The sequence below is a fragment of the Scyliorhinus torazame genome, chromosome 1 (genome assembly GCF_047496885.1).
Source record: "Scyliorhinus torazame isolate Kashiwa2021f chromosome 1, sScyTor2.1, whole genome shotgun sequence".
Classification (NCBI taxonomy): Eukaryota; Metazoa; Chordata; class Chondrichthyes; order Carcharhiniformes; family Scyliorhinidae; genus Scyliorhinus; species Scyliorhinus torazame.
Window position 1 is genome coordinate 11,325,929 of NC_092707.1, and position 288,358 is coordinate 11,614,286.

Genomic DNA, 288,358 nt, shown 5'->3' on the forward strand with positions numbered 1-288,358 from the left:
TCACTGGTGCTTTCAAAAATCATGAAACAGGCCGTCTTGGCTGCTGAGGGGGAGAGCGGGGGTACGGAATGTGTCCAACATCGCCTTAGTTTGCTGACAGTTGTGCTGCTGGGTGGGGGGGGGGGGGGCGTCTGCCCAGGGGTGGAGGGAGGGGAGTAGCGAGGGGGGTGGCCAGGAGGTGGTCTGTGGGGGTCGGGGTGGACGGGCACGGAACACCATTGCCGCAGCCGGCAAGGCAGCCACGCAGCTGCACACATCGTTAACAGCCCACTGTGAAACTTAGTGCCACGGGTCGTATGGCCCCCCCCCCCCCCCCCCCCCCCCCCCCCCCCCCAGGCCACCCCGTCCCCCCGGGTGCCCTCTGGGCCCCAGCCGAACCCATCAGCTGCATGGCGCGCTCCAGCCACAACCAGTGCCATCCTGTTGGCTGGCATGAGTGTGTGGTGGGGAGTGTAATGTGTGTGTGCGGCTGGGATGAGTGTGTGTGGGGAGTGTAATGTGTGTGTGCGGCTGGGATGAGTGTGTGTGGGGAGTGTAATGTGTGTGTTGCGGCTGGGATGAGTGTGTGTGGGGAGTGTAATGTGTGTGTGCGGCTGGGATGAGTGTGTGTGTGGGGAGTGTAATGTGTGTGTGCGGCTGGGATGAGTGTGTGTGGGGAGTGTAATGTGTGTGTGCGGCTGGGATGAGTGTGTGTGGGGAGTGTAATGTGTGTGTGCGGCTGGGATGAGTGTGTGTGGGAGTGTAATGTGTGTGTGCGGCTGGGATGAGTGTGTGTGGGGAGTGTAATGTGTGTGCGGCTGGGATGAGTGTGTGGTGGGGAGTGTAAATGTGTGTGTGCGGGCTGGGATGAGTGTGTGTGGGGGAGTGTATGTGTGTGTGCGGCTGGGATGAGTGTGTGTGGGGGAGTTGTAATGTGTGTGTGCGGTTGGGATGGAGTGTGTGTGGGGGAGTGTAATGTGTGTGTGCGGCTGGGATGAGTGTGTGTGGGGAGTATAATGTGTGTGTGCGGGCTGGGATGAGTGTGTGTGGGGAGTGTAATGTGTATGCGCGGGCTGGGGTGAGTGTGTGCGGGGAGTGTAATGTGTGTGTGCGGCTGGGATGAGTGTGTGTGGGGAGTGTAATGTGTGTGTGTGGCTGGGATGAGTGTGTGTGGGGAGTGTAATGTGGTGTGTGCGGCTGGGATGAGTGTGTGTGGGGAGTGTAATGTGTGTGTGCGGCTGGGATGAGTGTGTGTGGGGGAGTGTAATGTGTGTGTGCGGTTTGGGATGAGTGTGTGTGGGGGAGTGTAATGTGTGTGTGTGCGGGCTGGGATGAGTGGTGTGTGGGGAGTCTAATGTGTGTGTGCGGCTGGGATGGAGTGTGTGTGGGGGAGTGTAATGTGTATGCGCGGCTGGGGTGAGTGTGTGCGGGGAGTGTAATGTGTGTGTGCGGCTGGGATGAGTGTGTGTGGGGGAGTGTAATGTGTGTGTGTGGCTGGGATGAGTGTGTGTGGGGAGTGTAAATGTGTGTGTGCGGCTGGGATGAGTGTGTGTGGGGAGTGTAATGTGTATGCGCGGCTGGGGTGAGTGTGTGCGGGGGAGTGTAATGTGTGTGTGCGGGCTGGGGATGAGTGTGTGTGTGGGGAGTGTAATGTGTGTGTGCGGCTGGGGGGAGTGTGTGGTGGGGAGTGTAATGTGTGTGTGCGGCTGGGGATGAGTGTGTGTGGGGAGGTGTAAATGTGTGTGTGCGGCTGGGATGAGTGTGTGTGGGGGAGTGTAATGTGTGTGTGCGGCTGGGATGAGTGTGTGTGGGGAGTGTAATGTGTGTGGCGGCTGCAGCTTGTCAGCCTCCCGAGTGTCAATCCCGGACCCGGCGAATCCCGCACCGTTTTCCCATTGGAATCGATTGTGTTTCCCACGCGGCCCCGGTGCTGCCCCTCCACAGGAGCTGAAATCGATCCAGGTTCGGCGCCAGCTTTGCTTCCGTGAAAAGTTCACGAATCCTTAGTTTTTCAGGAATGGAGAAACCCCCCGCTGTCCTTTTGATGCGATGTTAAAATTGAGGCCCTCTGCCCACCCAAGTTGGTTATAGCAAAAAATATAGCAGATTCCGAATATTCATTATCACCCATGGGAGAGGGTTCATTGTAATAAAATCTAATCTAAATGGAAAGGCAATTGAAATGAGTTAGTGTCTATCTCATCTCTCGTTGGACCACTCACGAGAGCTTTCGAAAAGCTCTGAGCAGGAGATTTGAGAAAGTGTTTTCTGATTTCTTGCCTCTCGATCTATTGCTATTAAAGTTTAATATGGCCTGGGGTTGCCAGTCCCACCTGATTTGCTTTGAAAACCCAGCCTGTGGAGGAGTTGGATTGACAGACCCCACCATGTGATGCTGGGGAATATCTCCTGGCAGGTTTTCTGTATGAAATTGTAAACCCCAGGTCTCACGCAAAACACCCAGGACCGTGTTTACAGCGCACTGCCTCAGTTCGCCCTGATGTACATCAGTGGCATTGTGGGCAAGTCCACTTGTGCCCTGGTCCCAGTTACTCGTCTGTCACCAGGTGTCACCTGCTGAGACCAGGTGGCAATTCCAGGCACAAGACCGACCTTCCACATTGGAAATCTTTACGGCTACCCCGGGCTGAAAGGGTTAAATTGTGGACAGAGGGCATAGATCAGGCTCGTGCCCACTGGTGGATAGAAAGATTGAGAGATTATCTGATTGAGGTATTTCGGGTGATTGAAGCATTTGCTGGGGCAGTGGGGGTGGAGGGGGGATGGGGTGGGGTCCAGGCCATGGAGGGCAGAAACCTTCAAATTGGAGCCAGGCTGTCCAGGGTGGTGTCAGGAAGCACCTACGGCTGGGGGGGGGGGGGTGGGGGGGGGTGGGGGGGGGGGGGTGGCGGGGGCACAGTGGCTAGCAACTGCTGCCTCACAGCTCCAGGGACCCGGGTTCGATTCCGGCCCTCGGGGTCACTGTCTGTGCGGAGTCTGCACGTTCTCCCCGTGTCTGCGTGGGGTTTTCCTCCGGGTGCCTCCGGTTTTCCTCCCACAAGTCCCGAAAGACGGGCAGGTTCGGTGGGATTGGCCACGATAAAATTGCCCCCTTAGTGGCCAGAAGGTTAGATGGGGTTACTGGATGACGGGGATGGGGTGGAGGCGTGGGCTTAAATAGGGTGCTCTTTTCCAAGGGGCCCGGTGCAGACTCGATGGGGCCGAATGGCTTCCTTCTGCACTGTAAGTTTCTATGATTCTACAAAGGGGGTGAAACCTGGAGCTCTCTCTCCAAGATAAAACTGTTGAGGGGTGGTCCAATTCAATTTTAGATCAATTTGAGGTACAGATTTTCCATGTTTGAGTTGAATGACGGAACAGGCTCGAGGGGCTGAATGGCCTGCTCCTTCCTATGTTCCATCCTAAAGAGCAAAATTCCATCTCTCTCTCTCTCACTAATCCTGAAATCCTGTGTACCTTTATCTGGAAAAGAGGACTTTATTGCCGGTGATCTGCTTTCTCACCACACGAGTGTGCTGTGAATCAGCAGTTAATCTCGCTGGCTCGAGCTATCCGAAACACATTCCCGACAACAAGGGACGGATCTTACACTTCAGTGGCCCCAGCAGAGAGTAATGCACAGCAGCGGGATCCATCAGCAGTCGGTGCCTGTCAATCAGCCGGGTCCAATTCATCGCCCATCCAAATGAGCACAAAGCTAGCGAATTGATAGCTGAGGCTCAGTCGGCATCATCCTTGGCACCTGGGCCATGGGTCCCAAGGCCTCACTCTAGGGGCCCTGAATATCTGGACCACTGTAACATTGAAAGTGATGCATCGTTGAAGATGTTGCCCCTTATGTCCGATGCTAAAACCGCAGACTCGATGGGCCCGAATGGCCCTCCCTTCTGCACTGTAAAATTCTATGATAATCTATCCCCATAACCCAGTAACCCCCACCCCAAACACTAAGGGCAATTTTTGGGACACTAAGGGCAATTTTAGGCATGGCCAATCCACCTAACCTGCACATCTTTGGGACTGTGGGAGGAAAACCGGAGCACCCGGAGGAAAACCCACGCAGACATGGGAAGTCCCGCTTTCCCCCCCCCATATCCTTTGATCCCCTTCGCCCTCCGTTCTATATCTAATTGGTTCGTGAGAACATACAAACGTTTTTGGCCTCGACTACTTCCTGGGTAATGAATTCCACAGGCTCACCGCTCTCTGGGTGAAGAAATTTCTCCTCATCTCTGTCGTGAATGGTCTCCCCCTCAGACAGTGGACCCCTGGTTCTGGGACACCCTCACCATCGGGAAACATCCTTCCTGCATCTACCCTGTCCAGTCTGTGGTGATATGCATCACTGTATATACACAAGGGGTTAATGTAAATACACTACAACTACGTAAACACCGGAGGGGAGCACCGGAGATGTCATGGACATGCAAACATGCAGCTAATGAAAACACTTAGAACACAACCAATGAGCAGTCCAAGGACACCCAGAGGTGGCATTACCACAAGGGGGGCACTTCACAACCTATATAAAAGGACAGGGCACACATGCTCTGCCTCTTTCCACAGACCCCACAACTAGAGAATACATCAGGATTGATCAGAAGCATCACACCCAGCACGTGGCTTAGAGCAGACTGGTTAGTTAGACTGGGTTTACTCCAGTTAGATTAGCAGGAGAGTCCGAACTCATTTAAGTTCAATAAACAGCAGGGGCTGTTTAGCACAGGGCTAAATCGCTGGCTTTGAAAGCAGGACTAAGGCAGGCCAGCAGCACGGTTTCAATTCCCGTAACAGCCTCCCCCGAACAGGTGCCGGAATGTGGCGACTAGGGGCTTTTCACAGTAACTTCATTTGAAGCCTACTTGTGACAATAAGTTGATTTTCATTTCATTTCATATTGAACTCATTACAAAGTCTAGACCTTCCTTTGTCAAAGCATACATCAAGGAAGCAACTTATGCTACACGAAGTAAACACAACACAGTCCTGTTAGAATTTTATAGTTATCCAAGAGATCCCCCCTCATTCTTCTGAACTCCAATCATGGTTAATCTTCTATCTCAACTTCATTTTCCTGTCTGCTTCCCACCTTACTTGATTCTTTGAGGAATCAATAATCCCGGCGATCTGTCTTGAATATACCAAGGTGGACTATAGAAAATCCTGTAGCATTATTTTGAAGGAGGGTCCCTGGCCAATAACGATCCCTCAACCAGCGCCTGAAACAGATCACCTGACCATTCGCCCAGTGCTGTTTGTGGGAGCTTGCTGTGCACAAATTGGCTGCAACGCCACTCTCCCTCACAACAGTGACGACAAGTCAAAACGTTTATTGCCCTGTAAAACATCTCGGGATGTTGTAAAGTTGTGAACGGTGCTACAGAAATGCAAGTTTTTCGTTATTTTACCTTCTCGTCCCACTCACACCTTTCTCAGTGAACTGACGTGAAGCCCCCAACTGTTGATCATACCATGTGCTGGAGGATGCCGAAACTGCCTCGTTGCTCTAACAGCGAGTTCTGCAATTCCCCCGTACATTTCCTGGAAATTTCACCTCTGATTTCTTTCCCTATGCAGGGGACTGTAACATCCTCCTAATATGGTCACAGATTCCTTCTTATTCCTAACTCTACCCAGGCAGATTCCACCCGATCACGGCTTCAGATACTTTGATTTCCTTACAATCCAGAAATCTTATCGATCTCAGTCTTGCTTCGCCCCTGAGTGTCCGCAGTCCCCTGGGGGCGAGAATGCCAAAGATTCACAACCCTCTGAGTGGAGAAATCGGAACATGGGAATTAGGAGCAGAAGTCGGCAATTCAGCCCCTCGACCCTGCTCCACCATTCAATCAGATTCTGGCTGATCTCTTCCTGGTCTCAAATCCACCTCCCCACCTGTTGCCCATTTCCCTTTAACACATTCTTAAAAATCAGAAATATATCTAGCTCCTCCTTGAAACCATTGAATGACTCAGATTCCACTGCACTATGGGGCGGCGAGTTCCACAAATTTACCGCCCCCTGCGAGAAGTAGCTCCTCCTCAACTCAGTTGCTCTTTGTTTCAGTCCGAAATGGCCGCTGCCTTATCCTGAGACTGTTTTAAAGTCTCCCCTCAGGGGAACCAGCCTCCCAGCTTCTAACCCTGTCAAGCCACTGAATACCTTTACGTATTTTGATAAGCTAACCTCTCAATTTTCTGAACTTCAGCGAAAAAATGCCCTCTCTGCCCAACGGCACCTTTCTCATTCTCGGTCTAGTGAACCTTTGTTTCATTCTCTCCAAGGCAAGTATATCCTTCCAGGCGCAGGGGAGTTTGTCTGTCCAGTGACTGCTGGAGGCGCCAGAGCTGCCCTATTCTGGAGGCCCCAGGAACTGCTCACGATGCCCCCTCCCCTGAACCACCGTTCCCACGGGCGGCGTATTTCCGTGCTTGTGCGGGGGGTTCCCTTCTCCGCGTCGGCTCCCGGGCAATATGGCGGAGCCCTACAGGGGACCAGCGCGAAGGAAAGAAGGCCCCCACGGAACCAGCCCGCTCGCCGATCGGTAGGCCCCGATCGCGTGCCAGGCCACCATGGGGCCCCCCCCCCCCCCCGGGTTGGATCCCCCCCACCCCCAGGACGGCCCCCGCACACTTACCTGCCAGGTACCGCCGTGCATGAGGTGAGTAATTCACGCCGGCGGGACTGGGCAAAACTTGTCCATTGGGGCCCGGAGTATCGCAGGGGGGGGGCCGTCAACGGCCCCCGACCGGCGTGGCGTGAATCCTGCCGGCCCCCGAAAAGTGGTGGCGGAGAATAGGGAAGCCGGCGGCGGGGCGGGATTCGCGCATCCCCCTGGGGATTCTCCGACGTGCAGTGACTGTTGTGATGGGGGAAATACTCAGGGTCACCGATTGTGAACATTTAATCACATGACTTGCTGCGTCCAACTTCCTCACTCCTACCATTGGCCAGCTGAAATCAGCATCAGCATAAGCCTCCACCTTGCCCCGCCAATTGGAAACAGAGCAGATGCATCATTAAAGCTGATTGGATGATTCCTGACTGTCAACCAGCGTTTTTATACCTTTGTCTGCAATAATTTTGTAATTAATTAAAATGGAGCATTTGAAGAACATGAAATAAAACACAATTCTTCTTCAGGGTGTTGCCCTCAGCAGTGTCCTGGAGATTCTCGAGGCCTCCTGGAGGGTTCATAGAATCACAGAATTTACAGTGCAGAAGGAGGCCCATTCGGCCCATCGAGGCTGCACCAGCTCTTGGAAAGAGCACCCTACCCAAGGTCAACACCTCCACCCTATCCCCATAACCCAGTAACCCCACCCAACACTAAGGGCAATTTATCATGGCCAATCCACCTAACCTGCACATCTTTGGACTGTGGGAGGAAACCGGAGCACCCGGAGGAAACCCACGCACACACGGGGAGGACGTGCAGACTCTGCACAGACAGTGACCCAAGCCGGGAATCGAACCTGGGACCCTGGAGCTGTGAAGCCATAGTGCTAACCACTGTGCTACCGTGCTGCCCAGCTGAATCCTCGTCCAGCTGATCAGACAACCTTAAACTGTAAACTCGGGACTCAGCTAATGCTTACATGCGGTTAAGTTGCAAACCCTCCAGGATTCTCTACAAATGAAAAATTGACCCGCAAGTAGGCATTGCCGCAAAAACAGAAGTGCAGAATCAGAGGGGCACTGAAGTCGTGCAATAGGATTTTCTTTGGGCAAGTTTTGTTTGTAAATTAGAAAAATATGGAGTGGGGGGGGCGGGGGGGGGGGGGGGGAGCTGTTTGGCCAACAGTCAAGAATCATCCAATCACAATGAAGAGTTTAATTGGCTGGGAAGGCGGAGCATGTCAAAGACAACCAATGGCAAGAGCGACTGGAGATCACGTGATTGAAACCTCCAGGATTGTGTCCAATCAGAGTTGGCCACTTCAACCTGCAATAATGCCCAGTTCTTATTGTGTTCTTATCATGGAGTATGGGGGGGGGGGGGGGGGGGGGGGGGTGTAGTGCGAAGGTGAAGCAGAAGGTATAGAACATAGAACATAGAACAATACAGCGCAATACAGGCCCTTCGGCCCACGATGTTGCACCGAAACAAAAGCCAACTAACCTACACTATGCCATTATCATCCATATGTTTATCCAATAAACTTTTAAATGCCCTCAATGTTGGCGAGTTCACTACTGTAGCAGGTAGGGCATTCCACGGCCTCACTACTCTTTGCGTAAAGAACCTACCTCTGACCTCTGTCCTATATCTATTACCCCTCAGTTTAAAGTTATGTCCCCTCGTGCCAGCCATTTCCATCCGCGGGAGAAGGCTCTCACTGTCCACCCTATCCAACCCCCTGATCATTTTGTATGCCTCTATTAAGTCTCCTCTTAACCTTCTTCTCTCCAACGAAAACAACCTCAAGTCCATCAGCCTTTCCTCATAAGATTTTCCCTCCATACCAGGCAACATCCTGGTAAATCTCCTCTGCACCCGCTCCAAAGCCTCCACGTCCTTCCTATAATGCGGTGACCAGAACTGTACGCAATACTCCAAATGCGGCCGTACCAGAGTTCTGTACAGCTGCAACATGACCTCCCGACTCCGGAACTCAATCCCTCTACCAATAAAGGCCAACACTCCATAGGCCTTCTTCACAACCCTATCAACCTGGGTGGCAACTTTCAGGGATCTATGTACATGGACACCTAGATCCCTCTGCTCATCCACACTTTCAAGAACTTTACCATTAGCCAAATATTCCGCATTCCTGTTATTCCTTCCAAAGTGAATCACCTCACACTTCTCTACATTAAACTCCATTTGCCACCTCTCAGCCCAGCTCTGCAGCTTATCTATATCCCTCTGTAACCTGCTACATCCTTCCACACTATCGACAACACCACCAACTTTAGTATCGTCTGCAAATTTACTCACCCACCCTTCTGCGCCTTCCTCTAGGTCATTGATAAAAATGACAAACAGCAACGGCCCCAGAACAGATCCTTGTGGTACTCCACTTGTGACTGTACTCCATTCTGAACATTTCCCATCAACCACCACCCTCTGTCTTCTTTCAGCTAGCCAATTTCTGATCCACATCTCTAAATCACCCTCAATCCCCAGCCTCCGTATTTTCTGCAATAGCCTACCGTGGGGAACCTTATCAAATGCTTTGCTGAAATCCATAAACACCACATCAACTGCTCTACCCTCATCTACCTGTTCAGTCACCTTCTCAAAGAACTCAATAAGGTTTGTGAGGCATGACCTACCCTTCACAAAGCCATGCTGACTATCCCTGATCATATTATTCCTATCTAGATGATTATAAATCTTGTCTCTTATAATCCCCTCCCAGACTTTACCCACTACAGACGTGAGGCTCACCGGTCTATAGTTGCCGGGGTTGTCTCTGCTCCCCTTTTTGAACAAAGGGACCACATTTGCTGTCCTCCAATCCTCTGGCACTATTCCTGTAGCCAATGATGACATAAAAATCAAAGCCAAAGGTCCAGCAATCTCTTCCCTGGCCTCCCAGAGAATCCTAGGATAAATCCCATCAGGTCCCGGGGACTTATCTATTTTCAGCCTGTCCAGAATTGCCAACACCTCTTCCCTACGTACCTCAATGCCATCTATTCTATTAGCCTGGGGCTCAGCATTCTCCTCCACAACATTATCTTTTTCCTGAGTGAATACTGACGAAAAATATTAATTTAGTATCTCGCCTATCTCTTCAGACTCCACACACAATTTCCCATCCCTGTCCTTGACTGGTCCTACTCTTTCCCTAGTCATTCGCTTATTCCTGACATACCTATAGAAAGCTTTTGGGTTTTCCTTGATCCTTCCTGCCAAATACTTCTCATGTCCCCTCCTTGCTCGTCTTAGCTCTCTCTTTAGATCCTTCCTCGCTACCTTGTAACTATCCATCGCCCCAACTGAAACTTCACACCTCATCTTCACATAGGCCTCCTTCTTCCTCTTAACAAGAGATTCCACTTCCTTGGTAAACCACGGTTCCCTCGCTCGACGCCTTCCTCCCTGCCTGACCGGTACATACTTATCAAGAACACGCAGTAGCTGATCCTTGATCAAGCCCCACTTATCCAGTGTGCCCAACACTTGCAGCCTACTTCTCCACCTTATCCCCCCCAAGTCGCGTCTAATGGCATCATAATTGCCCTTCCCCCAGCTATAACTCTTGCCCTGCGGTGTATACTTATCCCTTTCCATCATTAACGTAAACGTCACCAAATTGTGGTCACTGTCCCCAAAGTGCTCTCCTACCTCCAAATCCAACACCTGGCCTGGTTCATTACCCAAAACCAAATCCAACGTGGCCTCGCCTCTTGTTGGCCTGTCAACATATTGTTTCAGGAAACCCTCCTGCACACACTGTACAAAAAACGACCCATCTATTGTACTCGAACTATATCTTTTCCAGTCAATATTTGGAAAGTTAAAGTCTCCCATAATAACTACCCTGTTACTTTCGCTCTTATCCAGAATCATCTTCGCCATCCTTTCCTCTACATCCCTAGAACTATTAGGAGGCCTATAAAAAACTCCCAGACACTTTGTTTAAGTGAATGGGCTAGGGTCTGGCAGATGGAATACAATGTTGACAAATGTGAGGTTATTCATTTTGGTACGAATAACGGCAAAAGGGATTATTATTTACATGCTAAAATATTAAAACATGCTGCTGTACAGAGAGACCTGGGTGTGCTAGTGCATGAGTCGCAAAAAGTTGGTTCATAGGTGCAACAGGTGATTGAGAAGGCAAATGGAATTTTGTCCTTAATTGCTAGAGGGATGGAGTTTAAGACTAGGGAGGTTCTGCTGCAATTGTATAAGGTGTTAGTGAGGCCACACCTGGAGTATTGTGTTCAGTTTTGGTCTCCTTACTTGAGAAAGGACGTACTGGCGCTGGAGGGTGTGCAGAGGAGATTCACTAGGTTAATCCCAGAGTTGAGGGGGTTGGATTACGAGGAGAGGTTGAGTAGACTGGATCTGTACTGGTTGGAATTTAGAAGGATGCGGGGGGATCTTATAGAAACATGTAAAATTATGAAGGGAATAAGTAGGATAGATGCGGGGAGATTGTTTCCACTGGCGGGTGAAAGCAGAACTAGGGGGTCTAGCCTCAAAATAAGGGGAAATAGATTTAGGACTGAGCTTAGGAGGAACTTCTTCACCCAAAGGGTTGTGAATCTATGGAATTCCTTGCCCAGTGAAGCAGTTGAGGCTCCTTCATTAAATGTTTTTAAGATAAAGATAGATAGTTTTTTGAAGAATAAAGGGATTAAGGGTTATGGTGTTCGGGCCGGAAAGTGGAGCTGAGCCCACAAAAGATCAGCCATGATCTCATTGAATGGCGGAGCAGGCTCGAGGGGCCAGATGGCCTACTCCTGCTCCTAGTTCTTATGATCGTATTGAATGACAGAGCAGGCTCCAATGGGCCGAATGGTCTAATCCTGCTCCTATTTCTAACGCTCTTGCGTTCTGAGTGAATGTGTAGCACGGTACAGCACGGTAACATTGTGGATAGCACAATTGCTTCACAGCTCCAGGGTCCCAGGTTCGATTCCGGCTTGGGACACTGTCTGTGCGGAGTCTGCACATCCTCCCTGTGTGTGTGTGGGTTTCCTCCGGGTGCTCCGGTTTCCTCCCACAGTCCAAAGATGTGCGGGTTAGGTGGATTGGCCATGATAAATTGCCCTTAGTGTCCAAAATTGCCCTTAGTGCTGGGTGGGGTTACTGGGTTATGGGGATAGGGTGGAGGTGTTGACCTTGGGTAGGGTGCTCTTTCCAAGAGCCGGCGCAGACTCGATGGGCCGAATGGCCTCCTTCTGCACTCTAAATTCTATGATAAAGCAACCTCTGACACCTTGCCCCGTAAGTAATTGATAGCCTCTTAAGAAGTCACTTGGGTAGAAAAGAATTCTTGCCAGCATTAATGCCACGGGGAATTGAAGTGATGATGCTATTTGCATTTCAAATTGAATGGAATGCAATTTGTCCCCATCAGTATGTGATTTATTTTTCAATAAATACTCTGTTTATCATATATTAGCTGGTTGGAAAATATGCATGTACAGTGATTCACTTGGCAAAGATTAACACTGCATTAGTTTTGATGCTAATGGGAATTCAAGATTGCCAAGTTGTTGTTAATATTTATGCGGCATTTTATTGCAAAGTTAAAAGAATTTATCATGGAAAATTTAAGACATACTGCAAATCGTTATCGGAATAAACACGGCAGAATGTGTCACTGCTGCTATTACAGAAATTTATAGATAGCTGGCAGCAATGACGGCTCTGGGACTTGTCAAGAAGAAATGTCTTTGCTATTTTATTTTCCAAATCGCTGAATGTGAAAAATCTACACAAAAGGTATGTTATTTGCTGAACACCATCAGTAGGGTCACATTAAGCTTGGAAACCTGTCTGTACGTTTAGACAGGGAGCCTCTGCCAGTAACAAGTTCCAGATGGGGGGAGGGGAAGGAGTCTGAAGAGGGGAGACCTCGGGAATCCGAGTGTCAGCGAGGGAGAGGAAGCATTTGTCAAAAGATGTGTCGGGGGGTGGGGGAGACTCTATTCCCGCTCTCCTCCCGTCATCCTTCTGCGAAGGTTGCCTTGTGCTGTGGTTTCAGTGAATTCAGATTACAGGCACCAACAATAACTTGCATTTAGCACGCTGACCAAACCGTCTCCCTCTGGGCCAGAAACCATTTTGTGTTTTTATGTACAGTCGTGCTTTTGAGGCAGTTAGATTTCCCCAAGCACTTCACATGAGTGATTGTCAAACAAACGTTTGACGCCGGACCCACACAGGGAGATATTAGAGCTTGTTTTTATTTGTTCGCGCGATGTGGGCATCGCTGGTTAGGCCCAGCATTTATTGCCCGTCCCGAGTTGCCCTTCAGGAGGTGGGGGTGAGCCGCCTTTATGAACCGCTGCAGTCCCGGTGGTGTAGGTACATCCACAGTGCTGTTAGGGAGGGAGTTCCAGGATTTTGGACCCAGCAGCATTGCAGGAGTGGCAGGATCATAGAATTTACAGTGCAGAAGGAGGCTACTTGGCCCATCGAGTCTGCACCGGCCCTTACAAAGAGCACCCTACTGAAGCCCACGTAACTACCCTATCCCCGTAACCCAGTAACCCCCTCTTAACATTTTGTGGACTCTAAGGGCAATTTAGCATAGCCAATCCACCTAACCCGCACATCTTTGGATGGTGGGAGGAAACCGGAGCACCCGGAGGAAACGCACGCAGTCACGGGGAGAATGTACAGACTCTGCACAGACAGTGACCCAAGCCGGGAATCGAACCTGGGACCTTGGAGCTGTGAAGCAACTGTGCTAGCCACTATGTGGGTTACTTGGAGGGGAACCACCACGAGGTGGTGTTCCCATCTGTCTGCTGCTCTGGTCCTTCTAGATGGTGGAGGCCATGGGTTTGAAAGATGCCGTCGAAGGAGGCTTGGTGAGTTTCTGCAGTGCAACCTGTCGATGGTACACACTGTGCTCCGGTGGTGGAGAGAGTGACTGTTTTGTCAAAGAGCTAGGTTTGAAGCAGTATCTTTAATGTGGAAAGAGGGGCAAAGAGGCAGAAAGGTTTAAGGGAGGGATTTCCAGAGCTAAGGGGCGAGGCAACGGAAGGTAATGGTTGAGCAATTCAAATTGTAAATGTGAAAGGGGCCATAGTGAGAGGAATGCAGAGATCTCACTGGGTCTCGGGCTGGAGGAGGTTCTGGAGAAAGGGAAGTGCGAGACCATGGAGGGATTTGAAAACAAGGATGAATTTTAAAAGCACACAACTGTGATTGAAGGTCGGTAAAATATTTACTTGTCAGAGGTAGTAACTGAATTCAATCCCTTAACCTCTGATCCCATGTCCGTCCCTGGATGCTTGCTCAAGGTTAACGTGACAATGATGTTGTGCTTGACTGGGCATCAAGTCTAATGGCCTCGTTCTGCACTGTATGTCTTATGTTCTAAGTCCCATCACCAGAAATGCTCAATTCTACCTCCAAAATATCAGTCGCTTCCAAGTGTGTCTGGAATCCGAGTGTCTGGCCTTGCAGTTGGAGTGATTCGCGTCACTGTGGCTCCTAGGGACAGACCAGATGGTGATGATGGTTAAAGGATTGGGAATTTCTGTCTTATTGTGTTTTTTTCCTCCCCCCGGGAATTGCCTTAAAGGCCATGGATTCTTAACTGCGCGAACCTCATAAATTACACAATCTCTCTTGGTTTGCCTGTTTGTGTGTGTGACATGAATCATATAATTCAGCGCGCTGGATGTCATAACTCATTCTGTCAGCTGCTAAAATAATGTCATAATAATTATAGACGTTTCAGTCTAATCAGCTGTCCATTGAATTATTTAGCTGCCGCTGCTATTTATATATATTTTATATGTTTTATATATTTTATAATGAACAAATTTCCATTTATCGTATCCCTGGACATTCCTAAGTGTTTCACAGCCAATTCATTATTTACAAGTGCAGTCATCTGGTTTTCTTTCAGCAGGAGAATACGGTGGTCTCTTTGTGCAAATCAGGAAGGACCCCACATGTAGTGATCTGTACATCTGTACATACATCTGCACATACACCAGGGACTACAGACAGATGTAACAGTCACAGCACCACTAGAGGGCAGCATCAGAGACGGGTATAAAGGGTCGAACCCAAGGTAGGGTCCGCCTCTTTGAGAAGCACAGAGCTAGTGAGCAGCAGCACACAGGGATAGCTCAGCATAGGCAGTTTACCTTAGCTTCACTGGTCATACCTCTTGACTGTATTATATCTAGTTAAGCTCTGGAAACAGAACGAACCATTTGAACAAAGAACTTGTGTTAACTGTAAGTCTTCAGTCTTCATTCAGACTAAGAGAATAACATATGGTACCAGGTGTGATTTCAGCAAGCTAGCTAGACAACAGCAAGAGAAGAAGACTCAAACCAGACATTCGACCACAGAAGGCCTCGCAACATTCGGATCCTTCAGATACCAATTGCACAATAGACCCAATCCAACCTCCATGCCTGCTCCAGACCACTGGTAATATGCATTCCAATTGGAAACTTTTTATACAACAGTTCAAAGTATATCTAGAAGCTGAGGATCTAACCTCAGCGTCTGATGCCAGGAAGATAGCCTTGCTCTTATCCCTGGCTGGGCTGCAGGCACTAGGAATGTATAATTCCTTTACCTACCTGGCAGGGGAGGACAAGGGCAAGCTGGAAATAATCATCAAAAAGTTTGAAACCCACTGTCAATCTGAAGTCAATGAGATATTTGAAAGATTCCGGTTCACCGGCGCTTACAAAAACCGGGTGAATCTTTCAGCAGTTTTGTGACTGATTTAAAATTACTCGCTCAATCCTGCAACTTTGAAAACCTCCGTGACTCCCTCATCAGAGACCAGATAGTCAATGGTATATCTGACGAGGGACTTAGAAAACCCTTACTTAAAGAAAAGACCTAACCCTGGAAACAGCCATGCAAAGATGCTCTACTTATGAAAAAAGTAAAGAAGAATATGAGGAGTTTACCTACCGGGGCCAAGGCCTTCACCACGAGGTCGAGCCCGTCAAAATGGTGGCCCAGGCTTCCAGAAGGCGCTCCTCTAGCGGCAATCCTGCGCGCGAAAACCTGAATGCAGGCCACACGCATGCGCAGTTCTCCCGAATATCGTCATGACGTGTCCCCGCTGCAGACACGCCCACTTAAAAGGGTAATGTCCAGCTTCTGGCAAACAATGTTTAAAGCGTGGCAAATACAATCACTTTGCCTCACAGTGCAGAGCTGCGCTGCTAATGAAGACAGAAACACATGAACGTCAATGTAAAAAGCATAGAATCAACGGAGCACAAAAAACCCAATGAAGAGTATTCCTCGGACGAGGACAACCTCGCTTGCGACAACTCACTTGTTGTGGACACGATCGAGACAATCGAGGAACATAGCGCAACAATCGCCACGCCTCACCCGGTCAACAGTATTGATTCCAGCAGTGAGGGGACTGCGACTGTGCAAGTCAATGACTTTCCATTAGTCTTCAAGCTTGACACTGGGGCCTCAGCTAACCTCCTCACTAGTAAGGATCTCCATTCGATTCCAGGAGACCGTGGAATAATACCCGCTGCATGTCGGCTGAAGGACTACAACGGCAATCAGATCGCCTCAAAGGGATCGTGCCATCTCCGGGTGGACAACAAGACGATACGCAAGCAGCTACAATTCTAGATTGTAGATGACAACAAATCATCACTGTTTGGCGCTCAGGCGTGCAAAGACCTGCGGCTGGCGCGACGCATTTACATGCACACCCAGGATCCATCAAGCCTGGAAGCTAAAATCCACAGCATGCTACAAGAATACCCCGACGTATTCAAAGGCATGGCCACCCTACCCTGCCAATACAAAATCATGCTGAAGACAGACGCCAAACCCTTCATTCAGCCGCCCAGGAGGGTCCCAGCTCCACTGCGGGAGAAGCTGAAAGCGGAACTCAACAGACTGCAGTCCTAAGGCGTCATATCGCGAGTCACACAGCCGACTGACTGGGTTAGCTCCATTGTCTGTGTTAAGAAACCTTCTGGAGATCTTCGCATATGCATAGACCCGAAGGACCTGAACCAGAACATTCTCCGGGAACACGACCCCATCCCCAAGCGTGAATAGATCACGTCTGAGATGGCGAATGCTCGTATCTTCACCAAGCTCGACGCCTCGCAGGGATTTCGGCAGATACAGCTCGATGACCCGAGCAGATTACTGTGTACGTTCAACACGCCATTCGGACGTTTCTGCTTCAATCGCATGCCCTTTGGCATTATCTCTGTGTCAGAGATCTTCCACAGGATAATGGAGCAAATGACCGAGGGCATCGAGGGTGTCAGTCTATGTGGATGACATCATCGTATGGTCCATCACTGAAGAAGAACCCCTCTGTCGTCTGAAGAAGGTGTTTCAGAGGATTCATAAATACGGTTTGAAACTGAACCAGGCAAAATTCACATTTGCGAACGAGTCTGTAACCTTTTTGGGTGACACCATATCACCTCAGGGTGTCAGCCCTGATGAGGCGAAAATCGCTGCAATATGGACCATGAAGACGCCACACGGCAAGAAGGGGGTGCTACGATTTCTGGCTTCGTCAACTTCCTCGTCAGGTTCCTCCCAAACCTGTCCTCACGGGCGGCAGCTTTACGCAATCTCCTACGAAAGACCACTGCGTTTGAGTGGGCACAACGTCACCAAAATGAATGGGTGGATCTCAAACAGCAACTAACTTGCTGACCCTTGCCTTCTTTGACGCAACCAGACCCACCAAGATCTCCACTGACGCCAGCCAGGACGGGATTGGCGCCGTTCTCCTCCAACAAGACGACCAGTCTGGCTGGGTCCCGGTGGCATACGCGTCCAGGGCCATGACTGCAACTGAGTGCAGATATGCACAGATCGAAAAAAAATGTCTTGGACTCCTCACTGGGATTCTGAAGTTCCATGACTATGTGTACGGCCGGCCCACGTTCATAGTGGAAACCGACCACAGACCGTTGGTCCATATCATAGACAAGGATCTAAATGACATGACACCTCGTCTGCAGCGCATCATGATGAAGCTGCGAAGGTATGATTTCACCCTAGTATACACCCCGGGAAGAGACCTTGCCATTGCCGACGCACTGTCCCGATCAATTGGCACTGACAACGCACCATCAGCCCCTATCAGAGAAATCGAGGCCCAAACACAGTTATGCATGAAGAATTTGCCTGCTTCGGATGAGGAGCTTTGCCTAATCCGACAGGAGACGCAGAAAGACGCAACCTTACGGAGAGTGCTGCACCTACTCCAGCGCGGTTGGACGAGGGGACAATGTCCACAATTTCAGAATGTCAAGTCAGAACTGATTGACGTTGACGGCCTGCTGCTACGCAATGCGCAGATTGTGATTCTGGCCACACTCCGCGCCGAGACGCGACGTAAGATTCATGAAGGCCACCTCGGCATTGAGAAATGCAAAAGGCGAGCGCGACAGGCTGTGTACTGGCCCGGCATGAATCAAGACATAACGGACATGGTCATGACATGTGACACCTGTCAAAGACATCAACCCGCACAGTGTAAAGAACCACTGCAGCAACACAAACTCACAATGGCGCCGTGGACAAAAGTGGGCCTTGACCTATTTCATGCCACAGGGCGTGATTACGTCTTGATCATGGACTATTACTCAAACTACTCTGAGGTACTGAAACTCCATGATCTCACATCGTCATCTGTCACCAATGCGTGCCAGGCGAGATTCGCGTGACATGGAATCCCGCGTGAGGTAATGTCAGATACTGGTCCGTGCTTCGCGAGCTGGGAATGGAAAGAGTTCTCAGACCGATACAGCTTTCGGCATGTAACATCCAGTCCACGCTACCCACAGTCAAATGGGAAAGTGGAAAAGGGTGTCCACATTGTGAAACAGCTTATTAGCAAGGCAATAGATTCACGCTCGGACATCAACCTAGCGCTGTTATCCTACCGAGCAATCCTATTGAGCTCAACACTGTCGCCAGCGCAGATGCTCTTTGGCAGGAACATCCGGATAACCCTACTGGCGATACAATTCCGATAACGTCTGGTCCTCGACAAAATGCGGGTACTACGGTCCAAACAAAAACAATACTACGATCAACATGTGATCCCACTCAAGCCACTGAACATGGGCGACATCGTCAGGATCAGGGACCCAGAAGGCGGATGGTCTGAGCCAGCCACGGTGATCAGGCAGGAGGCACCGCGGTCCTACATTGTCAAGTCGTCGGCGGGAGTACTCTTTCGCCGCAACCGTCGGGATCTGTTAATGCTTCGGCCGACAACGCCAGTATTTCCCACACTGGACTTGACCGAGTCCATTTGTCCACAGGACGTTCCTCGCCACACATCGCCAGACAGTAATCTTGATGGCATCAAACCGTCATCCACACCTCCACCGTTACGATGCTCCAGCAGAAGGCGTAAGGCACCCGACCGGCTGGATTTGTAACAACACTTCAACACACCCACAAGACGAATATGAACATTTCTAACGATGGACTCATAACACTGTAAATTGTTTCTGTATTACTTTATCATTTTGGCAGTGTGCAGATTTGCATATTCTCACCACTTGTTACGTACAGTTTTCTTGCGGTCAGTTTAGGAAACATATCAACTCAAAAGGGGGGGGGGGGAATGTAGTGATCTGTACATCTGTACGTACATCTGCACATACACCAGGGACTGCAGCACAGATGTAACAGTCACAGCACCACCAGAGGGCAGCATCAGAGGCGGGTATAAAGGGTCGAGCCCAAGGTAGGATCCGCCTCTTTGAGAAGCACAGGGCTAGGGAGCAGCAGCACACAGAGACAGCTCAGCATAGGCAGCTTACCTTAGCTTCACTGGTCATACCTCTTGACTGTATTATATCTAGTTAAGCTCTGGAAACAGAACAAACCTACTGAATAAAGTATTTGTGTTAACTGGAAGTCTACAATCTTTATTCAGACTTAGAGAATAACATATGATACCAGGAGTGATTTCAGCAAGCTAGCTAGACAATAGCAAGAGAAGAGGACTTAAACCAGACATTCGACCACGGAAGGCCTCGCAGCATTCAGACATAGAGAATAACATATCACAAACAGCACATAAGCAACAGCTTGCGTATCTATCACACCTTCAGCACGGCGAGATGCCCCAAAGTGCGTTAGAGATTGTTATCAGACAAACGTTTGACATTAAGTCGCTCAGTAAGATGTTAGGGTGGGCCAATGAAAGCGGGGTCAAACAAAGTGGTAGGTTCGAAGGAGCTTTTCAAAAGAGGAGTCAGAGGGATAGAGGGATGGGGGGGGGGGGGGGGGGGGGGGGGGTGAGTTTTCAGAGAGGTGGGGGGTGACGCCATAGAGAGATTTGAACACAGAAGGGTGAGAAATTTTAATTGGAGATGTTATAATTGGAAGTTGATGTAGGACAGTGAGCACAGGGGGTGATGGGTGAACACAGCTCAATATTGGTCTGGGTGGTGGGTGAATGAGACTCAGTATCGGCTGGGGTGATGTGTGAACGGCCGCAGAAAAATACTTTTCACTGTACTTTGGTACATGCGACAATAAATCAAATCAAATCAAATCAAATCATGTGGCTTAATATTGGCCAGGACAGCATGAAAATTCCCTGCTTCTTTACAGTGCCATTGGGCCCAACTCACCCAAATGGGAATAAAGTCCCATAGTGAGCACGTTTAGCCACGTGTTTCCCAGTGCCAAAAAACACGTGGCTATTCAATGCATCACGTGTTCTATAAGGTGCCTGAATGGAAACGTGCGTTCGAGGCTGCACAGATGCCTGTTTTGTACAGTGGGGAGCTTTGTAAATGGCGTCCCAATCTCCAAGGCCCCCAAAGCGATCCCCGATCTCCCCTCCAGCCCGAATGCACTATGGGAGGGTCCCGGCCCTCCATGCATCCCGCCCCCGCCCCCGCCCCACCACCCATGCAGGGCACCCCCAGCCCAATTGCCCCAGCTTGGCAATGCCAACCTGGCACCCTGGCAGTGAGCATCCGAGCTGCCAATGCCACCTGAGCACCTTGGCAGTACCAGTCTGGCAGCCAGGTGGTGCTGCCAGGGTGCCAGGTGGCACCAGCAGTATCAGGGCACCACCCTGCCCAAAGAGCATGCAGCTGGGGGCCTGCAATCCCTTGGGAGACACCCATGTGTGCCGTTCCGTCAGGCCCCCGATCGTGGGGGCCAGTGCTGAACGTCGCCCGTCCAAGGTCTCTGTGGCAAAGGAGATAAATTCCGAACCCTCAGGTAACTCGGAAATCTGCACATTCGGGCGAGACTAGCTGTCTCGCTCGAATAAGCAGATTTTCCAAAAGTGATTCCGCCCGCGATGGGTGGCCAGCCCAGCGCCCCCCAGTCTCTTTGCCTGTGACCAAAGATGGCTACTCTCCTCCTCGGCTCCCCACAGAAGCCCTTCCGCCAGGTCCACATTTGTCAAAAGGAGTACTAATCGGCGCCAGCGTGATCACTTGCTGGGGAGGCTGGTGAATGACGGGAGGCCGTTGGATAAGGGGCAGCTCCCGTTAATTGTATGGAACTACGGCTTAAGTGGTGATAATTAGTTTCTCGCCACGCTACGGCGAGATTCCGAATTTGCCTCCGGAACGGGCCGGTTGCATCGCAAACTGTTTGGTGCCTGGTGCGCTTCCCGTTTTTGGCCTCTCCTACTATTCACCGGCCGCGTGACGCTAGAGCGCGAGTGTAACGAGGCCGGAAATCCCCCCCCCCCCCCCCCCCCCACTATTTTTCTGTAACTCCCTTTTTACAACTAGACATTCTACCCAACTCCAAATCCTACTCTTCCCATTCCCCAGTTACGGTTATGAGGGAATTAGTCTCCCACAGTATTCTCGTCCCACAGCTTGGAGACGTGAGAAATTCCTTCTCTCTCTTGGAGGACATCATCTTCGGCAGAATGGGCCGGTCGGCAGACTGTAGGTTTCAGAGTGGCTGAACTGCGAGGGCAACGAGTCTGTTTCAGGGAACGACTCACGATCCAAGAGAGAAGACTGAAGGACATCAAACCTTGGGCTCCCTGGGTTTAGAAGAGAAGAAATCAGGACTCTGAGGAATGTTTTGTCCCCTCAAAAGCACACAGGGAAAGACCTTTAAAAGACAAATGATCCTCAGTTCCAATTAAGTCTGTCACAGCCTCATCATTCACTGTTGCATTGAAGACAGAACAGGCATTGGAGATCAGAGATTACAATTAATCTGGATGACAAAGAGAAAAAAAATGACAAAATTCAGGCAAAGAAGAAAAGATGGTTCCCAAAGGTATCTCGGAAAGAATGTCCACTTTCCCTGGGCAGTGGAAGGAGAGCCACACTTCTCTCTATGTGAGGCTGTCCCACCACTGGGAAATAGGAAGAATTGTTGAGGATGCGGAGGAAAGACAGGGGCCCGGATTCTCCACTGGCGCGATTCTCTGCTGCGCCGACAGATTTTCCGACAGCGTCGGACTGCCCCCAATGGTGTAGCCACCTGGGTTGGCCACTTCCCGACTTAAAATGGAGAACCGCAAAGACTGAAGGGAAATTCAGCCAACACAGGCAAAGACTAGCAAATACAGAAATCATGTGTATTGGAACCTGCAAAAACCAGACAGCACCGAAACCAGCAGCCACCTGCATAGTAATGAGCGATTCCAAGGCACAATTGCAACACTTAAGGTGAATAAAGCCAAGCCAGACTCCTCGGCGCCAGCAGGAGCCAAGACAAAGGAAGGCCGACGGGCATTTAGGGACCGCCCAGCGATCAGGGAACAACTCCAGTCTTGGAGAAATCGATCCAAATGATCGGAACGCAGTCCAATCATTTGGAACCAGGTACGGGGTCCGCCCCGAACGGCGGGAAGCCCCTGGGGACTATAAAGTAAAGCCCCCCAAGTTCAAATCGTCCTTCTTGGCAGGGTCACTCAACAACGCGAATCAACCCGAGAGTGAACTGCCCAAGCGGCCACGCCAACCAAGTAAGTCTCCAATCAACGCTCGCTATGAGATAGGCGCTCCTAGCTACCAGTCCATACCAGCTTTTGAATCCTGCAGACTCAAGACCTGAACGAAAGGCCATTTGTTCCCCTGACCTGGTGGACCAATTCCGAAGCTAAGTATAGGCCTTTTAGTGTTAGAGATAGTCTAGTAAGTAGAGTTTTATACATGAGTAGTGATTTACTGTGTATAATAAATGTGTTTTGATTTGAATCTTACTAATTGGTGTGTTGAGTTATTGATCAGTACTTGAACTTGAACCTCGTGGTGGTATCATAAAGATACCTGGCGACTCTAGAGCAAAGGTTAAACAACCAGAGCAAATTACAAATTAAGAGCCAACCAAAAGTTCGCAACAATGGGAAACCCCATTGGCCGGCTGGCAGGACGGAGAACCTCGCCTAGGATCATTTTCTGGAATGGGATGAATTTCATCCACAAAATGAAGACAAATTTCTTGTTGATAGATGACTTAGAGGTACGTTTGCTGTACAGGATTGCAAAGCTTTAGAAGCGCGGAAGATTCTGCCTCAGCTTCTGTGCCGACAGCTTGAGAGAGAAGGAGATGTCCGGCTGGGACTGGGGTCTGCGCCTCAATTGACTTTCACACTTGGGAATGGGTGCTCCAATCCCATTGGCAGGGAGATGCTCTGGGGGCTCTGACATCTGGCCAGGCAAAGCATCCATCCTGGAGCCATCTTCCTGGGCAACAAGAGATAGACTAGGCCACACATTGGTAGATGAAATGAAATGAAATGAAAATCGCTTATTGTCACAAGTCGGCTTCAATGAAGTTACTGTGAAAAGCCCCCAGTTGCTGCTGGCCTGCCTTGGTCTGCTTTAAAAGCCAGCGATTTAGCCCAGTGAGCTAAACCAGCCCCTTCGATTCGATGGAACAAAGCTCTGAAGGCTGCTCAGAGGCTAGAAACACAGCTGACTCCTCAAATAAGGTAACAGGGACCTCATATGGTGTATCTATCAACTGGAAACATCAATCATCCCCTGGGACCTCAATCCCAGCAGAGCACTGAGTACTGCAACGGATTCTTCCTCATTACTTCCTTCCGGAAAGAACCAATTCAGGTCCCATCAGTGGATCATAGAATGACAGAATTTACAGTGCAGAGAAAGGTCATTTGGTCCATCGAGTCTGCGCTGGCCCTCGGAAAGAGCATCCCATTTAACCCCACCTAACCTTTTTCGGACACTAAGAGCAATTTATCATGGCCAATCCACCTAACCTGCACATCTTTGGACTGTGGGAGGAAACCGGAGCACCTGGAGGAAACCCACCCAGACACGGGGAGAATGTGCAGACTCCGCACAGACAGTGACCCAAGTGGGACTTGAACCTGGGACCCTGCAGCTGTGAAGCAGCAGTGCTAACCACTGTGCTACTGTGCCACCCAGGTGGTCACTGTCTGCTGGAGTGCCTTCCGTGTCTGTCACCTCTGGCCTAACATCAGGAAGAACTGAGAGGTTCATAACTTCAATCTCCATCCGGGGTCTGGTGGATGGTGTCTCTGTGATAGACATTAACTTACTGCTGATTGAATAAACCTCGTCAGTTGCTCTGGGCAGTTCCAAGTAAAAGTCTGAAGATTGCGGCCCCCCCCTCCCCCCCCCCCCCCCCACGCTGGAGGTACAGGCCCCAGTGATTAACACCCCCACCCCACCTTTCCTGCGTCTGCCTCCGACCAAGCAGTTCTCCCTTAGTATTGCACTGGCAGAGTCAGTCTGGATTATGAGCTTGTCCCTAAAATGGATGTCTTTCCACTTCCCCCATCTGGTGGGTTTTCTGGTGATGGGGACGAATTGCAATTGCCCGCCATCGTGGGGGATCTTGTTGGTGGGAAGGGCTGGAAAATCTGTCCCACAATCTTTTGATCCAGAGGCACGAGTTCTCTCCGCTCTGAACCATGTCTGGCGTCATGTGAATTGAGTTAAAGACTGTGCCAACACAATGCCCATTTGGAAAAGCAAATTTGTTGATTAAATTTGCAAGGGTTTCAGATATTTGATCATGAAGAATACATCCACTGCATTTGAAACTTTTGCCTCACCCCTGACCCCAGTCATGTATTCACATTCCATTGCAACATTCTCTCACAACCATCCCCATTTTGTTGCCACGTGCAATATTTAACTGCGAGTGCCAGCCAGTGACTCACTCTCATTCCTCGCCATCACTCACCAGGAGGTGGGGCCGGGTGACAACGACCTTCTTCTTCCAGTATCCCGGGGAGAATGAGCGTTTCCCCGGACTATCTGCTTTCACATCATCTTCACCCTGAGCAGGGCAGTCGCAGACACAAAGGCAAAGGCAGAAAGCTACCAAAAAGAACGAGAAGCGCCGATTATTTTTAACTGGCACGAAAGGATTGTCCCTCTGTAAAATTAGCTGTTCTTAAAAAGAAAAAACGAAGACAGCAGCCCTTTAAAACCTGCTGGGCTAAATTTTCATCTGAGCTGCCAAGATGCAATGTTACTACTCGGGCATATTTGTGGCCTGATGTGAAACCATCTAGTTCGCTAATGCCCTTTAGGGAAGAGCATGTGCTGTCCTTAGCCCGGCCTACATGTGACTCTCAGCTCCCACACCGATATGATTGATGTTAACTGCCTGCTGAAGTGGCCAAGCAAGACGGTTGCATCTGATTGGCGAGGTGCTTCAATACCGCACTCTCAGGGCACTGGGCCAAAAAGATTGCGCCGCCTAATTAAGCAGTATTTTGTACTCCGCGGCGAGCCCCGCCGACAGCAGGATTCTCCGTTCCCGCATGGTTTCCCATGGAAACCCCCGGGCGTGGGTGCGCTGCCGGAGAAGAGGACGATCCCGCCGATGGAGAATCCCGCAGCATGTCTGAGGGTGCGGTTTAGCGTCACATCTGAGAGATGGAGGAAGCCCTGACAGTGTAGTGCTCACTCCGTCCTCCACTGAGAGTGTCAGCATGGCCGCTGTGCTCCACACTGTGGGCTCAAACTCACAACCTTCTGACTCCAACGCACAAGTGAGCCATGACTGAAATTTACGCTTTGCATTTGATAAGGTTCCCCATGGTAGGCTTATGCAGAAAGTAAGGGGGCATGGGATAGTGGGAAATCTGGCCAGTTGGATAACGAACTGGCTAACCGATAGAAGTCAGAGAGTGGTGGTGGATGGCAAACATTCAGCCTGGATCCCAGTTACCAGTGGCGTACCGCAGGGGTCAGTTCTGGGTCCTCTGCTGTTTGTGATTTTCATTAATGACTTGGATGAGGGAGTTGAAGGGTGGGTCAGTAAATTTGCAGACGATACGAAGATTGGTGGAGTTGTGGATAGTGAGGAGGGCTGTTGTCGGCTGCAAAGAGACATAGATAGGATGCAGAGCTGGGCTGAGAAGTGGCAGATGGAGTTTAACCCTGAAAAGTGTGAGGTTGTCCATTTTGGAAGGACAAATATGAATGCGGAATACAGGGTTAGCGGCAGGGTTCTTGGCAATGTGGAGGAGCAGAGAGATCTTGGGATCTATGTTCATACATCTTTGAAAGTTGCCACTCCAGTGGATAGAGCTGTGAAGAAGGCCGATGGCGCGCTAGCGTTCATTAGCAGATGGAGTGAATTTAAGAGCCGTGAGGTGATGATGCAGCTGTACAAAACCCTGGTAAGGCCACATTTGGAGTACTGTGTGCAGTTCTGGTCGCCTCATTTTAGGAAGGAAGTGAAAGCTTTGGAAAAGGTGCAAAGGAGATTTACCAGGATGTTGCCTGGAATGGAGAGTAGGTCTTACGAGGAAAGGTTGAGGGTGCTAGGCCTTTTCTCATTAGAACGGAGAAAGATGAGGGGCGACTTGATAGGGGGTTATAAGATGATCAGGGGAATAGATAGAGTAGACAGTCAGAGACTTTTCCCCCTGGTAGAACAAACCATTACAAGGGGACATAAATTTAAGGTGAATGGTGGAAGATATCGGGGGGATGTCAGAGGTAGGTTCTTTACCCAGAGAGTAGTGGGGGCATGGAATGCACTGCCTGCGGAAGTAGTTGAGTCGGAAACATTAGGGACCTTCAAGCGGCTGTTGGATAGGTACATGGATTACGGTAGAATGATGGGGTGTAGATTAATTTGTTCTTAATCTAGGACAAAAGTTTGGCACAACATCGTGGGCCGAAGGGCCCGTTCTGTGCTGTATTTTCTATGTTCTATGTTCCATGTCATACGCAGTTGCTTCTCAAGTACAATCTGAAAGATTAATTGCAACAACTGTTGTGTATCCCATCTGTCCAATTGATATGTGCGTAAATCACATAAAAAGACACGATTTTCACAGGGAGACTGACCATTGTAGAAGTCTGTGTGCTTTTAGTTGAATAATTCCCAAGTGGTGAAGCCTGTGTTGAATACCTTTTTGTCAGAGGGTGACACAAAATCACTAAATGTGAGTTAAATACAAGTCCTTTTTGTAAAACCAAAATGACATCAAAAATACTGATTAATTGATTTGCGTTTATGCCTTGAACCAGGTACCCAGGATGACACAATAATCAATGTGTATTCCTGAGAGTGAAGCAATGTTCCCGAGTTATTTTAAGAAAGGGATGACTCTGCAAAGCAAGCTATTAACAAGACGCAAAACGGTATCATTAAACGGAGCTGGCAGAAAATGGTTGAACACCATCCATTTCACAACAAAATGAAGACACTGAAAATCTGAAATGGAAACAGAAAATGCTCAGAAGGTCCGGGAACATCTCTGGAGAGAGGAACGGCGTTCATGGCCTGGATTATTATCCTCGAGGTGGGCCAAAGAACTGTACACCCCCCCCGTCTGCATCAACGGGGCCGAGGTGGAGATGGTTAGCAGTTTCAAATTCCTAGGGGTGCACATCACCAACAATCTGTCCTGGTCCACCCACGTCGACGCTACCACCAAGAAAGCACAACAGCGCCTATACTTCCTCAGGAAACTAAGGAAATTCGGCATGTCCACATTGACTCTTACCAATTTTTACAGGCGCACCATAGAAAGCATCCTATCTGGCTGCATCACAGCCTGGTATGGCAACTGCTCGGCCCAGGACCGCAAGAAACTTCAGAGAGTCGTGAACACCGCCCAGTCCATCACACGAACCTGCCTCCCATCCATTGACTCCATCTACACCTCCCGCTGCCTGGGGAAAGCGGGCAGCATAATCAAAGACCCCTCCCACCCGGCTTACTCACTCTTCCAACTTCTTCCCTCGGGCAGGAGATACAAAAGTCTGAGAACACGCACTAGTCAAGTATTTTCTTCTCATGTACTTAATGATCTGTTGAGCTGCTCGCAGAAAAATACTTTTCACTGTACCTCGGTACACGTGACAATAAACAAATCCAATCCAATCCAACCCAGTCCAACTGGAGTGGGGAACATTCCTGGCTTGGACCACCCGCCTTGGAAGAAAACACCTTCAAAAGCGGCATCTTCATTGCTGTTTGGGAGGGGGGTGGTGGTGAGGTGGAGGCGGATTCTGGCTGGAATTGGGCCAGCCAATCAAGGCAGAGGTGTGGATGCAGCCACATGGCTGCCAGGTGCGCAGGCCAAAGGTGCGACCTGAAGCAGTGGGACTTGGTCCCAGTTAAAATGAAAGCGCTCTGGCGTGCCAGCCCTCGCCAGCACCCCTCCCTTCACCCTCCAAACACTCCTTATACCCATCCATGCTGCCTCATGTCCCACCCACCCCCATGGCCCTTCTTGCCCCCTATGCCAAGCTCTGCCCTCCCGCCCGCCCCCTATGGCTCCTCAAACCCCCATGCCAAGCCATAGCACCACCATAGCACCAAGCCATAGCGCCACCCTGCTCACTTACTTACCCAATGTGCTCCTTCTGGGACCAATGAGCACTGTTGTGCAGTGAGCAAAAAACATGGAAAAGATTGTCATTCATTGAGAATTTCCTCCCGTGTGTTGAAGAAAAGTCTGAAATACAAGCGTATGAAAGTGTCAATCATCCAGGCCCTTTGGCGCCTCAAACCCGCTGAAGCCCTCTCTCTTAGGCAGTCCCTTGGAGTCGAGGACGACTCACTTCCACATTAAAAAACTCTGACGGGGGTTGGGGGCGGGGCAGACAGTGATTAGAGGAGGGGGTGGGTGGTTGGGGTGCCCAGGTTGGCCATGCGCGGGTGGTTGGGGTGCCCAGGTTGGCCATGCACGGGTGGGTGGGGTGCCCAAGTTGGCCATGCGCGGGTGGGTGGGGTGCTCTGGTTGGCCATGCGCGGGTGGGTGGGGTGCCCAGGTTGGCCATGTGCGGGTGGGTGGGGCGCCCAAGTTGGCCATGCACGGGTGGTTGGGGTGCCCAAGTTGGCCATGCGCGGGGGGGTGCCCAGGTTGGCCATGCGCGGGTGGGTGCCCAGGTTGGCCATGCGCGGGGGGGTGCCCAGGTTGGCCATGCGCGGGGGGTGCCCAGGTTGGCCATGCGCGGGTGGTTGGGGTGCCCAAGTTGGCCATGCGCGGGGGGGTGCCCAGGTTGGCCATGCGCGGGGGGTGCCCAGGTTGGCCATGCGCGGGTGGTTGGGGTGCCCAAGTTGGCCATGCGCGGGGGGGTGCCCAGGTTGGCCATGCGCTCCTGTTACTGTTGACCCTTAGTTTCAGTTTGCTCTGGGCGGTGAAACCCCACATGTTCAGCTTCTTCCCGGATAGATCTTCTCCACTCCGGGTGCTCCTGGGTCAGGGATTGTCAGGTGTTGGTGGGCATGTTGCACCTTTTCCAGGTGGGTTTGAGAGAGCTTCCTCTGGCCTCCTGCCGCTTGATTGCCGCGTTGAAGCTGCGAGCAGAGCCCTCGTTTCGGGAGTCCCCTGTCAGGCATGCGGACGGTGTGGACCACCCAGCGGAGCTGAACAAGTGTCAGTTCTTCGCTGCTCTGAATGTTGGCCTGAGTGAGAAGACTGACGTTGGTGCGCCTTCCCTGCCAATGGATTTGCAGGATCTTGCGGAGGTTTCAGAGATTTGGGGTTTGCGGTTTTTTGAGGCCCCAGGGGGCCCGGATGATTGACACTTTTATTAGTTTGTATTTCAGAATTTCTTTTCAAACTTAGGAGGCATTTCTCAGCGAATGACCTTTTTCAATTTCTGTTACACATTCCGCTTTACACTGCAGTGTGAATAGGTTCTGGAAAGTGTTCAGTGGGCCATAGCTTGGCATAGCGGCCACGGGAGACCAAAATGGGTGGGTGGAAGGGCAGATGATTGATATTTATTGTCACATGTACCGTGAAAAGTATTTTTCTGCAGCCAAGGGAGACACAGTAGACAAAAAGAATAATCAACAAAGTACATAGTGATTGGTTACAGTGCGGGACAAGGGGCCAAACAAAGCAAATACATGAGCAAGAGCAGCATAGGGCGTCGTGAATAGTGTTCTTACAGGGAGCAGATCAGCCCGGGGGGGAGTCGTTGAGGAGTCTGGTAGCTGTGGGGAAGAAGCTGTTCCTGTGTCTGGATGTGCGGGTCTTCAGACTTCTGTATCTTCTGCCTGATGGAAGGGTCTGGAAGAAGGCAATGCCTGAGTGGGAGGGGTCTCTGATAATGCTGTCTGCCTTCCTGAGGCAGCGGGAGGTGTAGACAGAATCAATGTGGGGGTGGCGAGCTTGTGTGATGCGTTGGGCTGAGTTCACCACACTCAGTTTTTTGCGATCTTGGGCTGAGCAGTTGCCGTACCATCTGTGATGCAGCTGGATAGGATGCTCTCGATCGCACACCTGTAGAAGTTTGTGAGTCGATGCAGACATGCTGAATTTCTTTAGCTTCCGTAGGAAGTAGACACGTTGTTGGGCTTTCTTGACTGTTGCATCAACGTGAGTGAACCAGGACAGACTGTTGGTGATGGTGACCCCCAGGAACTTAAAGCTATCGACCATCTCCACTTCGGAGATATTGATGCAGACGGGAGTGTGTGCGTGCTACGCTTCCTGAAGTCGATGATCAGTTCCTTGGTCTTTCCAGCATTTAGAGAGAGGTTGTTTTTGGTACACCGTGCAACCAAGTGATTTATCTCCCTTCTGTAGTCTGATTCGTCGTTGTTTGAGATACGGCCAACCACAGTCGTATCATCCGCAAACTTATAGATCGGCATGATGGAAATAGGAAGTGGGTGGAAAGACTTCGGGTGGTTTTGAGCGGAATCTTCTGGACTTATAAATCAAGAGGTCCCCTCTATAGTTCACCACTCCTCCAAGGGACTGAAGGAAATCCTCGCCCGACTCCATGGAAACTGTCGAGGAGTAAGAGATACAGATCCATGGAATGGAGCCGGCCAGCTTGGGAGTGCCGGGTGTGGGTCTCCGTCAGGAACCAGCCCGCACCCCTGAACATTGCACAGCCCGATAATGGAGTCGGAATTCCGGGAACCGGGAACCGCCCTTAATTTGTAAAGAGCTCCTGGGGCCACCCCGACTTGGCAAAAATGCAGATCAGCAGCTCAGGAAAAGCGAGAGAGGCTTTCATGCAAGAGAAACGGAGAAGGGTGAAAAAATAAGGAAAGGGAAGGTCTGCGATTGGGTGGAAGACAGGAGGCAATGAATGACAAAATGAATGATGGTGCAACAGGAAAGGAGGTGACAAGGGGGCAAGTGATGGTAGGAAATAATGGGCCAGAACTTTGGCTCCCCAGGAGAGAGTCGCATCGGGGTGGAGGGTGCGTACATCAGAAGATATGCAGGGATCCCTTCAGAAGTTCCCAGGCAAGGACTGCACTGGGATTACCCGGGAAGTTTAAATTTCTAATGAGATTTTAGCACTGGGATCCTCTGGAAATTCTGAGTTAAATCGCAGTCTTCGCATGATTCCGATCCTCTCGTTAACCAGGAGCAATTCGAAGGATGAAAATCACTTCTAATCCCATGATTACCATCGTACTGACCTTCCTGACTCACTACTGGACCCTCCCCCGACTATCCCAGCTCAACCTCTGACCACTTTCCTAACTAGCCCCTCTCTAGGTGGCGTGGTCGTATTGTCACTGGACGAGTAAACCAGAGACCCAGAGTGCTCTGGGGTCCTGGGTCCCACTGTCTGCTGTCCTTACCTGGTCTGGCCTGTGTGTGATTCCAGACCCACAGCAATGTGGTTGAATCTGAACTGCTCTCTCAAGGGAAATTAGGGATGGGCAATAAATGATAGAATGATAGAATTTGCAGTGCAGGAGGAGGCCATTCAGTCCATCGAGTCTGCACCAGCCCTCGGAAAGAGCACCCTACTTAAGCCCCACACCTCCACCCTACCCCCTTATCCCCGTAACCCAACCTAACCTGGCACAACCACGGCCACATCCCGTGAACAGATAAAATAAACACCCACCTCCCCTCCTCCGCCCCCCCACTCCCAAACAGCCCTCCTGACCCCCACCAAACCACCCAACCACCCCCCACTACACACCCCATCCCCGCACCCTTACAACTACCCCCACCCCCACTAAATACGCCCCAACCCCCCCTGAAAACTATTCACCCCCCCCCCCCCCCCCCCCCCCGCTTGACTACACCCCTGACCTCCCAAGATCCCTTTCGACCCCGACCCCTACAGTTGCCGCACTTGATGTTGCGATTGGAAGATTGTGAAGCATGAGATGCTGTTAGAACATACAGTGCAGAAGGAGGCAATTCGGCCCATCGAGTCTTCACCGACCCATTTAAGCCCTCACTTCTACCCTATCCCCGTAACCCAATAACCCCTCCTAACTTTTTTGGACGCTAAGGGCAATTTAGCGTCGTCAATCCACCTAACCTGCACGTCTTTCGGGACTGTGGGAGGAAACCGGAGCACCCGGAGGAAACCCACGCAGACACGGGGAGAACGTGCAGACTCCGCACAGACAGTGACCCAAGCCGGGAATCGAACCTGGGACTCTGGCGCTGTGAAGCCACAGTGCTAACCACTGTGCTACCGTGCTGCCACACGTTGTATCACTGATGCAGAACGCATCCCGTTTCACTGATAGCTTTCAAGAATGGCTGGACTTTAAATGGAGGCCCTGTCTGCTCTTCAGGAGAACAGAAAAAGTTATTATTTCAGGGAAGGGTAGAGGTGTTCTCCTCAGTGTCCTGGTCATCATTTAATTATAATAATAATAATCTTTATTGTCACAAGTAGGCTTACATTAACACTGCAATGAAGTTACTGTGAAAATCCCCTAGTCGCCACATTCCGGCGCCTGTTCGGGTACACAGAGGGAGAATTCAGAATGTCCAATTCACCTAACAGCACACCTTTCAAGACTTGTGGGAGGAAACCGGAGCACCCGGAGGAAACCCACGCAGACACAGGGAGGACGTGCAGATTCTGCACAGACAGTGACCCAAGCCGGGAATCGAACCTGGGACCCTGGAGCTGTGAAGCAACAGTGCTAACCACTGTACAACCGTATCCCTCAATCAGGTCACAAAATTCAAATTATCACATTGCTGTTTGTGGAAGCTTACTGTGCGTGAATTGGCTGACAAATTTCCTACATTCTGGGTTGCACCCTCCTTTGAGATCAGGGCGTCACTGCCCTTTCGTGAGTCGCCGTGCGTAAACGTCTCTTGCTCGTGGTTACAACCACAGCCAACAGGGGAACCAGCAGATTTTCAGAGGTGATGGCGGAAGAGCTGGAACCTCAGGGGGAGACGGCTGCTCCCAGGCAGAGACGATCCTTCGGGAAGAGGACTTGCAATTCCTTAATAGCAGACATGGGGAAGAAAACCACCCCAAAGAACAAAGAAATGTACAGCACAGGAACAGGCCCTTCGGCCCTCCAATCCTGTGCCGACCATGCTGCCCATCTAACCTAAAGCCTTCTCCACTTCCTGGGTCCGTATCCCTCTATTCCCATCCTATTCATGTATTTGTCAAGACACCCCTCAAATGTCACTATCGTCCCTGCTTCCACCACCTCCTCCGGCAGCGAGTTCCAGGCACCCACTACCCTCTGTGTAAAAAACTTGCCTCGCACATCTCCTCCAAACTATGCCCCTCGCACCTTAAACCTATGCCCCCTAGTAATTGACCCCTCTACACTGGGGAAAAGCCTCTGACTATCCACTCTGTCTATGCCCCTCATAATTTTGTAGACCTCTATCAGGTCGCCCCTCAACCTCCGTTGTTCCAGTGAAAACAAGCCAAACTTTCCAACCTCTCCTCATAGCTAATGCCCTCCATACCAGGCAACATCCTGGTAAATCTCTACTGCACCCTCTCCAAAGCCTCCACATCCTTCTGGTAGTGTGGCGACCAGAATTGATCACTATACTCCAAGTGTGGCCTAACTAAGGTTCTAAACCTCATATTCTTTCCCGCTGGAAATATTTCTCATCGGAGTTGGAAATGAAAGGTGCCCGAGTACAACTGAATGGGAAAGCACAGGTGTGAAGGGATGAGCAGAGGATGGGGTAGATCACCACTACACCTCCTACAGTGACTGCTCTTTACACGTACATCTTGGCTGTAACGCTCCTTGCAAAGTCCTGAAAGTCGCTTTAGAAATACGTAATTGCCTTAGAAGGACATTAATGAAGCTGAAAAAAATAGCAATTGGAAATCTGAAATAAAACACAGGAAATGCTGGAAATACTCAGCAGGCCGGACAGCATTTGTGGTGAGAGAAGCAGAGTTCAGAGTCCGGAGTGGTGGCTGAAAGATAGATATTTTCCAGGACGCCCGGGGGAAATTCCCTGCTCTTCCTCTGATATTGGCCGTTGGACCTCGTAAGGACCACCCCCGACGGGGCGGGGGGGCTGGGGCGTATTTCGTGGGGGTGGGGGTAGTTGTACGGGTGCGGGGGTGGGGTGTGTAGTCGGGGGTCAGGAGGGTGGTCCGACATTTCCTCGGAGAAAACAACAGTGGCAGAATCTTGAAACACTTTGTCGGTTTGCGGTCATCCTTAGACTGGAAGACGTGAAGGAAATGTGAAGTTTTTTTCTTGGCTCCTTTGAGGTGTCAGGTTGTTCCAACCTGATGCTGAATTCAGTTGGGAAGCAGTAAAAACTCGAACTGAGTCCATAAATAAGCAGAACCAAACATTCAGTGAGCAGCTGAAAGATAAAAAAAATACAGTAAATGGTGACTGACTCACTGAATAGTTCATGTGAAGCAGCATCCTGGGAACAAGCTGAGACACTCGGATGTAAACATCCACATGGTTATTAACAGCCACCCAGTATTGCGCCAGTACAACGTTGCCCATCGGTGCCTCAATATTCAATTATAACCAGCCTTCACTTAATAATAATCGCTTATTGTCACAAGTAAGCTTCAATGAAGTTACCGTGAAAAGCCCCTAGTCGCCACATTCCAGCGCCTGTTCAGGAATTGAACCCGCGCTGCTGGCATTGTTCTGCATTACAAGCCAGCTGTTTAGCCCACCCTGATCTCAAAGGAGGGTGCAACCCAGAATGTAGGAAATTTGTCAGCCAATTCACGCACAGTAAGCTTCCAGAAATAGCAATGTGATAATCTGAATTTTGTGACCTGATTGAGGGATACGGTTGTGTGGTATTATAGGTATTACGGTACCTGATAGGCTGAAGCACCATTGGTGGAAACTGTATGCTTTCTATTGGTTAGAATGTATGATAGCTCCGCCCTGATAGGCGGGGTATAAGAAACAGTGCCGCCCCAGCAGCCTTCATTCTGTACCTGAGCTGCTGGGGGAAATATCTTCAGTTGGACTACAACCTCGCTTTACTGGTCATTGATCGTGCAGCAATTTAATAAGCTAGTTTTTTTAAGACGAAAGGATGGAGCTCCGAATCAAGCCGGAGTGTCTGCAACTCAGCCCCCACGCGGCGAACTCAGCGGCAATCTTTAAGCACTGGCTGGCGTGCTTTAAAGGGTATCTTGGGACGGCCGAAAACGCACCCACGGGAGAGCAGAAACTGCACGTCCTGCACTCAAGGGTGAGCCCGGAGATTTACACCCTCATCGAGGAAGCGGAAGACTTCGATGCAGCAATAGAGCTGCTAAAAAGACACTATATTCGCCCGGTAAACCAGGTCTACGCCCGGCACCTGCTTGCAACAAGGCGACAAACCCCTGGGGAAATCGCTGGAGGAATTCTACTGTGCACTCCTGGTGTTGGGCAGAAGCTGCGGCTACCTGCAACTTTCGGCGAGAGAACACACGGAGCTCTTAGTCCGGGTCGCTTTCGTGGCAGGTATGCTATCGTCACAAATCCACCAGCGCCGGTAAGAAAAGGACACCCTGGGTCTCAGGGAGGCACGGGCCCTTGCAGGCTCCCTGGACGTGGCCTCCAAGAACGCCCGCGCTTATGTTCCCGACTGCGCGGCAGCCCCCTGGGCAGCGTGGAAACCCTCCGCGGCCGACCCCGAGACCTCTCCCATTCCCCCACAGGCCTGCGCTGCAAGGCGGCCTGGCAACCCCGAGGGGCCCCACTGCTACTTTTGCGGGCAGGCCAAGCACTCCCGCCAGCGCTGCCCGGCCCGCGCATCCACCTGCAGGGGATGCGGCAAAAAGGGCCATTTCGTGGGGGTATGCCAGGCCCGGGCGGTGGCCGCGGTCTCCGGCGGCGAATGCGGACCGCAACCACAAACTTCTCCATGGGCCCCGTGCGGCCAGCGGTCACCGCCACCTCCATATCCCAGGGCCACGTGCGGACCCCGGGCGCCGCCGTCTTGTTCCGCTGACGCCACGTTGGAGGGATGGGCGCCGCCATTTTGTGTACCCCGGCCATGTGCGACCAATGGGAGACGCTATTTTGGATGAACCCCCAGGACCCTGTTGCTCTTATTAGCCTTTGTTTTATTAGCTCTGATTATGTCACCTTTGCTCACGAGTCGCCAGGTATCTTTCTGATACCGCCACGTGGTTCCAGCTCTAGTTATGATTAATAAGTCAGCACACCGCTTAGTAAGATTGAAATCAACGGTCATTTATTATGTACAGCAATAAATACTTACACAATAATCCTACTTTCTATATCATTACCTACCACTACTGGCCAATACTTAACTTTGGGAATGGCCCACCAGGTCAGGGAAACGAATGGCTTATCGAATTGGATCTGGCCTGCGGGATTCAAAGGCTGATACAGGTCGATGGCTCGGAGTCTCTATCGGGTAGCGATCGCTGGAGTCAAACTTACTGTTTCTGGTCGATGTTCTTGCGAAGGTTGCGAGCAGGAGAAGAAGGGAGAGAGCGAGATCTGAACTTGGCCCCTCAATTTATAGGGCCCAGGGGCTCCCCGCCTCTCGGGGCGGACCTTGACCCTGAGTCCCAAGTGATTGGACTTGTTCCCAATCACTGGGTTCGATACGCTCCAATAATGGGGCGATTCCTTGATCAGGGGGTGGTCGTTCACCTGTCTTTGTCTCGGCCACTGCTGGCGCTGAGAGGTCTGGCCCGGCATTCAATTGCTAATATGTTGCAATTGTTCCCGGCGATAGCCGATTAAACTGCAGATGTCTGGGTTGATGTGCTGCTAATAGTCGCAGGTATCGATCTGGGCCGACTTCCCCAGAGCCGAATACGCTGTTCTGTCTGCAGCTGTCCGTTTGTGCCCTGCTGGCTGCTTTTCCCATCAGCCTTTTCGGTTAGCCATTTTATATCGGGTTTTGGCCAAATTAATCGTGAATCAGCCATTTTAGGTGGCTACAACCCCAGCACGGCTGACCACACACTGCCGAAGAGAACTCTCAATTGCTGCGATTAGCCTCGGTGACTCTGGATCAGTCTCGGCCTCGAACACTCTCAACTGCTACGACGGCCGTATTCATCAACGGGCACGAGATGTCCTGCCTAATCGACTCTGGGAGCACGGAGAGCTTCATGCACCCTGACACGGTAAGGCGCTGTTCCCTCCTCATTCACCCCATTAATCAAAAAACCTCCCTGGCTTCCGGTTCCCACTCAGTGGAGATAAAGGGGTTTTGTGTCGCAAACCTCACAGTCCAGGGAAGGGAGTTCAAAAATTTCCGTCTCTACGTCCTTCCCCACCTCTGCGCGGCTACACTCCTGGGTTTAGACTTCCAGTGTAACCTTCAAAGTCTGACCTTCAAATTCGGCGGCCCTATACCCCCCTTTGTGGGCAGCACGGTAGCATTGTGGATAGCACAATTGCTTCACAGCTCCAGGGTCCCAGGTTCGATTCCCAGCTTGGGTCACTGTCTGTGCGGAGTCTGCATATCCTCCCCGTGTGTGCGTGGGTTTCCTCCGGGTGCTCCGGTTTCCTCCCACAGTCCAAAGATGTGCAGGTTAGGTGGATTGGCCATGATAAATTGCCCTTAGTGTCCAAAATTGGCCTTAGTGTTGGGTGGGGTTACTGGGTTATGGGGATAGGGTGGAGGTGTTGACCTTGGGTAGGGTACTTTTCCGGGGGCCGTTGTAGACTCGATGGGCTGAATGGCCTCCTTCTGCACTGTAAATTCTATGATATAACTATGATTACTATCTGCGGCCTCGCGACTCTTAAGGTCGACCCGCCTTCCGTTTGCGAACCTCACCCTGGATTGCAAACCTGTCGCCACCAGGAGCAGACGGTACAGTGCCCAGAACCGGACCTTTATCAGGTCAGAGGTCCAAAGGCTACTGAGGGAAGGGGTCATTGAAGCCAGTAACAGCCCCTGGAGAGCTCAAGAAGTGGTGGTAAAGACCGGGGAGAAGCATAGGATGGTCATCGACAACAGTCAGACCATCAACAGGTTTATGCAGCTGGACGCGTACCCTCTCCCCCGCATATCCGACCTGGTAAACAGGATCGCGCATTATAAGGTCTTCTCCACGGTGGATCTCACGTCCGCCTACCACCAGCTCCCCATCCGTACTAGTGACCGCAAATACTCTGCCTTCGAGGCAGATGGGGGGCTCGATCACTTCTTAAGGGTTCCCTTCGGTGTCACTAACGGGGTCTCGGTCTTCCAGCGCGAGATGAACCGAATGGTTGACCGGTACGGATTACGGGCAACATTCCTGTATCTCGGTAATGTCACCATCTGCGGCCATGACCAGCAGGACCACGACACCAACCTCCGAAAATTTCTCCCGACCGCTAAAATCCTTAACATTACATACAACAAGGATAAATGCGTGTTTAGCACCGACCGTCTAGCCATCCTCGGCTACGTAGTGCGAAATGGAGTTATAGGCCCCGACCCTGAACGCATGCGCCCCCTTATGGAGTTCCCCCTCCCTCACTGCTCCAAGGCCCTGAAACGGTGCCTAGGGTTTTTTAGCTACTACGCTCAGTGGGTCCCCACCTACGTGGACAAAGCCCGTCCCCTGATCCAATCCACAGTTTTTCCCCAGCCGCATCAAAGCAGACATTGCAAAGGCCACAATGCACACCATCGACGAGTCCCTCCCCTTCCAGGTCGAGAGCGATGCGTCCGACGTAGCTCTGGCGGCCACCCTCAACCAAGCGGGCAGACCCGTGGCCTTCTTCTCTCGTACCCTCCATGCTTCTGAAATCCGCCACCCCTCAGTCGAAAAGGAGGCCCAGGCCATAGTAGAAGCTGTGCGACATTGGAGGCATTACCTGGCCGGCAGGAGATTCACTCTCCTCACGGACCAACGGTCGGTTGCTTTCATGTTTGATAATGCACAGCGGGGCAAGATAAAAAACGACAAGATCTTGCGTGGAGGATCGAACTCTCCACCTACAACTACGAGATCTTGTATCGTCCCGGGAAGCTAAACGAGCCTCCTGACGCCCTGTCCCACGGCACATGTGCTAACGCACAAGTTGACCGCCTCTGAGCCCTCTATGAGGAACTCTTCCACCCAGGGGTCACTCACCTTTTCCATTTTGTCAAGACCCGCAACCTGCCCTACTCCATCGGGGAGGTCAGGACAGCCACCAGGGACTGCCAAATCTGCGCGGAGTGCAAACCGCACTTCTACCGGCCAGAGAAAGCGCACCTGATAAAGGCTTCCCGTCCCTTTGAACGCCTCAGCATGGACTTCAAAGGCCCCCTCCCCTCCACCGATTGCAACACGTACTTCCTGAACATGATTGATGAGTACTCCCGGTTCCCATTCGCCATCCCCTGCTCCGACATGACCGCAACCACCGTCATCAAGGCCCTCCATAGCATCTTTGCACTGTTCGGGTTCTCCGCTTACATACACAGTGATAGGGGGTCCTCCTTTATGAGCGACGAACTGCGTCAATTTCTGCTCAGCAAGGGCATCGCCTCGAGCAGGCCGACCAGTTACAACCCCCGGGGTAACGGACAGGTAGAGAGGGAGAGCGGAACGGTCTGGAAGACCGTCCCACTGGCCCTACGGTCCAGGAACCTCCCAGTCTCCCGCTGGCACAACGTCCTCCCGAATGCCCTCCACTCCATCCGGTCACTGCTTTGTACGACCACCAATCAGACACCTCACGAACGTCTCCTTGTCGTCCCGAGGAAGTCCTCCTCTGGGACCTCGCTCCTGACCTGGCTGGCAGCACCCGGACCTATCCTGCTCCGAAAACACGTGCGGGCGCACAAGTCGGACCCGTTGGTCGAGAGGGTCCATCTGCTCCATGCTAACCCCTAGTACGCCGACGTGGCGTACCCCGACGGCCGACAAGATATGGTCTCCCTACGGGACCTGGCGCCCGCCGGAACCCCACGCACATTCCAGCCACCAGTCCCACCCTCCCCTCCACCGCAGCACCTTACAGGAGGATCGATCCTTCCGCCACCCCCGTCGAGGCCCCCCCACCCACCGACGCCCCCCGCAGGCGCTCCCTTCCCAGGTTAGTCGTTTTCCCCACTAGCGCCGTCTAGGGGTGTCGAAGCTGCCATGGAGATCGAAGCCACGCTCCCGGAGTCACAGACGCCCGAGCCTCCACCGGAGTCACCACTGAGGCTCCAACGATCACAGAGGACAACCAGGGCCCCCGATCGACTGATTGCTTCATTTTAACTGTAATCTGTAAATATAAACCATCAAATGTACAGAGCTATCAGACTTGTAAATAGTTAGAAAACACTGTACGGAGGTATTACGGTACCTCCATAACTAATTATACCATGTTGCCATGTTTTGTAGTATCAGGCCACCACCCCCGCCGGACTCTTTTTTTAACGTGGTGAATGTGGTATGAGAGGTATTACGGTACCTGATAGGCTAAAGCACCATTGGTGGAAACTGTATGCTTTCTATTGGTTAGAATGTATGATAGCTCCGCCCTGATAGGCGGGGTATAAGAACCCGTGCTGCCCCAGCAGCCTTCATTCTGTACCTGAGCTGCTGGGGGAAACATCTAGCTTATTAAAGCCTTTAGTTGGACTACAGCCTCGCTTTAGTGGTCATTGATCGTGCATCAGGTTGTACAGTGGTTTGCACTGCTGATTCACAGCTCCAGGGTCCCAGGTTCGATTCCCTGCTGGGTCACTGTCTGTGCAGAATCTGCACGTTCTCCCCGTGGGTTTCTTCCGGGAGCTCTGGTTTCCTCCCACAAGTCCTAAAAGTTGTGCTGTTCGGTGAATAGGACATTCTGAATTCTCCCTCAGTGTACCCGAACAGGCGCCGGAATGTGGCGACTAGGGGATTTTGAAATGAAATGAAATGAAAATCGCTTATTGTCACAAGTAGGCTCCAAATGAAGTTACTGTGAAGAGCCCCTAGTCGCCAAATTCCGGCGCCTGTTCGGGGAGGCTGGTACGGGAATTGAACCGTGCTGCTGGCCTGCCTTGGTCTGCTTTCAAAGCCAGCGATTTAGCCCTGTGCTAAACCAACCCCTGTTTTCACAGTAACTTCATTGCAGTGTTAATGTAAGCCTACTTGTGATGCTAATAAAGATTATTATCATTATTAAATGATGACCAGGATACTGAGGAGAACACCTCTACCCTTCCCTGAAATAGTAACATTTTCTGTTCTCCTGAAGAGCAGACAGGGCCTCCATTTAAAGTCCAGCCATTCTTGAAAGCTATCAGTGAAACGGGATGCGTTCTGCATCAGTGATACAATCACCCCCAGCGCTGGTGAAAATGAGGCCCATGCAACTTAGTGAGATGAAAAGCATTTGCTAATTTTTAAACAGAGCGAGGAAACAACCCAGTTAGCAATCTGGCTGCATTGCACTTAATCCATTTCTTCATCTTGGCTCCCTGCAACCTTCAAAGCAAAACATTAATAAGCGTGTGCTTTCCTGGTGCACAAAATCAATAGAAACAACATCAAAAATGTGGAGTGGGACCACTTTCCCTTGTTGCAAAGATCAAAGCACAGATGTTTTTAATGGATAGCGCAATCGGTGTTTCACACTGTGCATGCGATGGATTACCCATAAAATAATTGCCAAGGTTTATGTGCCAAAAAACGTATAATTCAACAACGCACCACATAGCACCGACTGCAGCGACTGCAGAAATACGTAAGATTATGAGTAGGCCATGTGGCCCATCATGTCTTTTCTGCTATCAGGGTAGCTAGGAAGAACTTTCAATTGGACATTTTTCACAAGGAAACACTTAATTCTCAATGTACTTCAGCAATATCCCTGTTTCAATAGCACACACACTGAATGGTTAAGGACATGAAACACCTATGCCCTATTCCTCATTGTGCTCTGCCTTTCTATAATGTATTTGAGATGGTAGATGTGATACATCATTGTAGCCAGGGCTATATTCACTTTACTGCATCACACACTTGGTCCCAGTCTCACGTTCTGGAGCTAATCCCATCAGACCTTCTCATGTTCGTCCTTGCATCAAGATGAAAACAATATACTCTCAAACTGATACCTTTCATTACAAAGTCTACTAACATGCAATTTTTCTTGTCAACCCAGTGTAATTGATTGAAGTTTTACTTTTTGCATATTTTGCTTTTCTGTTTCTCAGTAATGACTCACCGAGGTAACGATGAAAGATAGTGTGACTTCACGCAGCCTATTATCCAACATTTTATTGACCTTTTTCCCAAGCTCAATCTGTGTTATGCATGAACAGAAATAATTAGGTGCTTTACTACAGCCTTGCGCTCTTTGTAAATCTCCTCCAGCCCTGCAACACTCCGAGATCTCTCTGCTCCTCCAATTCTATACCTCTTCAATTTCCTTTGCTCCAAGATTGGTGGCTGAGTTTTCAGCTGCCAAGTCCCTAAGTTCAGGAATTCCCTAAACCTCTCTTCTTCCCCATCCTCCTTTAGACTCTGTTAAGATACTGGACCAGACTTCAATTTATGTTCAGATACCGGACAAGAAACCCCAACAATTTGACTTTGACTAATAGGTATCTTTCATATTAAAACAAACTTTAATTTAAACACAGAAATAACCACCTTAACATCAAAAAAATAGCTTTACAATTAATAGTTAAACCGTTAAATAAAAGGAAAAACTTTAACTTATGCCCTACACCTTCATTGTAAATATTCCAGCCAGACAACCCAATACAGTTCAAAGGCCACTTATAAATAAAGTTCACACATCGGGTCTACTTGCTGTCCTCTGTGTAGAGGCTTTTGGAAAGAGACCCTTTCAAGATCAGATCCAGTATACTTCTATCTTGTCAAACCATTCTGCCCAACCTAACAGCATTTGGCAAAATTGCAAACTACAGTTAGACCTGGCTCCTTCCATTCATTTGTATCCCACGAAGATATCCCATGACCTGCTTAGCGAGGACTAAACAAAATCCCTTAACTTATCTATACCCCAGGGAACCCTCCAAAATATAAACACTATTCCATTCGCCTTTTATCTGCAACCAAGTAAGAGGTTGGAATGATTAGCTCACTCTTACGGGATGTTAATTTCAGCTTTAGGAGACACACAATCTGGATACGTTACCATAGGTTCTTTAATAATATTACTGCAGTAAATATATACCGTAACCCAGGTTTTTAATAACATTACTGTAACAGATATAAAACACAATATATATACAACAATTTCTACATTCATCACAAAAGCTTCTAAAAAGTTACCTCAACTGTCCAAAATCTCCTCGTGGTGCTCATTGTCCAATTTAGTTTGTTAACATTGCTGTGAAATTCTGAGGTGTCATTTACGACATTAACAGCAGCTTGCATTTATATAGTGCCTTTAATGTGACATTTAAAAAAATCTCACTAGGCCATTGAGGAAAGTCATTCGGCACTGGGTGGCTCAGAGTGAACTGGCCAACAACCAATCACAAGAGCACAAGAGTCTGAAGATTTGTAAAGTAATTTAGAAATAGATTGTGCTTGTGTAGACAGCTTGTCACAACTAAATGATCAAATAGTGCAGGGAGACGGGGTGGGGAGGGGGTGCGATGGTGTGGGGATGATTAATGACACATTTTAAATTATAGGTGCTCAAATCAAGATTAAATGTAAGGAAGTCATTTTTCCCCCAGAGAATAGAGCTTCTGGAACATCAAGCTTGGATTGACAGCTCCTGGACCATTTTCAACAGAATTAAGTGCTTTCTAATCATCTGCCTTCATGGTTGAGTGACTTTGAAGTGGTAAGCTAGATACTAACAGCATTAAACTCTGTTTGAAGTGGTCCAGGAGTTGTCAATTAAAGATTGATGTTTATAAACATTGCCTTGTCATGTGAGAGTACCTTTAAGAAATGGCTGTTTAAGCAATGTACCTTTAAGGAATGGAGCTGATCATATTACTGAAGTGATGTCAGAGGTTGGGGGGAGCTGAACGCACTTCTGCTTTTAAAGAGATCGACCAGGTCAGGTACACATTTGTTAAGACCTGTAGTAATTCTCGCCCACGTGATTCCTGGCACAGAGGGGCAGAGAATCACGCGGGGCGGGAGAATATGTGGCCTGGTAAGTGGATACAAGTGGGTCTTAATGACCCATTTGCATCCTCCTGCTGGCAAGAGGCACGAACCTCGATTCTGCAAGCAGCAGCGGGTCCGAGTATCGGAAACGGATTAGTGCCCAGCGCCGATCCCGTTTTCTCTCCGTCGCTGGGTTGTCCGGCGCATCGGGAACTCCGCTACCAGCGGCGCGAGGCGGAGAATCCAGTCCTACGAACCTACAAAAGGGCGAATTCTACAAGAGATTACCTGGGTCAGAGTGATCTGGATTTGGTTTGGTCAGAAGATTAATTTGTTAATGTGCCTCTCCCAGCCAATCACATAGTCTTGGGACAGAATCCTAGAATTTACAATGCAGAAGGAGGCCATTCGACCCATAGAGTCTGCACCAGCCCTTGGAAAGAGCACCGACTTAAGTCCTCCACCCTATAATCCAGTAACCCCACCTAATCTTTTGGACACTAAGGGGCAATTTTAACATGGCCAATCCATCTAACCTGCACATCTTTGGACTGTGGGAGGAAACCGGAGCACCCGGAGGAAGCCCACGCAGACACGGGGAGAAAGTGCAGACTCCACACAGTCACCCGAGGCCACAATTGAACCCAGGACCCTGATATGATATGCAAACATGCAGCTAATGAACACATAGAATAGGACACGGCCAATGAGCAGCCAGGACACTCAGGGGTGGTATCTCACTATAAAAGGGATGAGGCACTCACGTCCCGCCTCTTTCCACAAACCAACATCTACAGAGTGAGACAGGGTGTATCCTCAGCATCACACCCCAGCACGTGGCTCAGAGCAAGGCTGGTTCAGTTAGACTGAGTTACTACATTTAGATTAGCAGAGAGTCGAACTCATTGAGAACTGTGCTAATAGTTCAATAAAACACATTGAACTCACTTCCAAGTCTGGAGCATCTTTTACACAAAACTGCATCAAGTGGCAGCTTGTGTTATTCCAAATTACAGAACACAACAGACCCTGGAGCTGTGAGGCAGCAGTGCTAACCACTGTGCCACCGTGCCGCCCTCTGGAGCTGCCAGGTGGGAGGGCGGGGGGGAGGTTTATGTATTGCGATATTGAAATTGTGTGCGGCATGCTTGATGGAGGAGAGGATCTTTAATTGTTAAATATTGTTCCTATGGTGTTAGGCTTGGATTCTGCATTTTAAAATCCAATCAAGTTATAAAATGCCGGCACAGAGACAGAGAGAGTTAACGGAGAAAATGATTGAAGTAGATTACTGCTTTTGGCTATTATATTAAATTAAATTGATTCCAAATCAATGGAAGAGTTTAACCCAGCTGCCCCACAGTGGTTTTGCTTGAAGTGGGATGTGGAAATGAGTCCCCTCTTTCCTCACCAACTTCAAAAATAAATGAGAAAATTCTGATGTAAAATTCAGCAACGTTTGAGATTTCTGGTGGTGCAACTTTTTCGAAGGTGTACAAAGCAACAATGAACGCAGCGCTGAAATGGACTGCCACGATATTCACCATTTGGCTGAAATCTCTCACTGTTCTTTCGACTGAGGCACTGCCCTATTTATTTTAAACTGGTTTTCTCCGTTAAAATAACTAAACTGGAAGTTTAAGGCAATAGAAAAGTAGTACTGTCATTGGAATAGCAATCCACAGACCCGGGTTCGAATCCTGGCATTGTAGATGGTGAAATTAGAATTCAATAAAAATCTGGAATTATAAGAGTGTAACCAATTGCTTATTCGTCGATGTACTCTGTAGATCATTCTTTTTGTCTACTGTGTACATTCCGTGTACGTTCCCTTGGCCACTGTACTTTGGTACATGTGACAATACATCAATCAATCAATCAATCAACGATGACCATGAAACCATTACCGATCGCGTAAAAATCTACCTGGTTCACTAATGTCCTTTAGGGAAGGAAATCTGCCGTCCTTACCCGGTCTGAATGGTGACCATATTGAGACATATAGGATTCTTAGGGTCTTGACAGGGTAGATGCTGAGAGGATGTTTCCTCTTGTGGGAGAGTCTCGGATCAATGGGCATAATCTCAGAGGAAGGGGTCGCCCATTCAAGGCAGAGATGAGGAGTGATTTCTTCTCTCAGAGGGGAGTGAATCTGAAAAATTCTTTACCACAGAGAGCTGTCGATAATAATAATAATCTTTAGTGTCACAAGTAGGCTTACATTAACACTGCAATAAAGTTACTGTGAAAATCCCCTCGTCGCCACACTCCGGCGCCTGTTCGGGTACACTGAGGGAGAATTCAGAATGTCCAATTCACCTAACAAGCACGTCTTTCGGGACATGTGGGAGGAAACCGGAGCGCCCGGAGGAAACCCACGCAGACACGGGGAGAACGTGCAGACTCCGCACAGACAGTGACCCAAGCCGGGAATCGAACCTGGGAACCTGGCGCTGTGAAGCCACAGTGCTAACCACTGTGCTACCGTGCTGGATCGTTAAGAATGTTCAAGGCTGAGATAGACAGATTTTTTATCAGTAAGGAAATCAAGGGTTATGGGGATACGGCGGGAAAGTGGAGTTGAGGATTATCACATCAGATCAGTCATTTAATTGAATCCCATTGAATGGTGGAGCAGACTCAATGGGCCAATTGTCGTACGTTTACGCCTCTGCCTTATGGTCTTATGGTCTGTTGAGGATTCATTGATAGAGATTGTTCATTGTGATTGGTCAATAGCTCCATTATTATCGTACCATCTTGGTCTGGATTTGGGTAGGGCTTCCTGTATTCCATGAGAAATGTATCTTCAGTTTTTGCATTGGCTAATGACGAAATCAAGGTATGCGGGGGATATTGTGGGAAAGTGGAGCTGAGGTAGGGAGATCAGACAGGATTGTACTGCGTGGTGAAGGAAATTCGGGGGACAAATAGTCCCCTCCCATTCCTATTTATGTCACTAGTTGATGGAAAGTAGTGATGTAAACTTGTCTTTATTAGGGATTAGGTAAGATTGAAAATAATAACTCATGTTCACACAGCACCTTATCATAAAGTGATTCGTGAACAATGAACTACTTTTAAAAGGCATTCCTTCTTGTATTGTAGCGTTGACAAACAAAATGCACGTCACTCGGTCGCATTAATGGTAAATTCGAAGATCAGACAAAAAATCTGTCTCTGGAGATAATGGTTAAGCAATGAATGAACTAGCCTCAAATTACTCAGCTAGTATACACCAAAATGTTCTTTTCTGAAAGAAATCTTCAATTTGCATTTGGATGAATCGTTACTCTTTGTTTTCACTCTCTGCTCGGGAGCCGGTTTCACAGAGAGATCGTTCGCTCACCAAGATATCAAGCTCAGCCAATTTCACAACTTTTGCTGGGATAATGTCACGGGACCTGCCAGACTGGACTTTTCTCTAACATCTCAGCTGGCGGATGATGCGCCTGCCAGTACAGCCTCTCCTCAGGAAAGCAATGGAGCGTCGGATTTCGTGCACAAGCGCAGGAGTCTAGCACACACCAGCCTTCTCCTGACTCACAGGCGAGTTAATTGAGTGAGCACCTGAGGGTGCGAGGTTAATGAATGGCAACAACATCGAAGAACCCATTGATGTGTTGGGTGTTCTGGGTCCATGGAACACATACAGGCCACCAACACTTAAAATAGTGCAACACTATTTTATTAAGTTAGAAACTGTTGAACATACTTTCACTGTGGGTTAACACGATGTTAGATTAAACTAAAGACCTATGCCTGTCCTAACCAGTCTATGCACTCAGCACATGGTGAGGACTTGTGCTGTAAGCTGTAAGCTCTGTCCTTGTAGGAGGCTGCATCCCGAATGAGCGGGAAAACTGATGCCCCCTGTCTTTATAGTGAATGTGCTCTAACTGGTGATTGGCTGCGGTGTTGTGTGTGTTGATTGGTCTTACTGTGTGTCCATCAGTGTGTGTGTGTCTGCACCATGATATACTGGTGTATATCACGACACCCATAAGCGGTTATATACAAAACTGTGAGGGGAATAGCTTTCTCTTTTCGACTGTATTAGTCGTTGGATATTAAAAACACTTTGCATATTCAACGAGCCAAAGCTTAGTGAGCTGTTCTTCATTCTGCACAGTGTACTGACTGTGGGAGCTGCAGGTGTCGTACAAGAAGGATTCAATCTGTTAAAGATGCCAATGACTGTGAAGTGAAAGGTCACACATTATGTCACGCATGAAAAATAAACTTAAAATATCATCCACTGGGGAACAATGTGAGATACATGAATTCCTCTGGTTACATCTTTTTGCCAAAGTGCTTTGATGATCTCATCCACCACTCTGTCACTTCAGATTCCGCCACTGACTCTCTCTCTGACCTGAACTTTGACCGTTCCAACAGAGGCTCCTTGCAATGGCAAACTCATGATGGTGGATGTGAGATGTATGGAGAAAACCTGAGGTTGCTCTGCATTCCTCCAATTCTGGCCATGGCACATTCCCCAATCCCCTTTGTCCACCATTCCTGACTGGGCCTTCAACATTGAGACCACCAAGTCAGATGGTGTAATTTGAATTTAATAAAAATCTGGAATGAAAAGTCTAATGCTCGGTGGGGTTACTGAGTGGCGGCATGGGCACGTCATGCCAACCCCCGCTGAATATTTGGTGGACACCGGCATGTCCACATCGACCTGCCCACATCGCGTGCACACATCGCCGTGTCCAAATAACCGTACCCACATCGCCGTGTCCATATCGCCGTGCCCACATCGGCGTATCCACATTGCCGTGCCCACATCACCGTGCCCAAATTGCCGTGCCCACATCGGCGTGTCCAAATAACCGTACCCACATCGCCGTGTCCACATCGCCGTGCCCACATCGGCGTATCCACATCGCCGTACCCACATTGCCGTGCCCACATCACCGTGCCCACATTGCCGTGCCCACATCGCCGTATTCACATCACCGTGCCCACATCGCCGTGTCCATATCGCCGTGTCCACATCGCCGTATCCACATCGCCGTGCCCACATCGCCGTATCCACATCGCCGTGCCCACATCGCCGTATCCACATCGCTGTACCCACATCGCCGTGCCCACATCGCCGTGTCCAAATAACCATACCCACATCGCCGTGCCCACATCGCCGTATCCACATCGCCGTATCCACATCGCCGTGTCCACATCGGCGTGCCCACATCGCCGTGCCCACATCGCCGTATCCACATCGCCGTGTCCACATCGCCGTGTCCACATCGCCGTGCCCACATCGCCGTGTCCACATCGCCGTATCCACATCGCCGTGCCCACATCGCCGTATCCACATCGCCGTATCCACATCACCGTGCCCACATCGCCGTGTCCATATCGCCGTATCCACATCACCGTATCCACATCGCCGTATCCACATCGCCGCGTCCATATCGCCATGTCCACATCGACGTGCCCACATCGCCATGTCCATATCGCCATATCCATATCGCCGTATCCACATCGCCGTGCCCACATCGCCGTATCCACATCGCCGTGCCCACATCGCCCTATCCACATCGCCGTGTCCATATCGCCATACCCACATTGTCGTATCCACATCGCCATGTCCATATCGCCGTATCCACATCGCCGTGCCCACATCGCCGTATCCACATCGCCGTGTCCATATCGCCATACCCACATTGTCGTATCCACATCGCCATGTCCATATCGCCGTATCCACATCGCCGTGCCCACATCGCCGTATCCACATCGCCGTGTCCATATCGCCATACCCACATTGTCGTATCCACATCGCCGTGCCCACATCGCCGTATCCACATCGCCGTATCCACATCGCCGTGTCCACATCGCCATGCCCACATCGCCGTATCCACATCGCCGTATCCACATCGCCGTGTCCATATCGCCGTATCCACATCACCGTATCCACATCGCCGTGCCCATATCGCCGTGTCCATATCGCTGTATCCACATCGCCGTGCCCACATCGCCGTGCCCACATCGCCGTATCCACATCGCCGTATCCACATCGCCGTATCCACATCGCTGTACCCACATCGCCATGCCCACATCGCCGTATGCACATCGCCGTATCCACATCGCCGTGTCTATATCGCCGTATCCACATCGCCGTATCCACATCGCCGAGTCCATATCGCCGTGTCCACATCGCCGTATCCACATCGCCGTGCCCACATCGCCGTGCCCACATCGCCGTATCCACATCGCCGTATCCACGTCACCATGTCCACATCGCCGTATCCACATCGCCGTATCCACATCGCCGTATCCACATCACCATGTCCACATCGCCGTATCCACATCGCCGTGTCCATATCGCCGTATCCACATCGCCGTATCCACATCGCCGTGTCCATATCGCCGTATCCACATCGCCGTATCCACATCGCCGTATCCACATCGCCGTATCCACATCGCCGTATCCACATCGCCGTATCCACATCGCCGTGCCCACATCGGCGTATCCACATCGCCGTGTCCACATCGCCGTATCCACATCGCCGTGTCCACATCGCCGTATCCACATCGCCGTGCCCACATTGCCGTGCCCACATCGCCGTGCCCACATCGCCGTATCCACATCGCCGTATCCACATTGCCGTATCCACATCGCCGTGTCCACATCGCCGTGCCTACATCGCCAAATCCACATCGCCGTGCCTACATCGCCAAATCCACATCGCCGTATCCACATCGCCGTATCCACATCGCCGTATCCACATCGCCGTGCCCACATTGCCGTGTCCACATCGCCGTGCCCACATCGGCGTATCCACATCGCCGTACCCACATTGCCGTGCCCACATCACCGTGCCCACATTGCCGTGCCCACATCGCCGTATTCACATCACCGTGCCCACATCGCCGTGTCCATATCGCCGTGTCCACATCGCCGTATCCACATCGCCGTGCCCACATCGCCGTATCCACATCGCCGTGCCCACATCGCCGTATCCACATCGCCGTGTCCAAATAACCGTACCCACATCGCCGTGCCCACATCGCCGTATCCACATCGCCGTGTCCACATCGCCGTGTCCACATCGCCATGCCCACATCGCCGTATCCACATCGCCGTACCACATCGCCGTGTCCATATCGCCGTATCCACATCGCCGTATCCACATCGCCGTGTCCATATCGCAGTGTCCATATCGCCGTATCCACATCGCCGTGCCCACATCGCCGTGCCCACATCGCCGTATCCACATCGCCGTATCCACATCGCCGTATCCACATCGCTGTACCCACATCGCCATGCCCACATCGCCGTATCCACATCGCCGTATCCACATCGCCGTGTCTATATCGCCGTATCCACATCGCCGTATCCACATCGCCGTGTCCATATCGCCGTGTCCACATCGCCGTATCCACATCGCCGTATCCACATCGCCGTGTCCACATCGCCGTATCCACATCGCCGTGTCCACATCGCCGTATCCATATCGCCGTGTCCACATCGCCGTATCCACATCGCCGTGCCCACATCGCCGTGCCCACATCGCCGTATCCACATCGCCGTATCCACGTCACCATGTCCACATCGCCGTATCCACGTCGCCGTATCCACATCGCCGTATCCACATCACCATGTCCACATCGCCGTATCCACATCGCCGTGTCCATATCGCCGTATCCACATCGCCGTATCCACATCGCCATGTCGATATCGCCGTATCCACATCGCCGTATCCACATCGCCATGTCCATATCGCCGTATCCACATCGCCGTATCCACATCGCCGTGTCCATATCGCCGTATCCACATCGCCGTATCCACATCGCCGTATCCACATCGCCATGTCGATATCGCCATATCCACATCGCCGTATCCACATCGCCGTATCCACATCGCCATGTCCATATCGCCGTATCCACATCGCCGTATCCACATCGCCGTGTCCACATTGCCGTATCCACATCGCCGTGCCCACATCGGCGTATCCACATCGCCGTGTCCACATCGCCGTATCCACATCGCCGTGTCCACATCGCCGTATCCACATCGCCGTGCCCACATTGCCGTGCCCACATCGCCGTGCCCACATCGCCGTATCCACATCGCCGTATCCACATCGCCGTATCCACATCGCCGTGCCCACATTGCCGTGTCCACATCGCCGTGCCCACATCGGCGTATCCACATCGCCGTACCCACATTGCCGTGCCCACATCACCGTGCCCACATTGCCGTGCCCACATCGCCGTATTCACATCACCGTGCCCACATCGCCGTGTCCATATCGCCGTGTCCACATCGCCGTATCCACATCGCCGTGCCCACATCGCCGTATCCACATCGCCGTGCCCACATCGCCGTATCCACATCGCTGTACCCACATCGCCGTGCCCACATCGCCGTGTCCAAATAACCGTACCCACATCGCCGTGCCCACATCGCCGTATCCACATCGCCGTGTCCTCATCGCCGTGTCCACATCGCCGTGCCCACATCGCCGTGTCCACATCGCCGTATCCACATCGCCGTGCCCACATCGCCGTATCCACATCGCCGTATCCACATCACCGTGCCCACATCGCCGTGTCCATATCGCCGTATCCACATCACCGTATCCACATCGCCGTATCCACATCGCTGCGTCCATATCGCCATGTCCACATCGACGTGCCCACATCGCCATGTCCATATCGCCATATCCATATCGCCGTATCCACATCGCCGTGCCCACATCGCCGTATCCACATCGCCGTGCCCACATCGCCGTATCCACATCGCCGTGTCCATATCGCCATACCCACATTGTCGTATCCACATCGCCATGTCCATATCGCCGTATCCACATCGCCGTGCCCACATCGCCGTATCCACATCGCCGTGTCCATATCGCCATACCCACATTGTCGTATCCACATCGCCGTGCCCACATCGCCGTATCCACATCGCCGTATCCACATCGCCGTGTCCACATCGCCATGCCCACATCGCCGTATCCACATTGCCGTATCCACATCGCCGTGTCCACATCGCCGTGCCTACATCGCCAAATCCACATCGCCGTGCCTACATCGCCAAATCCACATCGCCGTATCCACATCGCCGTATCCACATCGCCGTATCCACATCGCCGTGCCCACATTGCCGTGTCCACATCGCCGTGCCCACATCGGCGTATCCACATCGCCGTACCCACATTGCCGTGCCCACATCACCGTGCCCACATTGCCGTGCCCACATCGCCGTATTCACATCACCGTGCCCACATCGCCGTGTCCATATCGCCGTGTCCACATCGCCGTATCCACATCGCCGTGCCCACATCGCCGTATCCACATCGCCGTGCCCACATCGCCGTATCCACATCGCCGTGTCCAAATAACCGTACCCACATCGCCGTGCCCACATCGCCGTATCCACATCGCCGTGTCCACATCGCCGTGTCCACATCGCCATGCCCACATCGCCGTATCCACATCGCCGTACCACATCGCCGTGTCCATATCGCCGTATCCACATCGCCGTATCCACATCGCCGTGTCCATATCGCAGTGTCCATATCGCCGTATCCACATCGCCGTGCCCACATCGCCGTGCCCACATCGCCGTATCCACATCGCCGTATCCACATCGCCGTATCCACATCGCTGTACCCACATCGCCATGCCCACATCGCCGTATCCACATCGCCGTATCCACATCGCCGTGTCTATATCGCCGTATCCACATCGCCGTATCCACATCGCCGTGTCCATATCGCCGTGTCCACATCGCCGTATCCACATCGCCGTATCCACATCGCCGTGTCCACATCGCCGTATCCACATCGCCGTGTCCACATCGCCGTATCCATATCGCCGTGTCCACATCGCCGTATCCACATCGCCGTGCCCACATCGCCGTGCCCACATCGCCGTATCCACATCGCCGTATCCACGTCACCATGTCCACATCGCCGTATCCACGTCGCCGTATCCACATCGCCGTATCCACATCACCATGTCCACATCGCCGTATCCACATCGCCGTGTCCATATCGCCGTATCCACATCGCCGTATCCACATCGCCATGTCGATATCGCCGTATCCACATCGCCGTATCCACATCGCCATGTCCATATCGCCGTATCCACATCGCCGTATCCACATCGCCGTGTCCATATCGCCGTATCCACATCGCCGTATCCACATCGCCGTATCCACATCGCCATGTCGATATCACCATATCCACATCGCCGTATCCACATCGCCGTATCCACATCGCCATGTCCATATCGCCATATCCACATCGCCGTATCCACATCGCCGTGTCCACATTGCCGTATCCACATCGCCGTGCCCACATCGGCGTATCCACATCGCCGTGTCCACATCGCCGTATCCACATCGCCGTGTCCACATCGCCGTATCCACATCGCCGTGCCCACATTGCCGTGCCCACATCGCCGTGCCCACATCGCCGTATCCACATCGCCGTATCCACATCGCCGTATCCACATCGCCGTGCCCACATTGCCGTGTCCACATCGCCGTGCCCACATCGGCGTATCCACATCGCCGTACCCACATTGCCGTGCCCACATCACCGTGCCCACATTGCCGTGCCCACATCGCCGTATTCACATCACCGTGCCCACATCGCCGTGTCCATATCGCCGTGTCCACATCGCCGTATCCACATCGCCGTGCCCACATCGCCGTATCCACATCGCCGTGCCCACATCGCCGTATCCACATCGCTGTACCCACATCGCCGTGCCCACATCGCCGTGTCCAAATAACCGTACCCACATCGCCGTGCCCACATCGCCGTATCCACATCGCCGTGTCCTCATCGCCGTGTCCACATCGCCGTGCCCACATCGCCGTGTCCACATCGCCGTATCCACATCGCCGTGCCCACATCGCCGTATCCACATCGCCGTATCCACATCACCGTGCCCACATCGCCGTGTCCATATCGCCGTATCCACATCACCGTATCCACATCGCCGTATCCACATCGCTGCGTCCATATCGCCATGTCCACATCGACGTGCCCACATCGCCATGTCCATATCGCCATATCCATATCGCCGTATCCACATCGCCGTGCCCACATCGCCGTATCCACATCGCCGTGCCCACATCGCCGTATCCACATCGCCGTGTCCATATCGCCATACCCACATTGTCGTATCCACATCGCCATGTCCATATCGCCGTATCCACATCGCCGTGCCCACATCGCCGTATCCACATCGCCGTGTCCATATCGCCATACCCACATTGTCGTATCCACATCGCCGTGCCCACATCGCCGTATCCACATCGCCGTATCCACATCGCCGTGTCCACATCGCCATGCCCACATCGCCGTATCCACATCGCCGTATCCACATCGCCGTGTCCATATCGCCGTATCCACATCGCCGAATCCACATCGCCGTGCCCATATCGCCGTGTCCATATCGCTGTATCCACATCGCCGTGCCCACATCGCCGTGCCCACATCGCCGTATCCACATCGCCGTATCCACATCGCCGTATCCACATCGCTGTACCCACATCGCCATGCCCACATCGCCGTATCCACATCGCCGTATCCACATCGCCGTGTCTATATCGCCGTATCCACATCGCCGTATCCACATCGCCGTGTCCATATCGCCGTGTCCACATCGCCGTATCCACATCGCCGTGCCCACATCGCCGTGCCCACATCGCCGTATCCACATCGCCGTATCCACGTCACCATGTCCACATCGCCGTATCCACATCGCCGTATCCACATCGCCGTATCCACATCACCATGTCCACATCGCCGTATCCACATCGCCGTGTCCATATCGCCGTATCCACATCGCTGTATCCACATCGCCGTGTCCATATCGCCGTATCCACATCGCCGTATCCACATCGCCGTATCCACATCGCCGTATCCACATCGCCGTATCCACATCGCCGTATCCACATCGCCGTATCCACATCGCCGTGTCCACATCGCCGTGTCCACATCGCCGTGCCCACATCGGCGTATCCACATCGCCGTGTCCACATCGCCGTATCCACATCGCCGTGTCCACATCGCCGTATCCACATCGCCGTGCCCACATTGCCGTGCCCACATCGCCGTGCCCACATTGCCGTGCCCACATCGCCGTATCCACATCGCCGTATCCACATCGCCGTATCCACATTGCCGTATCCACATCGCCGTGTCCACATCGCCGTGCCTACATCGCCAAATCCACATCGCCGTGCCTACATCGCCAAATCCACATCGCCGTATCCACATCGCCGAATCCACATCGCCGTATCCACATCGCCGTGCCCACATTGCCGTGTCCACATCGCCGTGCCCACATCGGCGTATCCACATCGCCGTGTCCACATCGCCGTATCCACATCGCCGTGCCCACATCGCCGTATCCACATCGCCGTGCCCACATCGCCGTATCCACATCGCTCTACCCACATCGCCGTGCCCACATCGCCGTGTCCAAATAACCGTACCCACATCGGCGTGCCCACATCGCCGTATCCACATCGCCGTGTCCACATCGCCGTGCCCACATCGCCGTGTCCACATCGCCGTATCCACATCGCCGTGCCCACATCGCCGTATCCACATCGCCGTATCCACATCACCGTGCCCACATCGCCGTGTCCATATCGCCGTATCCACATCACCGAATCCACATCGCCGTATCCACATCGCCGCGTCCATATCGCCATGTCCACATCGACGTGCCCACATCGCCATGTCCATATCGCCATATCCATATCGCCGTATCCACATCGCCGTGCCCACATCGCCGTATCCACATCGCCGTGCCCACATCGTCGTATCCACATCGCCGTGCCCATATCGCCATACCCACATTGTCGTATCCACATCGCCATGTCCATATCGCCGTATCCACATCGCCGTGCCCACATCGCCGTATCCACATCGCCGTGTCCATATCGCCATACCCACATTGTCGTATCCACATCGCCGTGCCCACATCGCCGTATCCACATCGCCGTATCCACATCGCCGTGTCCACATCGCCATGCCCACATCGCCGTATCCACATCGCCGTATCCACATCGCCGTGTCCATATCGCCGTATCCACATCGCCGTATCCACATCGCCGTGTCCATATCGCAGTGTCCATATCGCCGTATCCACATCGCCGTGCCCACATCGCCGTGCCCACATCGCCGTATCCACATCGCCGTATCCACATCGCCGTATCCACATCGCTGTACCCACATCGCCATGCCCACATCGCCGTATCCACATCGCCGTATCCACATCGCCGTGTCTATATCGCCGTATCCACATCGCCGTATCCACATCGCCGTGTCCATATCGCCGTGTCCACATCGCCGTATCCACATCGCCGTATCCACATCGCCGTGTCCACATCGCCGTATCCACATCGCCGTGTCCACATCGCCGTATCCATATCGCCGTGTCCACATCGCCGTATCCACATCGCCGTGCCCACATCGCCGTGCCCACATCGCCGTATCCACATCGCCGTATCCACGTCACCATGTCCACATCGCCGTATCCACGTCGCCGTATCCACATCGCCGTATCCACATCACCATGTCCACATCGCCGTATCCACATCGCCGTGTCCATATCGCCGTATCCACATCGCCGTATCCACATCGCCGTATCCACATCGCCATGTCGATATCGCCGTATCCACATCGCCGTATCCACATCGCCATGTCCATATCGCCGTATCCACATCGCCGTATCCACATCGCCGTGTCCATATCGCCGTATCCACATCGCCGTATCCACATCGCCGTATCCACATCGCCATGTCGATATCGCCGTATCCACATCGCTGTATCCACATCGCCGTATCCACATCGCCATGTCCATATCGCCGTATCCACATCGCCGTATCCACATCGCCGTGTCCACATTGCCGTATCCACATCGCCGTGCCCACATCGGCGTATCCACATCGCCGTGTCCACATCGCCGTATCCACATCGCCGTGTCCACATCGCCGTATCCACATCGCCGTATCCACATTGCCGTGCCCACATCGCCGTATTCACATCACCGTGCCCACATCGCCGTGTCCATATCGCCGTGTCCACATCGCCGTATCCACATCGCCGTGCCCACATCGCCGTATCCACATCGCCGTGCCCACATCGCCGTATCCACATCGCTGTACCCACATCGCCGTGCCCACATCGCCGTGTCCAAATAACCGTACCCACATCGCCGTGCCCACATCGCCGTATCCACATCGCCGTGTCCTCATCGCCGTGTCCACATCGCCGTGCCCACATCGCCGTGTCCACATCGCCGTATCCACATCGCCGTGCCCACATCGCCGTATCCACATCGCCGTATCCACATCACCGTGCCCACATCGCCGTGTCCATATCGCCGTATCCACATCACCGTATCCACATCGCCGTATCCACATCGCCGCGTCCATATCGCCATGTCCACATCGACGTGCCCACATCGCCATGTCCATATCGCCATATCCATATCGCCGTATCCACATCGCCATGCCCACATCGCCGTATCCACATCGCCGTGCCCACATCGCCGTATCCACATCGCCGTGTCCATATCGCCATACCCACATTGTCGTATCCACATCGCCATGTCCATATCGCCGTATCCACATCGCCGTGCCCACATCGCCGTATCCACATCGCCGTGTCCATATCGCCATACCCACATTGTCGTATCCACATCGCCGTATCCACATCGCCGTATCCACATCGCCGTGTCTATATCGCCGTATCCACATCGCCGTATCCACATCGCCGTGTCCATATCGCCGTGTCCACATCGCCGTATCCACATCGCCGTGCCTACATCGCCGTATCCACATCGCCGTGCCCACATCGGCGTATCCACATCGCCGTGTCCACATCGCCGTATCCACATCGCCGTGTCCACATCGCCGTATCCACATCGCCGTGCCCACATTGCCGTGCCCACATCGCCGTGCCCACATCGCCGTATCCACATCGCCGTATCCACATCGCCGTATCCACATCGCCGTATCCACATCGCCGTGCCCACATTGCCGTGTCCACATCGCCGTGCCCACATCGGCGTATCCACATCGCCGTACCCACATTGCCGTGCCCACATCACCGTGCCCACATTGCCGTGCCCACATCGTCGTATTCACATCACCGTGCCCACATCGCCGTGTCCATATCGCCGTGTCCACATCGCCGTATCCACATCGCCGTGCCCACATCGCCGTATCCACATCGCCGTGCCCACATCGCCGTATCCACATCGCTGTACCCACATCGCCGTGCCCACATCGCCGTGTCCAAATAACCGTACCCACATCGCCGTGCCCACATCGCCGTATCCACATCGCCGTGTCCTCATCGCCGTGTCCACATCGCCGTGCCCACATCGCCGTGTCCACATCGCCGTATCCACATCGCCGTGCCCACATCGCCGTATCCACATCGCCGTATCCACATCACCGTGCCCACATCGCCGTGTCCATATCGCCGTATCCACATCACCGTATCCACATCGCCGTATCCACATCGCCGCGTCCATATCGCCATGTCCACATCGACGTGCCCACATCGCCATGTCCATATCGCCATATCCATATCGCCGTATCCACATCGCCATGCCCACATCGCCGTATCCACATCGCCGTGCCCACATCGCCGTATCCACATCGCCGTGTCCATATCGCCATACCCACATTGTCGTATCCACATCGCCATGTCCATATCGCCGTATCCACATCGCCGTGCCCACATCGCCGTATCCACATCGCCGTGTCCATATCGCCATACCCACATTGTCGTATCCACATCGCCGTGCCCACATCGCCGTATCCACATCGCCGTATCCACATCGCCGTGTCCACATCGCCATGCCCACATCGCCGTATCCACATCGCCGTATCCACATCGCCGTGTCCATATCGCCGTATCCACATCGCCGTATCCACATCGCCGTGTCCATATCGCCGTGTCCATATCGCCGTATCCACATCGCCGTGCCCACATCGCCGTGCCCACATCGCCGTATCCACATCGCCGTATCCACATCGCCGTATCCACATCGCTGTACCCACATCGCCATGCCCACATCGCCGTATCCACATCGCCGTATCCACATCGCCGTGTCTATATCGCCGTATCCACATCGCCATATCCACATCGCCGTGTCCATATCGCCGTGTCCACATCGCCGTATCCACATCGCCGTGTCTACATCGCCGTATCCACATCGCCGTGTCCACATCGCCGTATCCACATCGCCGTGTCTATATCACCGTATCCAAATCGCCGTGCCCACATCGCCGTGTCCACATCGCCGTGTCCACATCGCCGTGCCCACATCGCTGTATCCACATCGCCGTGCCCACATCGCTGTATCCACATCGCTGTGTCCATATCGCCGTGTCCACATCGCCGTGTCCACATCGCCGTGTCTATATCGCCATGTCCACATCGCCGTATCCACATCGCCGTATCCACATTGCCGTATCCACATTGCCGTATCCACATCGCCGTATCCACATCGCTGTACCCACATCGCCATGCCCACATCGCCGTATCCACATCGCCGTATCCACATCGCCGTGTCTATATCGCCGTATCCACATCGCCGTATCCACATCGCCGTGTCCATATCGCCGTGTCCACATCGCCGTATCCACATCGCCGTATCCACATCGCCGTGTCCACATCGCCGTATCCACATCGCCGTGTCCACATCGCCGTATCCATATCGCCGTGTCCACATCGCCGTATCCACATCGCCGTGCGCACATCGCCGTGCCCACATCGCCGTATCCACATCGCCGTATCCACGTCACCATGTCCACATCGCCGTATCCACGTCGCCGTATCCACATCGCCGTATCCACATCACCATGTCCACATCGCCGTATCCACATCGCCGTGTCCATATCCACATCGCCGTATCCACATCGCCGTATCCACATCGCCGTGTCGATATCGCCGTATCCACATCGCCGTATCCACATCGCCGTATCCACATCGCCATGTCCATATCGCCGTATCCACATCGCCGTATCCACATCGCCGTGTCCACATCGCCGTATCCACATCGCCGTGCCCACATCGGCGTATCCACATCGCCGTGTCCACATCGCCGTATCCACATCGCCGTGTCCACATCGCCGTATCCACATCGCCGTGCCCACATTGCCGTGCCTACATCGCCGTGCCCACATCGCCGTATCCACATCGCCGTATCCACATCGCCGTATCCACATCGCCGTATCCACATCGCCGTGCCCACATTGCCGTGTCCACATCGCCGTGCCCACATCGGCGTATCCACATCGCCGTACCCACATTGCCGTGTCCATATCGCCGTGTCCATATCGCCGTATCCACATCGCCGTACCCACATTGCCGTGCCCACATCACCGTGCCCACATTGCCGTGCCCACATCGCCGTATTCACATCACCGTGCCCACATCGCCGTGTCCATATCGCCGTGTCCACATCGCCGTATCCACATCGCCGTGCCCACATCGCCGTATCCACATCGCCGTGCCCACATCGCCGTATCCACATCGCTGTACCCACATCGCCGTGCCCACATCGCCGTGTCCAAATAACCGTACCCACATCGCCGTGCCCACATCGCCGTATCCACATCGCCGTGTCCACATCGCCGTGTCCACATCGCCGTGCCCACATCGCCGTGTCCACATCGCCGTATTCACATCACCGTGCCCACATCGCCGTGTCCATATCGCCGTGTCCACATCGCCGTATCCACATCGCCGTGCCCACATCGCCGTATCCACATCGCCGTGTCCACATCGCCGTGCCCACATCGCCGTATCCACATCGCCGTGTCCACATCGCCGTGCCCACATCGCCGTGCCCACATCGCCGTGTCCAAATAACCGTACCCACATCGACGTGCCCACATCGCCGTATCCACATCGCCGTATCCACATCACCGTGCCCACATCGCCGTGTCCATATCGCCGTATCCACATCACCATATCCACATCGCTGTATCCACATCGCCGCGTCCATATCGCCATGTCCACATCGACGTGCCCACATCGCCATGTCCATATCGCCATATCCATATTGCCGTATCCACATCGCCGTGCCCACATCGCCGTATCCACATCGCCGTGCCCACATCGCCGTATCCACATCGCCGTGTCCATATCGCCATACCCACATTGTCGTATCCACATCCCCATGTCCATATCGCCGTATCCACATCGCCGTGCCCACATCGCCGTATCCACATCGCCGTGTCCATATCGCCATACCCACATTGTCGTATCCACATCGCCGTGCCCACATCGCCGTATCCACATCGCCGTATCCACATCGCCGTGTCCACATCGCCATGCCCACATCGCCGTATCCACATCGCCGTATCCACATCGCCGTGTCAATATCGCCGTATCCACATCGCCGTATCCACATCGCCGTGTCCATATCGCCGTGTCCATATCGCCGTATCCACATCGCCGTGCCCACATCGCCGTGCCCACATCGCCGTATCCACATCGCCGTATCCACATCGCCGTATCCACATCGCTGTACCCACATCGCCATGCCCATATCGCCGTATCCACATCGCCGTATCCACATCGCCGTGTCTATATCGCCGTATCCACATCGCCGTATCCACATCGCCGTGTCCATATCGCCGTGTCCACATCGCCGTATCCACATCGCCGTGCCTACATCGCCGTATCCACATCGCCGTGTCCACATCGCCATATCCACATCGCCGTGTCTATATCACCGTATCCAAATCGCCGTGCCCACATCGCCGTGTCCACATCGCCGTGTCCACATCGCCGTGCCCACATCGCTGTATCCACATCGCCGTGCCCACATCGCTGTATCCACATCGCTGTGTCCATATCGCCGTGTCCACATCGCCGTGTCTATATCGCCGTGTCCACATCGCCGTATCCACATCGCCGTATCCACATTGCCGTATCCATATTGCCGTGCCCACATCGCCGTGTCTATATCGCCGTATCCACATCGCCGTGTCCATATCGCTGTATCCACATCGCTGTGTCCATATCGCCGTGTCTATATCGCCGTGTCCACATCGCCGTATCCACATCGCCGTATCCACATCGCCGTATCCACATTGCCAAGCCCACATCGCCGTGTGTATATCGCCGTATCCACATCGCCGTGTCCATATCGCTGTATCCACATCGCTGTGTCCATATCGCCGTGTCCATATCGCCGTGTCTATATCGCCGTATCCACATCGCCGTATCCACATCGCCGTATCCACATTGCCGTGCCCACATCGCCGTGTCTATATCGCCGTATCCACATCGCCGTGTCCATATCGCTGTATCCACATCGCTGTGTCCATATCGCCGTGTCCATATCGCCATACCCACATTGTCGTATCCACATTGCCGTGCCCACATCGCCGTGCCCACATTGCCGTGCCCACATCGCCGTATCCACATCGCCGTATCCACATCGCCGTATCCACATTGCCGTATCCACATCGCCGTGTCCACATCGCCGTGCCTACATCGCCAAATCCACATCGCCGTGCCTACATCGCCAAATCCACATCGCCGTATCCACATCGCCGTATCCACATCGCCGTATCCACATCGCCGTGCCCACATTGCCGTGTCCACATCGCCGTATCCACATCGCCGTGTCTATATCGCCGTATCCACATCGCCGTATCCACATCGCCGTGTCCATATCGCCGTGTCCACATCGCCGTATCCACATCGCCGTATCCACATCGCCGTGTCCACATCGCCGTATCCACATCGCCGTGTCCACATCGCCGTATCCATATCGCCGTGTCCACATCGCCGTATCCACATCGCCGTGCCCACATCGCCGTGCCCACATCGCCGTATCCACATCGCCGTATCCACGTCACCATGTCCACATCGCCGTATCCACGTCGCCGTATCCACATCGCCGTATCCACATCACCATGTCCACATCGCCGTATCCACATCGCCGTGTCCATATCGCCGTAACCACATCGCCGTATCCACATCGCCGTATCCACATCGCCATGTCCATATCGCCGTATCCACATCGCCGTATCCACATCGCCATGTCCATATCGCCGTATCCACATCGCCGTATCCACATCGCCGTGTCCATATCGCCGTATCCACATCGCCGTATCCACATCGCCGTATCCACATCGCCATGTCGATATCGCCGTATCCACATCGCCGTATCCACATCGCCGTATCCACATCGCCATGTCCATATCGCCGTATCCACATCGCCGTATCCACATCGCCGTGTCCACATTGCCGTATCCACATCGCCGTGCCCACATCGGCGTATCCACATCGCCGTGTCCACATCGCCGTATCCACATCGCCGTGTCCACATCGGCGTATCCACATCGCCGTGCCCACATTGCCGTGCCCACATCGCCGTGCCCACATCGCCGTATCCACATCGCCGTATCCACATCGCCGTATCCACATCGCCGTATCCACATCGCCGTGCCCACATTGCCGTGTCCACATCGCCGTGCCCACATCGGCGTATCCACATCGCCGTACCCACATTGCCGTGCCCACATTACCGTGCCCACATTGCCGTGCCCACATCGCCGTATTCACATCACCGTGCCCACATCGCCGTGTCCATATCGCCGTGTCCACATCGCCGTATCCACATCGCCGTGCCCACATCGCCGTATCCACATCGCCGTGCCCACATCGCCGTATCCACATCGCTGTACCCACATCGCCGTGCCCACATCGCCGTGTCCAAATAACCGTACCCACATCGCCGTGCCCACATCGCCGTATCCACATCGCCGTGTCCTCATCGCCGTGTCCACATCGCCGTGCCCACATCGCCGTGTCCACATCGCCGTATCCACATCGCCGTGCCCACATCGCCGTATCCACATCGCCGTATCCACATCACCGTGCCCACATCGCCGTGTCCATATCGCCGTATCCACATCACCGTATCCACATCGCCGTATCCACATCGCCGCGTCCATATCGCCATGTCCACATCGACGTGCCCACATCGCCATGTCCATATCGCCATATCCATATCGCCGTATCCACATCGCCGTGCCCACATCGCCGTATCCACATCGCCGTGCCCACATCGCCGTATCCACATCGCCGTGTCCATATCGCCATACCCACATTGTCGTATCCACATCGCCATGTCCATATCGCCGTATCCACATCGCCGTGCCCACATCGCCGTATCCACATCGCCGTGTCCATATCGCCGTATCCACATCGCCGTATCCACATCGCTGTACCCACATCGCCATGCCCACATCGCCGTATCCACATCGCCGTATCCACATCGCCGTGTCTATATCGCCGTATCCACATCGCCGTATCCACATCGCCGTGTCCATATCGCCGTGTCCACATCGCCGTGTCCACATCGCCGTGCCTACATCGCCGTATCCACATCGCCGTGTCCACATCGCCGTATCCACATCGCCGTGTCTATATCACCGTATCCAAATCGCCGTGCCCACATCGCCGTGTCCACATCGCCGTGTCCACATCGCCGTGCCCACATCGCTGTATCCACATCGCCGTGCCCACATCGCTGTATCCACATCGCTGTGTCCATATCGCCGTGTCCACATCGCCGTGTCTATATCGCCGTGTCCACATCGCCGTATCCACATCGCCGTATCCACATTGCCGTATCCACATTGCCGTATCCACATCGCCGTATCCACATCGCTGTACCCACATCGCCATGCCCACATCGCCGTATCCACATCGCCGTATCCACATCGCCGTGTCTATATCGCCGTATCCACATCGCCGTATCCACATCGCCGTGTCCATATCGCCGTGTCCACATCGCCGTATCCACATCGCCGTATCCACATCGCCGTGTCCACATCGCCGTATCCACATCGCCGTGTCCACATCGCCGTATCCATATCGCCGTGTCCACATCGCCGTATCCACATCGCCGTGCCCACATCGCCGTGCCCACATCGCCGTGCCCACATCGCCGTATCCACATCGCCGTATCCACGTCACCATGTCCACATCGCCGTATCCACGTCGCCGTATCCACATCGCCGTATCCACATCACCATGTCCACATCGCCGTATCCACATCGCCGTGTCCATATCCACATCGCCGTATCCACATCGCCGTATCCACATCGCCGTGTCGATATCGCCGTATCCACATCGCCGTATCCACATCGCCGTATCCACATTGCCATGTCCATATCGCCGTATCCACATCGCCGTATCCACATCGCCGTGTCCACATTGCCGTATCCACATCGCCGTGCCCACATCGGCGTATCCACATCGCCGTGTCCACATCGCCGTATCCACATCGCCGTGTCCACATCGCCGTATCCACATCGCCGTGCCCACATTGCCGTGCCCACATCGCCGTGCCCACATCGCCGTATCCACATCGCCGTATCCACATCGCCGTATCCACATCGCCGTATCCACATCGCCGTGCCCACATTGCCGTGTCCACATCGCCGTGCCCACATCGGCGTATCCACATCGCCGTACCCACATTGCCGTGTCCATATCGCCGTGTCCATATCGCCGTATCCACATCGCCGTACCCACATTGCCGTGCCCACATCACCGTGCCCACATTGCCGTGCCCACATCGCCGTATTCACATCACCGTGCCCACATCGCCGTGTCCATATCGCCGTATTCACATCGCCGTGTCCATATCGCCATACCCACATTGTCGTATCCACATCGCCATGTCCACATCGCCGTATCCACATCGCCGTGCCCACATCGCCGTATCCACATCGCCGTGCCCACATCGCCGTATCCACATCGCTGTACCCACATCGCCGTGCCCACATCGCCGTGTCCAAATAACCGTACCCACATCGCCGTGCCCACATCGCCGTATCCACATCGCCGTGTCCACATCGCCGTGTCCACATCGCCGTGCCCACATCGCCGTGTCCACATCGCCGTATTCACATCACCGTGCCCACATCGCCGTGTCCATATCGCCGTGTCCACATCGCCGTATCCACATCGCCGTGCCCACATCGCCGTATCCACATCGCCGTGTCCACATCGCCGTGCCCACATCGCCGTGCCCACATCGCCGTGTCCAAATAACCGTACCCACATCGACGTGCCCACATCGCCGTATCCACATCGCCGTATCCACATCACCGTGCCCACATCGCCGTGTCCACATCGCCGTATCCACATCACCGTATCCACATCGCCGTATCCACATCGCCGCGTCCATATCGCCATGTCCACATCGACGTGCCCACATCGCCATGTCCATATCGCCATATCCATATTGCCGTATCCACATCGCCGTGCCCACATCGCCGTATCCACATCGCCGTGCCCACATCGCCGTATCCACATCGCCGTGTCCATATCGCCATACCCACATTGTCGTATCCACATCGCCATGTCCATATCGCCGTATCCACATCGCCGTGCCCACATCGCCGTATCCACATCGCCGTGTCCATATCGCCATACCCACATTGTCGTATCCACATCGCCGTGCCCACATCGCCGTATCCACATCGCCGTATCCACATCGCCGTGTCCACATCGCCATGCCCACATCGCCGTATCCACATCGCCGTATCCACATCGCCGTGTCTATATCGCCGTATCCACATCGCCGTATCCACATCGCCGTGTCCATATCGCCGTGTCCACATCGCCGTATCCACATCGCCGTATCCACATCGCCGTGTCCACATCGCCGTATCCACATCGCCGTGTCCACATCGCCGTATCCATATCGCCGTGTCCACATCGCCGTATCCACATCGCCGTGCGCACATCGCCGTGCCCACATCGCCGTATCCACATCGCCGTATCCACGTCACCATGTCCACATCGCCGTATCCACGTCGCCGTATCCACATCGCCGTATCCACATCACCATGTCCACATCGCCGTATCCACATCGCCGTGTCCATATCCACATCGCCGTATCCACATCGCCGTATCCACATCGCCGTGTCGATATCGCCGTATCCACATCGCCGTATCCACATCGCCGTATCCACATCGCCATGTCCATATCGCCGTATCCACATCGCCGTATCCACATCGCCGTGTCCACATTGCCGTATCCACATCGCCGTGCCCACATCGGCGTATCCACATCGCCGTGTCCACATCGCCGTATCCACATCGCCGTGTCCACATCGCCGTATCCACATCGCCGTGCCCACATTGCCGTGCCTACATCGCCGTGCCCACATCGCCGTATCCACATCGCCGTATCCACATCGCCGTATCCACATCGCCGTATCCACATCGCCGTGCCCACATTGCCGTGCCCACATCGCCGTATCCACATCGCCGTGCCCACATCGCCGTATCCACATCGCCGTGTCCATATCGCCATACCCACATTGTCGTATCCACATCGCCATGTCCATATCGCCGTATCCACATCGCCGTGCCCACATCGCCGTATCCACATCGCCGTGTCCATATCGCCATACCCACATTGTCGTATCCACATCGCCGTGCCCACATCGCCGTATCCACATCGCCGTATCCACATCGCCGTGTCCACATCGCCATGCCCACATCGCCGTATCCACATCGCCGTATCCACATCGCCGTGTCTATATCGCCGTATCCACATCGCCGTATCCACATCGCCGTGTCCATATCGCCGTGTCCACATCGCCGTATCCACATCGCCGTATCCACATCGCCGTGTCCACATCGCCGTATCCACATCGCCGTGTCCACATCGCCGTATCCATATCGCCGTGTCCACATCGCCGTATCCACATCGCCGTGCGCACATCGCCGTGCCCACATCGCCGTATCCACATCGCCGTATCCACGTCACCATGTCCACATCGCCGTATCCACGTCGCCGTATCCACATCGCCGTATCCACATCACCATGTCCACATCGCCGTATCCACATCGCCGTGTCCATATCCACATCGCCGTATCCACATCGCCGTATCCACATCGCCGTGTCGATATCGCCGTATCCACATCGCCGTATCCACATCGCCGTATCCACATCGCCATGTCCATATCGCCGTATCCACATCGCCGTATCCACATCGCCGTGTCCACATTGCCGTATCCACATCGCCGTGCCCACATCGGCGTATCCACATCGCCGTGTCCACATCGCCGTATCCACATCGCCGTGTCCACATCGCCGTATCCACATCGCCGTGCCCACATTGCCGTGCCTACATCGCCGTGCCCACATCGCCGTATCCACATCGCCGTATCCACATCGCCGTATCCACATCGCCGTATCCACATCGCCGTGCCCACATTGCCGTGTCCACATCGCCGTGCCCACATCGGCGTATCCACATCGCCGTACCCACATTGCCGTGTCCATATCGCCGTGTCCATATCGCCGTATCCACATCGCCGTACCCACATTGCCGTGCCCACATCACCGTGCCCACATTGCCGTGCCCACATCGCCGTATTCACATCACCGTGCCCACATCGCCGTGTCCATATCGCCGTGTCCACATCGCCGTATCCACATCGCCGTGCCCACATCGCCGTATCCACATCGCCGTGCCCACATCGCCGTATCCACATCGCTGTACCCACATCGCCGTGCCCACATCGCCGTGTCCAAATAACCGTACCCACATCGCCGTGCCCACATCGCCGTATCCACATCGCCGTGTCCACATCGCCGTGTCCACATCGCCGTGCCCACATCGCCGTGTCCACATCGCCGTATTCACATCACCGTGCCCACATCGCCGTGTCCATATCGCCGTGTCCACATCGCCGTATCCACATCGCCGTGCCCACATCGCCGTATCCACATCGCCGTGTCCACATCGCCGTGCCCACATCGCCGTATCCACATCGCCGTGTCCACATCGCCGTGCCCACATCGCCGTGCCCACATCGCCGTGTCCAAATAACCGTACCCACATCGACGTGCCCACATCGCCGTATCCACATCGCCGTATCCACATCACCGTGCCCACATCGCCGTGTCCATATCGCCGTATCCACATCACCGTATCCACATCGCTGTATCCACATCGCCGCGTCCATATCGCCATGTCCACATCGACGTGCCCACATCGCCATGTCCATATCGCCATATCCATATTGCCGTATCCACATCGCCGTGCCCACATCGCCGTATCCACATCGCCGTGCCCACATCGCCGTATCCACATCGCCGTGTCCATATCGCCATACCCACATTGTCGTATCCACATCGCCATGTCCATATCGCCGTATCCACATCGCCGTGCCCACATCGCCGTATCCACATCGCCGTGTCCATATCGCTATACCCACATTGTCGTATCCACATCGCCGTGCCCACATCGCCGTATCCACATCGCCGTATCCACATCGCCGTGTCCACATCGCCATGCCCACATCGCCGTATCCACATCGCCGTATCCACATCGCCGTGTCAATATCGCCGTATCCACATCGCCGTATCCACATCGCCGTGTCCATATCGCCGTGTCCATATCGCCGTATCCACATCGCCGTGCCCACATCGCCGTGCCCACATCGCCGTATCCACATCGCCGTATCCACATCGCCGTATCCACATCGCTGTACCCACATCGCCATGCCCATATCGCCGTATCCACATCGCCGTATCCACATCGCCGTGTCTATATCGCCGTATCCACATCGCCGTATCCACATCGCCGTGTCCATATCGCCGTGTCCACATCGCCGTATCCACATCGCCGTGCCTACATCGCCGTATCCACATCGCCGTGTCCACATCGCCGTATCCACATCGCCGTGTCTATATCACCGTATCCAAATCGCCGTGCCCACATCGCCGTGTCCACATCGCCGTGTCCACATCGCCGTGCCCACATCGCTGTATCCACATCGCCGTGCCCACATCGCTATATCCACATCGCTGTGTCCATATCGCCGTGTCCACATCGCCGTGTCTATATCGCCGTGTCCACATCGCCGTATCCACATCGCCGTATCCACATTGCCGTATCCATATTGCCGTGCCCACATCGCCGTGTCTATATCGCCGTATCCACATCGCCGTGTCCATATCGCTGTATCCACATCGCTGTGTCCATATCGCCGTGTCTATATCGCCGTGTCCACATCGCCGTATCCACATCGCCGTGTCTATATCACCGTATCCACATCGCCGTGCCCACCTTGCTGTATCCACATCGCTGTGTCCATATCGCCGTGTCCACATCGCCGTGTCTATATCGCCGTGTCCACATCGCCGTATCCACATCGCCGTATCCACATCGCCGTATCCACATTGCCAAGCCCACATCGCCGTGTCTATATCGCCGTATCCACATCGCCGTGTCCATATCGCTGTATCCACATCGCTGTGTCCATATCGCCGTGTCCATATCGCCGTGTCTATATCGCCGTATCCACATCGCCGTATCCACATCGCCGTATCCACATTGCCGTGCCCACATCGCCGTGTCTATATCGCCGTATCCACATCGCCGTGTCCATATCGCTGTATCCACATCGCTGTGTCCATATCGCCGTGTCCATATCGCCATACCCACATTGCCGTGCCCACATCACCGTGCCCACATTGCCATGCCCACATCGCCGTATTCACATCACCGTGCCCACATCGCCGTGTCCATATCGCCGTGTCCACATCGCCGTATCCACATCGCCGTGCCCACATCTCCGTATCCACATCGCCGTGCCCACATCGCCGTATCCACATCGCTGTACCCACATCGCCGTGCCCACATCGCCGTGTCCAAATAACCGTACCCACATCGCCGTGCCCACATCGGCGTATCCACATCGCCGTGTCCTCATCGCCGTGTCCACATCGCCGTGCCCACATCGCCGTGTCCACATCGCCGTATCCACATCGCCGTGCCCACATCGCCGTATCCACATCGCCGTATCCACATCACCGTGCCCACATCGCCGTGTCCATATCGCCGTATCCACATCACCGTATCCACATCGCCGTATCCACATCGCCGCGTCCATATCGCCATGTCCACATCGACGTGCCCACATCGCCATGTCCATATCGCCATATCCATATCGCCGTATCCACATCGCCGTGCCCACATCGCCGTATCCACATCGCCGTGCCCACATCGCCGTATCCACATCGCCGTGTCCATATCGCCATACCCACATTGTCGTATCCACATCGCCATGTCCATATCGCCGTATCCACATCGCCGTGCCCACATCGCCGTATCCACATCGCCGTGTCCATATCGCCGTATCCACATCGCCGTATCCACATCGCTGTACCCACATCGCCATGCCCACATCGCCGTATCCACATCGCCGTATCCACATCGCCGTGTCTATATCGCCGTATCCACATCGCCGTATCCACATCGCCGTGTCCATATCGCCGTGTCCACATCGCCGTGTCCACATCGCCGTGCCTACATCGCCGTATCCACATCGCCGTGTCCACATCGCCGTATCCACATCGCCGTGTCTATATCACCGTATCCAAATCGCCGTGCCCACATCGCCGTGTCCACATCGCCGTGTCCACATCGCCGTGCCCACATCGCTGTATCCACATCGCCGTGCCCACATCGCTGTATCCACATCGCTGTGTCCATATCGCCGTGTCCACATCGCCGTGTCTATATCGCCGTGTCCACATCGCCGTATCCACATCGCCGTATCCACATTGCCGTATCCACATTGCCGTATCCACATCGCCGTATCCACATCGCTGTACCCACATCGCCATGCCCACATCGCCGTATCCACATCGCCGTATCCACATCGCCGTGTCTATATCGCCGTATCCACATCGCCGTATCCACATCGCCGTGTCCATATCGCCGTGTCCACATCGCCGTATCCACATCGCCGTATCCACATCGCCGTGTCCACATCGCCGTATCCACATCGCCGTGTCCACATCGCCGTATCCATATCGCCGTGTCCACATCGACGTGCCCACATCGCCATGTCCATATCGCCATATCCATATCGCCGTATCCACATCGCCGTGCCCACATCGCCGTATCCACATCGCCGTGCCCACATCGCCGTATCCACATCGCCGTGTCCATATCGCCATACCCACATTGTCGTATCCACATCGCCATGTCCATATCGCCGTATCCACATCGCCGTGCCCACATCGCCGTATCCACATCGCCGTGTCCATATCGCCGTATCCACATCGCCGTATCCACATCGCTGTACCCACATCGCCATGCCCACATCGCCGTATCCACATCGCCGTATCCACATCGCCGTGTCTATATCGCCGTATCCACATCGCCGTATCCACATCGCCGTGTCCATATCGCCGTGTCCACATCGCCGTGTCCACATCGCCGTGCCTACATCGCCGTATCCACATCGCCGTGTCCACATCGCCGTATCCACATCGCCGTGTCTATATCACCGTATCCAAATCGCCGTGCCCACATCGCCGTGTCCACATCGCCGTGTCCACATCGCCGTGCCCACATCGCTGTATCCACATCGCCGTGCCCACATCGCTGTATCCACATCGCTGTGTCCATATCGCCGTGTCCACATCGCCGTGTCTATATCGCCGTGTCCACATCGCCGTATCCACATCGCCGTATCCACATTGCCGTATCCACATTGCCGTATCCACATCGCCGTATCCACATCGCTGTACCCACATCGCCATGCCCACATCGCCGTATCCACATCGCCGTATCCACATCGCCGTGTCTATATCGCCGTATCCACATCGCCGTATCCACATCGCCGTGTCCATATCGCCGTGTCCACATCGCCGTATCCACATCGCCGTATCCACATCGCCGTGTCCACATCGCCGTATCCACATCGCCGTGTCCACATCGCCGTATCCATATCGCCGTGTCCACATCGCCGTATCCACATCGCCGTGCCCACATCGCCGTGCCCACATCGCCGTGCCCACATCGCCGTATCCACATCGCCGTATCCACGTCACCATGTCCACATCGCCGTATCCACGTCGCCGTATCCACATCGCCGTATCCACATCACCATGTCCACATCGCCGTATCCACATCGCCGTGTCCATATCCACATCGCCGTATCCACATCGCCGTATCCACATCGCCGTGTCGATATCGCCGTATCCACATCGCCGTATCCACATCGCCGTATCCACATTGCCATGTCCATATCGCCGTATCCACATCGCCGTATCCACATCGCCGTGTCCACATTGCCGTATCCACATCGCCGTGCCCACATCGGCGTATCCACATCGCCGTGTCCACATCGCCGTATCCACATCGCCGTGTCCACATCGCCGTATCCACATCGCCGTGCCCACATTGCCGTGCCCACATCGCCGTGCCCACATCGCCGTATCCACATCGCCGTATCCACATCGCCGTATCCACATCGCCGTATCCACATCGCCGTGCCCACATTGCCGTGTCCACATCGCCGTGCCCACATCGGCGTATCCACATCGCCGTACCCACATTGCCGTGTCCATATCGCCGTGTCCATATCGCCGTATCCACATCGCCGTACCCACATTGCCGTGCCCACATCACCGTGCCCACATTGCCGTGCCCACATCGCCGTATTCACATCACCGTGCCCACATCGCCGTGTCCATATCGCCGTGTCCACATCGCCGTATCCACATCGCCGTGCCCACATCGCCGTATCCACATCGCCGTGCCCACATCGCCGTATCCACATCGCTGTACCCACATCGCCGTGCCCACATCGCCGTGTCCAAATAACCGTACCCACATCGCCGTGCCCACATCGCCGTATCCACATCGCCGTGTCCACATCGCCGTGTCCACATCGCCGTGCCCACATCGCCGTGTCCACATCGCCGTATTCACATCACCGTGCCCACATCGCCGTGTCCATATCGCCGTGTCCACATCGCCGTATCCACATCGCCGTGCCCACATCGCCGTATCCACATCGCCGTGTCCACATCGCCGTGCCCACATCGCCGTGCCCACATCGCCGTGTCCAAATAACCGTACCCACATCGACGTGCCCACATCGCCGTATCCACATCGCCGTATCCACATCACCGTGCCCACATCGCCGTGTCCACATCGCCGTATCCACATCACCGTATCCACATCGCCGTATCCACATCGCCGCGTCCATATCGCCATGTCCACATCGACGTGCCCACATCGCCATGTCCATATCGCCATATCCATATTGCCGTATCCAAATCGCCGTGCCCACATCGCCGTATCCACATCGCCGTGCCCACATCGCCGTATCCACATCGCCGTGTCCATATCGCCATACCCACATTGTCGTATCCACATCGCCATGTCCATATCGCCGTATCCACATCGCCGTGCCCACATCGCCGTATCCACATCGCCGTGTCCATATCGCCATACCCACATTGTCGTATCCACATCGCCGTGCCCACATCGCCGTATCCACATCGCCGTATCCACATCGCCGTGTCCACATCGCCATGCCCACATCGCCGTATCCACATCGCCGTATCCACATCGCCGTGTCTATATCGCCGTATCCACATCGCCGTATCCACATCGCCGTGTCCATATCGCCGTGTCCACATCGCCGTATCCACATCGCCGTATCCACATCGCCGTGTCCACATCGCCGTATCCACATCGCCGTGTCCACATCGCCGTATCCATATCGCCGTGTCCACATCGCCGTATCCACATCGCCGTGCGCACATCGCCGTGCCCACATCGCCGTATCCACATCGCCGTATCCACGTCACCATGTCCACATCGCCGTATCCACGTCGCCGTATCCACATCGCCGTATCCACATCACCATGTCCACATCGCCGTATCCACATCGCCGTGTCCATATCCACATCGCCGTATCCACATCGCCGTATCCACATCGCCGTGTCGATATCGCCGTATCCACATCGCCGTATCCACATCGCCGTATCCACATCGCCATGTCCATATCGCCGTATCCACATCGCCGTATCCACATCGCCGTGTCCACATTGCCGTATCCACATCGCCGTGCCCACATCGGCGTATCCACATCGCCGTGTCCACATCGCCGTATCCACATCACCGTGTCCACATCGCCGTATCCACATCGCCGTGCCCACATTGCCGTGCCTACATCGCCGTGCCCACATCGCCGTATCCACATCGCCGTATCCACATCGCCGTATCCACATCGCCGTATCCACATCGCCGTGCCCACATTGCCGTGTCCACATCGCCGTGCCCACATCGGCGTATCCACATCGCCGTACCCACATTGCCGTGTCCATATCGCCGTGTCCATATCGCCGTATCCACATCGCCGTACCCACATTGCCGTGCCCACATCACCGTGCCCACATTGCCGTGCCCACATCGCCGTATTCACATCACCGTGCCCACATCGCCGTGTCCATATCGCCGTGTCCACATCGCCGTATCCACATCGCCGTGCCCACATCGCCGTATCCACATCGCCGTGCCCACATCGCCGTATCCACATCGCTGTACCCACATCGCCGTGCCCACATCGCCGTGTCCAAATAACCGTACCCACATCGCCGTGCCCACATCGCCGTATCCACATCGCCGTGTCCACATCGCCGTGTCCACATCGCCGTGCCCACATCGCCGTGTCCACATCGCCGTATTCACATCACCGTGCCCACATCGCCGTGTCCATATCGCCGTGTCCACATCGCCGTATCCACATCGCCGTGCCCACATCGCCGTATCCACATCGCCGTGTCCACATCGCCGTGCCCACATCGCCGTATCCACATCGCCGTGTCCACATCGCCGTGCCCACATCGCCGTGCCCACATCGCCGTGTCCAAATAACCGTACCCACATCGACGTGCCCACATCGCCGTATCCACATCGCCGTATCCACATCACCGTGCCCACATCGCCGTGTCCATATCGCCGTATCCACATCACCGTATCCACATCGCTGTATCCACATCGCCGCGTCCATATCGCCATGTCCACATCGACGTGCCCACATCGCCATGTCCATATCGCCATATCCATATTGCCGTATCCACATCGCCGTGCCCACATCGCCGTATCCACATCGCCGTGCCCACATCGCCGTATCCACATCGCCGTGTCCATATCGCCATACCCACATTGTCGTATCCACATCGCCATGTCCATATCGCCGTATCCACATCGCCGTGCCCACATCGCCGTATCCACATCGCCGTGTCCATATCGCCATACCCACATTGTCGTATCCACATCGCCATGTCCATATCGCCGTATCCACATCGCCGTGCCCACATCGCCGTATCCACATCGCCGTATCCACATCGCCGTATCCACATCGCCGTGTCCACATCGCCATGCCCACATCGCCGTATCCACATCGCCGTGTCCACATCGCCATGCCCACATCGCCGTATCCACATCGCCGTATCCACATCGCCGTGTCTATATCGCCGTATCCACATTGCCGTATCCACATCGCCGTGTCCATATCGCCGTGTCCACATCGCCGTATCCACATCGCCGTATCCACATCGCCGTGTCCACATCGCCGTATCCACATCGCCGTGTCCACATCGCCGTATCCATATCGCCGTGTCCACATCGCCGTATCCACATCGCCGTGCGCACATCGCCGTGCCCACATCGCCGTATCCACATCGCCGTATCCACGTCACCATGTCCACATCGCCGTATCCACGTCGCCGTATCCACATCGCCGTATCCACATCACCATGTCCACATCGCCGTATCCACATCGCCGTGTCCATATCCACATCGCCGTATCCACATCGCCGTATCCACATCGCCGTGTCGATATCGCCGTATCCACATCGCCGTATCCACATCGCCGTATCCACATCGCCATGTCCATATCGCCGTATCCACATCGCCGTATCCACATCGCCGTGTCCACATTGCCGTATCCACATCGCCGTGCCCACATCGGCGTATCCACATCGCCGTGTCCACATCGCCGTATCCACATCGCCGTGTCCACATCGCCGTATCCACATCGCCGTGCCCACATTGCCGTGCCTACATCGCCGTGCCCACATCGCCGTATCCACATCGCCGTATCCACATCGCCGTATCCACATCGCCGTATCCACATCGCCGTGCCCACATTGCCGTGTCCACATCGCCGTGCCCACATCGGCGTATCCACATCGCCGTACCCACATTGCCGTGTCCATATCGCCGTGTCCATATCGCCGTATCCACATCGCCGTACCCACATTGCCGTGCCCACATCACCGTGCCCACATTGCCGTGCCCACATCGCCGTATTCACATCACCGTGCCCACATCGCCGTGTCCATATCGCCGTGTCCACATCGCCGTATCCACATCGCCGTGCCCACATCGCCGTATCCACATCGCCGTGCCCACATCGCCGTATCCACATCGCTGTACCCACATCGCCGTGCCCACATCGCCGTGTCCAAATAACCGTACCCACATCGCCGTGCCCACATCGCCGTATCCACATCGCCGTGTCCACATCGCCGTGTCCACATCGCCGTGCCCACATCGCCGTGTCCACATCGCCGTATTCACATCACCGTGCCCACATCGCCGTGTCCATATCGCCGTGTCCACATCGCCGTATCCACATCGCCGTGCCCACATCGCCGTATCCACATCGCCGTGTCCACATCGCCGTGCCCACATCGCCGTATCCACATCGCCGTGTCCACATCGCCGTGCCCACATCGCCGTGCCCACATCGCCGTGTCCAAATAACCGTACCCACATCGACGTGCCCACATCGCCGTATCCACATCGCCGTATCCACATCACCGTGCCCACATCGCCGTGTCCATATCGCCGTATCCACATCACCGTATCCACATCGCTGTATCCACATCGCCGCGTCCATATCGCCATGTCCACATCGACGTGCCCACATCGCCATGTCCATATCGCCATATCCATATTGCCGTATCCACATCGCCGTGCCCACATCGCCGTATCCACATCGCCGTGCCCACATCGCCGTATCCACATCGCCGTGTCCATATCGCCATACCCACATTGTCGTATCCACATCGCCATGTCCATATCGCCGTATCCACATCGCCGTGCCCACATCGCCGTATCCACATCGCCGTGTCCATATCGCCATACCCACATTGTCGTATCCACATCGCCGTGCCCACATCGCCGTATCCACATCGCCGTATCCACATCGCCGTGTCCACATCGCCATGCCCACATCGCCGTATCCACATCGCCGTATCCACATCGCCGTGTCAATATCGCCGTATCCACATCGCCGTATCCACATCGCCGTGTCCATATCGCCGTGTCCATATCGCCGTATCCACATCGCCGTGCCCACATCGCCGTGCCCACATCGCCGTATCCACATCGCCGTATCCACATCGCCGTATCCACATCGCTGTACCCACATCGCCATGCCCATATCGCCGTATCCACATCGCCGTATCCACATCGCCGTGTCTATATCGCCGTATCCACATCGCCGTATCCACATCGCCGTGTCCATATCGCCGTGTCCACATCGCCGTATCCACATCGCCGTGCCTACATCGCCGTATCCACATCGCCGTGTCCACATCGCCGTATCCACATCGCCGTGTCTATATCACCGTATCCAAATCGCCGTGCCCACATCGCCGTGTCCACATCGCCGTGTCCACATCGCCGTGCCCACATCGCTGTATCCACATCGCCGTGCCCACATCGCTGTATCCACATCGCTGTGTCCATATCGCCGTGTCCACATCGCCGTGTCTATATCGCCGTGTCCACATCGCCGTATCCACATCGCCGTATCCACATTGCCGTATCCATATTGCCGTGCCCACATCGCCGTGTCTATATCGCCGTATCCACATCGCCGTGTCCATATCGCTGTATCCACATCGCTGTGTCCATATCGCCGTGTCTATATCGCCGTGTCCACATCGCCGTATCCACATCGCCGTGTCTATATCACCGTATCCACATCGCCGTGCCCACCTTGCTGTATCCACATCGCTGTGTCCATATCGCCGTGTCCACATCGCCGTGTCTATATCGCCGTGTCCACATCGCCGTATCCACATCGCCGTATCCACATCGCCGTATCCACATTGCCAAGCCCACATCGCCGTGTCTATATCGCCGTATCCACATCGCCGTGTCCATATCGCTGTATCCACATCGCTGTGTCCATATCGACGTGTCCATATCGCCGTGTCTATATCGCCGTATCCACATCGCCGTATCCACATCGCCGTATCCACATTGCCGTGCCCACATCGCCGTGTCTATATCGCCGTATCCACATCGCCGTGTCCATATCGCTGTATCCACATCGCTGTGTCCATATCGCCGTGTCCATATCGCCATACCCACATTGTCGTATCCACATTGCCGTGCCCACATCGCCGTGCCCACATTGCCGTGCCCACATCGCTGTATCCACATCGCCGTATCCACATCGCCGTATCCACATTGCCGTATCCACATCGCCGTGTCCACATCGCGGTGCCTACATCGCCAAATCCACATCGCCGTGCCTACATCGCCAAATCCACATCGCCGTATCCACATCGCCGTATCCACATCGCCGTATCCACATCGCCGTGCCCACATTGCCGTGTCCACATCGCCGTATCCACATCGCCGTGTCTATATCGCCGTATCCACATCGCCGTATCCACATCGCCGTGTCCATATCGCCGTGTCCACATCGCCGTATCCACATCGCCGTATCCACATCGCCGTGTCCACATCGCCGTATCCACATCGCCGTGTCCACATCGCCGTATCCATATCGCCGTGTCCACATCGCCGTATCCACATCGCCGTGCCCACATCGCCGTGCCCACATCGCCGTATCCACATCGCCGTATCCACGTCACCATGTCCACATCGCCGTATCCACGTCGCCGTATCCACATCGCCGTATCCACATCACCATGTCCACATCGCCGTATCCACATCGCCGTGTCCATATCGCCGTATCCACATCGCCGTATCCACATCGCCGTATCCACATCGCCATGTCGATATCGCCGTATCCACATCGCCGTATCCACATCGCCATGTCCATATCGCCGTATCCACATCGCCGTATCCACATCGCCGTGTCCATATCGCCGTATCCACATCGCCGTATCCACATCGCCGTATCCACATCGCCATGTCGATATCGCCGTATCCACATCGCCGTATCCACATCGCCGTATCCACATCGCCATGTCCATATCGCCGTATCCACATCGCCGTATCCACATCGCCGTGTCCACATTGCCGTATCCACATCGCCGTGCCCACATCGGCGTATCCACATCGCCGTGTCCACATCGCCGTATCCACATCGCCGTGTCCACATCGCCGTATCCACATCGCCGTGCCCACATTGCCGTGCCCACATCGCCGTGCCCACATCGCCGTATCCACATCGCCGTATCCACATCGCCGTATCCACATCGCCGTATCCACATCGCCGTGCCCACATTGCCGTGTCCACATCGCCGTGCCCACATCGGCGTATCCACATCGCCGTACCCACATTGCCGTGCCCACATCACCGTGCCCACATTGCCGTGCCCACATCGCCGTATTCACATCACCGTGCCCACATCGCCGTGTCCATATCGCCGTGTCCACATCGCCGTATCCACATCGCCGTGCCCACATCGCCGTATCCACATCGCCGTGCCCACATCGCCGTATCCACATCGCTGTACCCACATCGCCGTGCCCACATCGCCGTGTCCAAATAACCGTACCCACATCGCCGTGCCCACATCGCCGTATCCACATCGCCGTGTCCTCATCGCCGTGTCCACATCGCCGTGCCCACATCGCCGTGTCCACATCGCCGTATCCACATCGCCGTGCCCACATCGCCGTATCCACATCGCCGTATCCACATCACCGTGCCCACATCGCCGTGTCCATATCGCCGTATCCACATCACCGTATCCACATCGCCGTATCCACATCGCCGCGTCCATATCGCCATGTCCACATCGACGTGCCCACATCGCCATGTCCATATCGCCATATCCATATCGCCGTATCCACATCGCCGTGCCCACATCGCCGTATCCACATCGCCGTGCCCACATCGCCGTATCCACATCGCCGTGTCCATATCGCCATACCCACATTGTCGTATCCACATCGCCATGTCCATATCGCTGTATCCACATCGCCGTGCCCACATCGCCGTATCCACATCGCCGTGTCCATATCGCCGTATCCACATCGCCGTATCCACAGCGCTGTACCCACATCGCCATGCCCACATCGCCGTATCCACATCGCCGTATCCACATCGCCGTGTCTATATCGCCGTATCCACATCGCCGTATCCACATCGCCGTGTCCATATCGCCGTGTCCACATCGCCGTGTCCACATCGCCGTGCCTACATCGCCGTATCCACATCGCCGTGTCCACATCGCCGTATCCACATCGCCGTGTCTATATCACCGTATCCAAATCGCCGTGCCCACATCGCCGTGTCCACATCGCCGTGTCCACATCGCCGTGCCCACATCGCTGTATCCACATCGCCGTGCCCACATCGCTGTATCCACATCGCTGTGTCCATATCGCCGTGTCCACATCGCCGTGTCTATATCGCCGTGTCCACATCGCCGTATCCACATCGCCGTATCCACATTGCCGTATCCACATTGCCGTATCCACATCGCCGTATCCACATCGCTGTACCCACATCGCCATGCCCACATCGCCGTATCCACATCGCCGTATCCACATCGCCGTGTCTATATCGCCGTATCCACATCGCCGTATCCACATCGCCGTGTCCATATCGCCGTGTCCACATCGCCGTATCCACATCGCCGTATCCACATCGCCGTGTCCACATCGCCGTATCCACATCGCCGTGTCCACATCGCCGTATCCATATCGCCGTGTCCACATCGCCGTATCCACATCGCCGTGCCCACATCGCCGTGCCCACATCGCCGTGCCCACATCGCCGTATCCACATCGCCGTATCCACGTCACCATGTCCACATCGCCGTATCCACGTCGCCGTATCCACATCGCCGTATCCACATCACCATGTCCACATCGCCGTATCCACATCGCCGTGTCCATATCCACATCGCCGTATCCACATCGCCGTATCCACATCGCCGTGTCGATATCGCCGTATCCACATCGCCGTATCCACATCGCCGTATCCACATTGCCATGTCCATATCGCCGTATCCACATCGCCGTATCCACATTGCCATGTCCATATCGCCGTATCCACATCGCCGTATCCACATCGCCGTGTCCACATTGCCGTATCCACATCGCCGTGCCCACATCGGCGTATCCACATCGCCGTGTCCACATCGCCGTATCCACATCGCCGTGTCCACATCGCCGTGCCCACATTGCCGTGCCCACATCGCCGTGCCCACATCGCCGTATCCACATCGCCGTTTCCACATCACCGTATCCACATCGCCGTATCCACATCGCCGTGCCCACATTGCCGTGTCCACATCGCCGTGCCCACATCGGCGTATCCACATCGCCGTACCCACATTGCCGTGTCCATATCGCCGTGTCCATATCGCCGTATCCACATCGCCGTACCCACATTGCCGTGCCCACATCACCGTGCCCACATTGCCGTGCCCACATCGCCGTATTCACATCACCGTGCCCACATCGCCGTGTCCATATCGCCGTGTCCACATCGCCGTATCCACATCGCCGTGCCCACATCGCCGTATCCACATCGCCGTGCCCACATCGCCGTATCCACATCGCTGTACCCACATCGCCGTGCCCACATCGCCGTGTCCAAATAACCGTACCCACATCGCCGTGCCCACATCGCCGTATCCACATCGCCGTGTCCACATCGCCGTGTCCACATCGCCGTGCCCACATCGCCGTGTCCACATCGCCGTATTCACATCACCGTGCCCACATCGCCGTGTCCATATCGCCGTGTCCACATCGCCGTATCCACATCGCCGTGCCCACATCGCCGTATCCACATCGCCGTGTCCACATCGCCGTGCCCACATCGCCGTGCCCACATCGCCGTGTCCAAATAACCGTACCCACATCGACGTGCCCACATCGCCGTATCCACATCGCCGTATCCACATCACCGTGCCCACATCGCCGTGTCCACATCGCCGTATCCACATCACCGTATCCACATCGCCGTATCCACATCGCCGCGTCCATATCGCCATGTCCACATCGACGTGCCCACATCGCCATGTCCATATCGCCATATCCATATTGCCGTATCCACATCGCCGTGCCCACATCGCCGTATCCACATCGCCGTGCCCACATCGCCGTATCCACATCGCCGTGTCCATATCGCCATACCCACATTGTCGTATCCACATCGCCATGTCCATATCGCCGTATCCACATCGCCGTGCCCACATCGCCGTATCCACATCGCCGTGTCCATATCGCCATACCCACATTGTCGTATCCACATCGCCGTGCCCACATCGCCGTATCCACATCGCCGTATCCACATCGCCGTGTCCACATCGCCATGCCCACATCGCCGTATCCACATCGCCGTATCCACATCGCCGTGTCCATATCGCCGTATCCACATCGCCGTATCCACATCACCGTGTCCATATCGCCGTGTCCATATCGCCGTATCCACATCGCCGTGCCCACATCGCCGTGCCAACATCGCCGTATCCACATCGCCGTATCCACATCGCCGTATCCACATCGCTGTACCCACATCGCCATGCCCACATCGCCGTATCCACATCGCCGTATCCACATCGCCGTGTCTATATCGCCGTATCCACATCGCCGTATCCACATCGCCTTGTCCATATCGCCGTGTCCACATCGCCGTATCCACATCGCCGTGCCTACATCGCCGTATCCACATCGCCGTGTCCGTATCGCCGTATCCACATCGCCGTGTCTATATCACCGTATCCAAATCGCCGTGCCCACATCGCCGTGTCCACATCGCCGTGTCCACATCGCCGTGCCCACATCGCCGTATCCACATCGCCGTGCCCACATCGCTGTATCCACATCGCTGTGTCCATATCGCCGTGTCCACATCGCCGTGTCTATATCGCCGTGTCCACATCGCCGTATCCACATCGCCGTATCCACATTGCCGTATCCATATTGCCGTGCCCACATCGCCGTGTCTATATCGCCGTATCCACATCGCCGTGTCCATATCGCTGTATCCACATCGCTGTGTCCATATCGCCGTGTCTATATCGCCGTGTCCACATCGCCGTATCCACATCGCCGTGTCTATATCACCGTATCCACATCGCCGTGCCCACATTGCTGTATCCACATCGCTGTTTCCATATCGCCGTGTCCACATCGCCGTGTCTATATCGCCGTGTCCACATCGCCGTATCCACATCGCTGTATCCACATCGCCGTATCCACATTGCCAAGCCCACATCGCCGTGTCTATATCGCCGTATCCACATCGCCGTGTCCATATCGCTGTACTAACATCGCTGTGTCCATATCGCCGTGTCCATATCGCCGTGTCTATATCGCCGTATCCACATCGCCGTATCCACATCGCCGTATCCACATCGCCGTATCCACATTGCCGTGCCCACATCGCCGTGTCTATATCGCCGTATCCACATCGCCGTGTCCATATCGCTGTATCCACATCGCTGTGTCCATATCGCCGTGTCCACATCGCCGTGTCCATATCGCCGTGTCCATATCGCCGTATCCACATCGCCGTGTCCATATCGCCGTGTCCACATCGCCGTATCCACATCGCCGTGTCCATATCGCCGTGTCCACATCGCCGTATCCACATCGCCGTGTCTATATCGCCGTATCCACATTGCCTTGCCCACATCGCCGTATCCACATCGCCGTATCCACATCGCCGTGTCCAAATAACCGTACCCACATCGACGTGCCCACATCGCCGTATCCACATCGCCGTATCCACATCACCGTGCCCACATCGCCGTGTCCACATCGCCGTATCCACATCACCGTATCCACATCGCCGTATCCACATCGCCGCGTCCATATCGCCATGTCCACATCGACGTGCCCACATCGCCATGTCCATATCGCCATATCCATATTGCCGTATCCACATCGCCGTGCCCACATCGCCGTATCCACATCGCCGTGCCCACATCGCCGTATCCACATCGCCGTGTCCATATCGCCATACCCACATTGTCGTATCCACATCGCCATGTCCATATCGCCGTATCCACATCGCCGTGCCCACATCGCCGTATCCACATCGCCGTGTCCATATCGCCATACCCACATTGTCGTATCCACATCGCCGTGCCCACATCGCCGTATCCACATCGCCGTATCCACATCGCCGTGTCCACATCGCCATGCCCACATCGCCGTATCCACATCGCCGTATCCACATCGCCGTGTCCATATCGCCGTATCCACATCGCCGTATCCACATCACCGTGTCCATATCGCCGTGTCCATATCGCCGTATCCACATCGCCGTGCCCACATCGCCGTGCCAACATCGCCGTATCCACATCGCCGTATCCACATCGCCGTATCCACATCGCTGTACCCACATCGCCATGCCCACATCGCCGTATCCACATCGCCGTATCCACATCGCCGTGTCTATATCGCCGTATCCACATCGCCGTATCCACATCGCCGTGTCCATATCGCCGTGTCCACATCGCCGTATCCACATCGCCGTGCCTACATCGCCGTATCCACATCGCCGTGTCCGTATCGCCGTATCCACATCGCCGTGTCTATATCACCGTATCCAAATCGCCGTGCCCACATCGCCGTGTCCACATCGCCGTGTCCACATCGCCGTGCCCACATCGCCGTATCCACATCGCCGTGCCCACATCGCTGTATCCACATCGCTGTGTCCATATCGCCGTGTCCACATCGCCGTGTCTATATCGCCGTGTCCACATCGCCGTATCCACATCGCCGTATCCACATTGCCGTATCCATATTGCCGTGCCCACATCGCCGTGTCTATATCGCCGTATCCACATCGCCGTGTCCATATCGCTGTATCCACATCGCTGTGTCCATATCGCCGTGTCTATATCGCCGTGTCCACATCGCCGTATCCACATCGCCGTGTCTATATCACCGTATCCACATCGCCGTGCCCACATTGCTGTATCCACATCGCTGTTTCCATATCGCCGTGTCCACATCGCCGTGTCTATATCGCCGTGTCCACATCGCCGTATCCACATCGCTGTATCCACATCGCCGTATCCACATTGCCAAGCCCACATCGCCGTGTCTATATCGCCGTATCCACATCGCCGTGTCCATATCGCTGTACTAACATCGCTGTGTCCATATCGCCGTGTCCATATCGCCGTGTCTATATCGCCGTATCCACATCGCCGTATCCACATCGCCGTATCCACATCGCCGTATCCACATTGCCGTGCCCACATCGCCGTGTCTATATCGCCGTATCCACATCGCCGTGTCCATATCGCTGTATCCACATCGCTGTGTCCATATCGCCGTGTCCACATCGCCGTGTCCATATCGCCGTGTCCATATCGCCGTATCCACATCGCCGTGTCCATATCGCCGTGTCCACATCGCCGTATCCACATCGCCGTGTCCATATCGCCGTGTCCACATCGCCGTATCCACATCGCCGTGTCTATATCGCCGTATCCACATTGCCGTGCCCACATCGCCGTATCCACATCGCCGTATCCACATCGCCGTGTCCATATCGCCGTGTCCACATCGCCGTATCCACATCGCCGTATCCACATCGCCGTATCCACATCGCCGTGTCCACATCGCCGTATCCACATCGCCGTGTCCATATCGCCGTGTCCACATCGCCGTATCCATATCGCCGTGCCCACATCGCCGTGCCCACATCGCCGTATCCACATCGCCGTATCCACGTCACCATGTCCACATCGCCGTATCCACATCGCCGTATCCACATCGCCGTATCCACATCACCATGTCCACATCGCCGTCTCCACGTCACCATGTCCACATCGCCGTATCCACATCGCCGTGTCCATATCGCCGTATCCACATCGCCGTATCCACATCGCCGTGTCCACATCGCCGTATCCACATCGCCGTGCCCACATCGGCGTATCCACATCGCCGTGTCCACATCGCCGTATCCACATCGCCGTATCCACATCGCCGTATCCACATTGCCGTGCCCACATCGCCGTGTCTATATCGCCGTATCCACATCGCCGTGTCCATATCGCTGTATCCACATCGCTGTGTCCATATCGCCGTGTCCACATCGCCGTGTCCATATCGCCGTGTCCATATCGCCGTATCCACATCGCCGTGTCCATATCGCCGTGTCCACATCGCCGTATCCACATCGCCGTGTCCATATCGCCGTGTCCACATCGCCGTATCCACATCGCCGTGTCTATATCGCCGTATCCACATTGCCGTGCCCACATCGCCGTATCCACATCGCCGTATCCACATCGCCGTGTCCAAATAACCGTACCCACATCGACGTGCCCACATCGCCGTATCCACATCGCCGTATCCACATCACCGTGCCCACATCGCCGTGTCCACATCGCCGTATCCACATCACCGTATCCACATCGCCGTATCCACATCGCCGCGTCCATATCGCCATGTCCACATCGACGTGCCCACATCGCCATGTCCATATCGCCATATCCATATTGCCGTATCCACATCGCCGTGCCCACATCGCCGTATCCACATCGCCGTGCCCACATCGCCGTATCCACATCGCCGTGTCCATATCGCCATACCCACATTGTCGTATCCACATCGCCATGTCCATATCGCCGTATCCACATCGCCGTGCCCACATCGCCGTATCCACATCGCCGTGTCCATATCGCCATACCCACATTGTCGTATCCACATCGCCGTGCCCACATCGCCGTATCCACATCGCCGTATCCATATCGCCGTGTCCACATCGCCATGCCCACATCGCCGTATCCACATCGCCGTATCCACATCGCCGTGTCCATATCGCCGTATCCACATCGCCGTATCCACATCACCGTGTCCATATCGCCGTGTCCATATCGCCGTATCCACATCGCCGTGCCCACATCGCCGTGCCAACATCGCCGTATCCACATCGCCGTATCCACATCGCCGTATCCACATCGCTGTACCCACATCGCCATGCCCACATCGCCGTATCCACATCGCCGTATCCACATCGCCGTGTCTATATCGCCGTATCCACATCGCCGTATCCACATCGCCGTGTCCATATCGCCGTGTCCACATCGCCGTATCCACATCGCCGTGCCTACATCGCCGTATCCACATCGCCGTGTCCGTATCGCCGTATCCACATCGCCGTGTCTATATCACCGTATCCAAATCGCCGTGCCCACATCGCCGTGTCCACATCGCCGTGTCCACATCGCCGTGCCCACATCGCCGTATCCACATCGCCGTGCCCACATCGCTGTATCCACATCGCTGTGTCCATATCGCCGTGTCCACATCGCCGTGTCTATATCGCCGTGTCCACATCGCCGTATCCACATCGCCGTATCCACATTGCCGTATCCATATTGCCGTGCCCACATCGCCGTGTCTATATCGCCGTATCCACATCGCCGTGTCCATATCGCTGTATCCACATCGCTGTGTCCATATCGCCGTGTCTATATCGCCGTGTCCACATCGCCGTATCCACATCGCCGTGTCTATATCACCGTATCCACATCGCCGTGCCCACATTGCTGTATCCACATCGCTGTTTCCATATCGCCGTGTCCACATCGCCGTGTCTATATCGCCGTGTCCACATCGCCGTATCCACATCGCTGTATCCACATCGCCGTATCCACATTGCCAAGCCCACATCGCCGTGTCTATATCGCCGTATCCACATCGCCGTGTCCATATCGCTGTACTAACATCGCTGTGTCCATATCGCCGTGTCCATATCGCCGTGTCTATATCGCCGTATCCACATCGCCGTATCCACATCGCCGTATCCACATCGCCGTATCCACATCGCCGTGCCCACATCGCCGTGTCTATATCGCCGTATCCACATCGCCGTGTCCATATCGCTGTATCCACATCGCTGTGTCCATATCGCCGTGTCCACATCGCCGTGTCCATATCGCCGTGTCCATATCGCCGTATCCACATCGCCGTGTCCATATCGCCGTGTCCACATCGCCGTATCCACATCGCCGTGTCCATATCGCCGTGTCCACATCGCCGTATCCACATCGCCGTGTCTATATCGCCGTATCCACATTGCCGTGCCCACATCGCCGTATCCACATCGCCGTATCCACATCGCCGTGTCCATATCGCCGTGTCCACATCGCCGTATCCACATCGCCGTATCCACATCGCCGTATCCACATCGCCGTGTCCACATCGCCGTATCCACATCGCCGTGTCCATATCGCCGTGTCCACATCGCCGTATCCATATCGCCGTGCCCACATCGCCGTGCCCACATCGCCGTATCCACATCGCCGTATCCACGTCACCATGTCCACATCGCCGTATCCACATCGCCGTATCCACATCGCCGTATCCACATCACCATGTCCACATCGCCGTCTCCACGTCACCATGTCCACATCGCCGTATCCACATCGCCGTGTCCATATCGCCGTATCCACATCGCCGTATCCACATCGCCGTGTCCACATCGCCGTATCCACATCGCCGTGCCCACATCGGCGTATCCACATCGCCGTGTCCACATCGCCGTATCCACATCGCCGTATCCACATCGCCGTATCCACATCGCCGTATCCACATTGCCGTATCCACATCGCCGTGTCCACATCGCCGTGTCCACATCGCCGTGTCCATATCGCCGTGTCCATATCGCCGTATCCACATCGCCGTGTCCATATCGGCGTGTCCACATCGCCGTATCCACATCGCCGTGTCCATATCGCCGTGTCCACATCGCCGTATCCACATCGCCGTGTCTATATCGCCGTATCCACATTGCCGTGCCCACATCGCCGTATCCACATCGCCGTATCCACATCGCCGTGTCCATATCGCCGTGTCCACATCGCCGTATCCACATCGCCGTATCCACATCGCCGTATCCACATCGCCGTGTCCACATCGCCGTATCCACATCGCCGTGTCCATATCGCCGTGTCCACATCGCCGTATCCATATCGCCGTGCCCACATCGCCCTATCCACATCGCCGTGTCCACATCGCCGTGTCCACATCGCCATGTCCACATTGCCGTGTCCACATCGCCGTACCCACATCGCTGTACCCACATCGCCGTGCCCACATCGCCGTGTCCACATCGCCGTGTCCACATCGCCGTATCCACATCGCCGTATCCACATCGCCGTATCCACATCGCCGTGTCCACATCGCCGTATCCACATCGCCGTGTCCATATCGCCGTGTCCACATCGCCGTATCCATATCGCCGTGCCCACATCGCCGTATCCACATCGCCGTGTCCACATCGCCGTGTCCACATCGCCATGTCCACATTGCCGTGTCCACATCGCCGTACCCACATCGCTGTACCCACATCGCCGTGCCCACATCGCCGTGTCCACATCGCCATGTCCACTTTGCCGTGTCCACATCGCCGTATCCACATCGCCGTGCCCACATCGCCGTATCCACATCGCCGTACCCACATCGCCGTGTCCACATCGCCGTGCCCACATCGCCGTACCCACATCGCCGTGTCCACATCGCCGTGCCCACATCGCCGTGTCCACATCGCCGTGCCCACATCGCCGTACCCACATCACTGTGTCCACATCGCCATGTCCACATTGCCGTGTCCACATCGCCGTACCCACATCGCTGTACCCACATCGCCGTGCCCACATCGCCGTGTCCACATCGCCATGTCCACATTGCCGTGTCCACATCGCCGTACCCACATCACCATGTCCACATCGCCGTGCCCACATCGCCGTGTCCACATCGCCGTGCCCACATCGCCGTGTCCACATCGCCGTGCCCACATCGCCGTACCCACATCGCCGTGTCCACATCGCCGTGTCCACATCGCCGTGTCCACATTGCCGTGTTCACATCGCCGTACCCACATCGCCGTGTCCACATCGCCGTGCCCACATCGCCGTACCCACATCACCGTGTCCACATCGCCATGTCCACATTGCCGTGTCCACATCGCCGTACCCACATCGCTGTACCCACATCGCCGTGCCCACATCGCCGTGTCCACATCGCCATGTCCACATTGCCGTGTCCACATCGCCGTATCCACATCACCATGTCCACATCGCCGTGCCCACATCGCCGTGTCCACATCACCGTGTCCACATTGCCGTGTCCACATCGTCGTGTCCACATCACCGTGTCCACATCGCCGTACCCACATCGCTGTACCCACATCGCCGTGCCCACATCACCGTGCCCACATCGCCGTGTCCACATCACCGTGCCCACATCGCCGTGCCTACATCACCATGTTCACATCGCTGTACCCACATCGCCGTACCCACATCACCATGTCCACATCGCCGTATCCACATCGCCATTTCCACATCGCCGTACCCACATCGCTGTGTCCACATCGCCGTATCCACATCGCCATGTCCACATCGCCGTATTCACATCGCTGTGTCCACATCGCTATGTCCACATCGCCGTATCCACATCACCGTGTCCACATCGCCGTATCCACATCGCCGTGTCCACATCGCCGTACCCACATCGCTGTGTCCACATCGCTGTGCCCATATTGCCGTGTCCACATCACCGTGTCCACATCGCCGTATCCACATCGCCGTGTCCACATCGCCGTATCCACATCCCTTTTAACAAAACAGTAGGTTTAATTCTTTACAGAAAACAGGTATCACTTTTAAATTATCAAGTGATCTGCGCACCTTTTAACATATAGAGAGAGAGACAAGAGAAACCTTCTTTTGTCTGAATCCAGCTTCCAACAGTGTAAACCGAAAGTAAAACTCAGAGCCACAGCCAGCTCCCAGCTCAAAGCGAAAGTAAACCCCAAAGCCACAGCCCAGCTCCCCCCACACAATGACATCACTGAAGCCATTTGATAAGGCACACATTTTTTAAAGGCACATTCCCATGACACAGTTTTGAAATTTTTAATTGAGCCCCCAGCCTCCACAGCTTTGTCAGAGAAAGGGTTCTGGATTTCTACTCTACTTTGTGTGAAGATGCGCTCCCTGACATCGCCCCTGAAAGGCCGGGCTCTAACTTTAACGTTTTGTTCCCTCATTCTGGACTCCATTACCAGAGGGAGCCATTTCTCTCGATCTACCCTAACAGAAGCCTTTAATCGCCTTAAACTCCTCAAAGAGATCACCCCTTACTCTTCTTCCCTGGTGGAATAGCACCAGGGGGAGAGCGAGAGAGAGATCTTGCAGATCCTTCTGTTTTTGTTAAACTAAAAGTCCACCAGCTAAAACTGCGTGCTGCAGCTCTGGATCCTCCCATTAATTACATCATCTCTGTCCCACTCAGATCCCATGAACTGTTTACCGAGGTCTAAACGCAACATCTCAAATTATCTACGCTCCAGGGAATCTCCAACAATCATAACCAAGTCCCATTCGGCATCTCTTTGTGAACAAGTAATTGCTGATCTTTGCTTCATGGATACAGCTCAGTAAGTCTGGATTAAGAATCTGAGCGCATTTCCCCTGCGATTGCGGATGACTGTTTTACGGGGAGACCCTTTGTCTTTTCACTGGGATTTGATGAAGGTCCATGTGTCGGGAGATGAAGTGCTTTGGTGCAGAGCTCTGTCACGGACCAGCAGCCAAACCTTGTTGTACCATTAAAACTGCATCAGCACCTGCTTTAGGAATCTGAGTGTACCGTGCCCAAGCGCCCAAGATGTTTACTGTTAGCGATTTACATTCTGGAAACATGTATTCCTTGAAAATGCACAGATTGAATAAATGTATTTGGAAGCACAAATTTAACAGCAAGAGGCTGGCAATATCGCCAGATGCTACGAGACAGAAATAGTTATCTTCCCTTTCAACTGCTTTCCATTTCTTTGCAAAGCAGTGAGTGCTTTGCCAGTTCAATTACTCCGTATATTACCAATTCAAAGTTTGAGTGTCTCGAGGAATTGTGGGGCTTGCAAGCCAGAGATTTCAGTTGACAAATATTGTGCACATCGGGTCCTTATTTCTGACTTGGGACCTGACTGCTCAATATAAGCAAAAAGCAATTGTGATTAACTTTATTCTCTGAATAACTTAAATATTAAGATGAATGCTTATGTGAAGATTATTCGCAATGAGGTTTTATTTGCCGCTAATTTGTCCCATCCACAAGCAGAATCTCTGCTTTAGGTCGGCTGTACTTCTAGAGTGTGAACTCTGCATCAATACTTTTCACAAATAGGAAAATCTTGCTTGCTAGTATTGTGATGAATGGGGAAAATTGTTCTATATATATATTGTATTTTATATCTGTTGCAGTAATATTATTAAAGAACCTACGCTAAAGTAACAATCTGTGTGCCTGCTGAGGCTGTAATTAAGGTGTCATAAAAGTGAGATCATTATTAATCTAAATCATTTACTTGTTTACAGAGAGACGGCGAATGGAACTTGGTTATGATTGCTGGAGATTCCCCGGAGAGTAGATAATTTGAGACATTGTGTTTAGACATAGGTAAACAGGTCATGGGATCTGAGTGGGACAGAGATGATGTAATGAATGGGAGGAGCTAGTTCTGCAGCATTCAGAATTGGCTGTTAGGACTTTTAGTTTGACAAAAAGGATCTGCAGGCTGTTACTGCAAGGGTCTCGCTCTCTCTTTCTCTCCAAGTAGTCTTTCCAGGAAATCTTTAAACAATAGTACAGCAAGTATTTGCGCAAGTGTTTGCGAACTTTATTTATAAGTGGCTTTTGACCTGTGACGGGCTTGGCTTAATCGGAGATAGAGAAGGTGTAAGTTAGTAATTAAAGTGTTTCCTTTTATTTTCAGAATTGTTTAACTGTTAATTGAAAAGCTAATGTCTGTGATGCTGATGCGGTTACTCCTGTGTTAATAATGAAGTTTGTTTTAATATTAAAGATCCCTAGTTGTCAGTGGAATCACTACTGGAGAGACGTATACTTTCCTCACAGTTCTGCAAATTGAAGCATTATTGGGGTCTTGTCTGGTTTCCGAATATAAATTGGGGTCTGGTCCGGTTATGTGACAATATGAAATTATTGATCATTGTGGATCTTTAACTGGAGGTAAAAATTGGACTTCATCAGTAAGAGGAAGTCAGGTGACAGTCAATCATTCCCCCACTCCCCACCCCCACATTTTACACCACATCCTAATTCACAGAGGGGCATTAGATTTACACAATGGAAGTAAGGTCGTAGGAAGGCACACAAGGATCAGGAGGAGGCCGTTCGGCTTCTCAAACCTGTCCTGCCCCAGTTAAATCATGGCTGACCTCAATTCCATTGAGATACAGATCAGATCAGTTGGACACTTGGGAGTGAGTCGAGGTGAAATGTCTTCACTCAGAGGGTTGCGTATCTTGGAATCCCCTGCCTCGAAGGGGTCTGCATGCCCAGTTGTTCAATCTATTCAGAACAGTGGTCAATAAATTTTGGTTGCCAAGGACATTGGGTGGAATAGGGAAAGAATGGGGGCTTATTGAATGATGGAGAACAGGCTCAAGGGGCAGAATGGTCTACGGCAGTTCCCATTTTGTATTGTGACAATTGTCATGTTTTTGTGACAGTAGCTTAGAGATTCAGCCCCAGAGGATGATGGGTACTGCCGCTGCTCTTACCAGACAAGACTGTAGTACCTGTGTTCAATTCTTCCAATGGTGATGAATCTGCCCAAACACAGCTGAAAGACCCACCCTCCACGTCAAGCAGCCATCAGCAACTCCACGGCGACTCAGCAGTTTATGGTATCCCCAGGCACAGATTACACGATCCTGCTGCTTCCTGTTGGTATTGATCCCTTGGAGGGTCAGGAAACTGCGTCTTATCGGAAATAACCACCCAGTGTTGCTAACTTCAAAGTGAATCATTATTAGCGCTCTTGACTCGAGAAGGTTTAGTGGACGGGCTGGGGGAGCTGTGGTTGGGAAATCCTGTAGTCCCGGGTTCCTCCTGACCCAGAGGAGCACTGACTCCACGGTCTGAGTCTTTGTGACCTGCAGGTTCAGCCTTGGCTCTCTGAGTCACAGGTCACTGGCTTCAAAGCCCATCATGCTCTATTTCAAATTGACCAACACTGCAAGCAATAGTATTTCAGCCCCCTTTGGGACTTAGACCGTCGGCAACAGGAGGCGCAGCTCCTTCCTGAGACTGCGGATGGACGTCAGCCACTCTGCTAAGCTCATGAAGCAGAACAGTTATATATTCATCCAGAGGTGTTCAGGATTAGGAATACATGAGGTGGCAAACATGGATCCTTCTTTGTTATTGATCCTAGCAGACTGAGGGGGAGACAATGGTGAAATACAGGGCAGGAGGTAGTGTAGTGGTATTGTCGCTGGACGAGTGAACCAGAGACCCAGAGTAATGCTCTGGGGCCCCAGGTTCAAATCCCACCATGCAGATGGTGAAATTTGAATTCAATGAAAATCTGGAATTAAAAGTCTGGTAATGACCGTGAAACCATTGTCTGATTGTTGGAAAATCCGACCTGGTTCACTAATGTCCTTTAGGGAAGGAAATCTGTCATCCTCACCTGGTCTGGCCTACACGTGACTCCAGACCCACAGCAATGTGGTTGACCCCACTGCCCTGTGCAGGATTTCAGGGGCACATTGGGATGGGCAAGAAATGCTGACCTTGACAGTGATGCCCACATCCCATGACCAAATAAAGGAGACTCCCGCTGCTGGTACATGATAGCGGCAAGTGGGCAAAAGGACAATGCAGGTCCCAATGCACTACGTTCTCAGTGGCGAGTGAAGAAAATTAGTTTCACTGGTTGGGGCCAGGCAATAGTTGAATCGATTCGAGAAACTCTCAAGTTCAGCATGATTCGTACATTGCCTCCTACTCATACTCAAAATAACCATTTATTTTCTGTCATGTACCAAAAGTCTCCCTCGAAATTGTGATGGATGGCACCAGGTTATTGTATTTATTGTTTTACCGACATGTCATTTCTGTTCCTGAAAACTCGCCAACAATGACACGTCCCGCACTGAGTTCAACTGTTTTCATTTGTCCAGCGGGCGGTCTCTAGTCCTGGAGGTCTCTCGGAAGGGCCAGTATTTCGATTGCTTTCTGGGAATGGACAATATTTTGACAGGTACGGTGGGTAACATGCTCACCTCTGAGGCAGATCATTTGTGGGTCCAAGACCCAATTCAGACACCTGAGCACCTGATCTGCAGCAAGGGCCCCAGTGAAACACAGTGGACATGCTGCGGGGTCAGATATGCTGCCCTGCGGCCAGATGTCCTATCGACCCTCTTAAATGGACATTTCGGGCGGGATTTTCCACACCCAGTGTTTCCCGGCAGTGCGGGGGTCCCGCCATTGACCTGCGGCGAGATATTTCGGGTCCGCCAATGTCGACGGTGTTTCGCGTTGTTCGCCTGTCCTGCTGCCGGATAACCCGTTGCAGGGGGCTGCCTTCGATGGGATAGTAAGATCCCGCCGGCGGGACAGGCCGGATCCCATCGTTATTTTTGCAATGAGCCAATATTTATCTGATGACCGATCTCATTGCTAGGGGTGAGACCTGGTGGTGGGATCAAGGGTTACTGTGATTCCCCCGGAAATGAATGTGACTGCAAGTCATTTGCTGCAAATCACTAGAGGAAGACGTGAGACTGGGAAAGGTGCGATCGACGGATGTTATTTTATTCTCGACTGCAGAGAGATGTGGGGGCGTATGTACATAACTGATAAGGGGACTAAAAATCACAAATAGAATATTTTAATAAAAGAGGCGAAAAGCGAGGAAGTTCCGATAAACTTTCCATTTAGTTGGCCGTCAGCTGGAGCATTGCATCCAACCCTGTGCGCCACACTTCAGGGGGTACCTGAAGACCCGGGGAGGGTGCGGAGGAGGCTCTTTAGAATGGAATCAGGGATGAAGAACGTCGATCAGGTGGGGAAACTGGAGAAGCTGAGATTATTCTGATTAGAACAAGGATGGTTAAGCGGAGCTTTAATCACATTGTTCAGAATTATTTATTTTTTCATTTCATTTTAATTTTTCCACTTAAGGGGCAACTTAGCGTGGCCAACCCACCTACCCTACACATTTTTTTGGGTTGTGGGGGTGAGACCCACACAGACACGGGGGGAACGTGCAAACTCCACACGCCCAGTGACCCAGGGCCGGGATCGAACCTGGGCCCTCGGCGCCGCGAGGCAGCAATGCACCGCCGTGCTGCCCCTAATTATGAAGGATGTTGATGGATCAGAGGAATAGGCAGCAGCCCATTCCAGTGGAAAGAGGATTTTTAACCAAAGGAAACCGATTGGAGATAATTGACGAAAAGTACCAGGGTCTAGACTAGGCGTTTTCAACGTCGCGCATGTGACCCGTGGATGGGTCGCGGGCGGGTATCGGGAGGGTCGCGGGGCGGTCCGTCGTGGTGCTCCCGATTGCGCACATCAGCGCGTAACAGTCGCAGCAGCCGGCGTTTAACAATGGCGGCTGCGAGCGGCCTTCAAAAAGGCTGCGACCAGACAAAAAAAATGCGGCCGCATGGCGCATGGGTGCCTGCTCATCGATGCGCATGCGCAGTGCGGCCGCATTTTTTTCATATGCCCGCAGCCCTTTTGAAGGCCGCTCGCAGCCGGCATCGGTAAAAGCCGGCTGCAAAAAGGTTTGGGGAGAATGACGCGATTGGTTGCTTTCTGAACTTTGATGCTGATGAAGTGGAATGGTCAGGATCTGGGTGTCGCATTTAAGATTGGGGACGGCAATCTTGCTGACAGAGCCGGGTTCGATTCCCGGCTTGGGTCGCTGTCTGTGCGGAGTCTGCACGTTCTCCCCGTGTCTGCGTGGGTTTCCTCCGGGTGCTCCGGTTTCCTCCCACAGTCCCGAAAGACGTGCTTGTTGGGTAATTTGGACATTCTGAATTCTCCCTCCGTGTACCCGAACAGGCGCCGGAATGTGGCGACTAGGGGCTTTTCACAGAAACTTCATTGCAGCGTTAGTGTAAGCCTACTTGTGACAATAAAGATTATTTAAAATTATTATTAGCAAAACTTTCAAAAGAGCATTGGGTAGATATTTGAAGGGAAAACATTTACAGGGATTACGGGGAACGGGAAGAGGTGTTAGGGCTGACTGGACAGCCTTTTCGAAAGGCTGGCAGACGGTCTGAATACTTCCTGTGCTGTCAGCTTCTGTGTGGAGGCTGCTGTAATGTGAGCAAAACGTGGGAAATGATCACAGCAATATCTAGCGATTTCTAGCGGACTCGCTACCAAAGGATTGCCAAGGGGAAGTGACGATGATGACAATAAACCAGGGAGCGAAAGATAAGATCAGAGCTCGATATCAGGATCTTGCTGCAGCTTTTGCACCATTGATTTATTTCCTGCCACTGCAATCTCCATTACACACTCATTACACACTCATTACACACTCATTACACACTCATTACACACTCATAACACACTCATAACACACTCATTACACACTCATAACACACTCATAACACACTCATTACACACTCATTACACACTCATTACACACTCATAACACACTCATAACACACTCATTACACACTCATAACACACTCATAACACGCTCATTACACGCTCATTACACACTCATAACACACTCATAACACACTCATAACACACTCATAACACACTCATTACACACTCATAACACACTCATAACACACTCATTACACACTCATAACACACTCATAACACACTCATTACACACTCCTTACACACTCATAACACACTCATTACACACTCATAACACACTCATTACACACTCATTACACGCTCATTACACACTCATTACACACTCATTACATGCTCATAACACACTCATAACACACTCATTACACACTCATTACACACTCATTACACACTCACTACACACTCATAACACACTCATTACACACTCATAACACACTCATAACACACTCATTACACACTCATTACACACTCATTACACACTCATAACACACTCATTACACACTCATTACACACTCATAACAGCTGTACGCAGATATCGACCAACTTGTATTTCCAATTCATTTCAACTGGAGAAGAGAATGTAGAATTTAACTGCAGGATTTTGAGTGTTTTTAAAAATTGTTTGAATAGTTTACTGTTCTACATTGGCCCGAACCGTCAATAGCCCGGCAATCAGCTTTGATGGGTCAATTTTAGGTTTCCTCAGCTTCTAAACTCTGCCTTGAAGAAAATACAAACACGGGGAGCAGGAGCAGGAGCAGACCATTTGGCCCGTCAAACCTGCTCCCCCATTCATGGCTGATTTGGGGGTTAGAACATAGAACAGTCCAGCACAGTACAGACCCTTCAGCCCACAATGTTGTGCCGACCATTTATCCTAATCTAAGATCAACCTAACCTCCACCCCTTCAATTTACTGCTGTCCATGTGCCTGTCCAAGAGTCGCTTAAATGTCCCTAATGACTCTGACTCCACCACCTCTGTGCCGTGGAGGAGGGCGAAAGTCGTCTTAATTTAGATCAGCAACACGTTCATTGTGATTCTGCGCATAATATTATTGAAAATGTAAAAATGGCCTGATTAGCCATGAGAGAGACTCGATGGGCCGAATGGCCTCCTTCTGCACTGTAAATTCTATGATTCTATGAGAGGCGCACACATAAAGAGCAAACAAATTTCAGCACCTAGGTGACCGATCTGAAACGTTAACTCTGTTTCTCTCAGGGCAGCACGGTGGCGCAATGGTTAGCACTGCTGCCTCACAGCGCCGAGGTCCCAACTTCGATCCCGGCCCTGGGTCACTGTCCGTGTGGAGTTTGCACATTCTCCCCGTGTTTGCGTGGGTTTCGCCCCCACAACCCAAAAATGTGCAGGGTAGGTGGATTGGCCACGGTAAATTGCTCCTTAATTGGAAAAAATGAATTGGGTACTCTAAATTTATAAAAGAAAACTCTGTTTCTCCCTCCACATTGGCACCCTTGCTCGTGAGCGAGATGACATTACTCTTCAATCTCAATCGCCTGATATTCTGCATTGTTTCCATTGTTACCTCATTATGTTGGAATGAGGCAAGGGTCACTGCTTTTATTGTCATGTCCACAACAATATTGTTAAATTGCCTCTCTCAGCCAAACACAATCTCTGGATTAACAGCCCAATCCCCTGTACAGAATGCTTTTCTATTTATGAATAATACACCAGATATATACATCAACACAATGATTACAGTTCAGTTTAGATACTTTGCACAGTACAGTGCCCGATCACCACCTGTCTCTCTATCTTTTTTCTCTTTCTGTCCCTCTGGTTCTATTCCCTTTCCTGTTGCTGTCTGTGTTACAACAGCTAGCTTTTCATTTTCATCTCGCGGTCTCTATCTCTCTTTCACGCTGCCTGTCTCTATCTGCCCATCTCCTCACAATTCCTATTTTATTTTCTCTCTGTCCCTGTCTCTCTTTCTCGCTCTCTCTCCCGCTCTCTCCCCGGGCCGGATTTTCACTCCCGAGACAGAAATCTTTTGAGTCAGACAATCTCCTGAATCGGGAGACTCCGTTTCAAGGACCGTGAATCCTGCTCATATCCATACGTACATAAACAACGAGCCGCGTAACAACAGTGCCAAGTGTGGAACTGATGAGAAAAAGAAATACAAACATACTGATTAGGAACAGGATGAGACCACTCGGCCCCTCGAGTCTGCTCTGCTATTCAATAAGATCGTGGCTGATCTCATTGTGACCGCAACCCCACATTCCAGGCGACCCCCTCCCCCCCGATAACCTTTCACACCCCTCGTTAATCAAGAATCTATCCAGCTCTTCCTAAAAAATATTCAAAGACCCTGCTTCCCTTGCCCTTTGAGGGAGAACTCAGAACTTTCTAGAAGAAAAGATTTCTCCCCATCTCTGTCTTAAATGAGAAACCCCTTATTTTTTAACATTGACCCCCCGTTCTAGATTCTCCCACAAGAGGTAGCATCCTCTCCACATCCACCCTGTCAACAGGCCTCAGGATCTTAAAGGTTTCGATCGAATAGCCTCTGACTGCTTTAAACTCCAGTGGATACAAACCTAACCTCTGGCAGCTCGAGGCAATGCCAACTAGGGAGGCTCCCAGTATAACTGAACAAGGGTTTATTGGTAACAAGTGAAGGTAAACTATACACAGACACAGAGTCACTAAACACGTCCTCACGCTCTGACCCCAGGGTCCGCTCTGGTCAGGACCCAGCTCCCAGGCCCTCGTGCTTTGTCCCCATTGGTCGAGGTTTGCATGCTCCCGTGTGATAGGCTCCACTTCAGTCACGTGGATTGTGAGGGTTCGGCCCTTAAAGGGGCCATGCTATCACATCCCTACCTTCCGCCCCCTCCCCCCCCTCAATAGCATATTTAAAGACCAGGTTATATACTGTGTCTCGTGCAGAGATGCCAAAGGGTATATTAAAGAGGCCTTTATGCGTGCTAACTGTCGCAAACTTTCAGGAGTCTTTATCCAGCTCGAGTTGCAAATAGACGTGACTGAGATCGAGTTTGGCGTGCGTGAAGCCCCCCGCCAACTCCACATAAAGGTCTTCAATTCGTGGAATTCGATATTTGTCTACTTGGACTGCCTGGTTTATCATAAACTTGTAATCCCCGCATATTCTAATGGAGCAGTCAGGTTTTAGCACAGGGACAATGGGGGCCGCCCGTCCAGTAAACCTCACGAGACTGAAAATTCCCATTTCTTCCAGGCATTTAAATTCGGCTTCTACTTTTTGGTGTAAGGTGTAAGGGCCGGGTCTTGCTCTGAAAAACCTTGGCTTGGAATCAGGGTTGATTCCCCTATTCGACCCAACTCTTTCTGGGACACATCTTTTTATTTACATAAGACTTCCTGGAAAACACTGCCTGAAATCTTTTTTAAAATTCACTTCCGGGATGTGGGCGTCGCTGGTTAGGCCAGCATTTATTGCCCATACCTAATTGTCCTTCAGAAGGTGGTGGTGAGCTGACTTCTTGAACCCGCTGCAGTCCCTGATGTGTAGGTACACCCACAGCGCTGTTAGGGAGGGAGTTCTAGGACAGTGAGGATGGTGAGTGACTTAGGTGGTGGGGTTCCCAGGTATCTGCTGCATTGTCCTACTAGATGGTTGTGGTTGTGTGTTTGGAAGATGCTGTCTAAGGAACCTGGGTGAACTCGGTTTGTTCTCACTGGAACGACAGAGGTTGAGGGGCGACCTGATAAAGGTCTACAAAATTATGAGGAGCATAGACAATGTGGATAGTCAGAGGCTTTTTCCCAGGGTAGAGGGGTCAATTACTAGGGGGCAGAGGTTTAAGGTGCGAAGGGCAAGGTTTAGAGTAGATGTACGAGGCAAGTTTTTTACACAGAGGGTAGTGGGTGCCTGGAACTCACTGCCAGAGGAGGTGGTGGAAGCAGGGACGATAGTGACATTTAAGGGGCATCTTGACAAATACATGAATAGGATGGGAATAGAGGGATTGGTCAAGGGTTATGAATCCAATTAAATATCTATTGTGTTTAGCATTTTCATTACGCCTTGCGCTTCTAGCGAATTACTACTTGAATCCTTGGTATCTCCGTTTATCATCCTTCCATGTCGAGCATCCTCTAATCCCTAATTGTTTTCCCGAAACCATCCTGACTTGGATACTAGTTTTTACGGATTTATTTGGCTGTGGGGGATATGAGGGATAGTGAGTGTCCGGTCACAGTGCTCCAGGATTCAGGAATGGTGATATTCCACATGGTCTTTTCCTGTGCATTATTCTCCCGTGTTTGTCCTCTGTTGTCAGGTCAAAATCCGAGAATTTCCTGACCAACACCGCCAGGATTAGTATGCAGACTGCCAGCCATTCAGGGAGAATGAGGGCAGCACAGTGGCACAGTGGTTAGCACTGCAGCTCCAGGGACACGGGTTCAATTCCAGTCTCGGGTGTCTTTTTGTTTAATGTACTTTATTACAAGCATGTATCAAAACAGGTTACAGCAAATAGACACCCCGAGAAACATACTTCCCAACAATCAACTATAGAGCCTGTACAGATTTTTCCCCTTTTTCACCCCCCCCCCCCCACTCCCCCCCCCCCCCCCCCCCACCCCCTGCGACGAACAGCTCCTCGAACACGGTCACAAACATCCCCCATCTTTTCTCAAACCCCCCTGCAGAGCCCCTTAACACAGGTGGAGAAGGTAGTCAAGAAGGCATACGGCATGCTTGCCTTCATTGGCCGGGGCATTGAGTATAAGAATTGGCAAGTCATGTTGCAGCTGTATAGAACCTTAGTTAGGCCACACTTGGAGTATCGTGTTCAATTCTGGTCGCCACACTACCAGAAGGATGTGGAGGCTTTAGAGAGGGTGCAGAAGACATTTACCAGAATGTTGCCTGGTATGGAGGGCATAAGCTATGAGGAGCGATTGAATAAACTTGGTTTGTTCTCACTGGAACGAAGGAGGTTGAGGGGCGACCTGATAGAGGTATACAAAATTATGAGGGGCATAGACAGAGTGGATAGTCAGAGGCTTTTCCCCAGGGTAGAGGGGTCAATTACTAGGGGGCATAGGTTTAAGGTGAGAGGGGCAAGGTTTAGAGTAGATGTACGAGGCAAGTTTTTTACGCAGAGGGTAGTGGGTGCCTGGAACTCACTACCGGAGGAGGTAGTGGAAGCAGGGACGATAGGGACATTTAAGGGGCATCTTGACAAATATATGAATAGGATGGGAATAGAAGGATACGGACCCAGGAAGTGTAGAAGATTGTAGTTTAGTCGGGCAGTATGGTCGGCACGGGCTTGGAGGGCCGAAGGGCCTGTTCCTGTGCTGTACATTTCTTTGTTCTTTGTTCTTTGTAGCCTCACCAGGTTGACACCTCATTTTTCGGTACACTTGATGTTGCTCCTGGCACGCTCTCCTGGCACTCTTCATTTAACCAGGATTGATCCCCTGGCTGGCTTGGTAGTAATGGTAGAGTGGGGGGGATATCGAATCATGGAATCATAGAATTTACAATGCAGAAGGAGGCCATTCGGCCATCTAACCTGCACTAGCCCAAGGAAAGAGCACCCTATTTAAGCCCACCCCTCCACCCTACCTCCATAACCCAGTAACCCCACCAAACCTTTTTTTTGGACACTAAGGGCAATTTAGCATGGCCAATCCACCTAAGCTGCACATCTTTGGACTTTGCACATCCCCACAGACAGACAGATGGAATAACTCTTTTCAGAGAGATAACACAGTCTGGAATAGCCTCCCTCAGTTCTGTTTGATGTTGCAGCACAAGAGCGGTGGTGAGGGAGGATTCCATTCATTGTTCCTCAGGTCTCGTCTCTGTATTGAATTGCTAATCACCTCATACTGAGACTCGTGGGCGCTCCTGTTGGCTGCAAATAACAAACTTGCATTTGTTGTGAACATCTGGAAAATTCATGATGCGTTTGAATCCTTTAGAGGGGAGATCTGATGTTGTGATTTGATTTTTCTTTGTGCACTCCAAGGATTGCACATTGAAATATTCAGATTGTGGTCGGAGGCTTTTGTATTGTTCAAATTTAATCTTATTGTGTTCTGCTTTATTTCAGCCTTCAACTGCACTGCAACAAAAGACATCGGGAATATCCTGGAGTGTCTGAATCGAGATTAAACCTGCAGTGAATCAACAAGCTGACAAATGAGCAGAATCAGTACTTAGGTAAAACAAGGTTAAGCACTTGCAAGAGATAATTGACCCATTATGAATTTTTCTCAATAAGTATTAGATTTATTGTCACGCGCACTGAGGTACAGTGAAAAGTGTCGTTCTGCGTACAGTCCAGGCAGATCGTTCCGTACACGAAAAACATAGAACATATGATAAATACACAATGTAAATACGTAGACATCGGGTGAAGCACACGGAGTGTAGTGCTACTCAGTAGAGAAGATGTGTGGAGAGATCAGCTCAGTCCATTAGAGGGTCATTCAGGGGTCTGGTAACAGCGGGGAAGACGCTGTTTTGAACCTGTTAATCTCCTGCCTGATGGAAGAAGTTGGAAGAGAGAATAACCCGGTGGGAGGGGTCGTTGCCATGCTGCTCGCTTTCCCCAGGCAGCGGGAGGTGTAGATGGAGTCAATGGTGATGGACTGGGCTGTGTTCACGACTCTCTGAAGTTTCTTGCGGGCTTGGGCCGAGCAGTTGCCATACCAGGCTGTGATGCAGCCCGATAGGATGCTTTCTGTGATGCATCTGTAAAAGTTGGTAAGAGTTAATGTGGACATGCCGAATTTCCTTTGTTTCCTGAGGAAGTATAGGCGCTGTTGTGCTTTCTTGGCTGTATTGCCAATGAGATCTTAAGAGCGGGTGCCGAGGACGTGGGGGGTTGGGGGTGGGGGAGTGGGGGGACCCACAGTGGTGCGGCCCACTCCAATTGCGATGTTGGCGGCTGTATCCCTGCTACTCAAAAACCGCAGGACTACCTCAAACAGGCGCCATCCATCAATCTTGCCGAGTGCCTGATCCACGCCCAGAAACAATGCAGTAGGAACGAGGGACAAAAGAAATCCAGGACAAAATATGTCCCGGGAACTCCTGACCTGGGACCGGGATCAGAGGCCAAATTGTAAGACAGTCCTGAAAAGTATGGTCAGTTGGTCACTTAGATATGGGCTGGTCCTCCAAGTGCAATACTGAAGGAGTGCTGCACTGTCAGAGTTGCAGTCTCTCTAGGTGAGAGATCAAGTTGAGCCCCATTGGCCCCATCCGTTGGATGTAAAAGATTCCTCGACGCTGTTTGAAGAACAGTTTGGGATCTCCCCAGTGTCCTGGTCAATATTTATCCCTCAACCAACATCACAAAAACAGATTATCTGGTCATTAACTCATTGCTGTTTGTGGGAGCTTGCTGTGCACAAATTTGCTGCTGTGTTTCTGACGTTGCAACATTTCAAAAGTACTTTGTTGACTGTGAAACACTTTGGGACATTCTGGGGTTGTGAAAGGCACTATGGAAACAGATTGATATAAAAACAAACTACTGCAGACCCTGGAGATGGGAAATAAAAACAGAACATGCTGTAAAAGCTCAGCAAGTCTGGCAGCGTCTGTGAAGAGGGATACAGAGTTAGCGTTTCGCACCCAATATGACTTTTTGAAATGAAATGAAATGAAAATCGCTTATTGTCACAAGTAGGCTTCAAATGAAGTTACTGTGAAAAGCCCCTAGTCGCCACATTCCGGCGTCTGTTCGGGGAGGCTGGTACAGGAATTGAACCGTGCTGCTGCCCTGGTCTGCTTTAAAAGGCAGCGATTTAGCCCAGTGTGCTAAACCAGCCCCCTTTGGAACCTTTAGAGAAATGCAAGGTTTTTTTTCTCCATGATACAGTCTTTAAATCCAGCAAACAGATTACTGTGAATAGCATCATCGTTAATCCTGGATAGCATACGGTACTCTAAAGGCAGATTCGATCTGAGGATTAATTTACAGAAACCACTGGGGGATGATCAAGAGAGGAAATGGTCATAGCCAGTTTGTTCATCATCCATCTCCTCATTCTTTGTGATTTCAACCAGCATCTTGGTTCTCTTGCCTTGTAATGAGTTCACTGCTGCCCTGGCCGTCTTCAATGTCTCCCTCCGTATAAACACTCTTACCCATGTGCACCAATGTCTCCTTGGACATTTCCGGCAATCCTCCCACTCCCCAGCCTTGATCCTTGACAAGTCACTTTCTCAACATCCTTTGTATCTCTCACGTTCCCTCTCTCATCTTCCACGCTCACTCCTTTCAACATGCATCCTTGGGAAACCACTCCACGAGTAACCAGAACCACACTACTAGAGGATGTGGAGGCTTTGGAGAGGGTGCAGAGGAGGTTAACCAGGATGTTGCCTGGTCCGGATGGTGTTAGCTCTGTGGAGAAGCTGAATAGACTCGGACTGTTTTCATTAGAAAGACGGAGGTTGAGGTGTGACATGATAGAGGTCTACAAGATTATGGGGGGCATGGATAGAGTGGATGGGCAGGCACTCTTTCCCAGGGTGGAGGGGTCAGTCACCAGGGGGCATAGGTTTAAGGTCCGTGGGGCAAAGTTTAGAGGAGATGTGCGAGGCAGGTGTTTTACACAGAGGGTGGGGAGTGCCTGGAACGCGTTGCCAGGAGAGGTTGTTGAAGCAGGCACATTAACGGTGTTCAAAAAACATCTTGACAAATACTTGGATAGGATGGGTATAGAGGGACACGGCACAAGGAAATGCTGAGGGTTTTGGCCAAGGTTAGTGTCGTGACCGGTACAGGCTTGGAGGGCCGAAGGGCCTGTTCCCGTGCTGTATTGTTCTTTGTGCTTTGCTGTTTGTTCTTTAACCACACTTTCAAACTCCAAACTGATGAAACTATGGCTTTCCATTCATCATAACCCTTCTGCAGCTTGTGATGACATCTCCTCACCTGTCCCTTGATGGTCTTGTTCCCAATATCAACTTCAAGCTCACCCATTGAAGATTTTTACACTTTTCAACACTCCGAGGCAGGTGGTGGTATCTTGCCGTCGGGTATCCTGCCAGCCCGAGGATATATTGTCGCCCGCCTCTCCACCACGGCATCCAGCAGACAGATGAGGGGCCCCCTCCGTGAATCGAGGAGCAGGTTTCCTCGCTGCCACCTGTGCTGATATGCATCACTATAAATACACAAGGGGTGAATGCAAACACACTAAGACTAAGTAAACACTAGAGGGAGCACCAGAGACATCATGACATGCAGGCATACAGCTAATGAACACATAGAATAGGATACGACCAATGGGCAGTCAAGACACCCAGAGGTGACACCACCACAAGGGGGCAACCCATATAAAAGGACAGGGCACACATGCTCTGTCTCTTTCCACAGGCGACACTGAGAGAGAAGGACAGGGGCAGATCAGAAGCATCACACCCACCACGTGGCTTAGAGAAGACTGGTGAGTTAGACTGAGTTACTATAGCAACATTAGCAGGAGAGTCGGACTCAAGTAGGAGAATTGTTAACTGTTCAATAAATATGTTAAACCTATCCCCAAGTCTGAGCCTTCTTTTGTCAGAGCATACATGAAGGAAGCAGCTTATGCTACATGAAGAAGCATAACACAACATGGTACCAGGCATGCCTGTTGAATCTATATAGTTCAGCTCAAGATCCGTGACTACCAGCAACAGCACCCAGGCAAGATGTTCGAGGTTCTGGTCACCCTCCGGGTTTGAATGAGAGTGAGCGCTGTGAAGCTGTTTAAATCCAGCGCCCCCGTCATTAAAGTGTTCAGATGTCCCCCCCCCCCACCCCCCCCACCCCCCCCCCCCCCCCCCCCCCCCCCGCCGGGGGCGGGGGGACCAGACACTTTGCGCCTCAAATGCAGCATTTTCCATGTGGGTAACAAGTTTTTCTTCCAAGTCCCTGAAAATTGCCGTCCGGATCACGCCAAAAATGTCACTTTGTCATTTTTTCTGGAAAGTCCCTCCCAGTGTCCCAGCATCAAACAACCCACGTGACGGCCAACTGCCGAAATTACTGGACGCTCCCAACCGGAACCGTTCTATATCAGGACAGTTGTGTCACCCGGATATGGAACCCACTGAAGGGGCTGAGTTTGGTCAAAACTGCCAAATTGAGGATAATGACAAGCATTTTTAATTCTTTCGCAGGGCACGAGTATCGCTGGCGAGGCAGCTGAAGGCACGGCTGCCAGTGGTGGGTTGAAGGAAATTGAAGATGGACAAGAGGCCGGAACTAAGGGGGGTGAAGAAGGTATCTCAAAGGGCTGGAGGAAATTACAGAGATAACTGCCCTGGAGAAGATCATTGAAAAAAAAAATCATTTTTAGATAGGGTGGACGTAGGGAAGTTGTTTCCATTAGCAGGGGAGACTAGGTCCCGGGGGCACGGCCTTAGAATAAAAGGGAGTCACTTTAGAACAGAGATGAGGAGAAATTTCTTCAGCCAGAGAGTGGTGGGTCTGTGGAATTCATTGCCACAGAGGGCGGTGGAGGCCGGGACGTTGAGTGTCTTTAAGACAGAAGTTGATAAATTCTTGATTTCTCGAGGAATTAAGGGCTATGGAGAGAGAGCGGGTAAATGGAGTTGAAATCAGCCATGATTGAATGGTGGAGTGGACTCAATGGGCCGAATGGCCTTACTTCCGCTCCTATGTCTTATGGTCTTATGGTCTATTTTTTAAGGAAAACAATAACTTATAGTTTCCTTGACTTTGGTAAGCTGCCTACTTGTATGGTTGAAGTCCACATGGTGTAGGTACACATGCCCTGCTGTTAGGGAGCTAGTACCAGGGCTGTGATCCAGTGACAGTGATCCAGTGCCTTTCGCATGAAAAGTGTCCCAAGTCATTTCACAGCAAAGCAATGAAACAAACGTTGATACTGAGCCACATCAGGGAGAATTCGAGCAGATGGTTAAAACCTTGACCAATGGGTTTTCTGGAGCATCTTAAAGGAAGAAGAGAGAGCTGGAGAGATTTAGGGAGGGAATTCTCGAGTTTAGGACTGAGGCAGCTGAAGGCACGGTTATCAATGGAGGACTTAAGAAAATTGAAGATGAATAAGTGGCAATCAAAGATCTCCATTGAGGAGAGTGAAGATATCTCAAAGAACAAAGAAAAGTACAGCACAGGAACAGGCCCTTCGGCCCTCCAAGCCCATGCCGACCATGCTGCCCATCGAAACTAAAATCTTCTACACTTCCTGGGTCCGTATCCCTCTATTCCCATCCTATTCATGTATTTGTCAAGATGCCCCTTAAATGTCACTATCGTCCCTGCTTCCACCACCTCCTCCGGCAGCGAGTTCCAGGCACCCACTACCCTCTGTGTAAAAAACTTGCCTCGTAGATCTCCTCTAAACCTTGCCCCTTGCACCTTAAACCTATGCCCCCTAGTAATTGACCCCTCTACCCTGGGAAAAAGCCTCTGACTATCCACTCTGTCTATGCCCCTCATAATTTTGTAGACCTCTATCAGATCGCCCCTCAACTTCGTTGTTCCAGTGAGAACAAACCGAGTTTATTCAACCGCTCCTCATAGCTAATGCCCTCCATACCAGGCAACATCCTGGTAAATCTCTTCTGCACCCTCTCTAAAGCCTCCACGTGCTTCTGGTAGTGTGGAGACCAGAATTGAACACTATACTCCAAGTGTGGCCTAACTAAGGTTCTATACAGCTGCAACATGACTTGCCAATTCTTATACTCAATGCCCCGGCCAATGAAGGCAAGCATGCCGTATGCCTTCTTGACTACCTTCTCCACCTGTGTTGCCTCTTTCAGTGACCTGTGGACCTGTACACCTAGATCTCTTTGACTGTCAATACTCTTGAAGGTTCTACCATTCACTGTATGTTCCCTACCTGCATTAGACCTTCCAAAATATATTACCTCACATTTGTCCGGATTAAACTCCATCTGCCATCTCTCCGCCCAAGTCACCAAGCGATCTAAATCCTGACTTTGGTAAGCTGCCTGTTGGGCAGAAGGAAATCACTGACATAAAGAAGGGCAAAGATGGGGTGGATAGAAAGCAGCTGTTCCTCTTAGTTGAAGGGTCAATGACAAGGGGGCATAATTTTAAGGTGAAAAGCAGGAGGTTTAGAAGAGATTTGAGGAAATATTATTTCACCCAGAGGATGGTGGGAATCTGGAATGCACTCAGTGCCGGGGAGGGTGGTGGGAATCTGGAATGCACTCAGTGCCTGGGAGGGTGGTGGGAATCTGGAATGCACTCAGTGCCTGGGAGGGTGGTGGGAATCTGGAATGCACTCAGTGCCTGGGAGGGTGGTGGGAATCTGGAATGCACTCAGTGCCTGGGAGGGTGGTGGGAATCTGGAATGCACTCAGTGCCTGGGAGGGTAGTTGGGGCAGGAAGCCTCACAATCTTTAAAAAGCACTCGAAATGTCACAACATTCAAGGTGAGGGGCCAAGTGCTGGGAAGTGGGATTCGCAGAGATTTAGCGTTGTGTTTTGCTGGTGCAGGCTTGATGGACCATTCTACGATTCTACGACACTGGGGGATTTGCAGACAAGGATGAGATTTGAAAGCGGAGATTTTGCTGACCTGGGAGCCAATGCAGACTGTGCAGAAGGCTATGCATAAGGAGGCCTTGAAATCTGGGACACCATTACAATGCCAGGCTGCCATAGGAGTCTCAACCTGGCTCAAGCTCTCTGGAGTGAGACTTCAAACTTCTAATTGAGTGGCAAAATTACTACCATAGCTGAGAATGATGCGTTTTGCTTTCCATTCGGGGACGAGGAAAACCTGCGGGTAAGAAACGAGGAAGGTTTTGTTGAACAGTAGAACTGATTTAATCGCCATTCTTACTCAGCCAGTCAGATTTATGGTGAAGGAAACATTCTTATTTTGCATGCAGATTTCAGCCAGGAAAATAACTTTTTATGGAAAGCAATAACTCCGGGTTTCCCTGACCTTGATGCGGCGGAAGCATTGAGGAGGCCAACAGGAAAGGGGGAGAAAATGGCTGAAAGGATTGAAGACATTCCACATGTGTTCAAGGTTGTTTCGTTCCAATTAGCAATGGCACCAGGCCACCGCGAGGCACAGAATTGGCTGCATCCTTCCTCTTGGGAAAGTTAAATCTTTGCACTGAGATTGTTTTGAAATTAAATCCACACTTAATGAGAATTACATTGAGCAGATTTAGGAGTGCAAGAGACTGTCATCTGGAAGAGCGATGACTCAGATGAAGAAAACAGAGTAGATTCAGCCCATGGAGAGAAGTTACCAGAACTTGGCAAAGTGTCATGCTTAGAAAGCTGGCGAGGAACTCTCCAGTTCCACAGACCACAGTTTTCTCACTGAACCTTGAGTCGCTCTGCCAAACGGACTGAGTGGGCATGGATCACATACACTGCGGAGTCTGCGTGCATCCCCTCGCCTTCACACAAATTGAAGGCCATCCACTCTCTGTGTTTCCATTCCAGCGTTCCATGTTGGACTCCAGCACCCCCACCTCCAACCCTGCCAAGCCCCCTTCAGCCTCATGTTGTTGTCTTCGGGGCCAGCCACGGTGACCAGCCCCACCCCCCCCCATCAGTGTGGGGTAACACTGGCGTACACCCCATCGGTGTGGAGTAACACTGGCGTACACCCCATCAGTGTGGAGTAAAACTGGCGTACACCCCCATCAGTGTGGAGTAACACTGGCGTACACCCCATCGGTGTGGAGTAACACTGGCGTACACTCCATCAGTGTGGAGTAACACTGGCGTACACTCCATCAGTGTGGGGTAACACTGGCGTACACCCCATCGGTGTGGAGTAAAACTGGCGTACACCCCATCAGTGTGGGGTAACACTGGCGTACACCCCATCAGTGTGGGGTAACACTGGCGTACACCCCATCAGTGTGGTGTAACACTGGCGTACACCCCATCAGTGTGGTGTAACACTGGCGTACACCCCATCAGTGTGGTGTAACACTGGCGTACACCCCCATCAGTGTGGGGTAACACTGGCGTACACCCCATCAGTGTGGGGTAACACTGGCGTACACCCCATCAGTGTGGTGTAACACTGGCGTACACCCCATCAGTGTGGTGTAACACTGGCGTACACCCCATCAGTGTGGGGTAACACTGGCGTACACCCCATCAGTGTGGTGTAACACTGGCGTACACCCCATCAGTGTGGTGTAACACTGGCGTACACCCCATCAGTGTGGAGTAACACTGGCGTACACCCCATCAGTGTGGGGTAACACTGGCGTACACCCCATCAGTGTGGGGTAACACTGGCGTACACCCCATCAGTGTGGGGTAACACTGGCATACACCCCATCAGTGTGGAGTAACACTGGCGTACACCCCATCAGTGTGGAGTAACACTGGCGTACACCCCATCAGTGTGGTGTAACACTGGCGTACACCCCATCGGTGTGGGGTAACACTGGCGTACACCCCATCAGTGTGGAGTAGCACTGGCGTACACCCCATCGGTGTGGGGTAACACTGGCGTACACCCCATCAGTGTGGAGTAACACTGGCGTACACCCCATCAGTGTGGGGTAACACTGGCGTACACCCCATCAGTGTGGGGTAACACTGGCGTACACCCCATCAGTGTGGGGTAACACTGGCGTACACCCCATCAGTGTGGGGTAACACTGGCGTACACCCCATCAGTGTGGGGTAACACTGGCGTACACCCCGTCAGTGTGGGGTAACACTGGCGTACACCCCATCAGTGTGGGGTAACACTGGCGTACACCCCGTCAGTGTGGGGTAACACTGGCGTACACCTCATCAGTGTGGGGTAACACTGGCATACACCCCATCAGTGTGGAGTAACACTGGCGTACACCCCATCAGTGTGGTGTAACACTGGCGTACACCCCATCAGTGTGGTGTAACACTGGCGTACACCCCATCAGTGTGGGGTAACACTGGCGTACACCCCATCAGTGTGGGGTAACACTGGCGTACACCCCATCAGTGTGGGGTAACACTGGCGTACACCCCATCAGTGTGGTGTAACACTGGCGTACACCCCATCAGTGTGGGGTAACACTGGCGTACACCCCATCAGTGTGGGGTAACACTGGCGTACACCCCGTCAGTGTGGGGTAACACTGGCGTACACCTCATCAGTGTGGAGTAACACTGGCGTACACCCCATCAGTGTGGGGTAACACTGGCGTACACCCCGTCAGTGTGGGGTAACACTGGCTTACACCTCATCAGTGTGGAGTAACACTGGCGTACACTCCATCAGTGTGGGGTAACACTGGCGTACACCCCGTCAGTGTGGGGTAACACTGGCGTACACCCCATCAGTGTGGGGTAACACTGGCGTACACCCCATCAGTGTGGGGTAACACTGGCGTACACCCCGTCAGTGTGGGGTAACACTGGCGTACACCCCATCAGTGTGGGGTAACACTGGCGTACACCTCATCAGTGTGGGGTAACACTGGCGTACACCCCATCAGTGTGGAGTAACACTGGCGTACACTCCATCAGTGTGGGGTAACACTGGCGTACACCTCATCAGTGTGGGGTAACACTGGCGTACACCCCATCAGTGTGGAGTAACACTGGCGTACACTCCATCAGTGTGGGGTAACACTGGCGTACACCCCATCAGTGTGGGGTAACACTGGCGTACACCCCATCAGTGTGGGGTAACACTGGCGTACACCCCATCAGTGTGGGGTAACACTGGCGTACACCTCATCAGTGTGGAGTAACACTGGCGTACACCCCATCAGTGTGGGGTAACACTGGCGTACACCCAGTCAGTGTGGGGTAACACTGGCTTACACCTCATCAGTGTGGAGTAACACTGGCGTACACTCCATCAGTGTGGGGTAACACTGGCGTACACCCCCATCAGTGTGGGGTAACACTGGCGTACACCCCATCAGTGTGGGGTAACACTGGCGTACACCCCATCAGTGTGGGGTAACACTGGCGTACACCCCGTCAGTGTGGGGTAACACTGGCGTACACCCCATCAGTGTGGGGTAACACTGGCGTACACCTCATCAGTGTGGGGTAACACTGGCGTACACCCCATCAGTGTGGAGTAACACTGGCGTACACCTCATCAGTGTGGGGTAACACTGGCGTACACCCCATCAGTGTGGGGTAACACTGGCGTACACCCCGTCAGTGTGGGGTAACACTGGCGTACACCCCATCAGTGTGGAGTAATACTGGCGTACACCCCATCAGTGTGGGGTAACACTGGCGTACACCCCATCAGTGTGGGGTAACACTGGCGTACACCCCATCAGTGTGGGGTAACACTGGCGTACACCCCATCAGTGTGGGGTAACACTGGCGTACACCCCATCAGTGTGGTGTAACACTGGCGTACACCCCATCAGTGTGGGGTAACACTGGCGTACACCTCATCAGTGTGGAGTAACACTGGCGTACACCCCATCAGTGTGGGGTAACACTGGCGTACACCCCATCAGTGTGGGGTAACACTGGCGTACACCCCATCAGTGTGGTGTAACACTGGCGTACACCCCATCAGTGTGGGGTAACACTGGCGTACACCCCATCAGTGTGGGGTAACACTGGCGTACACCCCATCAGTGTGGTGTAACACTGGCGTACACCCCATCAGTGTGGGGTAACACTGGCGTACACCCCATCAGTGTGGGGTAACACTGGCGTACACCCCGTCAGTGTGGGGTAACACTGGCGGACACCTCATCAGTGTGGGGTAACACTGGCATACACCCCATCAGTGTGGAGAAACACTGGCGAACACTCCATCAGTGTGGGGTAACACTGGCGTACACCCCATCAGTGTGGAGTAACACTGGCGTACGCCCCATCAGTGTGGGGTAACACTGGCGTACACGTCATCAGTGTGGGGTAACACTGGCGTACACCCCATCTGTGTGGGGTAACACTGGCGTACACTCCATCAGTGTGGGGTAACACTGGCGTACACTCCATCAGTGTGGAGTAACACTGGCGTACACCCCATCAGTGTGGGGTAACACTGGCGTACACTCCATCAGTGTGGGGTAACACTGGCATACACCCCATCAGTGTGGGGTAACACTGGCGTACACCCCATCAGTGTGGAGTAACACTGGCGTACACTCCATCAGTGTGGGATAACACTGGCGTACACCCCATCAGTGTGGGGTAACACTGGCGTACACCCCATCAGTGTGGAGTAACACTGGCGTACACCCCATCAGTGTGGGGTAACACTGGCGTACACCCCATCAGTGTGGGGTAACACTGGCATACACCCCATCAGTGTGGGGTAACACTGGCGTACACCCCATCAGTGTGGGGTAACACTGGCGTACACCCCATCAGCGTGGGGTAACACTGGCGTACACCCCATCAGTGTGGGGTAACACTGGCATCACAGAGGACCTGGAGAAGCGCTGTTCCAGCTCGCTTTGAAATGAAATGAAATGAAAATCGCTTATTGTCACAAGTAGGCTTCAAATGAAGTTACTGTGAAAAGCCCCTAGTCGCCACATTTCGGCGCCTGTTCGGGGAGGCTGGTACGGGAATCGAACCGTGCTGCTGGCCTGCCTTGGTCTGCTTTCAAAGCCAGCGATTTAGCCCAGTGTTGCACTGAACTCCCAGTCACGTGTGAAGTGCGGGAGGACAGATGCACGGCGCTTATATCTGACCATGATTTCGACCAGTCTCATATCCCATTGGCAGGGCCCATAATTGGGAGGGAAACGTGATTCCAGCGAGTTGCGTTTTGAGTGTTCATGTCATGCTAATGCAGGGTTTTTCACAGTGCGGGTCACGACCTGAGGGTGAATCTCGTGTGGGTGTCCTGAGGCATTCCTATGGTGGTCCTGGTCGCAGTAGAAGCACCCAATGGCCGCCAGCAGCCTTTTTATTGAGAACGGCGGCCACTGCCATCTTTTAAATGAGAAGAAATGAGGCTGTGTACTGCCTTCCGGCCAGAAGTGGCAGCAGAGAGCAGGTCACATGCCCGGCACATACACTTGCCATCAAGCGCCCTGTACCGGGCATGCTTTTGGTGCCAAATCTCGTAGGAGAGCTTCTCCCATTTTCTAGCTGCCCGCAAACAAGGCAAGAGAACGGTGAAGGTGAATTGTTTTCTTATAAGGAAGTGACGGCCAGAGACTCAAATAGGCCGGGTGCCTAACGACCGGTGTCTCATAACAGAATCTGCTGGAGAGAGCTGCCCTGAAGAGTCGAGTACAGTACGGAGCAGTACTACTCTTAGCTCGGTGCAGAGCACCAGGTCCTCTGGTTAACAGCCTACAAAAAAGTAACAACTCAGGAACAAAGCAACAGAAATGTTGTCAATTGTATCAATTGAATGAATCAGGATGCAAAGCCCATGCGTGTTATATGCAGGGAAGTACTGGCAAATGAGAGGGGAAGTTTCAGATTTTGAAAGAAAAGTGTGGGTGAAATATTATTTTTCAGGTTCAGACCCCAGTATCAGTTATTAACTTGCAGCTGACTTCAAATGAAAAGCCCATGGTACTGTGTGAATTCTGGAGTAGCATCTTCCTGGAGTGTCCAGTGCTGAGTAAAACAAGCATTTTGTTGTTATTGCCCTGCACACCAACCTGTTTGGGGATAAAGGGTACCACTGAAATGATGGCTCCTGACACCCTGTGCGTAATTCTCACAGTGCCTCGGAGGACAGGTGCAACGCAATGCCTAGTTCGACAAGATCTGTCATAGAGTAAGCCTTTGGCATCCTCAAAATGCACTTCCATTGCTTGGGTCACTCAGGTGGGGGCGCTGTGGTACTCTCCAGAGAGTGCATCATTGTGGTTACACAAACTGGTTCTTCAAAGTGGAGATCACTGTATGAGGTAGACTTATAGGAGGCTAAGAACCCCTTGGAAGATGAAGAATTGGAAAGCAGGAACTGAGGAGGGTGATGATGGATATCTTCCACGTGAAGATGCGGTGTGAAGATGTGATTGAAGCAGCAAGACGTGGCGGACGTGCCCACGGCACACTCATAGCCGCACGGTTCCAGGAGAAGTGAAGTGCAGGCAAGGGCACCCAAACACATTTCCCCTGTCCCTTAGGGGCATGTCAGTGATCTGAAACCACTCACATCGAGAGCAAGGTCAGCACTGGGCCTTGGCTTTCCAACACTCATGTTTCACCAGCCCTGGACCTTTGGAAGGGTCAGCAGCTAAAGCTGTCTGTGCCCGCTGTGGGAGGTGACGGGCAGATTGCCAACTCAACGCCTACATGGTGCAGTCATGATCTTCTGAATGAGACACTTTTTGCTGCTACGGAGTAGCTGTAGAGACCGCCGTGGTTACAGCTCTTGTGTTTTGCCACAATCAATGAAGGCAGCTATTTAATGAGACATGAGTGGTAACCCTGAAATGTAATTGAGCGCTCGTCAATCCATAGTGTCTGCAATGAACATCCCTCCCAAAACACAAGCTTCAGTCGCTTTTAATAAAGAGGTTGGCACATCTCCCTGACACTGCACAAGGGAGTAACTAACGCGAGTAAGCTGGAGATCACATGGATGTGAGGGTCGCAAAGAGAAGTGATCACTGGGTGGGAGCTTGGATCTCGCAATAAGAGGTCACATAGAGACATACATACGACATATTCAAACGGGACTATATACTGTGGTGATATGCATCACTGTAAATACACAAGGGGTTAATGCAGACACACTAGGGCACTGTAAATACACAAGGGGTTAATGCAGATACACTAGGGCACTGTAAATACACAAGGGGTTAATGTAAATACACTAGGGCACTGTAAATACACACGGGGTTAATGCAGATACACTAGGGCACTGTAAATACACAAGGGGTTAATGTAAATACACTAGGGCACTGTAAATACACAAGGGGTTAATGCAGATACACTAGGGCACTATAAATACACAAGGGGTTAATGCAGATACACTAGGGCACTGTAAATACACAAGGGGTTAATGTAAATACACTAGGGCACTGTAAATACACACGGGGTTAATGCAGACACACTAGGGCACTGTAAATACACAAGGGGTTAATGCAGATACACTAGGGCACTGTAAATACACAAGGGGTTAATGTAAATACACTAGGGCACTGTAAATACACAAGGGGTTAATGCAGACACACTAGGGCACTGTAAATACACAAGGCGTTAATGCAGACACACTAGGGCACTGTAAATACACAAGGGGTTAATGCAGATACACTAGGGCACTGTAAATACACAAGGGTTTAATGCAGATACACTAGGGCACTGTAAATACACAAGGGTTTAATGCAGATACACTAGGGCACTGTAAATACACACGGGGTTAATGCAGATACACTAGGGCACTGTAAATACACAAGGAGTTAATGCAGATACACTAGGGCACTGTAAATACACAAGGGTTTAATGCAGATACACTAGGGCACTGTAAATACACAAGGGTTTAATGCAGATACACTAGGGCACTGTAAATACACAAGGGGTTAATGCAGATACACTAGGGCACTGTAAATACACAAGGGGTTAATGTAAATACACTAGGGCACTGTAAATACACACGGGGTTAATGCAGATACACCAGGGCATTGTAAATACACAAGGGGTTAATGCAGACACACTAGGGCACTGTAAATACACAAGGGTTTAATGCAGATACACGAGGGTACTGTAAATACACAAGGGGTTAATGCAGACACACTAGGGCACTGTAAATACACACGGGGTTAATGCAGATACACTAGGGCACTGTAAATACACAAGGGGTTAATGCAGACACACTAGGGCACTGTAAATACACAAGGGGTTAATGTAAATACACTAGGGCACTGTAAATACACAAGGGGTTAATGTAAATACACTAGGGCACTGTAAATACACAAGGGGTTAATGTAGATACACTAGGGCACTGTAAATACACAAGGGGTTAATGCAGATACACTACAACTAAATAAACACTAGAGGGAGCACCAGAGACATCATGACACCCAGACATTCAACCAATAGGTCAGTAAGATAGGACACGACCAATGGGCAGTCAAGACACACCCAGAGGTGACACTACCACAAGGGGGCTACCCATATAAAAGGACAGGGCACACATGCTCTTTCTCTTTCCATAGGCGACACTCTGAGAGACAGGGGCAGATCATGAAGCATCACACCCACCGCATGGCTTAGAGCAGACTGGTTAGTTAGACTGAGTTACTATAGCAAGATTAGCAGGAGGGTCAAACTCAAGTAGGAGAATTGTTAACTGTTCAATAAATGTGCTAAACCTATCTCCAAGTCTGAACCTTCCTTTGTCAGAGACATCAAGGAAGCAGCTTATGCTACATGAAGAAGCAGAACCCAACATATACCACAATTGTAATGACAAAGGTGCATGATATACAGAGTGAGTGAACGTATCAAAAGTGATATCAAGATTTCTTAATCTTTCTAATCCTACCACATGTCTCGGTGGATCCCAAAATCCACGGCAGAGGTCGAGGCAGCCTCCTCGTTGCTAAGCTCTGTTGTATTGTTGACTTTGGGGGGGACTAACCCCCGGTGGGCTGAGACCTGGAGGGCCCCGGCCTGCTTTGGGTCTCCTTCTGTGGGCCAGGTGCACCCTCCCCCCCCCCGGCCTGTACAACTGGAGGTGATGGGGTCACAGGCAGAGGGAATTGGAATGGGCTGAACACTTGCGGAATGACCTGAGTGGGTGGCCCCGGACTGTCCACCTCATGGTCGTCCACCCTCTGAGGTCCCGAGGGCCCATGCCTGACTCCCTGAGGAGATGGGGTACCCGGAGTGAGGTCAAGCTGCCTCCCCCCATCCTCAGCCCCCTAATGGATCCCACCAATGCCGATAGCGATGGAGTGAAGGCCTGAGTGGACATCTGGCAGCTGAACCAATGTCTCTAAGGCGGCCTCCATCCTTCCCGTGGAGACCTTGCGTGACTGACCCACCACATAAGACAGAAAGTGGACAGACTCCCCCATCCTGCGGCTTAGTCTGTTGACTGCCTCTCACAAATATACCCGGTGTTCCAGCGTCTGCCTTTGCACCGCCAGCCTATTTGTAACGGCTGCTTCCAGAGGCTGATCACCTGACTCGGGCTCTGGGAGTGCCTCATCTCCAGCGGCCCTCCGACTGCCGGAGACCTTGGCTGCGACTGACTCCGCCTGCTGTGGAGACGTGTCAGTGAGGTGTTCCCCAGAAGATCATCCTGAGCCTACTCCAGACGTGTGGCCCACCGGGGTGTGTGTCTCTGCCCCAGCGGAGGAAGCAGGTGAACGCTGTGGTGGGCCTTGTTCAAATGGCTCTTCATCATCCTCCTCCGATGCGTCCTGGGGGCTCGGGCTTACGTTGCTTGTGCAGGTCTGTCTGGTCCTGTCGGTGCCTGTAAGAGCGACACAATGGACTTAATTCATGAGCAGGCTGAGTACAACGTTGAAAGTCACTCACTGTGGATGTCAGAATGTGGTCAATTCATGGCGGTATCACCCAACCTGGCGAGCTGGGAGAGGCCGATCTCACCTTCTCCACACCTGCGACCTCAGCCCTTCCCCTGCCTACTCTGTGGCAACCTCCTCCAATTTGGAGAGCTCCTGGATATTGACCGACCCTCCTCCAGTCTGGCATCTCTCCCTCTTGTGAAGTGAAATGGATGGAGAAGAGGTTGGGAAGCCTGAGTTCCAGCGGAGCAGGCAGAGAGGGGAGTGAGTTTTTGGTAAGGAGTGGAGGGTAAGCTGAATTTTTGTTTTTAACTAATTTTTTCTCAGAGTTGTTTTTGCTTCAGAGTAGCAGGAAACCGCAAGTCGGCCGTGGGGATTTCTGGGAAGGTGTGTAGTACCTGTATATAAGTTGGGCGGTTGCTAAACCCGAGACTTGTAGTGTACCCCACCCTTCCACCTCCTCTAACCTAAGGGGGTGAGTGAATATCAGGTAAGCTCTTTCTTTTTCTTGTTTCATCCACAAGTTATCTAGGGGGGTTGGCAGGGAAGGCAGTGCAATGTTCCTCCTGCAGAATGTTTGAGGTGGGGGACGCCGTCAGTGTCCCTGCTGATTTCATCTGTGGGAAGTGCACCCGTCTCCAGCTCCTCAGAAACCGCGTTAGGGAACTGGAGCTGGAGCTGGATGAACTTCGGATCATTCAGGAGGCAGAGGTGGTCATAGATAGAAGCTTCAGGGATGTAATTACTCCGAAGAATGAAGATAGATGGGTGACGGTGAGAGGGGCTGGGAGGAAGCAGTCAGTACAAGGATCCCCTGTGGTCGTTCCCCTTAGTAACAAGTATACCGCTTTGGATACTGGGTGGGGGGGGGGGGGGGGGGGAATTACCAGGGGTAAGCCATGGGGTACAGGTCTCTGCTGCAGAGTCTATCCCTGCTGCTCAGAAGGGAAGGGGGAGAGGAGTAGAGCATTAGTCATTGGAGACTCCATAGTTAGGGGGATAGATAGGAGATTCTGTGGGAACGAGACTCGCGGTTGATGTGTTGCCTCCCCGGTACCAGGGTGCGTGATGTCTCGGATCGTGTTTTCGGGATCCTTAAGGGGGAAGAGGAGCAGCCCCAAGTCGTGGTCCACATAGGTACCAACGACATAGGTAGGAAAAGGGATGGGGATGTAAGGCAGGAATTCAGGGAGCTAGGGTGGAATCTTAGAGCAAGAACAAACAGAGTTATTATCTGTGTTGTTACCCGTGCCACGTGCTAGCAAGACGAGGAATAGTGAGAGTGCGCAGTTGAACACGTGGCTACAGGGATGGTGCAGGAGGGAGGGTTTCAGATACCTGGATAATTGGGGCTCATTCTGGGTTCGGTGGGACCTCTACAAACGGGATGGTCGACACCTGGACCAGAGGGGTACCAATATCCTGAGGGGGAAATTTGCTAATGCTCTTCGGGAGGGTTTAAACTAATTCAGCAGGGGGATGGGAACCTGAATTGTATCTCCAGTATACAGGAGGTTGAGTGTAGTGAGATCATGAGTAAGGTTTCAAGATTGCAAGAGTGTGCAAGCAGGAAGGTGGTTTAAAGTGTGTCTACTTCGATGTTGTGGCCATTTCGGAGACATGCATCGAGCAGGGACAGGAATGGATGTTGCAGGTGTCGGTGTTTAGATATTTCAGTAAGCTCAGGGAAGGTGGTAAAAGAGGAGGAGGTGTGGCATTGTTAGTCAAGGACAGTTTACGGTGGCAGAAAGGACGTTTGATGAGGACTCGTCTACTGAGGTAGTATGGGCTGAGGTTAGAAACAGGAAAGGAGAGGTCACCCTGTTGGGAGTTTTCTATAGGCCTCCGAAAAGTTCCAGAGATGTAGAGGAAAGGATTGCAAAGATAATTCTGGATAGGAGCGAAAGCAACAGGGTAGTTGTTAATGGGGACTTTAACTTTCCAAATGTTGACTGGAAACACTATAGTTTGAGTACTTTAGATGGGTCCGTTTTTGTCCAATGTGTGCAGGAGGGTTTCCTGACACAGTATGTAGATAGGCCAACGAGAGGCGAGGCCACATTGGATTTGGTACTGGGTAATGAACCAGGACAGGTGTTAGATTTGGAGTTAGAGCACTTTGGTGATAGTGACCACAATTCGGTTACGTTTACTTTAGCGATGGAAAGGGATAGGTATATAGCGCAGGGCAAGAGTTATATCTGGGGGAAAGGCAATTATGAAGCGATGAGGCAAGACTTAGGATGCATAGGACGGGGAAGGAAACTGCAGGGGATGGGCACAATGGAAATGTGGAGCTTGTTCAAGGAACAGCTACTGCGTGTCCTTGATAAGTATGTACCTGTCAGGCAGGGAGGAAGTGGACGAGCAAGGGAACCGTGGTTTACTAAAGTAGTTGAATCACATGTCAAGAGGAAGAAGGAGGCTTATGTAAAGATGAGACATGATGGTTCAGTTAGGGCGCTCGAGAGTTACAAGTTAGCTACGAAGGACATAAAGAGAGAGCTAAGAAGAGCCAGGAGGGGACATGCGAAGTCTTTGGCAGGTAGGATGAAGGATAACCCTAAAGCTTTCACTAGATATGTCAGGAATAAAAGAATGACTAGGGTAAGAGGAGAGCCAGTCAAGGACAGTAGTGGGAAGTTGTGCTTGGAGTCCGAGGAGATAGGAGAGGTGCTAAATGAATATTTTTTGTCAGTATTCACACAGGAAAAAGGCAATATTGTCGAGGAGAATACTGAGATACAGGCTACTAGACTAGAAGGGCTTAAGGTTCATAAGGAGGAGGTGTTAGCAATTCTGGAAAGTGTGAAAATAGATAAGTCACCTGGGCCGGATGGGATTTATCCAAGGATTCTCTGGGAAGCGAGGGAGGAGATTGCTGAGCCTTTGGCTTGATCTTTAAGTCATCTTTGTCTACAGGAATAGTGCCAGAAGCCTGGAGGATAACAAATGTTGTCCCCTTGTTCAAGAAGGGGAGTAGAGATAACCCCGGTAACTATAGACCAGTGAGCCTTACCTCTGTTGTGGGAAAAATCTTGGAAAGGTTTATAAGAGATAGGATGTATAATCATCTGGAAAGGAATAATTTGATTAGAGATAGCCAACACGGTTTTGTGAAGGGTAGGTCGTGCCTCACAAACCTTATAGAGTTCTTTGAGAAGGTGACCAAACAGGTGGATGAGGGTAAAGCAGTTGATGTGGTGTATATGGATTTCAGTAAAGCGTTTGATAAGGTTCCCCACGGTAGGCTACTGCAGAAAATACGGAGGCATGGGCTTCAGGGTGATTTAGCAGTTTGGATCAGAAATTGGCGAGCTGGAAGAAGACAAAGGGTGGTGGTTGATGGGAAATGTTCAGACTGGAGTCCAGTTACTAGTGGTGTACCACAAGGATCTGTTTTGGGGCCACTGCTGTTTGTCATTTTTATAAATGACCTGGAGGAGGGCGTAGAAGGATGGGTGAGTAAATTTGCAGATGACACTAAAGTCGGTGGAGTTGTGGACAGTGCGGAAGGATGTTACAAGTTACAGAGGGACATAGATAAGCTACAGCGCTGGGCTGAGAGGTGGCAAATGGAGTTTAATGCAGAAAAGTGTGAGGTGATTCATTTTGGAAGGAATAACAGGAAGACAGAGTACTGGGCTAATGGTAAGATTCTTGGCAGTGTGGATGAGCAGAGAGATCTCGGTGTCCGTACATAGAACCCTGAAAGTTGCCACCCAGGTTAATAGGGTTGTTAAGAAGGCGTACGGTGTGTTAGCTTTTATTTGTAGAGGGATTGAATTTCGGAGCCATGAGGTCATGTTGCAGCTGTACAAAACTCTGGTGCGGCCGCATTTGGAGTATTGCGTGCAGTTCTGGTCGCCACATTATAGGAAGGGTGTGGAAGCATTGGAAAGGGTGCAGGGGAGATTTACCAGGATGTTGCCTCGTATGGAGGGAAGACCTTATGAGGAAAGGCTGAGGGACTTAAGTTGAGATCATTCACCCTCTTCCCACATTGAATGGCATTTCTCTAGTGTTGCCCATGGAGCTGACCCCCTTAGTGACCGCTCTCCCCCCCCCCCCCCCCCAAGGCTGGAGAGGTGAAGTTGGTGAACCTCGTGGATCCCTCCCTGGGAAAGAGGACCTACCAGTGCTGATGGACACCTCTCATTAAAGTCTCCAGAAAATCGTGGCTAAACCTTGGTGTAGTCTCCTTGTTCTTTGGAGTCATCTCCAGAACCACTGGCCGTGCAGCTGGGCTACAGAGCGTAATGGATGTTTTGGAGTGGTGTTTAATTCTGGCACCAGGAACCTCGAACCCAGGAGGTGATGGTGGGTGAATGAATCAGTGCCTGAGCCCATGCTGTGATTCAGTGAACAGCTTGCCTTAATGTCTAATTACCGGCCTTTTCAAGCAGAGGATTGGGTGTGAGAATCCGACACAACGATCAACGAGAAACTCACCGATCATCCCGCTCACCATTGCACCTCGCCTCCGGACCGGAAAGGTCCGCCCTATATTATCAACTGAGACCCAGAGTGAGGTCACCAGTGGGTTAAACCATCAAATCTGTGTCCAGAGAAATGGCCCACTGTACCTCCCGGTGGCCTCTTCCAGTTTGGGGAGATGTGGGGAGAATATTGTTTTTTTTAAATATATAAATTTAGAGTGCTCAATTATTTTTTTCCAATTATTAAGGGGCAATTTAGGGTGGCCAGTCCACCTAACCTGCACATCTTTGGGTTGTGGGGGCGAAACCCACGCAGACACGGGGAGAATGTGCAAAGTCCACACGGACAGTGACCCAGGGCCGGGATTCGATCCCGGGTCCGCGGTGCCGCAGGCAGCAGTGCTAGCCACTGCGCCACCGTGCTGCCTGAGGGGGAGACTATTGTTGGGCTCAATATGATGATTTTTAAAACTGTTTTAGACACAGGTTGGATCCTCCGTCCCGCCGCGCCACGTTTCTGCTTCACCCCGCCAGCGGGAGGCTCCGTTACGCCGGCCTGTCGATGGGGTTTCCCATTGTGGGGCAGCCCCACGCCGTCGGGAAACCCCCGGGCTGCCGGCGAAATGGAGCGCCCCGCCGGCGGAGAATCCAGCATCAGGATGTGGCCAGTGGTTTTCTTACAGCGTCTGTGTTTGCTGAAAGTATCTTTCAAAATTCCTGGTAAAACATCTTTAATCGCGGCCCGATTAGACTCTCTGGTCCTGGCTGCGGCCGATACTGTTGCTCGCAATGATCTCACAGAGTAAAACAGAAGAACTGCCCACGCAGGGTGTTGGCTGCAGACAGAGCCAAAAAAAACACAGGATGGGCTGGAAAGCAGTGAACATTCAATGACAACAGGATTGATTGATGAGTCAATGCCACGATATGAAGCAAGACAGAAGATTGGCGGAGAGGAGATGTCAGTGATTGAGCAGAATGGGCGACCAGGAGACTCCTGTGGCCTGGAAATGTAGGGGAGAAATCGGAGAGTGAGCAGGGTGAACCACTGTGGAGTCGTGGGTCAACAGGGGATTCCTAAATTCCCAGCCTCAGCCACACCACCCCGAGCTCCCTGTAGTTTCCTTGCAACCATAAAGAACATAGTTGACCTTTAGCATTGGACTAGACGTTGGGTTTAACAATGATGGGAGTTTCTCGATACGATAAACACAGTAGTGAGCATTGCAATAACTTGATTCTCACATTGATAAGTTAGTTAATTAACCAAGCAACTGCCTGAAAATATGACATAATTTTCATGTAATCGGAAACATGCTTTACTTAATCGCTCTGGTAATAAATCATCAAAAGTGGCACATTCCTGCTAATTAATCATTAATTCCTTAAAGTATCCATTACCTGATGATTAACCACTAATTAATCACTCCGAGTAATATATTCCTGACTTATTGAACAAATGCCACTTATTTCCCTTTTCCAAATAACCCATGGCTCTCAATAGGCTCTCCCGTTCAGTAGATGTCTTAGTACCCTCGCCCTGATCTGGACTTTGGGCCGATAACTCTTTTTCCATTGACTGAACCAGGTGGCACAGGGGGTGAACGGTGCCGGCAACCTGACATTTCTGTAGGTTGCCAAGCCGAGTGGCTTTGTGAGATGGAATGAATGATGCCCATTGGTAATCGAGCTTGTGGAGCTATGGGGCCCGCAGCAACTCTCAGGACGGGGTGGTGTTTGGGGGTGGGGGGGGGGGGGGGTGATCAGGGAAGACGGGAATCCTCCCACAGATTTCTGGACACGAGACCCAGGCTGTTTTAATTGCTGTGCTTCTGTAAAGCGGGTTCTCACTGGCCCCTGTGTGGGCGCAAGCAGGAGGGGCAGCAGAAAGGGCGGGAAGGATGCCAGAGCTGATGGGCGTGAGTTGGAAATCGGACGGGAGGTTTAATGCCACCAGGGCCCCAGCTGAATGCACAGTCCCCAAAATAGGGGCGGGACCGTGAGTGTGGGACAGGGGGTGAGGTGGGGAGGTGCTTGAAGAGCAGCTGATGGAGGAGGGGTGGTGAATTTTGGCTATGTCCCTTGCTGGTGCCAGAGGAGCTTTCTACCTCTTTCTATCTCATTCTATCCCCTGACTCACAAAATGAGGTGTAGAATTCTATCGGGTTCATTTTGGGGGACAATGTACGAGAAGTGATGTTGGAACGGCTACATTTTAAACTACTCTCTGCGTTTTTAATTTGAATAAATCTCAATGGAAATGAACAGTTTGACAATGTAACCCAAAGCCAAAATGATCTTGCAAGTGCTCCTCCTCCGATGCAGTGGTCAGAGATAGTGGTCAGGGTGGGGGAGTGGGGGTGGGTTCGGGGGGCGGGGGGGGGCGGTGGGAGTAGAGGGGGACTGGCTTGGGCCAGAACTCAACTCACGTTGCATCAAATTGTCTTTTCCATTCACTTGAGCTGCCGCCGTTTATCAACTTTGCCCCCAGGAAGTTCCATTTTAAGCCTTGAGACTCAACATCCACTTCAACAATTTCAGATCACAACCAAAACTAAAACCCCATCTGGTTCACTCATGTTCCTTTGGGAAAGAAATCTGACGTCCTTACCCGGCCTGGCCTCGGTGCGCACATCACCAACAACCTGTCCCAGTCCCCCTACATCGATGCTACAACCAAGAAAGCACAACAGCGCCTATACTTCCTCAGGAAACTAAGGAAATTCGACATGTCCACATTGACTCTTACCAACTTTTACAGACGCACCGTAGAAAGCATCCTATCGGGCTGCATCACAGCCTGGTATGGCAACTGCTCGGCCCAGGACCGCAATAAACTACAGAGGGTCGTGAACACCGCCCAGTCCATCACACGAACCTGCCTCCCATCCACTGACTCCATCTACACCTCCCGCTGCCTGGGGAAAGCGGGCAGCATAATCAAAGATCCCTCCCACCCGGCTTACTCACTCTTCCAACTTCTTCCATCGGGCAGGAGATACAAAAGTCTGAGAAAGCGCACGAGCAGATTCAAAAACAGCTTCTTCCCCGCTGTCACCAGACTCCTAAATGAGCCTCTTATGGACTGAACTGATCTCTCTACTCTACTGAGTAATACTACATTCGGAATGCTTTACCTGATGTCTGTACCAGATGTTGTGTAAATGCAAGTTCCTTTGTTCCTGGACAGAGAGCTTGAGGGGCTTTGCAGGAACATAAATCTTGTTATTAGAAAGGGTGCCTGTGCTGATAACCACTGGTCTCAACTTTCTCTGGCAAGTTTAATGACTATCACTTGTTATGGGGAGGTGTTTCAGAACCCCAAAATGTATCATGGAGTTCAACCAACCTCCCCTTTAATGGATTGCTGCTTTTGAAGCACACGGCTTGTTCCCCAGGTGTGGTGTTACAATTATGGGCACGTGGGTTTTAACACAAAACAATGTTTATTCCATGAACTCAACTTAACCTTTTAAATAAAAATTGGATCCCTTAACACCCCTTACTTCAAAGATAACCCCAAAAATAATACAACACTAAATAATCCCTCAAAATGTTCCTTCAAACGTCCAGAAGGCTTCCCCTTTAACAACAGACATGAGGTTACATTCAATATACTTATAGTCTTAGGATTTGCAGACATCAACAGACCAGTTCTGTGTTTTTTTTCTTGCAGCTCACTGGAAACACACAGACACACCCAAGCTGCTCTCTCAAACTGAAACCAAAAGCAGAAGTGAGCTCAGCTCCTCCCACCCTCTGACATCACTTCAGTAATATGATCAGCTCCATTCCTTAAAGGTACATTGCTTAAACAGCCATTTCTTAAAGGTACTCTCACATGACAGACTGAATAAATGCAGCAATATCTTGACACTGACAGAGTGTTTGAGGCTGAGCTCTCTTCATGCGAGGCTAACAGACTGAGGAGCATAAATCGGCCGGTAGTTTATGGCAATTCACACCTCGTACCAGATCTCTCCCTCGCCACAGGTTGCTGAACAATTTATGCACAAATAGCTGTGAGCACCATTAAACTCCGACCATGGGTTAATACTTTATAAGCTTCATAGTTTAGAATGATTTACTGCCCGGTAATTTCAGTGGGATTTTTAATCCTCTGCTTTCTCTCATTGAGAAAAGAGAGAGAATAAAGTTTAATTAAGTGGTTATGATTTGTAAAGCTGCCTCCAGGAGCAGATGTGTATCTGTTGATGTCAACATTGTGTTTATGAAGCTATTATATTATATTCGTCCTGGGTAATATTTTGCTGTCACATTCAATACAGTAACGTATCTGTACTCATGGGGGGGGGGCGATCTACTCGCAGCGCCGGGCGCGATACAAGCGGGCTGGTTAGATAGCGGGAGGGGCCAAAATCAGGAACCACGCCAGGCACCGATCGGTTTCTGATCTCACCGGTCCGCTCCGGTTGGCGAGATCCGGATCCCGGTGAGGCATGGCGAGAAACCAATAATCACCGATTAAGACCAATCTCCATCCATTAATGGGGTAGACCTCCTATTGAACCTCCGTTCGTGATCTAACTGCCTCCCCAGCAGCGGTGACGCGGGAGGTGTTTAATGCACCTATTAAAAACCGTGAGGCTCGCGCAGTGGCTGCTGTGGGGGTCCAAAGAGGTGAGTAGCCATTTTGGAAATTGGGTCGTGTGGATGAACCTCCACCTAACGGCAAAGGATGCTGGGAGAATTCGCCAGGTAAACATTGATGAGCAAGCTGCAGCCTAGACCAATACACAGGGGAAAGGCCATTTCCAGGCCATCCCAGGAACTACCCTGTCAATCACACCTGTTTACCAGCCTTTCACCTTTTGTTCTCTTTGTGGACTGCCATTAGCACTCTTTCCCCTTGGTTTCTGTGGCCATTAGCACCCGGTCCCCCTGGGCTTCTGTGGCTATGACTCATCGTTCATTCTCACTCCACAGTATAAATATTCCCCACTTTCTCTGTCGTTGGACTCGAAACGTTAGCTCTTTTCTCTCCCTACAGATGCTGCCAAACCCTGCTGAGGTTTTCCAGCATTTTCTCTTTGGACCTCAACTCCTTATTTCCTTGCCCAACACTTTCAGGCATGGGCACCGAGTGCCCACCCCGAAATCGATGTGGCAGCCCCTGATTGGACTTGATCGATCAGGGTGATCAAGCCCTGATGAATTGATTGGCAGTGACCCAGAGAGCGTCCAAAAGCGCACACAATAATAATCATTGTCACAAGTTGGAAATCTTGGAGGTGGATACTTGCTGAGGTTTCTAAGGGGTATCTTTTGAGAGTGGAGTTTGGAACACCCGTGTGGAAGCCGGAGTCCAGTGGGATAAGTTGGCTCGCAGTGTAATAATCAGCTGGGGGGATGTTGAGGAGAAATCCACAAAGGCCCGATTATGTGGCATTTGCCATTGTGTTTCAGTGTGGGGTGTTGTCTGACCACAGTCAGCCTGTTGTGTTACAGGGACTGTGTGTTTCCTGAAAATCTTTTAGCATGAGGTATATTTTGTAACCTGTGTTATCCTTAAAAGTTGTGTATATGTGTGAAGTTAAGTGGGAATGAAGGAGCATTGGGTCACAGTCAAACTTTTCATCTTTCATCATTTCTTCCAGTTGTGAAAAGCTAATTGTGGTTCTATGACTTAGTTTACCACATTTCCTTTGAAAGTAAAAGTTATGGGGCATGATTTACCAGCCTTGTGGCGCCCAACTTAGTGTCGGGACGAGGCTATTAATCTGGTGAGAAGCCTTTCACGAGATTTGCGGAGCTTGAAATGCCTGGCGAGGTTCAACCGAATCTCATGAGACGTCACAATCTGGATCTCACCCTCACTGGGTCTGGGCGCCGTTTAGTACTGGCCCACACAAATGTGGACCAGGTGTAATGGCACCTGGGGGGGGGTCTCTGAGGCCTTTGGTGGGTGTCCACGGACAGGGTAGGGGTGGCACGCTAGCACTCCCACTGGCATCTGGGCACTTAGGCACGACCAAACTGAGACCGTAGCACTGCCACTCCCAGGGTGGCCAGGTGACACTGCAAGTTGGCAGGGCCACTGGCAGGGTGCCAGGTTGGCACTGCAAAGGTGCCAAGCTGGCATTTCTTTGCACGTGCGCAATTGGACTGGGGGTGCCCTGCATGGGTGCTGTGGGAGGGGGTCGGGACCTCCCAGCAGGCGTTTGCGCTGGGACTGGTTGGGGGTCGCTTCGGGGACTCGGAGATTGGGATGCCATTTCAAAATGCCGTCCCAATCTCTCGCTACACTGGGGAGTTCAAGTGAATGCCAAGAAACACGTGGTTAAACATGCTCGCCCTTTGGAGCTTTGTTCCCAATTATTTGAATCTAGTCAGTACTTTTAAGGGATTTCTATTTGAATTGGAAAAGATTAGTAATAAGTTATAGTTTTAAGTGTGTTTAATTTAATGTTTCTGTGCCTGGAATGGCAAAACTTACAGTTAGATTAATGCTGGACAAAGGTGTTTGTATGTGTGGGGGTTGGTTTCAATTCCAACTGTGATTCTATCATGCTTAGAGAGGTCTAAGGCATGAAGCGGAAATAAACCAACAATGGTTGCTTAGCAGCTGGGGCCTTGCAAGGTAGAGAAGCTTTTAAGTTTAAGTTTATCTAATTTGATCGCAGTTGGAGATAGGTAGCGAGAGAGAAGGCAGCTCCCACAGCTCTGCTGGAAGCAGTTGATTTTGGAAAGCTAAAGAAGGAACTTGTCTCTCAGCCTTGCTGGAAGTAAAGCCATACTATGAAGTATCGGTTGAGAAGAGAGATGCTGCAAAAGCTAAAACCCATCTAACTAAGGAAACTAGAGAAATGAAGAGTGGTTTCCAAGAAGCCTGGATTTAGCAGAACAGATGGATGTTCAGTAAAGTCACAGAGTATTGAAAAGGCTTTGGATAGTGAGGGATCAAAAATATATCTGCAGTAGTGCGAAGGTTTGTGAGAAATTATTAGTTCAGGAGACATTATTTGAAATAATTGTGGAAATCGGTGGCTGGAGCTTGGAGATTGCATAAAAGCCTTTAAGACAAGGAAACCTGAAGGAAGAGGTGTAAAACCTGAAAGAGAAACCTTGATGTGGGCAACAGGGGGCGAGCATAATGTTAAAAACAGATTCGAATGTGTGACTCTTGAAAGTAGAACCTGAAATCACGGAAGTGGAAGTCAGAGTTCAGTGTGACAAGGAGGCTCATGGTATAAGAATCATCTGGAGGGATTTTGAGGAGGAATCCACAGATAATCACTTGGGTTCAGAGAAGAGTGTTTCTTACCACAGTCATCTTGTGTGCTTAAAAGGGACTTTGTGTCTTAATGAGACCATGGTAGTTTAAGATGCTCTTTGTAATCCGTGTTAATCTTAAAATCTCTTCGTATTTGTTCAAATAAGGGGGGAGTAAAGGAGTATTGTATCATGTTTAATAATTTATTTTTCTTTATATTAAAACCAACGACCTGTCTGGTGACTGTTCCTTTTAGATTAAAAAAAAGAAAAGGTCACAGTCTTTTGAGCAGAGTTCCATTCTGGGACCTGTCCTGTCAGAGAAATTACAAACATAGAGCGGGACACTGCGACCCCATGCCGGGTCGGAGAATTGGCGGGGGGAGGGCGCTATTCACGCTGCGCCGCTCCACCGATTCTCTAGTGACCGGAGAATTGATGACATTGGCACCGCTGCGGTCGGGGGCTGTTGAAAGGCCCCCCCCCTGGCGATTCTCCCCGCGCAATGGGCCGAGTGCCCCCCCCCGGCGATTCTCCCCGCGCAATGGGCCGAGTGCCCCCCCCCGGCGATTCTCCCCGCGCAATGGGCCGAGTGCCCCCCCCCGGCGATTCTCCCCGCGCAATGGGCCGAGTGCCCCCCCCCGGCGATTCTCCCCGTGCAATGGGCCGAGTGCCCCCCCCCCGGCGATTCTCCCCGCGCAATGGGCCGAGTGCCCCCCCCCCGGCGATTCTCCCCGCGCAATGGGCCGAGTGCCCCCCCCCGGCGATTCTCCCCGCGCAATGGGCCGAGTGCCCCCCCCGGCGATTCTCCCCGCGCAATGGGCCGAGTGCCCCCCCCCTGGCGATTCTCCCCGCGCAATGGGCCGAGTGCCCCCCCCGGCGATTCTCCCCGCGCAATGGGCCGAGTGCCCCCCCCCGGCGATTCTCCCCGCGCAATGGGCCGAGTGCCCCCCCCCCGGCGATTCTCCCCGCGCAATGGGCCGAGTGCCCCCCCCCTGGCGATTCTCCCCGCGCAATGGGCCGAGTGCCCCCCCCCCCGGCGATTCTCCCCGCGCAATGGGCCGAGTGCCCCCCCCCCCGGCGATTCTCCCCGCGCAATGGGCCGAGTGCCCCCCCCCGGCGATTCTCCCCGCGCAATGGGCCGAGTGCCCCCCCCCCCGGCGATTCTCCCCGCGCAATGGGCCGAGTGCCCCCCCCCTGGCGATTCTCCCCGTGCAATGGGCCGAGTGCCCCCCCCCCCGGCGATTCTCCCCGCGCAATGGGCCGAGTGCCCCCCCCCCGGCGATTCTCCCCGCGCAATGGGCCGAGTGCCCCCCCCCCCCGGCGAATCTCCCCGCGCAATGGGCCGAGTGCCCCCCCCCCGGCGATTCTCCCCGCGCAATGGGCCGAGTGCCCCCCCCCCGGCGATTCTCCCCGCGCAATGGGCCGAGTGCCCCCCCCCCGGCGATTCTCCCCGCGCAATGGGCCGAGTGCCCCCCCACCGGCGATTCTCCCCGCGCAATGGGCCGAGTGCCCCCCCCCCGGCGATTCTCCCCGCGCAATGGGCCGAGTGCCCCCCCCCGGCGATTCTCCCCGCGCAATGGGCCGAGTGCCGACCAAGTTCGGCTGAGTCACGCCGACGCCGTTCTTGTGTGGTCCGAGCCGGCGGGACCTCGGCATTCATGTTGCGGGGGTGGCCTGGTGGGGCGGAGGGGGGATCCGACCCCAGGGGGCCTCCAAGGTGGCCTGGCCCATGATCGGGGCCTACCGATTGGCGGGCGGGCAGGCTTATCCTGGTGGGGGCCTATGTTCCTCCGCGCAGGGCCCCTGTAGCTCACGCCATGTTGCGTTGGGTCCAGCGCGGAGAAGGCAACTAGTCGTGCCGGCCGTAGTGCGCATGGGGGAAGTCGTGCCGGCCGTAGTGCACATGGGGGAAGTTGTGCCGGCCGTAGTGCGCATGCGCGAAGTCGTGCCGGCCGTAGTGCGCATATGCGAAGTCGTGCTGGCCGTAGTGCGCATGCACAAAGTCGTGCCGGCCGCAGTGCACATGGGGGAAGTTGTGCCGGCCGTAGTGCGCATGCGCGAAGTCGTGCCGGCCGTAGTGCGCATATGCGAAGTCGTGCTGGCCGTAGTGCGCATGCACGAAGTCGTGCTGGCCGTAGTGCGCATGTGGGAAGTCGTGCTGGCCGTAGCGCGCATGCGGGAAGTCGTGCTGGCCGTAGTGCGCATATGCGAAGTCGTGCTGGCCGTAGTGCGCATGCACGAAGTCGTGCTGGCCGTAGCGCGCATGCGGGAAGTCGTGCTGGCCGTAGTGCGCATGCGGGAAGTCGTGCCGGCCGTAGCGCGCATGCGGGAAGTCGTGCTGGCCGTAGTGTGCATGTGCGAAGTCGTGCCGGCCGTAGTGCGCATGCGCGAAGTCGTGCTGGCCGTAGTGCGCATATGCGAAGTCGTGCTGGCCGTAGTGCGCATGCACAAAGTCGTGCTGGCCGTAGTGCGCATGCGGGAAGTCGTGCTGGCCGTAGCGCGCATGCACAAAGTCGTGCTGGCCGTAGCGCGCATGCGGGAAGTCGTGCTGGCCGTAGTGCGCATGCGGGAAGTCGTGCCGGCCGTAGCGCGCATGCGGGAAGTCGTGCTGGCCGTAGCGCGCATGCGGGAAGTCGTGCTGGCCGTAGCGCGCATGCGGGAAGTCGTGCCGGCCGTAGTGCGCATGCGGGAAGTCGTGCCGGCCGTAGCGCGCATGCGGGAAGTCGTGCCGGCCGTAGCGCGCATGCGGGAAGTCGTGCCGGCCGTAGCGCGCATGCGGGAAGTCGTGCTGGCCGTAGCGCGCATGCGGGAAGTCGTGCTGGCCGTAGCGCGCATGCGGGAAGTCGTGCCGGCCGTAGCGCGCATGCGGGAAGTCGTGCTGGCCGTAGCGCGCATGCGGGAAGTCGTGCCGGCCGTATTGCGCATGCGGGAAGTCGTGCCGGCCGTAGTCCGCATGCGGGAAGTCGTGCTGGCCGTAGCGCGCATGCGGGAAGTCGTGCCGGCCGTAGTGCGCATGCGGGAAGTCGTGCTGGCCGTAGTGCGCATATGCGAAGTCGTGCTGGCCGTAGTGCGCATGCACGAAGTCGTGCTGGCCGTAGTGCGCATGTGGGAAGTCGTGCTGGCCGTAGCGCGCATGCGGGAAGTCGTGCTGGCCATAGCGCGCATGCGGGAAGTCGTGCTGGCCGTAGTGCGCATGCGGGAAGTCGTGCCGGCCGCAGCGCGCATGCGGGAAGTCGTGCTGGCCGTAGTGTGCATGTGCGAAGTCGTGCCGGCCGTAGTGCGCATGCGCGAAGTCGTGCTGGCCGTAGTGCGCATATGCGAAGTCGTGCTGGCCGTAGTGCGCATGTGGGAAGTCGTGCTGGCCGTAGCGCGCATGCGGGAAGTCGTGCTGGCCGTAGTGCGCATATGCGAAGTCGTGCTGGCCGTAGCGCGCATGCACGAAGTCGTGCTGGCCGTAGCGCGCATGCGGGAAGTCGTGCTGGCCGTAGTGCGCATGCGGGAAGTCGTGCTGGCCGTAGCGCGCATGCACGAAGTCGTGCTGGCCGTAGCGCGCATGCGGGAAGTCGTGCTGGCCGTAGTGCGCATGCGGGAAGTCGTGCCGGCCGTAGCGCGCATGCGGGAAGTCGTGCCGGCCGTAGTGCGCATGCGGGAAGTCGTGCTGGCCGTAGCGCGCATGCGGGAAGTCGTGCCGGCCGTAGTGTGCATGCGGGAAGTCGTGCTGGCCGTAGCGCGCATGCGGGAAGTCGTGCTGGCCGTAGCGCGTATGCGGGAAGTCGTGCCGGCCGTAGCGCGCATGCGGGTAGTCGTGCTGGCCGTAGCGCGCATGCGGGAAGTCGTGCTGGCCGTAGTGCGCATGCGGGAAGTCGTGCCGGCCGTAGCGCGCATGCGGGAAGTCGTGCTGGCCGTAGTGCGCATGCGGGAAGTCGTGCTGGCCGTAGCGCGCATGCGGGAAGTCGTGCCGGCCGTAGTGTGCATGCGGGAAGTCGTGCTGGCCGTAGCGCGCATGCGGGAAGTCGTGCTGGCCGTAGCGCGTATGCGGGAAGTCGTGCCGGCCGTAGCGCGCATGCGGGAAGTCGTGCTGGCCGTAGCGCGCATGCGGGAAGTCGTGCTGGCCGTAGTGCGCATGCGGGAAGTCGTGCCGGCCGTAGCGCGCATGCGGGAAGTCGTGCTGGCCGTAGTGCGCATGCGGGAAGTCGTGCCGGCCGTAGTGCGCATGCGGGAAGTCGTGCTGGCCGTAGCGCGCATGCGGGAAGTCGTGCCGGCCGTAGTGCGCATGCGGGAAATCGTGCTGGCCGTAGCGCGCATGCGGTAAGTCGTGCTGGCCGTAGTGCGCATGCGGGAAGTCGTGCCGGCCGTAGCGCGCATGCGGGAAGTCGTGCTGGCCGTAGCGCGCATGCGGGAAGTCGTGCCGGCCGTAGCGCGTATGTGGGAAGTCGTGCTGGCCGTAGCGCGCATGCGGGAAGTCGTGCCGGCCGTAGCGCGCATGCGGGAAGTCGTGCTGGCCGTAGCGCGTATGCGGGAAGTCGTGCTGGCCGTAGCGCGCATGCGGGAAGTCGTGCTGGCCGTACTGCGCATGCGGGAAGTCGTGCTGGCCGTAGTGCGCATGCGAGAAGTCGTGCTGGCCGTAGCGCGTATGCGGGAAGTCGTGCTGGCCGTAGCGCGCATGCGGGAAGTCGTGCTGGCCGTAGCGCGCATGCGGGAAGTCGTGCTGGCCGTAGCGTGCATGTGGGAAGTCGTGCCGGCCGTAGTGCGCATGCGCGAAGTCGTGCTGGCCGTAGCGCACATGCGGGAAGTCGTGCCGGCCGTAGTGCGCATGCGGGAAGTCGTGCTGGCCGTAGTGCGCATGCGGGAAGTCGTGCTGGCCGTAGTGCGCATGCGCGAAGTCGTGCCGGCCGTAGTGCACATGCGCAAAGTCGTGCCGGCCGTAGTGCGCATGCGCGAAGTCGTGCCGGCCGTAGTGTGCATGCACGAAGTCGTGCCGGCCGTAGTGTGCATGCACGAAGTCGTGCCGGCCGTAGTGTGCATGCACGAAGTCGTGCCGGCCGTAGTGCGCATGCACGAAGTCGTGTTGGCCGTGGTGCGCATGCGGGAAGTCGTGCTGGCCGTAGTGCGTATGTGCGAAGTCGTGTTGGCCGTAGTGTGCATGCGCGAAGTCGTGCTGGCCGTAGTGCGCATGCGCGAAGTCATGCCGGCCGTAGTGTGCATGCACGAAGTCGTGCTGGCCGTAGTGCGCATGCGGGAAGTCGTGCCGGCCGTAGTGCGCATGTGCGAAGTCGTGCTGGCCGTAGTGCGCATGCGGGAAGTCGTGCCGGCCGTAGTGCGCATGCGGGAAGTCGTGCTGGCCGTAGTGCGCATGTGCGAAGTCGTGCCGGCCGTAGTGTGCATGCACGAAGTCGTGCTGGCCGTAGTGCGCATGCACGAAGTCGTGCCGGCCGTAGTGCGCATGCGGGAAATCGTGCTGGCCGTAGTGCGCATGCGGGAAGTCGTGCCGGCCGTAGCGCGCATGCGGGAAGTCGTGCCGGCCGTAGTGTGCATGCGGGAAGTCGTGCCGGCCGTAAAAAAAAAGAAAAGGTCACAGTGTTTTGAGCAGAGTTCCATTCTGGGACCTGTCCTGTCAGAGAAATTACAAACATAGAGCGGGACACTCCGACCCCATGCCGGGTCGGAGAATTGGCGGGGGGAGGGCGCTATTCACGCTGCGCCGCTCCACCGATTCTCTAGTGACCGGAGAATTGACGACATTGGCACCGCTGCGGTCGAGGGCTGTTGAAAGGCCCCCCCCCCTGGCGATTCTCCCTGCGCAATGGGCCGAGTGCCCCCCCCCGGCGATTCTCCCTGCGCAATGGGCCGAGTGCCCCCCCCCGGCGATTCTCCCCGCGCAACGGGCCGAGTGCCCCCCACCTGGCGATTCTCCCCGCGCAATGGGCCGAGTGCCCCCCCCCCGGCGATTCTCCCCGCGCAATGGGCCGAGTGCCCCCCACCCGGCGATTCTCCCCGCGCAATGGGCCGAGTGCCCCCCCCGGCGATTCTCCCCGCGCAATGGGCCGAGTGCCCCCCCCCCCCGGCGATTCTCCCCGCGCAATGGGCCGAGTGCCCCCCCCCCGGCGATTCTCCCCGCGCAATGGGCCGAGTGCCCCCCCCCCCGGCGATTCTCCCCGCGCAATGGGCCGAGTGCCCCCCCCCGGCGATTCTCCCCGCGCAATGGGCCGAGTGCCCCCCCCCGGCGATTCTCCCCGCGCAATGGGCCGAGTGCCCCCCCACCGGCGATTCTCCCCGCGCAATGGGTCGAGTGCCCCCCCCCCGGCGATTCTCCCCGCGCAATGGGCCGAGTGCCCCCCCCCCGGCGATTCTCCCCGCGCAATGGGCCGAGTGCCGACCAAGTTCGGCTGAGTCACGCCGACGCCGTTCTTGTGTGGTCCGAGCCGGCGGGACCTCGGCATTCATGTTGCGGGGGTGGCCTGGTGGGGCGGAGGGGGGATCCGACCCCAGGGGGCCTCCAAGGTCGCCTGGCCCATGATCGGGGCCTACCGATTGGCGGGCGGGCAGGCTTATCCTGGTGGGGGCCTATGTTCCTCCGCGCAGGGCCCCTGTAGCTCACGCCATGTTGCGTTGGGTCCAGCGCGGAGAAGGCAACTAGTCGTGCCGGCCGTAGTGCGCATGGGGGAAGTCGTGCCGGCCGTAGTGCAAATGCGCGAAGTCGTGCCGGCCGTAGTGCGCATGGGGGAAGTCGTGCCGGCCGTAGTGCGCATGGGGGAAGTCGTGCCGGCCGTAGTGCATATGTGCGAAGTCGTGCCGGCCGTAGAGCGCATGGGGGAAGTCGTGCCGGCCGTAGTGCGCATGCGCAAAGTCGTGCCGGCCGCAGTGCACATGGGGGAAGTTGTGCCGGCCGTAGTGCGCATGCGCGAAGTCGTGCCGGCCGTAGTGCGCATATGCGAAGTCGTGCTGGCCGTAGTGCGCATGCACGAAGTCGTGCTGGCCGTAGTGCGCATGTGGGAAGTCGTGCTGGCCGTAGCGCGCATGCGGGAAGTCGTGCTGGCCGTAGTGCGCATATGCGAAGTCGTGCTGGCCGTAGTGCGCATGCACGAAGTCGTGCTGGCCGTAGCGCGCATGCGGGAAGTCGTGCTGGCCGTAGTGCGCATGCGGGAAGTCGTGCCGGCCGTAGCGCGCATGCGGGAAGTCGTGCTGGCCGTAGTGTGCATGTGCGAAGTCGTGCCGGCCGTAGTGCGCATGCGCGAAGTCGTGCTGGCCGTAGTGCGCATATGCGAAGTCGTGCTGGCCGTAGTGCGCATGCACAAAGTCGTGCTGGCCGTAGTGCGCATGCGGGAAGTCGTGCTGGCCGTAGCGCGCACGCACGAAGTCGTGCTGGCCGTAGCGCGCATGCGGGAAGTCGTGCTGGCCGTAGTGCGCATGCGGGAAGTCGTGCCGGCCGTAGCGCGCATGCGGGAAGTCGTGCTGGCCGTAGTGCGCATGCGGGAAGTCGTGCTGGCCGTAGCGCGCATGCGGGAAGTCGTGCTGGCCGTAGCGCGCATGCGGGAAGTCGTGCCGGCCGTAGTGCGCATGCGGGAAGTCGTGCCGGCCGTAGCGCGCATGCGGGAAGTCGTGCCGGCCGTAGCGCGCATGCGGGAAGTCGTGCCGGCCGTAGCGCGCATGCGGGAAGTCGTGCTGGCCGTAGCGCGCATGCGGGAAATTGTGCTGGCCGTAGCGCGCATGCGGGAAGTCGTGCCGGCCGTAGCGCGCATGCGGGAAGTCGTGCTGGCCGTAGCGCGCATGCGGGAAGTCGTGCCGGCCGTATTGCGCATGCGGGAAGTCGTGCCGGCCGTAGTCCGCATGCGGGAAGTCGTGCTGGCCGTAGTGCGCATGCGGGAAGTCGTGCCGGCCGTAGTGCGCATGCGCAAAGTCGTGCTGGCCGTAGTGCGCATGCGGGAAGTAATGCTGGCCGTAGTGCGCATGCGGGAAGTCGTGCTGGCCGTAGTGCGCATGCGGGAAGTCGTGCTGGCCGTAGTGCGTATGTGCGAAGTCGTGTTGGCCGTAGTGTGCATGCGCGAAGTCGTGCTGGCCGTAGTGCGCATGCGCGAAGTCATGCCGGCCGTAGTGTGCATGCACGAAGTCGTGCTGGCCGTAGTGCGCATGCGGGAAGTCGTGCCGGCCGTAGTGCGCATGTGCGAAGTCGTGCTGGCCGTAGTGCACATGCGGGAAGTCGTGCCGGCCGTAGTGCGCATGCGGGAAGTCGTGCTGGCCGTAGTGCGCATGTGCGAAGTCGTGCCGGCCGTAGTGTGCATGCACGAAGTCGTGCTGGCCGTAGTGCGCATGCACGAAGTCGTGCCGGCCGTAGTGCGCATGCGGGAAATCGTGCTGGCCGTAGTGCGCATGCGGGAAGTCGTGCCGGCCGTAGCGCGCATGCGGGAAGTCGTGCCGGCCGTAGTGTGCATGCGGGAAGTCGTGCCGGCCGTAAAAAAAAAGAAAAGGTCACAGTGTTTTGAGCAGAGTTCCATTCTGGGACCTGTCCTGTCAGAGAAATTACAAACATAGAGCGGGACACTCCGACCCCATGCCGGGTCGGAGAATTGGCGGGGGGAGGGCGCTATTCACGCTGCGCCGCTCCACCGATTCTCTAGTGACCGGAGAATTGACGACATTGGCACCGCTGCGGTCGAGGGCTGTTGAAAGGCCCCCCCCCCTGGCGATTCTCCCTGCGCAATGGGCCGAGTGCCCCCCCCCGGCGATTCTCCCCGCGCAATGGGCCGAGTGCCCCCCCCCGGCGATTCTCCCCGCGCAATGGGCCGAGTGCCCCCCACCTGGCGATTCTCCCCGCGCAATGGGCCGAGTGCCCCCCCCCCGGCGATTCTCCCCGCGCATTGGGCCGAGTGCCCCCCACCCGGCGATTCTCCCCGCGCAATGGGCCGAGTGCCCCCCCCCGGCGATTCTCCCCGCGCAATGGGCCGAGTGCCCCCCCCCCCGGCGATTCTCCCCGCGCAATGGGCCGAGTGCCCCCCCCCCCGGCGATTCTCCCCGCGCAATGGGCCGAGTGCCCCCCCCCCCCGGCGAGTCTCCCCGCGCAATGGGCCGAGTGCCCCCCCCCCGGCGATTCTCCCCGCGCAATGGGCCGAGTGCCCCCCCCCGGCGATTCTCCCCGCGCAATGGGCCGAGTGCCCCCCCACCGGCGATTCTCCCCGCGCAATGGGTCGAGTGCCCCCCCCCCGGCGATTCTCCCCGCGCAATGGGCCGAGTGCCCCCCCCCCGGCGATTCTCCCCGCGCAATGGGCCGAGTGCCCCCCCCCGGCGATTCTCCCCGCGCAATGGGCCGAGTGCCCCCCCACCGGCGATTCTCCCCGCGCAATGGGTCGAGTGCCCCCCCCCCGGCGATTCTCCCCGCGCAATGGGCCGAGTGCCCCCCCCCCGGCGATTCTCCCCGCGCAATGGGCCGAGTGCCGACCAAGTTCGGCTGAGTCACGCCGACGCCGTTCTTGTGTGGTCCGAGCCGGCGGGACCTCGGCATTCATGTTGCGGGGGTGGCCTGGTGGGGCGGAGGGGGGATCCGACCCCAGGGGGCCTCCAAGGTGGCCTGGCCCATGATCGGGGCCTACCGATTGGCGGGCGGGCAGGCTTATCCTGGTGGGGGCCTATGTTCCTCCGCGCAGGGCCCCTGTAGCTCACGCCATGTTGCGTTGGGTCCAGCGCGGAGAAGGCAACTAGTCGTGCCGGCCGTAGTGCGCATGGGGGAAGTCGTGCCGGCCGTAGTGCAAATGCGCGAAGTCGTGCCGGCCGTAGTGCGCATGGGGGAAGTCGTGCCGGCCGTAGTGCGCATGGGGGAAGTCGTGCCGGCCGTAGTGCATATGTGCGAAGTCGTGCCGGCCGTAGAGCGCATGGGGGAAGTCGTGCCGGCCGTAGTGCGCATGCGCAAAGTCGTGCCGGCCGCAGTGCACATGGGGGAAGTTGTGCCGGCCGTAGTGCGCATGCGCGAAGTCGTGCCGGCCGTAGTGTGCATATGCGAAGTCGTGCTGGCCGTAGTGCGCATGCACGAAGTCGTGCTGGCCGTAGTGCGCATGTGGGAAGTCGTGCTGGCCGTAGCGCGCATGCGGGAAGTCGTGCTGGCCGTAGTGCGCATATGCGAAGTCGTGCTGGCCGTAGTGCGCATGCACGAAGTCGTGCTGGCCGTAGCGCGCATGCGGGAAGTCGTGCTGGCCGTAGTGCGCATGCGGGAAGTCGTGCCGGCCGTAGCGCGCATGCGGGAAGTCGTGCTGGCCGTAGTGTGCATGTGCGAAGTCGTGCCGGCCGTAGTGCGCATGCGCGAAGTCGTGCTGGCCGTAGTGCGCATATGCGAAGTCGTGCTGGCCGTAGTGCGCATGCACAAAGTCGTGCTGGCCGTAGTGCGCATGAGGGAAGTCGTGCTGGCCGTAGCGCGCATGCACGAAGTCGTGCTGGCCGTAGCGCGCATGCGGGAAGTCGTGCTGGCCGTAGTGCGCATGCGGGAAGTCGTGCCGGCCGTAGCGCGCATGCGGGAAGTCGTGCTGGCCGTAGTGCGCATGCGGGAAGTCGTGCTGGCCGTAGCGCGCATGCGGGAAGTCGTGCTGGCCGCAGCGCGCATGCGGGAAGTCGTGCCGGCCGTAGTGCGCATGCGGGAAGTCGTGCTGGCCGTAGCGCGCATGCGGGAAGTCGTGCCGGCCGTAGCGCGCATGCGGGAAGTCGTGCTGGCCGTAGCGCGCATGCGGGAAGTTGTGTTGGCCGTAGCGCGCATGCGGGAAGTCGTGCTGGCCGTAGCGCGCATGCGGGAAGTCGTGCTGGCCGTAGCGCGCATGCGGGAAGTCGTGCCGGCCGTATTGCGCATGCGGGAAGTCGTGCCGGCCGTAGTCCGCATGCGGGAAGTCGTGCTGGCCGTAGTGCGCATGCGGGAAGTCGTGCCGGCCGTAGTGCGCATGCGCAAAGTCGTGCTGGCCGTAGTGCGCATGCGGGAAGTAATGCTGGCCGTAGTGCGCATGCGGGAAGTCGTGCTGGCCGTAGTGCGCATGCGGGAAGTCGTGCCGGCCGTAGCGTGCATATGCGAAGTCGTGCCGGCCGTAGTGCGCATGCGCGAAGTCGTGCTGGCCGTAGTGCGCATATGCGAAGTCGTGCTGGCCGTAGTGCGCATGCACGAAGTCGTGCTGGCCGTAGTGCGCATGTGGGAAGTCGTGCTGGCCGTAGCGCGCATGCACGAAGTCGTGCCGGCCGTAGTGCGCATGCGGGAAGTCGTGCCGGCCGTAGCGCGCATGCGGGAAGTCGTGCTGGCCGTAGTGTGCATGTGCGAAGTCGTGCCGGCCGTAGTGCGCATGCGCGAAGTCGTGCTGGCCGTAGTGCGCATATGCGAAGTCGTGCTGGCCGTAGTGCGCATGTGGGAAGTCGTGCTGGCCGTAGCGCGCATGCGGGAAGTCGTGCTGGCCGTAGTGCGCATGTGGGAAGTCGTGCTGGCCGTAGCGCGCATGCACGAAGTCGTGCTGGCCGTAGCGTGCATGCGGGAAGTCGTGCTGGCCGTAGTGCGCATGCGGGAAGTCGTGCCGGCCGTAGCGCGCATGCGGGAAGTCGTGCCGGCCGTAGTGCGCATGCGGGAAGTCGTGCTGGCCGTAGCGCGCATGCGGGAAGTCGTGCCGGCCGTAGTGTGCATGCGGGAAGTCGTGCTGGCCGTAGCGCGCATGCGGGAAGTCGTGCTGGCCGTAGCGCGTATGAGGGAAGTCGTGCCGGCCGTAGCGCGCATGCGGGAAGTCGTGCAGGCCGTAGCGCGCATGCGGGAAGTCGTGCTGGCCGTAGTGCGCATGCGGGAAGTCGTGCTGGCCGTAGTGTGCATGCGGGAAGTCGTGCCGGCCGTAGTGCGCATGCGGGAAGTCGTGCTGGCCGTAGCGCGCATGCGGGAAGTCGTGCTGGCCGTAGCGCGCATGCGGGAAGTCGTGCTGGCCGTAGCGTGCATGCGGGAAGTCGTGCCGGCCGTAGTGCGCATGCGCGAAGTCGTGCTGGCCGTAGCGCGCATGCGGGAAGTCGTGCTGGCCGTAGCGCGCATGCGGGAAGTCGTGCCGGCCGTAGTGCGCATGCGCGAAGTCGTGCTGGCCGTAGCGCGCATGCGGGAAGTCGTGCTGGCCGTAGCGCGCATGCGGGAAGTCGTGCCGGCCGTAGTGCGCATGCGGGAAGTCGTGCTGGCCGTAGTGCGCATGCGGGAAGTCGTGCTGGCCGTAGTGCGCATGCGCGAAGTCGTGCCGGCCGTAGTGCGCATGCGCGAAGTCGTGCCGGCCGTAGTGCACATGCGCAAAGTCGTGCAGGCCGTAGTGCGCATGCGCGAAGTCGTGCCGGCCGTAGTGTGCATGCACGAAGTCGTGCCGGCCGTAGTGTGCATGCACGAAGTAGTGCCGGCCGTAGTGCGCATGCGCGAAGTCGTGTTGGCCGTAGTGCGCATGCGGGAAGTCGTGCTGGCCGTAGTGCGTATGTGCGAAGTCGTGTTGGCCGTAGTGTGCATGCGCGAAGTCGTGCTGGCCGTAGTGCGCATGCGCGAAGTCATGCCGGCCGTAGTGTGCATGCACGAAGTCGTGCTGGCCGTAGTGCGCATGCGGGAAGTCGTGCCGGCCGTAGTGCGCATGTGCGAAGTCGTGCTGGCCGTAGTGCGCATGTGCGAAGTCGTGCCGGCCGTAGTGTGCATGCACGAAGTCGTGCTGGCCGTAGTGCGCATGCACGAAGTCGTGCCGGCCGTAGTGCGCATGCGGGAAATCGTGCTGGTCGTAGTGCGCATGCGGGAAGTCGTGCCGGCCGTAGCGCGCATGCGGGAAGTCGTGCCGGCCGTAGTGTGCATGTGCGAAGTCGTGCCGGCCGTAAAAAAAAGAAAAGGTCACAGTGTTTTGAGCAGAGTTCCATTCTGGGACCTGTCCTGTCAGAGAAATTACAAACATAGAGCGGGACACTCCGACCCCATGCCGGGTCGGAGAATTGGCGGGGGGAGGGCGCTATTCACGCTGCGCCGCTCCACCGATTCTCTAGTGACCGGAGAATTGACGACATTGGCACCGCTGCGGTCGAGGGCTGTTGAAAGGCCCCCCCCCCTGGCGATTCTCCCTGCGCAATGGGCCGAGTGCCCCCCCCCGGCGATTCTCCCCGCGCAATGGGCCGAGTGCCCCCCCCCGGCGATTCTCCCCGCGCAATGGTCCGAGTGCCCCCCACCTGGCGATTCTCCCCGCGCAATGGGCCGAGTGCCCCCCCCCGGCGATTCTCCCCGCGCAATGGGCCGAGTGCCCCCCACCCGGCGATTCTCCCCGCGCAATGGGCCGAGTGCCCCCCCCCGGCGATTCTCCCCGCGCAATGGGCCGAGTGCCCCCCCCCGGCGATTCTCCCCGCGCAATGGGCCGAGTGCCCCCCCCCCCCGGCGATTCTCCCCGCGCAATGGGCCGAGTGCCCCCCCCCCGGCGATTCTCCCCGCGCAATGGGCCGAGTGCCCCCCCCCCCGCCGATTCTCCCCGCGCAATGGGCCGAGTGCCCCCCCCCGGCGATTCTCCCCGCGCAATGGGCCGAGTGCCCCCCCCCCCGGCGATTCTCCCCGCGCAATGGGCCGAGTGCCCCCCCCCGGCGATTCTCCCCGCGCAATGGGCCGAGTGCCCCCCCCCGGCGATTCTCCCCGCGCAATGGGCCGAGTGCCGACCAAGTTCGGCTGAGTCACGCCGACGCCGTTCTTGTGTGGTCCGAGCCGGCGGGACCTCGGCATTCATGTTGCGGGGGTGGCCTGGTGGGGCGGAGGGGGGATCCGACCCCAGGGGGCCTCCAAGGTGGCCTGGCCCATGATCGGGGCCTACCGATTGGCGGGCGGGCAGGCTTATCCTGGTGGGGGCCTATGTTCCTCCGCGCAGGGCCCCTGTAGCTCACGCCATGTTGCGTTGGGTCCAGCGCGGAGAAGGCAACTAGTCGTGCCGGCCGTAGTGCGCATGGGGGAAGTCGTGCCGGCCGTAGCGCGCATGCGGGAAGTCGTGCTGGCCGTAGCGTGCATGCGCGAAGTCGTGCCGGCCGTAGTGCGCATGCGCGAAGTCGTGCCGGCCGCAGTGCACATGGGGGAAGTTGTGCCGGCCGTAGTGCGCATGCGCGAAGTCGTGCCGGCCGTAGTGCGCATGCGCAAAGTCGTGCTGGCCGTAGTGCGCATGCGGGAAGTCGAGCTGGCCGTAGTGCGCATATGCGAAGTCGTGCCGGCCGTAGTGCGCATGCGCAAAGTCGTGCCGGCCGTAGCGCGCATGCGGGAAGTCGAGCTGGCCGTAGTGCGCATATACGAAGTCGTGCCGGCCGTAGTGCGCATGCGCGAAGTCGTGCTGGCCGTAGTGCGCATATGCGAAGTCGTGCTGGCCGTAGTGCGCATGCACGAAGTCGTGCTGGCCGTAGTGCGCATGTGGGAAGTCGTGCTGGCCGTAGCGCGCATGCACGAAGTCGTGCTGGCCGTAGCACGCATGCGGGAAGTCGTGCTGGCCGTAGTGTGCATGTGCGAAGTCGTGCCGGCCGTAGTGCGCATGCGCGAAGTCGTGCTGGCCGTAGTGCGCATATGCGAAGTCGTGCTGGCCGTAGTGCACATGCACAAAGTCGTGCTGGCCGTAGTGCGCATGTGGGAAGTCGTGCTGGCCGTAGCGCGCATGCACGAAGTCGTGCTGGCCGTAGCGCGCATGCGGGAAGTCGTGCTGGCCGTAGTGCGCATGCGGGAAGTCGTGCCGGCCGTAGCGCGCATGCGGGAAGTCGTGCTGGCCGTAGTGCGCATGCGGGAAGTCGTGCTGGCCGTAGCGCGCATGCGGGAAGTCGTGCCGGCCGTAGCGCGCATGCGGGAAGTCGTGCCGGCCGTAGCGCGCATGCGGGAAGTCGTGCTGGCCGTAGCGCGCATGCGGGAAGTCGTGCCGGCCGTAGCGCGCATGCGGGAAGTCGTGCTGGCCGTAGCGCACATGCGGGAAGTCGTGCTGGCCGTAGCGCGCATGCGGGAAGTCGTGCCGGCCGTAGCGCGCATGCGGGAAGTCGTGCCGGCCGTAGTCCGCATGCGGGAAGTCGTGCTGGCCATAGTGCGCATGCGGGAAGTCGTGCCGGCCATAGCGCGCATGCGGGAAGTCGTGCCGGCCGTAGTGCGCATGCGCAAAGTCGTGCTGGCCGTAGTGCGCATGCGGGAAGTCGTGCTGGCCGTAGCGCACATGCGGGAAGTCGTGCTGGCCGTAGTGCGCATGCGGGAAGTCGTGCCGGCCGTAGCGCGCATATGCGAAGTCGTGCCGGCCGTAGTGCGCATGCGCGAAGTCGTGCTGGCCGTAGTGCGCATGCACGAAGTCGTGCTGGCCGTAGTGCGCATACGGGAAGTCGTGCCGGCCGTAGCGCGCATGCGGGAAGTCGTGCTGGCCGTAGTGCGCATGCGGGAAGTCGTGCCGGCCGTAGTGCGCATGTGCGAAGTCGTGCCGGCTGTAGTGCGCATGCGCGAAGTCGTGCTGGCCGTAGTGCGCATGTGCGAAGTCGTGCTGGCCGTAGTGCGCATGTGGGAAGTCGTGCTGGCCGTAGCGCGCATGCACGAAGTCGTGCTGGCCGTAGCGCGCATGCGGGAAGTCGTGCTGGCCGTAGCGCGCATGCACGAAGTCGTGCTGGCCGTAGCGCGCATGTGGGAAGTCGTGCTGGCCGTAGCGCGCATGCACGAAGTCGTGCTGGCCGTAGCGCGCATGCGGGAAGTCGTGCTGGCCGTAGTGCGCATGCGGGAAGTCGTGCTGGCCGTAGTGTGCATGCGGGAAGTCGTGCTGGCCGTAGCGCGCATGCACGAAGTCGTGCTGGCCGTAGCGCGCATGTGGGAAGTCGTGCTGGCCGTAGCGCGCATGCACGAAGTCGTGCTGGCCGTAGCGCGCATGCGGGAAGTCGTGCCGGCCGTAGCGCGCATGCGGGAAGTCGTGCTGGCCGTAGTGCGTACGCGGGAAGTCGTGCCGGCCGTAGCGCGCATGCGGGAAGTCGTGCCGGCCGTAGTGCGTATGCGCGAAGTCGTGCTGGCCGTAGTGCGTATGCGCGAAGTCGTGCTGGCCGTAGTGCGCATGTGCGAAGTCGTGCTGGCCATAGTGCGCATGCGGGAAGTCGTGCTGGCCGTAGTGTGCATGCGGGAAGTCGTGCTGGCCGTAGCGCGCATGTGGGAAGTCGTGCTGGCCGTAGCGCGCATGCACGAAGTCGTGCTGGCCGTAGCGCGCATGTGGGAAGTCGTGCTGGCCGTAGCGCACATGCACGAAGTCGTGCTGGCCGTAGTGCGAATGCGGGAAGTCGTGCCGGCCGTAGCGCGCATGTGGGAAGTCGTGCTGGCCGTAGTGCGTATGCGGGAAGTCGTGCCGGCCGTAGCGCGCATGCGGGAAGTCGTGCCGGCCGTAGTGCGTATGCGCGAAGTCGTGCTGGCCGTAGTGCGTATGCGCGAAGTCGTGCTGGCCGTAGTGCGCATGTGCGAAGTCGTGCTGGCCATAGTGCGCAAGCGGGAAGTCGTGCTGGCCGTAGTGCGCATGCGGGAAGTCGTGCCGGCCGTAGTGCGTATGCGCGAAGTCGTGCTGGCCGTAGTGCGCATGTGGGAAGTCGTGCCGGCCGTAGTGCGTATGCGGGAAGTCGTGCCGGCCGTAGTGCGTATGCGCGAAGTCGTGCTGGCCGTAGTGCGTATGCGCGAAGTCGTGCTGGCCGTAGTGCGTATGTGCGAAGTCGTGCTGGCCGTAGTGCGTATGCGCGAAGTCGTGCTGGCCGTAGTGCGTATGCGCGAAGTCGTGCTGGCCGTAGTGCGTATGTGCGAAGTCGTGCTGGCCGTAGTGCGCATGCGGGAAGTCGTGCTGGCCGTAGTGCGTATGTGCGAAGTCGTGCTGGCCGTAGTGCGTATGTGCGAAGTCGTGCTGGCCGTAGTGCGTATGCGCGAAGTCGGGCTGGCCGTAGTGCGCATGTGCGAAGTCGTGCTGGCCGTAGTGCGTATGCGCGAAGTCGTGCTGGCCGTAGTGCGTATGTGCGAAGTCGTGCCGGCCGTAGTGCGTATGCGCGAAGTCGTGCTGGCCGTAGTGCGTATGTGCGAAGTCGTGCTGGCCGTAGTGCGTATGCGCGAAGTCGTGCTGGCCGTAGTGCGTATGTGCGAAGTCGTGCTGGCCGTAGTGCGTATGCGCGAAGTCGTGCTGGCCGTAGTGCGTATGTGCGAAGTCGTGCTGGCCGTAGTGCGTATGTGCGAAGTCGTGCTGGCCGTAGTGCGCATGCGGGAAGTCGTGCTGGCCGTAGTGCGTATGTGCGAAGTCGTGCTGGCCGTAGTGCGCATGCGGGAAGTCGTGCTGGCCGTAGTGCGTATGTGCGAAGTCGTGCTGGCCGTAGTGCGTATGTGCGAAGTTGTGCTGGCCGTAGTGCGTATGCGCGAAGTCGGGCTGGCCGTAGTGCGCATGTGCGAAGTCGTGCTGACCGTAGTGCGTATGCGCGAAGTCGTGCTGGCCGTAGTGCGTATGTGCGAAGTCGTGCCGGCCGTAGTGCGTATGCGCGAAGTCGTGCCGGCCGTAGTGCGTATGTGCGAAGTCGTGCTGGCCGTAGTGCGTATGTGCGAAGTCGTGCTGGCCGTAGCGCGCATGCGCGAAGTCGTGCCGGCCGTAGTGTGCATGCGGGAAGTCGTGCCGGCCGTAGCGCGCATGCACGAAGTCGTGCTGGCCGTAGCGCGCATGTGCGAAGTCGTGCTGGCCGTAGTGCGTATGTGCGAAGTCGTGCCGGCCGTAGCGCGCATGCACGAAGTCGTGCTGGCCGTAGTGCGTATGTGCGAAGTCGTGCCGGCCGTAGCGCGCATGCACGAAGTCGTGCTGGCCGTAGTGCGTATGTGCGAAGTCGTGCCGGCCGTAGCGCGCATGCACGAAGTCGTGCTGGCCGTAGCGCGCATGTGCGTACCCGCGACGCCGTCAACACTTAGCCTCAGGATCAGCGAATCCCGCCCATACTAACCAGGAGCAGCAGTAGCCTGCTCCGCCATTCAATAAGATCGTGGCTGGCCTGGTTGTGACCTTAACCCCACATTCCTGCCCCCTCCCCGATAACCTATCAACCCCCTCGTTAATCAAGAATCTCTGGCTCTGCCTTAGAAATATTCAAAGATTCTGCGTCCACCGCCTTTTGAGGACGAGAATTCCAGAAACTCACCCCCCTCAGGGAGAAAATACTTCTCCTCATCTCCGTCTTAGCTGAGTGACCCATGGGGCGTCATTCTCCGACCCCCCGCCGGGTCGGAGAATGGCCGTTGGCCGCCGTGAATCCCGCCCCCGCCCCCGCCGAAGTCTCCGAAGGGAGAAAAGTCGGCGGGGCGTTAATGGCGCCGCTGCCGCGGAGAATGTCACGGGTCTGCGCAAGGCAGCCGATTTTCGGCCTGCCGATATTCTCCCTCCCGGATGGGCCGAAGTCCCGTCGACGTGATGACCGTTCACGTCGACGTGAATCAAACCTCCTTTTCATCGGCGTGACCCGGTGCTCCAGGCTCACGCCGACCAGCGAGGAGGTGAGTGACGGCCTGGGGGGTTGGCTCTGGGCAGGAAATGGCGTGGCCGCAGACTGATTGCCTGAGGAGAGGTGTGTCTCGGCTTGTGTGTGTGTGCGGCGGGGGGGGGGGGGGTGGTTAGAGTAGGCTGGGCTCCGGGGGAGTGCCGGGAGGGGGTCCGTGCCGGGGTGGAGGTTGGGGGTTGTGGAGGGGGTCCGTGCCGGGTGGAGGTTGGGGAGGGGGTCCGTGCCGGGGTGGAGGTTGGGGGGGGGTCCGTGCTGGGGTGGGTGTTGGGGAGGGGGTCCGTGCCGGGGTGGAGGTTGGGGAGGGGGTCCGTGCCGGGGTGGAGGTCGGGGGGGGGGTCCGTGCTGGGATGGAGGTTGGGGGGGGGTCCGTGCTGGGGTGGAGGTTGGGGGTTGGGGAGGGGGTCCGTGCCGGGGTGGAGGTTGGGGCGGGTCCGTGCTGGGGTGGAGGTTGGGGGTTGGGGAGGGGGTCCGTGCCGGGGTGGAGGTTGGGGGGGGTCCGTGCTGGGGTGGAGGTTGGGGGCCGTAGTGCGCATGCACAAAGTCGTGCTGGCCGTAGTGCGCATGAGGGAAGTCGTGCTGGCCGTAGCGCGCATGCACGAAGTCGTGCTGGCCGTAGCGCGCATGCGGGAAGTCGTGCTGGCCGTAGTGCGCATGCGGGAAGTCGTGCCGGCCGTAGCGCGCATGCGGGAAGTCGTGCTGGCCGTAGTGCGCATGCGGGAAGTCGTGCTGGCCGTAGCGCGCATGCGGGAAGTCGTGCTGGCCGTAGCGCGCATGCGGGAAGTCGTGCCGGCCGTAGCGCGCATGCGGGAAGTCGTGCCGGCCGTAGCGCGCATGCGGGAAGTCGTGCCGGCCGTAGCGCGCATGCGGGAAGTCGTGCTGGCCGTAGCGCGCATGCGGGAAGTTGTGCTGGCCGTAGCGCGCATGCGGGAAGTCGTGCTGGCCGTAGCGCGCATGCGGGAAGTCGTGCTGGCCGTAGCGCGCATGCGGGAAGTCGTGCCGGCCGTATTGCGCATGCGGGAAGTCGTGCCGGCCGTAGTCCGCATGCGGGAAGTCGTGCTGGCCGTAGTGCGCATGCGGGAAGTCGTGCCGGCCGTAGTGCGCATGCGCAAAGTCGTGCTGGCCGTAGTGCGCATGCGGGAAGTAATGCTGGCCGTAGTGCGCATGCGGGAAGTCGTGCTGGCCGTAGTGCGCATGCGGGAAGTCGTGCCGGCCGTAGCGCGCATATGCGAAGTCGTGCCGGCCGTAGTGCGCATGCGCGAAGTCGTGCTGGCCGTAGTGCGCATATGCGAAGTCGTGCTGGCCGTAGTGCACATGCACGAAGTCGTGCTGGCCGTAGTGCGCATGTGGGAAGTCGTGCTGGCCGTAGCGCGCATGCACGAAGTCGTGCCGGCCGTAGTGCACATGCGGGAAGTCGTGCCGGCCGTAGCGCGCATGCGGGAAGTCGTGCTGGCCGTAGTGTGCATGTGCGAAGTCGTGCCGGCCGTAGTGCGCATGCGCGAAGTCGTGCTGGCCGTAGTGCGCATATGCGAAGTCGTGCTGGCCGTAGTGCGCATGTGGGAAGTCGTGCTGGCCGTAGCGCGCATGCACGAAGTCGTGCTGGCCGTAGCGCGCATGCGGGAAGTCGTGCTGGCCGTAGTGCGCATGTGGGAAGTCGTGCTGGCCGTAGCGCGCATGCACGAAGTCGTGCTGGCCGTAGCGTGCATGCGGGAAGTCGTGCTGGCCGTAGTGCGCATGCGGGAAGTCGTGCCGGCCGTAGCGCGCATACGGGAAGTCGTGCCGGCCGTAGTGCGCATGCGGGAAGTCGTGCTGGCCGTAGCGCGCATGCGGGAAGTCGTGCCGGCCGTAGTGTGCATGCGGGAAGTCGTGCTGGCCGTAGCGCGCATGCGGGAAGTCGTGCTGGCCGTAGCGCGTATGAGGGAAGTCGTGCCGGCCGTAGCGCGCATGCGGGAAGTCGTGCAGGCCGTAGCGCGCATGCGGGAAGTCGTGCTGGCCGTAGTGCGCATGCGGGAAGTCGTGCTGGCCGTAGAGTGCATGCGGGAAGTCGTGCCGGCCGCAGTGCGCATGCGGGAAGTCGTGCTGGCCGTAGCGCGCATGCGGGAAGTCGTGCCGGCCGTAGCGCGCATGCGGGAAGTCGTGCTGGCCGTAGCGTGCATGCGGGAAGTCGTGCCGGCCGTAGTGCGCATGCGCGAAGTCGTGCTGGCCGTAGCGCGCATGCGGGAAGTCGTGCCGGCCGTAGTGCGCATGCGGGAAGTCGTGCTGGCCGTAGTGCGCATGCGGGAAGTCGTGCTGGCCGTAGTGCGCATGCGGGAAGTCGTGCCGGCCGTAGTGCGCATGCGCGAAGTCGTGCCGGCCGTAGTGCGCATGCGCGAAGTCGTGCCGGCCGTAGTGCACATGCGCAAAGTCGTGCAGGCCGTAGTGCGCATGCGCGAAGTCGTGCCGGCCGTAGTGTGCATGCACGAAGTCGTGCCGGCCGTAGTGTGCATGCACGAAGTCGTGCCGGCCGTAGTGCGCATGCGCGAAGTCGTGTTGGCCGTAGTGCGCATGCGGGAAGTCGTGCTGGCCGTAGTGCGTATGTGCGAAGTCGTGTTGGCCGTAGTGCGCATGCGCGAAGTCATGCCGGCCGTAGTGTGCATGCACGAAGTCGTGCTGGCCGTAGTGCGCATGCGGGAAGTCGTGCCGGCCGTAGTGCGCATGTGCGAAGTCGTGCTGGCCGTAGTGCGCATGTGCGAAGTCGTGCCGGCCGTAGTGTGCATGCACGAAGTCGTGCTGGCCGTAGTGCGCATGCACGAAGTCGTGCCGGCCGTAGTGCGCATGCGGGAAATCGTGCTGGTCGTAGTGCGCATGCGGGAAGTCGTGCCGGCCGTAGCGCGCATGCGGGAAGTCGTGCCGGCCGTAGTGTGCATGTGCGAAGTCGTGCCGGCCGTAAAAAAAAAGAAAAGGTCACAGTGTTTTGAGCAGAGTTCCATTCTGGGACCTGTCCTGTCAGAGAAATTACAAACATAGAGCGGGACACTCCGACCCCATGCCGGGTCGGAGAATTGGCGGGGGGAGGGCGCTATTCACGCTGCGCCGCTCCACCGATTCTCTAGTGACCGGAGAATTGACGACATTGGCACCGCTGCGGTCGAGGGCTGTTGAAAGGCCCCCCCCCCTGGCGATTCTCCCTGCGCAATGGGCCGAGTGCCCCCCCCCGGCGATTCTCCCCGCGCAATGGGCCGAGTGCCCCCCCCCCGGCGATTCTCCCCGCGCAATGGGCCGAGTGCCCCCCACCTGGCGATTCTCCCCGCGCAATGGGCCGAGTGCCCCCCCCCGGCGATTCTCCCCGCGCAATGGGCCGAGTGCCCCCCACCCGGCGATTCTCCCCGCGCAATGGGCCGAGTGCCCCCCCCCCGGCGATTCTCCCCGCGCAATGGGCCGAGTGCCCCCCCCCCGGCGATTCTCCCCGCGCAATGGGCCGAGTGCCCCCCACCCCCGGCGATTCTCCCCGCGCAATGGGCCGAGTGCCCCCCCCCCCGGCGATTCTCCCCGCGCAATGGGCCGAGTGCCCCCCCCCGGCGATTCTCCCCGCGCAATGGGCCGAGTGCCCCCCCCCGGCGATTCTCCCCGCGCAATGGGCCGAGTGCCCCCCCCCCGGCGATTCTCCCCGCGCAATGGGCCGAGTGCCCCCCCCCGGCGATTCTCCCCGCGCAATGGGCCGAGTGCCCCCCCCCGGCGATTCTCCCCGCGCAATGGGCCGAGTGCCGACCAAGTTCGGCTGAGTCACGCCGACGCCGTTCTTGTGTGGTCCGAGCCGGCGGGACCTCGGCATTCATGTTGCGGGGGTGGCCTGGTGGGGCGGAGGGGGGATCCGACCCCAGGGGGCCTCCAAGGTGGCCTGGCCCATGATCGGGGCCTACCGATTGGCGGGCGGGCAGGCTTATCCTGGTGGGGGCCTATGTTCCTCCGCGCAGGGCCCCTGTAGCTCACGCCATGTTGCGTTGGGTCCAGCGCGGAGAAGGCAACTAGTCGTGCCGGCCGTAGTGCGCATGGGGGAAGTCGTGCCGGCCGTAGCGCGCATGCGGGAAGTCGTGCTGGCCGTAGCGTGCATGCGCGAAGTCGTGCCGGCCGTAGTGCGCATGCGCGAAGTCGTGCCGGCCGCAGTGCACATGGGGGAAGTTGTGCCGGCCGTAGTGCGCATATGCGAAGTCGTGCCGGCCGTAGTGCGCATGCGCAAAGTCGTGCCGGCCGTAGCGCGCATGCGGGAAGTCGAGCTGGCCGTAGTGCGCATATGCGAAGTCGTGCCGGCCGTAGTGCGCATGCGCGAAGTCGTGCTGGCCGTAGTGCGCATATGCGAAGTCGTGCTGGCCGTAGTGCGCATGCACGAAGTCGTGCTGGCCGTAGTGCGCATGTGGGAAGTCGTGCTGGCCGTAGCGCGCATGCACGAAGTCGTGCTGGCCGTAGCACGCATGCGGGAAGTCGTGCTGGCCGTAGTGTGCATGTGCGAAGTCGTGCCGGCCGTAGTGCGCATGCGCGAAGTCGTGCTGGCCGTAGTGCGCATATGCGAAGTCGTGCTGGCCGTAGTGCGCATGCACAAAGTCGTGCTGGCCGTAGTGCGCATGTGGGAAGTCGTGCTGGCCGTAGCGCGCATGCACGAAGTCGTGCTGGCCGTAGCGCGCATGCGGGAAGTCGTGCTGGCCGTAGTGCGCATGCGGGAAGTCGTGCCGGCCGTAGCGCGCATGCGGGAAGTCGTGCTGGCCGTAGTGCACATGCGGGAAGTCGTGCTGGCCGTAGCGCGCATGCGGGAAGTCGTGCTGGCCGTAGCGCACATGCGGGAAGTCGTGCCGGCCGTAGTGCGCATGCGGGAAGTTGTGCCGGCCGTAGCGCGCATGCGGGAAGTCGTGCCGGCCGTAGCGCGCATGCGGGAAGTCGTGCCGGCCATAGCGTGCATGCGGGAAGTCGTGCTGGCCGTAGCGCGCATGCGGGAAGTCGTGCTGGCCGTAGCGCGCATGCGGGAAGTCGTGCCGGCCGCAGCGCGCATGCGGGAAGTCGTGCTGGCCGTAGCGCGCATGCGGGAAGTCGTGCCGGCCGTAGTGCGCATGCGGGAAGTCGTGCCGGCCGTAGCGCGCATGCGGGAAGTCGTGCTGGCCGTAGCGCGCATGCGGGAAGTCGTGCCGGCCGTAGCGCGCATGCAGGAAGTCGTGCCGGCCGTAGCGCGCATGCGGGAAGTCGTGCTGGCCGTAGCGCGCATGCGGGACGTCGTGCCGGCTGTAGCGCGCATGCGGGAAGTCGTGCTGGCCGTAGCGCGCATGCGGGAAGTCGTGCTGGCCGTAGCGCGCATGCGGGAAGTCGTGCCGGCCGTAGCGCGCATGCGGGAAGTCGTGCCGGCCGTAGTCCGCATGCGGGAAGTCGTGCTGGCCGTAGTGCGCATGCGGGAAGTCGTGCCGGCCATAGCGCGCATGCGGGAAGTCGTGCCGGCCGTAGTGCGCATGCGCAAAGTCGTGCTGGCCGTAGTGCGCATGCGGGAAGTCGTGCTGGCCGTAGCGCACATGCGGGAAGTCGTGCTGGCCGTAGTGCGCATGCGGGAAGTCGTGCCGGCCGTAGCGCGCATATGCGAAGTCGTGCCGGCCGTAGTGCGCATGCGCGAAGTCGTGCTGGCCGTAGTGCGCATATGCGAAGTCGTGCTGGCCGTAGTGCGCATGCACGAAGTCGTGCTGGCCGTAGTGCGCATGTGGGAAGTCGTGCTGGCCGTAGCGCGCATGCACGAAGTCGTGCTGGCCGTAGTGCGCATGCGGGAAGTCGTGCCGGCCGTAGCGCGCATGCGGGAAGTCGTGCTGGCCGTAGTGCGCATGCGGGAAGTCGTGCCGGCCGTAGTGCGCATGTGCGAAGTCGTGCCGGCCGTAGTGCGCATGCGCGAAGTCGTGCTGGCCGTAGTGCGCATGTGCAAAGTCGTGCCGGCCGTAGTGCGCATGCGCGAAGTCGTGCTGGCCGTAGTGCGCATATGCGAAGTCGTACTGGCCGTAGTGCGCATGTGGGAAGTCGTGCTGGCCGTAGCGCGCATGCACGAAGTCGTGCTGGCCGTAGCGCGCATGCGGGAAGTCGTGCTGGCCGTAGTGCGCATGCGGGAAGTCGTGCTGGCCGTAGCGCGCATGCACGAAGTCGTGCTGGCCGTAGCGCGCATGTGGGAAGTCGTGCTGGCCGTAGCGCGCATGCACGAAGTCGTGCTGGCCGTAGCGCGCATGCGGGAAGTCGTGCTGGCCGTAGTGCGCATGCGGGAAGTCGTGCTGGCCGTAGTGTGCATGCGGGAAGTCGTGCTGGCCGTAGCGCGCATGCACGAAGTCGTGCTGGCCGTAGCGCGCATGTGGGAAGTCGTGCTGGCCGTAGCGCGCATGCACGAAGTCGTGCTGGCCGTAGCGCGCATGCGGGAAGTCGTGCCGGCCGTAGCGCGCATGCGGGAAGTCGTGCTGGCCGTAGTGCGTATGCGGGAAGTCGTGCCGGCCGTAGCGCGCATGCGGGAAGTCGTGCCGGCCGTAGTGCGTATGCGCGAAGTCGTGCTGGCCGTAGTGCGTATGCGCGAAGTCGTGCTGGCCGTAGTGCGCATGTGCGAAGTCGTGCTGGCCATAGTGCGCATGCGGGAAGTCGTGCTGGCCGTAGTGCGCATGCGGGAAGTCGTGCTGGCCGTAGCGCGCATGTGGGAAGTCGTGCTGGCCGTAGCGCGCATGCACGAAGTCGTGCTGGCCGTAGCGCGCATGTGGGAAGTCGTGCTGGCCGTAGCGCGCATGCACGAAGTCGTGCTGGCCGTAGTGCGAATGCGGGAAGTCGTGCCGGCCGTAGCGCGCATGCGGGAAGTCGTGCTGGCCGTAGTGCGTATGCGGGAAGTCGTGCCGGCCGTAGCGCGCATGCGGGAAGTCGTGCCGGCCGTAGTGCGTATGCGCGAAGTCGTGCTGGCCGTAGTGCGTATGCGCGAAGTCGTGCTGGCCGTAGTGCGCATGTGCGAAGTCGTGCTGGCCATAGTGCGCAAGCGGGAAGTCGTGCTGGCCGTAGTGCGCATGCGGGAAGTCGTGCCGGCCGTAGTGCGTATGCGCGAAGTCGTGCTGGCCGTAGTGCGCATGTGGGAAGTCGTGCCGGCCGTAGTGCGTATGCGGGAAGTCGTGCCGGCCGTAGTGCGTATGCGCGAAGTCGTGCTGGCCGTAGTGCGTATGCGCGAAGTCGTGCTGGCCGTAGTGCGTATGTGCGAAGTCGTGCTGGCCGTAGTGCGTATGCGCGAAGTCGTGCTGGCCGTAGTGCGTATGCGCGAAGTCGTGCTGGCCGTAGTGCGTATGTGCGAAGTCGTGCTGGCCGTAGTGCGCATGCGGGAAGTCGTGCTGGCCGTAGTGCGTATGTGCGAAGTCGTGCTGGCCGTAGTGCGTATGTGCGAAGTCGTGCTGGCCGTAGTGCGTATGCGCGAAGTCGGGCTGGCCGTAGTGCGCATGTGCGAAGTCGTGCTGGCCGTAGTGCGTATGCGCGAAGTCGTGCTGGCCGTAGTGCGTATGTGCGAAGTCGTGCCGGCCGTAGTGCGTATGCGCGAAGTCGTGCTGGCCGTAGTGCGTATGTGCGAAGTCGTGCTGGCCGTAGTGCGTATGCGCGAAGTCGTGCTGGCCGTAGTGCGTATGTGCGAAGTCGTGCTGGCCGTAGTGCGTATGCGCGAAGTCGTGCTGGCCGTAGTGCGTATGTGCGAAGTCGTGCTGGCCGTAGTGCGTATGTGCGAAGTCGTGCTGGCCGTAGTGCGCATGCGGGAAGTCGTGCTGGCCGTAGTGCGTATGTGCGAAGTCGTGCTGGCCGTAGTGCGCATGCGGGAAGTCGTGCTGGCCGTAGTGCGTATGTGCGAAGTCGTGCTGGCCGTAGTGCGTATGTGCGAAGTTGTGCTGGCCGTAGTGCGTATGCGCGAAGTCGGGCTGGCCGTAGTGCGCATGTGCGAAGTCGTGCTGACCGTAGTGCGTATGCGCGAAGTCGTGCTGGCCGTAGTGCGTATGTGCGAAGTCGTGCCGGCCGTAGTGCGTATGCGCGAAGTCGTGCTGGCCGTAGTGCGTATGTGCGAAGTCGTGCTGGCCGTAGTGCGTATGTGCGAAGTCGTGCTGGCCGTAGCGCGCATGCGCGAAGTCGTGCCGGCCGTAGTGTGCATGCGGGAAGTCGTGCCGGCCGTAGCGCGCATGCACGAAGTCGTGCTGGCCGTAGCGCGCATGTGCGAAGTCGTGCTGGCCGTAGTGCGTATGTGCGAAGTCGTGCCGGCCGTAGCGCGCATGCACGAAGTCGTGCTGGCCGTAGTGCGTATGTGCGAAGTCGTGCCGGCCGTAGCGCGCATGCACGAAGTCGTGCTGGCCGTAGTGCGTATGTGCGAAGTCGTGCCGGCCGTAGCGCGCATGCACGAAGTCGTGCTGGCCGTAGCGCGCATGTGCGTACCCGCGACGCCGTCAACACTTAGCCTCAGGATCAGCGAATCCCGCCCATACTAACCAGGAGCAGCAGTAGCCTGCTCCGCCATTCAATAAGATCGTGGCTGGCCTGGTTGTGACCTTAACCCCACATTCCTGCCCCCTCCCCGATAACCTATCAACCCCCTCGTTAATCAAGAATCTCTGGCTCTGCCTTAGAAATATTCAAAGATTCTGCGTCCACCGCCTTTTGAGGACGAGAATTCCAGAAACTCACCCCCCTCAGGGAGAAAATACTTCTCCTCATCTCCGTCTTAGCTGAGTGACCCATGGGGCGTCATTCTCCGACCCCCCGCCGGGTCGGAGAATGGCCGTTGGCCGCCGTGAATCCCGCCCCCGCCCCCGCCGAAGTCTCCGAAGGGAGAAAAGTCGGCGGGGCGTTAATGGCGCCGCTGCCGCGGAGAATGTCACGGGTCTGCGCAAGGCAGCCGATTTTCGGCCTGCCGATATTCTCCCTCCCGGATGGGCCGAAGTCCCGTCGACGTGATGACCGTTCACGTCGACGTGAATCAAACCTCCTTTTCATCGGCGTGACCCGGTGCTCCAGGCTCACGCCGACCAGCGAGGAGGTGAGTGACGGCCTGGGGGGTTGGCTCTGGGCAGGAAATGGCGTGGCCGCAGACTGATTGCCTGAGGAGAGGTGTGTCTCGGCTTGTGTGTGTGTGCGGCGGGGGGGGGGGGGGGTGGTTAGAGTAGGCTGGGCTCCGGGGGAGTGCCGGGAGGGGGTCCGTGCCGGGGTGGAGGTTGGGGGTTGTGGAGGGGGTCCGTGCCGGGTGGAGGTTGGGGAGGGGGTCCGTGCCGGGGTGGAGGTTGGGGGGGGGTCCGTGCTGGGGTGGGTGTTGGGGAGGGGGTCCGTGCCGGGGTGGAGGTTGGGGAGGGGGTCCGTGCCGGGGTGGAGGTCGGGGGGGGGGGTCCGTGCTGGGATGGAGGTTGGGGGGGGGTCCGTGCTGGGGTGGAGGTTGGGGGTTGGGGAGGGGGTCCGTGCCGGGGTGGAGGTTGGGGCGGGTCCGTGCTGGGGTGGAGGTTGGGGGTTGGGGAGGGGGTCCGTGCCGGGGTGGAGGTTGGGGGGGGTCCGTGCTGGGGTGGAGGTTGGGGGCCGTAGTGCGCATGCACAAAGTCGTGCTGGCCGTAGTGCGCATGAGGGAAGTCGTGCTGGCCGTAGCGCGCATGCACGAAGTCGTGCTGGCCGTAGCGCGCATGCGGGAAGTCGTGCTGGCCGTAGTGCGCATGCGGGAAGTCGTGCCGGCCGTAGCGCGCATGCGGGAAGTCGTGCTGGCCGTAGTGCGCATGCGGGAAGTCGTGCTGGCCGTAGCGCGCATGCGGGAAGTCGTGCTGGCCGTAGCGCGCATGCGGGAAGTCGTGCCGGCCGTAGCGCGCATGCGGGAAGTCGTGCCGGCCGTAGCGCGCATGCGGGAAGTCGTGCCGGCCGTAGCGCGCATGCGGGAAGTCGTGCTGGCCGTAGCGCGCATGCGGGAAGTTGTGCTGGCCGTAGCGCGCATGCGGGAAGTCGTGCTGGCCGTAGCGCGCATGCGGGAAGTCGTGCTGGCCGTAGCGCGCATGCGGGAAGTCGTGCCGGCCGTATTGCGCATGCGGGAAGTCGTGCCGGCCGTAGTCCGCATGCGGGAAGTCGTGCTGGCCGTAGTGCGCATGCGGGAAGTCGTGCCGGCCGTAGTGCGCATGCGCAAAGTCGTGCTGGCCGTAGTGCGCATGCGGGAAGTAATGCTGGCCGTAGTGCGCATGCGGGAAGTCGTGCTGGCCGTAGTGCGCATGCGGGAAGTCGTGCCGGCCGTAGCGCGCATATGCGAAGTCGTGCCGGCCGTAGTGCGCATGCGCGAAGTCGTGCTGGCCGTAGTGCGCATATGCGAAGTCGTGCTGGCCGTAGTGCACATGCACGAAGTCGTGCTGGCCGTAGTGCGCATGTGGGAAGTCGTGCTGGCCGTAGCGCGCATGCACGAAGTCGTGCCGGCCGTAGTGCGCATGCGGGAAGTCGTGCCGGCCGTAGCGCGCATGCGGGAAGTCGTGCTGGCCGTAGTGTGCATGTGCGAAGTCGTGCCGGCCGTAGTGCGCATGCGCGAAGTCGTGCTGGCCGTAGTGCGCATATGCGAAGTCGTGCTGGCCGTAGTGCGCATGTGGGAAGTCGTGCTGGCCGTAGCGCGCATGCACGAAGTCGTGCTGGCCGTAGCGCGCATGCGGGAAGTCGTGCTGGCCGTAGTGCGCATGTGGGAAGTCGTGCTGGCCGTAGCGCGCATGCACGAAGTCGTGCTGGCCGTAGCGTGCATGCGGGAAGTCGTGCTGGCCGTAGTGCGCATGCGGGAAGTCGTGCCGGCCGTAGCGCGCATACGGGAAGTCGTGCCGGCCGTAGTGCGCATGCGGGAAGTCGTGCTGGCCGTAGCGCGCATGCGGGAAGTCGTGCCGGCCGTAGTGTGCATGCGGGAAGTCGTGCTGGCCGTAGCGCGCATGCGGGAAGTCGTGCTGGCCGTAGCGCGTATGAGGGAAGTCGTGCCGGCCGTAGCGCGCATGCGGGAAGTCGTGCAGGCCGTAGCGCGCATGCGGGAAGTCGTGCTGGCCGTAGTGCGCATGCGGGAAGTCGTGCTGGCCGTAGAGTGCATGCGGGAAGTCGTGCCGGCCGTAGTGCGCATGCGGGAAGTCGTGCTGGCCGTAGCGCGCATGCGGGAAGTCGTGCCGGCCGTAGCGCGCATGCGAGAAGTCGTGCTGGCCGTAGCGTGCATGCGGGAAGTCGTGCCGGCCGTAGTGCGCATGCGCGAAGTCGTGCTGGCCGTAGCGCGCATGCGGGAAGTCGTGCCGGCCGTAGTGCGCATGCGGGAAGTCGTGCTGGCCGTAGTGCGCATGCGGGAAGTCGTGCTGGCCGTAGTGCGCATGCGGGAAGTCGTGCCGGCCGTAGTGCGCATGCGCGAAGTCGTGCCGGCCGTAGTGCACATGCGCAAAGTCGTGCAGGCCGTAGTGCGCATGCGCGAAGTCGTGCCGGCCGTAGTGTGCATGCACGAAGTCGTGCCGGCCGTAGTGTGCATGCACGAAGTCGTGCCGGCCGTAGTGCGCATGCGCGAAGTCGTGTTGGCCGTAGTGCGCATGCGGGAAGTCGTGCTGGCCGTAGTGCGTATGTGCGAAGTCGTGTTGGCCGTAGTGTGCATGCGCGAAGTCGTGCTGGCCGTAGTGCGCATGCGCGAAGTCATGCCGGCCGTAGTGTGCATGCACGAAGTCGTGCTGGCCGTAGTGCGCATGCGGGAAGTCGTGCCGGCCGTAGTGCGCATGTGCGAAGTCGTGCTGGCCGTAGTGCGCATGTGCGAAGTCGTGCCGGCCGTAGTGTGCATGCACGAAGTCGTGCTGGCCGTAGTGCGCATGCACGAAGTCGTGCCGGCCGTAGTGCGCATGCGGGAAATCGTGCTGGTCGTAGTGCGCATGCGGGAAGTCGTGCCGGCCGTAGCGCGCATGCGGGAAGTCGTGCCGGCCGTAGTGTGCATGTGCGAAGTCGTGCCGGCCGTAAAAAAAAAGAAAAGGTCACAGTGTTTTGAGCAGAGTTCCATTCTGGGACCTGTCCTGTCAGAGAAATTACAAACATAGAGCGGGACACTCCGACCCCATGCCGGGTCGGAGAATTGGCGGGGGGAGGGCGCTATTCACGCTGCGCCGCTCCACCGATTCTCTAGTGACCGGAGAATTGACGACATTGGCACCGCTGCGGTCGAGGGCTGTTGAAAGGCCCCCCCCCCTGGCGATTCTCCCTGCGCAATGGGCCGAGTGCCCCCCCCCGGCGATTCTCCCCGCGCAATGGGCCGAGTGCCCCCCCCCGGCGATTCTCCCCGCGCAATGGGCCGAGTGCCCCCCACCTGGCGATTCTCCCCGCGCAATGGGCCGAGTGCCCCCCCCCGGCGATTCTCCCCGCGCAATGGGCCGAGTGCCCCCCCACCCGGCGATTCTCCCCGCGCAATGGGCCGAGTGCCCCCCCCCCGGCGATTCTCCCCGCGCAATGGGCCGAGTGCCCCCCCCCCGGCGATTCTCCCCGCGCAATGGGCCGAGTGCCCCCCACCCCCGGCGATTCTCCCCGCGCAATGGGCCGAGTGCCCCCCCCCCGGCGATTCTCCCCGCGCAATGGGCCGAGTGCCCCCCCCCCCGGCGATTCTCCCCGCGCAATGGGCCGAGTGCCCCCCCCCGGCGATTCTCCCCGCGCAATGGGCCGAGTGCCCCCCCCCCGGCGATTCTCCCCGCGCAATGGGCCGAGTGCCCCCCCCCGGCGATTCTCCCCGCGCAATGGGCCGAGTGCCCCCCCCCGGCGATTCTCCCCGCGCAATGGGCCGAGTGCCGACCAAGTTCGGCTGAGTCACGCCGACGCCGTTCTTGTGTGGTCCGAGCCGGCGGGACCTCGGCATTCATGTTGCGGGGGTGGCCTGGTGTGGCGGAGGGGGGATCCGACCCCAGGGGGCCTCCAAGGTGGCCTGGCCCATGATCGGGGCCTACCGATTGGCGGGCGGGCAGGCTTATCCTGGTGGGGGCCTATGTTCCTCCGCGCAGGGCCCCTGTAGCTCACGCCATGTTGCGTTGGGTCCAGCGCGGAGAAGGCAACTAGTCGTGCCGGCCGTAGTGCGCATGGGGGAAGTCGTGCCGGCCGTAGCGCGCATGCGGGAAGTCGTGCTGGCCGTAGCGTGCATGCGCGAAGTCGTGCCGGCCGTAGTGCGCATGCGCGAAGTCGTGCCGGCCGCAGTGCACATGGGGGAAGTTGTGCCGGCCGTAGTGCGCATATGCGAAGTCGTGCCGGCCGTAGTGCGCATGCGCAAAGTCGTGCCGGCCGTAGCGCGCATGCGGGAAGTCGAGCTGGCCGTAGTGCGCATATGCGAAGTCGTGCCGGCCGTAGTGCGCATGCGCGAAGTCGTGCTGGCCGTAGTGCGCATATGCGAAGTCGTGCTGGCCGTAGTGCGCATGCACGAAGTCGTGCTGGCCGTAGTGCGCATGTGGGAAGTCGTGCTGGCCGTAGCGCGCATGCACGAAGTCGTGCTGGCCGTAGCACGCATGCGGGAAGTCGTGCTGGCCGTAGTGTGCATGTGCGAAGTCGTGCCGGCCGTAGTGCGCATGCGCGAAGTCGTGCTGGCCGTAGTGCGCATATGCGAAGTCGTGCTGGCCGTAGTGCGCATGCACAAAGTCGTGCTGGCCGTAGTGCGCATGTGGGAAGTCGTGCTGGCCGTAGCGCGCATGCACGAAGTCGTGCTGGCCGTAGCGCGCATGCGGGAAGTCGTGCTGGCCGTAGCGCGCATGCGGGAAGTCGTGCTGGCCGTAGCGCGCATGCGGGAAGTCGTGCTGGCCGTAGCGCACATGCGGGAAGTCGTGCCGGCCGTAGTGCGCATGCGGGAAGTTGTGCCGGCCGTAGCGCGCATGCGGGAAGTCGTGCCGGCCGTAGCGCGCATGCGGGAAGTCGTGCCGGCCATAGCGTGCATGCGGGAAGTCGTGCTGGCCGTAGCGCGCATGCGGGAAGTCGTGCTGGCCGTAGCGCGCATGCGGGAAGTCGTGCCGGCCGCAGCGCGCATGCGGGAAGTCGTGCTGGCCGTAGCGCGCATGCGGGAAGTCGTGCCGGCCGTAGTGCGCATGCGGGAAGTCGTGCCGGCCGTAGCGCGCATGCGGGAAGTCGTGCTGGCCGTAGCGCGCATGCGGGAAGTCGTGCCGGCCGTAGCGCGCATGCAGGAAGTCGTGCCGGCCGTAGCGCGCATGCGGGAAGTCGTGCTGGCCGTAGCGCGCATGCGGGAAGTCGTGCCGGCTGTAGCGCGCATGCGGGAAGTCGTGCTGGCCGTAGCGCGCATGCGGGAAGTCGTGCTGGCCGTAGCGCGCATGCGGGAAGTCGTGCCGGCCGTAGCGCGCATGCGGGAAGTCGTGCCGGCCGTAGTCCGCATGCGGGAAGTCGTGCTGGCCGTAGTGCGCATGCGGGAAGTCGTGCCGGCCATAGCGCGCATGCGGGAAGTCGTGCCGGCCGTAGTGCGCATGCGCAAAGTCGTGCTGGCCGTAGTGCGCATGCGGGAAGTCGTGCTGGCCGTAGCGCACATGCGGGAAGTCGTGCTGGCCGTAGTGCGCATGCGGGAAGTCGTGCCGGCCGTAGCGCGCATATGCGAAGTCGTGCCGGCCGTAGTGCGCATGCGCGAAGTCGTGCTGGCCGTAGTGCGCATATGCGAAGTCGTGCTGGCCGTAGTGCGCATGCACGAAGTCGTGCTGGCCGTAGTGCGCATGTGGGAAGTCGTGCTGGCCGTAGCGCGCATGCACGAAGTCGTGCTGGCCGTAGTGCGCATGCGGGAAGTCGTGCCGGCCGTAGCGCGCATGCGGGAAGTCGTGCTGGCCGTAGTGCGCATGCGGGAAGTCGTGCCGGCCGTAGTGCGCATGTGCGAAGTCGTGCCGGCCGTAGTGCGCATGCGCGAAGTCGTGCTGGCCGTAGTGCGCATGTGCGAAGTCGTGCCGGCCGTAGTGCGCATGCGCGAAGTCGTGCTGGCCGTAGTGCGCATATGCGAAGTCGTACTGGCCGTAGTGCGCATGTGGGAAGTCGTGCTGGCCGTAGCGCGCATGCACGAAGTCGTGCTGGCCGTAGCGCGCATGCGGGAAGTCGTGCTGGCCGTAGTGCGCATGCGGGAAGTCGTGCTGGCCGTAGCGCGCATGCACGAAGTCGTGCTGGCCGTAGCGCGCATGTGGGAAGTCGTGCTGGCCGTAGCGCGCATGCACGAAGTCGTGCTGGCCGTAGCGCGCATGCGGGAAGTCGTGCTGGCCGTAGTGCGCATGCGGGAAGTCGTGCTGGCCGTAGTGTGCATGCGGGAAGTCGTGCTGGCCGTAGCGCGCATGCACGAAGTCGTGCTGGCCGTAGCGCGCATGTGGGAAGTCGTGCTGGCCGTAGCGCGCATGCACGAAGTCGTGCTGGCCGTAGCGCGCATGCGGGAAGTCGTGCCGGCCGTAGCGCGCATGCGGGAAGTCGTGCTGGCCGTAGTGCGTATGCGGGAAGTCGTGCCGGCCGTAGCGCGCATGCGGGAAGTCGTGCCGGCCGTAGTGCGTATGCGCGAAGTCGTGCTGGCCGTAGTGCGTATGCGCGAAGTCGTGCTGGCCGTAGTGCGCATGTGCGAAGTCGTGCTGGCCATAGTGCGCATGCGGGAAGTCGTGCTGGCCGTAGTGCGCATGCGGGAAGTCGTGCTGGCCGTAGCGCGCATGTGGGAAGTCGTGCTGGCCGTAGCGCGCATGCACGAAGTCGTGCTGGCCGTAGCGCGCATGTGGGAAGTCGTGCTGGCCGTAGCGCGCATGCACGAAGTCGTGCTGGCCGTAGTGCGAATGCGGGAAGTCGTGCCGGCCGTAGCGCGCATGCGGGAAGTCGTGCTGGCCGTAGTGCGTATGCGGGAAGTCGTGCCGGCCGTAGCGCGCATGCGGGAAGTCGTGCCGGCCGTAGTGCGTATGCGCGAAGTCGTGCTGGCCGTAGTGCGTATGCGCGAAGTCGTGCTGGCCGTAGTGCGCATGTGCGAAGTCGTGCTGGCCATAGTGCGCAAGCGGGAAGTCGTGCTGGCCGTAGTGCGCATGCGGGAAGTCGTGCCGGCCGTAGTGCGTATGCGCGAAGTCGTGCTGGCCGTAGTGCGCATGTGGGAAGTCGTGCCGGCCGTAGTGCGTATGCGGGAAGTCGTGCCGGCCGTAGTGCGTATGCGCGAAGTCGTGCTGGCCGTAGTGCGTATGCGCGAAGTCGTGCTGGCCGTAGTGCGTATGTGCGAAGTCGTGCTGGCCGTAGTGCGTATGCGCGAAGTCGTGCTGGCCGTAGTGCGTATGCGCGAAGTCGTGCTGGCCGTAGTGCGTATGTGCGAAGTCGTGCTGGCCGTAGTGCGCATGCGGGAAGTCGTGCTGGCCGTAGTGCGTATGTGCGAAGTCGTGCTGGCCGTAGTGCGTATGTGCGAAGTCGTGCTGGCCGTAGTGCGTATGCGCGAAGTCGGGCTGGCCGTAGTGCGCATGTGCGAAGTCGTGCTGGCCGTAGTGCGTATGCGCGAAGTCGTGCTGGCCGTAGTGCGTATGTGCGAAGTCGTGCCGGCCGTAGTGCGTATGCGCGAAGTCGTGCTGGCCGTAGTGCGTATGTGCGAAGTCGTGCTGGCCGTAGTGCGTATGCGCGAAGTCGTGCTGGCCGTAGTGCGTATGTGCGAAGTCGTGCTGGCCGTAGTGCGTATGCGCGAAGTCGTGCTGGCCGTAGTGCGTATGTGCGAAGTCGTGCTGGCCGTAGTGCGTATGTGCGAAGTCGTGCTGGCCGTAGTGCGCATGCGGGAAGTCGTGCTGGCCGTAGTGCGTATGTGCGAAGTCGTGCTGGCCGTAGTGCGCATGCGGGAAGTCGTGCTGGCCGTAGTGCGTATGTGCGAAGTCGTGCTGGCCGTAGTGCGTATGTGCGAAGTTGTGCTGGCCGTAGTGCGTATGCGCGAAGTCGGGCTGGCCGTAGTGCGCATGTGCGAAGTCGTGCTGACCGTAGTGCGTATGCGCGAAGTCGTGCTGGCCGTAGTGCGTATGTGCGAAGTCGTGCCGGCCGTAGTGCGTATGCGCGAAGTCGTGCTGGCCGTAGTGCGTATGTGCGAAGTCGTGCTGGCCGTAGTGCGTATGTGCGAAGTCGTGCTGGCCGTAGCGCGCATGCGCGAAGTCGTGCCGGCCGTAGTGTGCATGCGGGAAGTCGTGCCGGCCGTAGCGCGCATGCACGAAGTCGTGCTGGCCGTAGCGCGCATGTGCGAAGTCGTGCTGGCCGTAGTGCGTATGTGCGAAGTCGTGCCGGCCGTAGCGCGCATGCACGAAGTCGTGCTGGCCGTAGTGCGTATGTGCGAAGTCGTGCTGGCCGTAGTGCGTATGTGCGAAGTCGTGCTGGCCGTAGCGCGCATGCGCGAAGTCGTGCCGGCCGTAGTGTGCATGCGGGAAGTCGTGCCGGCCGTAGCGCGCATGCACGAAGTCGTGCTGGCCGTAGCGCGCATGTGCGAAGTCGTGCTGGCCGTAGTGCGTATGTGCGAAGTCGTGCCGGCCGTAGCGCGCATGCACGAAGTCGTGCTGGCCGTAGTGCGTATGTGCGAAGTCGTGCCGGCCGTAGCGCGCATGCACGAAGTCGTGCTGGCCGTAGTGCGTATGTGCGAAGTCGTGCCGGCCGTAGCGCGCATGCACGAAGTCGTGCTGGCCGTAGCGCGCATGTGCGTACCCGCGACGCCGTCAACACTTAGCCTCAGGATCAGCGAATCCCGCCCATACTAACCAGGAGCAGCAGTAGCCTGCTCCGCCATTCAATAAGATCGTGGCTGGCCTGGTTGTGACCTTAACCCCACATTCCTGCCCCCTCCCCGATAACCTATCAACCCCCTCGTTAATCAAGAATCTCTGGCTCTGCCTTAGAAATATTCAAAGATTCTGCGTCCACCGCCTTTTGAGGACGAGAATTCCAGAAACTCACCCCCCTCAGGGAGAAAATACTTCTCCTCATCTCCGTCTTAGCTGAGTGACCCATGGGGCGTCATTCTCCGACCCCCCGCCGGGTCGGAGAATGGCCGTTGGCCGCCGTGAATCCCGCCCCCGCCCCCGCCGAAGTCTCCGAAGGGAGAAAAGTCGGCGGGGCGTTAATGGCGCCGCTGCCGCGGAGAATGTCACGGGTCTGCGCAAGGCAGCCGATTTTCGGCCTGCCGATATTCTCCCTCCCGGATGGGCCGAAGTCCCGTCGACGTGATGACCGTTCACGTCGACGTGAATCAAACCTCCTTTTCATCGGCGTGACCCGGTGCTCCAGGCTCACGCCGACCAGCGAGGAGGTGAGTGACGGCCTGGGGGGTTGGCTCTGGGCAGGAAATGGCGTGGCCGCAGACTGATTGCCTGAGGAGAGGTGTGTCTCGGCTTGTGTGTGTGTGCGGCGGGGGGGGGGGGGGTGGTTAGAGTAGGCTGGGCTCCGGGGGAGTGCCGGGAGGGGGTCCGTGCCGGGGTGGAGGTTGGGGGTTGTGGAGGGGGTCCGTGCCGGGTGGAGGTTGGGGAGGGGGTCCGTGCCGGGGTGGAGGTTGGGGGGGGGTCCGTGCTGGGGTGGGTGTTGGGGAGGGGGTCCGTGCCGGGGTGGAGGTTGGGGAGGGGGTCCGTGCCGGGGTGGAGGTCGGGGGGGGGGTCCGTGCTGGGATGGAGGTTGGGGGGGGGTCCGTGCTGGGGTGGAGGTTGGGGGTTGGGGAGGGGGTCCGTGCCGGGGTGGAGGTTGGGGCGGGTCCGTGCTGGGGTGGAGGTTGGGGGTTGGGGAGGGGGTCCGTGCCGGGGTGGAGGTTGGGGGGGGTCCGTGCTGGGGTGGAGGTTGGGGGTTGGGGAGGGGGTCCGTGCCGGGGTGGAGGTTGGGGAGGGGGTCCGTGCCGGGGTGGAGGTTGGGGAGGGGGTCCGTGCCGGGGTGGAGGTTGGGGGGGGGTCCGTGCTGGGATGGGTGTTGGGGAGGGGGTCCGTGCCGGGGTGGAGGTTGGGGAGGGGGTCCGTGCCGGGGTGGAGGTTGGGGAGGGGGTCCGTGCCGGGGTGGAGGTTGGGGAGGGGGTCCGTGCCGGGGTGGAGGTTGGGGGGGGGTCCGTGCTGGGATGGGTGTTGGGGAGGGGGTCCGTGCCGGGGTGGAGGTTGGGGGGGGGGTCCGTGCCGGGGTGGAGGTCGGGGGGGGGGTCCGTGCTGGGGTGGAGGTTGGGGGGGGTCCGTGCTGGGGTGGAGGTTGGGGGTTGGGGAGGGGGTCCGTGCCGGGGTGGAGGTTGGGGGGGGGGGTCCGTGCTGGGGTGGAGGTTGGGGGTTGGGGAGGGGGTCCGTGCCGGGGTGGAGGTTGGGGAGGGGGTCCGTGCCGGGGTGGAGGTCGGGGGGGGTCCGTGCTGGGGTGGAGGTTGGGGGGGGTCCGTGCTGGGGTGGAGGTTGGGGGTTGGGGAGGGGGTCCGTGCCGGGGTGGAGGTTGGGGGGGGTCCGTGCTGGGGTGGAGGTTGGGGGTTGGGGAGGGGGTCCGTGCCGGGGTGGAGGTCGGGGAGGGGGTCCGTGCCGGGGTGGAGGTTGGGGAGGGGGTCCGTGCCGGGGTGGAGGTTGGGGGGGGGTCCGTGCTGGGATGGGTGTTGGGGAGGGGGTCCGTGCCGGGGTGGAGGTTGGGGGGGGGGGGGGTCCGTGCCGGGGTGGGTGATGGGAGGGCAAATGAGTTGGTCCACCTGGCCAGGTGCCAGCCTCCAACAGTTGGACCCATGCGGTCCATGCCACCTGGCTGGGGGGAGGAGGGGATATGGGCAATGATGACATGTCGTCGTTCCCCTCCCCCCCACCAGGCCGTCATGTTTTCAGACCATCCAGCGATGTTGGCCGCCGTGGTGGCAGCCGCTCATGTCTATGTTGCCCTGGATGAGGAGGAGGAGGAGGAGGAGGAGGAGCGTGCCAGAGAGGCGGCGCAGGCTGCCGCAGAGGGGCAGGCGGCAGCCGCCCAGGCTGGAGGGACACCTGACCGACAGGACGAGGAGGGGGAGGAGGACGTCGCGGCCCCACGGCAACGGAGGCACCCGAGGGCGCCCCGTGTGTACCGGCCCCGGCAGTCATACCAGGACCTCACGGACCGGGAATGCAGGAGGAGACTCCGGATGAGCCGGGAAACCGTGGCACACATCTGCCACCTGCTGGCACACCTGTCACCGCGTGGCACTGGCGGGGGACACCCTCTCCCCGTGTCCGTCAAGGTTACGGTGGCCCTGAACTTTTATGCAACGGGGTCATTCCAGGCACCGAGTGGGGACCTGTCCGGCATATCGCAGACATCGGTGCATCGGTGCATCCGGGCAGTGACAGATGCCCTTTATGCCATGGCGCACCGCTACATCCGCTTCCCCGTGGACCGGGCCAGCCAAGATGCCCGGGCCGTGGGCTTCTCTGCCATTGCCGGGTTCCCCATGGTCCAGGGCGCGATCGATGGGATGCACGTCGCCGTGCGGCCACCTGCAGATAACAGGGCCGTGTTCACTAATAGGAAGGGGACCTATTCGATGAACGTACAGGTGGTCTGCGACCACCGCATGATGATCCTGCACGTCTGCGCCCGTCACCCAGGCAGTGTACACGACTCATTCGTGTTGTCGCGGTCATCCATCCCCGGCATGTACGAGGGACGCCATCCCCGGCTGAGGGGCTGGTTGCTGGGCGACAGGGGCTACCCATTGCGATCGTGGCTGATGACGCCTATACGGAGGCCACGCAATGAGGCGGAGAACCGCTACAATGATGCCCATGTAGCGACAAGGGGAGTGATCGAGAGGTGCTTTGGTGTGCTGAAGATGCGTTTCAGGTGCCTGGACCTCTCTGGGGGCGCCCTCCAGTATCGGTCAGATAGGGTCGGCCGCATCATTGTGGTGTGCTGCGTCCTGCACAACATAGCCCAGCAGAGGGGCGATGTGCCGCAGGCAGAGGAGGGCGGAGTGGAGGAGCAGCAGGAAGAGGCCCAGTCCTCCCCAGATGAGGGGGATGGGGGCAATGGTCAGGGCAGACGGGGTAGACACAGACGGGTGGCTGTCCACCGTTACCGGCTGGCCCAGCGGGCACGGGACAGACTGATAGACGCCCGCTTCACTGACTAGATGGGCGTGGGAATCGGGTAGTATGGCCACAGACCGCACACCATGACAACAGCTGACCACCCACACCCCCCACCCATCCACCCACCCAGCACCCTCACCCCCCTCCCCAACCCCACACACCCCACCCGCATGCACACCACCCCCCCACTCCCAATTGCCGATCCACCGGCGGCACAACGGGCCGGGCTCACCCAGTTGCGGGTGGACGCGTGTCTATCGCAGGCCATGGAGAATGATGACAACCCGCCTCCGATGAGCTCCTGGCTCTACATCGTTGGACTATGTCTGACCCATGGCCACAGTACCACCATCCACCCGGACCATCCCTGCATGCGGCTGTGACACTGCAGCGCACGGTCCCGTCCTCTGCCCGGGGGATGTTGATGGCGGCCCAGGGGGAAGGGGGCAGACTCACCTGGAGCTGAGGTAAGACCACCCCTCACACACACACTTGCGCTCAACGTACATGACACCCCCGCACACTTTGGACAGAGCACAAAGGCAGCTTCGGTAGGTGTAACATTGACTTTAATAACCAAAGGAGTTCATGCACGTGCCCTAGCGCCTAAAACTCATCTGTGCCCTGCACCCGTGCCAACTTACTCAGTGTCTAATTGTTTGGCCTTACGGGCCCTTTGACTACGTCTACGTGGTTCCCCAGACGGTACAGCAGAACTGGAGGTGGACTCCTGTGATTCCTGCCCTCTGACACTGGATCCCTTTGGCGGGCGTCCTGGCCTAGATGGGCCAGGCTGCGGCCCGGGCGACTGGGATGGCGAGCTGCCAGCCTGTCCTGCCCGTTGCCCACCCGATGCACCTGGGACGGAAGGGTGGGAGTCCGAGGTGTCGCGGTGTACCGGGACCTCCCCTACAGAGTGAGCCGGGACGGACCACACCACCTCCTCCTCCCTCGGGGTGCCCGATGGCCCCCAGGCCTCTACATGGGTGGGGGGATGCGAACGGACTGGCCATCCGACGCGCCCCCGACATCTGGCGCTGCCAGTCCTGGAGGCCCGTGCTGGTATCGACAGGGGTCTGCAGGTTTGCAGCCATGGAGCCCAGGGGGTTGTCGAACCCTGTCTGCGACAGTGCGACGCCAGCTCGCACATGGCCACTGGCGCCGATGCCCTCAGCGATGGCCTGCTGAGACTGGGCCATGGCCTGCAGAGACTGGGCCATGGCCTGCAGAGACTGGGCTATGGCCTGCTGAGACTGGGCCATGGCCTGCTGAGACTGGGCTATGGCGTTGAGCGCCTCTGCCATCTGGCGCTGGCACTGGCTCATGGCCTCCTGTGAGAGGGCAGCCATTTCCTGGGCCACAGACGCCGCCTGCACGGAAGGCCCCAGGCCTCGCAAACCGTTCCCCATGTCTGACACCGTCGCACCCATTGCCTCCACCGCGGACGTCACCCGTGCGGTGTCAGCCTGGGTGGCACGCATGACCGGGACCACTCCCAGCTCCTGGACACGGGTGGACTCCTCCACCTGCGACCGCAGCCGCCGCAAGCCACCCGTCACCCTATTCGCTCGTCTCCGTGTCGGTGGTTGCATCGGATCTATGTGTGGGTGTGGTAACTGCAGGAACCCGGGATCCATCTGGGCGGCAGATGTTCGCTTGGCCTGGGCTGCCCTCCGACCGCCCGGTCCCTCTGCTGCTCCTACCTCCACCTGCTGTACCGGGACGGCTGTGTTGTGCGCACCAGTGAGTGTACCGGATGCCTCATCACTAAAGTGCCCAACCGTGGTGAGTGTTTCTGCGATGGTGGAGGGTGTTGGTGACAGCAGTGGCGTTGTGTCGTGCTCGTCGTCCCACTCTGAGTCCATGGCACTTTGGGGTGGGGGTTCGTCTCCACCCATCCACTCTGAGTCACTGTCCGGTATTTCGTCTTCCCGGGTAGGGGTGTCCCGGGTAGTGCTGTCCCGGGTAGTGCTGTCCCGGGTAGTGCTGTCCCGGGTAGTGCTGTCCCGGGTAGTGCTGTCCCGGGTAGGGGTGTCCTGGGTAGTGGTGTCCCGGGTAGGGGTGTCCTGGGTAGTGGTGCCCCGGGTAGGGGTGTCCTGGATAGTGGTGTCCTGGGTAGTGGTGTCCTGGCTCGGATGTGACGGGGGCCTGTGGCTGCCCCCCTCATCGCTGGGTGGTTGCTCCCGCACGTGACGGGGGGTGTCGTCTCCCTGTTGCTCCAGGTCTCTCCGTCTCCCGTGGTGTGCGAGGGGCATCCTGCGGGCGTCGCATGCTGAAGGGTCCGGGTCTCTCCGTCTCCCGTGGTGTGCGAGGGGCATCCTGCGGGCGTCGCATGCTGGAGGGTCCGGGTCTCTCCGTCTCCCGTGGTCTCCGAGGGGCATCCTGCGGGCGTCGCATGCTGGAGGGTCCGGGTCTCTCCGTCTCCCGTGGTGTGCGAGTGGCATCTTGCGGGCGTCGCATGCTGGAGGGTCCGGGTCTCTCCGTCTCCCGTGGTCTCCGAGGGGCATCCTGCGGGCGTTGCATGCTGGAGGGTCCGGGTCTCTCCGTCTCCCGTGGTCTCCGAGGGGCATCTGCGGGCGTCGCATGCTGGAGGGTGGGGGTCTCTCCGTCTCCTGTGGTCTCCGAGGGGCATCCTGCGGGCGGTGTGCATCTGCGGGGATGGGTGCCTGGACGTTTGGTCCTGCGATACACAATGAAGCATGCATGGTTAGACATCAGGCAGTGATCAGGTGATACGGGGGAGGGGGATATAGGGGAGGGGGGATATGGGGACGGGCTGTTGGTGGCTCACTTGCTCGTGGGGCCCCGACCTCTGCATCAGCAACCTCCCGGTCCTCAGGTCCGCCAGCCAGTTCCAGGGCCCTTTCCTCGTGTACGGTCAGTGGCCTCTCATCAGCGGGCCCTCCTCCAGTCCTCACATGCTCCCTATTGTTGTGTGCGCGCTTCTCCTGTGGGGGGGGGGGTGGCAGGGGTAAAAGGCAACAGTGTTAGGCAGGTATATGAATGCACGCCATCGGTTGCGCGTGCATTGCAGAGGTTAAGGTTAGGGCTGGATTCACTTGGGGATATGGGGGATATGGGGGAGGGGGGGATATGAGGGAGGGGGGGATATGGGGGAGGGGGGGATATGGGGGATATGGGGGAGGGGGGATATGGGGGTGGGGGGATATGGGGGACATGGGGGAGGGGGATATGGGGGAGGGGGGATATGGGGGAGGGGGGATATGGGGGAGGGGGGATATGGGGGAGGGGGGATATGGGGGAGGGGGGATATGGGGGAGGGGGGATATGGGGGAGGGGGGATATGGGGGAGGGGGGATATGGGGGAGGGGGGATATGGGGGATATGGGGGAGGGGGGATATGGGGGTGGGGGGATATGGGGGACATGGGGGAGGGGGATATGGGGGAGGGGGGATATGGGGGAGGGGGGATATGGGGGAGGGGGGATATGGGGGAGGGGGGATATGGGGGAGGGGGGATATGGGGGAGGGGGAGATATGGGGGATATGGGGGAGGGGGGATATGGGGGAGGGGGGATATGGGGGATATGGGGGAGGGGGGATATGGGGAGGGGGGATATGGGGGATATGGGGGAGGGGGGATATGGGGAGGGGGGATATGGGGGATATGGGGGAGGCTCACCCTGCCTGCTCTGACGAGGTCGTTCACCTTCTTGTGGCACTGGGTGCCTGTCCGTGGTGTTAGGGCCACAGCGGTGACGGCCTCTGCCACTTCCCTCCACAGACGCCGGCTGTGGCGTGGGGCAACTCTGCGGCCGTGCCTGGGATACAGGGCGTCCCTCCTCTGCTCCACCGCGTCCAGGAACGCCTCCACATCGCGTGACTCGAACCTCGGGGCTGAGCGACGGCTAGCCATCCAGTCGGGTGTTGCGGTCGGGTGTTCCGGTCGGGTGGGGGGGAGCAGCGCGGCCTTATGAGCCGTCACGCCGTGCAGCGCGTATGACGCTGCACGGCGTGAAGCACTGCGCAAGCGTGGATCCCGTCACGTCGCTGCTAGCCCATTTCAGGCCGGAGACTATCGGCCCATTTTTATGACGTGACGCAAGTGGGATTTGCGCCGTTTTTTGCGCCGATCGGCGGACTTTCCGCCGATAACGGAGAATTTCGCCCTATGTCCTGACGCCGGAGTGAGAACCAGGGGCGTCATTCTCCGACCCCCCGCCGGGTCGGAGAATGGCCGTTGGCCGCCGTGAATCCCGCCCCCGCCCCCGCCGAAGTCTCCGCTCCCGGAGATTGGGCGGGGCGGGAATCGGGCCGCGCCGGTTGGCGGGACCCCCCGCTGGATTCTCCGGCCCGGATGGGCCGAAGTCCCGCCCAGGAACTGCCTGTCCCGCCGACGTAAATCAAACCTGGTATTTACCGGCGGGACCAGGCGGCGTGGGCGGGCTCCGGGGTCCTGGGGGGGGGGGGGGGGGCGTGGGGCGATCTGACCCCGGAGGGTGCCCCCACGGTGGCCTGGCCCGCGATCGGGGCCCACCGATCCGCGGGCGGGCCTGTGCCGTGGGGGCACTCTTTCCCTTCCGCCTCCGCTACGGTCTCCACCATGGCGGAGGCGGAAGAGACTCTCCCCACTGCGCATGCGCGGGAAACTGACAGCGGCCGCTGACGCTCCCGCGCATGCGCTGGGAAACTGACAGCGGCCGCTGACGCTCCCGCGCATGCGCCGCATTTCCGCGCCAGCTGGCGGGGAAACAAACGCCATTTCCGCTGGTGGGGCGGAAATCCCTCCGGCGTCGGCCTAGCCCCTCAATGTTGGGGCTAGGCCGCCAAAGATGCGGAGCCTTCCGCACCTTTGGGCCGGCGCGATGCACGTCTGATTGGCGCCGGCTTTGGCGCCAGTCGGCGGACATCCCGCCGTTGGGGGAGAATTTCGCCCCAGAGTGTTTCACTCCGGCGTCGGAGGCCGCTCCCAGCCCCCTATTCTCCTGCCCCCGGGGGGCTAGGAGCGATGCTGTGTCATTTACACTCGCCGGGTCTTGGCACCGCGTAAAAGCGGCGCCGCGTAAATGACTTCACCCGCGCATGCACGGTTGCCGACCTCCCCGCAAGAAGATGGCGGATCGATCTTGCGGGGCAGCGGAGGAAAGGAGGTCCACCTTCAGAGAGATCGGCCCGCCGATTGGTGGGCACCAATCGCGGGCCAGATCCCTTTTGAGCCGCCCCCCGGTGCAGGAACCTCCCCTCGCCCCCCACTGGCTGCCCCCCAGCGTTCCTGCGCTGTTCCCGCCGGCAGCGACCAGGTGTGGATGGCGCCGGCGGGAACCTGTCGTGTTGGGCAGGCCGCTCGGCCCATCCGGGCCGGAGAATCGCCGCTCGCCCGTTACCAACGGCAAGCGGCGATTCTCCCAGCGGCCAGCCTTGATTCGCGCGCGCCGGTTTGGTGGCAGTGAGAGAATCGCGTGCAGGCGTCTGGACGGCGTGGGGGGGGGGGAGAATATCGCCCAACCTCTCTACTTTTGGAATCAATTCCCCTCACAATAACCAATAACATTCTATTAACTTCCCTAATTACTCGCTGTACCTCTGTACCAGCCTTTTGTGATTCATGCGCTGGGACACCCAGATCCCTCTGCACCTCAGAACTCTGCAACCTCTCACCATTTCATTCAGAAGCTACTTTTTTATCCTCCCTGGCAAAATGGAGAAAATCCCATTTGCCCACATTTTAGTACTTCCCTGGGTGCGAGACTGGCTCACACCCTAATCAGTCATTTGCACAAATCGAACATCCTCGCTATGTTGCAGGGCAGCACGGTAGCACAAGTGGCTAGCACTGTGGCTTCACAGCGCCAGGGTCCCAGGTTCGATTCCCCGCTGGGTCACTGACTGCGTGGAGTCTACACGTTCTCCCCGTGTCTGCGTGGGTTTCCTCCGGGCGCTCCGGTTTCCTCCCACAGTCCAAAGACGTGCAGGTTAGGTGGATTGGCCGTGATAAGTTGCCCTTAATGACCAAAAAGGTTAGGTGGGGTTATTGGGTTACGGGGATAGGGTGGAAGTGAGGGTTTAAGTGGGTCGCTGCAGACTCGATGGGCCGAATGGCCTCCTTCTGCACTGTATGTTCTATTAATGGGCTATTTTAATTGGCACAGCCTCGGTGAGATTGTTGAAAATATTAACAGCACTTTCTTTCCTGAAGGATTTAGCTCAGATCAGTAGCTCATTTCATCAAAGTCCTATTATTGCTCCGACTATTACTTTGGAGAATTAGTTGCCCTTTCACAAAGTCCGGGGACATCATTAAAAGGAGCTTTAAAGTGCCCTTTGAAAAGGAGCAGAATGCTTTCGAGTCTGCCTTTGTTCTTTATAATGACATATTTACTTAATTGTAATTGAATGGGGAGTATAAGACTTGGGAACATGTGATACACATTAACAAGCCTCAACAATGAAGACTTTTGTTCAAGGGAAATTAGCTCACAGTCTGTGCTAATAAATATTGCAGAAAAAAAAGGCTGGATAAATGCTGGTTAGAAATTGGATGAAATAGAAATAATTTAAAAGTCCAGGCTAATGTTCGGGGAATACCCAGACCCATATGGAGGAGGACGAGTTGATCTATAAACAGATAAGATTTAATGGGGATTTTAATCAATCCGAGATAAACTGGTAAAATCCTACTGGTTTAGAATCAGAGTTGGCACATGTTTGACTGCTTCATAACTCAATTTCATTTTGACTCGATATTTGCTAAAGTGCCAAAGTTGCGGGAAATATTCTTGGGACTTGGTGACCAAAGAATGAGTAAGTTTAACATGGAATTATAGAATCCTACAGTGTAGAAGGAGGCCATTTGGCCCATCGAGTCTGCACCGACGCTCTGAAAGAGCACCCTAACCAGGGAAAAAATTCTCCCCAAACAGCGCGATGTCCGCCGACTGGCACCCAAAAAGGCGCCAATCAGACGGGCATCGCGCCGCCCCAAAGGTGCGGAATGCTCCGCACCTTTGGGGGCCGAGCCCCAACATTGAGGGGCTAGGCCGACGCCGGAGGGATTTCCGCCCCGCCAGCTGGCGCGGAAATGACATCTCGGGGTGGCGCATGCGCAGGAGCATCAGCGGCCGCTGACAGTTTCCCACGCATGCGCAGTGGAGGGAGTCTCTTCCGCCTCCGCCATGGTGGAGACCGTGGCGGAGGCGGAAGGGAAAGAGTGCCCCCACAGCACAGGCCTGCCCGCGGATCGGTGGGCCCCGATCGTGGGCCAGGCCACCGTGGGGGCACCCCCCGGGGCCAGATTGCCCCGCACCCCCCACAGGACCCCGGAGCCTGCCCACGCCGCCTTGTCCCGCCGTTCAAAAGGTGGTTTAATCCACGCCGGCGGGACAGGCAATTTATCGGCGGGACTTCGGCCCATCCGGGCCGGAGAATCCAGCGGGGGGGCCCGCCAACCGGCGCGGCCCGATTCCCGCCCCCGCCGAATATCCGGTACCGGAGACTTCGGCAACCGGCGGGGGTGGGATTCACGGCAGCCCCCGGCGATTCCCCAACCCGGCGGGGGGTCGGAGAATGACGCCCCAGATTCCCGCTCTAGCCCTGCAGCCCCGTCACCCCACCTAACCCGCACAGCCCTGGACACTGACGGGCAATTTATCGTGGCCAACCCACCTAACCTGCACATCTTTGGGCTGTGGGAGGAAACCAGAGCACCCGGAGGAAACCCACGCAGACACGGGGAGAACGTGCAAACTCCGCACAAGGCCGGGATTGAACCCGAGTGCCTGGCATGGTGAGGCAGCAGTGCTAACCACTGTCGCGCCGTGTCGCCCCCATGAACTGGGACCCAATTAAACCTAAGGAAGGAGAAGGTTTCACTGTGGTAATGTCCGACACAAAGGGACACAGTCACCAAACAGGAAGGTTGTATCATGCAGCTTGAGGCTAATAGTCGCAGGACATCACTGCAGGAGTTCTCACCTTGAGAAGGTGGTGGTGATCCGTCTTCTTGAGCCGCTACAGTCCATGTGGGTGCGGGTACACCCACAGTGCTGTTAGGGAGGGAGTCCCAGGAATGTGACCCAACCATATTGAAGAAATGGCGATAGGAGCAGGAATAGGCCCTGTGGCCCTTCGAGCCTGCTCCACCATTCAGTAAGTTCATGGCTAATCCGGTTGTTGTCTCAGCTCCATTTTCCTGTCTGCCCCCATAATCCTTGACTGCGTTGCCTCACAAAAATCTGTGTAATTTAGCCTTGAATAGATTCAATGACCCAGCTTCCAGTGCTCCCTGGTGAGGAGAATTCCACAGACTAATGACCCTTCGGGAGAAGAAAATGCTCCTCATCGCTGTCTCAAAAGGGAGTCCTCTTATTTTTACGTTCCCTAGTTTTAGACACCCCACAAGAGAGAACAAACTCCAGGTATCCACCCTCTCAAGTCTCCTCAGGATCTTAAGTCTTTCAGTAAGATCACCTCCCATTCTTCTAAACTCCAATGATACAGGCCCAGCCTTTTTATGACATTCCTTTCACTTCCGAGGTCTAAACACTTCTGCTAAGTTCTCTCGGAAAGTATCATTCTCTCGGAAAGTGTCATGCGGGAACCAATCACCGACTGTTGTCAGGCAGAACACTATCCCTGGCCAATCTACTGATTGCCAGTTAACCAATCGAACTGAGTCCCCCCAAATCTGGTTTCTAAGATCCACTTGGTGCTGAGGAGTCTGACCTCTTCTTTCCAAAATTCAAAACTTGGGAACAGGAAGCTGGAAAGCTTTTTAATAAAACTGCACACAGTACTCCAGATGTTGTCACACCAAGTCCGGGTACAGCTGCAGTAAAGCTTCCCTACTTTTACAGGTGCGGGAAATTATTTTCCAAGCAAGCAACATCCTTGAGGGTTGAATCAAGTAAAACTTTAAAAATGCTCTCTCCCAGAATTGATTTTCTATGATCTTTAAAAATGCTGTCTCCCAGAATTGATTTGAAAGATCATAGAATAGATCATAGAATTTACAGTGCAGAAGGAGGCCATTCGGCCCGTCGAGTCTGCACCAGCTCCTGGAAAGAGCGCCCTACCCAAGGTAAACCCTATCCCCATAACCCAGTAACTCCACCCAACATTAAGGGCAATTTTGGACACTAAGGGCAATTTATCATGGCCAATCCACCTAACCTGCACATCTTTGGACTGTGGGAGGAAACCGGAGCACCCGGAGGAAACCCACGCACACACGGGGAGGATGTGCAGACTCCGCACAGACAGTGACCCAAGCCGGAATCGAACCTGGGACCTTGGAGCTGTGAAGCAATTGTGCTATCCACAATGCTACACTGGCCTGCTCCTCTTGCTCCATGTGGCAGGCTGGGAACAGTTCCCAGAGACTGGGTGAGACAGTAGAGGAAGGGAAATAACGTATTTAAGTGGATACTGAAACCTATGAAGGGAGCTGTCTTAGATCTAAGCTAAAGTGCCAAAGTTGCGGGAAATATTCCTGGGACTTGGTGACCAAAGAATGAGTAAGTTTAACATGGAAATTACTGGACTTTTCTAGATTTGAAAATCTATGAGGAGTTGCCAAACAGATACGGGGAAGGTTAGCTCTGAAGGGAATTAAATTAAAATGTGTGGAAGTATCTTGAAATATTTGTACAGTGTGAAGCCATTGTCGTGTTTCGGTATGGTTCTGTTTGTTTTCCTATTTCTTAATAAACATTTACTTCACTATAAAATCATCACAAGTAGCCTGGAACATGGGGGGCGATTCTCCGAGCCCCCCGCCGGGACGGAGAAACGCCATAACCGCGCCACGGCGCCCCGACGCCGACGTGCGATTCGCCGAGGTGTGGAGAATCGGCGCCATTTGCGCCGGCGCACTTTGTGCGGCGCCGGCTGCGGGCCGCTGGAATCGGTGGGGCCGACGATTCTCCGGCCCGGATGGGCCGAGCGGCCGCGCGGATACGACAGAGTCCCGCCGGTGCCGTTCACCCCTGGTCGTCGCCGGCGGGAACTCTGCGCGAACGGTCGGGGGGGGGGGGGCGTGGAGGGGGGCTCCATCCCCAGGGGGGCCTCCGATGGGGTCTGGCCCGCGATCGGGGCCCACCAATCGGCAGGCCGGCCTCTCCCCACCCCCCCCCCCCCCACCCGGGCCTACTTCCCTGTGCGGCCGGACCCTGGACACCGACGCCATGTTGAGTCGGGGCTGGCGCGCGGACGAAGTCCCCCGCGCATGCGCGGGTTGGCGCGGCGCCCATTTGACACCGGGAAGGGAGGTTGGCGCGGCGTGAACCGCTCCAGCGCCGTGCTGGCCCCCTGTGGGGGGCAGAATAGGTCGTACACAGGCGCGAACACTTGGGCTCCATTTGGGAGAATCGCCCCCATCATTCGTGGATTTCAAAACTCTACTCATGCTATGCAAATTGCAACAAAAAAACGCGAGGCAGTTGTTTCAAGTTTCACTTTTGGGATTTGAACAGTTTGGCACTTACCATCAGCTGTGCCCTTAAACATCTTGTAGATAGTGCCCACGGCTGCTACTGCGCGTCGGTGGTAGAGGGAGTGAATGGTTAAAGTGATGGTTGAGGTTCCAATCAAGCGGGGCTGCTTTGTCCTGGATGGTGTCGAGCCTATCGAGTGTTGTTGGAGCCGGCACTCATCCAGGCAGGTGGGGAGTATTCCATTACACTTGTGCCCTGGAAATGGTGGACAGGTGTTGGGGGTGGGGGGTGGGGGGGTAGTGGGGTTGGGTTGGGGGGGGGGGGGTGGCGGTCAGGAGCTGAGTTACCCACTGCAGGATTCCCAGCCTCGGATCTGCTCTTCTTGACACACAGGATTTTTTTTACGGCTGGTCCAGTTGAGTTCTCCCCAGGATATTGTTAGTGGGGGATTCAGTGATGGCAATGCCATTGAAAATCAAGGGGAGGTGGTTGGACTCTCTTTTAGTGGAGATGGTCGTTGCCTTGGCATTTGTGCAACGCACCTGTAGCTTGCCGCTTCCTAGCCCAGGGTTGAATATTGTCCAGGTCACATTGCTTATGGACACGGGCTACGTCAGTGTCTGAGGAGTTGCGAATGATACTGACCAATGTGTGATCAACAACAAACATTCCCACTTCTGACCTTATGATTGAGGGAAGTCTGCTGATGAAGCAGCTGAAGATGGTTGGGCCATAGGACTCCACTGGAAGTCTTGGTTTAAAGGGAGAACTCATGTAAGTTTTGAAGTTAAGGAAATAACATAATTTAAATAAATGATTCAACAAATGAAACAGCGACTTACTTACACCTGAACATCTTTCATTTGAACATACGGTATTCATTGCGGTCTCCTCTTCCATTAGGGTGAGACAGAATACAGATTGGCTGATTGCTTTGCAGAACATGTCCGTTCGCTCAGTAAACATGACCCTGAGCTCTGCCGGCCAGTCATGTTAATTCTGTCTCTTTCCCACTCTGTCCCCACTCACCTCAGCCTTCCAAGTTCTTGCAGTGAGGTTCAGCTTAGAATTGAGGAACAACACCTGACCAACTATTTTTAAGTTGATTTAAATAACTATTTTAACTTCAATTAAATAACTATTTTTAATTTGTTGTCAGATCAAGAGGGATAAATACTCAGTTTAAAAAAAAAAAATCCAATTAAATAGTATACGGGGATTGGATTTAATCTGATACAAAAACATCTTTCTAAAGTTTAATTCCAAAGGTTTAATTGAAAGGAATAAATCATGGCAGGACAGTTCCAAGGCGTGGTTTCATAGAATTTACAGTGCAGAAGGAGGCCATTCGGCCCATCGAGTCTGCACCAGCTCTTGGAAAGAGCACCCTACCCAAGGTCAACACCTCCACACCCTATCCCCATAACCCAGTAACTCCACCCAACATTAAGGGCAATTTTGGACACTAAGGGCAATTTATCATGGCCAATCCACCTAACCTGCACATCTTTGGACTGTGGGAGGAAACCCACGCACACACGAGGAGGATGTGCAGACTCCGCACAGACAGTGACCCAAGCTGGAATCGAACCTGGGACCCTGGAGCTGTGAAGCAATTGTGCTACCCACAATGCTACCGTGGTCTGCTCCTCTTGCTCCATGTGGCAGGCTGGGAACAGTTCCAGTCCCCAGGGTCAGCATGTGTGCAGGAAGTGTCTCCAGTTACAGCTCCTGGAAGCTCGAATGGAGCATCCGCGAGTTGGAGAGTATTGTGTATAGCACGTATAGAGAGGTGGTCACACCGCAGGCTCAGACTCCGCAGGCAGGAAGGGAAAGGGTGACCACCAAACAGAGCAAGAGATCAAGGCAGGTAGTGCAGGAATCTCCTGTGGCCATTCCCCTGCAGAATAGATATACCATTTTGGATACTGTTGAGGGGAATGGCCTCTCAGGGGAAAGCAGCAACAGCCAAACTCGCGGCACCATGGTTGGTTCTGCTGCAGAGGGGAGGGGTGATAAGTGTGACAGTGCAATAGTTACAGGGGATTCAATTGCAAGGGGAATAGACAGGCGTTTCTGTGGCCGCAAATGAGACTCCAGGATGGTATGTTGCCTCCCAGGTGCTGGGGTCAAGGATGTCTCGGAGCAGGTAGAGGACATTCTGGAGGAGGAGGGTGAACAGCCAGTGGTCGTGGTACACATTGGTGCAAACGACATAGGTTAAAAAAAGGGATGAGGTCCTAAAAGCAGAATACAGGGAGCTAGGAAGGAAGTTAAGAAATCGGACCTCGAAGGTAGTGATCTCAGGATTACTGTTGGTGCCACGTGCTAGTCAGAGTAGAAATGACAGGATATATAGGATGGATATGTGGCACTGTATAATGAAGGGATGGTGTCAGAGGGAGGGTTTCAGATTCCTGGGGCATTGGGACCGGTTCTGGGGGAGGTAGGACCTGTACAAACTGGATGGGTTACACCTGGGCACCGGGACTGATGTCCTCGGGGGACTATTTGCGAGAGTGGTTGGGGAGGGTTTAAACTGATATGCCAGGGGGATGGGAACCTATGCAAGGAGTCAGAGAAAGAGGGAGCAAGGACAAAAGCAAAAGGTAGAAAAGTGAATAAGAAAAGTGACAGGTGGAGAAACCAAGGATAAAATTCAAACAGGGCAGGAGAGAAAAATATTGGGAGCAAGACCAGCATTGTGAAAAAGACAAACTTAAAGGCTCTGTGCCTTAATGCACGGAACATTTGCAATAAAGTGGATGAACTAATTTTAGATTTTAATCTTCACATAGATTGGGCAAATCAAATTAGCCACAATGCCGTAGAGGAGGAATTCCTGGAGTGTATACGGGATGGTTTTCTTGACCAATATATGGAGGAACCAACTGGAGAGCAGGCCATCTTAGACTGGGTACTGTGTAATGAGAAGGGAATCATTGCCAATCTGGCTGTACGAGACCCCTTGGGGATGAGCGACCATAACATGTTAGAATTTTTTATCAAGATGGGAGAGTGAAGTAGTTGATTCGGAGACTCGGGTGCTGAATCTTGGAACTATGAAGATATGAGGCATGAGTTGGCCTTGATAGATTGGGGAGAGTTACTTAAAGGAATGACAGTGGATAGACAATGGCAAACATTCAAGGATCGCAGGGAGGAACTACAGCAACTGTTCATTCCTGTCTGGCACAAAAGCAAAGGGGGTAAGAGGGCCAATCCATGGCTTACAAAGGAAATTAGAAATAGTATCCGATACAAGGAAGAAGCATACAGATTGGCCAAGAAAAATAATAGGTCTGAGGAAATGAAAATGAAAATTGCTTATTGTCACAAGTAGGCCTCAATGAAGTTACTGTGAAAAAGCCCCTAGTCGCCACATTCCGGCGCCTGTTCGGGGAGGCTGGTACGGGAATTGAACCGTGCTGCTGGGATGCCTTGGTCTGCTTTAAAAGCCAGCGATTTAGCCCAGTGTGCTAAACCAGCCCATGTGTGCAGAAAGTGTCTCCAGGTACAGCTCCTGGAAGCTCGAATGGAGCATCCGCGAGTTGGAGAGTATCGTGGATAGCACGTATAGAGAGGTGGTCACACCGCAGGCTCAGACTCCGCAGGCAGGAAGGGAAAGGGTGACCACCAAACAGAGCAAGAGAGCAAGGCAGGTAGTGCAGGAATCTCCTGTGGCCATTCCCCTGCAGAATGGACATACCATTTTGGATACAGTTGAGGGGAATGGCCTCAGGATTGGGAGCAGTTTAGAATTCAGCAAAGAAGGACGAAGGGATTGATTAAGAAGGGGAAAGTACAGTACAAAAGGAAGCTTGCAGGGCACATAAAGACTGACATGATGAGTTTCTACAGATATGTGAAGAGAAAGAGATTGGTAAAGAGAAATGTAGGTCCCTTGCAGACAGAAACAGGGGATTGCATAATAAGGGACAAAGAAATGGCTGAGCAATTGAATACATACTTTGGTTCTGTCTTCACAAAAGAGGAGATAAATCAGATCCCAGAAATGTTGGAGAATGAAAGGTTTAGTGAGAGGGAAGAGCGGAGGGAGATCAACATTAGTGAGAATTGGTGCTGGGAAAACCGATGGGATTGGAGGCGGATAAATCCCCAGGGCCTGAGAATCGGCATCCCAGAGTGCTTCAGGAGGTGGCTCTGGAAATAGTGGATGCATTGGTGGTCATCTTCCGTTGAAATCGTTGTTCGCCGATCGGCCGGAGAATCCCCGGTTACGCCGGAATTGGGGGCGACACCGTTTTTGCGATGCTCCGCCCCCTTGAAAACGTCACCCGAGGCCCTCCTCCGATGCTCCGCCCCCTATGGGGCGAGTCCCCGACGGCGCCGCGCGCGTGTGCTCACACCGTTCGGGGACTTCGTGTGGCAGCTGCGGATTGAGTCCAGCGTCGCCACAGTCGGGGTTGTGGGGGGGGAGCCATTCCGCTGGCAGGGGGACCTTCGGCAGGGGCTGGGGGGGACTGGTGGGGGGGGGGTAGTCCGGGGTGGCGAGCGGGGTTACAGGGGGGGGGTGTTTGGCATGCTGGGTCCGCACCTGGCCAGTGTCATGTTGCACGGCGCAGGCCACGGACCCGGCCATTCCTGGCCGTATCCGCAGTGTCATGTGAGAATACCTTTAAGAGATGGACGTTAAGCAATGTACCTTTAAGAAAACAGTGAATTCAGAGAGTGGGTGGGGCTGAGCTCAGGTCAGCCATTTTGCAGTTTAGTTTTGCAGTTTGAAAAGCAGCTTGTGTGTGTCTGTGTTTTGCAGTGAGCTGGATCCCTGCCATGAAAGACTATCTCTGGATCATTTGGGTGATTTAAAGTAAAGCCTGATGTGATTTTGTTGAAAGGTGTTAAGTCTCTTGGAAATTTGAAGGAACATTTTAGGGAATTATTTACTGTTGCAATATTTTCTGAGTTATCTTTGAAGTAAGGGGTGTTAAGAGATCCAATGTTTATTTAAGATGTTAAGTTGAGTTCATGGAATAAACATTGTTTTGTGTTTAAAAACCCACGTGTCCATAATTGTAATCCCACTCCTAGGGAACAAGCCGTGTGCTCGGAAAAGCAACAAATCCATTAAAGGGGAGGTTGGTTGAACTCCATGATACATTTTGGGGTTCTGAAAACGCCTCGCCCATAACAGCAGGTAAAGCTGGGGCTTTATGCCGCCCGGCTGCTCGCCCCCCACCGGACGGAGGATCTGTGCCGGGGCGGCGCCGACTTTCTGGTTGTAAGACCAGCCGGATCCTGCGGACATAGCCATAGGATCGGAGAATCCAGCCCAAGACCTTGCCTCACCCCCACAAGGGGGCTGTGTCAGGGTGGGGGTGCTGGGTGCCCGCATTTGACTCGGACCGGCACTCGTGAAAATCAGAGGGCCCGGGAAGAGTCAGGAATCCTGCCGTTTCTCAAGGTCTTCCGAGGCGTCCCGACCGTAATCTCTTCTGTTTTCCCTCCTGTCACAGACCTTCCCATTTTTGCCCTTCCTCTCTGCCCTCACCTTCTTCCCTGTCTTTGTACTTTGTCCAAACCCTAATGCATCTCAAACATTTTCTGACTCAAGGTCATCAACCTGGAACATTAATGTAGTTTTCCTGCCCACCAGCTGGGCATTTCCAGCGTTTTCCGATCCTGTTAAAGAAACGCCGCCCGATCTGTGCAGAAAGTTCAGAGAATCGGTCAATAATTGGATGTGAAATTCAGCCCTGGCTCATTTACTGTATCGCTGGGGCTTTTCAGCCAGAGGGTTCCTCTGGCATCCGTAGACTGTCATGCGTAGGTGTAGTAATTACTGGCTGAAGTCCTGCCCTTATAACCGCCCTTGTGAGCCAGAGGCATTAGGAGCAAATTGCATTCACTTTCAGAGAATCCAGTCACATTTCTTTATGAGGAAAGGCACCGCTTGCAAGAAATCCTTTCAATGTGTTTTTACCAACAGGCTAAGACGGTCACTGCGAGATCGCAGCTCAGACTTCCTCAGAGATTAGTCTGCTTGTGCAAGGAGCTTGCTGAAGGAGCTGGAAGCTCAAGGGGGAATCGGGAATAATGACCATTTGGAAGTAAGCCTTGCCGTCACAGGAGGAGCCCCTCAAACTTGTCAATTTGATCATGGGCTGCTTTGCATGTTGCGCCTGTTTACCCGTGTCGCGTATTGCAAGAGCTCCCCCTCCGCTGGGGACGGCAAAATAAAGTTAGTCCAATAATGGCTGCTGGCTGTGAGGCCACACTCAACTTTTCTCAGTGCTGTACACCATAGAAAGAGGACAACGAGGCTGGGATGGAATACTTTTTTAGCCTTCATTTGAGAAATTAAGTATTAGACAACGTGGCAACGGGATTTTTTTGAAACTCCTAAAGTTGATTTTGGGAAGTTCGAGCGATTTGAAATAATTCTCCACCTGCATCTCGTGCTCAGTGGCTGGAAATTTCCTGAATCGAACCTGGGACCCTGGAGCTGTGAAGCAATTGTGCTAACCACCGTGCTACCGTGCTGCCCAGTTATGAAGTGAATGGACTGAGGTTACACTCTCGAATTAAAAAAACTCTTTTGATGCTGTGAGTCTGGTCTGGGCTTGGATATCAACCGTGAGGATATGTTTGCCAGAGGCCTAAAGTACAATTAAATACAGGATCAGCTTTTGAGCAAAGGCTGACGTGGATGGAGGCCCGACGATGAGGCCACAACTGTAGAAATGATAGTTGCAAATTGTAAGGGAGCTGACACTGGAGTTCAAATGGCAGCCTAGCCGACAGTCTCAAAGTCATAGAACCATAGAATTTACAGTGCAAAAGGAGGTCATTCAGCCCATCGAGTCTGCACCGGCCCTTGCAAAGAGTACCCTACTTAAGCTCACGCCTCCACCCTATCCCCGTAACTCAGTAACCCCATCTAACCCGTTTGGAAGTCAGAAATTTAAATGTCACAATTTCCATGGTGTCCGCCAATCATTTAAATGCCCCTCTTTTTCAGTCAAAGTGCTGTGCCTGTGGGGAAGTCCGTCATATCTGTGGTGATCTTTGTGAGGGGCTTCCAGGATGGAAGGTGTAGCGATCACAAAGGTACTCAAAGCTCTTTTGACGAACTAAACTAATTTTATTAACACCACTAAATTTGAGTTTGACACTTATTCTGAATAGCAAACATACATGTAAGAATTAAACTACACTCACTAACGCTGGTCGGAATCCTCCCCCCCACGCCGGGTGGGAGAATCGCCCGGGCGCCGCACGAGTCCCGCCACGCCGTCCCGACGCCCGCACGTGATTCTCCCTCCCCCCCCAAACCGGCGCGGCGCGAATCACGGCTGGCCGCTGGGAGAATCGGCGCTTGCCGTTGGTAACGGGCGAGCAGCGATTCTCCGGCCCGGATGGGCCGAGCAGCCTGCCCAACACGACAGGTTCCCGCCGGCGCCGTCCACACCTGGTCGCTGCTGGCGGGAACAGCGCGGGAACGCTGCGGGGGGGGGCAGCCTGTCGGGCGGCGAGGAGTGGTCCTGCACCGGGGGGCCGGCTCAAAAGGGGTCTGGCCCGCGATCGGTGCCCACCGATCGGCGGGCCGGCCTCTCTGAAGGTGGACCTCCTTTCCTCCGCTGCCCCGCAAAATCCATCCGCCATCTTCTTGCGGGGCGGCCGCGGGGAGGTCGGCAACCGCGCATGCGCGGGTGGCGTCATTTACGCGGCGCTGCTTTTACGCGGCGCCAAGGCCCGGCGTGCGTAAATGACGCGGCGCCGCTCCTAGCCCCCCGGGGGCGGGAGAATAGGGGGCTGGGAACGGCCTCCGACGACGGAGTGAATTCTCCCGATGGGAGAATTGCACCCACTATCTCTATACTCTAACACTACTAACTATACCTATTATATCTTAACTAACTCTGCAATACACTATGAATCTTCTCTTCTTCAGCTCCAAATCTAATCTCCTCCCCAAGCCCAGGAGCCAGTGCAATTTATAGTACTGTCCCTTAGCTACGTCAAGTGTCTGGCCTTAAAAAACATTAACTCTTCCCATGCTGTACATTTTATTAATGTCACAATATCCAGTTGGCAGGTGGGAGTAGAGGAAAGAGTGAATCTCCAGGTCACAGCAAGACACCAGGTAGAGGTTCTGACAGATATTAAGCGAGCCCTGGAAATCCTTGTATGCGAATATGATAGATAACGAAACATAAATTGAGATTAATGTCATGCCCAAAACAGGCATGAACATATTGTAAATTTCAATGCTGTGTTTTTTCCAAATTTGAAAAGCTTGTTTACGATGGTTGGAGCAGACCATTCGACTTTGCAAGCATCATTTCCAGACAGGATTGAATCTCGGGCGAATACCGAAAAGGATATGGACAATTACAGCCACTTGTGAAATTCACACGTCCCTGTCTTAAGGATGAACCATCACCAAATGGCGCACTGATATTCCAGCTGATTTGTCTTTCTGTTTCACAACGGGCGATGAGTTTTGGGACTGTGCGACAGGCGCGCATATCCTGTTACTGCCGCTAACTCTCGTGAGAGGGCCGAAACAGGATTTGCGCCGGCGAGATCTCGGTTAGAGATCCTCTCTGCCCCTGCTGGGGATGTGATGGGCGCGAACTTGATTTCTGTTAGTTTTAATACACTTCAATATAATTTACCAATGTTAAACTTGTGGCGCACAAAGACTCCGTGAGACAAACAGAGTGAAGTCGATGAGGCTTTATTAAGCGTGTCTGTTCCCCAGCAGCCCGATAGTAAACTGGCATGCGGGGGAAGGCACCGGCTTCTTATACTTCGCCTTCAGGGCGGAGTATGAGGTCAACGGCCAACCAGGACCCGGGATCTGTCAGCCAATGACATTAGGGCTTCCAGTCCCACATGACCCCCAATACATACTACCACAAAACTGTAGTGTCCGGCCCTGTGGAATGCTCCCCCCCACCCCCCCCCCCCCCCCCCCCCACCCCCGGTGGCGTGACACCATTACTGGTTTTTGAAAATGAAAATGTGCGTGGGTGCCTGCAGGTCCCAGGGCTGAGGGCTGCGGCTGTGGGTGTCAGACTTTGGAACCAAGAGACATGGGGAGTGGGTGGAAAGGCAGAGCCTGACATAAGAAGAATGAAGAGATGTCGGGCATTGGTGCGGGTTGTAACTTGGCAAGGGGCATGAGGGGGACGTTTTAAATGTAACTTTCGAAGGATCCCCGCGTGCACGTGAGGGTTCGGGGCTGTTTAGCACGGGGCAAAATCGCTGGCTTTGAAAGTAGACCAAGGCAGGCCAGCAGCGCGGGTTCAATTCCCGTACCAGCCTCCCCGAACAGGCGCCGGAATGTGGCGACTAGGGGCTTTTCACAGTAACTTCATTTGAAGCCTACTTGTGACAATAAGCGATTTTCATTTCATTTCATTTCACTCCTCTAAGGGGCCATGAACCACCATTCTGTTAAAACCTGGCCCGAATTCACGAAAATTGCGGAGGAGTAGGACATCCCTTTCTCCACACTGGAGCGGGCCAGGTTGGAATTGTTGGATGCTGGATCCTGGCAGGAAGCAGACTGCATCCTTTTACGGTACTCCCGAACATTGCTCAGCTGAGGAAGGGGCCAGGAATGCTGGAATTACCCACCATTTTTGAGGGACTCCCATGTCAACCCGTCTCAGTGAAATTCCAGGCCATTAACTCTGTCTGTAATATTATCAAACAGGAGAATTGTACTCAGCGTGATGAAATGTATATATATAATATATATTAAATATACATCATTGCTGCAGGATTTTTAAAAGCCAGAATTAAGTTGTATATTTGTTGCAGTAATATTATTAAAGAACCTAGGTTAAGGTATCTAGACTGTGTGCCTGTTAAAACTGCAATTAAGAGGTCATAAAGGTGAGATAATTACTAATTTTAAACATTTACTTGTTTTCATAGAACTTCCCAGTAGACCTTGCTGGAGATTCCCTTGGCAGTAGATAATTTGTGATAGACTGTATGTAGTCCTAGCTAAGCAGGTGATGGAATATCATCGTGGGATACAGATGGTGTAACAATGGGATGATTTAGATCTATCTGTAGTTTTGCAGACTGCGAGAAATGTTTAAGTCGAACAGCAGCTTCGCCAGATAATAATAATAGCTTATTGGCGCAAGTAGGCTTCAATGAAGTTACTGTGAAAAGCCCCTAGTCGCCACTGTCAGGTTGAGCAGCTGAGTTTGACAAGACAGAAGGATTTTCAGGTTGTTCCTGAAATGGTCGCTCTCTCTCCAAAGCCCAGGACAGACAAGCAAATAAACCTGTTCTGTTAACTTTATTTATAAGTGGCATTTGAACTGTATTGGGGTTGCTTTATTGGGGTCAGTAGCAGGTATAGACAGTAAGTAAGATTTTCCTTGTGTTTAAGAACTGTTTAACTGATAATTGTAAAGCTATTTTCTTTGATGTTAATGTGGTTAGTCCTGTGTTATAATTAAAGTTTGATTTAACATAAAATACATCGTCTGGTCAGAGTCATCACTCCTGAGATGAAGTATCCTGTCCTCACAGTTTTACAAATTAAAAAAAAAATGTTTGGGATTCTTGTCTGTTGTCCCAACAAAACTTGGGGGTCTGGTCCGGGAACATAACACCAGCCACGCAGCATGTGGATGATAAGAGGAATTGGGGTGGAAATAAAATTCCAGCCTCCATTGGTGGAGACGGAAGGCAGAGATTCACAAAGTACTTCCATCGTTGATACAGCTGCATCTATTATCTTGGAAGGGGAGCACAAGAGTTCCTCAAGTCACATTGCCTTCTAGAAAACTGTGTGAAGCGCATGAGTAATTCCAATGTAACAGTGATAGATGAAGTTAGTGGCCGGGGAGGATAGAATACTGCATCCTAGTGGTCTTAAGGCCATAAGACCAAAAGACCATAAGGCAAAGAAGCAGAATTAGGCCACTCGACCCATCAAGTCTGCTCCGCCATTTAATCATGGCCGATATTTTTCTCATCCCCATTCTCCTGCCTTCTCCCCATAACCCCTGATCCCCTTATTAATTCACAGAGCCTATCTATCTCTGTCTTAAAGACACTCAGTGGCTTGGCCTCCACAGCCTTCTGCGGTAAAGAATTCCGCAGATTCACCGCCCTCTGGCTGAAGAAATTCCTCCTCATCTCCGTTTTCAAGGATCGTCCCTTTAGTCAGAGATTGTGTCCTCTGGTTCTAGTTTCTACTGCAAGTCAGAGAGAACAGAGTTTTCCTGTTGGGAATGAATTGGTTTCATAAAATACTATTAAACAGGGCCGAGTTATTGACAGTAAGAATCAGTCACAGCACGTCATTGCAGGGGCAGCACGGTGGCACAGTGGGTTAGCACTGCGGCCTCACGCCGCTGAGGTCCCAGGTTTGATCCCGGCTCTGGGTCACTGTCCGTGTGGAGTTTGCACATTCTCCCCGTGTTTGCGTGGGTTTCGCCCCCACAACCCAAAAGGTGTGCAGGGTAGGTGGATTGGCCGTGCTAAATTGCCCCTTAATTGGAAAAAATGAATTGGGCACTCTAAATTTAAAAAAAAGAGCACGTCATTGCAGATGTGCTAAGTGAGCACAAAGTGCAGGGAGGACTAATGATAAAATTAGCCATCAGTGTGATATTAAATGTTATAATTCAGCAGATCATGCTCATGTGGAATGTTCTTTTGAGATTTCCCGTGAAAACGGATTCATTCTAGCCGCTGAATTACCTGTCAATTACATTGCGTACACAAATGACATGCTCGTGTTCGCCAGAGAAAGAACCTCAAAAAAAATGAAAATCGCTTATTTTCACGAGTCGGCTTCAATGAAGTTACTGTGAAAAGCCCCTAGTCGCCACATTCCGGCGCCTGTTCGGGGAGGCTGGTACGGGAATTGAACCGTGCTGCTGGCCTGCCTTGGTCTGCTTTCAAAGCCAGCGATTTAGCCCAGTGAGCTAAACCAGCCATCTTCCAGCCAGAAAGGATGTGGTGCTCAGTAAAGTGCTCAATTATGTCACGAATAGTGGCCTTAAGAGTGCGATGATGATAAATTCCAGGTGTATTTCACACATAGAAATAGATTGAGCGTAGATCAACGTTGTCTCCTACGGGGTTTAAGAGTCATTATCCTGCCAAGGTTTAGAGAGTGGTTTTGAGGGGAACTGCATCAAGAGCATACCGGCAAAGCTGAGATGAAAGCAGCAGCGAGAAGCTATTTCTGGTATCCAAAGGTAGACAGAAATATTGAAGAGTTGCTGAAAGGTTGTGAAGTGTCTTTCAGAATGAAAAATGATTTAACCCTAAGTTCTTCTCATTCCAATGGAAAAACACAGAAGGAAACCATGGGAACGAGAACGTGTCAAAGTCTTTAAAAGTGGAAGGGAGAGAATACTAATTTCAGTTGCTAGCTGTAGCAATAGCAATACCTATAGTGAGGGCAATGGTGGTGGTATTGTTCTCTGAACTGATAGCTGAGAGATGCAGGTTAATGCTCTGAAGTTGTAGGTTCAAATCCTGGTAGAATTTAAATTCAATTAATAAATCTAGAATATAATGTTAGTCTCGGTAATGGTGACCAGCTTTATAATTCAACATTTGTTGCAAAATCCCATTTGGTTCTCTAAGGCTGGGACGCTCCATTGCGAGTCCGTCCCACTACCGCTGGTAGCGAGGATGGAGAATGTGGCAGAGAATCCCGCTGCCGTGAACGGACGGGGATCCCGGCCCCAGTGTCCTTTAGAGAAGGAAGTCTTCCATCCTTGCCTAGTCTGGCCTACATGTGACTCCAGAACCGCAGCAATGTCATAGATTTATCATAGATCGTAGAATTTACAGTGCAGAAGGAGGCTATTCGGCCCATCGAGTCTGCACCGGCTCTTGGAAAGAGCTATTTAATAGTAATTTTTATATTATTTAATAGTAATAGCTACCCAAGGTCAACACCTCCACCCTATCCCCATAACCCAGTAACCCCACCCAACACTAAGGGCAATTTTGGACACTAAGGGCAATTTATCATGGCCAATCCACCTAACCTGCACATCTTTGGACTGTGGGAGGACCGGAGCACCCGGAGGAAACCCACGCACACACGGGGAGGACGTGCAGACTCCGCACAGACAGTGACCCAAGCCGGGAATCGAACCTGGGACCCTGGAGCTGTAACCAGAATGCTAACGTGCTGCCCAAGAACAAATAGTTCAAAAAAATGTGGACAAACGTTGAGTCCACACACAAATGCCAAATCTATTGAGCGTTTTGAGGGCGTTGGTTTGCTATTTACATGTCTGAAGTCTTGGTGCTTTGAAACATTTCTGAGTAAGAATGGAATCAAAGACATTCCAATATCTCCACGTCAACCTGTGCTGAATGGTGCTATAGAAAGAAGCATAGTGCAAGCTATGTTGCCCTTCAATGTTTTGTTACCTTGAAGAATAACCTGACAGCCTACGCAGGTTGCTCACAGTATGAATTAGCGCTTGAGCACACCCCGAGGATAATGTTTCGTTTAATTAAGGTAAAGTCGCCATAGACCCAGGTGACCATAGGCTGCTTTCTGCGGGAGAGCTGGCGGGTGGCGATTTAACCTCAGGCGGGGAGCAAGCTGGAGCGGGCGGGACCTTCTTCATGAATAACCTCAGCCGGTACGGGAATTGAACCCACGCTGCTGGCCTCGCTCCGCATCACAAACCAGCCGTCCAGCCAACTGAGCTAAACCGGCCCCCATTTGACAAAGACTGGCGTCAATAGCAAAGTAATAAGGAAGCAAGACAAATGGGACGTAACGTCTGACGGAAAGAGATGGCCTGCAGGAATTGAAGAAATAAATACATACTTACCATAGAGTCGAAGTATTCCGACAGTGCAAGGCCCACACCCCATCGAACCTGTACAGTGGGAGGAAACCGGAGCACCCGGAAAAACCCACGCAGACTCGGGGAGAAAGTGCAAACTCCACAGAATCACCCGGGGCCGGAATTGAACCCGGGTCCTTGGCGCTGTGAGGCAGCAGTGCTAACCACTGTGCCACCCTTACCTGCCCTCGACAATTACGCTGATACATCCGATGGCTGGAGCTGCTTGGCGCCTGCTTCAAAAGGTTCCGCACAGGTCCCAGCACAATACAGTTCCGGAAGATTCAAGGAGGCCTTACCCCCTTGTTTACTGCACTCGCTCCCATAAAGCAGGTAGGTTTAAAAGTGAAATTGACAGGCCAGGAAGAAAGTAAATGGATAGGGATTGGAGCAGGGGGAGGGGGATGGTGGTGTGTCAGAGGTCGGAGGCGGGGGTGGGTTGGACGTCAAGGGGGTGGGGGACTGGAGGATTGGAGGGGGCAGGGTCATTGGGGGATCAGGGGTGGAAGTTGGTGTCGGGGGGTGGGAGGGTCGGGAGTCGGAGAGGTGGGATTCAGGGGATGGGGATGTGGGATCGGAGGGCATGGGGTGGGGGGGTCATGGGTAGTGGTGGGGTCAGGTGGCTGGAGCCCAAGCGGTTGAGTGTGGATTCACCACAAGTCCGTTTAGGTCCACAGGTCAAATCGCTTTGGATCAGGCCGGGCACACGGGGGTAATCGGAGGTTGGGGAGGGGGCTGCGGGCTGGGATGTGGGATGTGCAGGCCCATGGAGGAGGGGGGGGGAACTATCCTGGGGGGGGGGATTGTGGGGAATAACATGCAGGGAGGGGTAGTTGGGGTGTGAGGGGAGTCCTGTGGCATGGTGGGGTGGGGGAATAGTGGTTGTTGAGGGGGAGGGGTGTATGCAATAGTTACCCAGAAGTTAGAAGAGGTTTTAATTCTCCCAACCTTTTCTCGGTTCCATGCAAACCTTACCTTTGAACATCTGAACTATACCCCAGTGCAACTTTGAATGCCCCCAATTCCAATACTGTGGAATTCGGAAGTTATGGACCAAAGTGAAGATAAGTCGTGATATACCAGACATGAAACTTAAAGAATTGAGTGCTGGTCTGAAGGTCATGGGGAAACACCAGTGTGCTGATAAGGAGCGGTATGTTATTGGAGTTGCAAAGAGACTACGTACATTTACATATCTAGTGAAGGTTGGAGAGAGACTTCATCAATATCACATAGGTCATTTGCTTGAAAGAGGAAATCAGACAAAGGGAGCACACATATCTACCCTATCCCGTAACACAGTAACCCCCACTTAACATTTTTTTTTGGACACTAAGGGCAATTTAGCTTGGCTAATCCACCAAACTTTATTCCCATTTAGTTAATTTGCGCCTGTTGTTTCTTATAAATAAACTGGCGGATCCAATTCCTGAAGTTATTACGATGTGGAGATGCCGGCGTTGGACTGGGGTGAGCACAGTACGAAGTCTTACCACACCAGGTTAAAGCCCAACAGGTTTGTTTCGATGTCACTAGCTTTCGGAGCGCTGCTCCTTCCTCAGGTGAATGAAGAGGTCTGTTCCAGAAACACATATATAGCCAGTTTCCCACTATATATATATAGTGTTCCAGAAACACTATATATGTGTTTCTGGAACAGACCTCTTCATTCACCTGAGGAAGGAGCAGCGCTCCGAAAGCTAGTGACATCGAAACAAACCTGTTGGACTTTAACCTGGTGTTGTAAGACTTCGTACTGAAGTTATTACGACAGTGAAGACAAGTGTGCAGCCCATAGAAAGCATCCTATCGGGCTGCATCACAGCCTGGTATGGCAACTGCTCGGCCCAGGACCGCAAGAAACTTCAGAGAGTCGTGAACACCGCCCAGTCCATCACACGAACCTGCCTCCCATCCATTGACCCCATCTACACCTCCCGCTGCCTGGGGAAAGCGGGCAGCATAATCAAAGACCCCTCCCACCCGGCTTACTCACTCTTCCAACTTCTTCCATCAGGCAGGAGATACAGAAGTCCGAGAACACGCACGAACAGACTCAAAAACAGCTTCTTCCCCGCTGTCACCAGACTCCTAAATGACCCTCCTATGGACTGACCTCATTAACACTACACCCTGTATGCTTCACCCGATGCCGGTGCTTATGTAGTTACATTGTATATGTTGTGTTGCCCTATTATGTATTTTCTTTTATTCCCTTTTCTTCTCAAGTACTTAATGATCTGTTGAGCTGCTCGCAGAAAAATACCGGTACACGTGACAATAAACAAATCCAATCCAATCCAATCCAATCTGGTATTTATCAGCTCATGTTTTTAAAAAAAAATTCCAATTGAGGGGCAATTTAACGTGGCCAATCCGCCTACCCTGCAGATCTTTGGATTGTGGGGGTGAGACACGCACAGACACGGGGAGAACGTGCAAACTCCACACAGACAACGACCCGGGGCCGGGATCGAACCCGGGTCCTCGGCGGCGTGAGACAGCAGTGCTAACCACTGCGCCACCGTGCGGCCCAATTTTCAGGTATTGTTGATATTGGTTTAGTCGTATTGTATACTGGGGACTCACATCCATGAAATTTACGTTTTAATGAGTAAGTTGTTTTTTAAGTGAGAAGGATGTGTATTATATTGCAACAATTGATCATTTTGTTATATTGCCCTCTCTGCTGCCCTCTCTGTTGGGGAAGTGTAAATGAACTTAGTTCAGTAATAGCTGATTGCTGTGATTGCACATGTTAATCCTTTCTCAGCAATACACAACAACCCATCTTGGTTCGATAATGCTGAGTACCTTTGTCTTACTAACATCTTGCACCTTAGGTTTGAATAGGTCAATAAAACCCCTCAGTTCTGGTATCATTCTTGTAAATGATCTTTTGCATCTTCTCAGGTCACACATAATTTTTTCAGGACACCATGGGCGTCATTCTCCGAACCCCCGCCGGGTTGGAGAATCGCCGGGGGCTGCCGTGAATCCCGCCCCCGCCGGTTGCCGAAGTCTCCGGTACCGGATATTCGGCGGGGGCGGGAATCGGGCTGCGCCGGTTGGCGGGCCCCCCCCCGCTGGATTCTCCGGCCCGGATGGGCCGAAGTCCCGCCGATAAATTGCCTGTCCTGCCGGCGTAAATTAAAGTACCTTTCTTACCGGCGGGACGAGGCGGCGCGGGCGGGCTCCGGGGTCCTGGGGGGGGGGCGTGGGCGATCTGGCCCCAGGGGGTACCCCCACGGTGGCCTGGCCCGCGATCGGGGCCCACCGATCCGCGGGCGGGCCTGTGCCGCGGGGGCACTCTTTTCCTTCCTCTTCCGCCACGGTCTCCACCATGGCGGAGGCGGAAGAGACTCCCTTCACTGCGCATGCGCGGGAAACTGTCGGCGGCCGCTGACGCTCCCGCGCATGCGCCGCCCCGATATGTCATTTCCGTGCCAGCTGGCGGGGCAACAAAGGCCGTTTCCGCCAGCTGGCGGGGCGGAAATCCCTCCGGCGTCGGCCTAGCCCCTCAATGTTGGGGCTCGGCCCCCAAAGATGCGGAGCATTCCGCACCTTTGGGGCGGCGCGATGCCCGTCTGATTGGCGCCATTTTGGGCGCCAGTCGGCGGACATCGCGCCGTTTGGGGAGAATGTCGCCCAAGGTGCGGGATTCTCGGATGACACCGTCGTAAACGCCGTCGCATTTTACGACCGCGTCAACAGGCCCCGAGGAGCAGCGGTCCTGAGCCACACAGGGGGCCAGCACGGCACTGGAGCGACTCACGCAGCTCCAGCTGCCGATACCAGGGCCAGCATGGGCGGCGCGGGTCCGCGTGGGTTTCCTTCTCCGCGCCGTCCCCCGGGCAACATGGCGGAGCCCTACAGGGGCCCGGCGCGGAGGAACATACACCCCCCCCCCCCGGGATTAGCCCGCCCGCCGATTGGTGGGCCCCGATCGAGGGCCTGGCCACCGTGGAGGTCCCCACCGGAGTCGGATCCCCCCTCCCCCACATCAGGATGGCCCCCGCCGCACGAACAACGAGGTCCCGCTGGGTAGGACCACACGCGAACGACGCCAGCAGGACTTGGCCGAACCTGGCGGGCCCTCAGCCCATCGAACGCGGAGAATCGCCGTGCCCTCGATCGGCGCCGATTCTTCGATCGGCGGACAATGGGCGGACTGGCCTCGGAGCGGAGTCGCGTGATTCGCACCCCTTCCCCAGCGATTCTCCGACCCGGCCCGGGGTCGGAGAATCCCGCCCAAGGTACTTACGATGTCAAGTGACTTTGAGAATTTCCATTCCAATGTTGCTTTTGGAAATCGCCTTTGTTCCCTGCTTAGCCAGGATTGGCTCGATCTGATCACCAGGCGACCAAACTGGATCAGCAAGGGAGGCAGCGTCAGTATAAACGTAACTCTTGGTGACATCCAAGAGGAACTGGACAAAGCCAGCTTTCCCGAGGGATCTCCGAGGGAAAAACAAACGTTCATCACAATGTTTATGACATCCCTCAAGGAAGTCACTGCGGCGGTGGCTTTGCCCAGTTACATTGCAATCAGGTGCCGTGTGGCAAGAGTCAAAATCTGATGTGTTTTTCTCTGAAGTCAAGTTGAGAATCAGATGACAGGGTTCTGCAAAAAAAACATTGGCAGGCATTCCCCGGTCTGTTCATTACACCGTCCAGCTTTGATATCCTCTCATGAACACAGATTCTGCTGATTTTTTTACTCAAATAAAAATCTTAATTTTTACCCGTAGCAGTATCACTTTCAATATAAAGGTTTTGATTGAGGCATTTGACTATCAGGCACCTGCTCCTGATTTAGACAAAGATGCTGCTGAACTGAGCAGACCCCTGAGGACTTGATTTCCCGTTGTCGTTACATTTCCTGCTTTTGCTCTCATCGAATCCCTACAGTGCTGAAGGAGGCCATTCAGCCCATCGAGTCTGCACCGTCCCTCCGAAGGAGCATTCTACCTCGGCCCACACGCCGGCCCTATCCCCTAACCCCACCTAACCTTTTTCGAGACTAAGGGGCAATTTATCACGGCCAAGCTACCTGACCTGCACATCTTTGGACTGTGGGAGGAAACCGGAGCACCCGGAGGAGGCCCGGACAGTCACCCGAGGCTGGGATCGAACCCGGGTCTCTGGCACTGTGAGGCAGCGGTGCTAACCACCATGCACCAGGGCACCTGGTGTCGCTTGAATAACTAATGCTTTTGGACAAAATGCAGGGACGTGGGAATAGGCATGACTACGTAGCTAGATTGGGAAGGGGGGGGGTGATCGGGAGCGAGGTGGAGGTCTGCTGCCAACTTCTGCACAAGTCCTTGCCTTTCAGGGCACATGGTAATGGCAAACGGTGGGCGGAGACATTTCCGACGCCCTGATTGATGAACCCAGCAGGAGAAGCTGGGAGGGCAAAAATGTAAAATGGAATACTGCTGCATTGGGAGAGAGTGAAAAATATATTGCATTATGTCTCAAGCCACATTTTCCCACTGCCTGTGGCACGAATGAACCTTCAAAATTGGTTGCCAAACAGCGCATCTACTGTTGGTGATTTCTCCCTGTCTAATTGTCACACAGGAGCGCTCCTTTCTGGCTTTCTACACTTGGCTGTCCTAATCAAAACAGGCAGATCAACTTGCTAATCAACCTTCCAATCTGCGTCTTCCATTCATCAGGCTGCAATTCCTCTGATTCCCTGCTGCTCGTGTTATTTACCATGTCTCGCGAGTAACTTTTACATCCATTTCCAACGCTGAATGAATGAGAAATTCTCCTCAGCCGCTGGTCTGTAAATTTCAATGAAGACGCTGGCAGTGTTTCAGCCGAGGCAGGGCTCCTGCCAGCTCTCATTAGGGGCTGCTGTAAATCACCGCTGCCCTTTGGAAACGAAAGTTCACTCGTCATAAAAATAATAAACGGGGCTCATTTGGGAGCCTCATTTACATAAAACAGTTGTTGGCCAATGTCGACGTGGATCGCAGTGAGAGGGCAGCGGGAACGTTCCGGGGCTGGAGCAGGTTCCAGGAACAAGGGGGGAACAGGGTAATGGAGATAGGGAGATGGAGGAGGTTACAGAGAGAGTGAGGGACAGGGTGATGAAGGAGGTTTCAGAGATAGGGAGGGACAGGGTGATGAAGGAGGTTTCAGAGATAGGGAGGGACAGGGTGATGGAGGAGGTTACAGAGATAGGGAGGGACAGGGTGATGGAGGAGGTTACAGAGATAGGGAGTGACAAGGTGATGGAGGAGGTTACAGAGACAGGGGGGGACAGAGTGATTGAGGAGGTTACAGAGATAGTGGGGGATAGGGTGATGGAGGAGGTTACAGAGATAGGGAGTGACAAGGTGATGGAGGAGGTTACAGAGATAGGGAGTGACAAGGTGATGGAGGAGGTTACAGAGATAGGGAGGGACAGGGTGATGGAGGAGGTTACAGAGACAGGGGGGGACAGAGTGATTGAGGAGGTTACAGAGATAGGGGGGGATAGGGCAATGGAGGAGGTTACAGAGATAGGGGGGAACAGGGTGATGGAGGAGGTTACAGAGATAGGGAGTGACAAGGTGATGGAGGAGGTTACAGAGATAGGGAGTGACAAGGTGATGGAGGAGGTTACAGAGATAGGGAGGGATAGGGTGATGGAGGAGGTTACAGAGATAGTGGGGGATAGGGTGATGGAGGAGGTTACAAAGATAGGGAGTGACAAGGTGATGGAGGAGGTTATAGAGAGAGGGAGGGGTAGGGCGATGGAGGAGGTTACAGAGATAGGGGGGAACAGGGTGATGGAGGAGGTTACAGAAAAAAAGGGTGCGTCATTCTCCGACCCCCCGCCGGGTCGGAGAATGGCCGTTGGCCGCCGTGAATCCCGCCCCCGCCGAAGTCTCCGGTACCGGAGATTGGGCGGGGGCAGGAATCGGGCCGCACCGGTTGGCGGGACCCCCCCCTCAATTCTCCGGCCCGGATGGGCCGATGTCACGCCCAGAAATTGCCTGTCCCGCCGGCGTAAATCAAACCTGGTATTTACCGGCGGGACCAGGCGGCGTGGGCGGGCTTCGGGGTCCTGGGGGGGGGCGCGGGGTGATCTGACCCCGGGGGGGTGCCCCCACGGTGGCCTGGCCCGCGATCGGGGCCCACCGATCCGCGGGTGGGCCTGTGCCGTGGGGGCACTCTTTCCCTTCCGCCTCTGCCACGGTCTCCACCATGGCAGAGGCGGAGGAGACTCTCCCCACTGCGCATGCGCGGGAAACTGTCAGCGGCTGCTGACGCTTCCACGCATGCGCCACCCCGACAGATCATTTCCGCGCCAGCTGGCGGGGCAACAAACGCCATTTCCGCCAGCTGGCGGGGCGGAAATCCCTCCGGCGCGGCCTAGCCCCTCAATGTTGGGGTTCGGCCCCCAAAGATGCGGAGCATTCCGCACCTTTGGGACGGCACGATGCCCGTCTGATTGGCGCCGTTTTTGGTGCCAGTCGGCGGACATCGCGCCGTTGGGGAAGAATTTCGCCCAGGGAGTGACAAGGTGATGGAGGAGGTTATAGAGATAGGGAGGGATAGGGCGATGGAGGAGGTTACAGAGATAGGGAGGGATAGGGCGATGGAGGAGGTTACAGAGATAGGGAGGGATAGGGTGATGGAGGAGGTTACAGATATAGGGAGGGACAAGGTGATGGAGGAGGTCACATAGATAGGGGGGGATAGGGTGATGGAGGAGGTACAGAGATAGGGAGTGACAAGGTGATGGAGGAGGTTACAGAGATAGGGAGTGACAAGGTGATGGAGGAGGTTACAGAGATAGGGGGGATAGGGCGATGGAGGAGGTTACAGAGATAGGGAGTGACAAGGTGATGGAGGAGGTTACAGAGATAGGGAGTGACAAGGTGATGGAGGAGATTACAGAGATAGGGAGGGATAGGGTGATGGAGGAGGTTACAGAGATAGGGAGGGATAGGATGATGGAGGAGGTTACAGAGATAGGGAGTGACAAGGTGATGGAGGAGGTTACAGAGATAGGGAGGGATAGGGCGATGGAGGAGGTTACAGAGATAGGGAGGGACAAGGTGATGATGGAGGTTACAGAGATAGGGAGGGATAGGGTGATGGAGGAGGTTACAGAGATAGGGAGTGACAAGGTGATGGAGGAGGTTACAGAGATAGGGAGGGATAGGGTGATGGAGGAGGTTACAGAGACAGGGGTGATGGAGGACAGAGAACAGGGTGATGGAGGAGGTTACAGAGATCGGGAGGGATAGGGTGATGGAGGAGGTTACAGAGATGGGAGGGATAGGGTGATGGAGGAGGTTACAGAGGTAGGGGGGATAGGGTGATGGAGGAGGTTACAGAGATAGGGAGTGACAAGGTGATGGAGGAGGTTATAGAGATAGGGAGGGATAGGGTGATGGAGGAGGTTACAGAGATAGTGGGGGATAGGGTGATGGAGGAGGTTACAGAGATAGGGAGGGATAGGGTGATGGAGGAGGTTACAGAGATAGTGGGGGATAGGGTGATGGAGGAGGTTACAAAGATAGGGGGGAACAGGGTGATGGAGGAGGTTACAATGATAGGGAGGGATAGGGTGATGGAGGAGGTTACAGAGATACGGAGGGATAGGGTGATGGAGGAGGTTACAGAGGTAGGGGGGGATAGGGTGATGGAGGAGGTTACAGAGATAGGGAGTGACAAGGTGATGGAGGAGGTTATAGAGGTAGGGCGTGACAAGGTGATGGAGGAGGTTACAGAGATAGGGAGGGATAGGGTGATGGAGGAGGTTACAGAGATAGGGGGGAACAGGGTGATGGAGGAGGTTACAGAGATAGGGAGTGACAAGGTGATGGAGGAGATTACAGAGATAGTGGGGGATAGGGTGATGGAGGAGGTTACAGAGATAGGGAGTGACAAGGTGATGGAGGAGGTTACAGAGATAGGGAGGGATAGGGTGATGGAGGAGGTTACAGAGAGAGTGAGGGACAGGGTGATGAAGGAGGTTACAGAGATAGTGGGGGATAGGGTGATGGAGGAGGTTACAGAGATAGGGAGTGACAAGGTGATGGAGGAGGTTACAGAGATAGGGAGTGACAAGGTGATGGAGGAGGTTACAGAGATAGGGAGGGACTGGGTGATGGAGGAGGTTACAGAGACGGGGGGGACAGAGTGATTGAGGAGGTTACAGAGATAGGGGGGGATAGGGCAATGGAGGAGGTTACAGAGATAGGGAGTGACAAGGTGATGGAGGAGGTTACAGAGATAGGGAGTGACAAGGTGATGGAGGAGGTTACAGAGACGGGGGGGGACAGAGTGATTGAGGAGGTTACAGAGATAGGCGTGAACAGGGTGATGGAGGAGGTTACAGAGATAGGGAGTGACAAGGTGATGGAGGAGGTTACAGAGATAGGGAGTGACAAGGTGATGGAGGAGGTTACAGAGATAGAGAGGGATAGGGTGATGGAGGAGGTTACAGAGATAGTGGGGGATAGGGTGATGGAGGAGGTTACAAAGATAGGGAGTGACAAGGTGATGGAGGAGGTTATAGAGATAGGGAGGGGTAGGGCGATGGAGGAGGTTACAGAGATAGGGGGGAACAGGGTGATGGAGGAGGTTACAGAGATAGGGGGCGTCATTCTCCGACCCCCGCCGGGTCGGAGAATGGCCGTTGGCCGCCGTGAATCCCGCCCCCGCCGAAGTCTCCGGTACCGGAGATTGGGCGGGGGCAGGAATCGGCCGCACCGGTTGGCGGGACCCCCCCCTCAATTCTCCGGCCCGGATGGGCCGATGTCCCGCCCAGAAATTGCCTGTCCCGCCGGCGTAAATCAAACCTGGTATTTACCGGCGGGACCAGGCGGCGTGGGCGGGCTTCGGGGTCCTGGGGGGGGCGCGGGGTGATCTGACCCCGGGGGGGTGCCCCCACGGTGGCCTGGCCCGTGATCGGGGCCCACCGATCCGCGGGTGGGCCTGTGCCGTGGGGGCACTCTTTCCCTTCCGCCTCTGCCACGGTCTCCACCATGGCAGAGGCGGAGGAGAGTCTCCCCACTGCGCATGCGCGGGAAACTGTCAGCGGCTGCTGACGCGTCCACGCATGCGCCACCCCGACATGTCATTTCCGCGCCAGCTGGCGGGGCAACAAACGCCATTTCCGCCAGCTGGCGGGGCGGAAATCCCTCCGGCGCGGCCTAGCCCCTCAATGTTGGGGTTCGGCCCCCAAAGATGCGGAGCATTCCGCACCTTTGGGACGGCACGATGCCCGTCTGATTGGCGCCGTTTTTGGTGCCAGTCGGCGGACATCGCGCCGTTGGGGAAGAATTTCGCCCAGGGAGTGACAAGGTGATGGAGGAGGTTACAGAGAAAGGGAGGGATAGGGCGATGGAGGAGGTTACAGAGATAGGGAGGGATAGGGTGATGGAGGAGGTTACAGATATAGGGAGGGACAAGGTGATGGAGGAGGTTACAGAGATAGGGGGGGATAGGGTGATGGAGGAGGTACAGAGATAGGGAGTGACAAGGTGATGGAGGAGGTTACAGAGATAGGGAGTGACAAGGTGATGGAGGAGGTTACAGAGATAGGGAGTGACAAGGTGATGGAGGAGGTTACAGAGATAGGGAGTGACAAGGTGATGGAGGAGATTACAGAGATAGGGAGGGATAGGGTGATGGAGGAGGTTACAGAGATAGGGGGGGATAGGGCGATGGAGGAGGTTACAGAGATAGGGAGTGACAAGGTGATGGAGGAGGTTACAGAGATAGGGAGTGACAAGGTGATGGAGGAGATTACAGAGATAGGGAGGGATAGGGTGATGGAGGAGGTTACAGAGATAGGGAGGGATAGGATGATGGAGGAGGTTACAGAGATAGGGAGTGACAAGGTGATGGAGGAGGTTACAGAGATAGGGAGTGACAAGGTGATGGAGGAGGTTACAGAGATAGGGAGGGATAGGGCGATGGAGGAGGTTACAGAGATAGTGGGGGATAGGGTGATGGAGGAGGTTACAGAGATAGGGGGGAACAGGGTGATGGAGGAGGTTACAGAGATAGGGAGTGACAAGGTGATGGAGGAGGTTACAGAGATAGGGAGTGACAAGGTGATGGAGGAGGTTACAGAGATAGTGGGGGATAGGGTGATGGAGGAGGTTACAGAGATAGGGAGGGATAGGGTGATGGAGGAGGTTACAGAGATAGTGGGGGATAGGGTGATGGAGGAGGTTACAAAGATAGGTGGGAACAGGGTGATGGAGGAGGTTACAATGATAGGGAGGGATAGGGTGATGGAGGAGGTTACAGAAATAGGGAGGGATAGGGTGATGGAGGAGGTTACAGAGGTAGGGAGGGATAGGGTGATGGAGGAGGTTACAGAGACAGGGAGTGACAAGGTGATGGAGGAAGTTATAGAGGTAGGGCGTGACAAGGTGATGGAGGAGGTTACAGAGATAGGGAGGGATAGGGTGCTGGAGGAGGTTACAGAGATAGGGGGGAACAGGGTGATGGAGGAGGTTACAGAGATAGGGAGTGACAAGGTGATGGAGGAGATTACAGAGATAGTGGGGGATAGGGTGATGGAGGAGGTTACAGAGATAGGGAGTGACAAGGTGATGGAGGAGGTTACAGAGATAGGGAGGGATAGGGTGATGGAGGAGGTTACAGAGAGAGTGAGGGACAGGGTGATGAAGGAGGTTACAGAGATAGTGGGGGATAGGGTGATGGAGGAGGTTACAGAGATAGGGAGTGACAAGGTGATGGAGGAGGTTACAGAGTTAGGGAGTGACAAGGTGATGGAGGAGGTTACAGAGATAGGGAGGGACTGGGTGATGGAGGAGGTTACAGAGACGGGGGGGACAGAGTGATTGAGGAGGTTACAGAGATAGGGGGGGATAGGGCAATGGAGGAGGTTACAGAGATAGGGGGGAACAGGGTGATGGAGGAGGTTACAGAGATAGGGAGTGACAAGGTGATGGAGGAGGTTACAGAGATAGGGAGTGACAAGGTGATGGAGGAGGTTACAGAGATAGAGAGGGATAGGGTGATGGAGGAGGTTACAGAGATAGTGGGGGATAGGGTGATGGAGGAGGTTACAAAGATAGGGAGTGACAAGGTGATGGAGGAGGTTATAGAGATAGGGAGGGGTAGGGCGATGGAGGAGGTTACAGAGATAGGGGGGAACAGGGTGATGGAGGAGGTTACAGAGATAGGGGGCGTCATTCTCCGACCCCCGCCGGGTCGGAGAATGGCCGTTGGCCGCCGTGAATCCCGCCCCCGCCGAAGTCTCCGGTACCGGAGATTGGGCGGGGGCAGGAATCGGCCGCACCGGTTGGCGGGACCCCCCCCTCAATTCTCCGGCCCGGATGGGCCGATGTCCCGCCCAGAAATTGCCTGTCCCGCCGGCGTAAATCAAACCTGGTATTTACCGGCGGGACCAGGCGGCGTGGGCGGGCTTCGGGGTCCTGGGGGGGGGCGCGGGGTGATCTGACCCCGGGGGGGTGCCCCCACGGTGGCCTGGCCCGTGATCGGGGCCCACCGATCCGCGGGTGGGCCTGTGCCGTGGGGGCACTCTTTCCCTTCCGCCTCTGCCACGGTCTCCACCATGGCAGAGGCGGAGGAGAGTCTCCCCACTGCGCATGCGCGGGAAACTGTCGGCGGCTGCTGACGCTTCCACGCATGCGCCACCCCGACATGTCATTTCCGCGCCAGCTGGCGGGGCAACAAACGCCATTTCCGCCAGCTGGCGGGGCGGAAATCCCTCCGGCGCGGCCTAGCCCCTCAATGTTGGGGTTCGGCCCCCAAAGATGCGGAGCATTCCGCACCTTTGGGACGGCACGATGCCCGTCTGATTGGCGCCGTTTTTGGTGCCAGCCGGCGGACATCGCGCCGTTGGGGAAGAATTTCGCCCAGGGAGTGACAAGGTGATGGAGGAGGTTACAGAGATAGGGAGGGATAGGGCGATGGAGGAGGTTACAGAGATAGGGAGAGATAGGGTGATGGAGGAGGTTACAGATATAGGGAGGGACAAGGTGATGGAGGAGGTTACAGAGATAGGGGGGGATAGGGTGATGGAGGAGGTACAGAGATAGGGAGTGACAAGGTGATGGAGGAGGTTACAGAGATAGGGAGTGACAAGGTGATGGAGGAGGTTACAGAGATAGGGGGGGATAGGGCGATGGAGGAGGTTACAGAGATAGGGAGTGACAAGGTGATGGAGGAGGTTACAGAGATAGGGAGTGACAAGGTGATGGAGGAGATTACAGAGATAGGGAGGGATAGGGTGATGGAGGAGGTTACAGAGATAGGGAGGGATAGGATGATGGAGGAGGTTACAGAGATAGGGAGTGACAAGGTGATGGAGGAGGTTACAGAGATAGGGAGTGACAAGGTGATGGAGGAGGTTACAGAGATAGGGAGGGATAGGGCGATGGAGGAGGTTACAGAGATAGGGAGGGACAAGGTGATGATGGAGGTTACAGAGATAGGGAGGGATAGGGTGATGGAGGAGGTTACAGAGATAGGGAGTGACAAGGTGATGGAGGAGGTTACAGAGATAGGGAGGGATAGGGTGATGGAGGAGGTTACAGAGATAGGGGTAATGGAGGACAGAGAACAGGGTGATGGAGGAGGTTACAGAGATAGGGAGGGATAGGGTGATGGAGGAGGTTACAGAGATGGGAGGGATAGGGTGATGGAGGAGGTTACAGAGGTAGGGGGGATAGGGTGATGGAGGAGGTTACAGAGATAGGGAGTGACAAGGTGATGGAGGAGGTTATAGAGGTAGGGCGTGACAAGGTGATGGAGGAGGTTACAGAGATAGGGAGGGATAGGGTGATGGAGGAGGTTACAGAGATAGTGGGGGATAGGGTGATGGAGGAGGTTACAAAGATAGGGGGGAACAGGGTGATGGAGGAGGTTACAATGATAGGGAGGGATAGGGTGATGGAGGAGGTTACAGAGATAGGGAGGGATAGGGTGATGGAGGAGGTTACAGAGGTAGGGGGGGATAGGGTGATGGAGGAGGTTACAGAGATAGGGAGTGACAAGGTGATGGAGGAGGTTATAGAGGTAGGGCATGACAAGGTGATGGAGGAGGTTACAGAGATAGGGAGGGATAGGGTGATGGAGGAGGTTACAGAGATAGGGGGGAACAGGGTGATGGAGGAGGTTACAGAGATAGGGAGTGACAAGGTGATGTAGGAGATTACAGAGATAGTGGGGGATAGGGTGATGGAGGAGGTTACAGAGATAGGGAGTGACAAGGTGTTGGAGGAGGTTATAGAGGTAGGGCGTGACAAGGTGATGGAGGAGGTTACAGAGATAGTGGGGGATAGGGCAATGGAGGAGGTTACAGAGATAGGGGGGAACAGGGTGATGGAGGAGGTTACAGAGATAGGGGGGAACAGGGTGATGGAGGAGGTTACAGAGATATGGGGCGTCATTCTCCGACCCCCCGCCGGGTCGCAGAATGGCCGTTGGCCGCCGTGAATCCCGCCCCCGCCGAAGTCTCCGGTACCGGAGATTGGGCGGGGGCAGGAATCGGGCCGCACCGGTTGGCGGGACCCCCCCCTCAATTCTCCGGCCCGGATGGGCCGACGTCCCGCCCAGAAATTGCCTGTCCCGCCGGCGTAAATCAAAGCTGGTATTTACAGGCGGGACCAGGCGGCGTGGGCGGACTCCGGGGTCCTGGGGGGGGTCGCGGGGTGATCTGACCCCGGGGGGGTGCCCCCACGGTGGCCTGGCCCGCGATCGGGGCCCACCGATCCGCGGGTGGACCTGTGCCGTGGGGGCACTCTTTCCCTTCCGCCTCCACCACGGTCTCCACCATGGCAGAGGCGGAGGAGACTCTCCCCACTGCGCATGCGCGGGAAACTGTCAGCGGCTGCTGACGCTTCCACGCATGCGCCACCCCGACATGTCATTTCCGCGCCAGCTGGCGGGGCAACAAACGCCATTTCCGCCTGCTGGCGGGGCGGAAATCCCTCCGGCGCGGCCTAGCCCCTCAATGTTGGGGTTCGGCCCCCAAAGATGCGGAGCATTCCGCACCTTTGGGACGGCACGATGCCCGTCTGATTGGCGCCGTTTTTGGTGCCAGTCGGCGGACATCGCGCCGTTGGGGAAGAATTTCGCCCAGGGAGTGACAAGGTGATGGAGGAGGTTACAGAGATAGGGAGGGATAGGGCGATGGAGGAGGTTACAGAGATAGGGAGGGATAGGGTGATGGAGGAGGTTACAGATATAGGGAGGGACAAGGTGATGGAGGAGGTTACAGAGATAGGGGGGGATAGGGTGATGGAGGAGGTACAGAGATAGGGAGTGACAAGGTGATGGAGGAGGTTACAGAGATAGGGGGGGATAGGGCGATGGAGGAGGTTACAGAGATAGGGAGTGACAAGGTGATGGAGGAGGTTACAGAGATAGGGGGGGATAGGGCGATGGAGGAGGTTACAGAGATAGGGAGTGACAAGGTGATGGAGGAGATTACAGAGATAGGGAGGGATAGGGTGATGGAGGAGGTTACAGGGATAGGGAGGGATAGGATGATGGAGGAGGTTACAGAGATAGGGAGTGACAAGGTGATGGAGGGGGTTACAGAGATAGGGAGGGATAGGGCGATGGAGGAGGTTACAGAGATAGGGAGGGACAAGGTGATGATGGAGGTTACAGAGATAGGGAGGGATAGGGTGATGGAGGAAGTTACAGAGATAGGGAGTGACAAGGTGATGGAGGAGGTTACAGAGATAGGGAGGGATAGGGTGATGGAGGAGGTTACAGAGATAGGGGTGATGGAGTACAGAGAACAGGGTGATGGAGGAGGTTACAGAGATAGGGAGGGATAGGGTGATGGAGGAGGTTACAGATATAGGGAGGGACAAGGTGATGGAGGAGGTTACAGAGATAGGGGGGGATAGGGTGATGGAGGAGGTACAGAGATAGGGAGTGACAAGGTGATGGAGGAGGTTACAGAGATAGGGGGGGATAGGGCGATGGAGGAGGTTACAGAGATAGGGAGTGACAAGGTGATGGAGGAGGTTACAGAGATAGGGGGGGATAGGGCGATGGAGGAGGTTACAGAGATAGGGAGTGACAAGGTGATGGAGGAGATTACAGAGATAGGGAGGGATAGGGTGATGGAGGAGGTTACAGGGATAGGGAGGGATAGGATGATGGAGGAGGTTACAGAGATAGGGAGTGACAAGGTGATGGAGGGGGTTACAGAGATAGGGAGGGATAGGGCGATGGAGGAGGTTACAGAGATAGGGAGGGACAAGGTGATGATGGAGGTTACAGAGATAGGGAGGGATAGGGTGATGGAGGAGGTTACAGAGATAGGGAGTGACAAGGTGATGGAGGAGGTTACAGAGATAGGGAGGGATAGGGTGATGGAGGAGGTTACAGAGATAGGGGTGATGGAGTACAGAGAACAGGGTGATGGAGGAGGTTACAGAGATAGGGAGGGATAGGGTGATGGAGGAGGTTACAGAGAGAGTGAGGGACAGGGTGATGAAGGAGGTTACAGAGATAGTGGGGGATAGGGTGATGGAGGAGGTTACAGAGGTAGGGAGTGACAAGGTGATGGAGGAGGTTACAGAGATAGGGAGTGACAAGGTGATGGAGGAGGTTACAGAGATAGGGAGGGACAGGGTGATGGAGGAGGTTACAGAGACAGGGGGGGACAGAGTGATTGAGGAGGTTACAGAGATAGGGGGGGATAGGGCAATGGAGGAGGTTACAGAGATAGGGGGGAACAGGGTGATGGAGGAGGTTACAGAGATAGGGAGTGACAAGGTGATGGAGGAGGTTACAGAGATAGGGAGTGACAAGGTGATGGAGGAGGTTACAGAGATAGGGAGGGATAGGGTGATGGAGGAGGTTACAGAGATAGTGGGGGATAGGGTGATGGAGGAGGTTACAAAGATAGGGAGTGAAAAGGTGATGGAGGAGGTTATAGAGATAGGGAGGGGTAGGGCGATGGAGGAGGTTACAGAGATAGGGGGGAACACGGTGATGGAGGAGGTTACAGAGATAGGGAGGGGTAGGGCGATGGAGGAGGTTACAGAGATAGGGGGGAACACGGTGATGGAGGAGGTTATAGAGATAGGGAGGGGTAGGGCGATGGAGGAGGTTACAGAGATAGGGGGGAACACGGTGATGGAGGAGGTTACAGAGATATGGGGCGTCATTCTCCGACCCCCCGCCGGGTCGGAGAATGGCCGTTGGCCGCCGTGAATCCCGCCCCCGCCGAAGTCTCCGGTACCGGAGATTGGGCGGGGGCAGGAATCGGTCCGCACCGGTTGGCGGGACCCCCCACTCAATTCTCCGGCCCGGATGGGCCGATGTCCCGCCCAGAAATTGCCTGTCCCGCCGTCGTAAATCAAACCTGGTATTTACCGGCGGGACCAGGCGGCGTGGGCGGGCTTCGGGGTCCTGGGGGGGGCGCGGGGTGATCTGACCCCGGGGGGGTGCCCCCACGGTGGCCTGGCCCGCGATCGGGGCCCACCGATCCGCGGGTGGGCCTGTGCCGTGGGGGCACTCTTTCCCTTCCGCCTCTGCCACGGTCTCCACCATGGCAGAGGCGGAGGAGACTCTCCCCACTGCGCATGCGCGGGAAACTGTCAGCGGCTGCTGACGCTTCCACGCATGCGCCACCCCGACATGTCATTTCCGCGCCAGCTGGCGGGGCAACAAACGCCATTTCCGCCAGCTGGCGGGGCGGAAATCCCTCCGGCGCGGCCTAGCCCCTCAATGTTGGGGTTCGGCCCCCAAAGATGCGGAGCATTCCGCACCTTTGGGACGGCACGATGCCCGTCTGATTGGCGCCGTTTTTGGTGCCAGTCGGCGGACATCGCACCGTTGGGGAAGAATTTCGCCCAGGGAGTGACAAGGTGATGGAGGAGGTTATAGAGATAGGGAGGGGTAGGGCGATGGAGGAGGTTACAGAGATAGGGAGGGATAGGGCGATGTAGGAGGTTACAGAGATCGGGAGGGATAGGGTGATGGAGGAGGTTACAGATATAGGGAGGGACAAGGTGATGGAGCAGGTTACAGAGATAGTGAGGGACAGGGTGATGGTTGATGTTACAGAGATAGGGAATGACAAGGTGATGGAGGAGGTTACAGAGATAGGGGGGAACAGGGTGATGGAGGAGGTTACAGAGATAGGGAGGGATAGGGTGATGGAGGAGGTTACAGAGATAGTGAGGGATAGGGTGATGGTTGAGGTTACAGAGATAGGGAGGGATAGGGTGATGGAGGAGGTTACAGAGATAGGGAGGGATAGGGTGATGGAGGAGGTTACAGAGCTAGGGAGTGACAAGGTGATGGAGGAGGTTAGAGAGGTAGGGCGTGACAAGGTGATGGAGGAGGTTACAGAGATAGGGAGGGATAGGGTGATGGAGGAGGTTACAGAGATAGGGAGGGATAGGGTGATGGAGGAGGTTACAGAGAGAGTGAGGGACAGGGTGATGAAGGAGGTTACAGAGATAGTGGGGGATAGGGTGATGGAGGAGGTTACAGAGAAATGGAGTGACAAGGTGATGGAGGAGGTTACAGAGATAGGGAGTGACAAGGTGATGGAGGAGGTTACAGAGATAGGGAGGGACAGGGTGATGGAGGAGGTTACAGAGACAGGGGGGGACAGAGTGATTGAGGAGGTTACAGAGATAGGGGGGGATAGGGCAATGGAGGAGGTTACAGAGATAGGGGGGAACAGGGTGATGGAGGAGGTTACAGAGATAGGGAGTGACAAGGTGATGGAGGAGGTTACAGAGATAGGGAGTGACAAGGTGATGGAGGAGGTTACAGAGATCGGGAGGGACAAGGTGATGATGGAGGTTACAGAGATCGGAAGGGACAAGGTGATGATGGAGGTTACAGAGATCGGAAGGGACAAGGTGATGATGGAGGTTACAGAGATCGGGAGGGACAAGGTGATGGAGGAGTTTACAGAGATAGGGAGGTATAGGGTGATGGAGGAGGTTACAGAGATAGTGGGGGATAGGGTGATGGAGGAGGTTACAAAGATAGGGGGGAACAGGGTGATGGAGGAGGTTACAGAGATAGGGAGTGACAAGGTGATGGAGGAGGTTACAGAGATAGGGAGTGACAAGGTGATGGAGGAGGTTATAGAGGTAGGGGTGATAGGGTGATGGAGGAGGTTACAGAGATAGGGAGTGATAGGGTGATGGAGGAGGTTACAGAGATAGGGAATGACAAGGTGATGGAGGAGGTTACAGAGGTAGGGGTGATAGGGTGATGGAGGAGGTTACAGAGATAGTGAGGGACAGGGTGATGGTTGAGGTTACAGAGATAGGGAGGGATAGGGTGATGGAGGAGGTTACAGAGATAGGGAGGGATAGGGTGATGGAGGAGGTTACAGAGATAGTGAGGGACAGGGTGATGGTTGAGGTTACAGAGATAGGGAGGGATAGGGTGATGGAGGAGGTTACAGAGATAGGGAGGGATAGGGTGATGGAGGAGGTTACAGAGATAGGGAGTGACAAGGTGATGGAGGAGGTTATAGAGGTAGGGGTGATAGGGTGATGGAGGAGGTTACAGAGATAGGGAGTGATAGGGTGATGGAGGAGGTTACAGAGATAGGGAGTGACAAGGTGATGGAGGAGGTTACAGAGGTAGGGGTGATAGGGTGATGGAGGAGGTTACAGAGATAGTGAGGGACAGGGTGATGGTTGAGGTTACAGAGATAGGGAGGGATAGGGTGATGGAGGAGGTTACAGAGATAGGGAGGGATAGGGTGATGGAGGAGGTTACAGAGATAGGGAGTGACAAGGTGATGGAGGAGGTTACAGAGATAGGGAGGGATAGGGTGATGGAGGAGGTTACAGAGATAGGTAGGGTTAGGGCGATGGAGGAGGTTACAGAGATAGGGAGGAACAAGGTGATGATGGAGGTTACAGAGATCGGGAGGGACAAGGTGATGATGGAGGTTACAGAGATCGGGAGGGATAGAGTGATGATGGAGGTTACAGAGATAGGGCGGGATAGGGTGATGGAGGAGGTTACAGAGATAGGGAGTGACAAGGTGATGGAGGAGGTTACAGAGATAGGGAGGGATAGGGTGATGGAGGAGGTTACAAAGATAGGGAGGGTTAGGGCGATGGAGGAGGTTACAGAGATAGGGAGGGACAAGGTGATGATGGAGGTTACAGAGATCGGGAGGGACATGGTGATGATGGAGGTTACAGAGATCGGGAGGGATAGAGTGATGATGGAGGTTACAGAGATAGGGCGGGATAGGGTGATGGAGGAGGTTACAGAGATAGGGAGTGACAAGGTGATGGAGGAGGTTACAGAGATAGGGAGGGATAGGGTGATGGAGGAGGTTACAGAGATAGGGAGGGTTAGGGCGATGGAGGAGGTTACAGAGATAGGGAGGGACAAGGTGATGATGGAGGTTACAGAGATCGGGAGGGACAAGGTGATGATGGAGGTTACAGAGATCGGAAGGGACAAGGTGATGATGGAGGTTACAGAGATCGGGAGGGACAAGGTGATGATGGAGGTTACAGAGATCGGAAGGGACAAGGTGATGATGGAGGTTACAGAGATCGGAAGGGACAAGGTGATGATGGAGGTTACAGAGATCGGAAGGGACAAGGTGATGATGGAGGTTACAGAGATCGGAAGGGACAAGGTGATGATGGAGGTTACAGAGATCGGGAGGGACAAGGTGATGATGGAGGTTACAGAGATAGGGAGGGATAGGGTGATGGAGGATTCAGAAAGGCTGAGAATTGATCAATTAACTGCATTGTGTAACTGGGAGGCTTTCGGTGACACAGGGACGGTGGGTGAATGGGGTTGAAATGCAGAGTTTGGATTTAATAAGCCCCCGGCCCAGTGCCTTGTAGTCTTCCACCTGTCTCTATACCGCAGTGGGCTTGTCATTTGTAACATTTTATTGACCTTTATTTACCTTTGAAACGTTTCCCTGAAGCAATATTTGGGGATCATGAATATAAGATATTCAATGAGATATTGAACATCGAATTCAGGGGGAATCTCTTTACCCAGAGAGTGGTGGGGTACGGAGCCCACAGGTTGATTAAGACCAGTGACAGAAGCTGGATAAATACATGAAGGAGAATGGAATAGAGGGACACGCTGACAGGGTGAGCTGGAGCAGGGGCGGGAGGAGGCCCAAGTGGAGCATAAACGCTGGCAGAGACGAGATGGGCTGAATGGCCTGTTTATGTGCCGCGCTTTCCTCGTACTTCTACGTAAACAAGACGCTGGGCCCTTCGTCACTGGGAGGAGGGGGGGAAGTCACTCCGACCATGTTCCTCAGCAGGAGAACAAGAGTCAAAATCAATCCCGTTGCTACGTGCTATGTTTAATTGGTCGCTGAGGTTATTCCTTCGGGCCTCAACGGGTCGAGTGCCCGCCGATTTCAGCCGAGTCCTGCCGGCGTGGGTCATGTATGGTCCCACCTGGCGGGACCTGGAAGTTGTATCTGCGGGGGCCGTCCTGGCTGGGGGGGGATCCGACCCCGGGGGGGGCCTCCACGGTGGCCTGGCCCGCGATCGGGGCCTACCGATCGGCGGGCGGGCTACTTCCATGGGGGGGCCTATGTTCCTCCACGCCGGGCACCTGCAGGGCTCTTCCATATTGCCCAGGGGCCGGCGCGGAGACGGGAACCCACGCCCATGCGGGGAATCACGCCGGCCGTTCCACGCCGGCTGGAGCTGCGGGGGACCACTCCGGCACCGACCTAGCCCCCTCGGAAGGGGAGCATACCGGACAATTGAGGACCATGGATGCCGGAGTGGTTCACGCCGGCGTCAGAACCTGTCCGCGGGATTGGAGAATCCCGGTCATTGTGTCAAGTGGTGAAGAGGTTCATGTGGGCAGACTTTAATCGAGTGCTGTCTGTCCCGGTGTTTCTGAGCACGCAGATTTTGCTAATTCTTGTCGGGGAGGGGGGAGGCAGGGGGGGGGGGGGGGGGGTGGGGGAATTGGTCTTTTCCAGGAGCAAGCGGTGGGGCCAATGATGCATCAGTTCCTGGATATTCATCCCTCAGCAATGCTCCTCCGCATTGACCTCAATTGACCTCGCAGAAACGGGCGGGTATCTGGAGACCCAGAAGTTTTCAAAATGGCGGCGGCCGGGTCATCAGGTGTTGATCGAGCTGTGAGAAGATGGACCCCATTCTGCGTTCCCATGCTGTCCTGTTAACACTCAGCGAGGGTCGGACAAAACCAGCTCACCCACTCCACACCATCAATCAACTTGCATTCCTATAGCGCGTTTCACAAGCTCAGAGTGTCCCCCATTGCCGGACAGCTGACTTTTTAAAAGTATGCTTGAACCGCAGCCGCTGCTGTCGTGGGGGCTGCAGCCGACCTTCACACAGCAAGGTCCCACAAAAGGCAGTGTGACAACAAGCAATGTGACGGTTCACCCCACCAACCACGATTTCAGCTTTTCACGGCTGAATGTTTTGGTGGAAGAAATGAAGTACGCGAGGTCAAGGAGGATTTCGGTCCCTACCCTGTGGTTGGAGCCCATTCTGTGTCACTGATGGGTTAGAAGGGAGGAAGTTAACATCCGTATCAGGAGCCTTGCCTAGAAGGCATTGTAGCCACCTGGAATGGCCACTTCCAGAATACAAGATGGACGCTCGCAAAGAATATAGGGAACTCTGGACAATGCGAGAAAACAAGCAGGCACAGAGCCTGAATGGATATTTGGGGAACAGCTCCCAGACGGAATTGAAACTATGGGTCGATTAGCATATTGATGGCCCATCTCCGGGAAACAAAGGAATGACACTCGGGTAACTGATACTATTGCAGACATGCAGTTTAGTTTGTAGTACTGTTGTGCATGAGTAGATCTTACTTTGTGTGTGCAAATAAATAGTATTGACGTTGAATTAACTAACTGGTGTATTGGCTCTTTGATTGGTATTCGGGTTTGAACCTTGTGACGGTATCGAGAGATACCTGGCGACTCTGAAAGTAGAAACATAATTAGGATTAAGAAAGGCGACCATATTGACCGCGATATTTATAACCAGATAAACAAAGGAGCAACATCACCTTGGCTGAGGGAGCCACAGGGGACCGAGATGTCTCCTCTGACGAGGTAGATGGTGAAGAGGGTGGAGGTAACGCGGGCCAGGATATCAACGAGCCACATGCAGAGGCCAGAGCAGGGCTGACAGAATGCCTTTCATTAATAAATTGTTGGAGGTTATCTTCACTCGCTGTTTCACCTGTGAAGGGAACAGTAACTCCAGACCTGTGCTGCCTACCATCTCACTATCAAACAGGCAGCAGCAGAAAGAGCTCTGTCCAGGTACCATGGCCCTCATTTGCACAGGTAACCATGGTGTTGTAGCCCCCACGGGACCCACGGGCACAGGCCGATTAGGCTCCCTATGAGTCTCGTGCAGTACCAGCTTCCCCGCTGAGGAGTGGGGTACCCTTATCAGCAGGAGAGGAAATCAGAGGATGTAAACCCTTTCTTGCCCTTGTCCCTCTCTTGTCGTAAAAAGGGGCAGATGTTGCAAAACCCCTTTCCACGTGTTATGTGTGCGTGAAATAAACCATCCCCTTACTTTGTCTCATCTCGCGTTTGCTGGGGAAGTTATTTATTGAGGATTGAAACAGCCCAAATTTAAGCGTTGGGGAAAGTACTTTGGAAAAAGAGGAAATCAAAAATCATACAACACCTTTCTGTTTATGGATGGGAAATGAGAGAAGCAGTAAGGGGTGTTTAAATTAATCCTCCTGTCTGTAACACCTGGGTGATTGCAACTCCAAGAAAGAAGCTTGATGCGACCATCAATTCACTCAAAGACACGAGGAGAAGTAAACCGTGGTTTTAATCAGCTTAGAGCAGTGCCTGCCTGCGACTGGTACAATACTGGGAACCGCCTACTGGTCAGCTGCTCTTTATACTTCCTTTCAAGGGGAGGAGCCATGGGCGGAGCCAGTACATGCCCCAACATATCCCCCTGTGGGTGAAGCCACACAATGGCCCATAGGTGAAGCCCACAAGGTCAAACAAATAGCATAGCTGTAATGCAATGGCAGAACATGATACCAATACACTGGTGAATTACTAGTACTGTACATTCACCACAAAGCTCAACACCACCCAGCACAGAGCAGCCCCACGTGATTGGCACCCCACTCAGCTCGGTAGCACAGTGGTTAGCACAATTGCTTCACAGCTGCCGGGTCCCGGGTCCAATTCCCGGCTTGGGTCACTGTCTGTGCGGAGTCTGCACGTTCTCCCCGTGTGTGCGTGGGTTTCCTCCGGGTGCTGCGGTTTCCTCCCACAGTCCAAAGACGGGCAGGTTAGGTGGATTGGCCATGATAAATTGCCCTCAGTGTCTAAAATTAGAATTGGGTGGGGTTACTGGGTTATGGGGATAGGGTGGAGGGGTGGGCTTGGGTAGGGTGCTCTTTCCATGAGCCGGTGCAGACTCGATGGGCCGAATGGCCTCCTTCTGAACTGTAAATTCTACGAAATCTATGAAATTCACGAACATTCCACTCCCTCCACCACCAACGCACAGTGGCAGCCATGTGCACCACCTACAAGATGAGTTGCTGGAACCCACAAAGGTTCCTGAGACAACACCTTCCAAACCCAAAACTGCTGCCATCGAGAAGGGCAAGGGTAGCAGACACATGGCAACATCACCACCTGGAGGTCCCCCTCCAAGCCACACGCCATTCTGACTCATAAATATAGTGCCGTTCCTTCACTGCCGCTGGGTCAAAATCCTGGAACACCCTCCCTAACAGCACAGTGGGTGTACCGACACCACATGGACTGCAGCGGTTCAAGCAGGCAGCTCACCACCACCTTCTCAAAGGTAATTGGGGTAGAGCGACAAATGTTGGCCTCGCCAGCGAAGCTCACACCCCTGAAATAAATGGCAATGCCAGCTCCTGATCCTCTTCCAGTAAGTGACTATCAAGCAGGATGTCCTGCGACCGATACAAGATTGACAGCGTGGAGCGGCTGTCACACATTTGGTGACCACCTCCCATCTGCTGGTGTGTGCTGCAACCCAAACTCCTGTCTGACATCCCTGTGCACATTCACACTGCCTGGTACATCCCTGTGCACTCGCACATTCACACTGCCCGGTACATCCCTGTGCACTCGCACATTCACACTGCCTGGTACATCCCTGTGCACTCGCACATTTACACTGCCCGGTACATCCCTGTGCACTCGCACATTCACACTGCCTGTCTGACATTCCTGTGCACTCGAACATTCACACTGCCTGGTACATCCCTGTGCACTCGCACATTCACACTGCCTGGTACATCCCTGTGCACTCACACATTCACACTGCCCGGTACATTCCTGTGCACTCGCACATTCACCCTGCCTGGTACATCCCTGTGCACTCGCACATTCACACTGCCTGGTACATCCCTGTGCACTCGCACATTCACACTGCCTGGTACATCCCTGTGCACTCGCACATTCACACTGCCCGGTACATCCCTGTGCACTCGCACATTCACACTGCCCGGTACATCCCTGTGCACTCGCACATTCACACTGCCTGGTACATCCCTGTGCACCCGCACATTCACACTGCCTGGTACATCCCTGTGCACTCGCACATTCACACTGCCTGGTACATCCCAGTGCACTCGTACATTCACACTGTCTGACATCCCTGTGCACTCGCACATTCACACTGCCCGGTACATCCCTGTGCACTCGCACATTCACACTGCCTGGTACATCCCTGTGTACTCGCACATTCACACTGTCTGGTACATCCCTGTGCACTCGCACAGTCACACTGCCTGGTACATCCCTGTGCACTCGCACATTCACACTGCCTGGTACATCCCTGTGCACTCGCACATTCACACTGCCCGGTACATCCCTGTGCACTCGCACATTCACACTGCCTGGTACATCCCAGTGCACTCGTACATTCACACTGTCTGACATCCCTGTGCACTCGCACATTCACACTGCCCGGTACATCCCTGTGCACTCGCACATTCACACTGCCTGGTACATCCCTGTGTACTCGCACATTCACACTGTCTGGTACATCCCTGTGCACTCGCACAGTCACACTGCCTGGTACATCCCTGTGCACTCGCACATTCACACTGCCTGGTACATCCCTGTGCACTCGCACATTCACACTGCCCGGTACATCCCTGTGCACTCACACATTCACACTGCCTGGTACATCCCTGTGCACTCGCACATTCACACTGCCTGGTACATCCCTGTGCACTCGCACATTCACACTGCCTGGTACATCCCTGTGCACTCGCACATTCACACTGCCTGGTACATCCCTGTGCACTCGCAAATTCACCCTGCCCGGTACATCCCTGTGCACTCGCACATTCACACTGCCTGGTACATCCCTGTGCACTCGCACAATCACACTGCCAGGTACATCCCTGTGCACTCGCACAATCACACTGCCTGGTACATCCCTGTGCACTCGCACATTCACACTGTCTGGTACATCCCTGTGCACTCGCACCTTCACACTGCCTGGTACATCCCTGTGCACTCGCACATTCACACTGCCTGGTACATCCCTGTGCACTCGCACAGTCACACTGCCTGGTACATCCCTGTGCACTCGCACATTCACACAGCCTGGTCCATCCCTGTGCACTCGCACATTCACACTGCCCGGTATATCCCTGTGCACTCGCACATTCACACTGCCTGGTACATCCCTGTGCACTCGCACATTCACACTGCCTGGTACATCCCTGTGCACTCGCACATTCACACTGCCTGGTACATCCCTGTGCACTCGCACATTCACACTGCCTGGTACATCCCTGTGCACTCGCACATTCACCCTGCCCGGTACATCCCTGTGCACTCGCACATTCACACTGCCTGGTACATCCCTGTGCACTCGCACAATCACACTGCCAGGTACATCCCTGTCCACTCGCACAATCACACTGCCAGGTACATACCTGTGCACTCGCACATTCACACTGTCTGGTACATCCCTGTGCACTCGCACATTCTCACTGCCTGGTACATCCCTGTGCACTCGCACAATCACACTGCCAGGTACATCCCTGTGCACTCGCACATTCACACTGTCTGGTACATCCCTGTGCACTCGCACATACACACTGCCCGGTACATCCCTGTGCACTCGCACATTCACAGTGCCCGGTACATCCCTGTGCACTCGCACATTCACACTGCCTGGTACATCCCAGTGCACTCGCACATTCACACTGCCTGGTACATCCCTGTGCACTCGCACATTCACACTGCCTGGTACATCCCTGTGCACTCACACATTCACCCTGCCTGGTACATCCCTGTGCACTCGCACATTCACCCTGCCTGGTACATCCCTGTGCACTCGCACAGTCACACTGCCTGGTACATCCCTGTGCACTCGCACATTCACCCTTCCTGGTACATCCCTGTGCACTCGCACATTCACACTGCCTGGTACATCCCTGTGCACTCGCACAATCACACTGCCAGGTACATCCCTGTGCACTCGCACATTCACACTGTCTGGTACATCCCTGTGCACTCGCACATACACACTGCCCGGTACATCCCTGTGCACTCGCACATTCACAGTGCCCGGTACATCCCTGTGCACTCGCACATTCACACTGCCTGGTACATCCCAGTGCACTCGCACATTCACACTGCCTGGTACATCCCTGTGCACTCGCACATTCACACTGCCTGGTACATCCCTGTGCACTCACACATTCACCCTGCCTGGTACATCCCTGTGCACTCGCACATTCACCCTGCCTGGTACATCCCTGTGCACTCGCACAGTCACACTGCCTGGTACATCCCTGTGCACTCGCACATTCACCCTTCCTGGTACATCCCTGTGCACTCGCACATTCACACTGCCTGGTACATCCCTGTGCACTCGCACGTTCACACTGTCTGGTACATCCCTGTGCACTCGAACATTCACACTGCCTGGTGCATCCCTGTGCACTCACACATTCACACTACCTGGTACATCCCTGTGCAGTCGCACATTCACACTGCCTGGTACATCCCTGTGCACTCGCACATTCACACTGCCTGGTACATCCCTGTGCACTCGCACATTCACCCTTCCTGGTACATCCCTCTGCACCCTCACATTCACACTGACCGGTACATCCCTGTGCACTCGCACATTCACACTGCCTGGTAAATCCCTGTGCACTCGCACATTCACACTGCCTGGTACATCTCTGTGCACTCGCACATTCACACTGCCTGGTACATCCCTGTGCACTCGCACATTCACACTGCCTGGTACACCCCTGTGCACCCGCACATTCACACTGCCTGGTACATCCCTGTGCACTCGCACATTCACACTGCCTGGTACATCCCTGTGCACTCGCACATTCACACTGCCTGGTACATCCCTGTGCACTCGCACATTCACACTGCCTGGTACATCCCTGTGCACCCGCACATTCACACTGCCTGGTACATCCCTGTGCACTCGCACATTCACACTGCCTGGTACATCCCTGTGCACTCACACATTCACACTGTCTGGTACATCCCTGTGCACTCGCACATTCACACTGCCCGGTACATCCCTGTGCACTCGCACATTCACACTGCCCGGTACATCCCTGTGCACTCGCACATTCACACTGCCCGGTACATCCCTGTGCACTCGCACATTGACACTGCCTGGTACATCCCTGTGCACTCGCACGTTCACACTGCCTGGTACATCCCTGTGCACTCGCACATTCACACTGCCTGGTACATCCCTGTGCACTCGCACATTCACACTGTCTGGTACATCCCTGTGCACTCGCACATTCACACTGCCTGGTACATCCCTGTGCACTCGCACATTCACACTGCCCGGTACATCCATGTGCACTCGCACATTCACACTGCCTGGTACATCCCTGAGCACTCGCACATTGACACTGCCTGGTACATCCCAGTGCACTCGCACATTGACACTGCCTGGTACATCCCTGTGCACTCGCACATTAACACTGCCTGGTACATCCCTGTGCACTCGCACATTCACACTGCCTGGTACATCCCTCTGCACTCGCACATTCACCCTGCCTGGTACTTCCCTGTGCACTCGCACATTCACACTGTCTGGTACATCCCTGTGCACTCGCACATTCACCCTGCCTGGTACATCCCTGTGCACTCGCACATTCATCCTGCCTGGTACATCCCTGTGCACTCGCACATTCACACTGTCTGGTACATCCCTGTGCTCTCGCACATTCACCCTGTCTGGACATCCCTGTGCACTCGCACATTCACACTGTCTGGTACATCCCTGTGCACTCGCACATTCACACTGCCCGGTACATCCCTGTGCACTCGCACATTCACACTGCCTAGTACATCCCTGTGCTCTCGCACATTCACACTGCCTGGTACATCCCTGTGCACTCACACATTCACACTGCCTGGTACATCCCTGTGCAGTCGCACATTCACACTGCCTGGTACATCCCTGTGCACTCGCACAGTCACCCTGCCTGGTACATCCCTGTGCACTCGCACATTCACACTGCCCGGTACATCCTTGTGCACTCGCACATTCACACTGTCAGGTACATCCCTGTGCACTCGCACATTCACACTGCCTGGTACATCCCTGTGCATGCGCACATTCACACTGCCCGGTACATCCCTGTGCACTCGCACATTCACACTGCTTGGTAGATCCCTGTGCACTCGCACATTCACACTGCCTGGTACATCCCTGTGCACTCGCACATTCACACTGCCCGGTACATCCCTGTGCACTCGCACATTCACACTGCCTGGTACATCCCTGAGCACTCACACATTCACACTGCCCGGTACATACCCGTGTACTCGCACATTCACACTGCCTGGTACATCCCTGTGCACTCGCACATTCACACTGCCTGGTACATCCCTGTGCACTCGCACATTCACACTGCCTGGTACATCCCTGTGCACTCGCACATTCACCCTGCCTGGTACATACCTGTGTACTCGCACATTCACACTGCCGGGTACATCCCTGTGCACTCGCACATTCACACTGCCTGGTACATCCCTGTGCACTCGCACATTCACACTGCCTGGTACATCCCTGTGCACTCGCACATTCACACTGCCTGGTGCATCCCTGTGCACTCGCACATTCACACTGCCTGGTACATCCCTGTGCACTCGCACATTCACACTGCCTGGTACATCCCTGTGCACTCGCACATTCACACTGCCTGGTACATCCCTGTGCACTCGCACATTCACCCTGCCTGGTACATCCCTGTGCACTCGCACATTCACACTGCCTGGTACATCCCTGTGCACTCGCACATTCACCCTGTCTGGTACATCCCTGTGCACTCACACATTCACACTGTCTGGTACATCCCTGTGCACTTGCACATTCACACTGTCTGGTACATTCCTGTGCACTCGCACATTCACACTGCCTGGTACATCCCTGTGCACTCGCACATTCACACTGTCTGGTACATCCCTGTGCACTCGCACATTCACACTGCCTGGTACTTCCCTGTGCACTCGCTCATTCACACTGTCTGGTACATCCCTGTGCACTCGGACATTCACCCTGCCTGGTACATCCCTGTGCACTCGCTCACTCACACTGTCTGGTACATCCCTGTGCACTCGCACATTCACACTGTCTGGTACTTCGCTGTGCACTCGCTCATTCACACTGTCTGGTACATCCCTGTGCACTCACACATTCACCCTGTCTGGTACATCCCTGTGCACTCGCACATTCATACTGCCTGGTACATCCCTGTGCACTCGCACATTCACACTGTCTGGTACATCCCTGTGCACTCGCACATTCACACTGCCCGGTTCATCCCTGTGCACTCGCACATTCACACTGCCCGGTACATCCCTGTGCACTCGCACATTCACACTGCCTGGTACATCCCTGTGCACTCGCACATTCACACTGCCCGGTACATCCCTGTGCACTCGCACATTCACACTGCCCGGTACATCCCTGTGCACTCGCACATTCACACTGCCTGGTACATCCCTGTCCACTCGCACATTCACCCTGCCTGGTACATCCCTGTGCACTCGCACATTCACACTGCCTGGTACATCCCTGTGCACTCGCACATTCACACTGCCCGGTACATCCCTGTGCACTCGCACATTCACACTGCCCGGTACATCCCTGTGCACTCGCACATTCACACTGCCCGGTATATCCCTGTGCACTCGCACATTCACACTGCCTGGTACATCCCTGTGCACTCGCACATTCACCCTGCCTGGTTCATCCCTGTGCACTCGCACATTCACACTGCCCGGTACATCCCTGTGCAATCGCACACTCACACTGCCCGGTACATCCCTGTGCACTCGCACATTCACCCTGCCTGGTACATCCCTGTGCACTCGCACATTCACACTGCCTGGTACATCCCTGTGCACTCACACAGTCACACTGCCTGGTACATCCCTGTGCACTCGCACATTCACCCTGCCTGATACATCCCTGTGCACTCGCACATTCACACTGCCTGGTACATCCCTATGCACTCGCACATTCACCCTGCCTGGTACATCCCTGTGCACTCGCACATTCACACTGCCTGGTACATCCCTGTGCACTCGCACATTCACCCTGCCTGGTACATCCCTGTGCACTCACACATTCACACTGCCCGGTACATCCCTGTGCACTCGCACATTCACCCTGCCTGGTACATCCCTGTGCACTCGCACATTCACCCTGCCTGGCCTCCGGATAGGTGTCACTTTTTCCAATTAAGGGTCAATTTCACATGGCCAAACTCCCTATTCTGAACTGTCAGCAGCACCTTTGTTGTGGCTAGTTTAGCACACTTGGCTAAATCGCTGGCTTTTAAAGCAGCCAAGGCAGGCCAGCAGCACGGTTCAACTCCCGTACCAGCCTCCCCGAACGGGCGCCGGAATGTGGCGACTAGGGGCTTTTCACAGTAACTTCATTTCAAGCCTACTTGTTCACCTCTCAGAGATTCCCGCTCAGTGTTGACTGACAGCTGCACTGACGCTCCTGGCCTGCAGTGAGTGAATGACTGTCTGGGTGCCCTGTCAATATGCTGCCCAGGTCTTGAGCCCCATGAGTTGAAGGCAGGGGCGGCATCGCGCTGGCCGCCTCAAGCCGCGCTGTGCATGGCGGCATTTGCAACGGGTTGACCAGCGCCAGGTCGCACGTGGTCAACTGCCCTGCCCTGAGAGGAAACCACTCCACCCTCCGCTCCCGCCACTAACCATCAATCCAGAACGGAAATCACTCCATCTCCCCTCCCCCCGCACCCCCCCACCCCCGCCACCAAAGTTGGCCTACAGCCAATATGTATTGTTTGAGATTGATGGACCAATTCACACGAGTCGAGTTGTGGAAGAGAGCAGTGGTTTTAATAAGCTCCGTAGTATGCCAGCCTGCTGCTGCTCCTGCACTGAGAGCTGTCCAGAGGTCTGCCAATTATATACCTCCCCCGAGGGGCGGAGCCACATGTGGAGCCAGCAGTAGCATCAACACAACAACAGTGAATAAGAACAACAGTGAACATATATACAGTGCTGGATAATAGTAGGACGTATAACGAATAATGGCAATTATATGTATATTGTAGCAATACGTGGTTCACCACAGGGACGCTGAAAATGTTTGTTGAAGAAGATGGGTGAAGTGGAGCATCAGCATTTCACATTCGACCAAATTGGTGTAGGGCTGGAGTCACATAGACACCAGGTAAAGACCCCGGGTTCCCTTCCTTGAAGGGCATTGCTGGCTGAGATGGATCCTTCACAACAATCTGATCGCATAATTCTCACATTCAAAAAAATCTATCTATCTCCAGACCTTTGTTCCTGCTGAATTCATGTTTAGGTGCTGCCGTGCTGGGAATTTGAATTCACTTTCTTTCAATTACTCATCCTATCATGTATGACCACCTGGCTGCAAAGCAATTTCATAGGATCATCATAGAATCATAGTATTTACAGTGCAGAAGGAGGCCATTTGGCCCGTCTAGTCTGCACCGGCCCTTGGAAAGAGCACCCTACCTAGCTCCACCCTATCCCCATAACCCTGTAACCTCACCCAACACTAAGGGCAATTTTGGACACTAAGGGGCAATTGAGCACGGCCAATCCACCCAACCTGCACATCTTTGGACTGTGGGAGGAAACCGGAGCACCCGGAGGAAACCCACGCACACACGGGGAGGATGTGCAGACTCCGCACAGACAGTGACCCAAGCCGGGAATCGAACCTGGGACCCTGGCGCTGTGGAGCCACAGTGCTAACCACTGTGCCACCGTGCTGCCAATTGTATTTCTAAAGATACTTCCCCTACATTAGAACGAGAGTGTAGGGGGGTGAGGGCTGATGAAGCTCTCTGGCCTCTCTCTTTCGCTGATTGAATGAAATGAATATTCACAACAAAAGTGAAAGCTTCAAGGGAGAAGCATTAAACTTGGATGGTAACCTGGAAATGATTTCAGCAGCTGACATTATTGTCCGTGCTGTCGATCGGGTTTAAGAGTAAGAAAGTGACTCGAAACTCTCTTTGAGCACATAGGGAGAAGACGTTCCGCCAGAACAGTGGCATCGAATGTAAATCCCGCTTTTAGTAACATCGCCCGTGGAGCGCCTTCCCTCAGACGTCGACAACTTCTTTCAGCTGTGAATGAAGAGAGCAGATGTGCGCCAGAGGAGCCTGACATCGTTCTCTGAACCGGGCCCAGCCTCAGCCCGTAAACCTTAATGCGGATTTCGATTCGCTCAATCTGCCTCCCGTGCTTCCTTGCTGACCTTCAGTAAGTGAGTGAAGCTTTATTACTTACACTTCACATCCTCTGCATGATCCTGACTCTCTGCCATGCTCCAGCACCGTCACAGAAAGCCAATTTGACAAAGGACAAGAACAAAGAAATGTACAGCACAGGAACAGGCCCTTCGGCCCTCCAAACCCGTGCCGACCATGCTGCCCACAGGCACGAGCATAGCTCGGGGGGCAGTGGGGTCGGTGCAGGCGGGGGGGGGGGGGAGGGGAATGAAATGTTTAGAAAAGGCTGGCATTTCAATTGCACCTTTCAGGACGCTGGAACACCCGAAAGCACCTCAGAGCCGCTGAAGCCCATTTTGAGCTGACTGTCATCAGGCAGGAAATGCAGCAGCCAATTTTTACACAGCAAGATCTCACAGCAGCGTGGTGATAATGGCCAGATATAATCTGTTTGTGTGTCGCACCAGGGGAGAACCTACTGGCTCCTCTTGAAAACAGCGGGCGGGCATTCTTTTACACCCACTGGGGGGGGGGGGGGGGGGCGGTGGACAGGGTCTCAGTTCAAAACCTCATCTAAAAGACGGCACCTCCAACATTGTGGCACTTCCACCGCTGGGCATTGGAACCGCATATGGGGCTGAATTTTACAGGCCACCCTATGGACTGAAAGGAAGGCGGGTGGGCGGGCGGGGCGGGGGGGGGGGGAGGGGGAGAGAGGGCATCGCCAGCTGTCCACCCAACTCCCAACACAATATTACAAGTGGCGGTAGGGGTGGATCGTGTGGGCTGCCTACCCATAGTCCAACTGAAGCCCTTAAGTGGGCAGTTAATGCCCAATTAACGGCCGCATCCCGCCACCACTCTGATTTAACTTGTGGCAGGAGAGGCTGGCGCTCAAAGTGTCGCTAGGCAGGTTAAAATCTAAGGGCTGGGGTTGGTAATCAGTGGGAGTGGGGGTGCCTCACGTCTGACACCCGTGTGCCAATTGGAAGCGTCTCTCCATCGTGTTGCCCCCCCACCCACACTTTTTGGAGTATTGTATACAGTATTGGTCTCCTTATTTAAGGGAAGATACGCAGATTACGCAGAACATACAGTGCAGAAGGAGGCCATTCGGCCCATCGAGTCTGCACCGACCCACTTAAGCCCTCACATTCACCCTATCCCAGTAACCCAATAACCCCTCCTAACACTTTTGGACACTAAGGGGCAATTTATCATGGCCAATCCACCTAACCTGCACATCTTTGGACTGTGGGAGGAAACCGGAGCACCCGGAGGAAACCCACGCACACACGGGGAGGATGTGCAGACTCCGCACAGACAGTGACCCAGCGGGGAATCAACCCTGGGACCCTGGCGCTGTGAAGCCACAGTGCTAACCGCTGTGCTACCGTGCTGCCCAGGTAAATGGAAGATGTAAATGCCGCAGCAACAGTTGGGAGAAGGTTTACCAGACTCACACCAGGAATGGGCGGGTTGCCTCCTCAGCGAAGGTGTCCCCGTGGGTCCGTGAGGTCTAGTTTGTATCCATTAGAGTTTAGAGGAGTAAGAGATGACTTCATCGAAACCTTGAAGAATCTTTGAATATTTTTAAGGCAGAGCGAGATAGATTCCTGATGCGGCACGGTAGCACAGTGGTTAGCACTGTTGCTTCACAGCGCCAGGGTCCCGGGTTCGATTCCCGGCTTGGGTCACTGTCCGTACGGAGTCTGCACGTTCTCCCCGTGTCTGCGTGGGTTTCCTCCGGGTGCTCCGGTTTCCTGAAAGACGTGCTGGTCAGGTGGATTGGACATTCTGAATTCTCCCTCTGTGTACCCAAACAGGCGCCAGAATGAGGCGACTAGGGGATTTTCACAGTAACCTCATTGCAGTGTTAATGTAAGCCCAGTTGTGGCAGTAATAAAGATTATTATTATTATTTTTGCACTCTCTGCCGTGCGTCAATATTGTAAAATGGAGGTCACAGTGCTCCAAGTGTGCACCAGACAAGGTGCAATCCAAGTTTTCAGGATAATCCTTACTGATCTGCTCGGCCCAGGAGCTATGCGATTTGTGCATTTACAGGTGAATAAATGCACAATCATGTTTCCTAATGAAGCCAGCAGATTGATGGACACGTGCAGGATTACTCTGGCAGCATGAGTCTGCGCGGGGACGGTTCTTGCAGCTGAAATATCTGCATGATTCGCCTCCTTCGCTCGGTAATTGACCCCTCTTCTGCTCACTGGGTGCTGCATGTGTGTGGGGCTGCCCGCTGCCAGTACATCTCGCTGCACAGCTACCATCTGTCGCCATTGAAAACCCGTGAAAAGCGCGAGGAAAGAGGAAAGACAAAGGAGAGATTTTTCTGTGAAGCACAGTGCCGTGTGTGATAAAATACCCGATTGTGCCTCTCTGCAATGATGCCCTGCGGTGATTTATCTCACCCTGTCAGGGCAGGCAAGGTTGTGGTTTTAATGTCCCATCAGAAAGACAGTTGCTTTTCTAATTCCTGTCAGAGTGTTTGCATTAAGGGACCTGCTCTGTACTTGCAGCATTGCATCAGACAGCCTTCTCTCTGGCTTACTGCTCCATTGGTAACATTATTTCTTCCCTCAAAGCCTCTCACGAACACGTTCGTCGATCGCTACAGCCTGGATACCCCCCCCCCCCCCCCCCCCCCCCGTCATAATAGGCACCCATGCACATGATGAGGTAAAAGCAGGCAGTGACAGACACCCAGGTGAGCCAATCAACATACAGAACAGAACACGACCAATCACCAGACAGAACACCAGAGGGGGGGTTCCAACTATAAAACACACGAGGCATCAGCACTCCGCCTCTTTCCACTGGTGACAACTGTAGTGACAGTCAGGGTGTACAAATCATTCAACACCTTCTACACGGGGATCAGAGCTTCTAGATAGTTAATGTTAGTTTACTTAGAGTACCAGAGAGTCAACCCACAGGCAGCTGTGTGCTTCGTTACTGAAGTACAATAAATCTTATTGAACCAACGCCTACGTTTGGTGTATGCTTGATCATTTCACTGCATCGTGTTGCAGTCCGTGTTACCCCAGGGTGAATAACACGACGTGATACCAGGGGTGGCTACTGCTTCTAAGTAATTTACCTTCAAAAATTCACTGACGACCAGCAACTGCCTTCTAGCGGCATGGAAAAGATCCAGGCACCTCCACAGCTCCGGATCTCCGGAAATCTTGGTGCCAACTGGCGGGTCTTCAAGCAGAAATTCAGTCGATACCTTGAGGCCTCGGGCCTCGAAAGTGCGTCCGATGCCCGGAAAATCGCGCTGCTACTGTCGACTGCGGGGGACCAGGCCATCCAAATCTTCAATTCGCTCACTTTTGCCGACGGTGAGGACAAGACCAAGTTCCAGACCGTTTTAGCCAAATTCGACAGTCACTGTGAGGTCAAGACGAACGAAAGCTTCGAGCGTTATGTCTTCCAGCAGCGCCTTCAGGGTAAGGATGAGCCTTTCCAGTCTGTTCACACTCATCTTCGCATTCAAGCGCAGTCCTGCAACTACGGAGACACCGCTGTCTCCCTCACCAGGGATCAGATTGTGTTTGGCGTCCACTCCGACGCCCTGTGGGAGCAGCTCCTAAAAATAAAAAATATGACTCTGCCAGTGGCCATCGAGACGTGCAAAGTCCACGAACAGGCGAAAAGTCGCTATTCCCGCCTCAAGTCGGCAGAGCAGGACCAAAGGCAGCCAACAATTCCTCCGTCGGTCTGCCAGTTGCTCGACTACAATGGAAATGCCATCACTGCGCTAGGGTCCTGTCACCTGCATGTATCCAACAAGGCCAGCAAGGCCACTTTGCGGTTTGAGATCGTCAAGCCCAGCAAGGCTTCTCTGCTTGGTGCCCATGCATGCAAGCTACTCCATCTCGTCCAGCGTGTACATGCCATGTCCTCTGCCAACAGCACTCTTCAGACCGACATTGAGGAGCTACTATTGCAATACCCGGATGTGTTCAGTGGGATGGGTACGCTGCCCTGCCGCTATAAAATTCTGCTCAGGCCTGATGCCACGCCTGTCATCCATGCGCGACGCCGGGTGCCGGCGCCCCTCAAAGGCCGTCTAAAGGCGCAGCTGCAGGAGCTCCAAGATCAAGGAATAATATCGAAGGTGGCGGAACCAACTGACTGGGTCAGCTCGATGGTCTGTGTCAAGAGGCCCTCTGGAGAACTGCGCATTTGTATCGATCCCAAGGATCTGAACCGCAACATTATGAGGGAACACTACCCGATCCCAAAGTGGGAGGAGCTGACGAGTGAAATGGCACATGTCAAATTCTTTACAAAGCTGGATGCATCGCGTGGCTTCTGGCAGACACAACTGGACGAGTCCGGCAGGAAGCTCTGCACGTTTAATACACCCTTCGGCAGATATTCCTACAACCGCATGCCGTTTGGTATTGTTTCGGCCTCCGAAATCTTTCATCGAATAATGGAGCAAATGCTAGAGGGCATTGACGGTGTGCGGGTTTATGTTGACGACATCATTATCTGGTCCACGACCCCGGAGGAACATATTTCTCGTCTGCAACAAGTCTTCAGGCGCATACATGCCAATGGCCTGAAATTAAATAAAACCAAATGCTCCTTTGGCATGTCGTCAATTAAGCTTCTGGGTGATCAGGGGCGAAATTCTCCTACCCGCCCCGCCACATTTCTGCGCCGACCGGCCGGCGGGAGTCTCCGTAACACCGGCCGGTCAATGGGGTTTCCCACTGTGGGGCAGCCCCACGCCGTCGGGAAACCCCCCCGGTGCCGGCAGAACGGAGACTCCCGCCGGCGGAGAATGACGCCCCAGATCTCCCAGCAGGGCGTGCAACCAGACTCGGACAAAATCAAAGCCATCAACACAATGAAGACCCCAGAGGACAAGAAGGCGGTCCTCTGCTTCCTGGGGATGGTAAATGTTTGGGGGAAGTTCATTCCCAACCTCGCGTCACACACCACGGCCCTCAGGCCCCTGGTGAAGAAGTCCACCACTTTCCAGTGGCTGCCCGCACATCACGCAGAGAGGCTTGAGTTGAAAGCGAAGCTGACCACCGCTCCTGTTCGAGCTTTTTTTGACCCAGCGAGAGAGACTAAAATCTCCACAGACGCCAGCCAGGACGGCATTGGGGCGGTGCTCCTCCAGAAGGACGACACCTCGTCCTGGGCTCCAGTGGCCTACGCGACAAGGGCCATGACCCCCACTGAGCAACAAAATGCTCAAATAGAGAAAGAATGCCTGGGCCTTCTCACTGGCATCGTGAAATTCCACCATTATGTCTATGGTCTCCCGACCTTTACAGCAGAGACGGACCATAGACCCCGAGTGCACATTATACACAAGGACTTAACTGACAGGACACCCAGGCTCCAGCACATTCTCCTTCCACTCCGCAGGTATGATTTTGAACTGGTTTACACACCTGGAAAGGAGCTAATCATCGCGGATGCCCTGTTGCGTGCCATCACCTCGCCATGTGAGCAGGTAGACTTCATTGTCTACTGGTGTCTACAAAATTATGAGAGGTATGGGCAGGGTGGATAGCAACAAGCTTTTTCCAAGAGTGGGGGTGTCAATTACAAGAGGTGACGATTTCAAGGTGAGAGGGGGAAAGTTTAAGGGAGATGTGCGTGGAAAACTTTTTATGCAGAGGATGGTGGGTGCCTGGAACGCTTTGCCAGCGGAGGTGGTAGAGGCGGGCACAATAGCATCATTCAAGATGCATCTCGACAGGTATATGAACGGGCGGGGAACAGAGGGAAGTAGATCCTTGGAAAATAGGTGACAGGTTTAGATAAAGGATCTGGATCGGCGCAGGCTGGGAGGGCCGAAGGGCCTGTTCCTGTGCTGTAATTTTCTTTGTTCTTTGTTCATACACGACATTGAGGCACAGGTGCAACTGTGTGCCAGCACCCTCCCGGCATCCGACGAACAACTCATCATCATTCGAGAAGAGACCGCCAAGGACCCTCTTCTGCAGCGGGTCATACATCACCTCATGAATGGCTGGCAGAAAGGGCAATGCCCCCAAAACTATAATGTAAAGGATGACCTAACTGTTGTCGAGGGGATCCTCCTGAAATTGGAACGCATCGTCATTCCGCGCAGCCTCCAGAGCTTGGTGCTCACGCAGATCCACGAGGGACACCTCGGCATTGAGAAGTGCAGGCGCAGGGCCCGGCAGGCTGTCTATTGGCCCGGCATCAGTGAGGATATATCAAACATGGTCCTCAATTGCGCGACCTGCCAGCGCTTCCAGCCTGCTCAGCCCAAAGTAACGCTCCAGCAGCGCGAGATCGTGACCTCTCCGTGGTCTAAGGTCGGCGTTGACCTTTTTCACGCCAATGGACGTGATTACGTCCTGATAATTGATTACTTGTCCAGTTACCCCGAGGTAGTGAAACTGTCTGACCTAACATCCAGGGCTGTCATAAAGGCTGCAAGGAGGCTTTTGCCAGACATGGAATCCCGCTCACGGTTATGAGCGACAACGGTCCCTGTTTCTATAGTCAAGAATGGTCCAACTTCGCAAAGCAATACCACTTCCAGCACATCACCTCGAGCCCGCATTGCCCGCAATCTAATGGGAAGGTCGAAAAAGGGTCCATATCGTGAAGCAGATGCTCTGTAAGGCTGCGGACTCAGCTTCGGACTTTAATCTTGCTCTTCTGGCGCACAGGGCAACCCCTCTGTCCAACGGTATGTCTCTGGCACAGCTCCTTATGAATCGTAACCTGCGGACAACTGTTCCGGCCATTCATGTACCTGGCCTGGATCACCTTCCAGTGCTGCAAAAGATGCAGCAGATCAGAACCCGACAAAAGCTGACACACGATGCTCATGCTACTGATCTGCCCGTGCTCCCTCCGAAGGACGCTGTTCGCGTCGAGTTGCCTGGTGGAGGCTGGTCAGCTCCAGTTGTTGTTGTTCGACAGGCTGCTCCCAGGTCGTTTGTGGTTCGCATGGCTGATGGCTCTATTGTCCGGGGCAACAGAAGGGCACTGTGCAAACTTGCCTGCTCACCACCGAATCTCACGTTCCCAGATGTCGTTCTGCCCGATCCGGACACCTCGCTCCACGAGGCCACCAATCTGGCTGCATGCCAACCTGTCAAGACACCATCATCCCCGCCTCCACCTCTCAGGCGGTCCACAAGAATCCGACGATAGCCCCAACGACTGGACTCATAAATAGTTCCTTTGTATATATCCTGTTATGTTTCTGCACGCAACACCATACATGTTCATATCCATCCACTCACCGATTGCTGTATATAGTTACTTTTGTAAATATGTCGTATATGCTCTAAGCAGCCGCCAATTTTTTAAAAAAGGGCAGATGTCATAATATGCACCCATGCACATTGGTGCGCAATCAATTGCACAAAGACGCAGATTGGGTACAACTGTGGCTTTATTGCAGCGAGGCCTCCTGCTGCAGCTGGCGAAATGGCAGGGCACTGGAGGTCATGCATATTTATACAGATCTTAGTGGGCGGAGCCAGCCGGCAGGAGCTACCGGCGAACCTGTAGTGCAGGTCCTACCTTACATCCCATAATACAGTGGTTCACCACACACATGATGAGGTAAAAGCAGGCAGTGACAGACACCCAGGTCAGCCAATCAACATACAGAACAGAACACAACCAGTCACCAGACAGAACACCAAAGAAAGAACAAAGCAAAGTACAGCACTGGGCTAAAGAGCTGGCTTTTAAAGCAGACCAAGGCAGGCCAGCAGCATGGTTCAATTCCCGTACCAGCCTCCCCGAACAGGCGCTGGAATGTGGCGACTAGGGGCTTTTCACAGTAACTTCATTTGAAGCCTACTTGTGACAATAAGCGATTTTCATTTATCACAGGAACAGGCCCTTCGTCCCTCCAAGCCCATGCCAGAGGGGGGCTTCCAACTATAAAACACACGAGGCATCAGCACTCTGCCTCTTTCCACTGGTGACAACTGTAGTGACAGTCAGGGTGTACAAATCATTCAACACCTTCTACACGGGGATCAGAGCTAGCCTGGTCTAGCTAGTTAATGTTAGTTTGCTTAGAGTACCAGAGTGTCAACCCACAGGCAGCTGTGTGCTTCGTTACTGAAGTACAATAAATCTTATTGAACCAACGCCTACGTTTGGTGTCTGCTTTACCGTTCATCTGCATCCTGTTGCAGTCCGTATGACCCCAGGGTGAACAACACGACACCCCCTTCAGGAGGGGCAGGCTGCTTCGAGGCAGCGGTGGTTACGTTTGATTCACGCTGGTCTAGACCCTTGCTGATCAGTAGCATGTGTAGTGATAGGCTGCACACCACTGCGGCAATTCAACCTGGTAGAAGGCACATGCAATCCCTGTACCCACTATCAGGCTTAATAATATTTTAACCACAATACCTGTGCCAGTGCTGCCCTCCCTCAGTGCTGCCCTCCCTCAGTGCTGCCCTCCCTCAGTGCTGCCCTCCCTCAGTGCTGCCCTCCCTCAGTGCTGCCCTCCCTCAGTGCTGCCCTCCCTCAGTGCTGCCCTCCCTCAGTGCTGCCCTCCCTCAGTGCTGCCCTCCCTCAGTGCTGCCCTCCCTCAGTGCTGCCCTCCTTCAGTGCTGCCCTCCCTCAGTGCTGCCCTCCCTCAGTGCTGCCCTCCCTCAGTGCTGCCCTCCCTCAGTGCTGCCCCAGGAGTGTTAGACTGGGGGCGCAGTTCTCTGCAAGGATTTCTAAAATGGGGTAGCGAGCGGGAATTTCTGCGAGTTTCCCAGTGCTCGGCCCAGTGAGGCCGGCAACGCTATTCAACATTAATTGATCCACTTAACGATGCCCAACAGGCTTCGCGCCGTACATGAAGGCTCGCCAGCCAATTCGTCGGGACCACGCTCACCAGCCCCCCTCCCACTAACAGGGTCGAGCAGCACTTAAACAGCACTTGTACAGCCAACCGGACGCAGCTGGCAGCCATGGTTCCGAGAAGACCGGCCCCAAGGTTTGGAGACAGGGACAAGGGGAGGCTCCTGTATGCGGTGGGAGGCCCAGAGGGGTGTCCTGTTCCCCTGCGGGTCCTGGAGGTGAGCCAGAGGGCAGCCTGGGATGAAGTGGTGGCGGACGTCAGCTCAGGAAACGTGACCAGGAGTACTGACCTCCAGTGCCTCAAGAAGGTCAACGACCTACACCAGACAGCATGGGTGAGTTGACACTGCACTCCACCCCCCCTCCCCCAAGACATTTCCGCTCCCATGTGAGCATCCCCCCCCGCCAACCCTCCCTACAACCCCCCTCCCTTCACCCCCTCTCCCTTCAACCCCCCCCAACCTTTCTTTCACCACCCCCCCCCCCCCCCCCACTCTCAACCACGCGTGTGGCTAACGATGTTCACTCTGTCACCTCAGGAAAAGCTCTCCCACAATCGCCGGCAGAGGGCCCAGAATAGCGGAGGAGTGCCGGACATAGGAATCCTCACAACTTTTGAGAAGCGGGCCCTGGAGGTGACCGGTGTGGCCGAGGACAGGGCGGTCACCCACGCGGAGGCTGGCGGACGCCGCAGAGGTGAGGAATCACCGGGCCCCACCCGGAGGACCTGTCAAACGTGAGTTGTTACTGCCTTACTGACCGACCCATCCCTCCCACTGACCACGTCTCCATTCTCCCGCAGGCCCTCCAGCCGACGGCACCGGCCCACCCGGGCGGCTCCCTCTCCTGCCTCCCAGAAAAACACCTCGGAGGAGAGCTGCGTGGATTCCAAGATCGATGCGTCACAGCTGTCATCACCGCCCTCCACCAGCGCAGAGACACGCACCTCGGTGGGTGTCATTCGTGGTCAGGCTTCTGGGGCACAATCTGGTGAGCACCACACAGCTGCTGATGCACATCTGGTGGAGGCAGGAACGCCCAGGTGCAGGAGTGGAGAGCCTGGTGCATTACCACTCATTTTCTGACCTCCACCCAGTGGTGAACTCCTCTGATCGACGGTCAAAATCCACCCTCCAATTTTCCCTCTTTCGATCCAAGAATATTTTCCAGATGGAATTCATCAATGAAGGGATAGTGGGCCAGAAATAACCTCAGTGGGAACAGGACCAAGAGAGAATTTGTAACACTGAGACAAAAAAATAGTCACATACACAGAAAAATAACGACACCTTTATGAGTCATTACCGACTGAGTTATAGCCTGAAGATAAAGCTACAAATATCTCCAAATGTCCGTTGAGGAAAAATATGTTGGGACGCTGTCCTGTGAAGGCTTCATTCCAGCAGCCCTCTCCCACTGTTCCCATGGTGAAAGGCACAACGAATCAAGCCAGCGTACTGGAGCAGTCAGGTTGGAATAAATTGCTTCAAAAATGAAGTATGAACCAATTGGCCTGTTTTACATCTGCAGACTGACTCCAATACATCAAACAGACATCAAGACATGTGCTGTGTGTTTGGAGAATGTTTTAAGATTCATAGAATTTACAGTGCAGAAGGAGGCCCATTCGGCCCATCGAGTCTGCATGGTTGGAAAGAGCACCCTCCCCAAGGAAACAATACAGTCCAGCTACATTGAAGCTCCTGGATGTAAAGCTCCATGAATGATCACTTTAACCCTATTTTGGGGATGCTAACCTCTATTTATATAAATCACCACAGAGCTGGCTCACTCACGGGATGAAGAACTACACAATAAAGGCGATTTTGAGATGCTATGCACAGGCTCTGGAATCTGAAGATTTTTATTGCTCTTCCATAATAATTTGTCAATTTAGAAGATAAATGTCAAGCGGTAATGAGTGAGAAGCTGGGAGCACATTGCAGGCTCTGTGTGACAATGGTGAACGCAGTCTGCAGCCAAACCGCACACACAGGGCCAGAGTTTCACAGACAAGCTCCACGGATATTAAAAATGGAGGGTGCGATGTGCTCCCATTTTCGACAGGCCCCATCTTTTGCTCGTGGGGAAAAGGGGGTGGTGCATGAACCATACCGGGACGAACCCCAAACTCCCCTGGGCCATTTGGACTCAGCGCTGAGTCCAGTAACACAGCTATTGGCTGTTGCGAATAGTTAACCCCAGTTAGCTGCTGAACCCAAGTGTGAGGAGTCACGAATAAATGGAGCAACTGTTGGGTGAGATCTTTTTAACTGTCATGATCTGAAGTCTTTTAAAATCTTCCCCTCTTTAAACTCTGGGTATAAAAACTGGCTGACATTGCCAACGATTGTTAGAAAAGCAGAATAGATTCCTTTGACTGTCAGGCCAATTGGTGTAGCATTTGTTTGTGCAGTGTTTGGTGACATTTTCTGAAAGGCTATTGTATTGGCAAGCTTGACTGGAGCGCTTAATTTTTTTAAAATTCATTTACGGGATAGAGGCATCAATGGCTAGGTCATCAATTTTTGCCCACCCCTAATTTCCCTCGAGAACGCTGCAGTCCCTATGGTGTAGGTACACCCACAGTGCTGTTAGGGAGGGAGTTCCAGGTTTTTGACCCAGCGACAGTGAAGGAACGGCCAATGTATTTCCAAGTCAGGGTGGTGAGTGGCTTGGAGGGGAACCTCCAGGTGGGGGTGCTCGCAGGTATCTGCTGCCCTTGTCCTTCTAACCTAGATGTAATGGTTATGGGTTTTGAAGGTACTTTGATGGAGCCTTGGTGAGTTCCTGCAGTGCAACTTTCAAATGGTACACATTGCTGACACATCCCACATTGATGTTATCTGTGAAGGTATCCCAACTTGGAGCTTTCATCATGTAACAATTATTAAAGACTATTATTCGAGTAAAATACAGCCAAACAGGACCACTCTACCCTATGGCAATTAAGATATATGAATGAATAAACACACACACAGTTTAAGTAGAGTGCACCTTTTATTCTAAGGGCAACACAGTAGCATAGTGGTTAGCACTATGGCTTCACAGCTCCAGGGTCCCGAGTTCGATTCTGGCTTGGGTCACTGTCTGTGCGGAGTCTGCACGTTCTCCCCATGTCTGCGTGGGTTTCCTCCGGGTGCTCCGGTTTCCTCCCACAAGTCCCGAAAGACGTGCTTGTTGGGTGAATTGGACATTCTGAATTCTCCCTCTGTGTACCCGAACAGGCGCCGGAATGTGGCGACTTGGGGATTTTCACAGTCACCTCATTGCAGTGTTAATGTAAGCCTACTTGTGACGATAAAGATTATTATTATTATTATAATAATCAAGTCTGGGGAACGTCTTTTCCTTGGTCAGTGAAGATATTTAAACTGCCTTTTTTCTGTACTGCCTTGCTTTAAGACTTAAAGACTGTCAGCTGCAAAACCTGGCCTTACAGATAACGTGGGACCTCAAATTGTCGAAATGAGACTCTGCTAATTTACACTCCACGCAGCAATGTGGCACATCCACCTTTGAGAATTTCTCACTCTGCCTTCCTCCAGTCTCTCAGCACCAGCCAGTTTAAGGTGAAGTGAAATCACTTTCCACCAATACTCTCTGCCGAGGGTAAGGGGCTGGTTTAGCGCAGGGCTAAATCGCTGGCTTTGAAAGCAGACCAAGGCAGGCCAGCAGCACGGTTCAATTCCTGTTCCAGCCTCGCTGGTATGTGGTGACTAGGGGCTCTTCACAGTAACTTCATTTGAAGCCTACTTGTGACAGTAAGCAATTTCCATTTCATTTCAAGTGTGCTGTTCATACACAACTTCAGGAGACATTTTAATTTTGGATACGGATTCCACTGTCTAAAATTGGTGCCGAAGCGATTTGCTGTTGCACACGGTGAACCCAAAACGCAACGTAACCAACAAGGGCCTCTCCCACCTGTTATGGGCCAGGGCCTAGAAACTCGAAAGTGTATTATGAAGTCCACCTGTCCTAGAACTTTTATGTTGAATTTGACTAGGATGAGCACCTTCTGGTGTGATTCATCAGACATCCTAGGCATTTTTATCAAAACAATGTTTATTATAAAAATGTAGTTAACATACATAAAACACAGCAAGAATTTGTTATCAATTACAAACATAAAGAAAACACAACAGCTACAGTAATCTATGTGTATAACCCTTAAAGAATCCCCCATAGCTGTTCCAATTCAATAACAAAATCCAGCAAACCAAAACCCCTTTCAGGGGTGTGGCCCATCACTCTGTAATCTCACTTGAATGGGACTGGTTCTTTCCTTGAGATCTATCCTCCAACCAGCAGATTCAAAACTCCTTCCGGAACCCAACTCTATCTTTAAAGTTACCGAGGCAGTTTGCCACACCCAATGTGCTTTCAGTTCCCGGGAACAGCTTTAAAATAAAAACAGGGAATCGCTGCTTTCTTCTTCTGCAGTCCAAAGCAACAAACCGAACCTGAAACCCAAAAAAGCTAAACCCCCTCTCACCTGACATCCACAGCCCAGCTCCACCCACAAATTACATCACTGAAGCTATGCTGCCAAGACATGTGATGAGACAAAACCTTTCTTAAAGGGATACTCACATGACACATTGAACAGACGTGGAGCACCGGGCGTCGTTACTCGCTGATGATTTTTTAATATATTACTAACCCCATGGCCTGTGTTGACGAGCTAATGGACATTCTCAGCACCTGAGGCTCATTTTCAGCCTATAAATTGAACACCAACAAAAGTGAATCTTTCCCAATCAAGGGAAGATGCGTAGGAAATCAGAAGCACAAAGTGACTTGGGAGTCCTTGTTCACAATTCTCTTAAGGTTGACATGCAAGTTCAGTCGGCAGTTAGGAAGGCAAATGCAATGTTAGCATTCGTGTCGAGAGGGCTAGAATACAAGACCAGGGATGTACTTCTGAGGCTGTATAAGGCTCTGGTCAGACCCCATTTGGAATATTGTGGGCAGTTTTGGGCCCCGTATCTAAGGAAAGATGTGCTGGCCTTGGAAAGGGTCCTGGAATGATCCCTGGAATGAAGAGCTTGTCATATGAGGAACAGTTGAGGACTCTGGGTCTGTACTCGTTGGAGTTTAGAAGGATAAGGGGGGATCTTTTGAAATTTACAGGATACTGTGTGACCTGGAGAGAGTGGACGTGGAGAGAATGATTCCACTTCTGGAAAAACTAGGACACAATCTCAGACTAAAGGGACGATCCTTTAAAACAGAGATGAGGAGGCATTTCTTCGGCCAGAGGGTGGTGAATCTGTGGAACTCTTTGCCGCAGAAGGCTGTGGAGGCCAAATCACTGAGTGTCTTTAAAACAGAGATAGGTAGGTTTTTGATCAATAAGGGGATCAGGGGTTATGGAGAGAAGGCAGGAGAATGGGGATGAGAAAATATCAGCCATGATTGAATGGCGGAGCAGACTCAATGGGCCGAGTGGCCTAATTCTGCTCCAATGTCTTATAGTTTTATGGAATCTGATTGCCAAACAAATCCCCCCCCACAAGAGCTTTGCAGTTTTGTATATCTGATGCTGGTTTTCGCTACTGTGCTGTGAATGTAACACAATCTATTGTGACTCTTCATAAAAGAAACTTTTCTTCTCTGGTCACCAAAATCAAAATGGATTTACATGGCTGGGATAGTTTTCCTCTTTCCTTATCCGGCTGAATACAATCTATAAATATAAACATTCTACTCAGGTTCTTGTTTCTTTTTCAATATCTTCCTATCTTCTGAGCAAGCTCATGTTTTGTTACGGTAAGTAAGTTGATATCGGCACTTACCTCAAGAGGCAGGGCTCCGAGAGCACGGAGAGGAAATACTTCAGAACGGGAGATGGAACGGACAGTCCAAAGATGTGCAGGTTAGGTGGATTGGACGCGCCTTTGGGTTGAGGTTACAGGGCGGGGGAGTGGGCCTAGGTAGGGTGGTCTTTCAAAGTGTCGGTGCCGACTCGATGGGCCGAATGGCCTCCTTCTGCACTGTGGGGATTCTATTCTATTCTATTGTGAGCTTGCATTACCTTATGTACTGCACTATTACTGAGCTGCCAAAAGACAATAGACAAAAGATCTTAAGGTGGTGTTATGATCCAGGGGAAAACTTATGTCTTATGGAAGCACATTCCTGCTGTGGAGGCACGGTGGTTCGCACTGCTGCCTCACAGCTCCAGGGTCCGGGGTTCAATTCTGGCCTCGGGACACTGTCTGCGCGGAGTCTGCACGTTCTCCCCGTGTCTGCGTGGGTTTCCTCCGGTTTCCTCCCACACTCCAAAATTGTGCCGGTTGGGTGGATTGGCCGTGATAAATTACCCCTCAGTGCCTAAAAAGGTTGGGAGGGGTTACTGGGTTACGGGGATAGGGTGGAAGCGTGGGTTTAAGTGGGGTGCTCTTTCCAAGGGTGGGTGTAGACCTGATGGGCCGAATGGCCTCCTTCTGCACTGTAAATTCTATGATTCTATGATGCTCACCTTCTCTTTCTGCCTTAATTTGTGCCCCGCTGTTCTTACCTCCTTCTGAATACAGACCAGCCCTGTTGTGATTTCCACTTCAAAAACAATTTTATCCAAAAACAGCGCTTCCAGCTCTTCCTCGAAGCCACGGACAGGGAGAAGGCCTCGGGCACCAGGAAGATTGCTCTGCTCCGCTCCACGGCCGGGCAACACGCCATCCACATCTTCAACTCCCTCACATTCGCAGACGACGAGGACAAGACAAAGTACAAGACGGTTCTCCTCAAATTCGATATCCGCTTCAGCATAGAGGTCAATGAAAGCTTCGAAAGATACCTGTTCCAGCAGCGCTTGCAGGGTAAGGACGAGCCTTTCTAATCCTTTTTAACACACCTCCGCATCCTTGTGCAGTCCTGCGGCTACGGGCCCACATCCGACTCCATGATATGCGACCAGATCGTATTTGGTGTTCTGTCGGACCCCCTGCGTCAGCAGCTCCTCAAAATTAAGCAACTCACCCTAGCGGCTGCCATCGAGACCTGTGTCCTGCATGAAAATGCCACCAGCCGGTACTCCCACATACAGGCGGCTGAAACGGCGCGGCAAGGTCCCCACGAGGCGCATCGGGTCCAAACAATTGAACACCTCCAAGGCTGCAGCCTGGATGAGGGCGGCCATTTCGCGCTCTTTTCGCGGCCTCCCAGGCTTGTACGCGCCAAACGAGGGGACGGTGACGTGGAGGAACGCATCATGCAGGACCGCACCACGCATGCGCGGTGGCACAACGAGCGTACTGACGTCACAACGTGCGGCAACTGTGGCTCCGCCCATTTAAAGCGGCAATGTCCTGCAAAATCGCGACAATGCCTACGATGTGGCAGACTTGGCCACTATGCTGCCTGCTGTCGAGCAGCTCAGCCTGCCAATTCACATCGCTTCAGCCAGCCTCGCAGGAACGTTCGGGCAATTCAACCCACGTTCACCAAGTCCGTTTCCGACTTCCCGCAGATCAGTGACACCGAGGACCTGAGGGAGCCTTTTCGAGTCACTGTTATAACAAAGAACAGGCTGTCCCCGAATCAAAACCACCAGCCGCTGTCGGTGCACAGCATTGATCCAGACGACGAGTGGTGTGCCACCCTGACGGTCAACCGATCCCAGATACGATTCCTCCTGGACACTGGTGCTTCCGCTAATCTCCTAGCGTGGTCAGCCTTTCAGACCCTTGGGGTTAAACCAACCATTCTTCCGTCGACCTGCCAACTAGTGGACTACAATGGCAACGTCATTCCGGCTACTGATTCATGCCAACTCGAAGTGACGCACAACTCGCGAAAAGTCATCCTTCCCTTCGAGAATTTGGGCTCCTCGAAGGACTCTCTGCTAGGCGCACAGGCGTGCAAACTCCTACAACTCATTCAACGAGTACACTCTCTCTCTCTCCAGAGGACCCGTCTGCCTTCCAGGATGCAGACTTCAGGGTGCAACTCAATGCCATCATCGACCATCACCGCAATGTTTTCGAAGGCATGGGCACGCTTCCATACACTTACAAAATCCTGCTCAAACAAGACGCCATGCCTGTGGTTCATGCACCTCGCAGAGTCCCAGCACCCCTCAAGGACCGCCTCAAGCAGCAGCTGCAGGACCTCCAGGACCAAGGAGTGCTCTCCAGAGTGATGGAACCAACCGACTGGGTTAGTTCCATGGTGTGCGTAAAGAAGCCTTCTGGTGAGCTCCGGATCTGCATTGACCCAAAGGATCTGAATCGCAACATAATGAGGGAGCATTACCCTATCCCCAAGCACGAGGAGATCACGTGCGAGGTGGCTCGGGCCAACATCTTCACCAAACTTGACACCTCGAAAGGATTCTGACAAATTCAACTAGACAGGTCCAGCAGAAAGCTGTGTAACTTTAATACCCCGTTTGGCAGATACTGCTACAACAGGATGCCGTTTGGGATTATATCGGCATCAGAAGTATTCCACCGGATCATGGAGCAAATGATGGAGGGCATTGAGGGTGTGAGCGTCTATGTTGACGACATCATCATTTGGTCCACCACCCCGCAGGAGCATATCAGTCGCCTCCAGCGTGTTTTCAAACGAATACGGGACCAAGGCCTTCGCCTCAACAGAGCCAAATGTTCCTTCGGCCAGACGGAACTCAAGTTCCTAGGGGACCACATCTCCCGGTTGGGTGTGCGGCCGGATGCGGATAAGGTGGCTGCCATCACGGCCATGCAGAAGCCAGCGGATAAGCAGGCGGTCCTCCGATTTTTGGGCATGGTCAACTTCCTGGGGAAGTTCATCCCCAACCCCGCCTCCTATACCACAGCTCTCCGGAACCTGGTCAGGAAGACGACAGACTTCCAAAGGCTTCCCGCCCACGAGCGCGAATGGGAAGAGCTTAAGACCAAGCTTACCACGGCCCCGGTATTGGCATTTTTTGATCCCACAAAGGAAACAAAAATTTTAACGGATGCCAGCCAATCCGGCACTGGGGCGGTGCTTCTGTAACGCGATGAGGCCTCATCATGGGCCCCTGTTGCATATGCGTCACGTACCACGACCCCCATGGAACAGCGCTATGCGCAGATCGAAAAGGAGTGCCTGGGCCTGTTGACTGGGGTCGACAAATTTCATGATTACGTGTACGGCCTCCCCCAATTCACTGTCAAGACCGACCATCGCCCGCTGGTCAACATTATACAAAAAGACCTGAATGATATGACCCCTCGCCTCCAGCGCATTCTGCTTAAACTCCGGCGGTACGATTTCCAGCTCCTATACACCCCGGGCAAGGACCTGATCATAGCTGACGCTCTGTCCAGGGCAGTCAACACCCCATGTGACCCAGAGGGGTTCGTCTGCCAGGTTGACGCCCATGTGGCCTTCACGGCCTCCAATCTGCCGGCCACAGATGAACGCCTTATCCACATTCGCCGCGAGACTGCGGCTGACCCCCTACTACAGCGTGTCATGCGCCACATGACGGACGGGTGGCTCAAGGGCCAATGCCCACAGTTCTACAATATCAGAGACGATCTGGCGGTAGTCGATGGTGTCCTCCTGAAGCTGGACGGCATCGTGATCCCGCACAGCATGCGCCAGCTCGTTTTGGATCAGCTACACGAGGGCCATCTTGGCGTGGAGAAGTGCCGCCGACGGGCCCGAGAGGCTGTGTACCGGCCCGGCATCAATGACGACATCGTCAACACAGTGCTCAACTGCCCCACCTGTCAGCGGTTCCAGCCGACCCAACCACGTGAGACCCTACAGCCCCATGAGTTGGTCACGTCCCCTTGGTCTAAGGTAGGCATTGACCTGTTCCATGCGCTCGGCAGGGACTATGTTCTGATTGTAGACTATTTTTCAAACTACCCGGAGGTCGTACGCCTGCACGACATCACATCATCGGCGGCCATCCGTGCCTGCAAGGAGACCTTTGCTCGTCATGGCATCCCACTCACTGTGATGTCGGACAATGGCCCCTGCTTTGCGAGCCAGGGATGGTCCAACTTTGCCAGGAGGTACAACTTTGTGCATGTGACGTCCAGTCCCCTGTACCCCCAATCCAACGGCAAAGCGGAAAAGGGCGTCCACATCGTCAAACGGCTCCTCTGCAAGGCTGCCGTGCAGGATCCGACTTCTACCTCGCCTTGCTGGCCTATCGCTCGGCCCCACTGTCCACGGGCCTGTCGCCAGCCCAGCTGCTCATGGGTTGCACCCTCAGGACCACGGTGCCGTCCATTCACGTCCCAGATCTCGACCACGTTCCGGTCCTTCAGCGGATGCAACAGTCTCGTGCGCAACACAAGGCGGCGCATGACGCCTGGGCGACTGATCTTCCTGCTCTGGCGCCGGATGACAACGTCCGAATCCATCTTCCGGAGGGTGGCTGGTCTGCGACTGCTGTGGTTCTTCGGCAGGTGTCTCCCCGCTCGTTCCTGGTTCGTCTCCAGATGGTTCCATTCGCCGCCGCAATCGGCGTGCCCTTCGTCTCGTTCCACGCTCGCTACGTGATCCTCCACCGGTGCCACGCCCTCCTGTTGTCCCCAACCTGGACTATGTGGAGATTCCGAATACTCTGCATCCTCCTCACTCTGCCGTGGCCCAGCCCGTTCCTCAGCCGGTGGCTCCTGACCCACCCTTGAGGCAGTCAACCCGAATTCGTCACCCACCTCAGAGACTTGACTTATGAGTTTTACGATGTTGGACTCTTTGATCTGTTCTGTTATCTTGTTTCATCGTTCCAGTAGTTTGTATATAATGTTCATTTCGTTGTTGGTGTGACACCTTATTTCTCTGCACCAGGCACCTTCCCGTGTAAATAGATTAGCCTCGTGTACATAGTCATGTAAATAATACGCACACACATAGTCAGGTACATTCACTACACGATATTTATTGTCACGCAGACACATGTTCTTTAAATAAAAGGGGGATGTGCTAATATACACCAGTATATCATGGTGCAGACACACACTGATGGACATGCAGTGGGACCAATCAGCATACACAACACCGCAGCCAATCACCAGTGAGAGCACATGCACTATAAAGACAGGGGACAGGAGAGTTCCCGCTCATTCTAGTAGCAGCCAGCTCGGAGCACAGAGCTCACAGCCTGCAACACAGACATTCACCATGTGCTGAGTGCATCAACTGGTTAGTGTCACCGTGATCAGATATCACACCCTCTGTGTCACACTGAGAGTGTCACTGTGATTAGATATCACACCCTCAGTATCACACTGGCAGTGCCAGCCCCAACTACTTGCTTACGGTATTTGGATCATGACGTGAGCCCGGAGCGTTCTGCCCCAGAGGTAAGACTGCTTTCCAATGAGTCATCTCTGTCTCACATTGACAGCATTTCGAATGGATGCAGAGTCTCAGATTGCCGCTTATTCAGAGTGTTCTGCTGCCTGGGCCTTAATGTTCTGCAATTCTCGACCTGAACCTCTCCACCTCTCTCTATCGCCTCTCTGCGATGTACCTTACAACCTACCTCCTTAACTACGTTTTCCGTCATCTGTCCTAACATCTTCCAATGCGGCTCAATGTCAAATTCTGCCTGATGGCGCAACTGTGAAGCGCTTTTGGACGTTTTACTCCGTTGGTGGTGGGATATAAATGTAAGTTGTTGTTTTGTCAGTACATCGGAAGCGATTTGTATCTATTCTGTACAGACTGCGAGAGCTTTGCCCTTTGGCTATTTACTGGGCGCCCGTGGCAACCCAGTCTCCAGCCCTTTCAAATGCTGTGCTGGCCAGCCTCATGTGAGATTGAACCGGTTTGCAATTAATTTCAGAATTTATTCCAATTAGCAAGCTCGGCCTGTGAAAGGAAGAGTCGCTGTTCTCTGGGGCGTGCTGAAGGGTGCCAGAGGCAAAGAAACTGCAGGAACACCAGGAGCACTGCACTGTAAAGCGGGGGGGCTGGTGACGGGGAGAAGTAGCTTCATCAATCAGAGGCACAGGTTATGCATTTATGCGCTCGGAATTGAGAGTGAGCCATTTGGGGGGGGATTCTCCGACCCCCCCACCGGGTCGGAGAATCGCCAGGGATCAGCGTGAATCCCGCCCCCGCCGTCCTCCGAATTCTCCGGCCCCCCAAAAGTCGCCCCGGCGCGAATCGCGCCGCCCGCCTCGGAGAATGGCGGGGACCGGCGCGACGCAATGGGTCCCGGGGCCACCTGAATTCTCCGAAGTCCCGCCCGTTCAACGAGGGTCCCGCCGGCGTAAATCAAGGTTGGTCCCGACCGGCGGGACCCAGCTCCGTGGGCGGCCTCCGGGGGTGCCCCCACGGTGGCCTGGCCCACGATCGGGGCCCAAGGGCCCCTGGGGGCACTCTATTCCTCTGCGTCAGCCTTGTACCGACCCGCGAAGGCGGACGCGGAGATGAACCCCCCCCCGCGCATGCGCGGGGATGACGCCAGCAGACGCTGGTGCTCCCGCGCATGCGCCAACTCGTGCCAGCCGGCAGAGGCCCTTCGGCACCGGTTGGCGTGGCGCCAAGCCCCTTCCCCGCCGGCCAGCGCGGCGCGGCGCAAACCACCCCGCCGTCGTCCTAGCCCCTGAAGGTGCAGAGAATTCCGTACCTTTGGGGCGGCTCGACGCCAGAGTGGTTCACGCCAGGGTTTGCGCCGTTTTCTCCCGCCCCGACGATTTGCGCAGAATCCCGCCCTTGAACTACATTCCTCGTCAAAAATGACAAGGACGGGCCATAGACGAGAAGCTGTGAATCACAGTGGACCCGACGTGCCTTCTCCTCCTTTGAACCTTCTGATTCGGCCATCGTAACATTAAGAACCTTCTCCCCCTTAGGTTTGGATGGCATTAACATGCAAAGCTTTTTCAACAAAAAATTCCAATGAAAGTACAATTTAGTGTGGCCAATCCACCTACCCTGCACATCTTTGGCTTGTGGGGTGAGACCCACACAGACATGGGGAGAACGTGCAAACTCCACATGGACAGCGACCGGGGGCCGGGATTCGAACCCGGGTCCTCGGTGCCGTGAGGCAGCAGTGCTAACCGCTGCGCCACCGTGCCGCCCCAAACATGCAAAACCTCTGACTAATTCGCAAAATTGTTTCTGTGAAATTAGGTACAGGGAATTGAAACGCGTTCGCTAATATCGATCTAAATGTAAATCGATTGCACAAAGATAAAACATAACTTTCTAAACTGCAGCATGTATTGCAACACGCTGTTGTACTGCATCAAGAAAGAGTCGGCGGGCAAGGAATATTGCCATTGTATCATGTTTTAAAATGGTCCTGTGCACTTAGTTTAATTTGCAACCATGGCTGTTGCTGTCTTTGATTTATTAATGAAGATTCGCTCCCAGGGATGAGAGACTCCAGTTATATGGAGAGACGGGTGTAGTTGGGATTGCTCTCCGAAGAGCAGGGAAAGTTAAAAGCAGATTTAATAGGGGTGTTCAGAATCAAGAACTGGTTGTGATGGAGTAAATAAGGAGGGCCAGCAATCAGTGGGCACAGATTCAGGATAATTGGGGAGCTGAGGAAAATCTTTTGCACAGCAAGTTGTTATGATCTCGAAGACTGTGATAACCCTCACGAGGACCACGGGGAATCACTGATGGATCTCCCTGTGGGGCTCGGGGAGTACGGGTTCCCATGGTAACAGGCGAGGAGGCCTGCCCAGGGGGACTCATTACCGAGCCCTTTAAATGCTATCCCAGATCCAGACCGGGTGTCCGTTAGTTCCGGGCTGGGACATCGGAGTTGTGCACCGTGGGTGCGTCTTCATTTTTGAGTTGGGAATACATCTGCTTAAACCTTTGTATCTCCTAGATCACTACACTGGCGATGAGGAGCAAGAATGGGGTTTTGAGTAGCCCTGTATGCCGAAAGAATGGGCTATTTCTTTTTAGCGAATGGCATAGAAGGTGACGACCAACAGAAAGTAATTCTTCTGACTGCCTGTGGAGCCTTGGCATTCGGCATTGTTAAGAGTTTGGCTGACCCGGCAGCCCCGGACTCACAAAGTTTCCATGAATTAGGAGAATTAATGGTAAACCACTACGACCTGGGACTAACGGTACTTCTCCAATGCTACAGGTTCAATATGCCGGAAGAATCCCTGGTAACAGAGTTCCTGACCAGGAGTCGCAAACTGGCGGAACACTGTGAGTATGGGTCATTCCTGCCCGAGATGCTGCAGGACCGACTGGTATGCGGGATAAACAATGTCGCGATAAGCATTGCAGCGCCAATCCTAACTTTAAAAGACCACAGAACTGACGCTGTCCCTCGAAAAAGCTGAGAAAGGGGAACATCACGGTTCAATAGCCTGCAGCGTGCTCAACATTGGATGAACCCCATGCAGGAAAACTGCACCCCCCCCCCACCCCCACGCCACCCATAGAAAGAAACTCTGCACCCCACCCCCACCTATTCACAACTCAACCACGGCACGCAGGGACATGGGTCAGTGGACCCGAAACCCCACAAATGTTAGGGAAACGTCCCCAGAGCACTTCGGGGAACAGGTCCAGGTCTTGCAAATCCACCAGCCCGAATAGGACAAACGGATGCAGCTGAACCAACTTGTGAGAGGAAACCGGAGCACCCGGAGGAAACCCACGCAGACACGGGGAGAACGTGCAGACTCCGCACAGACAGTGACCCAAGCCAGGAATCGAACCCAGGACCCTGACTCTATCAAGCAATAGTGCTAAACACTGTGCTACCGTAAACAGACCTTCAGGTATCTCCGAGCGGGCATCACACCCCCCCCAGCCTGCGAGGCACCAGGCCAGGCTGGCCACATACATGTAGGAACCACCATGACCCCAGTCACCCATGGACAAAAGACGGTCTGACTCCCCCGAATAGCTGTACAAGGACCAGGACCCAGTCTTCTGGGCCAAGACTGGCAAAATGCGAACCAATGACCAAATCGAAGTCATCTGAAAATATCCCAAGGTATTTCAGGAAGAGCTCTGCAAAATGAAAGGCGCAAGGGCGAAAATCTACATAGGTCTGGAGGCCCTACCTAAGTATTTCAGAACACGACCAGTCCCCTGTGCCTGCACACCAAGGTGAAGGCTGAACTTGGGAAGCTGGAGAGCCTTGGCATTTTACGCCCGATACAATTGGCGGAATGGGCTGCGCCAGTGGTTCCTGTACTAAAGCCTGACAAGCCTGTACCGGCCTCCCCGAACAGGGGCCGGAATGTGGCTTTTCACAGTAACTTCATTGAAGCCTACTTGTGACAATAAGCAATTATTCTACATTCAATCCGCCTTTGAGGAGACTATAAATTAACTGTCAACAGAGCATCCTGTCTTGATTGGTCGACCATACCAGACGTCGAAGACCTGCATGCAAAGCTACCTGGAAGCCACACGTTTACCAAGCTGGACGTGAACCATCAGCATCCATGGAATAAGTCACCATTCTCACCCAGTAGGGGTTATTTGAATATGCCCGCCTGCCTTTCGGAGTCTCATCGTCATGCGCCATTTTCCAGCTCGCAATGGAAAATATCCTTCAAGAGCTGCCTGGGGTGGCTGGATGTGTACCTGGATGATGTATTAAACACAGAACACCTGACAAACTTGGAACAAGGCCAACTCTCCAATGCAGGTGTCCACCTCAAATGGGAAGAGTGCGTGTTTAAGGGGGGTGAGGTAACATACCTCGGATGCCGCTTCGGTCATGACGGCCTGCACCCTGTAGAGGACAAAGTAAAGACCATGAAAGTGGCACTGACCCCATAATGCACGACGGAGTCAAAGTCGTTCCTAGGCCTCAACAACTACTATGGAAAATGTATCCCCTACCGAGCCAACTTATTGCCACCCCTGCATGCTTTGTCGAAGAACAACCAGAGGTGGTAGTGGTAGGTGTCCAACATCTTGTCACACTACCATCCCGCAGGAGTGCTGGTACTAACATGTGACGCCTCTCCGAATGGAGTAGGGTCAGTCCCCTACCATCGATGGGCCGAAGGCACTGAGTGCCCGATTACAGGTGCACCATGAGCGCTGGAAGGTACAGAATGACGCTGTGCGCAAATCGATAAAGAGGGCCTGGTCATGAAATTCGGAGTGAAGAACTTCCATCCATACATCTACTTTCGACACGTTACGATAATCATGGACCATAAACCACTGCTGAGTCTTGTTAAGGAGGATCCCTCCCAGCGCCTCGGCTCGGGTGGAATGCTGGGCACTATTGTCGGTGGCGTTTGAGTGCTTCTGCAAGCACAACCCGGGAGCGGGCACAGCCAATACTGACGCTCTGAGTCCCCTACTGCGGCCCAGAAGCTCCCCGCCTCCACCCCCAGTAATGGATGAAGTTATCACGACCTTAAACTTTATGCACACCCTGCCCATATCTGCTGAGCAAATCCAGACAGGAATGCAGAAGGTCCCCACACTGTCTGCTCTGCACCATGTGATCCTATGCAGTGGAATTCAAGGACACTCGATGGAGGACCTGAAGCCCTTCCTGCTCACACAGCAAGAATTCAGCGTGGACGGCGGCATCATACTGTGGGGAGCCCGAGTAGCTGTCCCTCGCTCTGGTCAGCGCCCAATCGGGAAGGAGCTCCACAATGGTCACCCAGGAATCTCCAAAACGGAGATGCTTGCAAGGGGTTATGCCTGGTGGCCCAGGCTTGACTCTGGCATTGTAAATTTGACAAAATAATGCTGTTGCATCAGGAAATTCATCATCTCCCACTGTTGGCCTCGCTACGTCCATTGGAGTGGCCAGGGAGACCTTGGGTACGAACACATAGACTTCACCAGGCCGTCTACAGAGTCAATGGTTTAAATCTTGGTTGACGCCCATTCCAAATGAATGGACATACACCGGATGTCCTCCACGGCTTCCAGCGCCACCATAGAGAACATAGGAACATAGGAATTAGGAGTAGAGGTAGGAAATTCAGTCCTTCGCGCCTGCTCCACCACCTGGTCCCGGAGACATGTCTGCCTTTAATCCCATTAGTTTATTCAATACCTTCTCCCTAGTGGTGGCCATTGCACAAGTTCCTCGGTATTCATTGCGGTTTCTGGAAAAATTTATTATCCTCTCCCGTGAAAACAGAGGCAAAATATTGGTTCAGTGCCTCTGCCATGTCTGTGTACCCACCTGGCTGAAAGCACGGTGGAAGCAGATTCAATAATATCTTTCCAAAGGGTAAATATTTGAATAGGAGACGTTTGCAGGACTATGGGGCCCGAGAAGAGGCTGGGGACTAACTGAAGAGCTTTCCCGTCGGCATTACAACCTCCTTTTGTGTTAGACCATTCTATGACATTTTATGAAGAATAATCTTCATTTCCCTGAATATTTTATTACCTTTTCTGGTACAACCTGACTCTGCCACCGAGCCAGCACCTGTTATGTCTTCTGATACATACATTCCTAGCAAAGAATATGGTGTGTCCCCCGAGTCAAACACTGCCTTAATTGCCTAAAAAACATTGACGTTTACTAGTTTCCTCTGAGCAAAACTGCTGTTGGCTCAACAAATATTACCATTAGCATTTTATTAATTGACATTTATTGAGTAGCATGCTTAAAGCAGTTCAAGCGAGTGGTTTTCTTCGGAGAATATCCAGTTGCATTGCCTCATTTGGGGGGAAGCTGCCTCTGAAGCAGAAGTTCTGGGTTCAAGCCACATTCCAGAGCCTTGAGAAAGTGACTTGAACCCGTTTGAGAATGGAGCCAGCACGTTAGAACAAGGATTGTCTCAGCATGCTAGTGAAAAAATGAAAATGAAAATCGCTTATTGTCACAAGTAGGCTTCAAATGAAGTTACTGTGAAAAGCCCCTAGTCGCCACATTCCGGCGCCTGTTCGGGGAGGCTGTTACGGGAATAGTTAGGTGGCCTTTCGGAAGGTATTCAATAAGGTTCCACATAAGAGGCTGTTAAAAAAATGGGAGCACATCAAATTTTATTTCCATTGAGATGACAAGGGAATTGAAATGAAAATGAAATGAAGTGAAAATCGCTTATTGTCACAAGTAGGCTTCAATGAAGTTACTGTGAAAAGCCCCTAGTCGCCACATTCCGGCGCCTGTTCGGGGAGGCTGGTACGGGAATTGGCTAGGTGGTTGGAAATAGGGAAAAATTGGGAGGATGTTACTTTGTGATGTACCCCAGGGGCCAGCTATGTATTTTCAAATTTGCTGATAATACTAAGTTAGTTGGCACAGTATGTTGGAGAAGAGGATAAAGGACCGATTATGAGTGAGCACAGCAGTGGACATCACTTTTGACAAGAAAGAACCTTTCCTAAATTAGGAAAGGTTAGGGGGCTGGATTCTCCGTCGGCGGTATCCTCCGTTTCACCGGCAACGCACTCACGCCCGTGGATTTACCGACAGCATGGGGATGCCCACCACGGGAAGCCCCATTGTCTGACTGGTGGGACAGAGGATCCCGCTGCCAGAAACGGGTGCGGCGGGATGGAGAACCCTGCCCAGGAACTTTGGAGGAGCAGGGGGATTTTGGAGCTTAATACAGAAATTATACGGGCAGCACGGTGTTGCAGTGGTTAGCACTGCTGCCTCACGGCGCCGAGGCCTCGGGTTCGATCCTGGCCACGTGGAGTTTGCACATTCTCCCCATGTTTGCGTGGATTTCGCCCCCACAACCCAAAGATGTGCAGGGTAGGTGGATTGGCCACGCTAAATTGCCCCTTAATTGGAAAAATGAATTGGGTACTCTAAAAAAATGTTTTAAATACTGTAAGTCGGAAGATTTAGTGACTAGGTGCTAAATATATAATTGTCATGGAAATTATAATAAAGACAAATTCTTTGAGGTTCGATTAAAGGAAATTTATTTCCACAAATATATTTGCGGAGCGAGGCGTGGTCGGGCTGCAAAGCCAGTCCACAGTACTTTGACATTCGACCGAAGAAAGCATATCTTTATATTCTGAAATAACAGCTTGAAGTAAACAGCCATGTTTATATTAAATAGACCTTGGAAAGTACGTAAGATGAAATATGTAGTATGTATGTTCTTGCCCTTGGCTAAAAACAACTCGAGGACGCATTTTTTAATCTTTCGGAGGACAATGTGTCATCATAATAAGGCCGAGACCAAAATATTAAGCAGTATTTTGTTTATGTTACGTGACCTACTTATTTCCATTCAAAAGCAGTGTTAAACTATTGTCAAGCATTTCCTAGCATGCTTCCAAGTTGGCAACTCATTAATTTCCCTTCCACAATAGTACAATGTTAAGATCCCAGGCCAGACCTCAACATTTGTTAGAATAACATTCAACAACCCCAAACACTTTTTAAAAATTTGTAAAATTGGGAGGAAAGAATACTTCAGCAGATGACTGATGCCTCTGATCAGTGACAAACATCAAAGAAACTCGTCAGATTCTCCGTTCCTGCGACTAAGCGTTGACGCCACAGTGTTGGACTTTCACGAGGGGGGTGAGCACGGGAGCAATAGGTCAGAAGGTGAGAGCATTGAGGGAGAACTAGGAAATAGGGACAGTGTGGCTCTGAGGCAGAGCAGACGGGGAGAAGTTGCTGAACACAGCGGGTCTGGTGGCCTGAAGTGCATATGTTTTAATGCAAGGAGCATTACGGGTAAGGCAGATGAACTTAGAGCTTGGATTACTACTTGGAACTATGATGTTGTTGCCATTACAGAGACCTGGTTGAGGGAAGGGCAGGATTGGCAGCTAAACGTTCCAGGATTTAGATGTTTCAGGCGGGATAGAGGGGGATGTAAAAGGGGAGGTGGAGTTGCGCTACTTGTTCGGGAGAATATCACAGCTATACTGCGAGAGGACACCTCAGAGGGCAGTGAGGCTATATGGGTAGAGATCAGGAATAAGAAGGGTGCAGTCACAATGTTGGGGGTATACTACAGGCCTCCCAACAGCCAGCGGGAGATAGAGGAGCAGATAGGTAGACAGATTTTGGAAAAGAGTAAAAACAACAGGGTTGTGGTGATGGGAGACTTCAACTTCCCCAATATTGACTGGGACTCACTTAGTGCCAGGGGCTTAGACGGGGCGGAGTTTGTAAGGAGCATCCAGGAGGGCTTCTTAAAACAATATGTAAACAGTCCAACTAGGGAAGGGGCGGTACTGGACCTGGTATTGGGGAATGAGCCCGGCCAGGTGGTAGATGTTTCAGTAGGGGAGCATTTCGGTAACAGTGACCACAATTCAGTAAGTTTTAAAGTACTGGTGGACAAGGATAAGAGTGGTCCGAGGATGAATGTGCTAAATTGGGGGAAGGCTAATTATAACAATATTAGGCGGGAACTGAAGAACATAGATTGGGGGCGGATGTTTGAGGGCAAATCAACATCTGACATGTGGGAGGCTTTCAAGTGTCAGTTGAAAGGAATACAGGACCGGCATGTTCCTGTGAGGAAGAAAGATAAATATGGCAATTTTCGGGAACCTTGGATGACGAGTGATATTGTAGGCCTCGTCAAAAAGAAAAAGGAGGCATTTGTCAGGGCTAAAAGGCTGGGAACAGACGAAGCCTGTGTGGCATATAAGGAAAGTAGGAAGGAACTTAAGCAAGGAGTCAGGAGGGCTAGAAGGGGTCATGAAAAGTCATTAGCAAATAGGGTTAAGGAAAATCCCAAGGCTTTTTACACGTACATAAAAAGCAAGAGGGTAGCCAGGGAAAGGGTTGGCCCACTGAAGGATAGGCAAGGGAATCTATGTGTGGAGCCAGAGGAAATGGGCGAGGTACTAAATGAATACTTTGCATCAGTATTCACCAAAGAGAAGGAATTGGTAGATGTTGAGTCTGGAGAAGGGGGTGTAGATAGCCTGGGTCACATTGTGATCCAAAAAGACGAGGTGTTGGGTGTCTTAAAAAATATTAAGGTAGCTAAGTCCCCAGGGCCTGATGGGATCTACCCCAGAATACTGAAGGAGGCTGGAGAGGAAATTGCTGAGGCCTTGACAGAAATCTTTGGATCCTCGCTGTCTTCAGGGGATGTCCCGGAGGACTGGAGAATAGCCAATGTTGTTCCTCTGTTTAAGAAGGGTAGCAAGGATAATCCCGGGAACTACAGGCCGGTGAGCCTTACGTCAGTGGTAGGGAAATTACTGGAGAGAATTCTTAGAGACAGGATCTACTCCCATTTGGAAGCAAATGGACGTATTAGTGAGAGGCAGCACGGTTTTGTGAAGGGGAGGTCGTGTCTCACTAACTTGATAGAGTTTTTCGAGGAGGTCACTAAGATGATTGATGCAGGTAGGGCAGTAGATGTTGTCTATATGGACTTCAGTAAGGCCTTTGACAACGTCCCTCATGGTAGACTAGTACAAAAGGTGAAGTCACACGGGATCAGGGGTGAACTGGCAAGGCGGATACAGAACTGGCTAGGCCATAGAAGGCAGAGGGTAGCAATGGAGGGATGCTTTTCTAATTGGAGGGCTGTGACCAGTGGTGTTCCACAGGGATCAGTGCTGGGACCTTTGCTCTTTGTAGTATATATAAATGATTTGGAGGAAAATGTAACTGGTCTGATTCGTAAGTTTGCAGACGACACAAAGGTTGGTGGAATTGCGGATAGCGATGAGGACAGTCTGAGGATACAGCAGGATTTAGATTGTCTGGAGACTTGGGCGGAGAGATGGCAGATGGAGTTTAATCCGGACAAATGTGAGGTAATGCATTTTGGAAGGTCTAATGCAGGTAGGGAATATACAGTGAATGGTAGAACCCTCAAGAGTATTGAAAGTCAAAGAGATCTTGGTGTACAGGTCCACAGGTCACTGAAAGGGGCAACACAGGTGGAGAAGGTAGTCAAGAAGGCATACGGCATGCTTGCCTTCATTGGCCGGGGCATTGAGTATAAGAATTGGCAAGTCATGTTGCAGCTGTATAGAACCTTAGTTAGGCCACACTTGGAGTATAGTGTTCAATTCTGGTCGCCACACTACCAGAAGGATGTGGAGGCTTTAGAGAGGGTGCAGAAGAGATTTACCAGAATGTTGCCTGGTATGGAGGGCATTAGCTATGAGGAGCGGTTGAATAAACTCGGTTTGTTCTCACTGGAACGAAGGAGGTTGAGGGGCGACCTGATAGAGGTATACAAAATTATGAGGGGCATAGACAGAGTGGATAGTCAGAGGCTTTTCCCCAGGGTAGAGGGGTCAATTACTAGGGGGCATAGGTTTAAGGTGAGAGGGGCAAGGTTTAGAGTAGATGTACGAGGCAAGTTTTTTACGCAGAGGGTAGTGGGTGCCTGGAACTCACTACCGGAGGAGGTAGTGGAAGCAGGGACGATAGGGACATTTAAGGGGCATCTTGACAAATATATGAATAGGATGGGGATAGAAGGATACGGACCCAGGAAGTGTAGAAGATTGTAGTTTAGTCGGGCAGTATGGTCGGCACGGGCTTGGAGGGCCGAAGGGCCTGTTCCTGTGCAGTACATTTCTTTGTTCTTTGTTCTTTGACAGCAAAACTGGCGCCACACCGTGTCCGGTTCCGCTACGGTGGCGGGGCCGTGCACCACGTGCAACACGATCGATCCCAATGGGAAACGGTGCCGGATTCGCCGGGTCCGTGATTGACACTCAGGAGGCTGACAAGCTGCTGCCGGATATACACACTTCACTCCCCACGCACACTCATCCCAGCCAACAAGATGGCAGCGCGGAGAGCGGCACCCCGTTTCAAGGATGCCGAGCTGGAGACTCTCCTGGACGCGATGGAGGATAGGTGGGTGACCCTGTACCCCGGCCCGGGAAGGGGGCTGCCAGCCACCACCATTCCCGGTGCCTGGGTGCAGGCGGCAGAGACGGTGAGCGCCGTGGGCAAGACTACCGGAATATCTGCACAACCTCCTCAGAGGGGCCAGGGTGAGTAGGCAGGACTGTGCCCCTTGTTAGACGTTTTAGTTGCTGTGATATGAAGAGTCTAAAGTTCTGTTCCTTTTTCACAAACACACATTTATTTCCTTCCAACAGCCTTTGCACAAAACTCTCAGTATACATCACCTGACAGAGGCCACCTGAAGCCCCTTTACATATCAGTGTCAATTAATGGATACTTAACATAAATGAGACAACTAATTGCAATGTCTCTTAACCCATTACTTAACACCCCTGGCAGTAACCCCCGTCCCACGAGGGGGACCGTTGGACCTGCGGCTCCTCACCGTGCTGAGCAGAGGACGTGGTCGGTGGCCCAGAGGAAAGGGAGGTGGCCAGGGTGGAGCTCGGCGACGGGCGAGGAAGTGAGACCCCCACTGAGTTGCGGTTCCCTATGACACATGTGTCAATGACCCCCACAACCCTCACTCCCACACCACCCTCACCCTCAGCATCGCCCTCGCCCTAACCCCCCCACCACGCTCATCCCCCACCAACACCCACAGTCTAATCATGCATCTTGTCTCGTGTCTTGCAGGACCTGCTAGGGATGGGGCGGGTCCATCTGGCGACCCCTACCCCCGGCCAGTGCCACAGCCGGAGCCCCCCATGGGAGAGCAGCTCAGACACCAGCCCTCCGCCCGAGACTCGGGACACCCCGGAGCACCAGTCCGGGGCTGACACTGACTTCCCGTCACGGCTGTCTCCAACGCCCTCCACCACCCCAGAGACACTCACCTCGGTTGGGCACATTAGTGAAGAGGCTCCTGGGACACTCTCTGGTGCGCACCACACATCGCGTCCGGTACAGCAGGTGGAGGTAGGAACTCCCGAGGGGGCGGACGGGCGGACGGTCGGAGGGCGGGCCCAACCCCAGGAATTAGCTGCCGTCCAGATGGGTGTTGGGCTTCAGAAACGGACAGTCCCATCGATTGTGGAGATGCAGTCACAGAGCGAGGGACTACATGAGGGGACGTCGGCGAACATCCAGCACCTGCAGGCGCAGTTGGCAGAGTCCAACATGCGCAGGAGCAGGAGGTGGTGCCAGCCATGCATGCCACCCAGCCCCAACACCGTACGAGTGGCGTCCGCGGTGGAGGCCTTGGGGCGAGAAGTTTGGCAATGTATCAGCGTGTCCAAGGCCTGGGGCATTCTGTGCCGACACTGGCTGAGGCCCAGGGCAGCTCTGCCGCTCCACAGGCAGCCCTGTGCAAGATCCACTTGGAAATTGCAGCGACGCTCTTGGGAGTGGTCCAGCCACAGCAGGCCCTGGCTGGAAACATCAGGGGCATTGCCCAGGCTCTGGCCGGCGTGGCACAGGCACAGAGGGAGGTGGCCCAGCCTCAGAGGGAGATGGCGCAGTCACTGGCTGATGTGACACTGTTACGGGCCCGGGTTCAGAGAACCCCAAAGTGTATCATGGAGTTCACCTGACCCACATCTTTTCATAGACTGCGGTATGGGGAGCACACGGCCCACTCTACAGGTGTGGTACAGCAGAAATGGAAAAGTATGTTTTTAAATGTTTATTCTATGAACTCAAGTTAACCTTTTAAAAACATTCAGTGAATATCTTAGCAACCATCAATTCAAATACAACCCCCAAACAATACAACACTAAGTAATCCTTTAAGTTTTCCTTTTAACACCCATAAGACATTAAAAAAAACTTTAAACAGAAGCACATCAGGTTAAAGTCACTACTGAGAGCAGTTAATAGTTTTAAATCACCAAAGGATCGATTTACAGTCTTTAGATTACAGAGAGAGACTCGTACACCTTCTGGCTGTGACTGCAGCTATCCAGCTCTGAAAACAAAACTTAAACAGACCCTGCAGCAAGCAGCCTAAAACAAAAGTAAAAAGCTGACAGACAGCCCAGCTCCACCCACTCTCTGACATCACTGATAAACACCCATTTCTTAAAGGTACATTTCTTAAACACCCATTTCTTAAAGGTACTCTCACATGACAACACGGACCCAGAAATTGGTGGCACAGAAATGAATGAAAATCGCTTATTGTCACGAGTAGGCTTCAATGAAGTTGCTGTGAAAAGCCCCTAGTCGTCACATTCTGGCGCCTGTTCGGGGAGGCTGGCACGGGAATTGAACCGTGCTGCTGGCCTGCCTTGGTTTTGCTTTAAAAGCCAGCGATTTAGCCCTGTGCTAAACCAGCCCAGTCAATTGGTGATGTGGCACAGTCCAGGACGGAGATGGTCCACTCCCTGCGCTCCATGGCCATGAGCATGCAGACCCTGGTCGAGACCAGAGCAGAAGACGGCAGCCAACGGAGACCCTTGTCGCAGGGCAGGAGTCAGAGCAGGCCGCCTCCACTCCTGCTGTACAATCTGGGGAACCGCCAGGGTGTAGCGTTGAGGCCATTAAGGCCAGAAAGTTAGACACCCATTAAGTTGGCACGGGTGCACGGCACAGTTTCGTGATAGGGGCTAGGGCATGTATCTGTAAATATGTTGTCACATTAAACATCTGTTCACACTGTTGCAATCTGCCTCGGTTCTCTGTCAGATGGGTGTGAGAGGTGGGTTGGTCTGGGCTGGCCACAGACGGGATGTGGGAGTGGAGGTTGGGGGGGGGGAGGGAGTAAGGGCGGACGTTGTGGGGGGCCTGGGTCCCCCACCGTCCCTTCCGTCCCCAACGCTTCTGGCCCTGCTGCCCGTCCGTGCTGTCAGCTGGCACTGCCTTGCCAGCGGTAGACTCCGCAGCACTCGCCCGCGACCCTGCCCCTGCCCCCATAGGGGCTACTGTGGGCATTGCTCTTGATTGGGCTGTGTGATGCCCCACTGACGGGTGGCGGCCTGGTTGGGGACGGGGAATGGCGGATGGTGGGGTGCGGGGGTGGAGGCACCCACACGGCGGGTGTCACTCTGCCGAACCAGGGACCAAGGTGGGTGGTCAGTGAGATGCGTACTCAGTGTATAGTGGATGAATGGGCATAGAAGTACCACAACTCAACATGGAGGGCATGAGGGGCTGTAGGCATTGTTTGAGGGACATACATTGGCATGGCAGTCGCGGTGGGTGGGAAATAAGGAGGATCCGTTGAACCTACCTTCCAAACGGTTCCCTCCAACAGACTATGGTTGTTATCTGGAGTTCAAATGAACTACGAGTCCATTAAAACTTGGCTCAACTCTATGAAAATTGCGAAGGCCTGGGACACGCACCTACGTCATTGAGCCAGCTAGATTGGGAGTGCAGGGTGTGGGCTCACAATCAGAACCAGCGCACAACCTCAATAGGCACTCCTGAATATCGGAAACCGCAGGAATGGGGTTGAGTAGCTCGGAATCTGGTCCTGGCCGCCATTTTTAAAGGGCTCTCAAGTCATCTTGACTTGGTGAAAAGTTTGACGTGTTAATGCAGATCTTGACACATTGATCTTAAATGGGTTAATAACCTGTCTGACACAGCAGGCAGGGAATGTCACACTAATTCTTGGGCCAGGGCTGTATCGCCAAACTGTGATGCACCTCCACTCCTCCACAACCCCACCCCAGCAGAGAATAGGGTAAACCATCTAAATTATGTTTATTTCTGTGGGACCCGTAATATTCCACTAGATGGGAAGGGGGACAAAACCGTGACCCTTAAGTATGCATTCCGTAACACCACCATCCTGTAACATCACAATCCTGTAACACCACCATCCTGTAACACCATCAGCCTGTAACACCACCATCCCGTAACACCACCATCCCGTAACACACCATCCTGTAACACCGCCATCCTGTAACATCACCATCCTGTAACACCACCATCCTGTAACACCACCATCCTGTAACATCACAATCCTGTAACACCACCATCCTGTAACACCATCAGCCTGTAACACCACCATCCCGTAACACCACCATCCCGTAACACACCATCCCGTAACACCATCACCCTGTAACACCGCCATCCCATAACACCACCATCCTGTAACACCGCCATCCCATAACACCACCATCCTGTAACACCACCATCCTGTAACACCACCATCCTGTAATACCACCATCCTGTAACACCACCACCCTGTCACACCACCATCCTGTAACACCGCCATCCCGTAACACCACCATCGCGTAACACCACCATCCTGTAACACCGCCATCCATTAACACCACCATCCCGTAACACCACCATCCTGTAACATCACCATCCCGTAACACCACCATCCCGTAACACCACCATCCCGTAACACCACCATCCCGTAACACCACCATCCTGTAACACCACCATCCTGTAACACCACCAGCCTGTAACACCACCATCCTGTAACACCACCACCCTGTAACACCACCATCCTGTAACACCACCATCCTGTAACCCCACCATCCCGTAACACCACCATCCTGTAACACCACCATCCTGTAACACCACCATCCTGTAACACCACCATCCCGTAACACCACCATCCCGTAACACCACCACCCTGTAACACCACCACCCTGTAACACCACCATCCTGTAACACCACCATCCTGTAACACCACCATCCCGTAACACCACCATCCCGTAACACCACCACCCTGTAACAACGCCATCCCGTAACACCACCATCCTGTAACACCACCATCCTGTAACACCACCATCCCGTAACACCACCATCCCGTAACACCAACATCCTGTAACACCACCATCCTGTAACACCACCATCCCGAACACCACCATCCTGTAACACCACCATCCCGTAACACCACCATCCCGTAACACCACCATCCTGTAACACCATCACCCTGTAACACCGCCATCCCGTAACACCGCCAACCTGTAACACCACCATCCTGTAACACCCCCATTCTGTAACACCACCATCCCGTAACACCGCCATCCTGTAACACCACCATCCTGTAACACCACCACCGCGTAACACCACCATCCCGTAACACCACCATCCTGTAACACCACCATCCTGTAACACCACCATCCCATAACACCACCATCCCGTAACACCACCATCCTGTAACACTACCATCCTGTACCACCACCATCCTGTAACACCACCACCCTGTAACACCACCATCCTGTAACAGCACCATCCCGTAACACAACCATCCTGTAACACCACCATCCTGTAACACCACCATCCCGTAACACCACCATCCCGTAACACCACCATCCCGTAACACCACCATCCGGTAACACCACCATCCTGTAACATCACCATCCTGTAACACCACGATCCTGTAACATCACCATCCTATAACACCATCACCCTGTAACACCGCCATCCCATAACACCACTATCCTGTAACACCACCATCCTGTAACACCACCATCCTGTAACATCACCATCCTGTAACACCACGATCCTGTAACATCACCATCCTATAACACCATCACCCTGTAACACCGCCATCCCATAACACCACCATCCTGTAACACCACCATCCTGGAACACCACCATCCTGTAACATCACCATCCTGTAACACCACGATCCTGTAACATCACCATCCTATAACACCATCACCCTGTAACACCGCCATCCCATAACACCACCATCCTGTAACACCACCATCCTGTAACACCACCGTCCTGTAACACCACCATCCCGTAACACCACGATCCTGTAACATCACCATCCTATAACACCACCATCCCGTAACACCACCATCCCGTAACACCACCATCCTGTAACACCACCATCCCGTAACACCACCATCCTGTAACATCACCATCCTGTAACACCACGATCCTGTAACATCACCATCCTATAACACCATCACCCTGTAACACCGCCATCCCATAACACCACCATCCTGTAACACCACCATCCCGTAACACCACCATCCTGTAACACCACCATCCCGTAACACCACCATCCTGTAACACCACCATCCTGTAACACCACCATCCTGTAACACCACCATCCTGTAACACCACCACCCTGTAACACCACCATCCTGTAACACCATCATCCTGTAACACCACCAACCTGTAACACCACCACCCTGTAACACCGCCATCCCGTAACACCACCACCCTGTAACACCACCAACCTGTAACACCACCACCCTGTAACACCGCCATCCCGTAACACCACCATCCCGTAACACCGCCATCCTGTAACACCACAATCCTGTAACACCACCATCCTGTAACACCACCAACCTGTAACACCACCATCCTGTAAGACCACAATCCTGTAACACCACCACCCTGTAACACCACCATCCTGTAACACCACCAACCTGTAACACCACCATCCTGTAACACCACCATCCCATAACACCACCATCCTGTAACACCACCATCCTGTAACACCACAATCCTGTAACACCACCATCCTGTAACACCACCATCCTGTAACACCATCAGCCTGTAACACCACCATCCCGTAACACCACCATCCCGTAACACCACCATCCTGTAACACCGCCATCCCGTAACACCACCATCCTGTAACACCACCATCCTGTAACACCACCACCCTGTAACACCGCCATCCTGTAACACCACCATCCTGTAACACCACCATCCTGTAACACCGCCATCCCGTAACACCACCATCCTGTAACACCACCATCCTGTAACACCACCACCCTGTAACACCGCCATCCTGTAACACCACCATCCCGTAACACCACCATCCCGTAACACCGCCATCCTGTAACACCACCATCCCGTAACACCACCATCCCTAACACCACCATCCCGCAACACCACCATCCTGTAACACCACCATCCCGTAACACCACCATCCTGTAACACCACCATCCCGTAACACCACCATCCTGTAACATCACCATCCTGTAACACCACCATCCTGTAACACCACCATCCCGTAACACCACCATCCCGTAACACCACCACCCTGTAACAACGCCATCCCGTAACACCACCATCCTGTAACACCACCATCCTGTAACACCACCATCCCGTAACACCACCATCCCGTAACACCAACATCCTGTAACACCACCATCCTGTAACACCACCATCCCGAACACCACCATCCTGTAACACCACCATCCCGTAACACCACCATCCCGTAACACCACCATCCTGTAACACCATCACCCTGTAACACCGCCATCCCGTAACACCGCCAACCTGTAACACCACCATCCTGTAACACCCCCATCCTGTAACACCACCATCCCGTAACACCACCATCCTGTAACATCACCATCCTGTAACACCACGATCCTGTAACATCACCATCCTATAACACCATCACCCTGTAACACCGCCATCCCATAACACCACCATCCTGTAACACCACCATCCCGTAACACCACCATCCTGTAACACCACCATCCCGTAACACCACCATCCTGTAACACCACCATCCTGTAACACCACCATCCTGTAACACCACCATCCTGTAACACCACCACCCTGTAACACCACCATCCTGTAACACCATCATCCTGTAACACCACCAACCTGTAACACCACCACCCTGTAACACCGCCATCCCGTAACACCACCACCCTGTAACACCACCAACCTGTAACACCACCACCCTGTAACACCGCCATCCCGTAACACCACCATCCCGTAACACCGCCATCCTGTAACACCACAATCCTGTAACACCACCATCCTGTAACACCACCAACCTGTAACACCACCATCCTGTAAGACCACAATCCTGTAACACCACCACCCTGTAACACCACCATCCTGTAACACCACCAACCTGTAACACCACCATCCTGTAACACCACCATCCCGTAACACCACCATCCTGTAACACCACCATCCTGTAACACCACAATCCTGTAACACCACCATCCTGTAACACCACCATCCTGTAACACCATCAGCCTGTAACACCACCATCCCGTAACACCACCATCCCGTAACACCACCATCCTGTAACACCGCCATCCCGTAACACCACCATCCTGTAACACCACCATCCTGTAACACCACCACCCTGTAACACCGCCATCCTGTAACACCACCATCCTGTAACACCACCATCCTGTAACACCGCCATCCCGTAACACCACCATCCTGTAACACCACCATCCTGTAACACCACCACCCTGTAACACCGCCATCCTGTAACACCACCATCCCGTAACACCACCATCCCGTAACACCGCCATCCTGTAACACCACCATCCCGTAACACCACCATCCCTAACACCACCATCCCGCAACACCACCATCCTGTAACACCACCATCCCGTAACACCACCATCCTGTAACACCACCATCCCGTAACACCACCATCCTGTAACATCACCATCCTGTAACACCACCATCCTGTAACACCACCATCCCGTAACACCACCATCCCGTAACACCACCACCCTGTAACAACGCCATCCCGTAACACCACCATCCTGTAACACCACCATCCTGTAACACCACCATCCCGTAACACCACCATCCCGTAACACCAACATCCTGTAACACCACCATCCTGTAACACCACCATCCCGAACACCACCATCCTGTAACACCACCATCCCGTAACACCACCATCCCGTAACACCACCATCCTGTAACACCATCACCCTGTAACACCGCCATCCCGTAACACCGCCAACCTGTAACACCACCATCCTGTAACACCCCCATTCTGTAACACCACCATCCCGTAACACCGCCATCCTGTAACACCACCATCCTGTAACACCACCATCGCGTAACACCACCATCCCGTAACACCACCATCCTGTAACACCACCATCCTGTAACACCACCATCCCATAACACCACCATCCCGTAACACCACCATCCTGTAACACTACCATCCTGTACCACCACCATCCTGTAACACCACCACCCTGTAACACCACCATCCTGTAACAGCACCATCCCGTAACACAACCATCCTGTAACACCACCATCCTGTAACACCACCATCCCGTAACACCACCATCCCGTAACACCACCATCCCGTAACACCACCATCCTGTAACACCACCATCCTGTAACATCACCATCCTGTAACACCACGATCCTGTAACATCACCATCCTATAACACCATCACCCTGTAACACCGCCATCCCATAACACCACTATCCTGTAACACCACCATCCTGTAACACCAGCATCCTGTAACATCACCATCCTGTAACACCACGATCCTGTAACATCACCATCCTATAACACCATCACCCTGTAACACCGCCATCCCATAACACCACCATCCTGTAACACCACCATCCTGTAACACCACCATCCTGTAACATCACCATCCTGTAACACCACGATCCTGTAACATCACCATCCTATAACACCATCACCCTGTAACACCGCCATCCCATAACACCACCATCCTGTAACACCACCATCCTGTAACACCACCGTCCTGTAACACCACCATCCCGTAACACCACGATCCTGTAACATCACCATCCTATAACACCACCATCCCGTAACACCACCATCCCGTAACACCACCATCCTGTAACACCACCATCCCGTAACACCACCATCCTGTAACATCACCATCCTGTAACACCACGATCCTGTAACATCACCATCCTATAACACCATCACCCTGTAACACCGCCATCCCATAACACCACCATCCTGTAACACCACCATCCCGTAACACCACCATCCTGTAACACCACCATCCCGTAACACCACCATCCTGTAACACCACCATCCTGTAACACCACCATCCTGTAACACCACCACCCTGTAACACCACCATCCTGTAACACCACCATCCTGTAACACCACCAACCTGTAACACCACCACCCTGTAACACCGCCATCCCGTAACACCACCACCCTGTAACACCACCAACCTGTAACACCACCACCCTGTAACACCGCCATCCCGTAACACCACCATCCCGTAACACCGCCATCCTGTAACACCACAATCCTGTAACACCACCATCCTGTAACACCACCAACCTGTAACACCACCATCCTGTAAGACCACAATCCTGTAACACCACCACCCTGTAACACCACCATCCTGTAACACCACCAACCTGTAACACCACCATCCTGTAACACCACCATCCCGTAACACCACCATCCTGTAACACCACCATCCTGTAACACCACAATCCTGTAACACCACCATCCTGTAACACCACCATCCTGTAACACCATCAGCCTGTAACACCACCATCCCGTAACACCACCATCCCGTAACACCACCATCCTGTAACACCGCCATCCCGTAACACCACCATTCTGTAACACCACCATCCTGTAACACCACCACCCTGTAACACCGCCATCCTGTAACACCACCATCCTGTAACACCACCATCCTGTAACACCGCCATCCCGTAACACCACCATCCTGTAACACCACCATCCTGTAACACCACCACCCTGTAACACCGCCATCCTGTAACACCACCATCCCGTAACACCACCATCCCGTAACACCGCCATCCTGTAACACCACCATCCCGTAACACCACCATCCCTAACACCACCATCCCGCAACACCACCATCCTGTAACACCACCATCCCGTAACACCACCATCCTGTAACACCACCATCCCGTAACACCACCATCCTGTAACATCACCATCCTGTAACACCACCATCCCGTAACACCACCATCCTGTAACACCACCATCCTGTGACACCACCATCCTGTAACATCACCATCCTGTAACACCACCATCCTGTAACACCACCACCCTGTGACACCACCATCCTGTAACACCACCATCCCGTAACACCACCAACCTGTAACACCACCATCCCGTAACACCACCATCCTGTAACACCACCATCCTGTAACACCACAATCCTGTAACACCACCATCCTGTAACACCACCATCCTGTAACACCACCATCCTGTAACATCACCATCCTGTAACACCACCATCCTGTAACACCGCCATCCCGTAACACCACCATCCTGTAACACCACCATCCTGTAACACCACCACCCTGTAACACCGCCATCCTGTAACACCACCATCCTGTAACACCGCCATCCCGTAACACCACCATCCCTAACACCACCATCCCGTAACACCACCATCCTGTAACACCACCATCCCGTAACACCACCATCCTGTAACACCACCATCCCGTAACACCACCATCCTGTAACATCACCATCCTGTAACACCACCATCCTGTAACACCACCATCCTGTGACACCACCATCCTGTGACATCACCATCCTGTAACACCACCATCCTGTAACACCACCATCCCGTAACACCACCATCCTGTAACACCACCATCCTGTAACACCACCATCCTGTAACACCACCATCCTGTAACACCACCATCCTGTAACACCACCATCCCGTAACACCACCATCCTGTAACGCCACCATCCCGTAACACCGCCATCCATTAACACCACCACCCCGTAACACCACCATCCCGTAACACCACCATCCCGTAACACCACCATCCCGTAAGACCACCATCCTGTAACACCACCATCCCGTAACACCATCCTCCCGTAACACCACCATCCTGTAACACCACCATCCTGTAACACCACCATCCTGTAACACCACCATCCTGTAACACCACCATCCTGTAACACCACCATCCCGTAACACCACCATCCTGTAACACCACCATCCTGTAACACCACCATCCTGGAACACCACCATCCTGTAACACCACCATCCCGTAACACCACCATCCTGTAACACCACCATCCTGTAAAATCACCATCCTGTAACACCACCATCCCGTAACACCATCACCCTGTAACACCACCATCCTGTAACACCACCATCCTGTAACACCACCATCCTGTAACACCACCATCCTGTAACACCACCATCCCGTAACACCGCCATCCCGTAACACCACCATCCTGTAACACCACCATCCTGTAACACCACCATCCCGTAACACCACCATCCTGTAACACCACCATCCTGTAACACCACCATCCTGTAACACCACCATCCTGTAACACCACCATCCTGTAACACCACCATCCCATAACACCACCATCCCGTAACACCACCATCCTGTAACACCACCATCCTGTACCACCACCATCCTGTAACACCACCACCCTGTAACACCACCATCCTGTAACACCACCATCCCGTAACACCACCATCCCGTAACACCACAATCCTGTAACACCACCATCCCGTAACACCACCATCCTGTAACACCACCATCCCGTAACACCACCATCCTGTAACACCACCATCCTGTAATACCGCCATCCCGTAATACCGCCATCCCGTAACACCACCATCCTGTAACACCACCATCCTGTAACACCGCCGTCCTGTAACACCGCCATCCTGTTACACCATCATCCCGTAACACCGCCATCCTGTTACACCATCATCCTGTAACACCACTATCCTGTAACACCACCATCCTGTAACACCACCGTCCTGTAACACCACCGTCCTGTAACACCCCCATCCTGTAACACCACCATCCTGTAACACCACCATCCTGTAACACCACCATCCTGTTACACCATGAACAGTAATTTCTACTTTGCCATTTCCTCAACCTGGACATTTGTGTTTATCTAGTAATGTCATGGTTTAGTTGTCAGATTTAAAATGTGCTTTTCACTGCGAATACTTCATATTGCCATCAATATCCTGTTGAAATCCAAGCTGTGACCTCTGCTTGTCCCACGAAGAAGCATAATTAGAATTCAAAGCACACGATGAAATAAATCCTTCTACCTGATTGTAAGATGAAAGCATTAACCCAAAACAGATTGTAATAGCAAGGCCCATGTTAGTTCAATTGTGCAACCTTCAGAAAGCTATTACTCAGAACGCAGCCTTGATCACAAGGATGGCCGTAGACCTTTGCAGATATTTATATTTCGGGATACCTGAATTGCAGACAAAATGTTCTCGGAATGTGGGCAACTCTGTGAAAGCTGGAACACAGAAATTACTGCGGATGCTGGAGACTCCTTTCTCGTTCGGTGTAACTATGTTCACCCCAGTGTACCGCATCTCAGGAACAACATCATGGCTTTGGATGGGCTGCAACACATACTCCCCAAAATGATAGTTGTTATGAACCCCGGGGATGTTATAACTGATAGGGAAGGTCCCAGAATGGAACCCCAGCTCAAATGATAAAACCTGGAGGAACAGAGTCACAAGACCGCCAATTAGAACATGGAATTTACATTGCAGAAGGAGGCCATTCGGCCCATCGAGTCTGCACCGACCCACTTAAGCCCCCCGACCTCCACCCTATCCCCGTAACCCAGTAACCCCATCTCACCTTTTTTGGACACTAAGGGACAATTTATCACGGCCAATCCACCTAACCTGCACATCTTTGGATTGTGGGAGGAAACCGGAGCACCCGGAGGAAACCCACGCAGACACGGGGAGAACGTGCAGACTCCGCACAGACAGTGACCCAGCGGGGAATCGAACCTGGGATCCTGGCGCTGTGAAGCAACCGAGTTAACCATTGTGCTACCGTGCTGCCCATTTAGTTTCAGCAACAAGAAAAAAAACGTTTATTAAACATGGAGTAATTGGAATTTGATACAATACTCCTTTACTCCCCCCCCCCCCCCCCTTAGCTGAACAAATACACACAGATTTAAAGATTAACTTGGAAATGGTTCAGAAGGGTTCAGAGACGATTGAGGACTCTGGGGGCGGGATTCCCCGACCGCCCGCCGGGTCGGAGAATCGCCGGGGGGGGGGGCGGCTCGAATCCCGCCCTGCCGCACCGACGGCGGCTGCCGAATTCGGGGGGAATCGGGCCTGGGGGGGGGGGGGGCAGGTTGGCCTGGCCCGCGATCGGGGCCCACCGATTTGCGGGCGGCCTGTGCCATGGGGGCACTGTTTCCGTCTGCGCCGGCCTCTGTAAGGCTCCGCCTTGGCCGGCGCGGAGAAGAAATTCCCTGCGCATGCGCAGGAAACCCGCCGGCGGTTCTGCGCATGCGCCAACGCCCGCCAACCCCTCCAGCGCCGGCCTAGCCCCCGGAAGTGTGGAGGAATCCGAAACTTCCGGGCGGCCCGACACCGGAGTGGTTCCCACCGCTCTTGCCGCCGGTACGGGCCACCCCGCCAATTCCGGGAGAATCCCGGCCTGGGTCTGTACTCGTTGGAGTTGAGAAGGATGAGGGGGGGGATCTTATTGAAACTTACAGGATACTGCGAGGCCTGGATAGAGTGGATGTAAAGAGGATGTTTCCACTTGTAGGAGAAACTAGAACCAGAGGACACAATCTCAGACTAAAGGGACGATCCTTTAAAACAGAGATGAGGAGGAATTTCTTCAGCCAGAGGGTGGTGAATCTGTGGAACACTTTGCCGCAGAAGGCTGTGGGGGCAAATCACTGAGTGTCTTTAAGACAGAGATAGATAGGTTCTTGATTAATAAAGGGATCAGGGGTTATGTGGAGAAGGCAGGAGAATGGAGATGAGAAAAATATCAGCCATGATTGAATAGTGGAGCAGACTCGATGGGCCGAGTGGCCTAATTCTGCTCCTATGTCTTATGGATTATAAAGTGCATCTTAAGCTACAATGGTTTCATTAACACATAAAGTCCCTTTAAAGCACACAAGATGACTGTGGTAAGAAACACCCTTCTCTGAACCCAAGTGAATGTTTGTGGATTCCTCCCCAAAATTCCTTCAGATTATTCTTATACCGTGAACCACCGTGTCTCACTGAACTCAAAGTCAGCACAGTAACACAGTGGTTAGCACAGTTGCTTCACAGCTCCAAGATTAGGTGGATTGGCCATGATCAATTGCCCTTAGTGTCAAAAATTGCCCTTAGTGTCAAAAAAGGCTGGGTGGGGTTACTGGGTTATGGGGATAGGGTGGAGGTGTGGGCTTGGGTAGGGTGCTCTTTCCAAGGGCCGGTGCAGACTCGATGGGCCGAATGGCCTCCATCTGCACTGTAAATTCTATGATCTATAAACGTGCACATCTTTGGACTGTGGGAGAAATCCGGAGCACCCGGAGACAACGCACGCAGACACGGGGAGAACGTGCAGACTCCGCACAGACAGCCAGGTGGGAATTGAGCCCGGCTCCCTGGCACCGTGAGGCAGAACTGCTCCCCTCCGTGTCACCGTGTCCTCTGTTGCCATTCGGCCCCTGGAAACAGTTCCTCCTGATTTATCCTCTCAAAACGCCTCTCTCGAACCTGCTCTTAACCTTCCCTGCTCTGAGGCAAACAATCGCAGCTCCTCCAACCTCTCCACGTCCACAGACTTATTCATCCCCGTGACCTATTCCTGTAATTTGCATTCTCTGCATTCTCTCCAAGGCCTTAACATTCTACCCCAAGCCTGCTGCCCAGGATTGGAAGCAACACTCCAGCTGAACATAGAACATAGAACATTACAGCGCAGTACAGGCCCTTCGGCCCTCGATGTTGCGCCGACCTGTGAAACCACTCTAAAGCCCATCTACACTATTCCCTTATTGTCCATATGTCTATCCAATGACCATTTGAATGCCCTTAGTGTTGGCGAGTCCACTAATGTTGCAGGCAGGGCATTCCACGCCCTTACTACTCTCCGAGTAAAGAACCTACCTCTGACATCTGTCCTATATCTATCTCCCCTCAATTTAAAGCTACGTCCCCTCGTGCTGGACATCACCATCCGTGGAAAAAGGCTCTCACTGTCCACCCTATCCAATCCTTTGAGATCAGCTGAACTGCAATCCAGTGTTTTATAAAAGAATCATAAAGCTGGAGAGGAAATAAAATAGACTTTAAAATGTAGGTTAGAATGCATCAATCAATTTTTCTACAATCTGTGCTCTAGTGTGTATAATTATGACGTTAATGTGTTTTTTCTCTGACAGCAGAATCTCTCTTTGGTAGAGTAGAGTTTTTCTCCACTCAGTCTCTGTGGATTTAAAATGTATTAAAGTAGCAAATTTAATACTCGCTGTGCTGATGTAATAATAGAAACATTCTGGTTAAAAAACACTCAATTTTATGGCAACTTTCGGAATGGGGAGGGCAGGGACCTTGAACTCGAGAGAAGTCGGAAAGCGAGGAGGATAGAGAGGGAGGGGAAGGGAGGAGGAATCCGGAGGGATTACGGAGGAGGGGTGAGCAAGAAAGAGGGGGGGAAAGACGGGGGAAAAGAGTGAGGGGCAGAGGAGTGGGAGGGGAGTGGGGAGAAAAGGAGCGAGGGGGGGAGAAAGAAAAAGGAAGGGGGAGAGGTGAAGAGAATGGGAAATGGAGATTAGAGAAAGGTGTCCGGAAGAGGGAAGGATGGGAGAGAAAGAGATGGGGCGAGGAGGAGAAGCGAAGAAAAAGGGAATGATGGAAGATAACTGAGAGAGTGATAGGGAAATCCTGTGAGAAAACGGGAAAGAGAAAGCTATCTGTAAACTCCGTTTACTGATTCTGATCTATCTCGAGGCAAGAATTTCACATTTTAACAAATAGTGAGCAAGCCTGTGAGTGGGCGAAATTCTCCCTTTGGGAGTCTAAGTGTTAACGGCGGAACTGAATTGCGCGTGCCTTGCTTTCCAATTGGGGGTGCTATTTGTGGAGCAATAGAGGGCCTGCTAAATGGCCTGCACCCTGTGACCACAATTTTGTACGTTTTAGGGTACTTTTGGATAAGGATGAGGGTAACGCTAAGGTGCTAAACTGGGGAAAGGAAAATCATGATAACACGAGACAGCAATTGAAGAATTTGGATTGGGTGCGGCTGTTGGAGGCTAAATCAACATCGGACATGCGGGAGTCTTTCAAGCGATTAGGATTCAGTGTACGGAGCCTTGTATAATGAGGGGTATTGTGAACCTTGTCAAAAAGATAAAGGAGGCTTTTGTACGGTCGAGAAGGGTGGGGACAGTTGAAACCCTTCAGGAGTATAAAGAATGTTAGGGAAATTGGGGAAATAAAAAGCGATGTCTTGAGGAGTGTACATATTACAGGGAAGGAGGTGCTGGAGGTATTAAAGCATATCGAGATTTAAAAAATACCCGGAACCTGATAAAACGTATCCCAGGACGTTGTGGGAGGCCAGGGAGGAAATTGCCAGCCCCCTTGCTGAGATATTTAAACCATCAACAGCTACAGGAGAGGTGCCTGACGATTGGAGGGTAGCAAATGTTGTGCCCTTGTATAAGAAGGAACTACCAACCTGTGAGTCTTACTTCTGTTGCGTGTAAGTTGTTAGAAGGTATTCTGAGGGACAGGATCTACAGGTATTTAGACAGGCAAGGGCTAATTATGGAAAGTCAGCATGGCTTTGTAAGGGGAAAGTCATGTCTCACCAATTTGCTTGAGTTTTTTGAAGGGGTAGCCAAGAAGGTAGATGAGGGCAGTGCGGTCGATGTTGTCTACACGGACTTTAGCAAGGCCTTTGGCAAGGTGCCGCATGGTAGGTTGTTGCAAAAGGTAAAATCTCACGGAATCCAGGGCAAGGTAGCCAATTGGATACAAAATTGGTTTGGTGACGAACACCAAAGGGTGGTTGTGGAGGGTTGTTTTTCAAACTGGAGGCATGTGACCAGCGGTGTGCCTCAGGGATCGGTGCTGGGTCCACTGTTATTTGTGATATATATTAATGATTTGGATGAGAATGTAGGAGGCATGATTAGTAAGTTTGCAGATGACACCAAGATTGGTGGCATAGTGGATAGTGAAGAAGGTTATCTAGGATTGCAACAGGATCTTGACCAATTGGGCCAGTGGGCCGATGAATGGCAGATGGAGTTTAATTTGGATAAATGGGAGGTGATGAATTTTGGTAGATCGAATCAGGGCATGACCTACTCAGTTAATGGTAGAGTGTTAGGGAGAGTTACAGAACAGAGAGATCTAGGGGTACAGGTTCATAGCTCCTTGAAGGTGGAGTTGCAGGTGGACAGGGTGGTGAAGAAGGCATTCAGCATGCTAGGTTTTATTGGACAGAATATTGAATACAGGAGTTGGGACATCTTGTTGAAGTTGTACAAGACATTGGTAAGACCACACATGGAATACTGTGTTCAGTTCTGGTCACCCTATTAGAGGAAGGATATTGTTAAACTAGACAGAGTGCAGAAGAGATTTACGAGGATACTACCAGGACTTGATGGTCTGAGTTACAAGGAGAGGCTGGGACTTTTTTCCCTGGAGCGTAAGAGGCTTAGCGGTGATCATATAGAGGTCTATAAAATAATGAGGGGCATCGATAAGGTTGATAGTCGACATATTTTCCCAATGGAAGAAAAGTCTAGATCTAGAGGGCATAGGTTTAAGGTGAGAGGAGAGATACAAGAGACACCAGAGGGGAAATTTCTTCACACAATGGGTATCATAGAATCATAGTATTTGCAGTGCAGAAGGAGGCCATTCGGCCCATCAAGTCTGTACCGGCTCTTGGAGAGAGCACCCTACCCAAGGTCCACACCTCCACCCTATCCCCATAACCCAGTAACCCCACCCAACACTAAGGGCAATTTTGGACACTAAGGACAATTTATCATGACCAATCCACCTAACCTGCACATCTTTGGACTGTGGGAGGAAACCGGAGCACCCGGAGGAAACCCACGCACACACGGGGAGAACGTGCAGACTCCGCACAGACAGTCGCCCAGTAGTGAGCATCTGGAACAGGCTGCCAGAGGCAGCGGTAGGGGCGGGTACAATTCTGTCCTTTAAAAAACAGTTAGACAGTTACATGGGCAGGGTGGGTATGGAGGGATAGGGGCCAAATGCAGGCAAGTGGGACTAGCTTAGTGATAGAAACTGGGCAGCATGGACCAGCTGGGCCCAAGGGCCTGTTTCCAAGCTGTAAACATCTGTCACTCTCTGCCCACGTAAGTCTAGAGCAATTCCCATTCTCATCAGCGTCGGATTCACTGAGGTCCAAATTAGCGCTGGAGGCCTTGACAAGCTGGAGCAGCCGATAAGCACTCCACTCCCCACACACTCTCATTCCAGCCAAGGCGATGGCCCCACGGACAGCAGCACCTCGCTTCACTAACTCAGGGCTCATTACAATGTCGAATGCGTTCAAGGAGAGGCGGGGACACCCTCTACCCCGGGGTAAGCAGGAGGCTCCCGCCCATGGTCGTCGGCCAGGCCTGGGTGAAGGAGGCCCAGCTGGTCAGTGCTGTTAGCCTCACCAGGTGGACCGGCACGCAGTGTCGCAAGAACATAGACATAGATTAACATAGAATTTACAGTGCAGAAGGATGCCATTCGGCCCATCGAGACTGCACCAGCTCTTGGAAAGAGCACCCTACCCAAGGTCAACACCTCCACCTGATCCCCATAACCCAGTAACCCCACCCAACACTAAGGGCAATTTTGAACACTAAGGGCAATTTATCATAGGCAATCCACCTAACCTGCACATCTTTGGACTGTGGGAGGAAACCGGAGCACCCGGAGGAAACCCACGCACACACGGGGAGGATGTGCAGACTCCGCACAGACAGTGACCCAAGCCGAAATCGAACCTGGGACCCTGGAGCTGTGAAGCAATTGTGCTATCCACAATGCTACCGTGCTGCCCTATTCCTAAGAATCCCCCCATCTCAAGGAGATGGATGATCTCCTGAAAGCAGCTAGGGTGAGCCACCACCTCTGTTCCCCTGGCATCACTCCTGTCTCTCACTCCTCACATCACCCCCCCCCCCACTCCCAAACGGAGAATAAACTCCAATCAAAACCCACCTGCCTGTATCTCCCTCACATCCCACCCTACACCAAACCCCAACACCTGTATTGTCCTCTTTGGCCAGGTGCCTTGCACACACATGCCACTAGCGACAGACCTCCTGTGTAACCCGCCTACATGCGCCTCACCATGTCCTTTATGTGCCCCCTCGGAAAAGGTGGCCCATTGCAGAAGAGAGCGGGATAAGATGTGAGGGGGCATTCCGGACCTTAAGTCTCTCAATCCTGCCAAGCATAGGGTGGTTGAATTAGCTAGGGAGGTGCAGGAGAGGGCTATCTCCGAGGCAGCATGGGACAACCAAGCAAGTCCCCAATGCAAAATATACCAGGCTGGTTTAGCTCACTGGGCTAATTCACTGGCTTTTAAAGCAGACCAAGGCAGGCCAGCAGCACGGTTCAATTCCCGTACCAGCCTCCCCGAACAGGTGCCGGAATGTGGCGACTAGGGGCTTTTCACAGTAGCTTCATTGAAGCCTACTCGTGACAAGAAGCGATTTTCATTTCAAAATGATTCCCCTATAGTGAGTGAGTCGCCCTCTTCCCCAGACCACTCCTTCCCAAGATCTCACCATGTGTCTTATCTTTTGTCTTGCAGATTCATCATCAGACCAGGCCGGCACATCTGAGGTACGTCTCCCCCAGCCACGACCCCAGCACACCCTGGAGGACCAGTCCGGCGACGACACCCACTCTGCCATGGACAGTGGCACGAAGATGTTTGGAGCATCCAAACAGAAACATCAGCTGGACCAAACTCAACTCCTAAATCAGTCAGAATAATTAATTTAGCCCACACTGTATGATGTTATAGTTTGGATAAATAACCAGAACACATGACTTAAATCCTGTGCTTGTTCGAAGTTTTGACACTGCCCTAAGTTTCTGCAGCTTCTGATTTTCCTTGCACGTCAAACCTCTTCAAATAAATCTCAAGATTCAGTAAATTGCAGGCGCATCTGATGATTGTTTAATTATAAACAAATATTTAGGAATCTACAAACGAAAGTCACAACTCAATTTTTCAAACGGACAAACCTCCCTTCCCCCATGGGGGCGGACATTTTTGGCGCAGCGCTTGTGCACGCTGGGTGGTTCAGTTCGTAGAGGTCTTGTTCCTGCGTTCGAGGATGGTGGGTTCAAACCCCGCGCCAGGGACTGCGGTGCGAAAGTAAAAATGAGCTGACGTTACTGATGGAGTGCAGCACTGTCAGGGGTGCCATGTTTCAGATGCGGTATTAAACTGAGGCTCTGTCTGTGCTGTCAAGCGGATGTAAAGGGTCCCGTCACAAGAACCCGCTGATGTTAGACGCCAAGGTATCCCAAAACCCAGAATGGTAACTTGGAACATTGGTTTTTAGTGGTGTAGATTTCCAATTTGGCAGACTGTGAGAAAAATATGTGAACCAGGGAGAAATAGTCCCAGCGTTGTGTGAACAATTAATAAAAAATATTTATTAACTTAAAACAATAATAGACATACAACAAGAAGGACTGTTATACACTACAATACTTAATTACATTAGTGGCTCTGCCCACATAGTATTACATTAAGTTGCCACTTGGTTCCTAACGATCTACGTTCCCTGAACTTTGAGACGCCCGTTTGTTCCCAACCAGCATCCAATATTATATACCTCTATGAGCCAAATCCAGCAGATAGTTACCACACATAGGTTATTTGCGAAGTTTGGGAAAACTGTCTTCAGTTTCAGCAAAGGCAAAATCTGCTCATTTTTGGGGGGAGACCGTTTCTGCAGCTGGGTGTGGCTGTGATATTAGCTGTGGCTGCGTCTCTTTCCCCGGCCATTGCGTTCTGGATGTATCATTCTTTCCCTTTGATGTTATCCACCCTGTGGAGTCGGCTTTTAGCAGACACACGTCAATTGTTTCCAAATCTCCACTTTGCAAAGTGTAGTCCAACAATTGGAGCAACATCTCTATGATCACATGCAGAATACCAATTGTTCAGATGCCATATGTCCTGGGAAGATGCTCTGCCGGCAAAGCCCACATCCTCAGAAGTTTCTAGAACTTCTATGATCACATGCAGAATACCAATTGTTCAGATGCCATATGTCCTGGGAAGATGCTCTGCCGGCAAAGCCCACATCCTCAGAAGTTTCTAGAACTTCTATGATCACATGCAGAATACCAATTGTTCAGATGCCATATGTCCTGGGAAGATGCTCTGCCGGCAAAGCCCACATCCTCAGAAGTTTCTAGAACTTCCACTGGCTTCGGTGTGAATTCCCTCCCCCCACTTGGCAAACCATCACTAAATAGAGAATCATTGTGATTGCTCCTGAAGCAACATATTCAGCTGGAACGCAAAAAAGAAACTCCATTATGACTGAAGCAAAGGTAATGAAAGGATGGAAATGATGTATGAAGTTTAATTTAGTAATAAAAACAACAAACAGAAGCTGACATCAGAGGACACAGGCCTTGTGATCAAACAGACTGATTGGTTTCACACCTCAGCGAGCACTCAGTTATAAACTCATTAATTTTGCACCAATCCCCAGTGACACACGCGATATGTCACAGGCTGTCCGCTGAACAGCTGCAGTGGAAACGCAGAAGAGAATTACGAGCCGGTCGTAATGCCAACAGTGCAAAAAAAAAACATATTTCTTCGAAGGAGGGTGTTTTTTTCCTTTCCGTGGGCATTCAGGATTTACGGGGCCACAGCCCAAAGCTCACAGTAAACGCGAAGGTTCCCCAGAGGGAAACGCAGGAAATGCAGACTCTCTGCCTCAGTGGGCAGGCCGGGTAATGTGCCCTCTCGACAAGCCACGGCTACCTCGGGTCACCTCTCCTTCGCTAGTTGCTTTATCCCTTGTTCTCCCTTCAGCTGGCTGGGTGGAGTCAAGGCACATTACCCTCCGACAGCCCGCCCCCCCACCTTGTCTGATTTATCTGCTGTCTCTACACGTGCCGCTGTATGGCCTAGTTGACCTTCCTGTCCTCCTGAACACCTTAAGCTGCCCTTATGTATGGTGCCCACCACCTCCTAGTGACAAAACGCATAAGGAGGACAAATGATCAAATCACATTTGCAGGTCGAGTGGTTTTGTACAAGCCTGCCCTTTCTCCAATACAGCGGAAATAGAGACGATCAAGATTCAATATGTGCGAGAGCTGAAAATTGACTTTAATTCAATTCCCAGGATGTGACCATTATCCACAAATGCGCAATTCTTTAATAAACCCGGAAAATCAATGCATTTTAACATTTATTCTAAGGCTCTGTACAATGCCCAAGGGAGAGAGTTGGCACATTGTTGCCATAGTAGTTTAGATGAGTTCAGGTAAGTAAAAAGGATAACTAACAAGAGAATAGGAACCACTGAGAAGTGGGAGAGGAATTTAAATAATGATGGATAAAATTAGTATTTGCAGTTGATTTTCTTTGTCTCATTGATTGCACTCTTGTGAAATGATCAGGGTGCTTCTCAACATGTTAAAGGCCCAAGGTTTAATAGAAACACAAGTTGCTGTTTTCGTAGCCAAGATATTGGACGGAATTCTCTGGCCGATGCGATTCACTTTTCCTGGGGGCAGCGTGGGGGTGGGGGGGCTTCAATGGGAAATCCCATTCTCAAGTGGCGGGAAGACAGAATCCGGCCGCCAGAGAACGCCGCGCTGGGGGCCCGGGGAATCTAGCCCAATGACTCAGACTTTCCCAGGGACTGTTTTACTGTTTCCTTGCTGGAACTTCCAGGGATCGATCAGTGGAGGTGAAATTCCCAATTTGTTAAATTTTGCACCTGTTCTTGGCAATAGCGGAACAAACCGGAGAATCATCAAGCAGCGAAGGACGCCCTTTGTCCGCTGTGTCTGTGCGGTGTCTCAGTGGCAGTGCTCTCTGAGTCGCAATCTCGTTCCTTCATGTCCCACTTGAGCACGGAATCTAGGCTGAGCCGCCAGTGCAGTACCGAGGGAGTGCTGGGATTGTCAGACATGTGGGGCGGGCTTCTCCGGTCGTCCACGCCAAAATCGCGTTTGGTGATCGGCAGGCGAATCAAAGTTCCCGACCAATTCGGGGGCAGCGTCACTTTCGCCGTGCTGACGTATCGCCGGCCTCAGGACGTTGCCTGAGGCCCTTCCCCTGATGCTCCGCCCCTGATGCCCCCCCCCCCCTGCGATGCTCCACCCTGCGATGCGCCGCCCCCAACCGGCCGAGTTCCCGACGGCGTGGGTCTCTCATGGCCTCACCCGTCGCGAACTTGGCGTGGCGGCTGCGGACTCCGTCCAGCGGCGCCACAGTCGGGGGAGGGCCGATCCGCGGGTGGGGGGCACTTTGCCAGGGGCTGGGGGCACTGTTGGGGGGGGGTGGTCCGGGGCCCGTGAGCTGGCCAATGGGGGGGCACTACTTCGCAGGCCGGGTCCCCGAGTGGCCGGCGTCATGTTGCACCGCGCGGCCGCTGCAGGCCACGGACCCGGCAATTCTCCGTGCCGTATCGGCAGCTCGAGCCGGGTGCTCTACATTGCGTTGCTGCTAGCCCCCAGCTACAAGCAGGATCGGTGGCCGTTTTACGGTGAAGTTCCCGGCTTAAAACGCCAACGTTCCCACGCCGGCGTCAGGACATAGCGCCGGATTTGTCCATGGTTGTTCTGGTTAGGAGTCAAAACCAAGGCCCCATCTATCATGCCAGGTGGATGTGAAAAATCGCTCGGCATTATTTACTAGAGGCCAGGGGACAGAGGCCAGAGGCCGATTTGGTCGGGAACTCTTACCAACGTCCTGGCCAATGTTTATCCCTCAGCCGAAGTCACCAAAACAGATAATCTGATGATAACCACATTGCCCCTCCAGGGAATTTGCTGCGTTAAAATTGGGTGGTGCATGTTAACTCTCGATTCTTGTCAGTGCCTTCAAATCCTTCCAGGACACTGCACCCAAACTCACAAATCTATTCAAGGTTCCTCTTCACACCCTTTGCTCTTTGGACATTGATTCTTTCCTTGTAATGGTTCCTCCTCATCCAGCATCATACAAACAGAGGAATACGAGATGGAGGAGGCCATTTCGCCCCTCAAGCCTTCTCCGCCACTGAACAAGGTGGGAACCTCAACCCCACATTCCCACCCCTGAAAACCTTTCACCCCCTTGTTAATCAAGAATCTATCTCGCTCTGCCTTAAAAATATTCAAAGGCTCTGCTTCCCCACTGCCAATTGAGGCCGAGACACTCACAACCTTCAGTGAGAAAATACTTCTCCTCATCTCAGCCCTAGATAATAATAATAGTAATCTTTATTGTCACAAGTAGGCTTACAGTAACGCTGCAATGAAGTTACTGTCCCTAGTCGCCACATTCCGGCGCCTGTTCGGGTACACGGAGGGAGAATTCAGAATGCCCAATTCACCTAACAGCACGTCTTTCGGGACTTGTGGGAGGAATCTGGAGCACCCGGAGGAAACCCACGCAGACGTGGGGAGAGCGCGCAGACTCCGCATGGACAGTGACCCAAGCCGGGCATCGAACCTGGGACCCTGGCGCTGTGAAGCAACAGTGCTACACACTATTTTTAAACAGTGACCCCCCCTCGTTCTAGATTCTCCCTACAGGAGGAAACATCCTCCCCACATCCACCCTGTCAACACCCCTCAGGATCTTATATGTTTCAGTAGCTGTTTTTCTACTTATTCTGATTCTGATGCTCCCCGTTGAACCTTTATACTTGCCATCTTCCTCGCTTCCTTAAAACACCTCCGTGAAATCCTTTGCTTTGTTTGGAAATTGCTCCTCTGTGCTGCTGAGTGTTGCTCAGTCTCCCTTCC

At 54.6% G+C, this 288,358-nt stretch overlaps 1 long non-coding RNA gene across 1 annotated transcript; it reads left to right on the forward strand.

The window, feature by feature from the left end:
* Positions 1 to 12,304: 12,304 nt before the first annotated feature.
* On the forward strand, positions 12,305 to 190,194 carry LOC140429295 (uncharacterized). Its single transcript, XR_011949026.1, has 3 exons — positions 12,305 to 12,409; positions 105,913 to 106,022; positions 189,694 to 190,194. It is a non-coding gene; the product is annotated as an uncharacterized lncRNA (long non-coding RNA).
* Positions 190,195 to 288,358: the final 98,164 nt, after the last annotated feature.